Source organism: Somniosus microcephalus, chromosome 14 (assembly GCF_052327205.1).
Source record: "Somniosus microcephalus isolate GS21.2 chromosome 14, FLI_Smic_1.0, whole genome shotgun sequence".
Classification (NCBI taxonomy): Eukaryota; Metazoa; Chordata; class Chondrichthyes; order Squaliformes; family Somniosidae; genus Somniosus; species Somniosus microcephalus.
The window spans coordinates 133,690,661-133,957,869 of NC_141000.1; the positions used below are offsets into that span (position 1 = coordinate 133,690,661).

At 48.7% G+C, this 267,209-nt stretch overlaps 1 protein-coding gene across 2 annotated transcripts; it reads left to right on the forward strand.

Moving 5' to 3' along the window:
• Positions 1 to 24,278: 24,278 nt before the first annotated feature.
• Positions 24,279 to 218,947, forward strand: slc37a1 (solute carrier family 37 member 1). Of its 2 annotated transcripts, XM_086007336.1 has the most exons (20): positions 24,279 to 25,557; positions 38,074 to 38,298; positions 46,243 to 46,324; positions 91,322 to 91,451; positions 97,115 to 97,193; positions 102,496 to 102,631; positions 117,481 to 117,557; positions 117,664 to 117,830; positions 120,659 to 120,696; positions 129,375 to 129,458; positions 145,815 to 145,964; positions 147,342 to 147,432; positions 151,959 to 152,021; positions 155,063 to 155,148; positions 172,542 to 172,590; positions 181,754 to 181,827; positions 182,655 to 182,733; positions 197,613 to 197,710; positions 205,417 to 205,478; positions 214,730 to 218,947. In XM_086007336.1, the coding sequence occupies exons 2-20, from the start codon at positions 38,243 to 38,245 to the stop codon at positions 214,743 to 214,745; spliced, it is 1,617 nt and encodes a 538-aa protein (XP_085863462.1). In that variant the 5' UTR covers positions 24,279 to 25,557; positions 38,074 to 38,242; the 3' UTR covers positions 214,746 to 218,947. The 2 variants fall into 2 exon arrangements, with proteins under 2 accessions (XP_085863462.1, XP_085863464.1); XM_086007338.1 differs by lacking the exons at positions 197,613 to 197,710; positions 205,417 to 205,478; positions 214,730 to 218,947 and adding an exon at positions 190,209 to 193,071.
• Positions 218,948 to 267,209: the final 48,262 nt, after the last annotated feature.

Consider the following 267,209-nt stretch of genomic DNA (forward strand, 5'->3'; position numbering starts at 1 on the left):
TGCCCAATCACCCAACCTGTCCAAATCATCCTGGAGTTTCTCAGCATCCTCCTCACAGCACACACACACACCCAGCTTTGTGTCCTCTGCAAATTTGGAGATATTACATCTAGTTCCCTTGTCTAGATCTAGAGCGTCGGCGGGAATTTCAGCGGCAGCAGCGGGGCTATAAAAGGCTCCAAGAGACCTGGTAGGCCTCACAGCATCAGCGGGAATTTCAGCGGCAGCAGCGGGGCTATAAAAGCCTCCAAGAGACCAGGTAGGCCTCAGAGCGTCGGCGGGAATTTCAGCGGCAGCAGCGGGGCTATAAAAGGCTTGGAGCAGAACAGGTAGGCCTCAGAGCGTCGGTGGGAATTTCAGCGGCGGCAGCGGGGCTATAAAAGGCCCCAGAGACCAGGTAGGTTTACCAATCTCCAATCTCACAGAGAGGGAGAGAAGTAAAAAGTAATCGAAGTGTGACGTCACCAGAAAGCAGGTAAGGGATTGGTTGGTGAGTATTTCTCTCTTTTTAAACTTTAACTCTGTGGTTTATAGTTTCTGAGCTCTCTGTGGTGTAACGGGGGACTGTTTGTAAACCAGGACCCTTAAATATATCATTTAACTGTAGTGAAATTGGTGGGATTGATTTGATTTAATTTAATTGCAATTAACTAAAGGGTAAGTCATGGCAGGACAGCCCGGTGCTGTGGTATGCTCCTCCTGCGATATGTGGGAGCTCAGGGACACTTCCTGTGTCCCTGACAACCATGTGTGCAGGAAGTGTGTCCAGCTGCAGCACCTGGCAGACCGCATTGCGGCGCTGGAGCTGCGATTGGATTCATACTGGACCATTCGCAATGCTGAGGACGTCGTGACTAGCACGTTTGATCAGTTGGTCACACCGCAGGCAAAGGTTGGACAGGCAGAAAGGGAATGGGTGACCAACAGACAGAGTACTAGGCACAGGCAGTTAGTGCAGGGGTCCCCTGTGGACATCCCCCTCTCAAACAGATACACCACTTTGAGTACTGTTGGGGGGGGGTGGCTTATCAGAGGAAGGCAGCAACAGCCAACTTCCTGGCACCAGGGGTGATTCTGCTGCACAGGACGGGAGGAAAAAGAGGGGTAGAGCTATAGTAATAGGGGATTCTATTGTAAGGGGAATAGATAGGCATTTCTGCGGCCGCAAACGAGACTCCAGGATGGTGTGTTGCCTCCCTGGTGCAAGGGTCAAGGATGTCTCAGAGCGGCTGCAGAACATTTTGGAAGGGGAGGGTGAACAGCCAGTTGTCGTGGTGCATATAGGTACCAACGATATTGGTAAAAAATGGGATGAGGTCCTAAAAGCCGAATATAGGGAGTTAGGAGGTAAATTAAAAACTAGGACCTCAAAGGTAGTAATCTGAGGATTGCTACCAGTGCCATGTGCTCGTCAGAGTAGAAATAGAAGGATATTTCAGATGAATACGTGGCTAGAGGAATGGTGTGAGGGGAAGGGATTCAAATTCCTGGGACATTGGAACCGGTTCTGGGGGAGGTGGGACCAGTTCAAACCGGACGGTTTGCACCTGGGCAGGGCCGGGACCGACGTCCTAGGGGGAGTGTTTGCTAGTGCTCTGGGGAAGGGTTTAAACTAAAATGGCAGGGGGTTGGGAACCTGAGCAGAGGGACAGAGGAAAGGGAAACAAGGATAAAAGAAAAAGATAGGAAGGAGAAAAACAAAAGTGGCAGTCAGAGAAATCAACAATTTAAATCAAACATGGCCACAGTAAATAATAATTCTAATAGGTCTAAGAGCGTTAAAAAAACAAGCCTGAAGGCTTTGTGTCTTAATGCGAGGAGCATTCGTAATAAGGTGGATGAATTAGCTGCGCAAATAGAGGTAAACGATTATGATTTGATTGGGATTACGGAAACATGGCTCCAGGGTGGCCAAGGCTGGGAACTCAACATCCAGGGGTATACAATATTCAGGAAAGATAGGCAAAAAGGAAAGGGAGGTGGGGTAGCATTGCTGGTTAAAAAAGGTATTAACACAATTGTAAGGAAGGATATTAGCTCTGATGATGTGGAATCTGTATGGGTAGAACTGAGAAATACCAAGGGGCAGAAAACGTTAGTGGGAGTGGTATATAGACCTCCAAACAGTAATGCGGAGGTTGGGGATGGCATTAAAAGGGAAATTAGAGAAGCGTGCAATAAGGGCACAGCAGTCATCAGGGGTGACTTTAATCTACATATAGATTGGGCTAACCAAATTAGTAACAATATTGTGGAGGAGGAATTCCTAGAGTGTTTACGGGATGGTTTCCTGGACTAATATGTCGAGGAACCAACCAGAGATCAGGCCATCTTAGACTGGGTATTATGTAACGAGAAAGGATTAATTAACAATCTTGTTGTACGAGGCCCCTTGGGTCGGAGCGATCATAATATGATAGAATTCTTCATTAAGATGGAGAATGAAGTTGTTGACTCAGAGACTAGGGTCCTGAATTTAAATAAAGGAAACTACGATGGTCTGAGGCGCGCGTTGGGTAGGATTGATTGGGGAATGTCACTCAAAGGGTTGACGGTGGATAGACAATGGCAAACATTCAAAGACCGCATGGATGAACTACAGAATTTGTTCATCCCAGTTTGGCATAAAAATAAAACAAAAAAGGTGACTCAACCGTGGCTAACAAGGGAAATTAGGGATAGCATAAGATCAAAGGAGAGGACATATAAATTGGCCAGAAAAAGCAGTAAACCTGAGGATTGGGAGCAGTTTAGAATTCAACAAAGGAGGACATAGGGATTAATTAAGAAGGGGAAAATAGAATATGAGAGTAAGTGTGATAAAAATGATAACTTCCGGGAAGCTATGTCATCACTTCCTGTGAACTATGAACTATGAACTGTGTACATACCTCACTTCCTGTCATATGTCACTTCCTGTTGGACTGGTATAAATACTGGTCTGTTCAGTATTGTAAGAGGATTCTACCAGAGGCATGGTAAAGACCTCTCTTGTGTATATAGTGTGTTTATAAGTTACTTAAAGCTTACTTTAAAGTTACTTGATGGTAAGTCTCCTTTTTCTTACATCAATTTAAGTAACTTAATATTTACACTGACAAATACTAGACCTTCAGACAAACTCGGAAGTTAAGGATCCAGGGAACCACCCATCATGGAGAAAATCCTTAGACCTATTCGTCTGGACTTGGACCCGAATACACCAGCAGCTGGCAGGGTATGGAAGCATTGGTATCGTACTTTTGAGAATTTTCTGGATGAATGTAAAGCGGATGCTCCTGCTAAATTGAAGATACTTGTCAATTATGTGACCCCAAAAGTGTTCGAATATGTTGATGAATGGGATAATTACGAAGAGGTGATTCGGGCACTTAAGAAACTGTATGCGAAGACCCCAAATGAGGTCTATGCTAGACATCTACTGGCCACAGCCCGACAAGGGCCAGGGGAATCAATTGACGAATTCCTGCAAGAACTTCGCAGGCTCAGCGTAGATTGTAACTTTCAGGCAGCCTCAGCTGAGCTGTACCGCCAAGAAATGATTCGTGATGCTTTCATCTGCGGGATTGCCTCTCCATTTATACGCCAGCGTCTACTAGAAAGTAAAACACTTGAGCTACAAAAAGCTTTTGACCTAGCTTGTTCACTGGATTTGGCAAAGAGAAATGCAGACCTCTATCAGCTGCCCAGATCTCGATCTGCTGCTGTAGCTGCAACCAGACAATTCAAGCGGTCTCAGGTGAACCCTATCATGGGGGAATCTAATTCTGATAATTTTGATGAAGAAGAGGAGGATGACCCCACTTTAGCAGCCTCTTGGCAATCTAGGAAGGAATGCTTCTTTTGTGGAGATGCTTTTCACCCTCGGAAAACCTGCCCTGCTCGCAATGCAATCTGCAGTTATTGCGGGAAAAAAGGACACTTTGCTAAAGTTTGCCTATCAAGGGCCTCTACGAGGGCCAATCCAGCTAAGGCCTACCGAACTGCCCCAATTAGGGCCTATCAAGATGCTCCAGCTAGGACCTATCAAGCTTCCTCTCGAGCTCTCTCCCGAAGAAGCACACCGAGAGTTTTAGCCACTCTCTGTGCAACGACACCAATTACAGCTGCTTGCCCACAGAACCTGTCTCATGCAGCCACAAAAATTTCAATTAAAGGGCATACCTTAGATGCCTTAATTGACTCAGGAAGTACTGATAGTTTCATTAAGGAACAGATTGTTGCGAAATTGAAACTACATGTCTTCCCATCGGACCAGGCAATTGCGATGGCCCAGTCATCACTTAATACCAGAATCTCCGGCTTTTGTGTTGTTGATATGACACTTCATGGTCGTATGTATCCCTCCACCCGACTTTCGGTGCTCAAGGACTTATGTAGTGATCTCCTCTTAGGGCTGGACTTCCAAAAACAGCATAAGAAACTCACCATTGAGTTTGGTGGATCCAAACCCGGACTTACTATTTCTAATATACCGTCTAAATTACCATTTTGTGCATTATCAGCAGCTTCACTTGATGAACCCTCATTATTTGCCAGTATTCCGCCTCAATGCCAACCGATAATAACGAAATCGCGGCGCTTTAATCAGGAAGACCAATCTTTTATTGCGGCTGAAGTCTCTCGACTTCTAGCAGAGGATATCATTGAACCATGTTCGTCGCCCTGGCGGGCTCAAGTCGTCATTGTCAAGAACCCTCTAAAACCTCACAAACAGCGACTATGCATCGATTATTCGCAAACCATCAATCAATATACCGACTTGGACGCCTACCCATTGCCACGCATTGATGATATGGTTAATAAACTGGCCGAATACAAAGTGTTCTCAACTTACGATTTAAAAAGTGCCTATCATCAGTTACCCTTGAAGGTCTCAGATAAGCAGTACGCAGCCTTTGAGGCTAATGGACGGCTGTACCAATTTCGTCGCCTCCCATTCGGGGTTACTAATGGAGTGGCTGTCTTTCAACGGGCAATGGATGGCCTGGTTAAGCAGGAAAACCTAAGGGACACTTTTCCCTATCTTGATAACATTACCATTGCAGGTCACGATCAACAGGAACACGACTCCAACCTCCAAAAATTTCGGGATGCCCTCCATCGCCGTAATTTGACCCTGAATGAATCCAAATCTGTTGAGTTGCAACCGACCATCAACATCCTTGGCTACTGCGTAGGCAATGGTGTCATTAAGCCAGACCCAGAAAGACTTCGCCCGCTCCAAGAGCTCCCGTCACCTAAGAATCCGGCTTCTTTACGTCGGGCTCTCGGTCTGTTTGCATACTACGCTAAATGGATTCCCCATTTTTCGGACAAAATCCAACCCTTGCTGCATGCTAGATCATTTCCACTGGGAACAGCGGCTGTTGCAGCCTTTAACCTTCTCAAAAAACAGTTGGAGAAAGCGGCTCTTCACTCCATTGATGAGAATCTCCCTTTCGTGGTTGAATGTGATGCCTCGGAGGTGGCGATCTCGGCTACTCTGAATCAGGAAGGTCGTCCTGTAGCATTTATGTCCAGGACCTTACAAGGTGCCGAGCTACATTATCCTCCAGTTGAGAAAGAAGCCACAGCCATCATAGAGGCAGTACGGAAGTGGAACCATTTTCTAGCTCGCCAGCACTTTACATTGATCACGGACCAACGATCAGTCGCCTTCATGCTGGATAATCGAAAACGAACCAAAATTAAGAATAATAAAATACAACTTTGGAGGATGGAACTGGCCTCTTTTGGTTATACCATTCTCTATCGGCCTGGCAAGGAGAATGTGGCCCCGGACACCCTCACACGGGCATTCTGCTCCACTATGTCATCCTCCACTCTCATGGATGTCCACAATGGTTTGTGTCATCCTGGCGTTACGCGCATGCTACATTTCGTACGATCACGGAATCTCCCTTTTTCCACTGGAGATGTAAAGAAAATATGCTCAGAATGCCGGCTTTGTGCGGAATTAAAACCTCAGTTCTTCCGCCCCTCAGATGGTATACTCATACATGCAACCCAACCGATGCAACGACTTAGCATCGATTTTAAGGGCCCAGTGCCCTCTTCAACTCGGAACACATATTTGCTCACCATGATCGACGAATATTCACGTTTTCCGTTTGCCTTCCCCTGCTCCAATATGCTGGCGTCCACAGTAATCTGCTGCCTTGAGCAGGTATTTTCTCTCTGTGGCATGCCGGCTTATATTCACTCAGATCGGGGTCCATCCTTTATGTCAAGGGAACTCAAGGACTACCTCTCAGAACGGGGAATTGCTACAAGCAAAACAACACCATACCATCCCATCGGAAATGGGCAGGTAGAGAGGTATAACGGTATCATCTGGAATTCCGTACGTCTCGCTTTAAGATCTCGGGGCCTACCAGACCAGCAATGGGAAACAGTGCTTCCGGATGCATTGCACTCTATACGGTCCCTGCTTTCTACAGCCACAAATACTACACCTCATGAGCGGTTCTTTGGATTCCAGCGTCGCTCATCTCATGGGACATCACTCCCGTCATGGCTAACTACTCCTGGACCTGTATTACTCCGAAGATACGTTCGGACGTCTAAAAATGACCCTCTTGTAGACGAGGTCGAACTAACCGATGCCAACCCCACCTATGCAAACATACGATATTCCGACGGCCGAGAATCTACCGTATCATTACGGGATCTGGCTCCCTGCCCACCAGGACCTAGTGGGACATCGGGTGATGGCATTTCACCAGGAAACTCTTGGGACCTATCGGGCACCCCTCTCCAGGATCCTGATCGGACACCAACTAGCTTGGTGCCGGTAGAACCCCGTGCTCAAGGTTGCGACCCTCCCAGTACCACGCATGAAAGTACTGATCCGCCACAGGCCAGCTCTGCACCTCCCTCTGAACAGAGGCAGTCCGACTTTGAACCTATTGGGGCTCGTACTCGAAGCCATGATCTCCCCGACCCTTCACAGGGCAATCCAGGCCACACAGGCTCTGACCAATGGCCAACCGCATGTAAGCGGACCAGCGACCCTCTACGACGGGAATCCAAACGGGTGCGACTCTTCCTTGTTCGGCGGCTGCGGACCAAAAGGTAGACCACAGCCTCCTAATCCTGCAGGAGGGAAGAATGTGATAAAAATGATAACTTCCGGGAAGCTATGTCATCACTTCCTGTGAACTATGAACTATGAACTGTGTACATACCTCACTTCCTGTCATATGTCACTTCCTGTTGGACTGGTATAAATACTGGTCTGCTCAGTATTGTAAGAGGCTTCTACCAGAGGCATGGTAAAGACCTCTCTTGTGTATATAGTGTGTTTATAAGTTACTTAAAGCTTACTTTAAAGTTACTTGATGGTAAGTCTCCTTTTTCTTACATCAGTAAGCTTGCAGGGAACATAAAAACTGACTGTAAAAACTTTTATAGATATATGAAGAGAAAAAGATTGGTGAAGTCAAGCGTAGATCCCTTGCAGTCAGAATCAGGGGAATTTATAATGGGGAACAAAGAAATGGCAGACCAATTAAATATATATTTTGGTTCTGTCTTCACAAAGGAGGACACAAATAATCTCCCAGAGATGTCGGGGAACATAGGGTCTGATGAAAGGGAGGAACTGAAAGAAATCAGTATTTGTAGGGAAATGGTGTTAAGGAAATTGATGGGATTGAAGGCTGATAAATCCCCAGGGCCTGATAATCTACATCCTAGGGTACTTAAGGAAGTGGCCCTAGAAATAGTAGATGCATTGCTGATCAACTTCCAACATTCGATGGAACCTGGAACAGTACCCATGGATTGGTGGGTAGTTAATGTTACCTCACTATTCAAAAAAGGTGGTAGAGAGAAAATGGGGAATTACAGACCGGTAAGCCTGACATCGGTAGTGGGGAAAATGCTAGAGTCCATTATTATAAAAGATGTAATAGCAGAGCACTTGGAAAACAGTGACAGGATCGGACAAAGTCAACATGGATTTACAAAAGGTAAATCGTGCTTGAGTGATCTACTGGAATTTTTTGATGTAACTGGTAAGATAGATAAGGGAGAACCAGTGGATGTGGTGTATTTGGACTTTCAGAAGGCTTTCGATAAGGTCCCGCATAAGAGATTAGCATGTAAAGTTAAGGCACATGGGATTGGGGGTAAGGTATTGACTTGGATAGAGAACTCGTTGGCAGACAGAAAGCAAAGAGTTGGAATAAACGGGTCTTTTTCCGAGTGGCAGGCAGTGACTAGTGGGGTACCGCAGGGATCGGTCCTTGGACCCCAGCTATTCACAATATGTAGCTTTTGGTCACCTGCCCTAATTTCTCCTTATGTGGCTCGGTGTGAAATCTTTTGTCTTAAAATACTCCTGTGCATCGCCTTGGAATGTTTTACTATATTAAAGACGCTATATAAATACAAGTTTTTGTTGTTGTTGTGGTCTAACCAAGGTTCGATACAGGTTTTGCATAACTTCCCTACTTTTCAATTCTATACCTCTAGAAATAAACCCTAGTGATTGGTTTGCTTTTTTTTATGGCCTTGCTAACCTGTGTCGCAACTTTTAGTGATTTGTGTATTTGTACTCCGAGATCCCTTTGTTCCTCTCCCCGCCTAGACTCACACCCTCCAAGTAATGTGACCTCCCTATTCTTCCTACCAAAATGTAATACCTCACATTTATCTGTGTGGAACTTCATTTGCCAATTATATGCGCATTCTGCAAGTTTATTAATGTCCTCCTGTAACTTGTTGCAGTCCTCCTCAGTATTGACTACCCCCCCCCCACAATTTGATGTCTTCCGCAAATTTAGAAATTGTGTTTTTGATTTCAAAGTCTAAATCGTTAATGTAAATTGTGAACAGCAGTGGTCCCAGCACTGATCCTTGTGGAACACCACTACCCACCTTCTGCCACTGTGAATAGCTGCCCTTTACCCCTACTCTCTGCTTCCTGTCCTGAAGCCAGCCAGCAATCCATTCTGTTACTTGTCCCCTGACTCCACATTCTCTGACCTTGTTCATCAGTCTATTATGGGGTACCTTATCGAAGACCTTTTGAAAATCTAGATAAATTACATCTACTGCATTACCCTTGTCTACTCTCTCTGTTACCTCTTCAAAAACTTCAATGAGGTTGGTCAAGCAAGACTTTCCCTTTTGAAATCCATGCTGACTATTCATTATAATATTTTTGGTTTGTAGATGTTCTTCTGTTTTCTCCTTTGGTAGGGATTCCATTATTTTTCCTACCACCGATGTTAAGCTGACTAGTCTATAATTCCCTGGACATGTTCTTTTCCCCCTTCTTGAATATCGGTGTTATGTTAGCTGTCCACCAGTCCTCTGGCACGACACCTTTTTCTGACGAATTATTAAATATGTGCAGTAATGCCTCTGCTATCTCTTCCCTAGATTTAAAAAAAATGCGTGGACGCAATCCATCCTGACCAGGGGTTTTATCCTCTTTGAGTTTGATTAGTTTATTCAATATATCTCCTTCTTTATTTTAAATGCACTTATCTCGTTACTAATCTCATCATCCAATGTTGTATCCTCCTGTTCTATCTCCCTGGTAAATAGTGAAGCAAAATAATTATTTAATATTTCTACCATCTCTGTATCATTACCTGTGGTATTATCCTGTCCATCCTATTCCTATCCCAACCTTCCTTTTTTTATTGATGTGCCTATAAAATATTTTACTATTTTGTTTTACGAACATAAGAAATAGGAGCAGGAGGAGGTCATTTGACCCCTCGAGCCTGCTCCTCCATTCAATAAGATCATGGCTGATCTGATCTTGGCCTCAACTCCACTTCCCTGCCCGCTCCCCATAACCCTAGACTCCGTTAGTTCAAAAATGTGTCTATCTCCACTGTAGTGTATGTACCTTTAAGAGAGAACTACTTTTACAGCTCCTGTATACTGTAGTACCGGCAGTGACCACACCTGTATATAAGCCCTGAGCAGGCATCTGTACTGTTAGTTATTAGACTACCCTCATCCAGTAAACACCTGTTGATTGTTGATCTGCAGTCTCCGTCTATTTATTGAAGAACACCATACCTTAAGATTCACGGATTTAATAGTGGCGACGAGGTCGATTCGAACCTACCTGCAACTCTGCATTTCCTCCCAAGGATTCGCTCCTGGAGGACAGTGGAAGAAAGTCGAGGCCAGAAGCACAGGCGTCGACCACGAGCAACCGCCCAGTCATCCGGCAGAGAGTGAGCATCGCAGGGGAGGCTGTTGAGAGCTGGGCTTGATTCTCCAGCCACGACGATCCAGCAACAGGCTGGCAACAGGTACAGCGCAGACCCTTCCCGGACAGCGGCGGCTGGAGCCGACCGACGGCACAGAGAAGGCTGAGCAGCGTCGACGGGGTAAGAGAGAGGGTAAAGCGCACAGGGTGCAGCCGGGGGTTGAAGACCGAGCGGCGTTGACGGAAAACAAAAAGAGAGAGAGGGTAAAGCACAGCCGGGGTTCAGGACCGAGCGGCGGCAACGAGAGAGGCGCACAGGAAAACGCGCAGAGCGCAGCCAGGGCTCTAGGGCTGAGCAGCGTCCACAGGGGAAGAAAGGAAGCACGGGAGACGCCATTTGAAGCCGCGGAGAAGAAGGGAGAGTGCGGGAGACGCCATTTTTGAAGCCGCAGCGGAGAAGAAGGGTGAGCGCGGGAAGAAAGGGAAGCGCGAGAGACGCCATTTTAGCCAGTCTAGCCACACCCAGGGATGCCGAAGAGTGGCAGTGTCACAGCGTTCGACAATGAAGTCGAAGATTGGGCGACATATGTGGAACGCATTGAGGTGTACTGCAAGGCGAATGAAGTGCCAGATGCCAGGAAAGCACTGGTTTTGTTGAATTCCATGGGTGCAAAAACGTATGGCTTACTGCGAAACCTAATAACCCCAGAGAAGCCAGTGGATAAGGATTTCTAAAACATAGTGAAAATCCTACAGGACCACTTAAACCCCACACCGCTGCTGATAGCAGAAAGATTTAAGTTTCACAAAAGGAACCAGCATAAAGAGGAAAGTAATGCTGAGTATTTAACGGAACTGCGCAAGCTATCGAAACACTGCCAGTTTGGAATGGGACTAGCAGATACGTTAAGGGACAAGTTTGTGTGTGGGCTTCAAAGTGAAGGAACCCAGAAATGGCTTCTATCAGAAAAGGATCTTACGCTGGACAAGGCTTTCAGCATGGCAGTATCACACGAAGCAGCCGCACGGGGCGCTGCAGAGATACAACGGAGACCGCAAGAATATGGCACCAATGAAATGTCACATGGAGCAGGGAAGTGTTATCGCTGCGGCAGAACAACACACGACCATAAGGATTGTTGGTTCAAGGACCAAGTGTGCAGACAGTGTGGAAAAGCAGGACACATAGCAAGAGTCTGCAGGTCGGGGAAGAAAACCAGCAGCAAGAAATCTCCACAAGAGAAGTACAAAAAGGTACATAAGGTGACGGAGAGTAGTTCAGACGAACAGAAAGGTGATACAGACTCCGGAAGCAAGGAGCTGGGTTGTCTGAAACTACATAATGTAATCAAAATGGAGGATCACCAGACTATCTGGGTCACGCTCAAGATAGACGGAGTCCAAGTGAAAATGGAATTGGACACAGGATCAGCCCTAACAGTCATAAACCGAAGGAACTACAAGCAGCTACAAGGTCATAGACTTAGGTAGCAGTGGGGAAATTAAAAACCAGAGTGTGTCAGGAAGGGGCAGAAGGTATGGAGTAAAAGGTAAAGTAATAAAAAGGGCAAAAGCAGGAACTAAGTGTCACAAAACATCTTTGAAAGTTCTCTATCTGAGTGCACGTAGCATTCGTAACAAAATAGACGAGTTAATGGCACAAATAACTACATATGGGTATGATCTTGTGGCCATTACAGAAACATGGCTGCAGGGTGACAATGCCTGGGAATTAAACATACCAGGTTCTTTAACGATCAGGAAGGACAGGCAGGAAGGAAGGGGAGGTGGGGTGGCTATGTTAATAACGGAAGGAATCACTGTAATACAGAGAAATGATATTGGGTCAAAAGATCAGGATAATGAAACAGTTTGGGTGGAGGTAAGGAATAATAAGGGGAAAAAAACACTAGTGGGCGTAGTCTATAGGCCTCCGAACAGTTGCAACTCTGTTGGACGGAGTATCAATCAGGAAATAGTTGAGGCTTGTAATAAGGGAGCATCTATAATTATGGGGGATTTTAACTATCATATTAATTGGACAAATCAAATTGGGCAGGGCTGCCTTGAGGATGAGTTCATTGAGTGTATTAGGGATGGGTTTCTTGAGCAGTATGTAACTGAACCGACCAGGGGGCAAGCAACCTTAGATCTGGTCCTGTGTAACGAGACGGGATTAATTAAAAATGTCCTAGTAAAGGATCCCCTTGGAATAAGTGACCATAACATGGTTGAATTCCATATTCAATTAGAGGGTGAGAAGGTTGGATCTCAAACAAGCGTGCTAAGCTTGAATAAAGGAGACTATGAAGGTATGAGAGCGGAATTGAGTGGAGTGGATTGGGAAAATAGATTAAAGGGTAAGACGATACATGATCAGTGGTGTACATTTAAGGAGTTATTTTACAACTTCCAAAAAATATATATTCCACTGAAAAGAAAAGGGTGTAAAAGAAAAGACAGCCATCCATGGCTAAGTAAAGAAATTAAGGATAGTATTCGACTAAAAACAAGGGCATATAAGGTAGCCAAATCTAGTGGGAGGATAGAGGATTGGGAAAACTTTAAAAGACAGCAAAAAATAACAAAAAGATTGATTAAGAAAGGGAAGATAGATTATGAAAGTAAATTAGCAAAAAATATAAAAACAGATAGTAAGAGTTTTTACAGTTATATAAAAAGAAAAAGGGTGGCTAAAGTAAATGTTGGTCCCTTAGAGGATGAGACTGGGAAATTAATGGTGGGAAATATGGAGATGGCAAAAACACTGAATGAATATTTTGTATCAGTCTTTACAGTAGAAGACACTAAGAATATCCCAACACTGGACAAACAGGGGGCTATAGGGGGGGGGGGGGGGAGGAGCTAAACACGATCAAAATCACTAAGGAAGTGGTACTCGGTAAAATAATGGGACTCAAGGCGGATAAATCACCTGGACCTGATGGCTTACATCCTAGGGTCTTGAGGGAAGTGGCGGTAGGGAGTGTGGATGCATTGGTAATAATTTTCCAAAACTCCCTGGACTCAGCAAAGGTCCCGGCAGACTGGAAAACTGCTAATGTAACGCCCTTATTTAAAAAAGGCAGTAGACAGAAGGCTGGAAACTATAGCCTAACATCTGTGGTAGGTAAAATATTGGAGTCCATTGTTAAGGAGACAGTAACAGGACATTTGGATAATCATAATTTAATAGGACAAAGTCAGCATGGTTTTATGAAGGGGAAGTCATGTTTGACAAATTTGTTGGAGTTCTTTGAGGAAGTAACATATAGGGTGGATAAAGGGGAACCAGTGGACGTAGTGTATTTAGACTTCCAAAAGGCATTTGACAAGGTACCACACAAAAGATTATTGCTTAAGATAAAAAATCACAGGATTGGGGGTAATATTCTGGCATGGATAGAGGATTGGCTATCTAACAGAAGGCAGAGAGTTGGGATAAATGGTTCATTCTCGGACTGGCAATCAGTAACTAGTGGTGTTCCACAGGGGTCAGTGCTGGGTCCCCAACTCTTTACAATCTATATTAACGATTTGGAGGAGGGGACCGAGTGTAACATATCAAAGTTTGCAGATGGTACTAAGATGGGAGGGAAAGTAGTGAGTGAGGAGGACATAAAAAACCTGCAAGGGGATATAGATAGGCTAAGTAAGTGGGCAGAGATTTGGCAGATGGGATACAATACTGGAAAGTGTGAGGTTATGCACTTTGGCAGGAAAAATCGTAGAGTAACTTATTATCTTAATGGCAAGAACCTGGAAAGTACTGAAGTACAAAGGGATCTGGGGGTCCTGGTGCACCAAACTCAAAAGGTTAGTATGCAGGTGCAGCAAGTGATTAAGAAGGCCAATGCTAGGGGGATAGAATATAAAAATAGGGAGGTATTGCTTCAGTTGTACAAGGTATTGGTGAGACCGCACCTGGAATACTGCATACAGTTTTGGTGTCCATACTTAAGAAAAGACATACTTGCTCTCGAGTCAGTACAAAGAAGGTTCACTCGGTTAATCCCAGGGATGAGGGGATGGACATATGAGGAGAGGTTGAGTAGATTGGGACTCTACGCATTGGAGTTCAGAAGAATGAGAGGCGATCTTATTGAAACATATAAGATTGTGAAGGGGTTGGATCGGGTGGATGCGGGGAGGATGTTCCCGATGATGGGTGAAACTAGAACTAGGGGGCATAGTCTTAGAATAAGGGGCTGCTCTTTCAAAACTGAGATGAGGAGGAACTACTTCACTCAGAGGGTGGTAGGTCCATGGAATATGCTGCCCCAAAAAGCTGTCGAAGCTACATCATTACATAAATTTAAAACAGAAATAGACAGTTTCCTAGAAGTAAAGGGAATAAAGGGTTATGGGGAGCGGGCAGGAATTTGGACATGAGTCTAGGTTCGGATCGGTCATGGCCCTGTGGGTAGCGGAGCGGGCCCAGGGGCCGTGTAGCCTGATCCTGCTCCTATTTCATGTGTCTAATTCTGTTAGATTCAGGAGATGGTTCTGTGATAGTAGATTGGCGGTTAGGATCAGATCAGCCATGATCTTATTGAATGGCGGAGCAGGCTCGAGGGGCCGATTGGCCTACTCCTGCTCCTATTTCTTATGTTCTTATGTTCTTATTATTCTCACATATACCCTTGAGAGCTAGAGATTGTCTTGAAGATGTACACGGGGCAAAAAGTCTACCCCAAAGGAAAAATAAGGGTGAACGTGATATACAATGGCCAGGAAATACCAAAAATGGACCTATATGTATTGCCAGATGGAGGACCACCACTACTAGGACGTGAATGGATCCGGAAGATACAATTAGATTGGCATTCCATACAGGCACTGACGGTAGAGGCCAAAAAGGATGACGACGTCACACCTGGACGACTGTCAAAAATGCTAACTGACGCACAAGAAGTGTTCCAGGAGGGACTCGGAACACTAAAAGGCATAACAGCAATGATTAAAATAGAGGAAAATGCAAGCCCAAAGTTTTTTAAGGCCAGACCGGTGCCTTATGCGATCCGCCCAGCCGTCGAAGCAGAGCTGGAAGGTTTGGAACGTTCAGGAGTACTGTCCAAAGTGGACTGGAGCGAGTGGGCTACACCCATCGTTCCTGTAATGAAGAGGTCGTTGAGTAATACGCCTGGGGAACCAAAGAAAGTTCGCATCTGTGGGGACTTTAAGGTGACAGTGAACCCAGTCCTTCACACGGTACAATATCCGCTTCCGCAATATTGAAGATATTTTCGCCTCGCTATCTGGAGGAAAACGCTTCACTAAGATTGATCTGGCCCAGGCGTACCTGCAAATGGAGGTAGAAGAAGCCTCGAAACAGTACCTCACGATCAACACTCACAAAGGTCTCTACCAATACAACCGGCTGGTGTTCGGGGTAGCATCGGCTCCGGCTATTTGGCAAAGGGCAATGGATCAAGTCCTGCAAGGGATTCCAGGGACCCAGTGTTATTTGGACGACATCCTGGCCACGGGCAAAAATGACAGTGATCACCTCGCCAACCTGGAGCAGGTGCTCACTAGATTGAAGGAATATGGGCTACGAACTAATCGCCACAAATGCGAGTTTTTCCAGAAGCAGATCTCATATTGTGGCCACGTTATTGATGAAGAGGGATTACATAAGTCCCCTGAGAAGATTGAGGCAGTAGTCAAGGCTCCAGCACCGGAAAATGTGTCACAACTGAGGTCGTTCCTCGGGCTGGTGAACTACTACCATAAGTTCTTACCAAATTTGTCTACAGTACTACACCCACTGAACACTCTACTGCAAACGGGGGTACCATGGAAGTGGAATGACGAATGTAAACGAGCTTTCCAGAAGTGCAAAGAATTGATCACATCAAAAGAGGCGTTGGCCCATTTCAACCCAGCACTACCAATTCGGTTGGCGTGTGATGCATCACCCTATGGTATTGGAGCGGTGCTGTCGCACAAATTCCCAGACGGGTTGGAGAGGCCAGTAGCTTTTGCGTCTCGGTCACTAACCTCAGCCGAGCGCAACTACGCCCAGATTGACAGGGAGGCCCTCAGCCTAGTATGGGGAGTAAAAAAGTTCAACCACTCTCTGCACGGGCAGAAGTTCACCTTGCTGACTGACCACCAACCACTTGTCTCCATCTTTAATCCAAAGAAGGGCGTTCCGGTGATGACTGCGCAACGGCTACAGAGTGGTGAGCCTGTGGAATTCCCTGCCACAGAGGGCTGTGAAGGCTAATTCAATAAATATTTTCAAGAGAGAATTGGATATATTTCTGAAGGCTAAGGGGATTAAGGGTTACGGAGAAAAGGCGGGGACGGGGTACTGAACTGGTAAGATCAGCTATGATCTCAGACGAAGATCAGCCATGATCTCATTGAATGGCGGAGCAGGCTCGAAGGGCCGAATGGCCTACTCCTGTTCCTATCTCTATGTTTCTATGTTTCTATGTTTCTAGGGGCGAACCAATATGAAATAGAGTATAAGGGCACGAAACAGCATGGAAACGCTGATGGGCTATCACGCCTGCCACTGCCTACTGCGGAGGAAGCACCAGCAGTGGACCCTGTCGAAATATTTTATTCGTCGATAATTGAACGCTTGCCAGTAACTAACGCGGATATAGAGGAGACCCGAAATGATCCGACACTGTCTCGGGTATATGATTTGACGGTGAAGGGATGGCCAACACATGGCGACTCACTGTTGCCAGTATTCTCATCCAGAAGAGAACAGCTGTCAGTATGCCAGGGGACAGTGATGTGTGGATCCCGAGTGGTAATTCCAGCCAAGTTAAGGGAGAGAGTGCTCAATGAGCTTCACGAAGGCCATCTGGGAGGGGTAAAAATGAAAAGCTTTGCTAGGGCTTATGTGTGGTGGCCGGGAATCGATCAACAAATCGAGGACCTAACAAAGGGCTGCTCAGGATGCCAGAAGGTCCAAAATGCACCACCACATGCCCCTCTACACCCATAGGAGTGGCCCTCCTCTCCATGGCAACGGGTGCATATTGATTTTGCTGGTCCATTCATGGACTCAATGTTCTTAATAGCAGTGGATGCGCACTCGAAATGGCCTGGGGTGATCAAAATGTCCTCCACCACTACGGAGAAAACGATTGCAGTCCTACGGACCATATTTGCCAGGAACGGCTTGCCAGAGCAGATTTGCTCTGATAACGGACCACAGTTTGTGTCCGAAGAGTTTTGGAAATTTATGAGAAGGAATGGGGTAAGGCATTACACATCCGCCCCGTATCATCCAGCCACAAATGGATTGGCTGAGAGGTTCGTACAAACCTTTAAAAAGGCAGTAAGGGCCATGTGCGATGACGACATTCCACTGCAGCATAAGGTGGACAATTTCCTGTTAGCCTACAGAAATGCGACACATGCAGTTACCAACCAGACCCCGGCCATGATGTTCTTTAACCGAAGGTTGAGATCTCGTCTGGATTTGCTCAACCAAATGTGCGAAGAAATGTTGAGAATAGGCAATTCCAGCACATCAATGAGAAGCCGACAAGGAGCTTCAATGTAGGACAACCAGTCTTGGCCCGCGACTACCGAACAGAGAAATGGCAACCCGGAACGATATGCACACGGCAGGGGCCACTAATGTACACAGTGGATGTCGGGGAGAACATTGTGAGACGCCATGTCGACCAGATCCTAGCGTCACAGGAACGAGTCAACCCCATGTCTAGCGTACCTGGTGATGAACCCGACATACCGGTAGCATCTACCCCAGAAACAGTAGCATCGGAAACTGATGAACTAACCGACGACAGGGGGCCAGAATTGCCTCCGCACCAAGAACAAGACACTCAGGAAAGGCGCTATCCAGAAAGAATCAGGAAGCCGCCCCAAAGACTGAATCTATAAATGGACTATTTCAGTTACTGTGCATGTTAAAAGTGTTAACTGTTATTTGAATGTTATGGTACTGTTAATCTAAAAGGGGAGGAATTGTAGTGTATGTACCTTTAACAGAGAACTACTTTTACAGCTCCTGTATACTGTAGTACCGGCAGTGACCACACCTGTATATAAGCCCTGAGCAGGCATCTGTACTGTTAGTTATTAGACTACCCTCATCCAGTAAACACCTGTTGATTGTTGATCTGCAGTCTCCGTCTATTCATTGAAGAACACCATACCTTAAGATTCACGGATTTAATATCCACCTTAAGTATATTCAATGACCCAGCCTCCACAGCTCTCTGGGGTAGAGAATTCCACAGATTCGGTCCTCTGAGGGAAGAAATTCCTCCTCATCTCCATTTTAAATGGGCGGCCCTTTATTCTGAAACTATCCCCCAAGTTCTATATTCCCCCAAAAGGGGAAACATTCTCTCTGCATAAGTTGCAAATTTCAACCTGAATTCCTTGATAATTCCCTGCATCCTCTTTGCCTCCCTAATTCATTGCGTTGATAGAAATTATTAGGCGAGGTACAATATCCTGGGTGAGTGGGAAGCCCACACTGGGCCCCTGAGCTCCTGCACGGGGGCGGGGCCAGTCTCGGCGACAATGTGAACTACAACTCCCAGAGTGCCCGGCGGCCACGCATGCTCAGTATGGACCTGCCGGGACGGGCTGACGCGCATGCGCAGCACGACGGTCGCGCGGAAACCAGTGCACCTGTTGCGCGAGGCGGAAGCGCCGGTTGTCAACGGCCCGGACAACACACCGCGGACCCCGGACCCCGGACCCCACAGGTAAACCCCGGACAACACACCGCGGACACTGGACACCGGACCCCACAGGTGAACCCCGGACACCGGACAACACACCGCGGACCCCGGACCCCACAGGTAAACCCCGGACACCGGACAACACACCGCGGACACTGGACACCGGACCCCACAGGTGAACCCCGGACACCGGACACCGGACCCCACAGGTGAACCCCGGACACCACACCGCGGACACCGGACCCCGGACCCCACAGGTAAACCCCGGACACCGGACAACACACCGCGGACCCCGGACCCCACAGGTAAACCCCGGACACCGGACAACACACCGCGGACACTGGACACCGGACAACACACCGCGGACCCCGGACAACACACCGCGGACCCCGGACACCGGACCCCACAGGTAAATCCCGGACACCGGACAACACACCGCGGACCCCGGACCCCACAGGTAAACCCCGGACACCGGACAACACACCGCGGACACTGGACACCGGACAACACACCGCGGACCCCGGACCCCGGACCCCACAGGTAAACCCCGGACACCGGACAACACACCGCGGACCCCGGACCCCACAGGTAAACCCCGGACACCGGACAACACACCGCGGACACTGGACACCGGACAACACACCGCGGACCCCGGACCCCACAGGTAAACCCCGGACACCGGACAACACACCGCGGACACTGGACACCGGACAACACACCGCGGACCCCGGACCCCGGACCCCACAGGTAAACCCCGGACACCACACCGCGGACACTGGACACCGGACCCCACAGGTGAACCCCGGACACCGGACAACACACCGCGGACACTGGACACCGGACCCCACAGGTGAACCCCGGACACCGGACAACACACCGCGGACACTGGACACCGGACAACACACCGCGGACCCCGGACCCCGGACCCCACAGGTAAACCCCGGACACCGGACAACACACCGCGGACACCGGACCCCATAGGTAAACCCCGGACAACACACCGTGGACACTGGACACCGGACCCCACAGGTGAACCCCGGACACCGGACAACACACCGTGGACACTGGACACCGGACCCCATAGGTAAACCCCGGACAACACACCGCGGACACTGGACACCGGACCCCATAGGTAAACCCCGGACAACACACCGCGGACACTGGACACCGGACCCCATAGGTAAACCCCGGACAACACACCGCGGACACTGGACACCGGACCCCATAGGTAAACCCCGGACAACACACCGCGGACACCGGACCCCATAGGTAAACCGCGGACACTGGACACCGGACCCCACAGGTAAACCCCGGACACCAGACAACACACCGCGGACACTGGACACCGGATCCCATAGGTAAACCCCGGACCCCATAGGTAAACCCCGGACAACACACCGCGGACACTGGACACCGGACCCCACAGGTAAACCCCGGACACCGGACAACACACCGCGGACACTGGACACCGGACCCCACAGGTAAACCCCGGACACCGGACAACACACCGCGGACACTGGACACCGGATCCCATAGGTAAACCCCGGACCCCATAGGTAAACCCCGGACAACACACCGCGGACACTGGACACCGGACCCCACAGGTAAACCCCGGACACCGGACAACACACCGCGGACACTGGACACCGGACCCCACAGGTAAACCCCGGACACCGGACCCCATAGGTAAACCCCGGACACCGGACAACACACCGCGGACACTGGACACCGGACTCCACAGGTAAACCCCGGACCCCATAGGTAAACCCCGGACACCGGACAACACACCGCGGACACTGGACACCGGACCCCACAGGTAAACCCCGGATACCGGACAACACACCGCGGACACTGGACACCGGACTCCACAGGTAAACCCCGGACACCACACCGTGGACACTGGACACCGGACCCCACAGGTAAACCCCGGACACCACACCCCGGACAGCACAGGTAAACCCCGGACACCGGACAACACACCGCGGACAGCACAGGTAAACCCCGGACACCGGACAGCACAGGTAAACCCCGGACACCGGACAGCACAGGTAAATCCCGGACACCGGACAGCACAGGTAAACCCCGGACACCGGACAGCACAGGTAAACCCCGGACACCGGAAGCACAGGTAAACCACAGGTAGACACCGGACACCACAGGTAAACCCCGGACAGCACGGGTAAACCCCGGACACCACAGGTAAACCCCGGACACCGGACACCACAGGTAAACCCCGGACAACACAGGTAAACCCCGGACACCGGACAACACAGGTAAACCCCGGACACCGGACAACACAGGTAAACCCCGGACACCGGACAACACAGGTAAACCCCGGACACCGGACAGCACAGGTAAACCCCGGACACCGGACAGCACAGGTAAACCCCGGACACCACAGGTAGACACCGGACACCACAGGTAAACCCCGGACACCGCAGGTAAACCCCGGACACCGCAGGTAAACCCCGGACACCGCAGGTAAACCCCGGACACCGCAGGTAAACGCCGGACATCGCAGGTAAACCCCGGACAGCGCAGGTAAACACTGGACAGCACAGGTAAACCCCGGACGCCGGACAGCACAGGTAAACCCCGGACGCCGGACAGCACAGGTAAACCCCGGACACCGGACAGCACACCGCGGACACCGGAGCTAAACCCCGGACCCCGGACACCACAGGTAAACCCCGGACACCACAGGTAAACCCCGGACACCACAGGTAAACCCCGGACACCACAGGTAAACCCCGGACACCACAGGTAAACCCCGGACACCACCGGTAAACCCCGGACACCACAGGTAAACCCCGGACACCGGACACCACAGGTAAACCCCGGACACCACAGGTAAACCCCGGACACCACAGGTAAACCCCGGACACCACAGGTAAACCCCGGACACCACAGGTAAACCCCGGACACCACAGGTAAACCCCGGACACCACAGGTAAACCCCGGACACCGGACAACACACCCCGGACACCACAGGTAAACACCGGACACCACAGGTGGACACCGGACAGCACACCGCGTACACCGGAGAGAAACCCCGGACACCACAGGTAAACCCCGGACACCACAGGTAAACCCCGGACACCACAGGTAAACCCCGGACACCGGACAGCACAGGTAAACCCCGGACACCGGAGGTAAACCCCGGACAGCACAGGTAAACCCCGGACACCGGACAGCACAGGTAAACCCCGGACAGCACAGGTAAACCCCGGACGCCGGACAGCACAGGTAAACCCCGGACGCCGGAGGTAAACCCCGGACACCGGAGGTAAACCCCGGACACCGGAGGTAAACCCCGGACAGCACAGGTAAACCCCGGACAGCACAGGTAAACCCCGGACGCCGGACAGCACAGGTAAACCCCGGACGCCGGACGCCACAGGTAAACACCGGACACCACAGGTGGACACCGGACACCACAGGTGGACCCCGGACACCACAGGTAGACCCCGGACACCACAGGTAAACCCCGGACACCGGACACCACAGGTAGACCCCGGACACCGGACACCACAGGTAGACCCCGGACACCACAGGTAGACCCCGGACACCACAGGTAGACACCGGACACCACAGGTAGACACCGGACACCACAGGTAGACCCCGGACACCGGACACCACAGGTAGACCCCGGACACCACAGGTAGACACCGGACACCACAGGTAGACCCCGGACACCGGACAGCACAGGTAGACCCCGGACACCGGACAGCACAGGTAGACCCCGGACACCGGACAGCACAGGTAGACCCCGGACACCACCGGACAGCGCAGGTAAACACCGGACAGCGCAGGTAAACCCCGGACAGCGCAGGTAAACCCCGGACACCGGACAGCGCAGGTAAACCCCGGACACCGGACAGCACAGGTAAACCCCAGAAACCGGACACCACAGATAAACCCCGGACACCACAGGTAGACCCCGGACACCGGACCCCACAGGTAAACCCCGGAAACCGGACCCCACAGGCAAACCCCGGACCCCACAGGCAAACCCCGGACCCCACAGGCAAACCCCGGACCCCACAGGCAAACCCCGGACCCCACAGGCAAACCCCGGACCCCACAGGCAAACCCCGGACCCCACAGGCAAACCCCGGACCCCACAGGCAAACCCCGGACCCCACAGGCAAACCCCGGACCCCACAGGCAAACCCCGGACCCCACAGGCAAACCCCGGACCCCACAGGCAAACCCCGGACAGCACAGGCAAACCCCGGACACCGGACAGCACAGGTAAACCCCGGACACCGGACAGCACAGGTAAACCCCGGACACCGGACAGCACAGGTAAACCCCGGACACCGGACAGCACAGGTAAACCCCGGACACCGGACAGCACAGGTAAACCCCGGACACCGGACAGCACAGGTAAACACCGGACACCGGACAGCACAGGTAAACACCGGACAGCACAGGTAAACCCCGGACACCGGACAGCACAGGTAAACCCCGGACACCGGACAGCACAGGTAAACCCCGGACACCGGACAGCACAGGTAAACCCCGGACACCGGACAGCACAGGTAAACCCCGGACAGCACAGGTAAACCCCGGACACCGGACAGCACAGGTAAACCCCGGACACCGGACAGCACAGGTAAACCCCGGACACCGGACAGCACAGGTAAACCCCGGACACCGGACAGCACAGGTAAACCCCGGACACCGGACAGCACAGGTAAACCCCGGACACCGGACAGCACAGGTAAACCCCGGACACCGGACAGCACAGGTAAACCCCGGACACCGGACAGCACAGGTAAACCCCGGACGCCACAGGTAAACCCCGGACGCCACAGGTAAACCCCGGACACCGGACGCCACAGGTAAACCCCGGACACCGGACAGCACAGGTAAACCCCGGACACCGGACAGCACAGGTAAACCCCGGACACCGGACAGCACAGGTAAACCCCGGACACCGGACAGCACAGGTAAACCCCGGACACCGGACAGCACAGGTAAACCCCGGACACCGGACAGCACAGGTAAACCCCGGACAGCACAGGTAAACCCCGGACACCGGACGCCACAGGTAAACCCCGGACACCGGACGCCACAGGTAAACACCGGACAGCACAGGTAAACCCCGGACACCGGACAGCACAGGGAAACCCCGGACAGCACAGGGAAACCCCGGACAGCACAGGGAAACCCCGGACATCGGACAGCACAGGTAGACCCCAGACAGCACAGGTAAACCCCGGACACCAGACAGCACAGGTAGACCCCGGACACCGGACAGCACAGGTAGACCCCGGACACCGGACAGCACAGGTAAACCCTGGACAGCACAGATAAACCCCGGACACCGGACAGCACAGGTAAACCCTGGACAGCACAGATAAACCCCGGACACCGGACAGCACAGATAAACCCCGGACACCGGACAGCACAGGTAAACCCCGGCCACCGGCCACCACAGGTAAACCCCGGACACCGAACACCACAGGTAAACCCCGGACACCACAGATAAACCCCGGACAGCACAGGTAAACCCCGGACACCGGACAGCACAGATAAACCCTGGACAGCACAGGTCACCGTGGACAGCACACCTCGGACAGGTCACCCCGGACACAGGCCCGGACACCACACGTGGCTCTCCCATCCCAGGCTGGGGCCGGGGCGGCGGGTCCCCAGTTCTCTGGGCCGGTATTGGGTGTACCTGGTCCGCCGGGCGGTTACTGCCCAAACTTTCCGCCCGGTGAGGGGGCGGTGTCACGGGGTCGGCTCCCGGTGGGTGGGATATTGGTGAGTAAACCGGGCACCGGGACCCACCCCAGCAGGGTGGGCACCAGGACCCACCCCAGCAGGGTGGGCACCAGGACCATTCCCAGCAGGGTGGGCATCAGGATCATTCCCAGCAGGGCGGGCACCAGGATCATTCCCAGCAGGGCGGGCACCAGGACCATTCCCAGCAGGGCGGGCACCAGGACCATTCCCAGCAGGGTGGGCACCAGGACCATTCCCAGCAGGGTGGGCACCAGGACCATTCCCAGCAGGGTGGGCACCAGGACCATTCCCAGCAGGGTGGGCACCAGGATCATTCCCAGCAGGGTGGGCACCAGGACCATTCCCAGCAGGGCGGCACCAGGATCATTCCCAGCAGGGCGGGCACCACGATCCTGGAATGGTGGATACTGTGTGCCCGCCGCAGCGGGTATAGCACCCAGGTTATTTCTTCTTATTATGTTATCAAATTCAGGTGCCTATCGTAGCAGGTACAGGGACCACTGCAGCAGTTATAGGAGCCCACTGCAGCGGGTACAGGTTCACACCATACTGGATACAGGCTCTCATGCAGCGGGTACGGGTCCCCTGTACTGGGTACTGGGATCGCACCGCAAGTGGTGCAGTAACTCACCCACCTGGAGCCACTGTGCCTGGTGTTGAATCCGCCTGGCCCACTCCACTGGTATTGGCTCGATTGCGCCAGGCATTTTACTTTTGGAAATTAAAATCACCCCACTTCTTTTGTCTCTTTGGTTCAGATACTTGATAAAAGTGAGGGGATGAGGCGGAGTCCTGGGATTAGGCAGAAATATTCATCCATTCCATGTAGCAGCTGAACATCAACCACACCCAGAAGAATTCTCTGCCAATTTCTGCAGCACACTCAGAAGCAATCTGAGATCACAGAACAGACTGGGGCCTCGGAAAGTGAGTACTAGTTAGAGGAGACCAAAGTGCTTTATAATAAAATTTGACCTGATAGGTTTTGTGTTGTATGTAATTATGCTGCAGCATCTTGTACAATGTGACCATTCAGTCTGATCACATCAGCTGTTCCACTTGCTCCTGGGGTGAGTTGTTCAGTTTCCTTGCGTGTGCATTGAGATCGGGAAATTGGTGCGATGTGTTTGAGTAAACTAGGCCTGTATTCTCTTGAATTCAGAAGAATGAGAGGGGATCTCATTGAAGCATACAAAATTATTACAGGGCTTGATAGGATGGATGCTGGGAGAATGTTTCCCTTGGCTGGGGAGTCTTGAACCAGGGGCCACAGCCTCAGGATAAAGGGTAGGCCATTCAGGACATAAGAACATAAGAAATAGGAGCAGGAGTAGGCCAATCGGCCCCTCGAGCCTGCTCCGCCATTCAATAAGATCATGGCTGATCTGATCCTAACCGCCAATCCACTATCACAGAACCATCTCCTGAATCTAACAGAATTAGACACGCGAAATAGGAGCAGGATCAGGCTACACGGCCCCTGGGCCCGCTCCGCTACCCACAGGGCCATGACCGATCCGAACCAAGACTCATGTCCAAATTCCTGCCCGCTCCCCGTAACCCTTAATTCCCTTTACTTCTAGGAAACTGTCTATTTCTGTTTTAAATTTATGTAATGACTAGCTGAAGTGCCCGGCGGTGCCGAGGCTTTTTCGAGGGCATGTTGTTGTTGGAAGAGAGAGAGAGCGCGACTGGGGGGAAGAGAGAGAGCGACTGGGGGGAAGAGAGAGGGAGGGGAGGGGAAGGGAGGGGGGAGGGGAAGGGAGGGGGGAGGGGAGGGGGGAAGGAAGGGAGGGGGGGAAGGGGAGGGAGAGGAAGGGAGGGGGGGAGGGGGGGAGGGCGAGGAAGGGAGGGCGGGGGGAGGGGGGGGGGCGAGGAAGGGAGGGCGGGGGGAGGGGGGGAAGGGAGGGCGGGGGGGAGGGGGAGGGAGGGCGGGGGGGAAAGGGTGGGGGTGGAGGGAGGGCGGCGGGCGCCCCCCCCCCCCCCCGAGGTGAAGACCGCCGATTGCGCGCGCAGCAGGAGCTGAGACGCGGCGTCTCTCTCGGCCGGCGGGCCCGGTTGCCAGGGCAACCGTGACGCTGACCAAGCCAGAGAGAGAGACGCCGCGTCTCAGCTCCTGCTGCGCGCTCACCCTAGCGGCGCTGGGCTTAGGCTCGGCCCTCCAGCCTTCGAGTGGGGCCGGGAGGTGCCTAGCTCGGGCGTGGGTGCGGAGGAGACGCCGAGGCTTCTAGGCCTACCTGGAAAAACGGGGAAAGGTAGGAAAATTAATGAGATTAGATAAGTTAATTACTTTCTAAATCATTTTTTAAAAAAACAATGTGTTTTAAAAGCAACGTTTTTTTTTTAAGACGCAGAAAGCGGGAAAAAGAAAGGAAAAGTTTGGAATCAAGATGGCGGCGACTCACCTCGGTTCAGAACGATAAAGCCCGGCCACACGCGCACCGATTGGCCCGGCGGCACACGCCAGCAACCCGGCGTACGATTGGTCGAGCTCGAGGTCACTCTGTCGCTAATGAGCGGATAATGAGATGCTAATGAGCGGAATGTTGAAGGTTTTTGGGATACCGCGGGCGCAATTTTAGCCCGGCCGAAACGTAAATACGCTTAAAACCGTCTCGGAAGCGTAAGCTTTCTTTGGAGGTAACGCGCGCGTAGGTACGCCCTGTAACTTTCGAGTGCATACCCGCAACGCACACGCGATGACAGACAGATAGACAGAATGACAGAAGTACCGATTTATATATATAGATAGATAGATAGATGTAGCTTCTACAGCTTTTTGGGGCAGCATATTCCATGGACCTACCACCCTCTGAGTGAAGTAGTTCCTCCTCATCTCAGTTTTGAAAGAGCAGCCCCTTATTCTAAGACTATGCCCCCTCGTTCTAGTTTCACCCATCACCGGGAACATCCTCCCCGCATCCACCCGATCCAACCCCTTCACAATCTTATATGTTTCAGCACGGTGGCATAGTGGTTAGCACTGTTGCCTCACAGCGCCAGGGACCCGGGTTCGAATCCGGCCTCGGGCGACTGTCTGTGTGGAGTTTGCACATTCTCCCCGTGTTTGCGTGGGTTTCCTCCGGGTGCTCCGGTTTCCTCCCACAGTCCAAAGATGTGCGGGTTAGGTTGATTGGCTATGATAAATTGACCCTTAGTGTTAGGGGGATTAAATACGTGGGGTTACGGGGATAAGGTGGGATATGTGTTGGTGTAGGGGTTACGGGGATCGGGTGGGATATGTGTCGGTGCAGGCTCGATGGGCCGAAATGGCCTCTATCTGCACTGTGGGGTTTCTGTGATTCTGTGATTCTGTGAAGATCGCCTCTCATTCTTCTGAACTCCAATGAGTAGAGTCCCAATCTACTCAACCTCTCCTCATATGTCCATCCCCTCATCCCCGGGATTAACCGAGTGAACCTTCTTTGTACTGACTCGAGAGCAAGTATGTCCTGTCTTAAGTATGGACACCAAAACTGTACGCAGTATTCCAGGTGCGGTCTCACCAATACCTTGTACAACTGAAGCAATACCTCCCTATTTTTATATTCTATCCCCCTAGCAATGAAAGCCAACATTCCATTGGCCTTCTTAATCACTTGCTGCACCTGCATACTAACCTTTTGAGTTTCGTGCACCAGGACCCCCAGATCCCTTTGTACTTCAGTACTTTCAAGTTTCTTGCCATTAAGATAATAACTTGCTCTACGATTTTTCCTGCCAAAGTGCATAACCTCACACCTTCCAGCATTGTATTCCATCTGCCAAATCTCTGCCCACTTACTTAGCCTGTCGATGTCCCCTTGCAGGTTTTTTATGTCCTCCTCACTCACTACTTTCCCTCCCATCTTAGTATCATCTGCAAACTTTGATATGTTACACTCGGTCCCCTCCTCCAAATAGTTAATATAGATTGTGAAGAGTTGGGGACCCAGCACTGACCCCTGCGGAACACCACTAGTTACTGATTGCCAGTCTGAGAATGAACCATATATCCCAACTCTCTGCCTTCTGTTAGATAGCCAATCCCCTATCCATGCCAGAATATTACCCCCAATCCCGTGATTTTTCATCTTAAGCAATAATCTTTTGTGTGGCACCTTGTCAAATGCCTTTTGGAAGTCTAAATACACTACGTCCACTGGTTCCCCTTTATCCACCCTATACGTTACTTCCTCAAAGAACTCCAGCAAATTTGTCAAACATGACATCCCCTTCATAAAACCATGTTGACTTTGTCCTATTAAATTATGATTATCCAAATGTCCCGTTACTGTCTCCTTACATAGATACATAGATACATAGAAGATAGGAGCAGGAGTAGGCCATTCGGCCCTTCGTGCCTGCTCCGCCATTCGATGAGATCATGGCTGATCCTTTAATTCAGTATCCCGTCCCCGCCTTCTCTCCGTAACCCTTAACCCCTTTTGCCCGTAGAAATATATCTAATTCCCTCTTAAATATATTTAATGAGCTGGCGTACACTGCCCTCTGTGGCAATGAGTTCCACAGGTTCACCACTCTCTGAGTTTTTTGAGGGGGTGACTAGGTGTGTGGATGAGGGTAACGCAGTGGATGTGGTATACATGGATTTCAGTAAGGCCTTCGATAAAGTCCCGCACAGGAGACTGGTCAAGAAGGTAAGAGCCCATGGAATCCAGGGTGCCTTGGCACATTGGATACAAAACTGGCTTAGTGGCAGAAGGCAGAGGGTGATGGTCGAAGGTTGTTTTTGTGACTGGAAACCTGTGGCCAGTGGGGTACCACAGGGATCGGTGCTGGGTCCCTTGCTGTTTGTGGTCTACATTAATGACTTGGATATGAATGTAAAGGGTATGATCAGTAAATTCGCGGATGATACTAAAATTGGTAGGGTGGTAAATAGCGAGGAGGGTAGCCTCAGTCTGCAGAACGATATAGATGGGTTGGTCAGATGGGCGGAACAGTGGCAAATGGAATTTAACCCGGAAAAGTGCGAGGTGATGCACTTTGGGGGGTCTAACAAGGCAAGGGAATACACAATGAAGGGAAAGACCCTAGGCAAGACGGAGGGTCAGAGGGATCTGGGTGTGCAGGTACACAGATCCCTGAAGGCGGCGGAACAGGTGGATAAGGTGGTAAAAAAGGCATATGGGATACTTGCCTTCATTAGCCGAGGCATTGAATATAAGAGCAAGGAGGTTATGATGGAGCTGTATAAAACACTGGTTAGGCCACAGCTGGAATACTGTGTGCAGTTCTGGTCGCCACACTACAGGAAAGATGTGATCGCGTTAGAGAGGGTGCAGAGGAGGTTCACCAGGATGTTACCAGGGCTGGAGCGCTTCAGCTATGAAGAGAGACTGGGCAGATTGGGTTTGTTTTCCTTGGAGCAGAGGAGGCTGAGGGGGGACATGATTGAGGTGTACAAAATTGTGAGGGGCATAGATAGGATGGATGCTGAGGAGCTTTTCCCCTTAGTAGAGGGGTCAATAACTAGGGGGCATAGATTCAAGGTAAAGGGCGGGAGGTTTAGAGGGGATTTGAGAAAGAACTTTTTCACCCAGAGGGTGGTTGGAGTCTGGAACTCACTGCCTGAAAGGGTTGTGGAGGCAGAAACCCTCACAACATTTAAGAAGCATTTGGATGAGCATTTGAAATGCCATAGCATACAAGGCTACGGGCCAAATGCTGGAATATGGGATTAGATTAGACAGGGCTTGATGGCCGGCATGGACACGATGGGCCGAAGGGCCTCTATCCGTGCTGTATTACTCTATGACTCTATGACTCTATGAAGAAATTCCCCCTCATCTCTGTCCTAAATGGTTTAGCCCTTATCCTTAAATTATGTCCTCTAGTTCTGTTCTCACCCGCCAAGGGAAACATTCCTTCTGCATCCAGTCTGTCTAGACCTGTCAGAATTTTATACACTTCTATGAGGTCCCCTCTTAATCTTCTAAACTCCAGTGTGTACATCCCTAAACTACATAGTCTCTCCTCATAGGTCATTCCCGCCATTCCTGGTATCAGCCTGGTGAATCGCCGCTGCACCCCCTCCATGGCAAGAACATCCTTCCTCAGATGAGGCGACCAAAACTGTACACAGTACTCGAGGTGTGGTCTCACCAGTGCCCTGTACAGCTGCAGCAAGGTATCCCTGTTCCTGTATTCTAACCCTTTTGCTATGAAGGCCAGCATACCGTTTGCCTTCTTGACCGCCTGTTGCACCTGCATGCTCGCCTTCAGTGACTGGTGTACAAGAACACCCAGGTCTCTCTGTACTTCCCCCTCTCCCAATCTATTGCCATTTAAATAATAATTTGCCCTCCCGTTCCTGCACCCAAGGTGGATAACTTCGCACTTGTCCACATTATAGTGCATCTGCCATTTATCCGCCCAATCGCCCAGTCTGTCCAAATCGCTCTGGAGCTTCCTGGTCTCTTCCTCTGAGCCCACCCCCCCTCCTAGTTTAGTGTCGTCTGCAAATTTGGAAATGCTGCATCCGACTCCCTGATCCAGGTCATTAATGTAAATTGTGAACAGCTGGGGGCCCAGGACAGATCCCTGTGGTACCCCACTTGTTACTGCCTGCCATTCAGAAAATGAGCCGTTTATTCCAACTCTCTGTTTTCTATCTGACAGCCAGTTCCCTATCCACGCCAAAACTTTCCCCTTTATCCCATGAGCCTCAATTTTCCATGCTAATCTTTTATGTGGGACCTTATCGAAGGCCTTTTGGAAGTCCAGGTACACCACATCTACTGGCTCTCCCCCATCTATTCTACCAGTTACTCCCTCAAAAAATTCCAATAGATTAGTCAAGCACGATTTACCCTTTGTAAATCCATGTTGACTCTGTCCTATCCTGTCCCCATTTGCTAAGTGCTCCGCTATTTCATCCTTAATGATGGACTCCAGCATTTTGCCCACAACTGATGTAAGGCTTACAGGTCTGTAATTACCTGCTTTTTCCCTACCCCCCTTTTTGAATAGTGGGGTAACGTTAGCTACCCTCCAATCCATCGGCACTGTTCCCGAGTCTAATGAATTCTGAAAAATCATCCTTAGTGCATCCGCTATCTCTAGGGCCACCTCCTTCAGTACCCTAGGATGCATGTTATCAGGCCCTGGGGATTTGTCCACCTTCAATCCCTTTAGCTTCCTTAACACCATATCCTTAGAGATATTGATTTGCGTCAGTTCCTCCTTTGCCAATGTCCCTATTTTTCCCGATATCCCAGGGAGGTTTTTTGTGTCTTCCTTCGTAAAGACTGACCCAAAGTATGCATTTAGTTGATCTGCCATTTCCTTATTTCCCATTATATATTCCCCCGTATCTGACTGCAATGGACCAACTTTGGTTTTCACCAGTCTTTTCCTTTTGATATATTTATAAAAGCTTTTGGAGTTAGTTTTTATATTTTCCGCCAGCTTGTTTTCGTAAGCTATTTTGCCCCTCTTGATCATGCCCTTTGCCCTCCTTTGCTCTATCTTAAACTGTTCCCAATCTTCCGCTCTGGCGGACTCCAAAATTTTACCTACCACAGATGTTAGGCTAACCGGTCTATAGTTTCCAGCCTTCTGTCTACTGCCCTTTTTAAATAAGGGTGTTACATTAGCAGTTTTCCAGTCTGCCGGGACCTTTGCCGAGTCCAGGGAGTTTTGGAAAATTATTACCATTATTATCATCCACAATCCCTACCGCCACTTCCCTCAAGACCCTAGGATGTAAGCCATCAGGTCCAGGTGATTTATCCGCCTTGAGTCCCATTATTTTACCGAGTACCACTTCCTTAGTGATTTTGATCGTGTTTAGCTCCTCCCCCCCCTTTAGCCCCCTGTTTGTCCAGTGTTGGGATATTCTTAGTGTCTTCTACTGTAAAGACTGATATAAAATATTCATTGTGTTTTTGCCATCTCCATATTTCCCACCATTAATTTCCCGGTCTCATCCTCTAAGGGACCAACATTTACTTTAGCCACCCTTTTTCTTTTTATATAACTATAAAAACTCTTACTATCTGTTTTTATATTTTTTGCTAATTTACTTTCATAATCTATCTTCCCTTTCTTAATCAATGTTTTTGTTATTTTTTGCTGTCTTTTAAAGTTTTCCCAATCCTCTATCCTCCCACTAGATTTGGCTACCTTATATGCCCTTGTTTTTCGTCGAATACTATCCTTAATTTCTTTACTTAGCCACGGATGGCTGTCTTCTTTTACACCCTTCTTCTCAGTGGAATATATATTTTTTAGAAGTTGTAAAATAACTCCTTAAATGTACACCACTGGTCATGTATCGTCTTACCCTTTAATCTATTTTCCCAATCCACTCCACTCAATTCCGCTCTCATACCTTCATAGTCTCCTTTATTCAAGCTTAGCACGCTTGTTTGAGATCCAACCTTCTCACCCTCTAATTGAATATGGAATTCAACCATGTTATGGTCACTCATTCCAAGGGGATCCTTTACTAGGACATTTTTAATTAATCCCGTCTCGTTACACAGGACCAGATCTAAGGTTGCTTGCCCCCTGGTTGGTTCAGTTACATACTGCTCAAGAAACCCATCCCTAATACACTCAATGAACTCATCCTCAAGGCAGCCCTGCCCAATTTGATTTGTCCAATTAATATGATAGTTAAAATCCCCCATAATTATAGATGTTCCCTTATTACAAGCCTCAACTATTTCCTGATTGATACTCCGTCCAACAGAGTTGCCACTGTTCGGAGGCCTATAGACTACGCCCACTAGTGTTTTTTTCCCCTTATTATTCCTTACCTCCACCCAAACTGTTTCATTATCCTGATCTTTTGACCCAATATAATTTCTCTGTATTACAGTGATTCCTTCCTTTATTAACATAGCCACCCCACCTCCCCTTCCTGCCTGTCCTTCCTGATCGTTAAATAACCTGGTATGTTTAATTCCCAGGCATTGTCACCCTGCAGCCATGTTTCTGTAATGGCCACAGGATCATACCCATATGTAGTTATTTGTGCCATTAACTCGTCTATTTTGTTACGAATGCTACGTGCATTCAGATAGAGAACTTTCAAAGATGTTTTGTGACACTTAGTTCCTGCTTTTGCCCTTTTTATTACTTTACCTTTTACTCCATACCTTCTGCCCCTTCCTGACACGCTCTGGTTTTTAATTTCCCCACTGCTACCTAAGTCTATGACCTTCTCTGTTGTCATTTTTATTATTTGCTCTATAGGAACCTCCCCCTCCACTAGTTAGTTTAAAGCCCTCTCTACAGCCCTAGTTATATGATCCGCCAGGACTCTAATCCCAGCACTGGCCAAGTGAAGCCCGTCCCAACGGAACAGCTCCCTCCTGCCCCAGTACTGGTGCCAGTGTCCCAGGAAGCAAAACCCATTTCTCCCACACCAGTCTTTGAGCCACGCATTTAACTCTCTAATTTTATTTGTCCTAGCCAAATTCACTCGTGGCTCAGGTAATAATCCATTATTACCCTTGTGGTTCTGCTTTTTAATTTGGCCCCTAGCTGCTCAAACTCCCTCAGCAGAACCTCCTTCCTTGTCCTATCTATGTCGTTGGTACCAACATGGACCATGACAACTGGATCCTCCCCCTCCCACTCCAAGTTTCTCTCCAGTCCAGAGGAGATGTCCTTAACCCTGGCACCGGGCAGGCAACACAGCCTTCGGGACTCTCGCTCTCGGCTGCAGAGAACTCTATCTATCCCCCTAACGATACTATCCCCTACCACTACAACATTTCTTTTAACTCCCCCCACTTGAATGGCCCCCTGCTCCACGGTGCTGTGGCCAGGTTGCTCATCCTCCCTGCAGTCCCTGCTCCTGTCCCCACAGGGAGTAAGAGCCTCGAACCTGTTGGACAAGTGCAAGGGCTGCGGTTCCTCCAACACTACCTCCTGGATCCCCGTACCTGCCTCACTTCTAGTCACACCATCCTGACCCTGGCCACGGACTACATCTGAATTAATTAATCTAATTGGTGTGACTACCTCGTGATACACAGAGTCCAGGTAACTCTCCCCCTCCCTGATGTGTCTCAGTGTTTGAAGCTCGGACTCCAGCTCTTCAACACGGAGCCGGAATTCCTCGAGCAGCCAACACTTACTGCAAATGTGATCACCGTGAGCATCAATGGCGTTCACCAGCTCCCACATATTGCAGCAGCAACACATCACCTGATCTCCCATTCTATGTAATTAATTACATTTATTAATATTCTTAAATATCCTCTGCCCCGATTCTAGATGGTGAATATCACACCTTAGAAACTATAAACCAAAGAGATTTAAGCTTAAAAGGGAGAAATACTTACCAACCAATCACTTACCCGCTTTCTGGTGATGTCACACTTGGATTACTTTTTACACCTCTCCTTCCAAACTGGAGATTGGTACACCTTACCTGGTCTCTGGGACTTTTATACCCCGCTCTGCCGCTCAGGTTTCCCGCCGACGCTGTGAGGCCTTACCTGGGTCTCTGGGCCTTTTATACCCCGCTCTGTCGCTCAGGTTTCCCGCCGACGCTGTGAGACCTTACCTGGGTCTCTGGGGACTTTTATACCCCGCTCTGTCGCTCAGGTTTCCCGCCGACACTGTGAGGCCTTACCTGGGTCTCTGGGGACTTTTATAGCCCCGCTCTGCCGCTCAGGATTCCCGCCGACGCTGTGAGGCCTTACCTGGGCCTCTGGGCCTTTTATACCCCGCTCTGTCGCTCAGGTTTCCCGCCGACACTGTGAGGCCTTACCTGGGTCTGTGGGGACTTTTATACCCCGCACTGCCGCTCAGGTTTCCCGCCGACGCTGTGAGGCCTTACCTGGGCCTCTGGGCCTTTTATACCCCGCTCTGTCGCTCAGGTTTCCCGCCGACGCTGTGAGGCCTTACCTGGTCTCTGGGGACTTTTATACCCCGCTCTGCCGCTCAGGATTCCCGCCGACGCTGTGAGGCCTTACCTGGTCTCTGGGCCTTTTATACCCCGCTCTGTCGCTCAGGTTTCCCGCCGACGCTGTGAGGCCTTACCTGGTCTCTGGGCCTTTTATACCCCGCTCTGTCGCTCAGGTTTCCCGCCGACGCTGTGAGGCCTTACCTGGTCTCTGGGGACTTTTATACCCCGCTCTGCCGCTCAGGTTTCCCGCCGACGCTGTGAGGCCTTACCTGGTCTCTGGGGACTTTTATACCCCGCTCTGTCGCTCAGGTTTCCCGCCGACGCTGTGAGGCCTTACCTGGTCTCTGGGCCTTTTATACCCCGCTCTGTCGCTCAGGTTTCCCGCCGACGCTGTGAGGCCTTACCTGGTCTCTGGGGACTTTTATACCCCGCTCTGTCGCTCAGGTTTCCCGCCGACACTGCGAGACCTTACCTGGGTCTCTGGGGACTTTTATACCCCGCTCTGTCGCTCAGGTTTCCCGCCGACGCTGTGAGGCCTTACCTGGGCCTCTGGGGACTTTTATACCCCGCTCTGTCGCTCAGGTTTCCCGCCGACACTGTGAGGCCTTACCTGGGCCTCTGGGGACTTTTATACCCCGCTCTGTCGCTCAGGTTTCCCGCCGACGCTGTGAGGCCTTACCTGGGCCTCTGGGCCTTTTATACCCCGCTCTGTCGCTCAGGTTTCCCGCCGACACTGCGAGACCTTACCTGGGTCTCTGGGGACTTTTATACCCCGCTCTGTCGCTCAGGTTTCCCGCCGACGCTGTGAGGCCTTACCTGGGCCTCTGGGGACTTTTATACCCCGCTCTGTCGCTCAGGTTTCCCGCCGACGCTGTGAGGCCTTACCTGGGCCTCTGGGCCTTTTATACCCCGCTCTGTCGCTCAGGTTTCCCGCCGACACTGCGAGACCTTACCTGGGTCTCTGGGGACTTTTATACCCCGCTCTGTCGCTCAGGTTTCCCGCCGACGCTGTGAGGCCTTACCTGGGCCTCTGGGCCTTTTATACCCCGCTCTGTCGCTCAGGTTTCCCGCCGACACTGCGAGACCTTACCTGGGTCTCTGGGGACTTTTATACCCCGCTCTGTCGCTCAGGTTTCCCGCCGACGCTGTCGAGGACTGAGATGAGAAGAAATTTGTTCACACAGAGGGTGGTGAATCTTTAGAATTCTCTACCCCAGAGGGCTGTGGAGGCTCAGTCATTGGTATATTCAAAACAGAAGTTGATAGATTTCTGACTAGTAAGGGCATCAAGGGATATGGCGATAGGGCCGGTGAATGGAGTTGAGGCAGAAGATCAGCCATGATCTCATTGAATGGCGGAGCAGGCTCGAAGGGCCGAATGGCCGACTCCTGCTCCTATTTCTTATGTTCTTATGAGTGCTGCATGTTATTTCTGATCTGTCTACAAAGTAAAACAAACCAACCAGAACTCTGGGTCTGTCCTCATTGGGGATTCCCATATCATCTTTCGATATTGTTTTTGGTGTCATTCAGGAGCCTGGAATTGCAAACAGGAAATTCATAATCCCAGCTCCGCTGCTGTTAATATTTTGGCTCCAGAACATGATAACAGAATTACCCTCTCCCTTTTGAGCAGTTGAAGGGATGGGGGGAGGGGGAATCACTAAATTTCAAATAGGAGATTTGAGAAGAGGGACTGGAGAGAAGCACAGCCGCAAAATACCCAGCCGTGGAAGTCTGAAACCTGCGAGTCATTAATAACAACAGAAATTGCTGGATTTATTGGTAATGTCAAGCTTTTTGAATAGACTAATGAGATAGTCTCCCATTATCAGATTTGAAGTTCCTTCGGTTTCTGGGAGAGAGTCCTTGAGTGGATAGCTGAGGGGAGCAGAGCAGTTTGCCTGTTTAACATTGTTCCTGTAGGTAGGTACAGTACTGTGCCCCGTTGCCAGCCTTGAATGACCTTTATCAGAACGCTATGATAGTTGTAGCTGTGACTGTGGTTCCCCATTGGCCATCAATAAATATGTCACTCAGCCTGGAACTGACCAGGAACCAATCACAGCGCTCTGGTCTATGCTGAGTTAACAGGTCTCAGGTGGGCAACAGCAGAGCTGCTTGCCCCAATTGGAATTAGTTCCCCTGGTGTAGGCATCAGGAAAATCAGCCAGGGCTCCAGACCATGACTGCTACACAGTGGTTCCTTGCTGTAAAGTGTATATGTGTGGTAGTTGGCTGAGAACCAGATCAGGCTGGGTTGCAACAGCTGAATACCCTGTCAACACTGTGTCTGGACCCACATATGAAGAATGGTGACTGGGGGAGTGGCCTGCACACATGGAACTTGCATCAGCAGAAGTGAACACCCTTAGGGTGAAAGAATGGAGATGACAGAGAATCAGCGTGAATGGCTACTCCCAGTCATTTAACTATCAATGATGAGTTCTGGTGACAGTGAGACTGTGACTCAGAGGTACTGTCATTGCTGCTAATGTTCATTGTTAGTTTCAACGAGTGCTTTTAATGATCTGACCTATAATAAATAGTAATTATCTATTTTTCGACAGAGTATTTACTGAGAAGAGGACTGCGAGAGGAACAGAGGGATGAAAGTTGCTATCACCAGGCCTTCACTTGACTAGACTGAGAAATATTTAAAGCCAAGAGCCACCTGCTTTATAACCAAAGGTGAAAACTTTTACTGCTTGCGGGAATTCAGAAGCCGGGGAGTAATCAATGGCACCACTTCCTCTTGGAATTCGCTTCATAACTTCATTTACACGGGACCAATGGTAAGTTCAGTTTTATTAGGGCGTTGCTGTGTTTTGTAATCACTTCCTGTTGTGTGTTGTGGTAATACTTTAATTGAAGCTTGTCTGTTTTCCAATCTTGCATCATAGCTAGGCAGTGTTTACATGTCCTTATTGCCCTGTTGTGATCGTGCCAGCTATGTGTGATAAATATCATTACTTTTTGCCATCTATTGAAGTAAATAGACACTCCTGAAAGAAGAGCTTGTGATCAAAGGTACTGCTCAATAGTGGAGTTGGCTATCATTTCTGTGGTTTGGTGCAGTTTAGAATTGGACAGAGCTGGGATAGTTTTGCAAATAACCTGTGTAAATGTGCTTTAAATTCTGTACGAATGTTGCTCTCTGGCTAACATTCCTACAGTTGTGTAATGCTGGGGTGTGTACAGTGCAGCTTTTACTTAGCAGTGTTCTGTCTGATGTTTTCTGTAAATGTTTTTTCTGTTCATTCTTTCAGTGGTTCCTCTTAGCGGGGCACGATTCCCCAGCTGAGAGGCTGAACAGGTCATCTGTTCCCAGACTCCTCTTGCTTTTGGATCTGAGTGGGAGCCGCAGACTTGAACACACACTTTACCATCCATGGCACACCGTACACTGGCAAATTGTGCCAGCATGCAGGCCTGAGAATGGTAACTGTATGTGGGGTTCAATCCTGTCTGTGAGGAAAAAATAGAAAGACATTACTGCCAATAGATTTCACTAGCTCACACAGCAGATAATGCACAGGAAATGTATGCTGAAGACATCTAGTAGTAATAAATGGTGCAGTGGTCATCATCGATAAAAGGAGTAGTAAGCTTAGGGTGAGTACTTTTTGTTCAAAGTACTCATTTTGCAGAAAATAATATGTTAAAATCTACTTTGATGTTTAAAAAAAACTGTCATTCATGGAAACTGAGCTAGGGCAGTAGCTTCGACACAGCTTTTGATCCGTGTGACCGTGGTTCAAATGATGAGATGAAAGCTTCCTCTGCCTGCCCATGTGGCAATCTTAATCCAGTTCCCATTGGGCCTACAGCAAAACCACTTCCTAATTCAGCAGGAAAAGGCAATCCCCCTCCGGCACAGGGTGGCTGGTAGGGGAGATGGAAATCGTTGCATTAGTGCAGTGCAGGGTGCATTTCTGCAAAGGGTCTGAGACATGTTTTTGGGGCAGTGGAGGGAGCTTGACTTTGCACTGAGCTGTGCTGCATTCTGCAGCATGAACATCCCTCATCTTGATGAGAACAAACATTTTACAGAAATTTAAAAAGCCAGTGTTCCTTACTAAGCCACTAAGTGGCTTAAAAACAGTAAGGACTGGGCACTTAATATTCAAGGGTACAAGGTGTTCAGAAAAGATAGGGAAGGAAAAAAGGGAGGTGGGGTGGCAATGCTGATTAAGGAAGACATTGTAGTGGAAAGGGAGGATGTTCTTGAGAGGACAAGGACAGGATCCATTTGGTTAGAGTTGAGGAGCAAAAAGGGAATGATCATGCTATTGGGGGTATTCTATAGGCCTCCAAATAGTGAGAGGGAGGTAGAGGAGCAAATCTGCAGGGAAATCACAGAGATATGCAAGAGCTATAGAATGGTGATATTGGGGGACTTTAATTACCCAAATATCGATTGGGATAATGTTAGGGTAAAGGGGGAGGAATTTCTGAAATGTGTTCAGGAGAACTTCCTTGACCAGTATGATGTTGGCCCAACTAGGAAGGAGGCATTGCTGGATCTGGTGCTGGGGAATGAGGTGGGCGAGGCCGACCAAGTGTCTGTGGGAGAATACTTGGGTACGAGTAATCATCGTATCATAAGATTTAGATTAGCAATGGAGAGGAGCAAGGAACAATCTAGAGTGGAACTTCTAAACTGGAATAGGGCTAACTTCAATGGGATGTAAAATGGAACCAAAGACTGACAGGAAAAACTGTAACGGAACAATGGGTGATCTTTAAGGAGGAGATGTTCCAGGTACAGGCTAGGTACATTCCAACAAGAGGGAAGGGGAAGGGAACCAAAGCAAGGGCTCCTTGGATGACGAGGGAGATAGAGAAGATGATGAAACAAAAAAAGAGGGTGTATGATGCATGTCAGGTGAATTCTTCAAGGGAGAACCAGACCAAATACAATAAGTTGAGAGGGGAAGTGAAGATGAAAATGAGATTGGCAAAGAGAGAATATGAGAGTAGAATGGCGGTTAACATAAAAGGAACCCAAAAATCTTCTACCGGCATGTAAACAGTAAGCGGGTAGTAAGAGGCGGGGTGGGGCCTGTTAGAGACAAAGAAGGTGATATATGCTTAGAGGCGCAGATCAGAATACTCAATGAGTACTTTGTATCGGTGTTTACTAAGGAGGTGGATGCTGACAAAATATCGGTAGAAGTGGAAAAGGTAGAAGCAATGGAAGGGGTGAAAATTGACAGACAGGATGTACTAGAAAGCCTGGGTATGCTCAAGAGTGGCAAATGTGACCCCATTGTTGAAGAAAGGGTGTAAGGACAATCCTAGTAACTACAGGCCGGTCAGTTTAATATCAGTGGTGGGTAAAGTTTTAGAAACAATAATCAACAAAAAAATTAACGGGCACTTGGAGAGGTTTAAGCTAATTAAGGAGAGCCAACACGGATTTGTAAAAGGCAGATCATGTTTGACTAATCTAATTGAATTTTTTGATGAAGTAAGAGAGGATTGATGAAGGGAATGCAATGGATGTTGTCTACATGGATTTTCGGAAGGCGTTTGACAAGGTACCACATGGAAGGCTGGTTAACAAAATTGAGGCTCATGGAATAGGTGGGTCAGTAGCAGCTTGGATAAGGAATTGACTTAAGGACAGAAAACAGCAAGTTGTGGTAAATGGCTGTTTTTCAGACTGGAAGGTGGTAGACAGTGGTGTTCCCCAAGGGTCAGTGCTGGGGCCACTGCTTTTTTTGATATATATAAATGACCTGGATATTGGAATACAAAGTAGAATTTCTAAATTTGCCGATGACACCAAACTTGGGGGTGTGGCAACAGTGATGATGATACCAATCGACTGCAACAGGACATAGAAAGGCCAGCGGAATGGGCAGACAAGTGGCAGATGGAATTTAATAGAGAAGTGTGAGGTGATGCATTTTGTCAGAAGGAACAGGGAGAGGCAATATACACTTAATGGCACAGTTTTACAGAGTGTGCAGGGACAGAGGGACCTGGGAGTTAATGTGCATAGGTCCCTGAAGGTGGCAGGACATATTGAGACAGTGGTTAGCAAAGCATATGGGATCTTGGGCTTCATAAATAGAGGTATTGAGTACAAAAGTAGAGAAGTTATGCTGAACCTTTATAAAGCGCTGGTTAGGCCACAACTGGAGTATTGTGTCCAGTTCTGGTCAGCACACTTTAGGAAGGATGTGAAGGCCCTTCAGAGGGTGCAGAGGAGATTTATCAGAATGGTTCCGGGGATGGGGGATCTTCCCACTAGTTGATGGTACAAGGACTGGGTCACAGATTTAAGGTTTTGGGCAAGAGATACAGGGGGGATGTGAGGACATTTTTTTGATTTACGCAGCGAGTGCTGATGACCTGGAATTCGCTGCCGACGGAAGTGGTGGAAGCGGAGACACTCAATGTTTTCAAGGGGAGACTGGATAGGCACTTGAGGGAAATAAACTTGCAGGGCTACGGGGATAGAGCGGGGGAATGGGACTGATTGGATTGCTCGACAGAGAGCCGGCACAGACTCGATGGGCCGAATGGCCTCCTTCTGTGCCGTCTGACTCGATGACTCGCCTTGAGGTGACTGATGCGGATGGCCCTGGGTATCCCACAGTAGCCCTGTAGGGAGGTATGGCTGGGGTCTCGGATGGGTAACAGTTGCTGTAAATAAATTACACTGTACGTTGGGGACTCTGTGCAGTGTGGTTTCCCAGCGTTCTGTGGTGCTCAGATCAACCTGGCGTCCTCGTGCTGCTGTTTCCTATTGAGCCTCTCTGCAATGTGCCAAGTCGCTCGCTATTGGTGATGGCTCTCCCCGTCGCCGTGTGCTCGCTCTCCCCGTCGCCGTGTGCTCGCTCTCCCCGTCGCCGTGTGCTCGCTCTCCCCGTCGCCGTGTGCTCGCTCTCCCCGTCGCCGTGTGCTCGCTCTCCCCGTCGCCGTGTGCTCGCTCTCCCCGTCGCCGTGTGCTCGCTCTCCCCGTCGCCGTGTGCTCGCTCTCCCCGTCGCCGTGTGCTCGCTCTCCCCGTCGCCGTGTGCGCGCTGTCGCCGTGTGCGCGCTGTCCCCGTCGCCGTGTGCAATTTTTGTTCCTGCTGTATAACGCTGCATGTGTTCACAGGCCTACTTCATCTCTGGAACATCACCCGTCTCCGTCTCCGCCCCTGCCTCAGCTCACCTGATGCTGAAGCCCTCATCCATGCCTTTGTTACCTCCAGACTTAAGTATTCCAATGCTCTCCTAGCCAGGCTCCCATCTTCCAACCTCCATAAATTTGAGCTCATCCAAAACTCTGCTGCCCCGTGTCCTAACTCACACCCAGTCCCGTTCACCCATCATGGTGGCATAGTGGTTAGCACTGTTGCCTCACAGCGCCAGGGAGCCGGGTTCGAATCCGGCCTCGGGCGACTGTCTGTGTGGAGTTTGCACATTCTCCCCGTGTTTGCGTGGGTTTCCTCCGGGTGCTCCGGTTTCCTCCCACAGTCCAAAGATGTGCGGGTTAGGTTGATTGGCTATGATAAATTGACCCTTAATGTTAGGGGGATTAAATACGTGGGGTTACGGGGATAGGGTGGGATATGTGTTGGTGTAGGGGTTACGGGGATCGGGTGGGATATGTGTCAGTGCAGGCTCGATGGGCCGAAATGGCCTCTATCTGCACTGTGGGGTTTCTGTGATTCTGTGATCACCCCCTGTGCTCACTGCCCCGTGTCCTAACTCACACCAAGTCCCGTTCACCCATCACCCCCTGTGCTCACTGCCCCGTGTCCTAACTCGCACCCAGTCCCGTTCACCCATCACCCCCTGTGCTCACTGCCCCGTGTCCTAACTCACACCCAGTCCCGTTCACCCATCACCCCCTGTGCTCACTGCCCCGTGTCCTAACTCACACCCAGTCCCGTTCACCCATCACCCCCTGTGCCCACTGCCCCGTGTCCTAACTCGCACCCAGTCCCGTTCACCCATCACCCCCTGTGCTCACTGCCCCGTGTCCTAACTCGCACCCAGCCCCGTTCACCCATCACCCCGTGCTCACTGCCCCGTGTCCTAACTTGCACCAAGTCCCGTTCACCCATCACCCGTTGTGCTCACTGCCCCGTGTCCTAACTCGCACCCAGTCCCGTTCACCCATCACCCCCTGTGCTCACTGCCCCGTATCCTAACTTGCACCGAGTCCCGTTCACCCATCACCCCCTGTGCTCACTGCCCCGTGTCCTAACTCGCACCCAGTCCCGTTCACCCATCACCCCCTGTGCTCACTGCCCCGTGTCCTAACTCGCACCCAGTCCCGTTCACCCATCACCCCCTGTGCTCACTGCCCCGTGTCCTAACTTGCACCCAGTCCCGTTCACCCAGCACCCCCTGCGCTCACTGCCCCGTGTCCTAACTCGCACCCAGTCCCGTTCACCCATCACCCCCTGTGCTCACTGCCCCGTGTCCTAACTTGCACCCAGTCCCGTTCACCCAGCACCCCCTGTGCTCACTGCCCCGTGTCCTAACTCGCACCCAGTCCCGTTCACCCAGCACCCCCTGCGCTCACTGCCCCGTGTCCTAACTCGCACCCAGTCCCGTTCACCCATCACCCCCTGTGCTCACTGCCCCGTGTCCTAACTCACACCCAGTCCCGTTCACCCATCACCCCGTGCTCACTGCCCGTGTCCTAACTCACACCCAGTCCCGTTCACCCATCACCCCCTGTGCTCACTGCCCCGTGTCCTAACTCACACCCAGTCCCGTTCACCCATCACCCCCTGTGCTCACTGCCCCGTGTCCTAACTCGCACCCAGTCCCGTTCACCCATCACCCCCTGTGCTCACTGCCCCGTGTCCTAACTCGCACCCAGTCCCGTTCTCCCATCACCCCGTGTTCACTGCCCCGTGTCCTAACTCGCACCCAGTCCCGTTCACCCATCACCCCCTGTGCTCACTGCCCCGTGTCCTAACTCACACCCAGTCCCGTTCACCCATCACCCCGTGCTCACTGCCCGTGTCCTAACTCACACCCAGTCCCGTTCACCCATCACCCCCTGTGCTCACTGCCCCGTGTCCTAACTCACACCCAGTCCCGTTCACCCATCACCCCCCTGTGCTCACTGCCCCGTGTCCTAACTCACACCCAGTCCCGTTCACCCATCACCCCCTGTGCTCACTGCCCCGTGTCCTAACTCGCACCCAGTCCCGTTCACCCATCACCCCCTGTGCTCACTGCCCCGTGTCCTAACTCACACCCAGTCCCATTCACCCATCACCCCCTGTGCTCACTGCCCCGTGTCCTAACTCACACCCAGTCCCGTTCACCCATCACCCCTGTGCTCACTGCCCCGTGTCCTAACTCACACCAAGTCCCGTTCACCCATCACCCCCTGTGCTCACTGCCCCGTGTCCTAACTCACACCCAGTCCCGTTCACCCATCACCCCCTGTGCTCACTGCCCCGTGTCCTAACTCGCACCCAGTCCCGTTCACCCATCACCCCCTGTGCTCACTGCCCCGTGTCCTAACTCGCACCCAGTCCCATTCACCCATCACCCCCTGTGCTCACTGCCCCGTGTCCTAACTCACACCCAGTCCCGTTCACCCATCACCCCCTGTGCTCACTGCCCCGTGTCCTAACTCGCACCCAGTCCCGTTCACCCATCACCCCCTGTGCTCACTGCCCCGTGTCCTAACTCACACCCAGTCCCGTTCACCCATCACCCCTGTGCTCACTGACCTACATTGGTTCCCGGCCCGGCAATGGCTTGATTTTAAAATTCTGATCCTTGTTTTCAAATCCCTCCATGGCCTCACCCCTCCCTATCTCTGTCACCACCTCCAGCCCCACAACTCCCCTGAGATTTTTAAAAATTCATTCATGGGATGTGGGCGTCGCTGGCAAGGCCAGCATTTATTGCCCATCTCTAATTGCCCTTGAGAAGCTTGTGATGAGCCGCTGCATTCCTTGTGGTGAAGGCACTCCCACAGTGCTGAATTTGTCGTAGCGGTTTGGTACAACTGAGTGACTTGCTGGACCATTTCAGAGGGCAACCACATTGCTGTGGGTCTGGAGTCACATATAGGCCAGACCGGGTAAGGACGGCAGATTTCCTTCCCTAAAGGACGTTCGTGAACCAGATGGGTTTTTATGCCAATCTGGTAGTTTCATGGTCACCATTACTGATAGCTTTTTATTCCAGATTTATTTAATTAACTGAATTTAAATTCCCCAGCTGCCGTGGTGGGATTTGACCTCATGTCTCTGGATCATTAGTCCCGGCCTCTGGATTATTAGTTCAGTAACATAACCACTATGCTTCAGTACCCACTCCAATTCTGCCATCTTGCGTGTCCCCGATTTCCATCACTCCACCATTGGTGGCCGTGCCTTCAGATACCTAGACCCGAAGATCTGAAATCCCATCCCTAAACACCTCGACCTCTCCTCCTTTTAAGACGATCCTTAAAACCGACCTCTTTCCTATCACCTTATGTGGCTCCGTTTCTAACGTTGATTGTTAGTCGCTCCTGTGAAGTGCCGAGAGACGTTTTACTACGTTAACACCATTCTATAAATGCAAGTTGTTGTTATTGTCCTGTTACTAATGTGTGATGTACACATTGATGTGCGATACTACATGTGCATACACTCGGCCATTGATGTGTGATCCCCCATCACTGATGCTGCACAGATACACACTTTCTGCCACCTAAGCAAAGGGAGGAAAAGTTAGGAACAAAGACAAGGTACAAACTCCAGAATTTTTTTTTCAGCTACAGAACATTTACGCTGATTCTGACCTTCCTGCTGTACACTGCTTATCATCTGTCTCGGAAACCAATCAGCATTGTCAAGGTGAGAACCTGTTTCATTTTGGAGCGCAATAAAGTTGGATAATTTTCTTAGAAAAATATTGTGGACTTGGGAGCTGTCTGTAAACTTAGAAAATCCAAGTAAGTAAAATATTTAAGGAAAAATGAGCAAGCTTCGGTTTTAAGAATGGAACGGCTCTATTCAGGCTTCATACCGCCCCCAAATCACTGCCGAACTGTACAAGGATACTGTGTATTTGAGAGCGACAGGTGCCCACATAAGAACAACTTGTCATCAAGGTGCATGTGCTGCCATGTCATCTATGTCAGAAGAGTGTCACTGTACCACTGATCACACCTGTCCTCAGAACGTTACAATTCAAACTAAGGATCAACATGTGGCAATAGTGACGGGTGCAAAGCAGACTGATTCCCATTGCCAACGTGCCATAGTTTGAGGAATGTTTTCAAGCTTGATGTTCCCTTGCCTATTGCTCAGTTTACATTGCTTCTTTAACCTACGACTGCAAGTATAAACTACAACGTTGAACTTCATCACGAGGAGGTTTGCTCGTGCTGTTGGGGAGGGTTTAAACTAGCTTGGCAGGGGGATGGGAACCTGAGTGCAGATTCAGAAGGGAGAGAAGCATAATTTTTGCAAGAGGATAACTAAAGTAAGAGTAGGACCTATTAGAGACCAAAAAGGATGCTTGTGTGTGGAGGCAGAAGACATTGGTACAGTTCTTAATGAATACTTTGCCTCTGTCTTCACAAAAGAGAGGAACGATGCAGACATTGTAGTTAAGGAGGAGTAGTGTGAAATATTAGATGAGATAAACATAGTGAGAGAGGAAGTATTAAGGGGTTTAGCATCTTTGAAAGTAGATAAATCCCCAGGCCCAGATGATATGTATCCCAGGCTGTTAAGAGAAGCAAGGGAAGAAATAGCAGAGGCCCTGACCATCATTTTTCAATCCTCTCTGGCTGCAGGTGTGGTGCTGGAGGACTGCTAACGTGGTACCGTTGTTTAAAAAGGGAGAAAGGGATAGACCAAGTAATTACAGGCCAGTCAGCCTAACCTCGGTGGTGGGCAAATTGTTGGGATAAGTTCTGAGGGACAGGATAAATCTTCATTTAGAAAGACACAGATTAATCAAGAACAGTCAGCATGGATTTGTTAAGGGAAGGTCGCGTCTGACTGAATTTTTTGAGGAGGTAACAAGGAGGGTTGATGAGGGTAGTACATTTGTTGTAGTCTATATAGATATTAGCAATGCTTTTGATAAGGTGCCGCATGGCAGACTGGTCACGAAAGTAAAAGCCCATGGGATCCAAGGGAAAGTGGCAAGTTGGATCCAAAATTGGCTCAGTGGCAGGAAGCAAAGGGTAATGGTCGACGGATTTGTTTTTTGACTGGAAGGCTGTTTCCAGTGGGGTTCCTCAGAGCTCAGTACTAGGTCCCTTTTTGTGGTATACATCAATGATTTAGACTTAAATGTAGGGGGCATGATTAAGAAGTTTGCAGATGATACCAAAATTGGCCGTGTGGTTGATAGTGATGAAGAAAGCTGCAGACTGCAGGAAGATATCAATGGACTGGTCAGGTGGGCAGAAAAGTGACAAATGGAATTCAATCTGGAGACGTGTGAGGTAATGCATTTGGGGAGGGCTAGCAAGGCAAGGGAATACACAATAAATAGTAGGATACTGAGGCGTGTAGAGGGACCTTGGGGTGCATGTCCACAGATCCCTGAAGGTAGCAGGTCAGGTAGGTAAGGTGGTTAAAAAGGCATATGGGATACTTTCCTTTATTAGCCGAGGCATTGACTATAAGAGCAGGGAGGTTATACTTGAACTGTATAAAACACTAGTTAGGCCGCAGCTGGAGTACAGTGTACAGTTCTGGTCACCACATTACAGGAAAGATGTTCCTGTAAGACCCAGTTCTGACAAAGGGTCATCGACCTGAAACGTTAACTCTGTTTCTCTCTTCACAGATGCTGCCTGACCTGCTGAGTATTTCCAGCATTTTCTGTTTTTATTACAGGAAATATGTGATTGCACTAGAGAGAGTGCAGAGGAGATTTACAAGGATGTTGCCAGGACTGGAGAATTTTAGCTGTGAGAAAAGATTGGATAGGCTGGGGTTGTTTTCTTTGGAACAGAGGAGGCTGAGGGGAGACTTGATTGAGGTGTATAAAATTATGAGGGGCCTAGATAGAGTGGATAGAAAGGACCTATTTCACTTAGCAGAGGGGTTAATAACCAGGGGGGCATAGATTTAAAGTAATTGGTAGAAGGATTAAAGGGGAGTTGAGAACTTTTTACACCCAGAGGGTGGTGGGGGTCTGGAACTCACTGCCTGAAAGGGTGGTAGAGGCAGAAACCCTCATCACATTTAAAAAGTACTTGGATATGCACTTGAAGTGCCGTAACCTACAGGGCTACGGACCAAGAGCTGGAAAGTGGGATTAGGCTGGAGAGCTCTTTTTTTGGCCGGCACGGACACAATGGATTGAATGACGACCTCCTGTGCTGTAAATTTCTATGATTCAAATCTACATTTAAAAAATCATAGAATCATACAGCACAGCAGGAGGCCATTTGGCCCATCATGCTTATGCTGACTCTTTGAAAGAGCTATCCAATTAGTCCCACTCACCTCATTCCCCATAGCTCTGCAATGTTTCTTTTTGAAGTATATATCCAATTCTTTATTGAATCGGCTTCCACCACCCTTTCAGGCAGTGCAATTCAGATCACAACAACTTGCTGCGTAAAAAGATTTCCCCTCAGCTTCTTTTGCCAATTCCCTTCAATCTGTGTCCTCTGGTTACTGACCCTCCTGCCACTGGAAACAGTTTCTCCTTATTTACTCTATCAAAACCCCTCACAATTTTGAACACCTTTATCAAATCTCCTCTTAACTTTTTCTGCTGTAAGGAGAGCAATCCCAGCTTCTCCAATCTCTCCACATAACTGAAGTCCCTCATCCCTGGTACCATTCTAGTAAATCTCTTCTGCACCCTCTCCAAGTCCGTGACCTCCTTCCTAAAGTGTGGTGCCCAGAATTGGACACAATACTCCAGCTGAGGCCTAACCGGTGATTTATAAAGGTTCAGCATCACTTCCTTGCTGTTGTACTCTTATGCATGTGAACCCCCAGGTGTCTCTGTTCCTGCACCCCCTTTAAAATTGTACCATTTAGTTTATATTGCCTCTCTTCATTCTTCCTTCCAAAATGCATCACTTCACACTCCTCTGCATTAAATTTCATCTGCCACGTGTCCGCCCATTTCACCAGTCTGTCTGTCTGTGGTATTACAGTGGCAGTTTCCTTTTCACTGATTATTGTTTTAATGGCTATAAATAAAGCTTTGTTTCAAACACACTGACTCCCTGATAAGAGAGTTGCAGGCGGTCATCCAGCCACTCTTAGCACACAATCTGATAAATGTTTAAAGGTTGTTGAAAAATAAATACAGTTAACAGAGAGCAGTAGTTGTCCTAATATCCCATGTGCTGTGTTCCAGGTTGGTAGGGGGCAGGGTTGTGCCTGTAGTTTCCTACATAAAGTAGTTCACAATTTTTCTCACAGAGCCTTTGCATTTTCTTAGAGGGCAGGTTGGACAATGAATGAATGAGGCCAACCTACCAGTGCAACTTACTTTTTAACAAACCAAAGTGTTGAAGAACGTGGTGAACATATAGTTTCACAAATGAAACTGTATGTTTGTCTGAGTGCTCGCACTAAACCTGAGCATTTTGTAACCATGCCAAACACCACTCTGAAGCCATGCATGTCCATTTACTCTCTACTGGCCCAACCCTTTTCCCTAGATACAGGTACAGAGCTTGAAATAGGATATTGTTTTTATTATCTTCCTCTAATCTGGCACTGAATACCTGCTGAACAGGATATACACACAGACTGAATTACAGTGTCGTCAGAAGCATTATCCGAATGGTCGTTACAAGCCAACGTGTTTGGGATAGACTTGGCAAAAGCCTGGTGTCAGTGGCATCACCCGATGAAATGTGTCCTGATAACCTTTGAGATGTATGTTTTTCTCCAGTCAGAGTTCCCTGTTATGCCTGCTGTCTGATTATAGAATGATACAGCACATAAGGAGGCCATTCGGCCCATCGTGCCTGTGCCGGCTCTTTGGTAGAGCTATCCAGTTCGACCCACTCCTCTGCTCTTTCCCCATAGCCCTGCAAATTTTTCCCCTTCAAGAATTTATCCAATTCCCCTTTGAAAGTTATTATTGAAGCTGTTTCCACCACCCTTTCAGGCAGCGCATTCCAGATCACAACAACTCACTGCGTAAATTTTTTTTCCTCATTTCGCCTCTGGTTCTTTTGTCAATCACCTTGAAGCTGTGCCCTCTGGTTACCAACCCTTCTGCCACAGGAAACATCTTCACCATATTTACTCTATCAAAACCCCTCATGATTTTGAACACCTCTATCAAATCTCCCCATAACCTTCTCTGCTCTAAGGAGAACAACCCCAGTTTCTCCACATGATTGAAATCCCTCATTCCTGGTATTATTTCAGTAAATCTCCTCTGCACCCTCTCCAAGGTCTTGACATCCTTCCTAAAGTGTGGTGCCCAGAATTGAACACAATACTCCAGCTGAGGCCTAACTAGTGTTTCATAAAGGTTTAGCATAACTTCCTTGTTTCTGTACTCTGTGCCTCTATTCATAAAGCCAAGGATATCATATGCTTTTTTAACAACCTTCTCAACTTCTCCTGCCACCTTCAGAGATTTGTGTACGTGCACCCCAGGTGTCTCTGTTCCAGCAACCCCTTTAAAATTGTACCATTTAGTTTATATTGCCTCTCCTCATTCTTCCTTCCAAAATGCATCACTTCACACTTCTCTGCATTAAATTTCATCTGTCATGTGTCTGCCCATTTCACCAGTCTGTCTATGTCCTCCTGAAGTCTGTTACTATCCTCCTCACTGTTTACTACATTTCCGAGTTTCTTGTCATCTGCAAACTTTGAAATTATGCTCTGTATACCCAAGTCCATGACATTAATATATATCAAAAAGAGTAATGGTCCTACACTTTCCTCCAGTCTGAAAAACAACCGTTCACCACTACTCTCTGCTTTCTGTCCCTTAGCCAATTTTTTATCCATGCTGCCACTGTCCCTTTAATCCCATGGGCTTTAATTTTGCTAACGAGCAGAATATGTGGTACTTTGAGAAATGCCTTTTGAAAGTCCATATACACAACATCAACCATGCTACCTTCATCAGTCCTCTCCGTTACTTCATTAAAGAACTCAATCAACTCAGTCAAACACGATTTGCCTTTAACAAATCAGTGCTGATTTTCATTTATTAGCCTATACTTTTCCAAATGCCAATTAATTTTGTCCTGGATTATTGTCTCTAAAAGTTTCCCCACCGCCGACGTTAGGCTGACTGGCCAGTCATTGCTGAGTTTATCCCTCTCGCCTTTTTTGAACAGGGGTGTAACATTTGCAATCCTCCAGTCCTCTGGCACCACTCCCATATCTAAGGAGGATTGGAAGATTGTGGCCAGAGTCTCTGCAATTTCCACCCTTCGTTCCTTCAGCAACCAAGGATGCATCGCATCTGGATCGGGTGACTTTTCTACTTTGAGGGCTGCCAACTTTTCAGGACAAACTGAGGCCTTATTCAAACGGTGGAGAATCCATTCTGCGAGCGATGGAGAGGATTCCAGTTAGTAGTTCAGTTGATGAGGAAAAGTGACAAATGCTGTAGGAAAGCTTGATTAAAATACAGTCTGTTATCATCTCCCACACATCAATATGTATGAGCAAGATCAACTGGTCCAACAAGCTAGACGTGGTGCAGTCCACATGCACCATCAGAATACCCTTCACATCTGTCCTCTGCAGTCACACAATCTCCGAGGGAAAAGCTTTAAACTGGGGGAAATTTCTCTCTGACGCCTGAAGGCAGTCAAGCACAAGACTGCAATAACGCACATCAATAATTACAACTACCCCTCGCCCTATAACTTGAGATGTCCTTATTCAGCTCCCTTTTAGAGGACTGCAGTGAATCCATACTCACTGCATGTCTGGGGATGTTTTGTAATCTTAAAGGCACTATATAAATGCAAGTTGTTGTTGTAACATATCCAGAGGGCAGTGACACTGAAAAGAAATACTTCACTTTCTGGCATCTAACCTCACTCTATGTTTTGGTATTCTATACTCTTGCCCTTTGGTTTTCCCGGCCTATCTCAAATAGCCTATCCACCTAAACCAAGTCTATTCCCTTCATCATTTGAAAACCACAATCATATCACCTCAAAATCTACCTTTGCTGGAAAAAAAAGTTTCTTGAGCCTTTCCTATAGCTAAGAACCTGAGATAGGTATCAGTCTGGTTGCCCTCCTCTGGATCTTCTCCAGGGCCTTAATATCCCCACCGTGTGAGGGGACCAAAATAGGATAGAGTATTTTAGATGTAGCCATACTAAGGTGTTGTACAAGCTAAGTTTCTGGTCTGATACTGAACTATCTATGCACCCTAACACCCTGTTCACTCTCCCTATGACCTCATGAAATAGGTTGTGGGACTTTGTCAGCTATGACTCCCATGTCCCTCTCTTTCTTTGCCACCTCAATTGGATACCCCTGCATGGGATACACATTCCTGGAATTACCCAGACCCAGATATAACACACTGCGTTTATCTACATTAATTAAAGAATGTATGCCACACACTGGCCCATTCCCCCATTGTATCTAGAACAGCCTGTACCAGAATTTTACTTGTATATATGTTATTTTTTGAATGGTACTTTATATTACTGCACGGTGGCATAGTGGTTAGCACTGTTGCCTCATAGCGCCAGGGACCCGGGTTCAAATCCGGCCTCGGGTGACTGTCTATGTGGAGTTTGCACATTCTCCCTGTGTTTGCGTGGGTTTCCTCCGGGTGCTCCGGTTTCCTCCCACAGTCCAAAGATGTGCGGGTTAGGTTGATTTGGCTATGATAAAATTGACCCTTAGTGTTAGGGGATTAAATACGTGGGGTTACGGGGATAGGGTGGGATATGTGTCGGTGCAGGCTCGATGGGCTGAAATGGCCTCTATCTGCACTGTGGGGATTCTGTGATTCTGTGTGACGTGACAGTGCACTTTATTACTTGTATCTCCATTGCACTATTTTAAAATGGTTTGTTAAATAGTGAGTTAGTGAAATAATACTAGATATTAGCAGCTTTAAATCGGGCAGTATTTTTGCTTCGATCTGTTTCTTGTATGGAAGTAGATAAGCACAGGTGACGTTCCTCTTTATACCAGTATTGTGCTTCATGGTTCTGGCTTGTGTTCACTACTGCCTAACTCTGAATGGTGTTGTGGAGCTTTTGCTCTTTGGTACCTAATACATATTAATGTACAATAGCAAAATACTGCGGATGCTGGAATTCCGAAATAACAACAGAAAACGTTGGAAAAACTCAGCAGGCCAGGCAGCATCCGTGGAGAGAGAAACAGAGCTAACGTTTCAGGTCAAAGACCTTTCATCAGAACTGGAAACAAGCAGGAAATGGAAAGCAAGTTTAGGGGCTGGGAAAGGGGGAGGGGATGCAAGAACAAAAGGGAAGGTCAGTGATGGGATAGAAAGCAGGAGAGATTAAGAGATATTCAAGGCGAGAGGAGGTGGTAATGGGACAGGTTAAGGAACAAAGGATGGCTCCAGCTGAGGTGTGAATTGCGCTGGCAGAATGAAGGACAGCTGCCATGTGGGAGGGAAGAAAAAAAGGCCAAAAAAAAGTGTGGATAAAAAATATATATATAAGGGGCCGAGGTTATGATCTGAAATTGTTGATCTCTGTTGAGTCCAGAGGGCTGTAGAGTGCAGTCTGGAGATTGGGTGAGGGGAACTGAAGCTACTGTGTGTAATGTTAGAGTTACAGGGGAATTGGGTGGTGGGTGGCCGACTATGAGTCTGCGTTTCCTTGACCACTTAGTGGGCGTGGGCACCACCTGATATGGTACTAAACCATACATACAAGGAAGCTTCCTGGCTCAGTTCCTGTTTGTACACGGATAGCTGATCTCAGCTAAGGCAGCAGCTGGGCTGGCACAATCCCCTTGGGTTGGGAGGGGAAAAAAGTCAGCCAGAAATCGTGTTCCTAATCAGTACAAGGTGTCAGCATTAGATCAGTGGCGTACTCTCGCCTCTGAGTCACAAGGATCCACATGGGGAGTAGACGCTCAAACCCTCCGTACACCAGCACTCGCCCTGGTGTACTCTACAGCAAAGTACTGCTCTCCGGCATGGCTATCGAGTCCGCATGTCAAATCCGTTGATGCCCAGCTGAATTCTACTATGAGAATTATCACCGGTACACTTTTATCGACACCAACAGCTTGGCTGCCCGTGCTTGCAAACATCACACCTACACCGCGCATATGCAGTCTCCAGAGAATACAACCACTACACCAGACATGCCAATCCAGGCCGACTTGAACAAACTATCACCAACTCGTCTCAAATCTAGAAGGCCATTTTGGACCGTCACCAAAGCCCTTTAGCGATCTCCCCTCAGCCTTGATGACCAATGGCGAAATGCTGGGAAGAACTGCAACATAAGGAAAGGATTCCTTATAGAGGAGCCCATAGTACAGCCTGAAGGATCAAACCTTCCTCGCAAACAGTGGACAACCACCAACCGCCTCATGGTAGATACTGCCACCTTCTCCATAGATGGAAGATTAAAGCATCCCCATCATGCGACTGTGGAACTCCGACTCAGACCCTGGAGCACATCATTGAGCACTGCCCTCAGAGGAAATTCACAGGCAGCCTACAAGATATCCACACTGTTACACCAGAAGCTTTGGCCTGGATATCTGATTTAGATATTGACATCTGATTTGCTTTGCTACGACCATATGAAAGAAGAAGTCGTCACAAGGTTGTGGGTTCACGTTCCACTCCAAAGACTTGAGCCCATAATCCAGGCTGATACTTCAGTGTAGTACAGAGGGAGCGCTGCACTGTTGGAGGTGCTGTCTTTCAGATGAGATGTTAAACCGAGGCCCCGTCTGCTCTCTCGGGTGGACGTAAAAGATCCCATGGCACTATTTTGATGAAGAGCAGGAGTTCTCCGATGTCCTTGGGGGAGTGTTTGCTAGTGCTGTGGGGGAGGGTTTAAACTAAAATGGCAGGGGGTTGGGAACCTGAGCAGGGAGACAAAGGAAAGGGAAACAAGGATAGAAGCAAAAGACAGGAAGGAGAAAAACAAAGATGGCAATCAGAGAAATCAAGGGTTTAAAACAAACATGGCCACAGTAAATAATAATTCTAAAAGGTCTAAGAGCATTAAAAAAACAAGCCTGTAGGCTTTGTGTCTTAATGCAAGGAGCATCCGTAACAAGGTGGATGAATTAGCAGCACAAATAGAGGTAAATGAATATGATATGATTGGGATTACGGAAACATGGCTCCAGGGGGACCAAGGCTGGGAACTCAACATCCAGGGGTATTCAATATTCAGGAAAGATAGGCAAAAAGGAAAGGGAGGTGGGGTAGCATTGCTGGTTAAAGAAGGGATTAACACAATTGTAAGGAAAGATATTGGCTCTGATGATGTGGAATCTGTATGGGTAGAACTGAGAAATACCAAGAGGCAGAAAACATTAGTGGGAGTGGTGTATAGACCCCCAAACAGTAATGCAGAGGTTGGGGATGGCATTAAAAGGGAAATTAGAGAAGCGTGCAATAAGGGCACAGCAGTCATCATGGGTGACTTTAATCTACATATAGATTGGGCTAACCAAATTAGTAACAATACTGTGGAGGAGGAATTCCTGGAGTGTATACGGGATGGTTTCCTGGACCAATATGTCGAGGAACCAACTAGGGATCAGGCCATCTTAGACTGGGTATTATGTAACGAGAAAGGATTAATTAGCAATCTTGTTGTGCGAGGCCCCTTGGGTTGGAGCGATCATAATATGATAGAATTCTTCATTAAGATGGAGAGTGAAGTAGTTGACTCCGAGACTAAGGTCCTGAATTTAAATAAAGGAAACTATGATGGTATGAGACGCGAGTTGGGTAGGATTGATTGGGTAATGTCACTCAAAGGGTTGACGGTGGATAGGCAATGGCAAACATTCAAAGATCGCATGGATGAACTACAGAATTTGTTTATCCCAGTTTGGCATAAAAATAAATCAAAAAAGGTGACTCAACCGTGGCTAACAAAGGAAATTAGGGATAACATAAGATCCAAAGAGAGGACATATAAATTGGCCAAAAAAAGCAGCAAACCTGAGGATTGGGAGCAGTTTAGGATTCAGCAAAGGAGGACAAAGGGATTAATTAAGAGGGGGAAAATAGATTATGAAAGTAAGCTTGCAGGGAATATAAAAACTGACTGTAAAAGCTTTTATAGATATGTGAAGAGAAAAAGATTGGTGAAGACAAGCGTAGGTCCCTTACAGTCAGAATCATGGGAATTTATAATGGGGAACAAAGAAATGGCAGACCAAATAAATACATATTTTGGTTCTGTCTCCACAAAGGAGGACACAAATAACCTCCCAGAGATGTCGGGGAACATAGGGACTAATGAGGGAGGAACTGAAAGAAATCAGTATTTGTAGGGAAATGGTGTTGGGGAAGTTGACGGGATTGAAGGCCGATAAATCCCCAAGGCCTGATAATCTACATCCTAGGGTACTTAAGGAAGTGGCCCTAGAAATAGTAGATGCATTGCTGATCATCTTCCAGAACTCGATAGACTCTGGAACAGTACCCATGGATTGGAGGGTAGCTAATGTTACCCCACTATTCAAAAAAGGTGGTAGAGAAAAAGCGGGGAATTATAGACCAGTAAGCCTGACTTCGGTAGTGGGGAAAATGCTAGAGTCCATTCTAAAAGATGTAATAGCAGAGCACTTGGAAAGCAGTGACAGGATTGGACAAAGTCAACATGGATTTACAAAAGGTAAATCGTGCTTGACTAATCTACTGGAATTTTTTGAGGATGTAACTGGTAAAATAGATAAGGGAGAACCAGTGTGTTCTGCCTTATAATTGCAGGAGTTTGTTTTGTTGCCGTCAGTAGGTGGCACTAAAGGGAAATGACCAGTAGGGTCACTCAACAGAAAGTAGTATAGTGATAGAAAACATGGAGGTCACACCACAGCATGGAACGTGCTGCAAGTTAATCCACTGTAATCTTACATTGTTACGCCTTCGAAAGCATTGCCTTTTTACTCCAACCCAATGCAACTGATTTGTATTGTTTCATTGACCTCATGCAAGTGTGGCATTATTAAACACCGGAGCTTGGACGGTACATCCTGACTCTCATGTCGCTATTGAAAGGAGTTTGGCTGGCTGTCTAACTGCGTACAGACACATACACGTAGGGAGGACAGTACACAGTGGATGTGGTGTATTTGGACTTTCAGAAGGCTTTCGATAAGGTCCCGCATAAGAGAGTAGCGTGCAAAATTAAGGCACATGGGATTGGGGGCAAGGTATTGACTTGGATAGAGAACTGGTTGGCGGATAGAAAGCAAAGAGTTGGAATAAACGGGTTGTTTTCCGAGTGGCAGGCAGTGACTAGTGGGGTACCACAAGGATCGGTCCTAGGACCCCAGCTGTTCACAATATATATTAATGATCTGCTTGATTGGCACTCCATCCACCTTCAACATTCACTCCCTCCACCACCGGCGCACTGTGGCTGCAGTGTGTACCATCTACAAGATGCACTGCAGCAACTCGCCAAAGCTCCTTCAACAGCACCTTCCAAACCCGCGACCTCTACCACTTAGAAGGAAATGGGCAGCAGACGCATGGGAACATCACCACCTACAAGTTCCCCTCCAAGCCACACACCATCCTGACTTGGACCTGTATCGCCGGGCCAAAATCCTGGAACTCCCTTCCTAACAGCATTGTGGGCGTACCTACACCATATGGACTGCAGCGGTTCAAGAAGGCAGCTCACCACCATCTTCTCGAGGGCAATTAGGGATGGGCACTAAATGCAGGCCTAGCCAGCCAGCAACGCCCACATCCCATCAATGAATAAAGAACAATTAAAAAAATTCGATGTAATATCTCCAAATTTGCAGACGACACAAAGCTGGGTGGGAGGGTATGCTGTGAGGAGGATGTCGTGAAACTCCAGTACGATTTGGACAGGTTGGGTGATTGGGCAGAAACATGGCAAATGCACTATAATGTGGATAAATGTGAGGTTATCCACTTTGGTGGCAAAAACAGGAAGGCAGATTATTATTTGAATGGCAATAGATTGGGAGAAGGGGAGGTGCAGAGAGACCTGGGTGTCCTTGTGCACCAGTCGCTGAAGGTAAGCATGCAGGTGCAGCAGGTGGTTAAGAAGGCAAATGGTATGTTGGCCTTTGTAGCGAGAGGGTTCGAGTACAGGAACAAGGATGTCTTGCTACAGTTGTACAGGGCCTTGGTGAGACCACACCTTGAGTATTGTGTGCAGTTTTGGTCGCCTTATCTGAGGAAGGACATTCTTGCCATGGAAGGAGTGCAGCGAAGATTCACCAGGCTGATACCTGGGATGGCAGGAATGACGTACGAGGAGAGATTGTGTCGATTGGGCTTATACTCACTGGAGTTTAGAAGATTGAGAGGGGATCTCATCGAAACCTATAACATTCTGTCAGGCCTGGACAGACTAGATGCAGGAAGGATGTTTCCGATGGCCGGGGAGTCCAGAACCAGGGGTCATAGTCTAAGGATAAGGGGTAAGCCATTTAAGACTGATGAGGAATTTCTTCACCCAGAGAGTGGTGAACCTGTGGAATTCTCTGCCACAGAGGGCGGCGGAGGCCAGTTCGTTAAATATATTCAAGAAGGAGTTAGATATATTTCTTAAGGCTAAAGGGATCAAGGGATATGGGGAGAAAGCAGGGACAGGGTACTGAATTTGGATGATCAGCCATGATCTCATTGAATGGCGGAGCAGGCTCGAGGGGCCGAATGGCCTACTCCTCCTATTTTCTATGTTTCTCCCCGGTGTCCTAGCCAATATTTATCCTCATTCAACATCACCAAAAACAGATTATCTGGTCGTCATCATATTGTTGTTTGTGAGATCTTGATGTGCGTAAATTGGCTGCTGAATTTCCCGATATTACATCGGTATTTAATTGGCTGTAAAGCGCTTTGGGATGTCCTGAGTTTGTGAAAGGTGCTATAGAAATGCAAGTTCTTTCGTTCTAACCAGTGAGCACTGCTAGAAAGTGGTGTTATGTGAAGGCAGGGTTGGAGTTGGCTGTGATGCTTCTCACTGTTGAATGTTCACTGCCTGAGTGAAGAATGGCCATTTGGGTGAGATATTGAACGGCAATCGGCATCCTTTGAACTGCACCGAGCAAGAGTCCATGGGCCAGAAATTGGTGAACGGGGCTTGCAGCCCCGTTTCTGCACTTACCCCGCGCTACTGCCGATCAGCTCCAGGGACGCCTGGAATTGGTGTTTCCAGAAGAAGAATCCCGGGCAGCGTATGACGTCACGCCGCCCAGGAGTGCAGCCGGCGCGAAGCCAGGAGCGTGCAGTGCAAGTGAGACACGCCCCTTGAGGTCTCAGTTTCACTGGACACGCCCCCAATGTTTCTGTCAAGCTGCTAAGCATTTTTACATGCAAAGCAGCAGTTTAAATAGGTTTTTGGAAGTTTTTTGAAGATTTTGGTAACTTTTATAAACTTTTTAAAATGTTTACATTATTTTGAGTAATCTGAAGTAGTTTTAAACAGAATTAAAGCAATTTAAAGACTTTTAAAAGCCCTAAAAGAATTTTTAAAATTCCATTTATTTATTTAGCAATGTCGTCGTCATACGTGTCTTCACACTGTTCCCTTTGGGGAACTGTATGAAGTGGTGGAAGGATTTATGGCCATGATTAACGCTCATTCCGTGACCGTAACCATCTTTGAACCAGCCATTAGGGCGGTTAGTCCTATGGCGGGAGGGTTTTACGGGCTCCCACAAGCTATACAAGGAGGGGGGGCCACCCACACCCACGGACGCAAATATCCCACTGGATGTCAACCCAGAATTTAGAGCCGGAGCTCCGACTCCACTTGCCGGGACTGTCTGGAGCGGGGTTCGAAACCCTACCCTGATCTGGCCCAGCGGCGGGGATCCTACCGCTATGGCAAAGGCCCAATCCGATTAGCAACGTGAAATGGCAGCATAGGGCTCCAGTCACGGGGAGGGAAAAGGCACAGGAAACATATGGGTGTCACCTTTTGTGCGGAGTGGGCCTTTTGCGTAGCAGTAAGCATCCCCGCCGCTGGGCCAGAAGGAGTAGGGTTTTGAACCCCACTCCAGACAGTCCCGGTAAGTGGAGTCGGAGTTCCAACTTTAAATTCTGGGTGGACATCCAGCGGGATACTGGCGTCCGTGGGTGTTGGTGGCCCCCCCCCCCCCCCTCAGATGGGTTGTGGGAGCCCGTAAAACCCTCCCGCCATAGGACTAACCACCCTAATGGCTGGTTCAAAGATGGTTACGGTCACGGAATGAGCGTTAATCACCGCCATAAATCCTTCCACCACTTCATACAGTTCCCCAAAGGGAACAGTGTGAGGATACGTACGATGATGACCTCTTGCGCAATGCACCTCCTTGGGCCCTCAGTCGCAGATGCGAGGGGGCAAGTCGTGCAATTGTTAAATTTTTCATTTTAATGATATGTAAAATGTTGGCCCAGTAATTCCCTTCCAACTGCGCGAGTACGGTCGGGGTACTTACGCATCTGGCCGGATGAAATGCTGGTTTTCAGCATGCACAGTGCTTTTGGGGAAAACCGGCATTTCCTGTCCTCTGAACGAAGGGGTTCAGAGGCAGAATGCGTGCGACTGCACAGGCAGCGCGTGCGCAGTATAATTCGCCGCTTTCATTACTGCTTTCAGTGAGGTCAAGTCCTTACAACTTACACATGAAAAAAGCATGGGTACAGTTGCTCCAGAGGCTGCGGAGGAAGATATTTCTTATCGTGGAGCTTCTGAAAGTATGTATGTCTGTATATATTCCTTTGCGTGTTATGTATATATTCCTTTACTTATGTGTATGAATGTATTATTTAATTATGACTTTCAGAGAAAGTAACTTATTGGAAAATCATAATTAAAAACATACATTCATACACATTAGTAAAGGAATATAAAACATACATACATATACGTAAAGGAATATATGTGGACATACATACATAACTCATTCTCACATTCCATTCACACAGCCACAATTGCTCCTTCTACCTACCGTTCTGAAAACCCTTTTTTAAAAAATAAAAAAAAATAAAAAAAATTTTAACTTTAAAACTTACTTAAAATTTCTTAAAATAACTTCCCTCCCTTTCCCAAACAAAAATATTGCATTTCAGAAGCTCCACGATAAAATGTTTCTTCCTCCGCAGCCAATGAACCACTTTACACTTGCTTTTTTCAAGTGTAACTTCTGAGGACTTACCCTCACGGATTTCATGAATGAAATCTACGAAGTTCACTGCGCAAGCGCTGCCTGTGCAGTCGCACGCGCTCGAGGTCTGGAAATGCCGGCGTTCCCCGCATGCGCTGTTCATGCTGAACGCCGGCATTTCCAACGGCCAGATGCGTGAGTACCCCGAGCGCACTCACGCCTTTGGCCGCGAATTTCTGGCCCAATACCTTTATGAGAAGAGGGAGAAGGATGTGAGCGATCCAGGCAGGATGTTTGTTTTCTGCTGACAGCCTGTTTGTGCTGTTGACATTTGTGCGACATTGATTAGGGAAACTGCTGGAATCAGCAATTTTCTCTTTAGGAAGGACTGTACTTTACTTTATTTTCATCATGAGATTTTGAGGTGTTTTCTCTGTCTTAGATTCCTAAATCAAACTAGATCAGATTTGGTTTGATGTTTGGTACGGTTTTGATGGCCTGCTTCGCTTGGGGTTAGCAATATACAGCTTGGTTTCTCACTGTTCTAATTTTAGTTTCTTTGCCGGTGCCAGGTTTTTCTGGGCCTGGTTATAGAACGATACAGCACGTCAGGAGGCCACTTGGCCCATCGTGCCTGTGTCGGCTCTTTGAAAGAGCTCTTTAATTCGTCCCACACCCCTGCTCTTTCCCCGTAGCCCTGCAATTTTTTCCTCTAAGTATTTATCCAATTCTGTTTTGAAAGTTACTATTGAATCTGCTTCCACCGCCCTTTCAGGCAGCGCATTCCAGACCACCACCCCCCCCCAGTTTTTTTTTGCCAATTACCTTAAATCTGTGTCCTCTGGTTACTGACCCTCCTGCCAATGGAGACAGTTTCTCCTTATTTAGTCTATCAAAACCCCTCACTTTTGAACACCTCAATTAAATTTCCCCTTAACCTTCTCTGCTCGAAGGAGAACAATCCCAGCATCACTAGCCTCCCCACATAAATGAAGCCCCTTATCCCTGGCATACTTTTCAACTGCCTTATCAACTTGTCCTGCCACCTTCAAAGTTTTGTGTATGTGAGCCCTTGGGTCTCTGCTCCTGCAGCCCCTTTAAAATTGCACCATTTAGTTCATACTGCCTCTCTTCATTCTTCCAAAATGCATCACTTCAAACTTCTTTACATAGAGCTACATAGTCTATAGCGCAGAAACAGGCCATTCGACCCAACAGGCCTATGCTGGTGTTTATGCTCCACACAAGCCTCCTCCCACCTTAATTCATCCAACCCTATCAGCGTATCCTTCTATTCCTTCGATACAAGTTTAACATAACTTCTCCACTTTTCAATTCTGTCCCTCTAGAAATGAATCCCAGTACTTGGTTTGCTTTTTTATGGCCTTATTAACCTGCGTTGCTACTTTTAGTAAGTAAGAAAGAAAGACTTGCATTTATATAGCGCCTTTCACAACATCAGGACGTCCCAAAGTGCTTTACAGCCAATTAAGTACTTTAAGTGTAAACACTCTTGTAATGTAGTAGTCAACATTAGTCAAGATGGATGCTGTAGAAGTCCACATGGCATGAATAAAGTGACTAGCTAGAAGCTAGCTGTTCATAATGAAAACAACTAGTTATTAATGAACATAACACTCCCACAGTGTTGTTAGGGAGGGAGTTCCAGGATTTTGACCCAGTGACGATGAAGGATCGGCTATATACTTCTAAGTCAGGATGGTGTGTGACTTTTAGAGGAACTTGGAGGTGGTGGTGTTCCCATGCGCCTGCTGCCCTTGTCCTTCTAGGTGGAAGAGGCCGCGGGTTTGGGAGGTGCTGCTGAAGAAGCCTTATCTATATTGAAATTCATTATCTGCATTAAATTTCATCTGCCATGTGTCTGCTCATCACACCAGTTTGTCTATGTCCCCCTGCAGTCTGCTGCTATCCTCCTCACTGTTTACGTATTTTCATTCAGTACATATTTTCGAGAGGAGAGGAATACAGCTGGCAGGCTAATACTTCAAAGGTGCTGTTTTCCCTAGTATTAGTTGTATTAGTTGTAATTATCAGTAGGAAGGATGTGAAAGCTGCATGTTTAGATGCTGGAGTTTGTAGTTCATATCAACATTTGCTTTGAGTTTAGTGGATGAAATTCCTGGGTTTGTTTTTAGAAGAGAAGCTAATGGAGTAACATGTTTCTATTGGTGCCTCCAAAGTTTGTTTGAAGTGTATTTTAATTTCCTGCATGTGACTAAGTCTTGTCTGCAGAATGACTTGCTAGTTTGAATTGGCTGAGTGGGTTCAGCATTGATTGCACTGATGTTGACTGCTGCTGCCTTAGTCCTCATGGGTGTTACAAATTCAGGTCGGCCATAGATTCTTGGGTTCAGTGGAATCTGTCTCTTCCATAAGTGCTTGAATGTCTCACTTTTATCGGAGTTAACTCACTGCGTTATACCCACTCTTACCCTAGTGTGACAATAATATTTGTGACCTGAGCCAGATAAATGTGTTTTTCATCTTACAGTGAAACCTGTATAAACAGCGCTCCCAAAAAACGGACACTTATTGACGGTCCCAATCCACTTAGATTGTAAAAAATATGAGGCACTCTGAAACCAGGGGCTCTCGCACATTACAAACTAGGATAGCCTTCAATGTACCAAACCCTTTTAATGTGGGTAAAAATAAGTAGAGTGGTTCAGGAAGGGACAGAGAGCTTAACAAAGGTAATAGAGCATCAGTGACTAAGGTGACGTCAGGAAAAAATAGAAAAAAAGTTAAAACTAAAGGCACTATATCCGAATGCGCAAAGCATTCGCAACAAAATAGATGAATTAATAGCACAGATAGAAATAAATGGGTTTGATTTAATAGCCATTACGGAGATGTGGTTGCAGAGTTAACAAGGTTGGGACTTGGGAACTTATTATTCCAGGATACTTAACTTTTAGAAGAGATAGGCAGAATGGAAAAGGACGCGGGGTGGGGGGCGGGGGGTGGAGGTGGCGGTGGCCCTGATAAATGATCGAATAAAGACAGCAGAGAGAAAGGATCTTACCTCAGAAAAACAAGATGTAGAATCACTTTGGGTGGAGCTAAGACAACGGGGCAGAAAACATTGGTTGGTGTAGTTTATAGGCTCCCTAACAATAGTTGTGGTGTCAGGCACAGTATAAATCAGGAAATTAGAAGTGCATGTAACAAGGGTAATGCAGTAATCATGGGGACTTCAATTTTCATGTAGACTGGGCAAACCAAATTTTCAGCAATAGTGCAGAGGACGAGTTCATGGAATGCATTCAAGATAGAACCAACTAGAGAACAGGCTATTTAAGATCTAGTATTGTGCAATGAGATTAGTAACCTTGTAGTAAAGGAGCCTCTGGGGTGCAGTGATCATAATATGATAGAATTTTATATTGAGTTTGAGAGTGATTTAGTTAAGTCTGAAACTAGGGTCTTAATTCTGAACAAAGCAAAGTACGTAGGCAGCCCCCGGCCCTGCCAGTATTGGGATTGAATCACCCTGCAGCCCCCGGCCCTGCCAGTATCAGGATTGAATCACCCTGCAGCCCCTGGCCCTGCCAGTATCGGGATTGAATCACCCTGCAGCCCCCGGCCCTGCCAGTATTAGGGATTGAATCACCCTGCAGCCCCCAGCCCTGCCAGTATTAGGGATTGAATCAGCCTGCAGCCCCCGGCCCTGCCAGTATTAGGGATTGAATCACCCTGCAGCCCCCGGCCCTGCCAGTATCAGGATTGAATCACCCTGCAGCCCCCGGCCCTGCCCGTATCGGGATTGAATCACCCTGCAGCCCCCGGCCCTGCCAGTATCGGGATTGAATCACCCTGCAGCCCCCGGCCCTGCCAGTATCAGGATTGAATCACCCTGCAGCCCCCGGCCCTGCCAGTATTGGGGATTGAATCACCCTGCAGCCCCCGGCCCTGCCCGTATCGGGATTGAATCACCCTGCAGCCCCCGGCCCTGCCAGTATCGGGATTGAATCACCCTGCAGCCCCCGGCCCTGCCAGTATCAGGATTGAATCACCCTGCAGCCCCCGGCCCTGCCAGTATCGGGATTGAATCACCCTGCAGCCCCCGGCCCTGCCAGTATCGGGATTGAATCACCCTGCAGCCCCCGGCCCTGCCAGTATTAGGGATTGAATCACCCTGCAGCCCCCGGCCCTGCCAGTATTAGGGATTGAATCACCCTGCAGCCCCCGGCCCTGCCAGTATCGGGCTTGAATCACCCTGCAGCCCCCGGCCCTGCCAGTATCGGGCTTGAATCACCCTGCAGCCCCCGGCCCTGCCAGTATCGGGCTTGAATCACCCTGCAGCCCCCGGCCCTGCCAGTATCGGGATTGAATCACCCTGCAGCCCCCGGCCCTGCCAGTATTGGGATTGAATCACCCTGCAGCCCCCGGCCCTGCCAGTATCGGGATTGAATCACCCTGCAGCCCTCGGCCCTGCCAGTATCGGGATTGAATCACCCTGCAGCCCCCGGCCCTGCCAGTATTAGGGATTGAATCACCCTGCAGCCCCCGGCCCTGCCAGTATCGGGATTGAATCACCCTGCAGCCCCCGGCCCTGCCAGTATTGGGATTGAATCACCCTGCAGCCCTCGGCCCTGCCAGTATTGGGATTGAATCACCCTGCAGCCCTCGGCCCTGCCAGTATCGGGATTGAATCCCCCTGCAGCCCCCGGCCCTGCCCGTATCGGGATTGAATCACCCTGCAGCCCCCAGCCCTGCCAGTATTAGGGATTGAATCACCCTGCAGCCCCCGGCCCTGCCAGTATCGGGATTGAATCACCCTGCAGCCCCCGGCCCTGCCAGTATTAGGGATTGAATCACCCTGCAGCCCTCGGCCCTGCCAGTATCGGGATTGAATCACCCTGCAGCCCCCAGCCCTGCCAGTATTGGGATTGAATCACCCTGCAGCCCCCGGCCCTGCCAGTATCGGGATTGAATCACCCTGCAGCCCCCGGCCCTGCCAGTATTAGGGATTGAATCACCCTGCAGCCCCCGGCCCTGCCAGTATCGGGATTGAATCACCCTGCAGCCCCCGGCCCTGCCAGTATTAGGGATTGAATCACCCTGCAGCCCCCGGCCCTGCCAGTATCGGGCTTGAATCACCCTGCAGCCCCCGGCCCTGCCAGTATCGGGATTGAATCACCCTGCAGCCCTCGGCCCTGCCAGTATCGGGATTGAATCACCCTGCAGCCCCCGGCCCTGCCAGTATCGGGATTGAATCACCCTGCAGCCCTCGGCCCTGCCAGTATCGGGATTGAATCACCCTGCAGCCCCCGGCCCTGCCAGTATTAGGGATTGAATCACCCTGCAGCCCCCGGCCCTGCCAGTATTAGGGATTGAATCACCCTGCAGCCCTCGGCCCTGCCAGTATCGGGCTTGAATCACCCTGCAGCCCCCGGCCCTGCCAGTATTAGGGATTGAATCACCCTGCAGCCCCCGGCCCTGCCAGTATCGGGCTTGAATCACCCTGCAGCCCTCGGCCCTGCCAGTATCGGGATTGAATCACCCTGCAGCCCCCGGCCCTGCCAGTATCGGGATTGAATCACCCTGCAGCCCCCGGCCCTGCCAGTATCGGGATTGAATCACCCTGCAGCCCTCGGCCCTGCCAGTATCGGGATTGAATCACCCTGCAGCCCCCGGCCCTGCCAGTATTAGGGATTGAATCACCCTGCAGCCCCCGGCCCTGCCAGTATCGGGATTGAATCACCCTGCAGCCCCCGGCCCTGCCAGTATTGGGATTGAATCACCCTGCAGCCCCCGGCCCTGCCAGTATCGGGATTGAATCACCCTGCAGCCCCCGGCCCTGCCAGTATCGGGATTGAATCACCCTGCAGCCCTCGGCCCTGCCAGTATCGGGATTGAATCACCCTGCAGCCCCCGGCCCTGCCAGTATTAAGGATTGAATCACCCTGCAGCCCCCGGCCCTGCCAGTATCGGGATTGAATCACCCTGCAGCCCCCGGCCCTGCCAGTATTAGGGATTGAATCACCCTGCAGCCCCCGGCCCTGCCAGTATTAGGGATTGAATCACCCTGCAGCCCTCGGCCCTGCCAGTATCGGGATTGAATCACCCTGCAGCCCTCGGCCCTGCCAGTATTAGGGATTGAATCACCCTGCAGCCCCCGGCCCTGCCAGTATTAGGGATTGAATCACCCTGCAGCCCCCGGCCCTGCCAGTATTAGGGATTGAATCACCCTGCAGCCCCCGGCCCTGCCAGTATCGGGCTTGAATCACCCTGCAGCCCCCGGCCCTGCCAGTATTAGGGATTGAATCACCCTGCAGCCCTCGGCCCTGCCAGTATCGGGCTTGAATCACCCTGCAGCCCCCGGCCCTGCCAGTATCGGGCTTGAATCACCCTGCAGCCCCCGGCCCTGCCAGTATCGGGATTGAATCACCCTGCAGCCCCTGGCCCTGCCAGTATTGGGATTGAATCACCCTGCAGCCCCCGGCCCTGCCAGTATTGGGATTGAATCACCCTGCAGCCCCCGGCCCTGCCAGTATCGGGATTGAATCACCCTGCAGCCCTCGGCCCTGCCAGTATCGGGCTTGAATCACCCTGCAGCCCCCGGCCCTGCCAGTATCGGGATTGAATCACCCTGCAGCCCTCGGCCCTGCCAGTATCGGGATTGAATCACCCTGCAGCCCCCGGCCCTGCCAGTATCGGGATTGAATCACCCTGCAGCCCTCGGCCCTGCCAGTATCGGGATTGAATCACCCTGCAGCCCCCGGCCCTGCCAGTATCGGGATTGAATCACCCTGCAGCCCCCGGCCCTGCCAGTATCGGGATTGAATCACCCTGCAGCCCCCGGCCCTGCCAGTATTAGGGATTGAATCACCCTGCAGCCCCTGGTCCTGCCAGTATCGGGATTGAATCACCCTGCAGCCCCCGGCCCTGCCAGTATTAGGGATTGAATCACCCTGCAGCCCCCGGCCCTGCCAGTATTAGGGATTGAATCACCCTGCAGCCCCCGGCCCTGCCAGTATCGGGATTGAATCACCCTGCAGCCCCTGGTCCTGCCAGTATTAGGGATTGAATCACCCTGCAGCCCCCGGCCCTGCCAGTATTAGGGATTGAATCACCCTGCAGCCCCCGGCCCTGCCAGTATCGGGATTGAATCACCCTGCAGCCCCCGGCCCTGCCAGTATCGGGATTGAATCACCCTGCAGCCCTCGGCCCTGCCAGTATCGGGATTGAATCACCCTGCAGCCCCCGGCCCTGCCAGTATCGGGATTGAATCACCCTGCAGCCCCCGGCCCTGCCAGTATTAGGGATTGAATCACCCTGCAGCCCCCGGCCCTGCCAGTATCGGGATTGAATCACCCTGCAGCCCCCGGCCCTGCCAGTATTAGGGATTGAATCACCCTGCAGCCCCCGGCCCTGCCAGTATTAGGGATTGAATCACCCTGCAGCCCCCGGCCCTGCCAGTATCGGGATTGAATCACCCTGCAGCCCTCGGCCCTGCCAGTATCGGGATTGAATCACCCTGCAGCCCCCGGCCCTGCCAGTATTAGGGATTGAATCACGCTGCAGCCCTCGGCCCTGCCAGTATTAGGGATTGAATCACCCTGCAGCCCCCGGCCCTGCCAGTATCGGGATTGAATCACCCTGCAGCCCTCGGCCCTGCCAGTATTAGGGATTGAATCACCCTGCAGCCCCCGGCCCTGCCAGTATCGGGATTGAATCACGCTGCAGCCCTCGGCCCTGCCAGTATTAGGGATTGAATCACCCTGCAGCCCCCGGCCCTGCCAGTATTAGGGATTGAATCACCCTGCAGCCCTCGGCCCTGCCAGTATCGGGATTGAATCACCCTGCAGCCCTCGGCCCTGCCAGTATCGGGATTGAATCACCCTGCAGCCCCCGGCCCTGCCAGTATCGGGATTGAATCACCCTGCAGCCCCCGGCCCTGCCCGTATCGGGATTGAATCACCCTGCAGCCCCCGGCCCTGCCAGTATCGGGATTGAATCACCCTGCAGCCCCCGGCCCTGCCAGTATCGGGATTGAATCACCCTGCAGCCCTCGGCCCTGCCAGTATCGGGATTGAATCACCCTGCAGCCCTCGGCCCTGCCAGTATCGGGATTGAATCCCCCTGCAGCCCCCGGCTCTACCAGTATCGGGATTGAATCACCCTGCAGCCCCCGGCCCTGCCAGTATCGGGATTGAATCACCCTGCAGCCCCCGGCCCTGCCAGTATCGGGATTGAATCACCCTGCAGCCCCCGGCCCTGCCAGTATTAGGGATTGAATCACCCTGCAGCCCCCGGCCCTGCGAGTATTAGGGATTGAATCACCCTGCAGCCCCCGGCCCTGCCAGTATCGGGATTGAATCACCCTGCAGCCCCCGGCCCTGCCAGTATTAGGGATTGAAGCACCCTGCAGCCCCCGGCCCTGCCAGTATTAGGGATTGAATCACCCTGCAGCCCCCGGCCCTGCCAGTATCGGGATTGAATCACCCTGCAGCCCTCGGCCCTGCCAGTATTAGGGATTGAATCACCCTGCAGCCCCCGGCCCTGCCAGTATCGGGATTGAATCACCCTGCAGCCCTCGGCCCTGCCAGTATCGGGATTGAATCACCCTGCAGCCCTCGGCCCTGCCAGTATCGGGATTGAATCACCCTGCAGCCCTCGGCCCTGCCAGTATCGGGATTGAATCACCCTGCAGCCCCCGGCCCTGCCAGTATCGGGATTGAATCACCCTGCAGCCCCCGGCCCTGCCAGTATTAGGGATTGAATCACCCTGCAGCCCCCAGCCCTGCCAGTATCGGGATTGAATCACCCTGCAGCCCCCGGCCCTGCCAGTATCGGGATTGAATCACCCTGCAGCTCCTGGCCCTGTCAGTATTAGGGATTGAATCACCCTGCAGCCCCTGGTCCTGCCAGTATCGGGATTGAATCACCCTGCAGCCCTCGGCCCTGTCAGTATCGGGATTGAATCACCCTGCAGCTCCTGGCCCTGTCAGTATTAGGGATTGAATCACCCTGCAGCTCCTGGCCCTGCCAGTATCGGGATTGAATCACCCTGCAGCCCCTGGTCCTGCCAGTATCGGGATTGAATCACCCTGCAGCTCCTGGCCCTGTCAGTATTAGGGATTGAATCACCCTGCAGCCCCTGGTCCTGCCAGTATCGGGATTGAATCACCCTGCAGCCCCCGGCCCTGCCAGTATTAGGGATTGAATCACCCTGCAGCCCCTGGTCCTGCCAGTATCGGGATTGAATCACCCTGCAGCCCTCGGCCCTGCCAGTATCGGGATTGAATCACCCTGCAGCCCTCGGCCCTGCCAGTATCGGGATTGAATCACCCTGCAGCCCCCGGCCCTGCCAGTATCGGGATTGAATCACCCTGCAGCCCTCGGCCCTGCCAGTATCGGGATTGAATCACCCTGCAGCCCCCGGCCCTGCCAGTATTAGGGATTGAATCACCCTGCAGCCCCCGGCCCTGCCAGTATTGGGGATTGAATCACCCTGCAGCCCTCGGCCCTGCCAGTATTAGGGATTGAATCACCCTGCAGCCCCCGGCCCTGCCAGTATTGGGGATTGAATCACCCTGCAGCCCTCGGCCCTGCCAGTATCGGGATTGAATCACCCTGCAGCCCTCGGCCCTGCCAGTATTAGGGATTGAATCACCCTGCAGCCCCCGGCCCTGCCAGTATTGGGGATTGAATCACCCTGCAGCCCCTGGCCCTGCCAGTATTAGGGATTGAATCACCCTGCAGCCCTCGGCCCTGCCAGTATTAGGGATTGAATCACCCTGCAGCCCTCGGCCCTGCCAGTATCGGGATTGAATCACCCTGCAGCCCTCGGCCCTGCCAGTATTAGGGATTGAATCACCCTGCAGCCCCCGGCCCTGCCAGTATTAGGGATTGAATCACCCTGCAGCCCTCGGCCCTGCCAGTATTAGGGATTGAATCACCCTGCAGCCCTCGACCCTGCCAGTATTAAGGATTGAATCACCCTGCAGCCCCCGGCCCTGCCAGTATTAGGGATTGAATCACCCTGCAGCCCCCGGCCCTGCCAGTATTGGGGATTGAATCACCCTGCAGCCCTCGGCCCTGCCAGTATTAGGGATTGAATCACCCTGCAGCCCTCGACCCTGCCAGTATTAAGGATTGAATCACCCTGCAGCCCCCGGCCCTGCCAGTATTAGGGATTGAATCACCCTGCAGCCCCTGGCCCTGCCAGTATTGGGGATTGAATCACCCTGCAGTCCTCGACCCTGCCAGTATTAAGGATTGAATCACCCTGCAGCCCCCGGCCCTGCCAGTATTAGGGATTGAATCACCCTGCAGCCCCCGGCCCTGCCAGTATTAGGGATTGAATCACCCTGCAGCCCCCGGCCCTGCCAGTATTAGGGATTGAATCACCCTGCAGCCCCCGGCCCTTCCAGTATTAGGGATTGAATCACCCTGCAGCCCCCGGCCCTGCCAGTATTAGGGATTGAATCACCCTGCAGCCCTCGACCCTGCCAGTATTAAGGATTGAATCACCCTGCAGCCCCCGGCCCTGCCAGTATTAGGGATTGAATCACCCTGCAGCCCCCGGCCCTGCCAGTATTAGGGATTGAATCACCCTGCAGCCCCCGGCCCTGCCAGTATTAAGGATTGAATCACCCTGCAGCCCTCGGCCCTGCCAGTATTAGGGATTGAATCACCCTGCAGCCCCCGGCCCTGCCAGTATTAGGGATTGAATCACCCTGCAGCCCCCGGCCCTGCCAGTATTAGGGATTGAATCACCCTGCAGCCCCCAGCCCTGCCAGTATCGGGATTGAATCACCCTGCAGCCCTCGGCCCTGCCAGTATTAAGGATTGAATCACCCTGCAGCCCCCGGCCCTGCCAGTATTAGGGATTGAATCACCCTGCAGCCCCCGGCCCTGCCAGTATTAGGGATTGAATCACCCTGCAGCCCTCGGTCCTGCCAGTATCGGGATTGAATCACCCTGCAGCCCCCGGCCCTGCCAGTATCGGGATTGAATCACCCTGCAGCCCCCGGCCCTGCCAGTATCGGGATTGAATCACCCTGCAGCCCTCGGCCCTGCCAGTATTAGGGATTGAATCACCCTGCAGCCCCCGGCCCTGCCAGTATCGGGATTGAATCACCCTGCAGCCCTCGGCCCTGCCAGTATCGGGATTGAATCACCCTGCAGCCCCCGGCCCTGCCAGTATTAAGGATTGAATCACCCTGCAGCCCCCAGCCCTGCCAGTATCGGGATTAAATGCCCTGAAATTAGCCCTCCACCAGTTGCGTATTTCCGTGAGAATGGGGCAGGTTGGAGCGGGTTTGTCCTGTGGAAAGGCTTGAAAATTGGGGCTTGTGTCACTGGAACAGTTAAAGTTAGGGGTGGAATCCGAGAGATATTCAAAATTCTGAAAGGGTGTGATGAAAGCTAGTTTTCACTGGTTGTAGCAAAGAGGCACTCCAGATTATCGAATGAAGAAATGTTTTCACATATGGGGTCCTTAGAACATGGTGTGGCGGAGCCACCAAGGGTCTCAGATCAATTAGTAATAATCCCTTTAACTACAGTGTAGTGCAGCCGTGGACTGCACCTTTAAACTGCCTGTTAACTGTACTGTATTGTGTTTTCCTGCACTCCACGTGATGACGTCATGACGCCGATCACGTGACCACCAGTGGCACGAAGAACGCGATGACGTCATGACGTCAGCTTCCAGAATCTTCCAGTAGTCGTCGAGTGCCCAGCAAGCTGATTAGACCTGTGTGCCGTTTCTCCTGTAGTTTCCCTGTTAACTTCGTTGTTCATTAAAACCTGTTGATTTGATTCATCGAGTCGAATACCTTATTCAGATAGGAACCTCCGTTCCTACATTGGTGACCCCGATCTCATCGGACAACTTTCGTTGAGGATGAACACGAACGCCGTCGCCCTTAAACTGCCGCAGTTCTGGGAACAGCAGGCAGCAGCATGGTTTTTCCAAGCAGAAGCACAGTTCGCTCTCCGGGAGGTCACAGCGGATTCGACCCGTTATTATTACGTGGTTGCCGCTCTCGACAGTGCCATGGCCTCGCGGGTCGTCCGCATCCTTGGAAGCCCACCGGAGGAGGGCAAGTACAAAGCGTTTAAAGCCCGTTTGCTACAGGTATTTGATCTTAATAAGTCGGAGCGGGCACGCAAGCTTATTTCCATGCCCGGCCTCGGGGACTCAAAACCGTCAGAGCTGATGAGTCAAATGCTCACGCTGTTGGGCGCGGAACCCCAATGTTTTTTATTCCGTGAGCTTTTCCTCTGCCAGCTACCCGAACCTGTTCAGGCGGCCTTGGCCAACACTGCCATCACAGACGGTGCTGAACTCACTGCAGAGGCAGACAAGATATTTACTGTTACTCAGCAATGTTGTGCAGCCACGAGGCGCCTTTCCCCCACGCGCGCGAAGCCCAGCCCTCCCCCAGCAGGATGGTGCGCGTACCACGCACGTTTTGGCGCCAAAGTTCGATGCTGCCGGCCTACTTGCAGTTTCCCTCGAAAAAAAAAAAACTCCAACAAGCCCGCGTCCTCCCGGACGGACGACAAGGTCTGAAAAGCACGGCAAGTTAGCTATGGTGGCGGGCTCAGTGGGCAAACTCATTTACGTTACGGATTCCGTTACGGGCCGACGATTCCTGTGCGACACTGGTTCACAGTGCAGCATCCTGCCAGCTTCAAAGCTGGACCTACTATCCGGCGGCCAGGGGCCTTCCCTCGCGGCAATAAACGGCGCTGCCATGCGTACGTTCGGTTAACGGACGGTAAACTTAACCTTCGGTCAGCGTATTGTCTGCGACTTTATTACAGCTAAGGTCTCACAGGCCATCCTGGGGGCTGATTTTTTCTGTGCCAACGGTCTGCTGGTCGACGTCCAACACTGCCGACTCATTAATGCGTTCACTTTCCACGCAGTGCCCTGCCACCGCAGCACCGCTGTGTCCTGGTCGGTGGCCTGTGCGGTTCTGTCGCAAGACGGGTTTACGCGCCTGCTCGGCGAATTCCCGGAGCTCACCAGGCCTACTTTTTCGGCTGCAGGCACACGGCACGGGGTGGAGCACCATATCTCCACGACCGGAGCACCCGTTTACGCTCGGGCGCGGCGATTAGAAGCCGGCAAGCTGGCAGCCACAAAGGCTGAGTTCCAGACCATGGAGCGCCTCGGGATCATCCGGCGTTCGGTCAGCCCTTGGTCCTCCCCACTGCATATAGTACCCAAACCAGGTGGCGGATGGCGACCTTGCAGGGATTACAGACGCTTAAACGACACCACGACACTGGACAGGTATCCTATTCCCCACATCCAAGATTTTTCAGCACATCTGGCTGGCAACTCTATATTTTCTAAAGTGGATCTCGTTCGTGGATATCACCAAGTTCCGGTGCACCCTCCAGACGTCCCCAAAACGGCAGTCATCACTCCATTCGGCCTTTTCGAGTTCCTCCGCATGCCATTCGGTCTAAAAAACGCAGCGCAAGCATTCCAGCGGTTGATGGACTCTGTCTTACGGGACCTGCCCTTCATTTTTGTATATTTGGACGACATCCTAATAGCCAGCAAGGATACGACAGCTCACATGGCCCATTTACGTACACTTTTCACCCGACTCAGCCAACACGGCCTTATTGTCAATCCGGCCAAATGCACGTTTGGAGTATCCAGTATTGATTTCCTGGGACACAGGATTACCCCAGAAGGCGCCGTCCCGCTAGCCACCAAGGTAGAGGCAGTTACCGCATTCCCGCGGCCTCACACAGTCAAACCCCTGCAAAAGTTCTTGGGGATGGTAAATTTTTATCATCGTTTCGTCCCCAAGGCGGCCCGGTTAATGCAACCTTTGTACGAAGCACTAAAAGGAAAGTTGGGCAAGGATGTTCTCACTTGGACACCGCAAATGGACCAGGCATTCCGCGATACCAAGGCGGCGTTGGCGGATGCAACTATGCTAGCACACCCACTCCCGGGCGCGACTGTTGCCCTCACTACAGATGCCTCCGACTACGCCATCGGAACAGTTCAAGAGCAGTGGGTCGACGGGGGTTGGCAGCCGTTAGCCTTTTTCAGCCGCCAACTGCGCAAGAACGAGCGAAAGTATAGCACTTTTGACAGAGTTGCTAGCCCTGTTTTTGGCCATCCGGCATTTCCGTTTCCTTCTGGGAGGCCGTCCGTTCACTGCATTTGTGGACCACAAGCCGCTCACCTTCGCCATGGCCAAAACGGCGGAACCTTGGTCAGCTCGGCAGCAGCGCCACCTCACGTTTATATCCGAATTCACAACGGATTTGCGGCACGTGTCAGGCAAGGATAATCTCGTGGCGGATTGCCTTTCCCAGGTTCCAGTCCAGGCAGTCCACCTGGGCATCGATTTCGTCGGACTGGCTGAGGATCAACTGGCAGACCCAGAGGTACAAGCGTTTAGGACCACGCCTTCCAGTTGGCAGGTTGCAGACGTGCCGTTTCAAGCGGCAGGAACCACGCTCTTGTGCGACACATCCATGGGAGTGCCCCGGCCCATCGTGCCGGTCGAATGGCGCAAGAAAGTATTCCAGGCAATCCACGGGTTATCTCACCCGGGGATGCGGGCTTCTCAACGGCTACTGTCCCGCAAATTTGTTTGGAAAGGCATGCATTTGGACGTCTGGGACTGGACAAACAATTGCGTCGATTGTCAAAAATCCAAAGTCCACCGTCACGTCAAGGCTCCGGTTGCCAACTTCCCGGTGCCTGAGCGCCGTTTCGACCACGTTCACGTGGATTTAGTAGGTCCCCTTCCCGGGTCACGTGGATTCACACACCTCCTGACGGTGGTAGACCGGACCACCAGGTGGCCAGAGGTGATTCCCTTGGCCGCTACCACCGCAGCAGACGTCGCCAGGGCGTTTCTTTCGTCGTGGGTGGCTCGGTTCGGGGTGCCATCGGACATCTCCTCGGACCGCGGTCCGCAATTCACATCAGAGCTGTGGAACGCAGTGGCACAAGGCCTGGGTACCAAGCTGCACCGTACCACCGCGTATCATCCGCAGGCGAATGGTCTGTGCGAAAGGTTCCATCGGTCTCTCAAAGCGTCCCTCCGTGCCAGCTTGAGGGGACCCAACTGGGTGGACAGGCTCCCATGGGTGATGCTGGGCCTCCGGACAGCCCCAAAGGAGGATCTTCAGTCTTCATTGGCTGAGCTGGTTTATGGCCAGACACTGAGTGCCAGGTGACTTTCTCCCTCCACACACCGAACCATGGTCTACAGCTCAACAGCTCTTGCTACATCAGGAGGCGGCTAGGAATTTCCTGCCCATCCCAACCTCGCAGCATGACCTGCAGAGGCCTCACGTCCCGACAGAGCTCATGAGTTCGGACTATGTCTTTATTAGACAGGACGGTCACAGAGACCCGCTCAAGCCGCCGTATACCGGACCTTTTCGTGTCATCTCATCAGGGGAAAAGTTTTTCACAGTCGAAGTCAGTGGGAAGTCCGATACCATCTCTATCGACCGGCTCAAACCAGCCCACTTAGATCGGAGTGAGCCTGTCGTGGCTGCCCAACCGCCTCGCCGCGGCCGACCGCCGTTGGCCGCCAGACCAGCCGTGCACCAGCCCACCGTCGAACAGCCTGATTTGGCCTCAGACATGCCTGCACCTCTGACTACCGTTTCTGCCTCGCCCGAGACGCCGCTTCTGCTGCAATCCGGCACTGGTTCTTCTACTAACGCCCCGTTTCCGCTGCCTGAGTTTCATCGCCGTTCGGCTAGGATCATTAAACCTCCTACTCGGTTGACAATGTCCGTTAAAGTGGATTCTGGGGGGGCGCCTGTGGCGGAGCCACCAAGGGTCTCAGATCAATTAGTAATAATCCCTTTAACTACAGTGTAGTGCAGCTGCGAACTGCACCTTTAAACTGCCTGTTAACTGTACTGTATTGTGTTTTCCTGCACTCCACGTGATGACGTCATGACGCCGATCACGTGACCACCAGTGGCGCGAAGAACGCGATGACGTCATGTCGTCAGCTTCCAGAATCTTCCAGTAGTCGTCGAGTGCCCAGCAAGCTGATTAGACCTGTGTACCGTTTCTCCTGTAGTTTCCCTGTTAACTTCGTTGTTCATTAAAACCTGTTGATTTGATTCATCGAGTCGAAGACTTTTATTCAGATAGGAACCTCCGTTCCTACAATGGAATACTTTGCCACAAGTGACTGAAGCAGAGACTGTAACATCATTTGGAATGGAATTGAATTAAGTATTTGAAAAGGAAGAATATAAAATGATACAGGGGAAAGGGCAGTGTGATGGGATTAGAGTAGATGGCTCTGACTTGAAGCATTGGCACAGGCGTGATTGGGATAAGTGACCACCTTCTATTTCTGGTAGGACCGCATCAGTTGGCCTTGAAGCTGTTTGGTTAGGGAGTAAAGATTGACCACTCCTGATCACTGCCTAGAGCACGTGTGTGGGTGTTGGGTGATGATAGGGTCTGTCTCCACTGTGGTGACCCATGCAGTCAACAGCTTGCTGACGCTCACTGGGGTTAAGCACGCTCAATGATCCATTGGATGAGAATGCTGCTGGCGCCTGTGTATCCATTCTCAAGGGGTGAAAATAGGGAGGGAAAACGAGTGAAAATGCACCAAATACGCAATCAATGCTGGAAACAGTAGCGTAGTGGTAATGTTATTGGGCTGGTAATCCAGAGGCCTGAACTAATGATCCAGAGATGCGAGTTCAAATCCCACCATGGCAGCTGGGGAATTTAAATTCAGTTAATTAAAAAATAAATCTGGAATAAAAAGCTAGTATCAGTAATGGTAACCATGAAACTATTGGATTGTCGTAAAAACCCATCTGGTTCACTAATGTCCTTTTAGGGAAGGAAATCTGCCGTCCTTACCCGGTCTGGCCTATATGTAACCCCAGACCCACAGCAATGTGGTTGACTCTCTGAAATGGCCGAGCAAGTCAGTCAGTTGTAACTAACTGCTACGAAACAAAATAATAAGAATGAAACCGGACGGACCACCTCGGCACCGGCTACAGACATGGCAACGGCACGCATGACCCAGTCAATCCTGCAAAGTCCTCCTCACCAACACCTGGGGACTTGTGCCAAAATTGGGAGAGCTGTCGCACAGACTAGTCAAGCAACAGCCTGACATAGTCATACCTTTCAGCCAATGTCCCAAACTCCTCCATCACCATCCCTGGGTATGTCCTGTCCCACCGGCAGGACAGACCCACCAGGGGTGGCGGCACAGTGGTCTACAGTCGGGAAGGAGTGGCCCTGGGAGTCCTCGATATTGACTCTGGACCCCATGAAGTCTCATGGCTTCAGGTCAAGCATGGGCAAGGAAACCTCCTGCTGATTACTACCTACCGCCCTCCCTCAGCTGATGAATCAGCACTCATCCATGTTGAACGCCACTTGGAAGAAGCACTGAGAGTAGCAAGGGCACAGATTGTACTCTGGGTGGGGGACTTCAATGTCCATCACCAAGAGTGGCTCGGTAGTATCACTATTGACCCAGCTGGCAGAGTCCTGAAGGACGTAACTGCCAGTCTGGGCCTGCGACAGGTGGTGAGAGAACCAACACGAGGGGAAAAACCTACTTGACCTCGTCCTCGCCAATCTACCTGTCGCAGATGCATCTGTCCATGACTGCATTGGTAGCAGTGACCACCGCACAGTCATTGTGGTGATGAAGTCCCGTCTTCACACTGAGGACCCCCTCCATCGTGTTGTGTGGCACTACCACCATGCTAAATGGGATAGATTCAGAGCTAAACAAACTGGGCATCCATGAGGCGCTGTGGACCATCAGCAACAGCAGAATTGTATTCCACCACAATCTGTAACCTCATGGCCTGGCATATCCCTCACTCTACCATTAGCACCAAGCCAGGGGACCAACCCTGGTTCAATGAGGAGTGCAGAAGAACATGCCAGGAGCAGCACCAGGCGTACCTAAAAATGAGGTGCCAACCTGGGGAAGCTGCAACACAGGACTACGTGCATGCTAAAAAGCAGAAGCAGCATGTTATAGACAGGGCTAAGTGATCCAACAATCAACGGATCAAATCAAAGCTCTGCAGTCCTGCCACATCCAGTCGTGAATGGTGGTGGACCATTAAACAACTAATGGGAGGAGGAGGCTCCATCAATATCCCCATCCTCAATGATGGTGGAGCCCAGCACGTGAGCGCAAAAGACGAGGCTGAAGCGTTTGCAAACATCTTCAGCCAGAAGTGCTGAGTGGATGATCCATCTCGGCCTCCTCCTGAGGTCCCCACCATCACAGAAGCCAGTCTTCAGCCAATTCGATTCACTCCACGTGATATCAAGAAACGGCTGAGCGCACTGCATACAGCAAAGGCTATGGGCCCCGACGACATCCCGGCTATCGTGCTGAAGACTTGTGCTCCAGAACTAGCCGTGCCTCTAGCCAAGCTGTTCCAGTACAGCTACAACACTGGCATCTATCCGACAATGTGGAAAACTGCCCAGGTATGTTCTCTCCACAAAAAGCAGGACAAATCCAATCCCGGCCAATTACCGCCCCATCAGTCTACTCTGAATCATCAGCAAAGTGATGGAAGGTTTCATCAACAGTGTTATCAAGCAGCACTTACTCACCAATAACCTGCTCACTGATGCCCAGTTTGGGTTCCGCCAAGACCACTCTGGTCCCGACCTCATTATAGCCTTGGTCCAAACATGAACAAAGGAACTGAATTCCAGAGGTGAGGTGAGAGTGACTGCCCTTGACATCAAGGCAGCATTTGACCGAGTGTGGCATCAAGGAGCCCTAGTAAAACTGAAGTCAATGGGAATTGGGGGGGAAAACGCTCCACTGGCTGGAGTCATACCTAGCACAAAGGAAGATGGTTGTGGTGATTGAAGGTCAATCATCTCAGCCCCAGTACATCGCTGCAGGAGTTCTTCAGGGCAGTGTCCTCGGCCCACCATCTTCAGCTGCTTCATTAATGACCTTCCCTCCAACATAAGGTCAGAAATGGGGATGTTCGCTGATGACTGCACAGTGTTCAGTGCCATTCACAGCTCCTCATAATGAAGCAATCCATGCCCGCATGCAACAAGACCCGGACAACGTTCAGGCTTGGGCTGATATGTGGCAGGTAACATTTGCGCCACAGAAATGCCAGGCAATGACTATCTCCAACAAGCGAGAGCCTAACCACCTCCCCTTGACATTCAACGGCATTATCATCGCCGAATCCCCTACCATCAACATCCTGGGGGTAACCATTGACCAGAAACTTAACTGGACCAGCCACATAAATACTGTGGCAACAAGAGCAGGTCAGAGGCTGGGTATTCTGTGGCGAGTGTCTCACCTCCTGACTCCCCACAGACTTTCCACCATCTACAAGGCACAAGTAAGGAGTGTGATGGAATACTCTCCACTTGCCTGGATGAGTGCAACTGCAACAACACTCAAGAAGTTTGACACCATCCAGGACAAAGCAGCCCGCTTGATTGGCACCCCATCCACCACCTTAAACATTCACTCCCTCCACCACTGGCGTACCGTGGCTGCATTGTGTACCATGCTAGAGTCATTATAAAAGATGTAATAGATCACTTGGAAAACAGTGACAGGATCGGACAAAGTCAGCATGGATTTACAAAAGGTAAATCGTGCTTGACTAATCTACTGGAATTTTTTGAGGATGTAACTAGTAAAATAGATAAGGGAGAACCAGTGGATGTGGTGTATTTGGACTTTCAGAAGGCTTTCGATAAGGTCCCACATAAGAGATTAGCGTGTAAAGTTAAGGCACATGGGATTGGGAGCAAGGTATTGACTTGGATAGAGAACTGGTTGGCAGATAGAAAGCAGAGTTGGAATAAACGGGTCTTTTTCCAAGTGGCAGGCATTGACAAGTGGGGCACCGCAGGGATCGGTCCTTGGACCCAAGCTGTTCACAATATATATTAATGATCGAGACAAGGGAACTAGATGTAATATCTCCAAATTTGCAGATGACACAAAGCTGGGTGGACGTGTGTGCTGTGAGGAGGATGCCAAAAAACTACAGGATGATTTGGACAGGCTGGGTGATTGGGCAGAAGCATGGCAGATGCAATATAACGTGGATAAATGTGAGGTTATCCACTTTGGTGTCAAACAGGAAGGCAGATTATTATCTGAATGGCAATAGATTGGGAGAAGGGGAAGTGCAACGAGACCTGGGTGTCCTTGTGCACCAGTTGCTGAAGGTAAGCATGCAGGTGCAGCAGGCGGTTAAGAAGGCAAATGGTATGTTGGCCTTCATAGCGAGAGGGTTTAAGTACAGGAGCAAGGATGTCTTGCTGCAGTTGTACAGGGCCTTGGTGAGACCACACCTTGAGTATTGTGTGCAGTTTTGGTCGCCTTATCTGAAGAAGGATGTCCTTGCCATGGAAGGAGTTCAGCGAAGATTCACAAGGCTGATACCTGGGATGGCAGGAATGACGTAGGAGGAGAGATTGGGTCGATTGGGCTTGTACTCGCTGGAGTTTAGAAGAATGAGAGGGGATCTCATTGAAACTTATAAAATTCTGGCAGGACTGGACAGACTAGATGCAGGGAGGATGTTCCCGATGGTCGGGGAATCCAGAACCAGGGGTCACAGTCTAAGGATAAGGGGTAGGCCTTTTAGGACAGAAATTAGGAGGAATTTCTTCACCCAGAGAGTGGTGAACCTATGGAATTCTCTACCACAGAAGGCAGTGGAGGCCAATTCATTAAATATATTCAAGAAGGAGTTGGATATATTTCTCAAGGCTAAAGGGATCAAGGGGTATGGGGAGAAAGCAGGTACCGGGTACTGAACTTGGATGATCAGCCATGATCGCATTGAATGGCGGAGCAGGCTTGAGGGGCCGAATGGCCTACTCCTCCTATCTTCTATGTTTCTATATGTATCTACAAGATGCACTGCAGCAACTCGCCAAGGCTTCTTCGGCAGCACCTCCCAAACCCACGACCTCTTCCGCCTAGAAGGATAAGGGCAGCAGGCGCACGGGAACACCACCACCTCCAAGTTCCCCTCCAAGTCACACACCATCCTGACTTAGAAATATATCGTCGATCCTTCATCGTCACTGGGTCAAAATCCTGGAACTCCCTCCCTAACAACACTGTGGGAGTACTTTCACCACATGGACTGCAGCGGTTCAAGAAGGCAGCTCAAGGGCAACTAGAGATGGGCAATAAATGCTGGCCTTGCCAGCGACGCCCAGATCCCATAAATGAATAAAATACATTTTTTTAACACGCAGCAGCAGCATTTTCTTCTGCTGCTCTCCTGAAGTTCTGGTTGAGCAGGCCCAGGGTGCCTTCCAGTTTCCTCGTGATGCCAATATGAAGATAATGGGAACAGTTTGTTATGTTGTCACCACCAGAATATATTGCTGCCATGGCGACAATGAGAGCTGAGAACTAATCAATGTAGTTAGTGAGCGCAACTCTGGGTGAGCTGGATTAGCATCAGTAGAGTCATAGAGGCACAGAAGGAGGCCATTCGGCCCATCCAGTCTGTAGAGCAATCCAGTCAGTCCCATTCCCCCGCACTATCCCCGTAGCCCTGCAGGTTTATTTCCCTCAAGTGCCTATCCAGTCTCCCCTTGAAAACATTGAGTGTCTCCGCTTCCACCACTTCCGTCGGCAGCGAGTTCCAGGTCATCACCACTCGCTGCGTGAAAAAGTTTTCCCTCACATCCCCCCTGTATCTATTGCCCAAAACCTTAAATCTGTGTCCCCTAGTCCTTGTACCATCAACTAGTGGGAACAGCCTTTCCCCGTCTAGCCTATCCAAACCCGTCGTAATCTTGTACACCTCTGTTAAATCACCCCTCAACTTCCTTTGCTCAAATTAAAACAAATCCAGCTTCTCCAACCTGTCCTTGTAGCGAAGATCCCCCATCCCCGGAACCATTCTGGTAAATCTCCTCTGCACCCTCTCAAGGGACTTCACATCCTTCCTAAAGTGTGGTGACCAGAACTGGACGCAATACTCCAGTTGTGGCCTAACCAGGGCTTTATAAAGGTTCAGCATAACTTCTCTACTTTTGTACTCAATACCTCTATTTATGAAGCCCAAGATCCCATATGCTTTGCTAACCACTCTCTCAGTATGTCCTGCCACCTTCAGGGACCTATGCACATTAACTCCCAGGTCCCTCTGTCTCTGCGCACTCTTTAAAACTGGGCCATTAAGTGTATATTGCCTCTCCCTGTTCCTTCTGACAAAATGCATCACCTCACACTTCTCTGTATTAACTTCCATCTGCCACTTGTCTGCCCATGCTGCTAGCCTTTCTATGTCCTGTTGCAGTCGATTGATATCATCATCAATGTTTGCCACACCACCAAGTTTGGTGTCATCGGCAAATTTAGAAATTCTACTCTCTATTCCAATATCCAGGTCATTTATATATATCAAAAAAATAGTAACACGCATTGCTGGCTGGGAGGAGTTACTGAGTTCAACAGTATGAGGGAACTTAAATATCAAATCTTGATGCCTTGACCATTTTATTATGTTTGATCAAAACAGAAGTAAACAAAATTCTGTTGATACAAAAAGAAAATACTGCAGATGCTGGAAATCTGAAATAAAAACAGAAAATGCTGGAGATACTCAGCAGGTCAGGCAGCATCTGTTAAGAGAGAAACAAAGTTAACATTTCAGGTTGATGACCTTTCATCAGAACTGGAAGACAGCTGCCATGTGGGGGGAGAAGAAAAAAAATGATGCTGAGCTCTTTTTCTGCCGCCTTCATCTCCGTGCCCACTTCTTTGGCCAGGAGTCTTCCCCCCCCCCCCCGCATGGCTGACCCTTTCTCCCGCTTTCAGAATTCTCGTTCTACCTGGACCCCTCCCTCTGGCCTCTTACCCTCTCTAGAACTTTTCATTGCAAACTGCCGGCGTGACATCAGCCGTCTCCATTTCTCTGCTCCCTTCACTCACTTCAACCTACCTCCCTCTGACCTTGCAGCACTCCATTCTCTCAGATCCAACCCTGCCATTGTCATTAAACCTGCTGACAAGGGTAGTGCTGTTGTTGTTTGGCGAGCCGACCTCTACCTAGCGGAAGCTGAACGCCAACTCTCCGACACCACCTCCTACCTCCGCCTAGACCATGACCCCACCACCGAACATCAAGCCACCGTTTCCAAGACTTCCCACCTACATCCGTGACTCTTCCGACGCCCTACGCCACTTTAACAGTTTCCAGTTTCCTGGCCCCAACCGCCTCCATTTCACTATGGACGTACAGTCCCTCTACACGTGCATCACATAGAAACATAGAAGATAGGAGCAGGAGTAGGCCATTCGGCCCCTCGAGCCTGCTCCGCCATTCAATGCGATCATGGCTGATCATCCAAATTCAGTACCCGGTCCCTGCTTTCTCCCCATACCCCTTGATCCCTTTAGCCTTAAGAAATATATCCAACTCCTTCTTGAATGTATTTAATGTATTGGCCTCTACTGCCTTCTGTGGTGGAGAATTCCACAGGTTCACCACTCTCTGGGTGAAGAAATTTCTCCTCATTTCTGTCCTAAGTGGCCTCCCCCTTATCCTTAGACTGTGACCCCTGGTTCTGGACTCCCCGACCATCGGGAACATCCTTCCTGCATCTAGTCTGTCCAGTCCTGTCAGATTTTACAAGTTTCAATGAGGGCGCTCCGCTTCTTCCTTGAACAGAGGCCCAACCAGTCCCCATCCACCACCACCCTCCTCCGCCTGGCTGAACTTGTTCTCACATTGAACAACTTCTCCTTTGACTCCATTCACTTCCTCCAAATCAAAGGTGTTGCTATGGGAACCCGCATGGGTCCTAGCTATGCCTGCCTTTTCGTGGGATATGTGGAACACTCTTTGTTCCAGTCCGACTCGGGTCCCCTCCCTCACCTCTTTTCCCGGTACATTGATGACTGTATCAGTGCCGTTTCCTACTCTCGCCCTGAACTAGATAATTTCATTCACTTTACTTCCAATTTCCACCTTTCCCTCACCTTCACATGGTCCATCTCCGACTCTTCCCTTCCCTTCCTCGACTTTTCCGTCTCCATCTCTGGGGATAAGTTATTGACAAACATTCACTACAAGCCCACTGACTCCCACAGCTACCTCGACTACACTTCCTCCCACCCCGCCTCCTGTAAGGACTCTATTCCATTCTCCCAGTTTCTCCGTCTCCGCTGCATCTGCTCTGACGATGCCACCTTCCATACCAGTACTTCTGACAAGTCTTCCTTTTTCCTCAACCGAGGATTCCCCTCTACAGTGGTTGACACGGCACCAAACGCATCTTCCCCTCACCTCCCCTTTCAGCATTCCGTAGGGACCGCTCCCTCCGCGACACCCTAGTCCACTCCTCTATCATCCCATCCCCTTTGCCTGGCACCTTCCCGTGCAAGCGGAGGAGATGTAACACCTGCCCCTATACCTCCCCCCTTCCCACTGTGCAGGGCCCCAAACACCCCTTCCAGGTGAAACAGCGATTTACTTGTACTTCTTGCAATTTAGTATACTGTATTCGCTGCTAACGATGTGGTCTCCTCTACATTGGGGAGACCAAACGCAGATTGGGGAGACCAAACGCAGATTGGGTGACCACTTTGTGGAACGCCTCCGTTCAATCCGTAAGGGTGACCCCGAGCTTCCGGTCGCCTGTCACTTTAATTCACCGCTCCATTCCCACTCAGACCTCACTGCCCTCGGCCTCTTGCATTGTTCCACGGAAGCTCAGCGTAAGCTCGAGGAACAGCACCTCATCTTTCGATTAGGCACTTTACAGCCTTCTGGACTCAACATAGAGTTCAACAATTTCAGATCATAACCTCAGCCCCTATCATATATATATATTTTTATCCACACTCTTTGTCATTTTCTCTTCTCCCCCACAGGGCAGCTGTCTTTCATTCAGCCAGCGCAATTTACACTTCATCTAGAGCCATCCTTTGTTTCGTAACCTGTCCCATTACCACCTCCTCTTGCCTTGAATATCTCTTAATGACCCTTAACCTCTCCGGCCTTCTATCCTATCACAGACCTTCCCTTTTGTTCTTTCATCCCCTCCCCCTTTCCCAGCCCCTAAACTTGCTTAAAAATCTGTTCCATTTCCTGCTTTTTTCCAGTTCTGACGAAAGTTCTTCGAACTGAAACGTTAACTCTAAAATTCTCTTGATGTTGCATAGAATTATGTAGCATTTCGAGCACAGAAACAGGCCATACAGCCCAACTGGCCATGTTTCTGCTCCACACGAACCTTCTCCCACCCTAATTCATCGAATTCAGCATATCCTTCTATTCCTTTCTCCCTCATGTACTTATCAAGCTTCCCTTTTCTTTTCTTTCGTATGGTGGTAGCAAATCAAATCAAATGTCAATATCTAAGTCAGATATCCAGGCCAACGCTTCCGGTGTAACAGCATATCTTGTAGGGTGCCTGCAAATTTCCTCTGAGGGCAGTGCTCAATGATGTGCTCCAGGGTCTGATCAGGAGCTCCACAGTCGCATGATGGGGATGCTTTAATCTTCCATCTATGGAGAAGGTGGCAGCATCTACCATGACCGGTTCTGAGGCGGTTGATGGTTGTCCCTTTAAATGCATCTATGCTATTTGCCTCCAAGTGATAGCGAATTCCACATTCTCACCACTCTCTGGGTAAAGAAGTTTCTCCTGAATTCCTTATTGGATTTATTAGTGACTATCTTATATTTATGGCCCATAGTTTTGGACTCCCCACAAGTGGAAACATCTTCTCCACGTCTACCCTGTCGAATCCCTTCATAATTTTAAAGATCTCTATCAGGTCACCTCTTAGTCTTCTTTTCTTGAGAAAAGAGCCCCAGCCTGTTCAGTGTTTCCTGATAGTTATAACTTTTCAGTTCTTGTATTATATTTGTAAATTGTTTTTTACACCATCTCCGGTACCCCTATATGCTTTCTGTAATATGGAGACCAGAACTGTGCACAGTACTCCAAGTGTGGTCTAACCCAAGGTTCTATACATAGAATTACATAAAATCGACAGCACAGAAATGCACCATTCGGCCTATCCAGTCCATGCCGGCGTTTATGCTCCATTCGAGCCTCCTCCCATCCTTCCTCATCTAACTCTATCGGCACATCCTTCTATTCCTTTCTCCCTCGTGTGTTTATCTAGCTTGCCCTTTAATGCATCTATGCCATGCACCTTAACCACTCCCTGTGGTAGCAAGTTCCACATTCTCACCACTCTCTGAGTAACAAAGTTTCTCCTGAATTCCCTATTGGATTTCTTGGTGACTATCTTATATTGATGGCCTCTAGTTTTGCTCTTCCCCACAAGTGAAAACATTCTCTCTCTGTCTGATCTATTAAAACTTTTCATAATTTTAAAGATCTCTATTAGGTCACCCTTCAGCTTTCATAACTTAGAATCATAGACTGGTTACAGCACAGTAGGAGGCCATTCGGCCCGTCGAGTCCATACCGGCTCTCTGCAAGAGCACTTCAGCTCGTCCCACTCATAAGAACATAAGAAATAGGAGCAGGAATAGGCCAATCGGCCCCTCGAGCCTGCTCCGCCATTCAATAAGATCATGGCTGATCTGATCCTAACCGCCAATCCACTATCACAGAACCATCTCCTGAATCTAACAGAATTAGACACACGAAATAGGAGCAGGATCAGGCTACACGGCCCCTGGGCCCGCTCCGCTACCCACAGGGCCATGACCGATCCGAACCTAGACTCATGTCCAAATTCCTGCCCGCTCCCCGTAACCCTTAATTCCCTTTACTTCTAGGAAACTGTCTATTTCTGTTTTAAATTTATGTAATGATGTAGCTTCTACAGCTTTTTGGGGCAGCATATTCCATGGACCTACCACCCTCTGAGTGAAGTAGTTCCTCCTCATCTCAGTTTTGAAAGAGCAGCCCCTTATTCTAAGACTATGCCCCCTAGTTCTAGTTTCACCCATCACCGGGAACATCCTCCCCGCATCCACCCGATCCAACCCCTTCACAATCTTATATGTTTCAATAAGATCGCCTCTCATTCTTCTGAACTCCAATGAGTAGAGTCCCAATCTACTCAACCTCTCCTCATATGTCCATCCCCTCATCCCCGGGATTAACCGAGTGACCTTCTTTGTACTGACTCGAGAGCAAGTATGTCCTTTCTTAAGTATGGACACCAAAACTGTACACGGTATTCCAGGTGCGGTCTCACCAATACCTTGTACAACTGAAGCAATACCTCCCTATTTTTATATTCTATCCCTCTAGCAATGAAAGCCAACATTCCATTGGCCTTCTTAATTACTTGCTGCACCTGCATACTAACCTTTTGAGTTTTGTGCACCAGGACCCCCAGATCCCTTTGTACTTCAGTACTTTCCAGTTTCTTGCCATTAAGATAATAACTTGCTCTACGATTTTTCCTGCCAAAGTGCATAACCTCACACTTTCCAGTATTGTATTCCATCTGCCAAATCTCTGCCCACTTACTTAGCCTGTCCATGTCCCCTTGCAGGTTTTTTATGTCCTCCTCACTCACTACTTTCCCTCCCATCTTAGTATCATCTGCAAACTTTGACGTGTTACACTCGGTCCCCTCCTCCAAATCGTTAATATAGATTGTAAAGAGTTGGGGACCCAGCACTGACCCCTGCGGAACACCACTAGTTACTGATTGCCAGTCTGAGAATGAACCATTTATCCCAACTCTCTGCCTTCTGTTAGATAGCCAACCCTCTATCCATGCCAGAATATCACCCCCAATCCCGTGATTTTTTATCTTAAGCAATAATCTTTTGTGTGGCACCTTGTCAAATGCCTTTTGGAAGTCTAAATACACTACGTCCACTGGTTCCCCTTTATCCACCCTATATGTTACTTCCTCAAAGAACTCCAGCAAATTTGTCAAACATGACTTCCCCTTCATAAAACCATGCTGACTTTGTCCTATTAAATTATGATTATCCAAATGTCCTGTTACTGTCTCCTTAATAGTGGACTCCAAAATTTTACCTACCACAGATGATAGTTTCCAGCCTTCTGTCTACTGCCCTTTTTAAATAAGGGTGTTACATTAGCAGTTTTCCAGTCTGCCGGGACCTTTGCCGAGTCCAGGGAGTTTTGGAAAATTATTACCAATGCATCCACAATCCCTACCGCCACTTCCCTCAAGACCCTAGGATGTAAGCCATCAGGTCCAGGTGATTTATCCGCCTTGAGTCCCATTATTTTACCGAGTACCACTTCCTTAGTGATTTTGATCGTGTTTATCTCCTCCCCCCCTTTAGCCCCCTGTTTGTCCAGTGTTGGGATATTCTTAGTGTCTTCTACTGTAAAGACTGATATAAAATATTCATTCAGTGTTTTTGCCATCTCCATATTTCCCACCATTAATTTCCTGGCCTCATCCTCTAAGGGACCAACATTTACTTTAGCCACCCTTTTTCTTTTTATATAACTATAAAAACTCTTACTATCTGTTTTTATATTTTTTGCTAATTTACTTTCATAATCTATCTTCCCTTTCTTAATCAATCTTTTTGTTATTTTTTGCTGTCTTTTAAAGTTTCCCCAATCCTCCCACTAGATTTGGCTACCTTATATGCCCTTGTTTTTAGTCGAATAATATCCTTAATTTCTTTACTTAGCCACGGATGGCTGTCTTTTCTTTTACACCCTTTTCTTCTCAGTGGAATATATATTTTTTGGAAGTTGTAAAATAACTCCTTAAATGTACACCACTGATCATGTATCGTCTTACCCTTTAATCTATTTTCCCAATCCACTCTACTCAATTCCGCTCTCATACCTTCATAGTCTCCTTTATTCAAGCTTAGCACGCTTGTTTGAGATACAACCTTTCCCCGCCCTTTCCCCGTAGCCCTGCAAATTTCTTTACTTCAGATGCTAGAAATGAACCCCAGTGCTTTGTTTGTATTTTTATGGCCTTGTTAACCTGCATTGCTACTTTTAGTGATTTGTGAATCTGTACCCCTAGATCCCTTAGTTCCTCTACCCCATTTATACTCTTATTTTCCAAGGAGTATGTAGCCTCCTTAATCCTCCTACCAAAATGTAGCACCTCCCAGTTATCTATATTTAAGTTAATTTGTCAATTGCATGCCCATTCTGCAAATTTATTGATGTTGTCTTGTATTTAGTTGCAGTCTACTCCAGTATTAACTATTACCCCCATCATATTTATTTGTAACTCCTGTTGTTTTAAAACCGTCAGTCCTGAATGAGACATATGCAGCTAATGATTAAATCCAACCACCTCTCCCTGCCCAAGCTCTGTGACTTTCCCAGATGATGTTTATAATTGTTTCTCTCATTGGATGGAGCATTGCCTCATCTTTAAGGAACTCCGGAAGATGGAACACTGAGCAGTTTTAGAACCATTAACTGAAGTGTCAAGTGCTGACCTGTGTTGTCAGGTAACAGGGATAAGTGAACTATCCTCTCCTGTACTTCATGTAGTGTGCAGTAGCATAAATACTCAGTGCAGTGCTCTGCCCAAACACTAACTGCCCCTTCAAGTGTGTGTACAGATAGGACTGCTGTATACTAAAATGTGTTTCTTTACAGAGTGCATTGCACATGAATTGTTCTTTGACCAATGAAATTGAACTATACAGCTACAAGGAGCATTTGATTCAGGCTAAACTCCTCGGAAAACCCTTCTCTAATGACACGTGGTGCAACTGGGAGCCATTTGGTGAGTGATCACTTTGGGACCAGGAAGTGTCTTGTTTTGAGGCGATGCATTTTGGTGTAGAAAATAACAGCAGTAATTATGATAGTATTTTCTGTATAATTTCTGAGATTTTGTAAATGCAGTTAATTTAAATGAACTATAAATGTAGTTTGAGAATTAATGTGAAGTGCAAGTGTGTTATGCTGAAGGCAGAGTCTGGGAGAAGTCCTGGACTAGAAAGGGTTACATTATTTCCTGAACCATTGCAGTTTGTTTTCTAATACAACATATGCAGCTTACATAGAGTTGTATTTAAATACTGTACCCACCCACTCTGTGGATCGGCTTCATTTTACAAATAACAGCACCACAAACAATACAAATGTTTCAGTGCACACACACATTACCATTCTGTTAATCGTAGCTTTTAGGACATAGAAACATAAAAGATAGGAGCAGGAGTAGGCCATTCGGCCCCTCGAGCCTATTCCGCCATTTAATGAGATCATGGCTGATCATCCAAATTCAGTACCCTGTCCCTGCCTTCTCTCCATATTTGATCCCTTTAGCCTTAAGAAATATATCCAACTCCTTCTTGAATATATTTAATGAATTGGCCTCCACTGCCTTCTGTGGTAGAGAATTCCACAGGTTCACCACTCTCTGGGTGAATAAATTCCTCCTCATCTCAGTCATAAATGGCTTCCCCCTTATCCTTAGACTGTGACCCCTGGTTCTGGACTCCCCCGACCATCGGGAACATCCTTCCTGCATCTAGTCTGTCCAGTCCTGTTAGAATTTTATAAGTTTCAATGAGATCCCCACTCATTCTACTAAACTGTAGCGAATACAAGCCCAATTGACCCAATCTCTCTTCATACGTCATTCCTGCCATCCCAGGTATCAGTCTGGTGAATCTTTGCTGCACTCCCTCCATGGCAAGAACATCCTTCCTCAGATAAGGTGACCAAAACTGCACACAATACGCAAGGTGTGGTCTCACCAAGGCCCTGTACAACTGCAGCAAGACATCCTTGCTCCTGTACTCGAATCCTCTCGCTGTGAAGGCCAACATACCATTTGCCTTCTTAACAGCCTGCTGCACCTGCATGCTTACGTTCAGCGACTAGTGCACAAGGACACCCAGGTCTCCTTGCACTTCCCCTTCTCCCAATCTATTGCCGTTCAGATAATAATCTGCCTTCCTGTTTTTGCCACCAAAGTGGATAACCTCGCATTTATGCACATTATACTGCATCTGCCATGCATCTGCCCAATCGCCCAACCTGTCCAAATCATACTGGAGTTTCTCTGCATCCTCCTCACAGCACACACGCCCACCCAGCTTTGTGTCATCTGCAAACTTGGAGATATTACATCTAGTTCTCTCGTCTAGATCATTAATATATATTGTGAATAACTGGAGTCCTAGCACCGATCCCTGCGGTACCCCACTAGTCACTGCCTGCCACTCGGAGAAAGACCCGTTTATTCCAACTCTTTGCTTCCTGTCTGCCAACCAGTTCTCTATCCAAGTCAGTACCTTGCTCCCAATCCCATGTGCTTTAACTTTGCACGCTAATCTCTTATGCGGGACCTTATCGAAAGCCTTCTGAAAGTCCAAATAAACCACATCCACTGGTTCTCCCTTACCTATTCTACCAGTTACATCCTCAAAACATTCCAGTAGATTAGTCAAGCATGATTTACCTTTTGTAAATGGTTACAAATGTTAGTAAAATCTTTCCGTTTGCGGAACGTGACACGGCGAGCCTCTGAGACTAAAGCAATGGTGTGGCGTACCGATCACAGAAAGGACACAATCCGCTTTCCGGTCCGTAGACTATAAATCAGGCGTCATGCCTTTTAGAAGGATCACACCTTTAAGAAACTCGATCTGCAACATAGTTAAGCCCAGAGCGGGGGAGGAGCGGTCGAAGCTGTGGACTGATGGAAAAAGCAGTCAGACTTGGTGTAAGCTCTGACGCCATTTTTGTGTGCAACATGTGGTCTCAACAGTTAAACCTTTTCTGTTGAACCTCTCCGAGTTCAGTATATTTTGTTAGGAGTACGTAGACTCCTACAATGGCATATATTCTATTTAAATTCAACCAATTTTGGAGCTCTCCACTATCTTTGCTGCCGACGTGTCTACATCTGGTCCTGTTTGATTTGGCCATCAAACAGAGTAGCTACTTCAATTCTAGCTGTCTCTGAATGTACGAACCTTGACTACAGGAATAGTTAAGTCAGCTCACATTAGGACATTTGCTGAATGTGTCCACAAACACGTGGATTGGATGCAGATTTCCCAACTCATTTGCTGAAGGATTATACACAAGACAAACCTGTTTTTCAAGCCTGTGAATGGGTTTGTCAGGCTCTCTCACCTCCTTTAGAACAAGCTGCCTTCCAAGAAATTGGACATTTTCTTTGCTTTGAAGCTGATTGGATTGTTTCTCAGATTTTCTGCAGTGTTTTCTCACTTATGCAGCTTCCCATGGATATCTCAACAATCTACGATTTAGATCTCCCGTGAATGGATAGGCCTGTCCTGATGTGTCACCTGACACTCCTATCAGAATTCCTATGATAAAATCCTTAGTTACGAGGCTATTCAAGAAAGGAGGGAGAGAAAAAACAGGAAACTACAGGCCAGTTAGCCTGAAATCAGTCGTCGGGAAAATGCTGGAATCCATCGTTAAGGAAGTGGTATCAAGTCACTTAGAAAATCATAACATGATTAGGCAGAGTCAACATGGTTTATTTGTGTCCTCCTTTGTGAAGACAGTACCAAAGTATGTATTTAATTGGTCTGCCATGTCTTTGTACCCCATTATAAATTCCCCTGATTCTGACTGCAAGGGACCTACGCTTGACTTTACCAATCTTTTTCTCTTCACATATCTGTAGAAGCTTTTACAGTCAGTTTTTATGTTCCTTGCGAGCTTACTCTCATACTCTATTTTCCCCCTCTTAATTAATCCCTTTGTCCTCCTTTGCTGAATCCTAAACTGCTCCCAATCCTCAGGTTTGCTGCTTTTTCTGGCCAATTTATATGTCCTCTCCTTGGATCTTATGCTATCCCTAATTTCCCTTGTTAGCCAATGTTGAGTCACCTTTTTTGTTTTATTTTTATGCCAAACAGGGATGAACAAATTCTGTAGTTCATCCATGCAATCTTTAAATGTTTGCCATTGCCTATTTACCGTCAACCCTTTTAAGTAACATTCCCCAATCCATCCTAGCCAATTTGCGCCTTATACCATCGTAGTTTCCTTTATTTAAATTCAGTACCCAAGGTTCTTCAACCTTGTTCACCTTCATTACTTTCAGTTTCCCTTCTCGTGTTTGATCAGGTATCTGCCAAGACTCGGTTTCACAGCCACATCATTTTCCTCAGCAACTGTCTCCGGTTCCGACTTACTCCACGTGGATTCCAACTAAACTTCCACCCTTCGTGCTTCGGATCCACCCAGGATTCAGCCCTGCCTTCGATCTAGTTTCTTTTCTTTCCAGTTTTGAAGAAGGGTCCAACCCGAAACGTCAACTCAAATTTCTCTCCACGGATGTTGCCTGACCTGCTGAGTTTTTCCAGCATTTTCTGTTGTTCGGATTTCCAACATCTGCAGTATTTTGCTATCGTACTAGTGTTTGGTTCACTGCCACACCTCTTCTAGGAATGCCTCCCTTGAAGAAGTTCTGCTCTTCTCTTCGACGGGATCTCCGTTTGGCTCTTCAACCTTGTTCATCTTCATTACTTTCAGTTTCCCTTCTCGTGTTTGATCCGGTATCTGCCAAGACTCGGTTTCACAGCCACATCATTTTCCTCAGCAACTGTCTCCGGTTCCGACTTACTCCACGTGGATTCCAACTAAACTTCCACCCTTCGTGCTTCGGATCCACCCAGGATTCAGCCCTGCCTTCGATCTAGTTTCTTTTCTTTCCAGTTTTGAAGAAGGGTCCAACCCGAAACGTCAACTCAAATTTCTCTCCACGGATGTTGCCTGACCTGCTGAGTTTTTCCAGCATTTTCTGTTGTTTCTCTGAATCAACTACTTCACACTCCATCTTAATGTAGAATTCGATCATATTATGATCGCTCCTCCCCAAGGGGCCTCGCACAACAAGATTGCTAATTAATCCTTTCTCATTACATAATACCCAGTCTAAGATGGCCTGATCTCTAGTTGGTTCCTCGACATATTGGTCCAGGAAACCATCCCATATACACTCTAGAAATTCCTCTTCCACAGTATTGTTACTAATTTGGTTAGACTAATCTATATGTAGATTAAAGTCACCCATGATAACTGCTGTGCCCTTATTGCACGCATCTCTAATTTCCCGTTTAATGCCATCCCCAACCTCAGCATTACTGTTTGAGGGTCTGTATACAACTCCCACTAACGTTTTCTGCCCCTTGGTATTTCTCAGCTCCACCCATACAGATTCCACATCATCAGAGCTAATATCCTTCCTTACTATTGAAGTTAAAATGAAGTTCGGGACCAGGAACGTCAGGACCCTCATGGACAACCCCAACAACGACAGACCGGAACGCCGTACTGCTACCACCGTCTGCCCCACCTGTGACAGAGACTGTAGGTCCCGCATTGGACTCATCAGTCACCTGAGAACTCATTTTTAGTGTGGAAGCAACTCATCCTCGGTTCCGAGGGACTGCCGAAGAATAAGAAGAATGATTCCTGGGATGAGCGGGCTGTCCTATGATGAGAGATTGTGTAGAATGGGCCTATACTCTCTGGAGTTTAGAAGAATGAGAGGTGATCTCATTGAAACATGCAAGATTCTGAAGGGGATTGACAGGGTAGATGCTGAGAGGTTGTTTCCCCTGTCTGGAGTGTCTCGAACCAGGGGTCACAGTCTCAGGATAAGAGGTAGACCATTTAAGACTAAGATGAGGAGGAATTTCTTCACTCAGAGGGCGGTGAATCTTTGGAATTCTCTGCCTCAGAGGGCTGTGCATGCTGAGTCTTTGAGAATATTCAAGGCTGAGATCGATAGATTTTTGGACTCTAGGGGAATCGAGGGATTATGGAGTTCGGGCGGGAAAGTGGAGTTGAGGTCGATGATCAGCCATGATCTTATTGAATGGCGGAGCAGGCTCGAGGGGCCGTATGACCTACTCTTATTTCTTATGTACTGTTCCATTTCTCCACTACTTGCTGGTCTGTTCAATGTAGTTTTCAGTTTATTTTTTTTTACAAAAATCGAGAGTGATTATTTGTAGGTACAGACCGAATCTGACCGCGGATCTCGTCATGCTCTTAATATAGAACAATAATCTCATCTTCAATATTACTTTTAACATAGACCAAAATCACTTAATGGGGAACTGCAGCTAAAATGATTAGGAAAAGACCATACATTTTCCAGGTCTATTTACTTACCTGAAATATTTCCTAACTCATTGTTGGTTGAAATGAATTTGACTGTAGAAGATATTTGAGTTTACAGCTGTATTACTGGATGGTACTGGACAGGTAGTAAGTGGCTCTCTGGAGCAGAGCCAGTTATTTAGGGCTGTCCTGCTGGTAGCTGGTTGGCTGCCTGACATCTTGACAAAAGTATTTTGGGGAGGATGGAGAAAATATTAAAATAAATTTGCAAAAGTTGTGAGAGATTTAATTGTTTTATCTTTTGTTGAAATGAAACTGTAGATAAAAGCAATTACAAGCAGCTGCTGGGAGCCCTGGACTACTCGTTCCTGTGTGCCTATGCAGTTGGAATGTACATCAGGTAAGATCTCAGGAATTGTTTACCCAGCACTGGATGAAACACAAGTAGCCCACAAGTGAGAAATAGCACTTTACATTTTGACTACAGCTGTTGTTTGCCATGTCGCAGTTTTTTTCCCCTATGTTGGGGGTCTCATTCTGTGCAGTAGCCTGATTCCAGACCCCGTCCGTACCCCTCTGTAACTAGGTTGGAGGGAAAAGAGAAGGAAGAACACAGTTGGATGATATGAGTTCAAAGAATCAGAAAAATGACAGCAGAGGATAAGTACATTTAGCCAGTCCTCTGTGCCAGTGCTACATCTTCACCTGGAGTTAATCCCCTCTGTGCTACATCTTCACCTGGAGTTAATCCCCTCTGTGCTACATCTTCACCTGGAGTTAATCCCCTCTGTGCTACATCTTCACCTGGAGTTAATCCCCTCTGTGCCGCAGCTTCACCTGGAGTTAATCCCCTCTGTGCTACATCTTCACCTGGAGTTAATCCCCTCTGTGCTACATCTTCACCTGGAGTTAATCCCCTCTGTGCCGCAGCTTCACCTGGAGTTAATCCCCTCTGTGCTACATCTTCACCTGGAGTTAATCCCCTCTGTGCTACATCTTCACCTGGAGTTAATCCCCTCTGTGCCGCAGCTTCACCTGGAGTTAATCCCCTCTGTCTTTAGTGGAAGCCTCCCGGAATTCTAGTTTGTTCCATAAGAAACCGAAAATGCTGGAAATACACAGCAACTGTTGGAAGAATGTTTGCGTTTCTGGTGTAGCCCCTTCAAATCATTACCCTGTAGGTGCCTGCGGAATAGCTTCAGGAGAAGAGGGGGAGAATAATCCTAATGTAGATGGTAATTCTCCTTGAAATAATGGAAATCGAGGAGCGATTTGTTTACAAGGTGTCCTAGAGGGGACAGGTTGCTGTTTCCCTTTATACTGACGGACCTGATGTGCATTTCCTTTTATATTTCCATTATTCAGTGATTGAGAACTCACTGCTTGTGTCTCTGGGCAACACCTGACTTGTACATGTTTAACATGTTTGGGCACTCAACACAGTTGAGTAGCGAAAAAGCAATTCACCACTCAAGATAATTATAGATGAGGAAGGCCATTCAGCCCATCTTAACTCATCCATTTAGCAAGACCTTAAAGTCATGAGAGTAAGCTTGCAGGGAACATAAAAACTGACTGTAAAAGCTTTTATAGATATGTGACGAGAAAAAGATTGGTGAAGTCAAGCGTAGGTCCCTTGCAGTCAGAATCAGGGGAATTTATAATGGGGAACAAAGAAATGGCAGACCAAATAAATACATATTTTGGTTCTGTCTTCACAAAGGAGGACACAAATAACCTCCCAGAAAGACCGGGGGAACATAGGGTCTGATGAAAGGGTGGAACTGAAAGAAATCAGTATTTGTAGGGAAATGGTGTTAGGAAAATTGATGGGATTGAAGGCCGATAAATCCCCAGGGCCTGATAATCTACATCCTAGGGTACTTAAGGAAGTGGCCCTAGAAATAGTAGATGCATTGCTGGTCATCTTCCAGAACTCGATAGACTCTGGAACAGTACCCATGGATTGGAGGGTAGCTAATGTTACCCCACTATTCAAAAAAGGTGGCAGAGAAAAAGCAGGGAATTATAGACCGGTAAGCCTGACATCGGTAATGGGGAAAATGCTAGAGTCCATTATAAAAGATGTAATAGCAGAGCACTTGGAAAGCAGTGACAGGATCGGACAAAGTCAACATAGATTTACAAAAGGTAAATCATGCTTGACTAATCTACTGGAATTTTTTGAGGATGTAACTGGTAAAATAGATAAGGGAGAACCAGTGGATGTGGTGTATTTGGACTTTCAGAAGGCTTTCGATAAGGTCCCGCATAAGAGATTAGCGTGCAAAATTAAGGCACATGGGATTGGGGGCAAGGTATTGACTTGGATAGAGAACTGGTTGGCGGGCAGAAAGCAAAGAGTTGGAATAAACGGGTCGTTTTCCGAGTGGCAGGCAGTGACTAGTGGGGTACCGCAAGGATCGGTCCTAGGACCCCAGCTGTTCACAATATATATTAATGATCTGGACGAGGGAATTGGATGTAATATCTCCAAATTTGCAGACGACACAAAGCTGGGTAGGAGGGTATGTTGCGAGGAGGATGTCATGAAACTCCAGTACGATTTGGACAGGTTAGGTGATTGGGCAGAAACATGGCAAATGCACTATAATGTGGATAAATGTGAGGTTATCCACTTTGGTGGCAAAAACAGGAAGGCACATTATTACTTGAATGGCAATAGATTGGGAGAAGGGGAAGTGCAAAGAGACCTGGGTGTTCTTGTGCACCAGTCGCTGAAGGTAAGCATGCAGGTGCAGCAGGCGGTTAAGAAGGCAAATGGTATGTTGGCCTTCGTAGCAAGAGGGTTTGAGTACAGGAACAAGGATGTCTTGCTACAGTTGTACAGGGCCTTGGTGAGACCACACCTTGAGTATTGTGTGCAGTTTTGGTCGCCTTATCTGAGGAAGGACGTTCTTGCCATGGAAGAAGTGCAGCGAAGATTCACCAGGCTGATACCTGGGATGGCAGGAATGACGTATGAGGAGAGATTGTGTCGATTGGGCTTATACTCACTGGAGTTTAGAAGATTGAGAGGGGATCTCATCGAAACCTATAAAATTCTGTCAGGCCTGGACAGACTAGATGCTGGAAGGATGTTCCCGATGGTCGGGGAGTCCAGAACCAGGGGTCATAGTCTAAGGATAAGGGGTAGGACATTTAGTACAGAAATGAGGAGGAATTTCTTCACCCAGAGAGTGGTGAACTTGTGGAATTCTCTGCCACAGAGGGCGGTGGAGGCTAGTTCATTAAATATATTCAAGAAGGAGTTGGATATATTTCTTGAGGCTAAAGGGATCAAGGGATATGGGGAGAAGGCAGGGACAGGGTACTGAATTTGAATGATCAGCCATGATCTCATTGAATGGTGGAGCAGGCTCGAAGGGCCGAATGGCCTACTCCTGCTCCTATCTTCTATGTTTCTATGTAGCATCCAATTGTTTCCCAAATGATTTTAGGGTTTTCACCTCCGCTAATTTTTGTTGCTTAAATTGAACTGGTATTTGTGAGATCCAAACAACATAGAGAAAATGGAGGTTATGCACTCTGGGGAAACAGTGACCACCGAATGATCAAGTTCAACATGATCTGGGACTCGGAATAAAACAAGAACTGGGAGCCAGGTATATAAAAGAGCAAATTTCAAGGGAACAAGTTAAGCAAATGACGGAGGAGGCTGTTTGCTAGCGCTTTAGTTGAGGACAAGTGGAACACTTTTTAAAAGGCATAATATTGAGTCTGTAGGATAAACCTATACCTCTACCAGTCAGCTCACACTGAACCGGTGTCACTTTATAGCCTTCCGGACTCAGCATCGAGCTCAACAATTTCACATAATGACCTCGGCCCCCATTACGTTTTTACTTATTTTTTTATCCACACCTTTGTTTTGGTCCTTTCCCCCACCCCCCTTTTTTTTTCTCTCCTACATGGCAGCTGTCTCCCATTCTGCCAGCGCATTTCACACCTAATCTGGAGTCATCTTTTGTCTCCACTAGTCCTATCACCATCTCGTCTCGTTTTGAATACCTCTTAATGTCTCTTCACCCAGACAGTTATCCCAGCCAAAATTAAAGACTTTGATATAAGTGAGAGAGAAGCCCGAGATAGGGTAAAATCCCCAGGGATAGATGTATTTAAAGGAAGGAGGTTTGTGAGGCATTATGAGGGAGTTTACTTTAATCTTGTGCAGAATAATAAAGCTGATTATCAAGTGTAAGCTTGAAGATTTTCTGGACAATAATAAATGAGGAAAGAGCATTGATGTAGAAGTGCCTGACGAACCACCTTAACTTGCCCGAGGAAGTGAAATCCCAAGTGGACTGCGGTGAGCCTTGCGACATGTTGTACCTGAATTTCCATGCACTGGATAAAGTTCCACATGAAAGGCTTGTAGTTAAGGTAACAGCTGTGGGTATCAGGGCAAATCTTGAGTATGAATAAGAAATTGGCTAAAGGGTAGTTTATCAGGGTGGGGGAGATTTACTCAGTGAGGTGCCCCAGGGATCGGTGTTGGGACCACAACTGTTTCTACCCTTGATTCAGAAACTCAATGCAAACTGGTCACACTTGCAGGTGGTGTTAAACTAGCAGAGACAGTGCAATCAGCTTGGAAATTAGTCCGAGGTGGACAAAATATCTGTGTGTAGATCAATTGCAGAAGAAATTTAATGCAAGCAAGTACTGCACATAGGAAGGCAAAATGTGCATCTCACGTACTCCATGGTGTTGAAATAGCTAAGGATAGAGCTGAAAGAGACTTAGCAGATTCAACATGTACAACCAATGCAGAGCAGCAATCAACAAAGACAATAGAAAGTTGAATTACATGATCAAAACAGTCGGATGCGAGTCAAAGTCCCGATCAAACTGCACAGCGCACTGTTCAGATCACACCTTGAATTCTGCATCCAGTCCTGGTCACCAGGACATGGGAGACATTCACTGTTGAAGGCGTGCAGAGATGATCATTTTAGTATCAGAGGTCAGAGTTATGAGGAAAGACTGGAGAGATTTGGTTTTACAGCCTCCAAAGGAAGCACCTGAGCGGTTATCTTAGAGGTGTATAAGATAGTTAAGGAATGGAAAAGGTAAGTCTGGACAATTACATTAAATTAGATTGAGAGTAGGGCATGGAGCCACAGAATCAAATGAGGAGCAGGCAATTTGAGTATCAACACTCAGAACTGAGCCCCAGAGCAGTGGAGGTGAAAACCCTGGAATCATTGAAGAAGCAATTGGATACTGCAGTAGGTGGGGGGTGGGAGGAACTTTTGGGTCATAATGAATGGATGAACTAAGATGGGTCGAATGATCTTCCTCATTTATAATTTTCATGTGATCCAGAATCTGTCCCATGTGTTGATCACTCTGTGTGAAGAAGAACTTCTTGATCAGTCTTAAATTTTCCTTTCACAAGTTGGAACCTGTGTCCCCTTGTCCTACTCTTGCAATTTATTGCAAAGTAATATTCCTAACTGTTGTTCATTTCATCCCTATTTGTAGATCTTGCTGTGCGCAAAATGGCTGCAGCGTTTGCCTACATAGTAACTCAGTGTGTGAAGCACCTTAAGCCATTTCTGAAAGATGTGATAAGGTGCTATATAAATGCCTCTTCATCCTTCCCCTTCCACCGTCCTCCCCACTACACCACTTTCCTCTTCCCTTGATCTTAGAGATTTGTTTTCTTTTGTTGGCAGTGGTATAATAGGAGAGCGTTTATCTATTCGATTGTACCTCACCTTTGGGATGCTGAGCAGTGGTTTATTCACTGCACTATTTGGGCTGGGATACTTCTACAACATCCACAATTTACGCTACTACATATTTATTCAGGTGAGTAGACAAGCCTTCTGTTTAATCCCCCAAAAATGTATTGTGTGTAAGTAAGATTTTTTAAGTGAGCATATGCAAGATTTGTTGTTTGTTTGCAGTGTATTCTATGGTACTGTGCTGTCTGGGGGCATCTGAATTTCAGAAATGGTGCTCCACCAGCTGATGTATAGAGGTTCGAGGTGTCGATGTGGGTTAGCCTCTGGGCGAGCACCAAACCGAATTGCAAACTGGAGCTGATTCAGATTTGGGCAGTTCAGGCGAATTCACTGACCACACAATCCAACCACAGGCCCAGTGGAACAAAGTGACTGTTCTCGCTGTGGATCATTCTGTTCACACATCCTTGGTCTAGTGTTGGATTCTACTTTGTGCTCCAGTACTGTTAAGATAAGTTAGTAATCTCAGGAGGTCTAATGGTGAAACCGCTGCTACTGGTGTGTCTGTAACTCAATGCTGAATCTTTCACTGCCAGCTGGAAGGTTGTGGATTTCACTCCCAGTGCCAAGTGACGCTTGGTTGAATTGGGAGTGTTTGGATGGGGCACACTACTGAAGAAAGGCTTTCATTTTGGAGCATGAGGGAAAGAACACACAACTTTCTCCTTCTACTCAAAGGTAGTAATCTCCGGATTACTCCTGGTGCCATGTGCAAGTGAGTAAAGAAATAGGAGGATAGAGCAGATGAATGCGTGGCTGCAGAGATGGTGCAGGAGGGAGGGCTTCAGATTCCTGGGGCATTGGGACCGGTTCTGGGGGAGGTGGGACGGGTTGCACCTCAACAGGGCCGGAACCAATATACTCGCGGGGAGGTTTGCTAGTGCTGTTGGGGAGGGTTTAAACTAATCTGGCAGGGGGATGGGCACCAGGATGTAACATTAGAAAGGGGAAATAAAGTGCTCAAAGGATTGGGAGAGGCAGAGAGCACTAAAGTAAGAAATAGTGAGGTATTAGGTGGGGTCAAACTAAGAGAGAATACAGGATGGTCGAAGGTGGGTTTACAGTGTGTGTGTGAACGCACAAAGCATAGTAAATCAGGTAAGTGAGCTGCCGGCACAAATAGCCACATGGGAATATGATGTTGTGGCAATAACTGAGACCTGGCTCAAAAAAGACAAAACTATAGTGGAACAATGGGCTGCCTTTAAAGAAGAAATAGTTTGGGTACAGTCCAGGTATATTCCCATGAGGGAGAAAGGCAGGGCAACTAAAGTCAGAGCTCCCTGGATGATGAAACAGATAGCTAATATGATGAAGCAAAAAAAGAGCACGTATGACAGACGTCAGGTTGTATCTGAGAATCAGGCTATATATAGAAAGGTCAGCGGAGAAGTGAAAAAGAAAATGAGGGGCAAAGAGAGGGTATGAGAATAGAATGGCAACCAACATAAAAGGTAATCCAGAAGTCTTCTATAGGCATATAAATAGTAAAAGGGTAGTAAGAGGAGGGGTGGGGCCGATTAGGGACCAAAAAGGAGACCTACGCATGGGGGCAGAGGGCATGACTGAGGTACTAAATGAGTACTTTGCATCTGTCTTCATTAAGGAAGAGGATGCTGCCATAGACATAGTGAAGGAGGAGGTAGTGGAGACACTTGATAGTATAGAAATTGATAAAGAAGAGTTATTAGAAAGGCTGGCTGTACTTAAAGTAGATAAATCACCAGAACCGGATGGGATGCATCCTAGGATGCTGAGGGAATTGAGGGAGGAAATCACGGAGGTACTGGCCATAATATCCCAATCCCCCATAGATACGGGGGTGGTGCCAGAGGACTGGAGAATTGCAAATGTTACACCCTTGTTCAAAAAAAGGGTGTAAAAATAAACCCAGCAACTACAGGCCAGTCAGTTTAACCTCGATAGTGGGGAAGCTTTTAGAAACCATAATCAGTGACAAAATTAACAGTCACTTGGATAGGTGTGGATTAATTAAGGAAAGCCAGCATGGATTTGTTAAAGGCAAATCGTGTTTAACCAACTTGATCGACTTTGTTGATGAGGTAACAGAGAGGGTTGACAATGTACATGGATTTCCAAAAGGCGTTTGACAAAGTGCCACATAATAGGCTTGCCAGCAAAGTTGAAGCCCATGGAATAAAAGGGACAGTGGCAGCATGGATACGGAATTGACTAAAGTGATAGGAAACAGAGTAGTGGCGAATAGTTGTTTTACGGACTGGAGGAAGGTATACAGTGGTGTTCCCCAAGGGTCGGTTCTAGGACCACTGCTTTTCTTGATATATATTAATGACTTGGATGTGGGTGTACAGGGCACAATTTCAAAATTTGCAGATGACCCAAAACTTGGAACTATAGTGAACAGTGAGGAAGAGAGTGATAGACTTCAGGAAGCCTGAAATGGGCAGGCACGTGGCAGATGAAATTTAATACAGAAAAGTGTGAAGTGATACATTTTGGTAGGAAAAAATGAGAGGAAATACAAACTAAAGGGTACAATCCTAAAGGAGGTGCACGAACAGAGAGACCTGGGGATATGTCTGCACAAATCGTCGAAGGTGGCAGGGCAGGTTGAGAAAGCAGTTAAAAAGGCTTTCAGGATCCTGGGCTTCATGAATAGAGGTATAGAGTAAAAAAGTGTGGAAATTATGATGAACCTTTATAAAACACTGGTTTGGCCCCAACTGGAGTACTGTGTCCAATTCTGGTCACCACACTTTAGGAAGGATGTGAAGGCCTAAGAGAAAGTGCAGAAAAGATTTACAAGAATGATTCCAGGAATGAGGGACTTCAGTTATGTTGATAGCCTGGAGAAGCTGGGGTTGTTCTCCTTGGAGCAGTGAAAATTGAGAGGAGACTTGACAGAGGCGTTCAAAATCATGAGGGGTCTGGACAGAGTAGATAGAGAGAAACTGTTCCCATTGGCAGAAGGGTCAGTATAGTTAGGGGGATAGATACTGTTCCCTGCAGCCGAGAGCGTGAGTCCTGAAGGCTGTGTTGCCTGCCCGGTGCCAGGGTTAAGGACATCTCCTCTGCGCTGGAGAGAAACTTGGAGTGGGTGGGACAAGATCCAGTTGTCATGGTCCACGTAGGTACCAATGCCATAGGTAGGACAAAGAAAGAGGTTCTGCTGAGAGAGTATGAGTAGCTAGGGGCTAAATTAAAAAGCAGAACCACAAAGATAATGATCTCTGGATTATGACCTGAGCCACGAGCGAATTTGCATAGGGTAAATAAGATCCGAGAAATGGACGAGTGGCTCAAACACTGGTGTGGGAGAAATGGGTTTTGATTTGTGGGGCACTGGCACCAGTACTGGGATAAGAGGAAGCTGTTCCGTTTGGACAGGCTTCACTTGAACCATGCTGGGGCTAGAGTCCTGGCAAATTGAATAGCTAGGGCTATAGAGAGGGCTTTAAACTAAATAGTGGGGGGAGAGGATCCAGGTGAGCAGGAATTTAAAAAGAAAATGAGAAAGCAAATAGAGCAGGAAAGAGATGGGGGGGAAATAATAACCTGCGTGTGACAGGAAGGGACAGAATGTTTAAAAATAAGAGTGCAACAGAAAATGGGACCAAAGCAAGGAGAAATGGTAAAAAGACAAAGTTAAAAGCTCTATATCTGAATGCACGCAGCATTTGTAACAAGATAGATGAGTTGACGGCACAAATAGATACAAATGGGTATGATCTGATCGCCATTACAGAGACGTGGTTGCAAGGCGACCAGGGCTGGGAACTGAATATTCCAGGGTATTTGACAATTCGGAAGGATAGACAGAAAGGAAAGGGAGGTGGGGTGGCTTTGTTGGTAAAGGATGGGATCAGTGCAGTGGTGAGAAGTGATATTTGCTCAGAAGATCAAGATGTAGAATCGGTTTGGGTGGAGATAAAAAATAATAAGGGGACAAAGTCTCTGGTGGACGTAGTCTACAGGCCCCCGAACAGTAGCAATACTGTTGGACAGAGTATAAATCAACAAATAATGGAGGCCTATAAAAAAGGTACGGTATTAATCATGGGTGATTTTAATCTCCATATTGATTGGACATATCAAATTGGCCATGGAAACCATGAGGAGGAGTTCATAGAGTGCATCCGGGATGGTTTCCTAGAACAGTATGTAATGGAACCGACCAGGGAGCAGGCTATCTTGGATCTGGTACTGTGTAATGAAACAGAATTAATAAATGATCTCATAGTAAAGGATCCTCTGGGAAAGAGTGATCATAGCATGGTTGAATTTCAAATTCAGTTGGAAGGTGAGAAAGTTGTATCTCAAACCAGTGTCCTGATCTTAAACAAAGGCAACTACAATGGCATGAGGGCAGAACTGGCTAAAGTGGACTGGAAAAATAAATTAAAGGGTAAGACAGTTGAAATGCAGTGGCGGACATTTAAGGAGATATTTCATAACTCTCAACAAAAATGTATTCCAGTGAGAAAGAAAGATTTTAAGAGAAGGGAGCACCATCCATGGCTAACTAAGGAAGTAAAGGATGGTATCAAATTGAAAACGAAGGCATACAATGTTGCCAAGATTGGTGGGAGACCAGAGGATTGGGAAATTTTTAAAAACCAACAAAGGATGACTAAAAAATAATAGAGAGAAGATGAATTATGAGAGTAAATTGGCAAGAAATATTAAAACAGATAGTAAGAGCTTCTACGGGTATATAAAAAGGAAGAGGGTAGCTAAAGTAAACGTTGGTCCCTTAGAGGATGAGACTGGGGAATTAATAATGGGGAACGGGGAAATGGCAGAGATTCTGAACAAAATATTTTGTATCTGTCTTCACAGAAGACACTAACATCATCTCAATAATGGATAATTAAGGGGCCACAGGGAGGGGGGAACTAAAGACAATCACCATCACTAAGGAAATAGTACTTGGTAAAATAATGGGACTAAAAGATGACAAGTCCCTTGGACCAGATAGCCTGCAACCCAGGGTCTTAAAAGAAGTGGCTGCAGAGATAGTGGATGCATTGGTTACAATATACCAAAATTCTCTGGACTCTGGAGAGGTCCCAGCAGATTGGAAAACTACTAATGTAACACCCCTATTTAAGAAAGGATGAAGACAGAAAGCAGGAAACTATAGACCAGTTAGCCTAACATCTGTTGTTGGGAAAATGCTGGAGTCCTTCATTAAGGAAGCAGTAGCAGGGCATTTAGAAAAACATACTGCAGTCAAACAGAGTCAGCATGGTTTTAGGAAAAGGAAATCATGTTTAACAAATTTGCTGGAGTTCTTTGAGGATGTAACAAGCAGGGTAGACAAGGGTGAGCCAGTGGATGTGATGTATTTGGATTTCCAGAAAGCATTCGATAAGGTGCCACATAAAAGGTTACTGCATAAGATAAGAGCTCATGGAATTGGGGATGACGTGAAAGTGGCGACGTTCCTCAGTGTGATCGGAGCAAAAACATTTGGCTTGTTACGGAGTTTGATGCACCCGGATAAGCCCGGCGCTAAGACACATTATCAGATTGTGGAAGTTTTGGAAACACATTTCGCACCCAAACCGCTGCTGATTGCCGAGAGGTTCAGGTTCCACAAATGAAACCAAGGGGAGGGTGAGTCCATAGCCGAATATGTTGCAGTGCTAAAGAAGCCAACTGAGCATTGTGAGTTTGGTGAAACTCTAAATGACACTGTCCGTGATAGGTTTGTGTGTGGATTAAGATGTGAAGCAACACAGAAGCGCTTGCTCACGACTGACAAACTGACGCTTAAATCAGCAGTGGAGTTCGCTGTGTTTATGGAGTTAGCAGCTAAAGATGCACAGCTGTTGGGGGCTGCAACAAGAGTGCACAGGGTAGCAGCTACACCGGATAAGCATGCAAGGGGCGCCAGAGAGTGTTACAGATGTAGAAGGTCAGGTCATCAGCCACCTCACTGCTGGTGTAAAGACCTGACCTGTCGGAAATGTGAAAAGAAAGGACACATTGAACGTGTGAGTAAAGGGCAAAGCAAACAATCCTACACAGAGACACACAAAAACAAACAAGGAAACACATCCAACTGGCGTTCTAAAAAGAAAAACCTACACATGGTGAAACAAGAACAGGAAGACAGTGACACAGACTCTGATGGGGAGCTGAATCTCCATGTGTTAACGGTGAATGGAGGCTCATCAGGCTATGGAGTCACTCCACTACTAGAGGGAATACCGGTCAAAATGGAGCTGGATATGGGGGCCGCTGTCTCCTTGATTTTCAGAGAAGCAATTCAAAGAAAAACTGAACCACCTATCACTGACGCTGGCCAAGCTCATCTTAAAGACCTACACTAGGGAAACAGTCCCAATGCTGGGTAAGACGGAGGTCAAGGTGGAGCTTAATGGACAAACCGTGATGCTGCCAGTTTACGTGGTCAAGGGTGACTATCCATCCCTGATGGGCAGGCCATGGTTGGAGAAAATTCATCTGGATTGGAAAAAAGTGAATGCGGTGTCAGTCGAAGAGGCGGAGCTAGCGGCAGTGTTGACAAAGCATGCGGCTGTCTTTGACGGAGAATTGGGGAGTATGAAGGGGATTACGGTCAAACTCGAGGTGAAGCCTGACAGCCAGCCACGATTCCTGAAGGCCAGGAATGTTCCCTACGCCCTCAGACCAAAGGTGGAGGCTGACCTGGAGCGTCTGGTCAAGATAGGGGTCCTGGTGCCGGTTTCGCACAGTGAGTGCGCCACGCCCATGGTACCAGTGATGAAGAGTGATGGCGCGGTTCGCTTATGTGGAGATTTCAAAGTAACAGTGAATCCTGTGCTTTCAGCTGAACAGTACCCCCTCCCCATCATTGAAGATCTTTTCGCGGGTCTAGCAGGCGGTCAGAAGTTTAGCAAGATTGATCTATGCCAAGCCTACTTGCAGATGCATGTAGAAGAGGACTCACAGAAGTACCTCACCATCACCACCCACAAGGGCCTCTACAGGTACTGCCGCCTACCCTTTGGTATAACGTCAGCACCAGCATTGTTTCAGCGGGCTATGGACCAGATCTTAAGCGGCATTCCAGGGGTACAATGTTATCTCGGCGATATCCTTGTCACAGGAAAGGACGACAACGAGCATCTGCAGAACCTGACGAAGACTTGAAGAATATGGCTTACGCGTTCGCAAGGACAAATGCGAATTTTTCAAGCCATCAGTGGAGTACCTAGGCCATGTCATCGATGCGGACGGCCTACACACAGCACCGTCGAAGGTGAAGGCCATTGCCGACGCTCCTGCACCTACAAATGTCGGCTAGCTGCGGTCATTCTTAGGTCTCCTGAACTATTACGGAAAGTTTATTGCACAGCTGGCATCACTGTTGAAGCCATTACAGGAGTTGCTGTGTCAGGGCAAGGCCTGGGCGTGGACGAAGGAGTGCGAAGCTGCATTCAAGAAAGCCAAAGCAGCTTTGACTGACCCCAGGGTGTTGACGCACTTTGACCCGTTGTTGCAGATTCAGCTGGCCTGTGACGCGTCGCCTTATGGCGTCGGCGCGGTCGTGTCTCACATCTTTCTCTCCGGCGAAGAGAAGCCGATTGCATTCGCGTCAAGGTCCCTGAGCAAGGCGGAGGTGAAATACCCGCAGATCGAAAAAGAGGCTTTGGGCATCATCTTTGGAATCAAAAAGTTCCATCACTACTTGTTCGGAAGGAAATTCACCTTGCTGACGGATCATCATCCTCTGACATCGATCTTTGGTCCACACACAGGAATACCCTCCCTGGCAGCGTGCAGGATGCAGCGCAGGGTGCTGATGTTAAGCGCTCACAATTACAACATCAAATACCAGAGGTCAGCAGCACATGGCAATGCGGACGGATTGTCAAGACTTCCGCTGCCTGTGCCCTCTGAAGGTTGTGAGCAGAAGATTTTCTACTTTGACATGGTGACCAATGCTCCTGTCACGGCCCAGCAGGTCAAGAAAGAGACCAGAGTGGACCCTACGCTATCCAAGGTGCTGGATCGGGTGATGCGAGGAGACGGATCACGGGTGTCAGACGCACCACCTGAGCTCCTACCTTACCTGTCAAGAGGGAAGGAGTTGTCTGTCACGTCAGGATGCCTCCTTTGGGGCATGCGAGTGATCATACCACCAAAGCTGCGGAAATGTGCCTTCAACGAGCTGCACTCAGGACATTGTGGTATTGTCCGGATGAAGGAGCTGGCACGAAGCTACTTCTGGTGGCCCGGTCTGGATCATGAAATTGAAGTTGAAGCGAAATCATGCCCATCATGCGAGACAACCAGGGATACGCCAAGAGCAGCGCCACTGCATCCATGGGAATGGCCGGCGACACCGTGGCAACGGATCCATCTGGACTTCGCGGGACCAGTGGAAGGAGCAGTGTTCCTGGTCGCGGTGGACTCCCATTCCAAATGGCCGGAGGTTGCAGTAATGTCCACTACCACTACGGAGGAAACCATCGAGACTCTGAGAGAGATGTTCGGCCGATTTGGTCTGCCGGAGCAAATCGTAACCGACAATGGAACACAGTTCACATTCCAGGAGATGGAGGAGTTCCTCAAGAGCAATGGAATCCAGCACACGTTCTCTGCGCCTTATCATCCATCCACGAATGGATTGGCGGAGAGATTTGTCAGAACGCTGAAACGCGCGTTGAAAGCTGCAAGAAGTGATGCTCCTCTAAAGCAGCGCCTGAATGCTTTCTTGCTGAAATACCGAAACACGCCTCATGCTACGACTGGAGCATCTCCTGCTTACCTACTCATGGGAAGGCAGCTACGGACACGCCTTGACCTGCTGAGGCCAACGTCCACAGAAGCAATGGTGCATGCCAATCAGCAGGATCAAGTCAGCAGACGAGCTCAGAGGTCCAAAGAACGACGCTTTGTGGTGGGGGGCAAAGTCCTAGTGCGTAACTACACCACCCCGGAGCAGTGGATCCCGGCTACGGTCATTCAAAAGACGGGCCCCGTTTCATACCGAGTCCGCACCAGAGATGACCGAACATGGAGACAGCATGTAGACCAGTTACTGCCAAGACAGTCGCCACAGGTAACCCAAGAAACAGAGGATCAAGGACCTGCTGGGGGCTCCAGCAGGGACTGGTCATCCGACCCTGAGATGGTGGCACCATCCACTCTTGTGCCATCGAGGGAGGAAGCCATGCCTGCAGGGTCACGGGAGAGCCAGCCAGAGCCTGCTCCTGAGACTAGGCGTTACCCCCAAAGAGAAAGGCAGCCTCCAGAGCGCCTTAGTTACAGTTAGTGCTAACCTGTGTGCATGGGGCAGAATAATCCCCAGGGTTAGTGGAATGTAGAGGCAGTCTACCCTCTCTTCCAAAGTGATAGTCATTTTCAGTTATTCTGTTTTGTGGACATTCTATTTTAAGGGGGAGGAAATATGTTGTGTATTTTGAATGTGTATTAGAATTGTCCCACATGGGATACCGTAGTGGTGATTTGCAATGCACTATGGGAAATGTAGTGCATTGAGTGAAGAAGCACATTGTAAATAAAATGGCCGTTAACTAAACTCTCCACCCCGGAGTCCTCCTTAATTGTTATATAGGTAAGGGTATAAAACCCCTTGAGACACAACAGTATATTTAACACAATATATATAAATGATCTGGATCAGGGAATTGGATGCAATATTTCCAAATTCGCTGACGACACTAAACTAGGAGGAGGGGTGGGCTCTGATGAGGATGTCAGGAGGCTACAGTGCGATTTGGACAGGTTGGGGGAATGGGCGGATACGTGGCAGATGCACTATAATGTGGATAAATGCGAGGTTATCCACTTTGGGGGTAAAAACAGGAGGGTAGATTATTATCTAAATGGCAATAGATTGGGAGATGGGGAAGTGCAGAGGGACCTGGGTGTTCTTGTGCACCAGTCACTGAAGGAGAGCATGCAGGTGCAACAGGCGATTAAGAAGGCAAATGGTATGTTGGCCTTCATATCAAGGGGGTTCGAGTATAGGAATAGGGATACCTTACTACAGCTGTACAAGGTGCTGGTGAGACCGCATCTGGAGTATTGTGTACAGTTTTGGTCGCCCCATCTGCGGAAGGATGTTCTTGCCATGGAAAGAGTGCAGCGGCGATTCACCAGGCTGATACCTGGAATGGCGGGAATGACCTACGAGGAGAGATTGAATAGTTTGGGCTTGTACTCACTGGAGTTTAGAAGATTGAGAGGGGATCTCATCGAAACATATAAAATTATGGCAGGCCTGGACAGGCTGAATTCAGAGAGAATGTTTCCAATGGCAGGGGAGCACAGAACCAGGGGCCACAGTCTAAAAATAGCGGGCAAATCATTTAAAACAGAGATGAGGAAGAATTTCTTCACTCAAAGAGTGGTGAGCCTGTGGAATTCCCTGCCACAGAGGGCTGTGAAGGCTAATTCAATAAATATTTTCAAGAGAGAATTGGATATATTTCTGAAGGCTAAGGGGATTAAGGGTTACGGAGAAAAGGCGGGGACGGGGTACTGAACTGGTAAGATCAGCTAAGATCTCAGACGAAGATCAGCCATGATATCATTGAATGGCGGAGCAGGCTCGAAGGGCCGAATGGCCTACTCCTGTTCCTATCTCTATGTTTCTATGTTTCCACCCCGGAGTCCTCCTTAATTGTTATATAGGTAAGGGTATAAAACCCCTTGAGACACAACAGTATCTGAAAGAAAAAAATTTGCAGGGCTACGGGGAAAGGGCAGGGGAGTGGGAGTAGATGAGAGTTGGTACAGGCTTGACTGGCCGAATGGTCTTTTTCCGTGCTGTAACCATTCTATGATGCCCTTTCCAGTGCCTACAGCTATTTCTGATCATTACACTAATCAAACCAAAGATGCTTGTTGAGAGAAGAAAGGGGAATTAAGTGAATGTTCTACCTCGTGCTGTTTCTTTACCCTACATGGTTTGTTGTCTTTTCTGGGTTACATAATGGGCTCGCTGATTAGCCCTGACCACTGGTAAGAAAGTGTAAATGTTCTGGTTCATGAGTTGTGGAATTGAATTGAATAAATGTGATAAATTGTGCACTCAGCAGAAAAATTACCAAGAAAGCTGCTGGCTTGTCATAACTGGTATGGACTGGTTGGGCCGAATGGCCTGTTTCTGTGCCGTATATCCGATGTAAAACAACTCAGATGATTCATTAACCTGTCACACCCCCCCACCCGTGTGGTCCACACTTGACTTTCAACCACACTACGTGCTTGACTATTAATCTCCCCTAAAGTGACCTACGAAGCCTCAGTTGTATAAACAACCACTAAAGAAGACGACTCCCCATCACCTCACTGAACAGCCAGCACTGGCCAATAAATGTGGCCTTTCCAGTGCCAGCCACATCCCATCTCCTAAAAACTAGGTGATATCCCTCATCTTAACTCTCGTGGTCTCTGCACTATGGGCACCTCTGTTTCTCAGTGTAAAAATAGCCTGAGGTTGGCCTGAGCAGGACAGGCACAGTGGACTTCTCTGAATTCTACTTTGAACAGCAAGCAGTTAGGAAATCAAATGGTATGTTGGCCTTTATTACAAGAGGATTTGAGTATAAGAGTAAAGTCATCTTACTGCAATTATATTGGACCCTGGTGAGACCACACCTGGTGTATTGTGTACAGTTTTTGTCTCCTTACTTAAGGAAGGATATACTTGCCATAGAGGGAGTGCAACGAAGGTTCACCAGACTGGTTCCTGGGATGGGGGGATTGTCCTATGAGGAGAGATTGAGTAGACTAGGCCTGAATTCTCTAGAGTTTAGAAGAACGAGAGGTGATTTCATTGAAACATACAAAATTCTTACAGGGCTTGACAGGGTAGATGGAGGGAGTATGTTTCCCCTGGCTGGGGAGTCTAGAACCAGGGGGCACAGTCTCAGGATAAGGGGTCGGCCATTTAGGACTGAGATGAGGAGAAATTTCTTCACTCAGACGGTGGTGAATCCATGAAATTCTCTACCCCAGAGGGCTGTGGAGGCTCAGTCGTTGAGTATATTCAAGACAGATACCTATAGATTTTTGGATATCAAGCGAATCAAGAGATATGGGGAGCGGGCGGGAAAGTGGAGATGAGGTAGAAGATCAGCCATGATCTTATTGAATGGCGGAGCAGGCGCGAGGGGCCGAATGGCCAACTCCTGCTTCTATTTCTTATGTTTCTTATAAAGTGAGACTAATTTTGTTCTTTCATTTTCAGTTTGGCTCTCCTGCACTCAATTTTCTTTTTATTGTTTCTTCCTCTCCCTCTTGCTTTTTGTATCCCCCCCTCGCCCCCCCCCCCGTCGTCGCTCTTGCCCCCCCCCCCGTCGTCGCTCTTGCCCCCCCCCCGTCGTCGCTCTTGCCCCCCCCGTCGTCGCTCTTGCCCCCCCCGTCGTCGCTCTTGCCCCCCCCGTCGTCGCTCTTGCCCCCCCCGTCGTCGCTCTTGCCCCCCCGTCGTCGCTCTTGCCCCCCCGTCGTCGCTCTTGCCCCCCCCGTCGTCGCTCTTGCCCCCCCCGTCGTCGCTCTTGCCCCCCCCGTCGTCGCTCTTGCCCCCCCCGTCGTCGCTCTTGCCCCCCCCGTCGTCGCTCTTGCCCCCCCCGTCGTCGCTCTTGCCCCCCCCGTCGTCGCTCTTGCCCCCCCCCGTCGTCGCTCTTGCCCCCCCCCGTCGTCGCTCTTGCCCCCCCCCCGTCGTCGCTCTTGCCCCCCCCGTCGTCGCTCTTGCCCCCCCTGTCGTCGCTCTTGCCCCCCCCGTCGTCGCTCTTGCCCCCCCGTCGTCGCTCTTGCCCCCCCCGTCGTCGCTCTTGCCCCCCCCGTCGTCGCTCTTGCCCCCCCCGTCGTCGCTCTTGCCCCCCCCGTCGTCGCTCTTGCCCCCCCCGTCGTCGCTCTTGCCCCCCCCGTCGTCGCTCTTGCCCCCCCCGTCGTCGCTCTTGCCCCCCCCGTCGTCGCTCTTGCCCCCCCCGTCGTCGCTCTTGCCCCCCCCGTCGTCGCTCTTGCCCCCCCCGTCGTCGCTCTTGCCCCCCCCCGTCGTCGCTCTTCCCCCCCCCCGTCGTCGCTCTTGCCCCCCCCCGTCGTCGCTCTTGCCCCCCCCGTCGTCGCTCTTGCCCCCCCCGTCGTCGCTCTTGCCCCCCCCGTCGTCGCTCTTGCCCCCCCCGTCGTCGCTCTTGCCCCCCCCGTCGTCGCTCTTGCCCGCCCCGTCGTCGCTCTTGCCCCCCCCGTCGTCGCTCTTGCCCCCCCGTCGTCGCTCTTGCCCCCCCCCGTCGTCGCTCTTGCCCCCCCCGTCGTCGCTCTTGCCCCCCCGTCGTCGCTCTTGCCCCCCCGTCGTCGCTCTTGCCCCCCCGTCGTCGCTCTTGCCCCCCCCGTCGTCGCTCTTGCCCCCCCCGTCGTCGCTCTTGCCCCCCCCGTCGTCGCTCTTGCCCCCCCCGTCGTCGCTCTTGCCCCCCCCGTCGTCGCTCTTGCCCCCCCCGTCGTCGCTCTTGCCCCCCCCGTCGTCGCTCTTGCCCCCCCCGTCGTCGCTCTTGCCCCCCCCGTCGTCGCTCTTGCCCCCCCCGTCGTCGCTCTTGCCCCCCCCGTCGTCGCTCTTGCCCCCCCCGTCGTCGCTCTTGCCCCCCCCGTCGTCGCTCTTGCCCCCCCCGTCGTCGCTCTTGCCCCCCCCGTCGTCGCTCTTGCCCCCCCCCGTCGTCGCTCTTGCCCCCCCCCCGTCGTCGCTCTTGCCCCCCCCGTCGTCGCTCTTGCCCCCCCCGTCGTCGCTCTTGCCCCCCCCGTCGTCGCTCTTGCCCCCCCCGTCGTCGCTCTTGCCCCCCCCGTCGTCGCTCTTGCCCCCCCCGTCGTCGCTCTTGCCCCCCCCCCGTCGTCGCTCTTGCCCCCCCCCGTCGTCGCTCTTGCCCCCCCCCGTCGTCGCTCTTGCCCCCCCCCGTCGTCGCTCTTGCCCCCCCCGTCGTCGCTCTTGCCCCCCCCGTCGTCGCTCTTGCCCCCCCCGTCGTCGCTCTTGCCCCCCCGTCGTCGCTCTTGCCCCCCCCGTCGTCGCTCTTGCCCCCCCCCCCGTCGTCGCTCTTGCCCCCCCCGTCGTCGCTCTTGCCCCCCCCCCCCCCGTCGTCGCTCTTGCCCCCCCCGGTCGCTCTGGCCCCCCCCCCCGGTCGCTCTGGCCCCCCCCATCGCTCTGGGCCGCCCCCCCCCCGTCGCTCCGGCCCCCCCCCCGTCGCTCTCGCCCCCCCCCCCCCGTCGCTCTCGCCCCCCCCCCCCCCGTCGCTCTCTCCTCCCCCCCCGTCGCTCTGGCCCCCCCCCCCCGTTGCTCTCATCCCCCTCCCCATCGCTCTGGCCCCCCCCCGTCACTCTCCGCCACCCCCCCCCCCCGTTGTCGTCGCCCTCGCCCGCCCCCCCCCCCCGGCCCCCTCCCCCCCCCCCCCCCTCCCCGGCCCCCTCTCCCCCGTTCCATGCCAACGCCTCCTTTACCTCATGAACCGATCGCTCTCTTCCTCACTTCACTCTCGCCCGATCTTCTGTCCAGCTTTGCCAGTGAGCGGCATGTTGCTCTCCGCTGGCAATAGTTCTGGCCCCCTTCCCCCACAACCAAAAATGAGCACACCCGAATTTGTAGGCCATTGTTTGCTCTCAGGCTAGACTCGTACGGGTACTACCCTTTTGCCTAGGACTCTTCATTTAAAAATCTAGCTGTGAACAAGAACCAATTTAAAACTCACTGTTTAATTAAATGTGACCCATGGATGCTATTTGGAGCTATGCCTCGAATTGTTGCGGGTGATTATTAAATAGTAAGTATCGCAGTGTATGGATCTGGATCAGGATCAGATTTTCCCAGCTCACATTACATCATCGAATATGGTCTGCCGTGCATTCACTCCCCACCCCATTACAAGTGCAGTAATGAATTGTTGGCACTAATGTTAATGTAACCTTTTGGTTTACTTGGTTTTCCAGGTTGCTAATGGTTTAGTGCAGACAACTGGCTGGCCCAGCGTTGTAACCTGTATTGGGAACTGGTTTGGAAAGGGAAAGTAAGGAACTGCCTAATAACATTTCAGAATACTTATTGAGTGTTTTATTTATTTGAGTTTTTATGAGACTTGAAGCTTATCTCGTGTTTTTTTGTACATGTGACAGGAGAGGCCTGATAATGGGCATCTGGAATTCCCACACCTCTGTGGGGAACATCCTGGGCTCTTTGATAGCTGGTTACTGGGTCTCCAGCTGTTGGGGAATGTCCTTCGTGGTGCCGGGCATCATTGTTGCACTAATGGGAGTGGTTTGTTTCCTGTTCCTGATTGAACGTGAGTATTTATAAGATCATTTTTTAAAGAATTCTATAAATAACTGTTAGTAGACTCCCCACCTCTAGGCACTGTGAAACCATTTCAATTGATATTGTATCTTTAATTCTTATATAGCTTACAAAATTCTAGTAATATTTTGTCAAATATCTTGAAATTCCAGAGTATATTAATTCTCTGGATGTGGGCGTTGCTGGCAAGGCCGGCATTTTTTGCCCGACCTAGTTGCCCTTAACCAGTTAACTCCAGGGAATACAACCTTAGTTTGTGTAATCTCTCCTCATAATTTAACCCTTGGAGGCCGGGTATCATTCTGGTAAACCTACGCTGCACTCCCTCCAAGGCCAATATATCCTTCCTAAAGTGTGTTTTATTTATTTGAGTTTTTATGAGACTTGAAGCTTATCTCATGTTTTTTTGTACATGTGACAGGAGAGGCCTGATAATGGGCATCTGGAATTCCCACACAAACCAGTGCCCAGAACTGCTCCCAGTGCTCCAGGTGTGGTCTACCAGGGTTTTGTACAGCTGCAGCATAACTTCTACCCCCTTATAGTCCAGTCCTTTAGATATAAAGGCCAGCATTCCATTAGCCTTTGTGATTATTTTCTGTAGCTGTCCATGACATTTTAATGATATGTACAAGGGCTCCGAAGTCTCTCTGGACCGCCACTATTTTTAGCTTTTTGCCATTTAGAAAGTACCCAGTTCTATCCTTCACACTTGCCTACATTGAAATCCATTTGCCAGTTTTGCCCATTCACTTAATCTATTAATATCACTTTATGTTTCCATCTACAATGCCACCTATCTTTGTGTTATCGGCAAATTTGGATATATGACTTCCTATGCCATCATCTAAATCATTAATAAATACTGTGAATAGTTGAGGCCCCAACACAGATCCCTGTGGGACACCACTAGTCATATCCTGCCAATTCGAGTACCTGCCCATTATCCCTACTCTCTGTCTCCTGCCGCTCAGCCAACCTCCTAACCAGGTCAATAATTTGCTCTCAATTCCATGAGCTTCAACTTTAGCTAACAGTCTCTTATGAGGGACTTTATCGAATACCTTCTGAAAGTCCATATAAATAACATCCTTAGACATGCCCTTGTCCACTACTTTAGTCACTTCTTCAAAAAATTCAATCAGGTTAGTCAGGCATGACCTAGCTTTCACAAATTCATGCTGGCTCTCCCTGATTAGCTGAAAATGTTTAAGGTGTTCAGTCACTCTATCCTTAATTACAGGCACAAGTAATTTCCCGACAACAGACACTAGACTAACTGGTCTACAATTCCCTGGTTTCCCACTCATCTTTCTTAAATAATGGAGTGACGTACAATTTTCCAATCTAAAGGAATGGTTCCTGAATCGAGAAGAAACGTTGGAAGATTATATAGTTCTGACAAAGGGTCATTGGCCTGAAACGTTAACTCTGTTTCTCTCTCCACAGATGCTGCCTGACCTGCTGAGTATTTCCAGCATTTTCTTTCTTTTTTTATTTCAGATTTCCAGCATCTGCAGTATTTTGCTTTTGGAAGATTATAGTTAGGGCATCTGCAATGTTCTCATTACTTCCTTTAAAACCCTGGGATGGAAGCCATCTGGTCCTGGGGATTTGTCACTCTTTAGTGCCATTATTTTCTTCATTACTGTTATTTTACTTACGTTAATTTTGGTGAGCCCCCGTCCCTGATTCAATATTAGTTTCCTTGGGATGTCAGGCATGCTATCCTCTTCCTCTACTGTAAATACTGACGCAAAGTAATTACTCAACATGTCCACCCTTTCCTTATTGTCATTTACAATGTCACCATTATCAGTTTTAAGGGTGCACATTGCTCCTGACCACCACCCTTTTCCTAATATAATTGTAAAATATTTTTGTGTTGATTTTGATATCTCTCGCAAGTTTCTTTTCATACTCCCTTTTTGTAGCTGTTTCTATCTGTTTTGTCACCTTTTGTTGTTCTTTGTATCTCTCCCAGTCGCCGGGATCTGTGGTAGTTTTTGCATTTTTGTATGCTTTTTCTTTTAGTTTTATGGGCTGAATGACCTCTTCCTGTGCTGTAATTTTGATGGTTCTGTTAGTTTTAAGCTTGGATATAATGGTTTGACCTTTTGTAGAAGACAGGAGAATGTGATGTGCATCTCCAGTGCAATGTACTGTAGTTAGGGGTTAATTTTTAATCCCATGGCATGCTATCTCACTCACAGCACACATTAGGGACAACATGGGTTAGATGTCGAGGAAAGCTCCCTCTATCCCGTGACATTTCCACTTTGTTTCTCAGCCATCCTGTGGGCTTTGAGTGAAATTGCCAATTATGGATATTTTTGTGCTACGGGCCCATGTCCTTTAGTAACTGGTTTGAGACTGCCCCAAACAGTCAAGGAAGGTTTCGATCCTCCTGGTCTGAGCCAGGCTCTGACGATAAAAGGCCAGTGTCTGAGCCACTGCTCTACCTGTACTCTTATTAACAGATCGGGGCTGATTTTTTTTGTTTTGATTTTATTTTGTATCTACTGTACATGAACATTCCATTGTCCAGTATATTGAATGCCTGTACAAAGTGTTGGTGATAATAGAGCCTGTAGAAACTCAACTGTCACATTCACCATGTAAGGCTCAACAAAGTCTGTTCAGCGCAGCATCTTCAGCCAGAGAATCCATGGAAGAAGTCTGCTAACCTGGACCGGTGCCTCATCTTTCTTCTCTTACGCTTAAGCCAGCACATATGCTTTCGACACTTATTCTCATGTCGACAAGCATCCAAGTCCATTTCTTCTTGCATTAACTTAGCTTTACTCTTTTCTTTAGATCCACAAGATGTAAAATGCACTCCAACCCGAACCTGTGTGAGTATTTCTTGAAAATTGATACTTGATGTTCGAAGTAAACCTGTTTCACAATTTGCAACAGCCTTTATTCAGCGGCTTAATGTGAGAGCTCCTGACTGGTTGGTGACTTGGTTATGCGTGGGACATTGAGTCACAAAGCCCTCGATATTGGAAGATGCTTTCTTTCCTAGGGCTGCATTTTGTAATTTACCCAAATCCCATTTGAAAGTACTCTGTGCAGGAGTTAGAACCTGTGTGAAAATGGAACGAAATAATGAGATGGCAATATTCAAATATCGAATTCTGATGCTCTGCACCGACTTTTGTGAACGTCTTTATTCATTGATCCAGTAAAACTGTTGGCCTCAGTGCAGCTCTTTTTGCTGTTTTATAATTGAATTACCCAGAGCTATATGCTTTTGATTTTAAAAGGCCTATTGTGTAGGTTTTATGACTTTACACTAACACAGATGCAGTTGATGGCCGGAGTATGATTTTATGACGTGGTATTGCAGTGTTGCCCCTTTTGTGGACAGGCTGCATGGTGTTCTCTCACAGCACCTCTGCTTGCAATATGGCCAGCAGCAAGGCAGAAAAACGTCCCTTATCATTATGGATACCTCCTCACCTTCTCTTGGGGAGTGGAGCAGATGATTCACTCCTGCCTCAAGTAGAATTGTAACTTTTTTCTGACAGTCTTCGTTCTTCTTCCCCAATTGTGTACTTCGCCGAATCTGTATTGGAAAGCAGTAACTGACTCGGAGCTGGACAGTAAACGGTCCAGTGACAGCTGATTGCAGGTAGCTTGGATGCAATGACCAGTCGAGAGACCAGAGCACCTAATTTTTCCAACAGGACACAAGTCATTCTCTTTTGTCTTGGCGCCAGTATTTCTCTGTGTTGATACCAAGTGGTATCTAGCAGGAAGGGGCAGCACAAGTAACAAAATTCTTCCGCCCCCTCATCACAATCAACACCCTTCCAGGAACCCCGCCATTCCTGGGGATTTCCTGGTTTACTCCTTCAGCACAATGGCTACCATTTGGTTTTATCTCCGTGTGGCTGCCTTTAAGATGGCTGCAATAGCATCCACTCCTGGAGCAGCACCAGCCTAGCCCTTCTGGGGCGAAATGCGGAGGCTATACATAGGGCTACCTGTAAAGGAGCTACCTGCAGTAGTTTGCAGACCACCTTCGACCTCACAGCTCATAATGATTACTAAGTGCTGTGGGTCTCTGAGCTGTCCTAAGATATGCCATCTCATACAAAACATATGAAAAATGGCAGGTAAAGACCAGCTGGTCCCTCGAGCCCTCAACCCACCCAACCGAAGCAGCCACGCAATCTCCCAGAAAGGCAAAAAAATAACCTTAGGCAAATTTAGGAAAAATTGTTCTATAATCCCAAAGGTGATCGAACAAGGTCCAAGAGACCACAGTGACTACGTGACACAACTCGCAATGACCCATCTACCTTCTCTATGCAGTTATTTTGGATTCTCCCAGGAACTTGTGCAGCAAATCTGCACTCATAGCACATGGTTCCAAATATCAAGGGCTCTTGTAACAAGGACCAGGGGACATAAGATATGTTAGCCCTGAGTTCTACGCTTATGTAAGTTAAACCTGTGTGTCCTGGTCCTCCTTAACATATTTAGCTCAAATAACCTATGCAGTTGCACTGAGTCTAATACTTTCATTATTTTAAAGACCTCAATCAAGTCTCTTCGTAGTCTTTGCTTTCCTAGAGTGAAAAGCCCCAGCTTTCTTAGCCTATCATGGTAACTGAGGGCAAAGGAACATATGAGCAGAAGTAGGCCAATCAGGCCCTCGAGCCTGTTCCGCTATTCAGATAGATCATGATCTGTACCTCAAATCCATTGACCCTCCTTTGATCCATATCCTTTGATCCTCTTACCTAACAAAACATCGATTGATCTCAGTCTTGAAAATTTCAATTGAGCCCCAGCATCCACAGCCTGTTGGGGGAGAGAGTTCCAGATTTCCACTACACTTAGCTTAAAGTGCTTTCTTATTTCAATCCTCAATGGCCCAGCTCTAATTTTAAGGTGATGCCCCCTTGTTCTGGATTCCCCCAACAGAAGAAATAGTTTATCAGTATCTACCCGATCGAATCCTTTTAACATTTTAAAGACCTCGATTAGATCACCCTGAAACAACAGCAACTTGCACTTATATATCTCCTTTAATGTAGTAAAACCTCCCAAGGTGCTTCACAGGAGTGTTATCAAACAAAATTTGACACCGAGCCACATAGGAGATATTAGGACAGATGATCAAAAGCTTGGTCAAAGAGGTAGGTTTTAAGGAGTGTCTTAAAGGAGAGAAAGTTGGAGAGGTTTAGGGAGGGAATTCCAGAGCTTAGGGCCTAGGCAGCTGAAGGCACGGCCGCCAGTGGTGGGGCGATTAAAATCAGGGATGTGGAAGAGGCCAGAATTGGAGGATTGCAGAGCTGGAGGAGGTTACAGAGGTTATGTAGGGATGGTAGGTAATCTAATGTGACTGGGGGAGATGTATCTATGGTAGGTAATCTAATGTGACTGAGGGAGATGTATCTATGGTGGGTAATCTAATGTGACTGAGGGAGATGCATCTATGGTGGGTAATCTAATGTGACTGAGGGAGATGTATCTATGATGGGTAATCTAATGTGACTGAGGGAGATGTATCTATGGTGGGTAATCTAATGTGACTGAGGGAGATGTATCTATGGTGGGTAATCTAATGTGACTGAGGGAGATGTATCTATGGTAGGTAATCTGATGTGACTGAGGGAGATGTATCTATGGTAGGTAATCTGATGTGACTGAGGGAGATGTATCTATGGTGGGTAATCTAATGTGACTGAGGGAGATGTATCTATGGTGGGTAATCTAATTGACTGAGGGAGATGTATCTATGGTGGGTAATCTAATGTGACTGAGGGAGATGTATCTATGGTGGGTAATCTAATGTAACTGAGGGAGATGTATCTATTGTTAAGTCTGTGTGTCCCAGTTATGCTTATTATAAATCACTGGACACAGACCACAAGAATAACTTTAACACGTCTTTACTATTCGGAGGTCAGGGCTGAACTGCCCAGCAAATCCCTACACAACACTTATATACCGGTGTGGTCACCACCGGTATTACAGTATACAGCAGCCAAGAGAAAGTAGTACATCTCTTAAGGTAGTTCTCTTAAGGTGGAACAGGTTACATACACCACAATCCTCCCTTTTTAGCTTCACAGTTATATCCCCATTTAACATAACATAATAACATATATATATACAACTTCATGCAAAACAGTTCAAAGATTCAGTCTCTGAGGAGGCCTCCTGATTCGAGTTGGATAACGCCTTTCAGGGGTCTCTGATTCTCGTTGCTGGGGTGACTTATCTAGTTGGTCTCTTATGGATTGGACATCATCATCAGGTACATTCACTTCTGAGGTAGATGCTTCAGGTTCACTAACTTCTTCCACGGTTGTCTCTGCCGTAACCATGGGTTCGACCCTTGTTCTCGATTCTACCAGTTGGTCAGCATGACGCCGTATTACATTTTCACCAATATCTACCGTGTACATCAGGGGTCCTTGTCTGGCCCGAATTGTTCCAGATTGCCATTTCTCGTTTTTATAGTCCCGGGCTAACACTGGTTGTCCTATTTCGAAACTCCGAGTGGTCTTGTTATTTATATGCTGGAACTGTTTGTTTTCAACTTCCCTCCGCACATTTGGTTTTAACAAGTCCAACCTGGACCGCAACCTCCTGTTATAGAACATCATGGCAGGACTTTGGTTTGTCACTGCATGAGTGGCGTTTCGATATGCCAGTAGGAATTTGTCCACCTTGTGTTGTAGTGGAATCTGATCTTCGCTCATGGCCTTTATTGCTTTTTTGAACGTTTGTACAAATCTCTCGGCCAACCCGTTTGTAGCCGGATGATATGGGGCAGAGGTATAATGTTTCACCCCATTCTTCTTCATGAATTTCTGGAATTCTTCTGACACGAACTGCGGTCCGTTGTCTGAACATATTTGTTCTGGCAATCCATTTCTTGCAAATATCGTTCTTAGCACCGCGATCGTCTTTTCCGAGGTAGTGGTAGTCATCTTAATCACTTCTGGCCATTTAGAATGTGCGTCCACCGCAATTAAAAACATGGAGTCCATGAATGGACCAGCAAAGTCAATATGTACACGTTGCCATGGGGTTGAAGGCCATTCCCATGGATGCAGCGGTGCAATCGGAGGTGCATTTTGCACTTTTTGGCACCCTGAGCAGCTTTTCGTCAGATCCTCTATCTGTTGGTCGATACCCGGCCACCACACATAAGCCCTAGCAAGGCTTTTCATCTTGACTCCCCCCAGATGACCTTCATGCAGTTCCTTTAGAACTCTCTCTCTTAACTTAGGAGGAATAATCACCCTTGTTCCATACATCAATGTTCCTTGACAGACAGACAGCTGTTCTCGTCTTGCTGAGAATGCCGGTAACAGTGGATCACCATGTGCTGGCCATCCCTTCACTGTCACTTCGTAGACCCGGGACAGTGTCGGGTCGTTCCTGGTTCTCTTTCAATACTTGCATTGGTGACTGGTAAACATTCGATGATGGTCGAGTGAAATAACTCAACCGGGTCAACCGTCGGTGCCTCCTCCTCTGTAGGTAGTGGCAGGCGCGACAGCCCATCAGCATTACCATGCTGCTTTGTACCTTTGAATTCGATCTGATATTGATGTGCCCCTAGGAAAAAGGACCGTCTCTGTGCTGTCATCACCGAAACACCCTTCTTAGGGTTAAAAATGGATACCAACGGCTGGTGGTCTGTCAGAAGCGTAAACTTTTGGCCCTGCAGGTAATGATTAAACTTCTTTACTCCCCACACAAGGCTGAGAGCCTCCCTATCTATCTGAGCATAGTTGCGCTCAGCGGAGGTCAATGATCTGGATGCGAACGCAACTGGCCTCTCCAGGCCATTTGGCAACTTGTGTGAGAGTACTGCCCCAATACCATATGGAGAAGCATCACAAGCCAAACGAATAGGCAGCGTTGGGTTGAAGTGAGCCAACGCTTCCTCTGAGGTGATCAATGCCTTGCTTTTGCGAAAGGCCCTCTTACAGTCCTCGCTCCACTTCCATGGTACTCCCTTCTGCAAAAGAGCATTCAGCGGGTGCAGCACCGTGGATAAATTTGGCAGAAACTTATGGTAATAGTTAATCAACCCTAGGAACGACCTCAACTGGGATACATTATCCGGAGCGGGAGCCTTCACAACAGCTTCGATCTTGTCAGGAGACTTATGAAGCCCCTCCTGGTCAATGACATGACCACAGTACGAGATCCGCTTCTGAAAGAACTCACATTTCTGGTGATTAACTCGAAGTCCATATTCTTTCAATCTGGTGAGCACCAGTTCCAAATTTGCAAGGTGTTCCTCGTCATCATCTCCTGTAATCAGAATATCGTCCAGGTAACATTGTGTGCCTGGAATTCCCTGTAATACCTGCTCCATGGCCCTCTGCCAAATTGCTGGAGCCGATGCCACTCCAAAAACCAGTCTATTATACCGGTACAAGCCTCTATGCGTGTTGATCGTGAGATACTGGCGTGACTCTGCCTCAACTTCCATCTGTAAGTACGCCTGCGCCAGGTCTATCTTGGTGAAGTGTTTCCCGCCAGACAACGAAGCGAAGATATCCTCAATCTGCGGAAGCGGATACTGCACTGTGTGAAGCACCGGATTAACAGTGATCTTGAAATCTCCACAGATGCGAACCTTCCCCGGTTCCCCCGGCTTGTTGCTCGATGAACGCTTCATGACGGGGACAATGGGCGTGGCCCACTCACTCCAGTCTACCTTAGACAGTACTCCTGAACGTTCTAGCCCTTCCAGCTCAGCTTCCACAGCAGGTCGTATCGCATAAGGTACCGGTCTGGCTTTGAAAAATTTCGGGTTTGCATGTTCTTCAACCTTGATGTTTGCCGTAATTCCTCTGTGTTCCCAGTCCCTGTTGGAACACCTCTTTAGCATCGTCCAATATTCTGGACAATCGTTTAGGTTTGACATCTTTTTTACCGCAATCTACCGTTAGTGCTTTTAAGGAATGCCAGTCCATATTTATTTTCCTAATCCACTCCCGTCCCAGTAGTGGTGGACCTCCCTCAGGTAGCACATATAAGTCCATTCCTCGGCTTTCTTTGCCCTTGTGGACCACCTTTACCTCTATCTTCCCGATGGGGTATACTCTTTGCCCCGTGTATGTTTTCAATACAATCTCCGTATCCCGTAGGGGAATATGTGGGAATAACCTTTTGTAATCTTGCTTATTCATGACCGTCAATGCCGATCCAGTGTCCAATTCCATCTTCACTTGGACTCCTGCTATCTGAAGTGTGACCCAGATAGTTTGGAGGTCTGCTTCATTACCAACATTGTGTACTCTTAGACTACCCAGTTCATTACTGCTGGAGTCTGAATCTGACTTCTGTTCGTTCGAACTGTTCTCTGTCACCTTGTGTACCTTTCTGTACTTTTCCTGCGGTGACTTTTTGTTGCTGGTCTTCTTTCCTGATCGGCATACTTTAGCAATGTGACCAAGCCTGCCACATTTTCTGCATTCCTGATTTTTGAACCAGCACTGGTTCTGATCGTGCGTTGTCTTTCCACAACGATAACATTTTACTGTACCCAAGACCATTTGATTGGTGCTGAGTTCCAGTGACCGTAGCTGCATTTCCGCAGTGCCTCTCGCTGCGGCTTCGTGCGATGCTGCAATAGTGACAGCTTTATCAAGCGTAAGATCATTCTCCTCAAGCAGTCGCTTTTGTGTTCCTTCTTTTAACAATCCACACACAAATTTATCTCTCAGCGCATCTGCTAGTCCTGTTCCAAACTGACAGTACTTTGATAGCTTATGCAGTTCAATTAAAAATTCAGCGTTGCTTTCGTCTTTCAGCTGCGTTCTTCTGTAAAATTTAAATCGTTCCGCTATCATCAGCGGCGTGGGGTTTAAATGATTTTTCAGGACAGTAACAATATTCGCGAAAGTCTGATCCGCCGGTTTATCTGGTGACAGAAGGTGCTTCAATAGCCCGTATGTCTTCGCACCCATTGAGCTTAATAAGGTTAGTGCTTTCTCATCATCTGGTACCTTATTTGCTTTACAATAAACTTCCATGCGTTCTACATACGTGGTCCAATCTTCGATATCGCTATCAAAGGTATTAATGTTCCCATGTTTAGACATCCTTGCAAGTTTTAAAATGTTTTCTTTTTCTCAAAATGGCGGCTTCCCGCGCTTGTCTTCTTCCCCCGCCTACTAAAATGGCGGCTTCCCGCGCTTGGCGGTCTTTCCCGCGCTCGTCTTCTTCCCCCGCCGACTACAATGGCGGATTCCCGCGTTTGCCTTCTTCCCCCGCTGGCTGCAATGGCGATTGCCGTGCTGCTGCCGTTCTTGCCTCCCCAGCGGTTCTCAATTCCCCGACGCTGCTTTTACTCCCCCGCGGTTCCCGTGGGCATTCACGCTTCCCCTGCTGTTGCGCCTCTCAGCCCCGCATGCAGCCCGGTCCTTTACACCGGCTGCGTTTGAGTTCTCCGCGGCTCTCGTGCCTTAAGCTGCCCCAGTCGCTGCGCCTCTCGGCCTCGATTGCAGTCCGGCCCTTTTCACCGGCCGTGGTCGAGTTCTCCGCCCTTTTTCCTCCGTTTTCCCTCCCCCACTCCACAGTCAACGCGGCCGACTTTCTGCTCGTGTCGCTGATCGGCTTACCCACCACCGTGGTAGAAGGGATGATCACTGCCTGTCGCTGATGGAGGGCTTCGTGGTCAGAATTTTTCTTTTTAACCCGGGTTCTAGATGCCTCCCGTGCGATGGTGCTCAGCAGGATGATGAGGGCGGATGCCTCTTCTCGACGCCCGTTCTGAGGACGAAGCTGCCTTGGATATAAAACTGCCGCAGGGCAAGATCGGACTCGTCGCCACTGTTAAGTCTGTGTGTCCCAGTTATGCTTATTATAAATCACTGGACACAGACCACAAGAATAACTTTAACAGGTCTTTACTATTCGGAGGTCAGGGCTGAACTGCCCAGCAAATCCCTACACAACACTTATATACCGGTGTGGTCACCACCGGTATTACAGTATACAGCAGCCAAGAGAAAGTAGTACATCTCTTAAGGTAGTTCTCTTAAGGTGGAACAGGTTACATACACCACATCTATGGTGGGTAATCTAATGTGACTGAGGGAGATGTATCTATGGTGGGTAATCTAATGTGACTGAGGGAAATATCATTCACACCTCATCTAGAGTCAACTTTTGTTTCTAAAATTGTCCCGTTACCTCTCCTTTTGCCTTGCACCATCATCCCTTTTGTCAGTCTATCTCTCCTGCCTTCCATCCTATCACAGACCTTCCCTTTGTTCTTTCCTCCCCTCCTCCCTGCCCCTGCTTAAAAATCTTTATTCTCTAACCTTTCCCAGTTCAGACGAAGGGTCCATGACTCGAAACGTTAACTCTGTTTCTCTCTCCTCGATGCTGCCTGACCTGCTGAGTGTTTCCAGCATTTTCTGTTACTTGAGATGTATCTATGGTGGGTAATCTAATGTGACTGAGGGAGTTGTATGTGTGGTAGGCATTATTGGATTTATTTTTATTAATTTTTCTTCCTGTATTTCATTGTTCACAGAAACCGTCCAAGTGTTTGAATGGGTGGGATGAATTTAAACAAAAGCGCCAGCTTTACCAAAGCAGTCGAAGTGACTCATTTATCGTAAGTAAAAGTGTCAGAGCCTTGTGTTTAATTACAGGTGGTACTGGCAGATGGCTGAGCATGGGTCACTCGCCTACACACCCTCACCCTTGGGATTGGTGTGCACAGTAAAGTGTGAGAGCAGCTTTGCCTGAATTCACCCCTTATTCAGGACAAGCTTCTGGCTGTGTGACATGCTACAGGCATAAAACTGTATGCTGTCACTCTGGTACAGTGTCATTCCTCACCCAGTCACTCTGGTACAGTGTCATTCCTCACCCAGTCACTCTGGTACAGTGTCATTCCTCACCCAGTCACTCTGGTACAGTGTCATTCCTCACCCAGTCACTCTGGTACAGTGTCATTCCTCACCCAGTCACCCTGGTACAGTGTCATTCCTCACCCAGTCACTCTGGTACAGTGTCATTCCTCACCCAGTCACTCTGGTACAGTGTCATTCCTCACCCAGTCACTCTGGTGCAGTGTCATTCCTCATCCAGTCACTCTGGTACAGTGTCATTCCTCACCCAGTCACTCTGGTACAGTGTCATTCCTCACCCAGTCACTCTGGTACAGTGTCATTCCTCACCCAGTCACTCTGGTGCAGTGTCATTCCTCACCCAGCCACTCTGGTGCAGTGTCATTCCTCACCCAGTCACCCTGGTGCAGTGTCATTCCTCACCCAGTCACTCGGGTACAGTGTCATTCCTCACCCAGTCACTCTGGTATAGTGTCACTCCTCACCCAGTCACTCTGGTACAGTGTCATTCCTCACCCAGTCACTCTGGTACAGTGTCATTCCTCACCCAGTCACTCTGGTACAGTGTCATTCCTCACCCAGTCACTCTGGTACAGTGTCATTCCTCACCCAGTCACTCTGGTGCAGTGTCATTCCTCACCCAGTCACTCTGGTACAGTGTCATTCCTCACCCAGTCACTCTGGTACAGTGTCATTCCTCACCCAGTCACTCTGGTACAGTGTCATTCCTCACCCAGTCACTCTGGTACAGTGTCATTCCTCACCCAGTCACTCTGGTACAGTGTCATTCCTCACCCAGTCACTCTGGTACAGTGTCATTCCTCACCCAGTCACTCTGGTACAGTGTCATTCCTCACCCAGTCACTCTGGTACAGTGTCATTCCTCACCCAGTCACACTGGTACAGTGTCATTCCTCACCCAGTCACTCTGGTACAGTGTCATTCCTCACCCAGTCACTCTGGTACAGTGTCATTCCTCACCCAGTCACTCTGGTACAGTGTCATTCCTCACCCAGTCACTCTGGTACAGTGTCATTCCTCACCCAGTCACTCTGGTACAGTGTCATTCCTCACCCAGTCACTCTGGTACAGTGTCATTCCTCACCCAGTCACTCTGGTACAGTGTCATTCCTCACCCAGTCACTCTGGTACAGTGTCATTCCTCACCCAGTCACTCTGGTACAGTGTCATTCCTCACCCAGTCACTCTGGTACAGTGTCATTCCTCACCCAGTCACTCTGGTACAGTGTCATTCCTCACCCAGTCACTCTGGTACAGTGTCATTCCTCACCCAGTCACTCTGGTACAGTGTCATTCCTCACCCAGTATCCAGCCACTCTGGTACAGTGTCATTCCTCACCCAGTACACAGCCACTCTGGTACAGTGTCATTCCTCACCCAGCACCCAGTCACTCTGGTACAGTGTCATTCCTCACCCAGTCACTCTGGTACAGTGTCATTCCTCACCCAGTCACTCTGGTACAGTGTCATTCCTCACCCAGTCACTCTGGTACAGTGTCATTCCTCACCCAGTCACTCTGGCACAGTGTCATTCCTCACCCAGTCACTCTGGTACAGTGTCATTCCTCACCCAGTACCCAGCCACACTGGTACAGTGTCATTCCTCACCCAGCACCCAGTCACTCTGGTACAGTGTCATTCCTCACCCAGTATCCAGCCACTCTGGTACAGTGTCATTCCTCACCCAGTCACTCTGGTACAGTGTCATTCCTCACCCAGTCACTCTGGTACAGTGTCATTCCTCACCCAGTCACTCTGGCACAGTGTCATTCCTCACCCAGTCACTCTGGCACAGTGTCATTCCTCACCCAGTCACTCTGGTACAGTGTCATTCCTCACCCAGTACCCAGCCACACTGGTACAGTGTCATTCCTCACCCAGCACCCAGCCACACTGGTACAGTGTCATTCCTCACCCAGCACCCAGTCACTCTGGCACAGTGTCATTCCTCACCCAGTCACTCTGGCACAGTGTCATTCCTCACCCAGTCACTCTGGCACAGTGTCATTCCTCACCCAGTCACTCTGGCACAGTGTCATTCCTCACCCAGTCACTCTGGTACAGTGTCATTCCTCACCCAGTCACTCTGGTACAGTGTCATTCCTCACCCAGTCACTCTGGTACAGTGTCATTCCTCACCCAGTATCCAGCCACTCTGGTACAGTGTCATTCCTCACCCAGTACCCAGCCACTCTGGTACAGTGTCATTCCTCACCCAGTACCCAGTCACTCTGGTACAGTGTCATTCCTCACCCAGTCACTCTGGTACAGTGTCATTCCTCACCCAGTCACTCTGGTACAGTGTCATTCCTCACCCAGTCACCCTGGTACAGTGTCATTCCTCACCCAGTCACTCTGGCACAGTGTCATTCCTCACCCAGTCACTCTGGTACAGTGTCATTCCTCACCCAGTACCCAGCCACACTGGTACAGTGTCATTCCTCACCCAGCACCCAGTCACTCTGGTACAGTGTCATTCCTCACCCAGTACCCAGTCACTCTGGTACAGTGTCATTCCTCACCCAGTCACTCTGGTACAGTGTCATTCCTCACCCAGTCACTCTGGCACAGTGTCATTCCTCACCCAGTCACTCTGGTACAGTGTCATTCCTCACCCAGTCACTCTGGTACAGTGTCATTCCTCACCCAGTCACTCTGGTACAGTGTCATTCCTCACCCAGTATCCAGCCACTCTGGTACAGTGTCATTCCTCACCCAGTACCCAGCCACTCTGGTACAGTGTCATTCCTCACCCAGTACCCAGTCACTCTGGTACAGTGTCATTCCTCACACAGTCACTCTGGTACAGTGTCATTCCTCACCCAGTCACTCTGGTACAGTGTCATTCCTCACCCAGTCACTCTGGTACAGTGTCATTCCTCACCCAGTCACTCTGGCACAGTGTCATTCCTCACCCAGTCACTCTGGTACAGTGTCATTCCTCACCCAGCCACACTGGTACAGTGTCATTCCTCACCCAGCACCCAGTCACTCTGGTACAGTGTCATTCCTCACACAGTCACTCTGGTACAGTGTCATTCCTCACCCAGTCACTCTGGTACAGTGTCATTCCTCACCCAGTCACTCTGGTACAGTGTCATTCCTCACCCAGTCACTCTGGCACAGTGTCATTCCTCACCCAGTCACTCTGGTACAGTGTCATTCCTCACCCAGTCACTCTGGCACAGTGTCATTCCTCACCCAGTCACTCTGGCACAGTGTCATTCCTCACCCAGTCACTCTGGTACAGTGTCATTCCTCACCCAGTACCCAGCCACACTGGTACAGTGTCATTCCTCACCCAGCACCCAGTCACTCTGGTACAGTGTCATTCCTCACCCAGTACCCAGTCACTCTGGTACAGTGTCATTCCTCACCCAGTCACTCTGGTACAGTGTCATTCCTCACCCAGTCACTCTGGTACAGTGTCATTCCTCACCCAGTCACTCTGGTACAGTGTCATTCCTCACCCAGTCACTGGCACAGTGTCATTCCTCACCCAGTCACTCTGGTACAGTGTCATTCCTCACCCAGTACCCAGCCACACTGGTACAGTGTCATTCCTCACCCAGCACCCAGCCACACTGGTACAGTGTCATTCCTCACCCAGCACCCAGTCACTCTGGCACAGTGTCATTCCTCACCCAGTCACTCTGGCACAGTGTCATTCCTCACCCAGTCACTCTGGCACAGTGTCATTCCTCACCCAGTCACTCTGGCACAGTGTCATTCCTCACCCAGTCACTCTGGTACAGTGTCATTCCTCACCCAGTCACTCTGGTACAGTGTCATTCCTCACCCAGTACCCAGCCACACTGGTACAGTGTCATTCCTCACCCAGTCACTCTGGTACAGTGTCATTCCTCACCCAGTACCCAACCACACTGGTACAGTGTCATTCCTCACCCAGTACCCAGCCACACTGGTACAGTGTCATTCCTCATACCGGTGTTAGAGATGGGTGCTCTTTTTTATAATGTACTCCTCAAATCAGTAAGGTTCTTGTAGGTATCACTGATTTATTAAGTATACAGCACATATAATAGGACTTAAATATACACTTAAAAGATAATATTTACAACTAGATGTGATGATGCTTGGTTGTGGATTCAAACATGTTCCAGTTCTGAGCTCAGTATCTTAGGCTTTTACGACTCCAAATACAAATAGCCAGTTTTTATACATTTCTCTTGCTCCCTCCATGTGACAATACATACAATTCTGCATCACACCATTATATAAAAGTTAAAATACATACAAGGAGAGTTTAATTGACCTTGTTAAAACTTATTAAAGTTATTAATGAGTTATTTTTCCATAGACCAGTACAACGCCACTACTTTAATATCTTATTAATAGTTTTCACCCTTGTTACATATAACTGTGATTCCACCAAGTGAAACTTTTAACTGTAAGTTTGTCTTTGATTCAGTGCCATTTTGTACCAGTCTACCCAGATATTTTCCATTGCAGAACTAACTGTATTTCCTGCAGCTGATTACAGTTCTCAAAAATATATGAATCAGTGTGTCCTTTAATTAGGTTTGCTGAAGTGACTAAACTGACCATTGCTTTAATGTCAACCCTGACTCCACAGCCCAGTGCTACTTTAAATTGACTCAAATTCCCCTACTTAACGGGCAATGGCTAAAGATTACTATTATAGAATATAACATTAGCAGACTTCAGGACAGTCTGATTAACCCTTTCCTTACACCGGCATGGTGTAATGCCTCACTGTATGCATCTATTCTTGCAGTGTATTCCCTCACGAGGAACGCAAGAACAGGAATTGACCATTCAGCCTCTCGAGCCTATTCCGCCATTCAGTTAGATCATCGCTGATCTGTACCTCAGCTCTGTTTACCCGCCTTTGCTCCATATCGCTTGATACCTTTACCTAATAAAAATCTGTCAACCTCAGTCTTGAAAATGTCAGTGGATCCCCAGCATCCACAGCCTCTTGGAGGAGAGAGTTCCAGATTTCCACTGCCCTTTGTGTGCTTCACTGATTCCTGATTTAACTCCTGAACAGCCTAGTTCTAATCAGATTGTGCCCTCCTTGTTCTGGATTCTTTCACCAGAGGAAGTAGTTTCTCTGTATCTACCCTATCAAATCCTTTAAAGTTTTTTAAGACCTTGATTAGATCTCCCCGAAAAACAACTTGCAATTATGTAGCACTTTTCACTTAGTAAAACGTCCCAAGGCGCTTCACAGGAGTGTTATCAGACAAATTTTGACACTCTTATCTACTCTCAATTTCTTTTATCTTTTTAAATAGCTCAATTACAACACCCCTCAACAACCTTCTAAACTCCAGGGAATACAAGCCAAGTTTATGCAACCTGTCCTCATAATTTAACCCTTCAAGTCCTGGTAGGATCTGGTGTATCTGCATTTTTCACCCTCCAAAGCCAATATACCCTTCCTGCGGTGTGGGGCCCAGAACTGAGCACAACACTCCAGATGGGGTCTGACCAAGGCTGTGTACAAGTGCAGCATAACTTCCTCCCCTTTGTATTCCAGACCCCTTAAGATGAAGCTTTTTTGATTACTATTTGTACCTGGGCACTAGCATTTAGTGACCTGTGTACCTTAACTCCCAAATCCCTTTGCTCCTCCACAGCTCAGAGACTCGCCATTAAGAAAATATTCTAATTTATCTTTCTTGGATCCAAAGTGGATGACCTAACTTCCCCACATTGAACTCCACATCCCACAGTTTTGCCCAGACACTTAATCTGTCTGTATTCCTTTGTAACTTCCTGCTGCCATCTACACCACCATCTGTGCCTCCTAACTTAGTGTCAACTGCAAACTCGGAGACACTCTATTCCTTCATCCAAGTCATTGATATTAATGGTGAAAAGCTGAGGCCCAGTACAGATCCCTGGGGAATACCATTGTCACATGCCACCAATCAGACCATATTCCCTCTGTTGCTACTGTCTGCCTCTGACCTCCCAATCAATTACCAACCGATGTCACGTTACCTAGAATACCAGCTGATACTTGTCCAAGTGCTCAGTCACTCTGTCTCTGATGATAGATTCTGGTAACTTCCCCATAACTGACGTTAAACTAACAGGTCTGTCATTTCCTGGTTTCTCCCTCTCTCCCTTTTTAAATAATGGAGTGACGTTTGCAGTTTTCTAATGGCAAAATTCCTGAATCTAGAGAGCTTTGGAAAATTATGACCAATGCAGCTGCAATTTCCTCACCTGTTTCTTTTAACACCCTGGGGTGGAAACCATCAGGTCCTGGAGATTTTTATATCTGAAACTCCATTCTATTCTCTCGTATCATTTTTTAAAACTTGTATTAAAACCACAAAGTTCTTCCCCTTGACTTATTCTTGGGTTCCCTTGTCCCGCTGGTGTTTCATCCTCTTTCTCACTGTGAGAACGGATACAAAGTACTAATTTAACAAGTCTGACTTTTCCTTATTGTCAGCTGTGGCTCAGTTGGTAGCGCACTTGCCTCGGAGTCAGAAGGTTGTGGGATCAAGTCCCACTCCAGGGACTTGAACACATAAAGTTAGGCTGACACTCCAGTGCAGTGTTGAGGGCAGGCTGCACTGTCAGAGGTGCTGTCTTTCGGATGAGACGTTAAACTGAGGCCCCGTCTGCCCCCTCAGGTGGACGTACAAGATCCCATGACACTATTTCGAAGAAGAGCAGGGGAGTTCTCCCCGGTGTCCTGGTCAATATTTATCCCTCAACCAACATAACAAAAAAACCCCAGATTATCTGGTCATTATCACATCGCTGTTTACTGTGCGCAAATTGGCTGCTGCGTGTTCCACATTACAACAGTGACTTCACTTCAAAAATACTTCATTGGCTGTAAAGCGCTTTGAGATGTCCGATGGTCGTGAAAGGCGCTATATAAATGCAAGTCTTTCTTTTTTCTTTCTTACTGTATAATAGTCTCGCCTGTCTTTAATGGGCCCACATTACCCTTTGCCACTCTCCTCCTAATATATTTATAAAAACTTTTACTGTTGGCTTTGATATCTCTTGCAAGTTTTTTCCATAATCCGTTTTTGCACCTTATTACTTTCTTTGTATCCCTTTGTTTTTTTTATAGCTCTCCCACTCTTCTGGATTTCCACTTTCCTTTGCATTTGTGTAAGTCTTTTCTTTTAGCTCAATACTGTCTCTTGCCTCATTTGTTGACCATGGTTGATTAACTGCACAAGTGAAGTTTTGGCCTTTTAGGGGCATGTACTGGCATTGTATTGTACCAAAAACTTCCTTGAAATCTTCTCACTGTGTGTTTGTAGGTTTCCCCATTAACAGCTCGGCACAGTTTACTGCAGTCAATTTATTTCTCATCCCTTCGAAGTCTGACTTACAAATTTAAAACCTTGGTTTGTGACTCTTGCTTCTCTCTCTCTCAAACCTAATATCAAGTTCAACCATATGGTCACTATTCGCAAGATGTTTCCTTAGTCAGATTGTTAACTAATTCTGGTTCATTACATGTCACTAAACCTAGTATGGCCTTATCTCCTGTTGGTTGTAGAACTTATTGTTCCAGAAAACTGTCTCGAATGTATTCCAGAAATTCATTGGCTTTACTACTTGAGCTATTTTCCTTCTCCCAATTTGTGAAACTTAAAATTTCCCATCATAACCATGTTATTTCAGCTACATGAGTTTCTGAGCTCTGTGTTTAAATATCCCCCCACTACATCACTACTGTCAGGAGGTCTTGCATTCTTCGCTGTTCCTAACTTCTACCCATGCTGTTGCCACAGCTCAAACACCCTTCCTGAAGTACTTTCTTTCCACTGTTGTAATTGTGTCTCTCATCAATATTGTTACTCCTCCACCCTTTCACAATTTTCTTGTCCTTTCTGAAGATTTAAGGCACAAAAACCCCACAGGAAAAGTGGTCCATCCGTGGCTAACAAGAGAAGCTAAAGATAGTATTAGATCAAAGGAAGAGGCTTATAATGTTGTCAAAAAGAGCAGTAAGCCTGAGGATTGGGAGGATTTTAGAATTCATCAAAGGAGGACCAAGAAATTGATAAAGAAAGGGAAAATAGAATATGAGAGTAAACTAGCAAGGGACATAAAAACAGACTGTAAAAGCTTCTATGGGTATGTAAAAAGGAAAAGATTAGCGAAAGTAAATGTGGGTCCCTTACAGGCTGAGACAGGAGAAATTATAATGGGGAATAAGGAAATGGCAGAGAAATTAAACAAATACTTTGTGTCTGTCTTTACGGAAGGAGACGCAAAAAAAACCCCGGAAATAGCGGCCAAACAAGGGTCCAACAAGAATGAGGAACTGAAAGAAATTAGTATTAGTAAAAAAAAAAATAGTACTGGAGAAATTAATGGGACCTGATGACACATGCTAGGGCTTTGAAAGAGGTGACTATAGAGATAGTGGATGCATTGGTTGTCATTTTCCAAAATTCCATAGATTCTAGAACGGTTCCCATGGATTGGAAAGTAGCAAATGTAACCCCACTATTTAAGAAAGGAGGGAGAGGGAAAACGGGAAATTACAGACCAGTTAGCCTGACATCAATAGTAGGGAAAATGCTAGAATCTATTATTAAGGACATGGTAACAGGGCACTTAGGAAATAATAATAGGATTGGGCAGAGTCAACACGGATTTATGAAAAGGAAATCATGTTTGACTAATCTGTTAGTTTTTTGAAGTTGTAACTAGCAGAATACATAAGGGGGAACCAGTGGATGTGGTGTATTTGGATTTTCAGAAGGTATTCGATAAGGTGCCACACAAGAGGTTATTAAACCAAATGAGGGCTCATGGGATTGGGGGTAAGATACTAGCATGGATTGAGGATTGGTTAACGGACAGAAAACAGAGAGTAGGAATAAACGGGTCATTTTCGGGTTGGCAGGCTGTAACTAGTGGGGTACCGCAAGGATCAGTGCTTGGGCCTCAGCTATTCACAATCTATATCAATGATTTGGATGAGGGGACCAAATGTAATGTATCCAAGTTTGCTGATGATACAAAGCTGGGTGGGAATGTAAGTTGTGAGGAGAATGCAAAGAGGCTTCAAGGGGATATAGTCAGGCTAAATGAGTGGGCAAGAACATGGCAATTGGAATATAATGTGGAGAAATGTGAAGTTAGCCACTTTGGTAGAAAAAATAGAATGCAGTGTGTTTTTTAAATGGTGAGAGATTGGGAAATGTTGGTGTTCGGAGGGACCTGGATGTCCTTGTATATGAATCACTGAAAGTTAACATGCAGGTGCAGCAAGCAATTGAGAAAGCAAATAGTATGTTGGACTTTATTACAAGAGGATTTGAGTAGGGGTGGGGCCACTTAGGGACCAAAAAAGAGACCTATGCATAGAGGCAGAGGGTATGGCTGCGGTACTAAATGAGTACTTTGCATCTCTCTTCACTAAGGAAGAGGATGCTGCCATAGACATAGTAAAGGAGGAGGTAGTGGAGATACTTGATAGGATATAAATTGATAAAGAGGAGGTATTAGAAAGGCTGGCTGTACTTAAATTAGATAAATCACCAGGAGCGGATGGGATGCATCCGAGGATGTTGAGGGAGGAAATCGCGGAGGCCATAATATTCCAACCCTCCTTAGATGCGGGGATGGTGCCAGAGGGCTGGAGAATTGCAAATGTTACACCATTGTTCAAAAAAAGGGTGTAAAGATAAACCAGTCAGTTTGACCTCGGTAGTGGGGAAGCTTTTAGAAACAGTAATCAGTGACAAAATTAACAGTCACTTGGGCAAGTGTGGATTAATTCAGGAAAGCCAGCACAAATTTGTTAAATCCAAATCATGTTTAACTAACTTGATTGAGTTCTATAATGAGGTAACATAGAGGGTTGATGAGAGTAATGCAGTTGATGTAGTGTACATGGATTTCCAAAAGGTGTTTAACAAAGTGCCACATAATAGGCTTGCCTGCAAAGTTGAAGCCTATAGAATAAAAGGGACAGTGGCAGCATGGATACGGAATTGGTTAAGTGACAGGAAACAGAGAATAGTGGTGAACGGTTTTTTGGACTGGAGGAAGGTATACAGTGGTGTTCCCCAAGGGTCGGTTCTAGGACCACTGCTTTTCTTGATATATATTAATAACTTGGACGTGGGTGTACAGGGCAAAATTTGCAGATGACACAAAACTTGGAACTATAGTGAACAGTGAGGATAGTGATAGGCTTCAGGAAGACATGGACAGGCTGGTGAAATGGGTGGACACGTGGCAGATGAAATTTAATGCAGAAAAGTGTGAAGTGATACATTTTGGTAGAAAGAATGAGGAGAGGACATATAAACTAAAGGGTACAATCCTGAAGTGGCTGCACGAACAGAGACCTGGGGGTATGTGTGCACAAATCATTGAAGATGGCAGGGCAGGATGAGAAAGCGGTTAAAAAGGCTTACGGGATTCTGAGCTTCAAAATAGAGGTATAGAGTACAAAAATGTAGCAATTATGCTGAACCTTTATAAAACACTGGTTCAGCCCCAACTGGAGTATTGTGTCCAATTCTGGACACCACACTTTAGGAAGAATGTGAAGGCCTTCGAGAAGTTGCAGAAAAGATTTGAGAGAATGGAGGGACTTCAGTTACGTGGATAGACTGGAGAAGCTGGGGTTGTCCTCCTTGGAGCAGAGACAGTTGAGAGGAGATTTGATAGAGCTATAGTAATAGGGGATTCTATTGTAAGGGGAATAGATAGGCGTTTCTGCGGCCGCAAACGACACTCCAGGATGGTGTGTTGCCTCCCTGGTGCAAGGGTCAAGGATGTCTCGGAGCGGCTGCAGAACATCTTGGAAGGGGAGGGTAAACAGCCAGTTGTTGTGGTGCATATAGGTACCAACGATATAGGTAAAAAATGGGATGAGGTCCTAAAAGCTGAATATAGGGAGTTAGGAGGTAAATTAGAAAATAGGACCTCAATGGTAGTAATCTCAGGATTGCTACCAGTGCCACGTGCTAGTCAGAGTAGAAATAGAAGAATATTTCAGATGAATACGTGGCTAGAGGAATGGTGCCAGGGGGAGGGATTCAAATTCCTGGGACATTGGAACCGGTTCTGGGGGAGGTGGGACCAGTTCAAACCGGACGGTTTGCACCTGGGCAGGGCCGGGACCGATGTCCGAGGGGGAGTGTTTGCTAGTGCTCTGGGGGAGGGTTTAAACTAAAATGGCAGGGGGACAGAGGAAAAGGAAACAAGGATAAAAGCAAAAGATAGGAAGGAGAAAAACAAAAGTGGCAGTCAGAGAAATCAACGGTTTAAATCAAACATGGCCACAGTAAATAATAGGTCTAAGAGCATTAAAAAAACAAGCCTGAAGGCTTTGTGTCTTAATGCGAGGAGCATTCGTAAAAAGGTGGATGAATTAGCTGCACAAATAGAGCTAAACGAATATGATTTGATTGGGATTACGGAAACATGGCTCCAGGGTGGCGAAGGCTGGGAACTCAACATCCTGAGGTATTCAATATTCAGGAAAGAGAGGCAAAAAGGAAAGGGAGGTGGGGTAGCATTACTGGTTAAAGAAGGGATTAACACAATTGTAAGGAAGGATATTAGCTCTGATGATGTGGAATCTGTATGGGTAGAACTGTGAAATACCAAGGGGCAGAAAACATTAGTGGGAGTGGTATATAGACCTCCAAACAGTAATGCGGAGGTTGGGGATGGCATTAAAAGGGAAATTAGAGAAGCGTGCAAAAAGGGCGCAGCAGTCATCATGGGTGACTTTAATCTACATATAGATTGGGCTAACCAAATTAGTAACAATACTGTGGAGGAGGAATTCCTGGAGTGTTTACGGGATAGTTTCCTGGACCAATATGTCAAGGAACCAACCAGAGATCACGCCATCTTAGACTGGGTATTATGTAACGAGAAAGGATTAATTAGCAATCTTGTTGTGGAGATGCCGGTGTTGGACTGGGGTGGACAAATGTAAGAAGTCACACAACACCAGGTTATAGTCCAACAGCTTTATTTGAAATCACAAGCTTTCGGAGCGCTGCTCCTTCGTCAGGTGAAGTGGAGAGAAGCATAAAAACACAGCTTATATAGTCAGAGAATAATGTCAGATGTTTACAGGTAATCTCTCTAACTGCCATTTATCACACCTCGGCAGAGAGATAATCACAGCAATCAAAGGTGTAAATGGTGTCCAAACAGGTCAGTCAGGAAAACATTACATCAAAGAGCAATGAGGTGGGGTCACAAGGGGTCAAATGTTGCAGATGCTGGGGTCTGTATGAAAAACAAAAAAACAGACAAAAAACATTTTTTTTGCTGGAAATCACAGCAGGTCCGGCCGCATCTGTGTGGTGAGAACAAGCCAACGACGACTCGAGTCTGGATGACCCTACGTCAGGTGCGGTTACATGTAGCGTGACATGAACCCAAGATCCCGGTTCAGGCCGTCCTCATGGGTGCGGAACTTGGCTATCATCCCGGTTCAGGCCGTCCTCATGGGTGCGGAACTTGGCTATCATCCCGGTTCAGGCCGTCCTCATGGGTGCGGAACTTGGCTATCATCCCGGTTCAGGCCGTCCTCATGGGTGCGGAACTTGGCTATCATCCCGGTTCAGGCCGTCCTCATGGGTGCGGAACTTGGCTATCCGCACCCATGAGGACGGCCTGAACCGGGATCTTGGGTTCATGTCACGCTACATGTAACCGCACCTGACGTAGGGTCATCCAGACTCGAGTCGTCGTTGGCTTGTTCTCACCACACAGATGCAGCCGGACCTGCTGTGATTTCCAGCAAAAAAAATGTTTTTGTCTGTTTTTTTGTTTTCATACAGACCCCAGCATCTGCAACATTTGACCCCTTGTGACCCCACCTCATTGCTCTTTGATGTAATGTTTTCCTGACTGACCTGTTTGGACACCATTTACACCTTTGATTGCTGTGATTATCTCTCTGCCGAGGTGTGATAAATGGCAGTTAGAGAGATTACCTGTAAACATCTGACATTATTCTCTGACTATATAAGCTGTGTTTTTATGCTTCTCGCCACTTCACCTGACGAAGGAGCAGCGCTCCGAAAGCTTGTGATTTCAAATAAAGCTGTTGGACTATAACCTGGTGTTGTGTGATTTCTTACAGCAATCTTGTTGTACGAGGCCCCTTGGGTCGGAGCAATCGTAATATGATTGAATTCTTCATTAAGATGGAGAATGAAGTAGTTGACTCAGAGACTAGGGTCCTGAATTTAAATAAAGGAAACTACGATGGTCTGAGGCGCGAATTGGGTAGGATGGATTGGGGAATGTCACTCAAAGGGTTAACGGTGGATAGGCAATGGCAAACATTCAAAGACCGCATGGATGAACTACAGAATTTGTTCATCCCAGTTTGGCATGAAAATAAAACACAAAAGGTGACTCAACCGTGGCTAACGAGGGAAATTAGGGATAGCATAAGATCCAAGGAGAGCACATATAAATTGGCCAAAAAAAGCAGTAATTCAGAGGATTGGAAGCAGTTTAGGATTCAACAAAGGAGGACAAAGGGATTAATTAAGAAAGGGAAAATAGAATGAGAGTAAGCTTTCAGTTAACATAAAAACTGACTAAAAGCTTTTATAGATATGTGAAGAGAAAAAGATTGGTGAAGTCAAGCGTAGGTTCCTTGCAGTCAGAATCAGGGGCATTTATAATGGGGAACAAAGAAATGGCAGACCAATTAAATACAAATTTTGGTTCTGTCTTCACAAAGGAGGAAACAAATAACCTCCCAGAAATGTCGGGGAACATAGGGTCTGATGAAAGGGAGGAACTGAAAGAAATCAGTATTTGTAGGGAAATGGGGTTAGGGAAATTGATGGGATTGAAAGGCCGATAAATCCCCAGGGCCTGATAATCTACATCCCAGGGTACTTAAGGAAGTGGCCCTAGAAATAGTAGATGCATTGCTGATCATCTTCCAACATTCGATGGAATCTGGAACAGTACCCATGGATTGGAGGGTAGCTAATGTTACCCCACTATTCCAAAAAGGTGGTAGAGAGAAAACGGGGAATGACAGACCGGTAAGCCTGACATCGGTAGTGGGGAAAATGCTAGAGTCCATTATAAAAGATGTAATAGCAGAGCACTTGGAAAACAGTGACAGGATCGGACAAAGTCAACATGGATTCACAAAAGGTAAATCGTGCTTGACTAATCTACTGGAATATTTTGAGGATGTAACTAGTAAAATAGATAAGGGAGAACCAGTGGATGTGGTGTATTTGGACTTTCAGAAGGCTTTCGATAAGGTCCCGCTTAAGAGATTAGTGTGTAAAGTTAAGGCACATGGGATTGGGGGCAAGGTATTGACTTGGATAGAGAACTGGTTGGCAGACGGAAAGCGAAGAGTTGGAATAAACGGGTCTTTTTCCGAGTGGCAGGCAGTGACTAGTGGGGTACCGCAGGGATCGGTCCTTGGACCCCAGCTATTCACAATATATATTAATGATCTAGACAAGGGAACTAGATGTAATATCTCCAAATTTGCAGACGACACAAAGCTGGGTGGGTGTGTGTGCTGTGAGGAGGATGCCGAGAAACTCCAGGATGATTTGGACAGGTTGGGTGATTGGGCAGAAGCATGGCAGATGCAATATAACGTGGATAAATATGAGGTTATCCACTTTGGTGTCAAAAACAGGAAGGCAGATTATTATCTGAAAGGCAATAGATTGGGAGAAGGGGAAGTGCAACGAGACCTGGGTGTCGTTGTGCACCAGTCGCTGAAGGTAAGCATGCAGGTGCAGCAGGCGGTTAAGAAGGCAAATGGTACGTTGGCCTTCGTAGCGAGAGGGTTTGAGTACAGGAACAAGGATGTCTTGCTGCAGTTGTACAGGGCCTTGGTGAGACCACACCTTGAGTATTGTGTGCAGTTTTGGTCGCCTTATCTGAGGAAGGATATTCTTGCCATGGAAGGAGTTCAGCGAAGATTCACCAGGCTGATACCTGGGGTGGCAGGAATGACGTATGAGGAGAGATTGGATCGATTGGGCTTGTACTCGCTGGAGTTTAGAAGAATGAGAGGGGATCTCATTGAAACTTATAAAATTCTGGCAGGACGGATGTTCCCGATGGTCAGGGAATCCAGAACCGGGGTCATAGTCTAAGGATAAGGGGTAGGCCTTTTAGGACAGAAATGAGGAGGAATTTCTTCACCCAGAGAGTGGTGAACCTGTGGAATTCTCTACCACAGAAGGCAGTAGAGGCCAATTCATTAAATATATTCAAGAAGGAGTTGGATATATTTCTTAAGGCTAAAGGGATCAAGGGGGGGTATGGGGAGAAAGCAGGGACCGGGTACTGAACTTGGATGATCAGCCATGATTGCATTGAATGGCAGAGCAGGCTAGAGGGGCCGAATGGCCTACTGGACGAGTTTCGATCGCCTAGATGGGTCGGAGAGGAATTTCCCAGATTTTTTTCTCCCAAATTGGCCATTGGGTTTTTTACCTGGTTTTTCGCCTCTCCCTGGAGATCACATGGGTTCGGGAGGGATGTCGAGTGATAGTAGATTTGAATGGACTGGGGCTGCGTGGGGGCCGGACTGGGGCTGCGTGGGGGCCGGACTGGGGCTGCGTGGGGGTCGGACTGGGGCTGCGTGGGGGCACCTTTCCTCCCTGAAGGACGCTGGGACAATTGGGCAGCTTTCATGGTCAACTTCTGTCTGAAGCCAGCCCACAGTACCGGGTTTATTGAAGTTGCTTTCACAATTTATTATGGTGTAATTTGAATTTTTGACTGCTGGGTTGTTGGTCCAGTTCCATAAACACTACTCTGCCATGCCCAGTTAGTATGTGCTCAGTCGCACAGTTATTAAAGCAACAAAGTGACCAGAGATTGAAAAAACTCTGAAATTGCTGAAATCAAAAATAAAAACACAAAATGCTGGAACTACTCAGCAGGTCCATCAGTGAAAGAGAAGAGGTGGGTCGCTGTTTCTGAAACGTGGCTCACAAGCACGAGTGGACCTGCTTTGTACTTCCAACACCTTCTGGTATTTTAAATTGCAGTAAATGTCTTTTAGTTTAATTTTTAATTGAAACTTCTTAAAATATGATCCCTTCAATTTAATAAATTCAAAACAGGACCCAGAAGAGGAATGTTTATTGAAGGACAGTGATGGCAGGATTCCAGCCAAGTCCAATGGTTTAGTGACCAGCCACGTTGTTGTAGTTGGCAATGAGAGAGGAAATGCACCAGCAGCCATCAGCTTCCTCGGAGCCTTGAGAATCCCTGTAAGTATCTGTTTAGAATCAGGGCCATTAAATGGGAAGGATGCAACTGCTTGTAACGTACCTTCTCCTGTCTCCACCCTGGCACTGTGACACTGCTCGAGATTTGAACCTCAACTACAGTTGCAACTCTTCACATAAACACTGTCAGGAAATTCAAACTCCTTTCCAGATGCAAGTTCTTCCTAATCTTCAGGAAAGAACAACGTGTTAACTCTACAAATGTTTCAGGGAAGTTCAAATCCTCAGTGATATATTGGGAATTTTTTTTTTATTGTAATATGACAGTCCCACTTTCAACATTGGAATAATTCCTATACAAATGTCGAAAACAGAGTCCTGTTTTTTTTCTGTCAAATTTCCCCCTCCTCTCCTGAAGGTATTGACTTTTTCTGGGCTATAGTTCCACAGGCATTTGTTGGATATGGTGTACTGTGTTGGCCCCTCCCCTCCTCTAATAGAATCATACATCACAGAAGGCGGCCATTCAGCCCATCGTGCCTGTGCCGGCTCTTTGAGCGAGCTCTCCAATTAGTCCCACTCCCCCGCTCTTTCCCCAGAGCCCTGCAAATGTTTTAAAGTATTTATCCAATTCGCTTTTGAAAGTTCTTATTGAATCTGCTTCCACCGCCCTTTCAGGCAGCGAATTCCAGATCACAACTCGCTGCGTAAAAAATGTCTTCTCATTTCCACGTTTCCCCCCCGCCCCCCCGGCTTTTTTGCCAATTATTTTAACTCTGTGTCCTCTGGTTACTGACCTGCCCACCAGTGGAAACAGTTTCTCCCTATCTATGCTATCAAACCCCTCTCCTGAAGGTGTTGACTTTTTCTGGGGTGTGGTTCTGCAGGCACCCATTGGGCACCTTGAGCCCTACTTTCCCCTCCCCTCCAGAAGCTGTTGATTCTTTCTGGGGTAAGGTTCCACAGGGGCCAGCCAACCCTGCTCCCACTTACTTCACCAAAATGGCCATTCTTCATATCCGAGTTTGGAAAATCCTGCTGGGTAATGATTAAGATTGGGAACACTGGCTAATTTCTCTTGCCTAACTCGAGGTACTGAGGCCAGTTGTAGTCCCTGCTGCTGCTCTGCCTGGGATTAACTACCTCAGCACTGATTGGAGAATCAAGCCTGGGCTCTTCCTCATCAGCTGCTCACCTCCTTAACCCGCTGAGCCATCTGAGGAGCCCATCACTAGCTTTTAACTAAATTCCCTTCTGTATCATGGGATTCCTGAGTACCTTCTCATTTCCTTGGCTTGATTTTCCTTGTAAGTCTAGAGAAATGATCTCTGGGACTGAGCTGAGCCATGTCTCCTGGGAGACGGCACCTGCTAAGCCTGTGCTGCTGTAATCGGCTGCCTGTCTGGTTGTGTTTTGCAGGGTGTGGTGGAGTTTTCCTTGTGTCTGCTCTTTGCCAAGCTGGTCAGTTACACGTTCCTTTTCTGGCTCCCAATGTATCTCGCCAGCGAAGGTAAGTAGCACGAGCACAAACAATGACCTGAATTAGTGTCGGAATTACTACAGGAATGCACTGATGTGGTGTTTGATGCTGGTTAAATGTACAGCTCTGTCCCTGATGAACTATACAGCAGCTGGATGGGGCATCATCTTACCTGTTATACTGCAGCAGCAGCTTACCCTTGATAAGGGTGCACAGCAGTATACTGCTTATGTTCCTGGACTAGTAATCCAGAGAGTTCACATCACACCAGGCAATTTGAGAATTTGAATTCAGTTTAATACATTTTTTAAAATCTAGAAATAAAAAGCTGGTATCAGTAAAAGTGAGATGTAGCTGTCGGATTGTTGTAAAAACCTAACTGGTTCACGAATGTCCTTTAGAACATAAGAAATAGGAGCAGGAGTAGGCCATACGACCCCTCGAGCCTGCTCCACCATTTAATAAGATCATGGTTGATCTTTGACTTCAACTCTACTTTCCTGCCCTATCTCCATATCCTTTGATTCCCTTAGAATCCAAAAATCTATCTATCTCAGCCTTGAATATACTCAACGACTGAGCATCAACAGTACTTTGGGGCAGAGAATTTCAAAGATTTACAACCCTCTGAGTGAAGAAATTTCTCCTTATCTCCGTCCTAAATGGCCTACCGGTATCCTGAGACTATGCCCCCTAGTTCTAGACTCTCCAGCCAGGGGAAACAACCTCTCAGCATCTACCCTGTCAAGCCATCTCAGAATCTTATGTTGCAATGAGATCACCTCTGGGGTTTAGAAAAATAAGAGAATATCGGCCCATTCTACTCAATCTCTCCTCATAGGACAGCCCTCTCATCCCAGGAATCAATCTAGTGAACCTTCGTTGCACCGCCTCTAAGGCAAGTATATCCTTCCATAGTTACGGAGACCAAAACTGTGCCCAGTACTCCAGGTGTGGTCTCACCAAGGCCCTGTACAATTGCAGCAAGACTTCCTTACTCTTATACTCCAATCCCCTTGCAATAAAAATCAACATGCCCTTTACTTTCCTAATTGTTTGCCGCACCTGCATGCTAGCTCTGTGTTTGGTGTACAAGGACACCCAAATCCCTCTGAGCACTAATATTTAATAGTTTCTCACCATTTAAAAAAGATTTTTTTTCTATTCTTCCTACCAAAGTAAATAATATCACATTTCCCCACATTATACTCCATCTGCCACCTTACACCTTACTGCCCACTCACTTAACCTGTCTATATCCCTTTGCAGGCTTTTTGTGTCCTCCTCACAACTTACAGTCCCACCTAGCTTTATATCATCAGCAAACTTGGATACACTGCACTCGGTCCCTTCATCAAAGTCATTAATTTAAATTGTAAATAGTTGAGGCCCAAGCAATGATCCTTGCGGCACCCCACTAGTAACAGCCTGCCAACCTGAAAATGAATTGCAACAGTTATACATTCCTTTCTGGCACAAAAACACAAAAGGAAAAGTGGCCCAACCATGGCTAACAAAAGAAATTAAGGATAATATTAGATCCAAAGAGGAGTCATATAAAGTTGCCAGAAAAAGTAGCAAGCCTGAGGATTGGGAGCAGTTTAGAGTTCAGCAAAAAGGACCAAGAGATTAGAGTCACAGAGTCATAGCGTTGTACAGCACAGAAAGAGACCCTTCGGCCCATTGTGTCAGTGCTGGCCATCAAGCCCTGTCTATTCTAATCCCATTTTCCAGCATTTGGTCCATAGCCTTGTATGCTATGGTGCATATTGATTAAGAGGGGAAAAATAGCGTATGAGAGTAAACTTGCAAGGAACATAAAAGCGGACTGTAAAAGCTTCTACAAGTATGTACTGTAAAAAGAAAAAGATTAGTGAAGACAAATGTAGGTCCCTTACAGTCAGAAATGGGAGAATTTATAATGGGGAACAAGGAAATGGCAGAGCAACTAAGCAAATACTTTGGTTTTGTCTTCACGGAAGAGGACACAAGTAACTTCCCAGAAATGCTAGGGAACCAAGGGTCTAGTGAGAAGGAGGAATTAAAGGAAATTAGCATTAGTAAAAAAATAGTGCTGGAGAAATTAATGGAACTGAAAGCCGATAAATCCCCAGGGCCTGATAATCTGCATCCCAGAGTAATGAAAGAGGTAGCCATGGAAATAGTGGATGCATTGGTTATCATCTTCCAAAATTCTATAGATTATAGAACAGTTCCTGCAGATTGGAGGGTGGCAAATGTAACCCTGCTATTTAAAAAAGGAGGGGGAGAGAAAACAGGGAACTACAGACCGGTTAGCCTAACATCAGTAGTAGGGAAAATGCTGGAGTCTATTATAAAGGATGTGATAACAGGACACTTAGAAAATATCAATGGGATTAGACAAAGTCAACATGGATTTATGAAAAAGAAATTGTGTTTGACAAACCTACTGGAGCTTTTTGAGGATGTAACTGGTAGAATAGACAAGGGAGAACCAGTGGATGTGGTGTATTTGGATTTTCAGAAGGCCTTTGATAAAGTCCCACATAAGAGGTTAGTGTGCAAAATTAAAGCACATGGGATTGGGGGTAATATACTGGCATGGATTGAAAATTGGTTAACAGACAGGAAACAGAGAGTAGGAATAAATGGGTCTTTTTCGGGGTGGCAGGCGGTGACTAGTGGTATACCGCAGGGATCAGTGCTTGGGACCCAGCTATTCACAATATATATCAATGATTTGGATGAGGGAACCAAATGTAACATTTCCAAGTTTGTTGACGACACAACACTAGGTGGGATTGTGAGTTGTGAGGAGGATGCAAAGAGGCTTCCAGGCGATTTATACAAGTTGAGTGAGTGGGCAAATACATGGCAGCTGCAGTATAATGTGGATAAATGTGAAGTTATCTACTTCAGTAGGAAAAACCAGAAAGGCAGAGTATTATTTAAATGATAGATTGGGAAATGTTGATGTACAAAGGGACCTGGGTGTCCTTGTACACCAGTCACTGAAAGCAAACATGCAGGTGCAGCAAGCAGTTAGGAAGGCAAATGGTATGTTGGCCTTCATTGCAAGGGGATTTGAGTACAGAAGCAAGGATGTCTTACTACAGTTATACAGGGCCTTGGTGAGACCACACCTGGCGTACTGTGTGCAGTTTTGGCCTCCTTACCTAAGAAAGGATATACAGGAAACTCTCGTTTAAACAGCACCTAAATATCCAGAATTCTCTATTAACCGGCAAAATTCATACTCCGAAAACACCTCAATAACCGGCAATGTTGCCGAGTCCAAGTCCGAGTCGCCCGCAGTGGCCGAGTTAGTCAATGGGGGTAGTTCTCCAAACAGCCACTACTCGACTTCTTGGTGCTGTCGGAAGTCCGAACACCTCGATAACAGGAGTCTGACTCTTTGTTTGTTAAAAATAGCCTCGGTAGATAACCCCCTCCGTCATCTGGAATTTTTAATCAACCGGCACCATCCCGGTCCCGTCAGTGCCGGATACCAGAGAGTTTCCTGTACTTGCCATAGAGGGAGTGCTGCAAAGGTTCACCAGACTGATTCCTGGGATGGCAGGACTGTCATGTGAGGAGAGATTGGGTCAACTAGGCCTGTATTCACTAGAGTTTAGAAGAATGAGAGGGGATCTCATGGAAACGTTTAAAATTCTGACAGGACTAGACAGACTGGATGCAGGGAGGATGTTTCCCCTAGCTGGGGGTTCTAGAAAGAGGGGTCACGGTCTCAGGATACGGGGTAGGACATTTAGGACTGAGATGAGGAGAAATTTCTTCACAGGGTGGTGAACCTGTGGAATTCTCTACCACAGAAGGCTGTGGAGGCCAAGTCACTGAATATATTTAAGAAGGAGATAGATAGATTTCTAGACACAAAAGGCATCAAGGGGTATGTGGAGAGAGCGGGAATATGGTATTGAGATAGAGGATCAGCCATGATCATATTGAACGGCGGAGCAGGCTCGAAGGGTCGAATGGCCTACTCCTGCTCCTATTTTTCTATGTTTCTATGACCCGTTTATCCCTACTCTCTGTTTTCTGACCTTTAAGCAATCCTCTATCCATGCTAATATATTACCCTCAACCCCATGAGCTTGTGCAATAACCTTTCGTGTGGCACCTTATCGAATGGCTTTTGAAAATCCAAATATACTACATCCACTGGTTTCCCCCTTATCTACCCTTCCATTAGGGAATAAAACCTGCCGTCCTTACCCGGTCCGGCCTATATATCACTCAGTCTCACACCAACGTGGTTGATCTTTAACTGCCCTCTGTGGCCTAGCCAAACCCCTCAGTTTATTCCGCTAGGGATGGGTAATAAATGTCGGCCTTGCCAGTGATGCCCACACCCCAAGAATGAATGAATAGTGCAACACCAGGACCAGTTTACACTTTATACCCTTTAGTGGACAATAAAAGGTTGCTTATAAAGCAGACCTGAAAATGGCATTCCATTACTGCATGAGCAGGGCGATGGCAGTGAGAAGCCTGCATTTACCATGAGTTTGAAATATTTAACTGCCTTACAATTTCATTCATTTTTTTTCCAGAGCATTTTGATGCCAAAAAAGCTGGAGATCTTTCAACACTGTTTGATGTAGGTGGAATCATAGGTATGAGTCCTCCAAGTTGCTTACAATAAGGAGATTTTATTTCTTTTTAATTCTTGCTGAAGGGAAAGTGAACACCAGATGGTTTCAGGAAACTCGAGTAGTTGCCTAACCTGGCCCGGGGTGTCGAGCGGGGGACGTAACCCGGGGTGTCGGGCGGGGGATGTAACTCGGGGTGTCGGGGCGGGGGACGTAACCCGGGGTGTCGGGCGGGGGACGTAACCCGGGGTGTCGGGGCGGGGGGCGTAACCCGGGGTGTCGGGGCGGGGGGCATGACCCGGGGCGTCTGGGCGGGGGGCGTGACCCGGGGTGTCGGGGCGGGGGGCGTAACCCGGGGTGTCGGGGCGGGGGGCGTAACCCGGGGTGTCGGGGCGGGGGGCGTAACCCGGGGTGTCGGGGCGGGGGGCGTAACCCGGGGTGTCGGGGCGGGGGGGTGTAACCCGGGGTGTCGGGGCGGGGGGCGTAACCCGGGGTGTCGGGGCGGGGGGCGTAACCCGGGGCGTCGGGGCGGGGGGCGTAAGTCGGGGCGGGGGGCGTAACCCGGGGCGTCGGGGCGGGGGGCGTAACCCGGGGCGTCGGGGCGGGGGGCGTAACCCGGGGTGTCGGGGCGGGGGGCGTAACCCGGGGTGTCGGGGCGGGGGGCGTAACCCGGGGTGTCGGGGCGGGGGGCGTAACCCGGGGCGTCGGGGCGGGGGGCGTAACCCGGGGCGGGGGGCGTAACCCGGGGCGGGGGGCATAACCCGGGGCGGGGGGCGTAACCCGGGGCGGGGGGCGTAACCCGGGGCGGGGGGGGCGGGGGGGCGTAACCCGGGGCGTCGGGGCGGGGGGGCGTAACCCGGGGCGGGGGGCGTAACCCGGGGCGTCGGGGCGGGGGGCGTAACCCGGGACGTCGGGGCGGGGGGCGTAACCCGGGGCGGGGGGGCGTAACCCGGGGCGGGGGGCGTAACCCGGGACGTCGGGGCGGGGGGGCGTAACCCGGGGCGTCGGGGCGGGGGGCGTAACCCGGGACGTCGGGGCGGGGGGCGTAACCCGGGGCGTCGGGGCGGGGGGCGTAACCCGGGGCGGGGGGCGTAACCCGGGGCGGGGGGCGTAACCCGGGGCGGGGGGCGTAACCCGGGGCGGGGGGCGTAACCCGGGGCGGGGGGGCGTAACCCGGGGAGCCGGGGCGGGGGGGCGTAACCCGGGGCGTCGGGGCGGGGGGCGTAACCCGGGACGTCGGGGCGGGGGGGCGTAACCCGGGGCGTCGGGGCGGGGGGGCGTAACCCGGGGCGTCGGGGCGGGGGGCGTAACCCGGGACGTCGGGGCGGGGGGGCGTAACCCGGGGCGTCGGGGCGGGGGGCGTAACCCGGGACGTCGGGGCGGGGGGCGTAACCCGGGGCGTCGGGGCGGGGGGCGTAACCCGGGGCGGGGGGCGTAACCCGGGGCGGGGGGGCGTAACCCGGGGAGCCGGGGCGGGGGGCGTAACCCGGGACGTCGGGCGGGGGACGTAACCCGGGGCGCCGGGGCGGGGGGCGTAACCCGGGACGTCGGGCGGGGGACGTAACCCGGGACGTCGGGCGGGGGACGTAACCCGGGACGTCGGGCGGGGGACGTAACCCGGGACGTCGGGCGGGGGACGTAACCCGGGACGTCGGGCGGGGGACGTAACCCGGGACGTCGGGCGGGGGACGTAACCCGGGACGTCGGGCGGGGGACGTAACCCGGGACGTCGGGTGGGGGACGTAACCCAGGCATTGTTTGGATTGTTCGATGTTCCCAGTCTTCAACTTGTGAACACAAGTTAGTTTACAAACTTGGTATAGGTTGGCCCAGCTTTACATCTCGTACAGGAGCTGGGCAGTCTGGATTTGAAACCCCAGCTGCTGGGAGTTTTGTTTTCAATCCCCTACTTATCTTTAACTGTGACACTGCAACCTTGGACATTGGACATTGAACCCTTTACCTGCTATCCTGCTCTGTGGCACTGAATCCACAGGTGTCCTGCGCGCTCTCTTTCTCTTTCCTCTTTCATTTTCTGTCTTTTTCCTTCTTTTAATTTTCTCTCCTTTTCTCTCTTTCCTTCTTTCATTCTTTTTCTCCTCTCTCTTGTTTTCTTTTGACTTTTTCCTTCCCTTTCTCTGCTCTCCCCTTTCTCTCTTTCCACATTTCCTTTCTGCTCCACTTCTCTCTTTTTTTCCTTCCTTTCCTCTCTTCTCTCTTTCCTTCCTTTCCTCTCTTCTTCCTTCCTTTCCTCTCTTCTCTTCTCTTTTTCCTTCCTTTCCTCTCTTCTCCTCCTCTTCTGTTCTCTTCTCCTCTCTTTTCTTTCTCGCTCACATTTTCTTTATATTCCTTTCCCTCAATTTTTCTTTCTCCTTTCTTTCTTTCATTATCTCTCTGCTTCCCTCTTTTACTTTCTGTCTCTTTCACACACTCTCACTCACTTTCCCTTTTTATTTAATTCACCTTTTCCTTTGCGCTCTCTTTCTACTGTCCTGGCTCTTACTCATGTTCTCCTTTCTATATGTGTGCCTTTTGCTGTCTCTCCACCCATAGTTCCTTTGTCAGATCTGCTTTACAGCAAAAGTGGCACCAAAATCAGGTCCTGAGGTCATTTTAACAATGGAGATTTGTCATTGGAAACAGGTCAAACAGGAGTAGGTGTGTAAATGCCATCAGAGTCACATCAAACAATGCTGAACAACAGGAGTAGGCGTGTAAACACCAACAGTGTAGATATCTAAATGCCAAGAGACCTAGCTGCAGCAATGCTTTCAAATAGTACTTCAGTATCAGTCAGTTTAAAAATATTTCCAGGATAGCGTCTGCCTAGCTTGCCACAGAGTACCAAAATATAATTCCCATTTCCCCCCCCCCTCCGGTTGCTTTGCATCCTGCAGTTGTCCAGAATACAGCTCGCTGCAGCCGAATGCACTACACACGTGCAATACCTGGAGTGTTCTGAATAGCGACAGCCCATCAATGTGTGTTTGAAAGTTGCGATCTCTGTGTAACGCTGCATGGTGCCTGTTGACATGTGATGTTTATACTGTATATTTCTGCCCCAGGTGGAATCCTTGCAGGTGTGATATCTGATTACACAAGAAAGAGGGCGACCACTTGTGGCGTGATGTTGCTGCTGGCAGCGCCTACAGTAAGACCGGCTGCTAGTTATGCAGCCCTGTATCTCAGAAATGTCTCAAAGCAGTGAATTGCAGTGATTGTTGTCCTGTAGGCAAACACGGGAGCAATTTTGAACATGGAAAGATCCCACAAACTGGGCAGTTAACCTAATCTTAGATAACAACAGAAAACGCTGGAAAAACTCAGCAGGCCAGGCAGCATCCGTGGAGAGAGAAACAGTTAACGTTTCAGGTCGAAGACCTTTCGTCAGAACTGGAAACAAACAGGAAAAGGAACAAATTTTAAAGCCAGTTTAGGGGTTGGGAAATGGGGGAGGGGATGAAAGAACAAAAGGGAAGGATGGAAGGCAGGAGAAGAAAAGAGGCATATTCAAGGCGAGACGAGATGGTAATGGGACAGGTTACGAAACAAAGGATGGCTCTAGATGGAGTGTGAATTGCGCTGGCAGAATGAAAGACAGCTGCCCTGTGGGAGAGAAAAAAAAAAAGCAAGCGCAAACAAAAAGTGTGGATAAAAAATATATGTGATAGGGGCCGAGGTTATGATCTGAAATTGTTGAACTCTATGTTGAGTCCAGAGAGCTGTAAAGTGCCTAATCGAAAGATGAGGTGCTGTTCCTCGAGCTTACGCTGAGCTTCCTTGGAACAATGCAAGAGGCCGAGGGCAGTGAGGTCTGAGTGGGAATGGGGTGGTGGATTAAAGTGACAGGCAACCGGAAGCTCGGGGTCCCCTTTACGGACTGAATGGAGGTGTTCCGCAAAGTGGTCACCCAATCTGTGTTTGGTCTCCCCAATGTAGAGGAGACCACATCGTGAGCAGCGAATACAGTATACTAGATTGCAAGAAGTACAAGTAAATCGCTGTTTCACCTGGAAGGGGTGTTTGGGGCCCTGGACAGTGGGAAGGGGGGAGGTATAAGGCCATGTGTTGCATCTCCTGCCCTTGCACGGGAAGGTGCCAGGCGAAGGGGAAAGGGTGCTGGGGGTGATAGAGGAGTGGACTAGGGTGTCGCGGAGGAAGCGGTCCCGACGGAATGCTGAAAGGGGAGGTGAGGGGAAGATGCGTTTGGTGGTGGGATCACACTGGAGGTGGTGGAAATGGTGGAGGATGATCCGTTGAATGTGGAGGCTGGTGGGTTGAAAGGTGAGCACAAGGGGAACTCTATATCGTGGTTCCGGGAGGGAGGGGCAGGGGTGAGGGCAGAAGTGCGGGAGATAGAATGGACACGGTCGAGGGCCGTGTCAACCACAGTAGAGGGGAATCCTCGGTTGAGGAAAAAGGAAGACATGTCGGAAGCACTGGTATGGAAGGTGGCATCGTCAGAGCAGATGCGACGGAGACGGAGTAACTGGGAGAATGGAATAGAGTCCTTACAGGAGGCGGGGTGGGAGGAAGTGTAGTCCAGGTAGCTGTGGGAGTCAGTGGGCTTGTAGTGAATGTTTGTCAATAACTTATCCCCAGAGATGGAGACTGAGAAGTCGAGGAAGGGAAGGGAAGAGTCGGAGATGGACCATGTGAAGGTGAGGGAAGGGTGGAAATTGGAGGCAAAGTGAATGAAATTGTCTGGTTCAGGGCGAGAGCAGGAAATGGCACCAATACAGTCATCAATGTACCGGAAAAAGAGGTAAGGGAGTCAGTGTCTGTGGAACTCGTACCCCAGTGAGAGTCAGTGGGCTAGATTTTCAGTTGCTTGCGCCAGCAGTTAGCGCCTTAAGAGAAGTGATTTTCGGGCGCTATTCGTGTAGCGCCCGGGCGCAGTGCAGTTTGCGCCCCGCCCCAAATTAAGTTGCCCGTTAGCGCCGGCGCAAAGTTTAGCGGCCGCCCGGATGCGCGCGCAGAAAATGACGTCACATCCTCGTGCAACGCCCTTTGGCCGCCCCGAATCCAAACTTCAGTCGGACCGCCCCATTCTGTGGCTGGCGTCCAGAGCGTTTGTAAAATGGAACGCAACACACCCTGGGGAGCGCAAATTAAAGGGCACTCCTCCTGCACTATAAACGGCAGTCTGCATGTGTTGTGTGGAAGGATCCAGTGTGTTGTTGTGAACGGTGTATTTATGTTTCCGGCCACCACCGCCGCCGCCGCCACCACCGTCACCACCGTCGCTGCGCTCTGCACCGCCGGCTTAGCGCCTAAAGATAGTAGTGGAACGCCTCTTTAAGCGCTCCACCAACCTCTTAGGGCAAAGCCACTGAATTTCCGGCAACGGGGCGCTACTTTGGGGCGGGCGCTAACCCTGCCTATACTGAAAATCTAGCCCAGTGTCTTATCTTAGAGTTGGTTGAGAGAGGGCCAAGACCATCTCTTCAAATAGGGCCATGGGATTTTTAACATCCAACAGAAATGACGGATAGGGCATCAGTTTAACATCTCATCCAAAGGACGGTAGCTCTGGCAATGTAGCACTACCCCATTACTTCACTTCGATTATATGCTCAAATCCTGGAATGGGGCATACAACCTTCTGACTCGGGCGAGAGTGCAACCATTGAACCAGAAGTGTCATCAGCACTTGTTGCTTCCCCTTCAATGCTTAGTATAAGGTTAAGTATTCACTCATCAGTCAAACAAATTTTGAGCACGCTAAGTAACTTCAACATGTTTTTATTTCATTTTGTCTTTTTCTGTTCAATTTTTTTTAACCAGGCCAAATTTCTCCCGATTCTGAAGACGCAGACTTTCACTGGGGTACGGGTTCCACAGACACTGACTCTCACTGGGGTACGGGTTCCACAGACACTGACTCTCACTGGGGTACGGGTTCCACAGACACTGACTTTCACTGGGGTACGGGTTCCACAGACACTGACTCTCACTGGGGTACGGGTTCCACAGACACTGACTTTCACTGGGGTACGGGTTCCACAGACACTGACTCTCAGAGGTGCAGGTCATAATTTTCCTCTTATATATCACCGCCAAATCTTACACCTTCATTCTGACGCTCAATGACTCCCCCTAACTCCGCCAAATTCCCTCTCCATCTGCCATCCCGTACTCCTGCCCAACCATCAATCAAAGCCTCCATTTGTCTGCTCCAAAACTGTCTTTCCTTCATATGGGATTTCCTTGTCCTCACCAGATCCCATGTGGGATTATCACCCCCCACCCCCCCTACAAGAGAGAAAAGGATAGGCCAAGTAATTACAGTCCAGCCAGCCTAACCTCGGTAGTGGGGAAATTAATGGAAAGAATTCTAAAGGACAGGATAAATCTTCATTTAGAAAGACATGGATTAATTAATGATAGTCAGCACGGATTTGTTAAGGGAAGGTCGTGTCTGACAAAGTTGATTGAATATTTTGAGGAAGTAACAAGGAGGGTAGATGAGGGTAATGCGATTGATGTAGTGTATATGGACTTTAGCAAGGCTTTTGATAAGGTTCCACATGGCAGACTGGTCACGAAGTTAAAAGCCCATGGGATCCAGGGCAAAGTGTCATGTTGGATTCAAAACTGGCTCGGAGACAGGAAGCAGAAGGTAATGGTTGATGCGTGTTTTTGTGACTGGAACGCTGTTTTTGTGACTGGAACGCTGTTTCCAGTGGGGTTCTGCAGGGTTCAGTACTAGGTCCCTTGCTTTTTGTGGTATATATCAATCATCATCTTAGGCAGTCCCTCGGAACCGAGGATGACTTGCTTCTGTAGTGTATGTGCCTTTAAGTCAGAACTACTTTTACAACTCCTGTATACTGTAGTACCGGCAGTGACCACACCGGTATATAAGCTTTGTGCATGCCTCTGTACCCCCAGTCTAGAGACTACCCTCCTCCAGTAAAGACCTGTTATTCGTTAATGTACAGCATCCGTGTGATTATTTAATAATAGCATATCCACTGAACCACGGATCCAACAGTGGCGACGGGTGTCGATTCGAATCTACCTGCAACATAAAAAAAAATTTTTTTAAAAATAGTCGAGGCCAGGAACACGGGCGTCAACCATGAGCAACCGCCCAGCAGTCAGGCAGAGATCCAACTTCGCAGGGGAGGCTGTGGTGAGCCAGGCTTGGTTCCCCAGCCACAACGAGCAGTAAGAGACCGACGACAGGTCCAGCGCAGACCCTTCCCGAGCAGCGGCGGCTGGAACCGACCGACGGCGGAGAGAGAGCCGAGCAGCGTCGACGGGGTAAGACAGAGGGTGAAGAGCGCAGGGCGCAGCCGGGGGTTGAACACCAAGCGGCGTCGAGGGAAATAAAACAAACCGGAGAGAGAGAGGGTAAAAAACAGCCGGGTTCTAGACTGAGCGGCATCGAAAAATATAAAAAGAAGAACGCGCAGAGCACAGCCAGTGCTCACGGGCTGAACAGGGTCCGCGGGGCGAAGAAAGGGGAGACGCCATTGAGCCGCGGAGAAGAAGGGAGAGCGCGGGAGACGCCATTGAGCCACTGAGAAGAAGGAAGAGCGCGGGAGACACCATTTTTAGAAGCCACAGCAGAAAAGAAGGGCGAGCGCAGGAAGGAAGGAAAGCGCGGGAGACGCCATTTTGTGCCAGCGGAGAAGAAGGGGAAGCGCGGGAGGCGCCATTTGTGATAGTTAACGCACACCCAAGGATGCCGAAGAGTGGCAGTATCTCTACGTTCGACAATGAAGTTGAAGATTGGGCGACATATGTGGAACGTATTGAGGTGTACTGCAGGGCGAATGAAGTGCCAAATGCTAATAAAGCACTGGTTCTGTTAAATTCCATGGGTGCAAAAACTTATGGGTTACTGCGAAATCTAATAACCCCAGAGAAGCCGGTAAACAAGAATTTTGAAAGCATAGTAGAAATCCTACAGGACCACTTAAACCCCACACCGCTGCTGATAGCAGAACGATTTAAGTTCCATAAAAGGAACCAACACAAAGACGAAAGCAATGCTGAGTACCTAACGGAACTGCGCAAGCTATCGAAACACTGCCAGTTTGGAGCGGGACTAGCAGACACGTTAAGGGACAAGTTTGTGTGTGGGCTACAAAATGAAGGAACCCAGAAATGGCTTCTATCAGTAAAGGACCTTACACTGGACAAAGCTTTCAGTATGGCAGTATCACACGAAGCAGCCGCAAGGGGCGCTGCAGAGATACAATGGAGACTGCAAGAATATGGCACCAATGAAATGTCCTATGGAACAGGGAAGTGCTATCGCTGCGGCAGAACAACACATGACCAGAAAGATTGTTGGTTCAAGGACCAAGTGTGCAGACAGTGTGGGAAAGCAGGACACATAGCAAGAGTCTGCAGGTCTGGGAAGAAAACCAACAGTAAGAAATCTCCACAGGAGAAGTACAAAAAGGTACACCAGGTGATGGACAGTGGTTCAGACGAACAGAAAAGTGACACAGACTCCGGAAGCAAGGAGCTGGGTTGTCTGAAACTACATAAGGTAACCGAAATGGAGGATCACCAGACTATCTGGGTTACACTCAAGATAGACGGAGTCCAAGTGGAAATGGAATTGGACACAGGGTCAGCTCTAACAGTCATAAATCAAAGAGACTACAAGCGGCTATTTTCACACATACCCTTGAAAGCTACAGAGATTGTCTTGAAGACGTATACGGGGCAAAAAGTCTACCCCAAAGGAAAAATAAGGGTGAAAGTGACATATAAAGGCCAGGAAATACCTAAAATGGATATATATGTATTGCCAAATGGAGGACCACCACTGCTAGGACGTGAATGGATCCGGAAGATACAATTAGATTGGCATTCCATACAGGCACTGAATGTTGAGGCCAAAAAGGATGACGACGTCACACCTGGACGACTGTCAAAAATGCTAACTGACGCAAAAGAAGTGTTCCAGGAGGGACTAGGAACACTAAAAGGAATAACAGCAATGATTAAAATAGAGGAAAATGCAAGCCCAAAGTTTCTGAAGGCCAGACCAGTGCCTTATGCGATCAGACCAGCTGTTGAAGTAGAGCTGGAAGGGTTGGAACGTTCAGGAGTACTGTCCAAAGTGGACTGGAGCGAGTGGGCTACACCCATCATTCCTGTAATGAAGAGGTCGTTGAGTAATACGCCTGGGGAACCAAAGAAGGTCCGCATCTGTGGGGATTTTAAGGTGACAGTGAACCCAGTCCTTCACACGGTGCAATATCCGCTTCCACGAATTGAGGATATTTTCGCCTCGCTATCTGGAGGTAAACGCTTCACCAAAATTGATCTAGCCCAGGCGTACTTGCAAATGGAGGTAGAAGAGGCTTCGAAACATTACCTTACGATCAACACTCATAAAGGTCTCTATCAATACAACCGGCTGGTGTTTGGAGTAGCCTCGGCTCTGGCTATCTGGCAAAGGGCGATGGATCAGGTCCTGCAAGGGATTCCAGGGACCCAGTGTTATTTGGACGACATCTTGGTCACGGGCGAAAATGACAGTGATCACCTCGCCAACTTGGAGAAGGTGCTCACCTCGCCAACTTGGAGAAGGTGCTCACCAGATTAAAGGAGTATGGGCTACGAGCTAATCGCCACAAGTGCGAGTTTTTCCAGAAACAGATCTCGCATTGCGGCCACGTTATTGATGAAGAGGGGTTACATAAGTCCCCTGACAAGATTGAGGCAGTAGTCAAGGCTCCAGCACCGGAAAATGTGTCACAACTGAGGTCGTTCCTCGGGCTGGTAAACGACTACCACAAGATCTTACCAAATTTGTCTACGGTATTACACCCGCTGAACACCCTACTGCAAACAGGGGTACCATGGAAGTGACATGACGAACGTAGACGAGCTTTCCAGAAGTGTAAAGAATTGATCACATCAAAAGAGGTGTTGGCCCATTTCAACCCAGCACTACCAATTCGTTTGGCATGTGATGCATCACCCTACAGTATTGGAGCGGTGCTATCGCACAAATTCCCAGACGGGTTGGAGAGGCCAGTAGCCTTTGCGTCTTGGTCACTAACCTCAGCCGAGCACAACTACGCCCAGATTGACAGGGAGGCCCTCAGCCTAGTATGGGGAGTAAAAAAATTCAACCACTATCTGCATGGGCAGAAGTTCACCTTGCTGACTGACCACCAACCACTTGTCTCCATCTTTAATCCGAAGAAGGGCGTTCCAGTGATGACTGCACAGCGGTTACAAAGATGGTCCCTGTTTCTAGGGGCGAATCAATATGAAATAAAATATAAAGGCACGAAATAGCATGGGAACGCTGATGGGCTATAGCGCCTGCCACTGCCTACTGTGGAGGAAGCACCAGCAGTGGACCCTATCGAGATATTTTATTCGTCAATAATTGAACGATTGCCAGTAACAAACGCGGATATAGAGAAGGAGACCCGCAATGATCCGACGCTGTCACGGGTATATGAATTGACGGTGAGGGGATGGCCAACACATGGCGACTCACTGTTGCCAGCATTCTCATCCAGAAGAGAACAGCTGTCAGTATGCCAGGGGACAGTGATGTGTGGATCCAGAGTGGTGATTCCACTCAAGTTAAGGGAGAGAGTGCTGAATGACCTACATGAAGGTCATCTGGGGGGAGTGAAAATGAAAAGCCTTGCTAGGGCTTATGTGTGGTGGTCGGGAATCGATCAACAAATCGAAGACCTAACTAAGAGCTGCTTAGGATGCCAGAAGGTCCAAAATGCACCACCACATGCCCCTCTACACCCATGGGAGTGGCTCTCCTCTCCATGGCAACGGGTGCATATTGATTTCGCTGGTCCATTCATGGACTCAATGTTCTTAATAGCAGTGGATGCTCATTCAAAGTGGCCTGAGGTGATAAAAATGTCTTCAACCACTACAGAGAAAACTATTGCAGTCCTACGGACCATATTTGCCAGAAACGGTTTGCCAGAGCAGATTTGCTCTGATAATGGACCACATTTTGTGTCCGATGAGTTCTAAAAATTCATGAAAAGGAATGGGGTAAGGCATTACACATCCGCCCTGTATCATCTAGCCACAAATGGATTGGCTGAGAGGTTCGTACAAACCTTTAAGAAGGCGATAAAGGCCATGTGTGACGATGAAATTCCACTACAGCATAAGATGGACAATTTCTTATTAGCCTACCGAAACGCGACACATGCAGTTACCAACCAGACCCCAGCCATGATGTTCTTTAACCGAAGGTTGAGATCTCGTCTGGACTTGCTCAGACCAAATGTGCAAAGAAATGTTGAGGACAAACAATTCCAGCACATCAATGAGAAGCCGACAAGGAGCTTCAATGTAGGGCAACCAGTCTTGGCCCGTGACTATCGAACAGAGAAGTGGCAACCCGGATCGATATGTACAAGGCAGGGGCCATTAATGTACACAGTGGATGTCGGGGAGAACATTGTGAGACGCCACGTCGATCAGATCTTAGCGTCACAGGAACGCGTCAACCCCATGTCTCGAGTACCTGGGGATGAACCCGACATACCGGTAGCATCTACTTCAGACCCAGTAGCAGTGGAACCCGATGAACTACCCGATGAAAAGGGGTCAGAATCGCCTCTGCACCAAGAACCTCTGGAAAGGCGCTATCCCGAAAGGGTCAGGAAGCCGCCCCAAAGACTGAATCTATAAATGGACTTTTGTTGTTTAATGTACATGTTGAAATGTTAGTTGTTATTTGAATATTAGGGGTATTACTAATCTAAAAGGGGAGGAATTGTAGTGTATGTGCCTTTAAGTCAGAACTACTTTTACAGCTCCTGTATACTGTAGTACCGGCAGTGACCACACCGGTATATAAGCTTTGCGCATGCCTCTGTACCCCCAGTCTAGAGACTACCCTCCTCCAGTAAAGACCTGTTATTTGTTAATGTACAGCATCCGTGTGATCATTTAATAATAGCATATCCACTGAACCACAGATCCAACAGCTTCCACATTAAAAATGAGTTCGCAGGTGACGGATGAATCCAATGTGGGACCTACAGTTTCTGCCACAGGTGGGGCAGACGGTGGTTGAAGGGGCGGGTGGGTGGGGTACTTGGGTTGACGTGCGCTCCTTGCGCTGCCTGCGCTTGGCTTCCGCTTGCTCCCGGCGAAGAGACTCAAGGTGTGCGGCGCCTTCCCGGGTGCTTCTCCTCCACTTTGTGCGGTCTTCGGCCAGGGATTCCCAGGTATCGATGGGGATGTTACACTTTTTCAAGGAGGTTTTGAGGGTGTCCTTGAAGTGTTTCCTCTGCCCACCTGGGGCTCTCTTGCTGTGCCGGAGCTCCGAGTAGAGCGCTTGCTTTGGGAGTCTCGTATCGGGCATGCGGACAATGTGACCCGTCCGTCGGAGTTGATTGAGCGTGGTCAAAGCTTCAATGCTGGGAATATTGGCCTGAGCTAGAACACTGACATTGGTACGCCTATCCTGCCAATGGATTTGCAGGATCTTGCGGAGGCAGCGTTGGTGGTACCTCTCCAGTGCTTTGAGGTGCCTGCTGTACATGATTCATGTCTCTGAGGCATACAGCAGGGCGGGTATCACTACTGCTCTGTAGACCATGAGCTTGGTGCCGGGTTTGAGGTCCTGGTCTTCAAACACTCTCTTCCTCAGGCGACTGAAGGCTGCACTGGCACACTGAAGGCGGTGTTGGACTTCGTCGTCTGCCCTTGTTGATAGTAGGCTCCCGAGGTATGGAAAGTGGTCCACGTTGTCCAAGGCCTTGTTGTGGATTTTGATAATTGGTGGGCAGTACTGTGTGGCGGGGGCAGGTTGGTAGAGGATCTTTGTCTTACGGATGTTTAGTGTAAGGCCCATGCTCTCATACGCTTCGGTGAAGGTGTTGACGATGGTTTGGAGTTCGATCTCCGAGTGAGCGCTGACGCAAGCGTCATCTGCACACTGTAATTCGACGACAGAGGATGGGATGACCTTGGATCTGGACTGGAGGCAACGGAGGTTGAACAGTTTCCCGTTTGTTCTGTAAATTAGCTCCACTCCAGTGGGGACCTTACTGAGGGTGAGATGGAGCATTGCAGCAAGGAAGAGCGTTGGTGCGATGACACAGCCTTGTTTGACCCCAGTTCGTACGTGAATTGGGTCTGTGGTGGAACCGTTGGTCAGGATCACGGCTTGCATGTCGTCGTGAAGCAGGCGGAGGATGGTGACAAACTTTTGAGGGCAGCCGAATTTGAGGAGGAAACTCCATAATCCCTCACGGTTGACAGTGTCGAAGGCCTTTGTGAGGTCAAAGAAGGCCAAGTACAGTGGCTGGTGCTGTTTCCTGCATTTCTCTTGTAATTGTCGTGCAGTGAGGATCATGTCCATTGTGCCCCTTAGTGGGCGGAATCTGCATTGCGACTCTGGGAGGAGCTCTTTGGCCACTGGGAGAAGGCGATTGAGGAGGATTCTTGCGATGACTTTCCCTATGGCAGACAGCAGGGAAACTCCTGTGTAATTACCGAAATCAGACTTGTCACCTTTCTTGAAGATCAATGATCTAGACTTGAATATAGTGGGTATGATTAAGAAGTTTGCAGATGATACTAAAATCGGCTGTGTAGTTGATACTGAAGAAGGAAACTAGACTGCAGGAAGATATCAATAAATTGGTCAGGTGGGCAGAACAGTGGCAAATGGAATTCAATCCGGAGAAGTGTGAGGTATTGCATTTGCGGAGGGCTAACAAGGCAAGGGATTGCACATTAAATGGTAGGACACTGAGTAGTGTAGAGGAACAAAGGGACCTTGGAGTGCATGTCCACAGATCCCTGAAGGTCGCAGGCCAGGTAGATAAGGTGGTTAAGAAGGCATATGGAATGCTTGCCTTTATTAGCTGTGGCATAGAATACAAGAGCAGGGGGATTATGCTTCAACTGTATAAAACACTAGTTAGGCCTCAGCTGGAATACTGCGTGCAGTTCTGGTCACCACATTACAGGAAAGATGTGATAGCATCAGAGAGCGTACAGAGGAGATTTACCAGGATGTTGCCAGGAGTAGAGAATCTTAGCTATGAGGAAAGACTGGATAGGCTGGGTCTGTTTTGCTTGGAACAGAGGAGGCTGAGGGGAGACCTTATTGAGGTGTATAAAATTATATGGGGCATAGATAAAGTGGATAGAAAGGACCTATTTCCCTTAGCAGAGGGGTCAAAAACCAGGGGCACAGATTTAAAGTAATTGGGGGAAGGTTTAGAGGGGATTTGAGAGGAAATTTCTTCACCCAGAGGGTTGTGGGGGTCTGGATCTCACTGCCTGAAAGGGTGGTAAGGCAGGGACCCTAACCACATTTAAAAAGTACTTGGATGTGCACTTGGGATGCTCTAACCTGCAGGGCTACGGACCAAGAGCTGGGAAGTGGGATTCGGCTGGATAGCTCTTTGTTGGCCAGCATGGACGCAATGGCCTGAAATGGCTTCCTTCCATGATGTAACTTTCTATGATTCTACAACAGCATCGTCGATGGACTCCAGACCATGGGTTATAGAGCAGGAGTGTATGTGGTGTACAACGGCTGGTTTTCAACCCCCAGACCCAGCTTGTCCACCTTGAGAAGTACCAACTCCACCTTTTATTGCTAAAACCTCCATGAAGGCAAAAAATAATTTGCTTTTCACCACCCGGTACTGGACCTAACTCTAGGGAATGTGGCCGGCCAAGTGGAAAAAGTGCTAGTAGGTGAGCACTTTGGTGATAGTGACCATAATATGGTAAGATTTAAGGTGGTCATGGAAAAGGACAGGGATGGGCCGGAAATAAAGGTTCTAAATTGGGGGAAGGCCGATTTTAATAGGATAAGGCAGGATCTGGCCAAAATGGACTGGGATCAGCTACTTGTAGGAAAATCCGCATCGGAGCAATGGGAGGCTTTCAGAAGGGAGATTGAGATCATACAATGGCAACATGTTCCCGTAAAGGTCAAGGGTGGTTCCAAAAACCACAGGGAACCTTGGATGTCAGGGGATATACGAGAATGGATTAGGAAAAAAAGGAGGGCTTTTGGTAGATACAAAAGGCTAAAGACGGAGGAAGCCCTAGAGGAGTACAAAAAGTGCAGGGGGATACTTAAAAAAGAAATTAGGAGATCAAGGAGGGGCCATGAAATAACACTGGCGAGCAAAATAAAGGAAAATCCGAAGATGTTTTATAAGTATATTAAGGGTAAGAGGATAACTAGGGAAAAAATAGGGCCCATTAGGGACAAAAGTGGCAATCTGTGTGTGGAGCCGGAAGATGTAGGAGGGGTTCTAAATGAATTTTTTGCATCTGTTTTCACTATGGAGAAGGACGATGTAGACATAGAAATAGGGCGGGGGGACTGTGATATGCTCGAACATATTAACATCGAGAGGGAGGAGGTATTGGCGGTTTTAGCTGGCCTAAAAATGGATAAATCCCCAGGTCCGGATGAAATGTATCCCAGGCTGCTGTGTGAGGCAAAGGAGGAGATTGCGGGGGCTCTAACACATATATTCAGGACCTCTCTGGCCACAGGGGATGTGCCAGAGGACTGGAGAACCGCTAATGTAGTACCATTATTCAAGAAGGGTAGTAGGGAAAAACCGGGGAACTACAGGCCAGTGAGCCTAACATCAGTGGTAGGAAAATTATTGGAAAAAATCCTGAGGGACAAAATTTGTCTCCACTTGGAGAGGCAAGGATTAATCAGGGATAGTCAACATGGCTTTGTCAAGGGATGATCATGTCTGACTAATTTGATTGAATTTTTTGAGGGGGTGACTAGGTGTGTGGATGAGGGTAACGCAGTGGATGTGGGAAACATGGATTTCAGTAAGGCCTTCGATAAAGTCCCGCACAGGAGACTGGTCAAGAAGGTAAGAGCCCATGGAATCCAGGGTGCCTTGGCACATTGGATACAAAACTGGCTTAGTGGCAGAAGGCAGAGGGTGATGGTTGAAGGTTGTTTTTGTGACTGGAAGCCTGTGGCCAGTGGGGTACCACAGGGATCGGTGCTGGGTCCCTTGCTGTTTGTGGTCTACATTAATGACTTGGATATGAATGTAAAGGGTATGATCAGTAAGTTCGCGGATGATACAAAAATTGGTAGGGTGGTAAATAGCGAGGAGGGTAGCCTCAGTCTGCAGGATGATATAGATGGGTTGGTCAGATGGGCGGAACAGTGGCAAATGGAATTTAACCCGGAAAAGTGCGAGGTGATGCACTTTGGGGGGACTAACAAGGCAAAGGAATACACAATGAATGGAAAGACCCTAGGCAAGACGGAGGGTCAGAGGGATCTGGGTGTGCAAGTACACAGATCCCTGAAGGCGGCGGAACAGGTGGATAAGGTGGTAAAAAAGGCATATGGGATACTTGCCTTCATTAGCCGAGGCATTGAATATAAGAGCAAGGAGGTTATGATGGAGCTGTATAAAACACTGGTTAGGCCACAGCTGGAATACTGTGTGCAGTTCTGGTCGCCACACTACAGGAAGGATGTGATCGCGTTAGAGAGGGTGCAGAGGAGGTTCACCAGGATGTTACCAGGGCTGGAGCGCTTCAGCTATGAAGAGAGACTGGGCAGATTGGGTTTGTTTTCCTTGGAGCAGAGGAGGCTGAGGGGGGACATGATTGAGGTGTACAAAATTATGAGTGGCATAGATAGGATGGATGCTGTGGAGCTTTTTCCCTTAGTAGAGGGGTCAATAACTAGGGGGCATAGATTCAAGGTAAAGGGCGGGAGGTTTAGAGGGGATTTGAGAAAGAACTTTTTCACCCAGAGGGTGGTTGGAGTCTGGAACTCACTGCCTGAGAGGGTTGTGGAGGCAGAAACCCTCACAACATTTAAGAAGCATTTGGATGTGCACTTGAAATGCCATAGCATACAAGGCTACGGGCCAAATGCTGGAATATGGGATTAGATTAGGCAGGGCTTGATGGCCGGCGCGGACACGATGGGCCGAAGGGCCTCTATCCGTGCTGTATTACTCTATGACTCTATGACCTGATCAACCTCGCTCCAATCACTCTCTCTGACCTCCCTCCTAATCCTCTCCACCACACACTGCCTCTGACCTTCCTTCCCATACTCTTCATTTTCGCCCTGATACTGAATGTGATTAGGTCATGCTATGTTTCCAAAATTGAGGCCATCTGCTTGGGTGCCTCTAATCTATCCTCCCCCCACACCCCTCACTCCTCCATCCAATCAGTCCCCTCCCAGTACATTCGACAGCTTCTCTCATCTCTTTCCCTCCCATATCTCCTTCATTACCTCAATTAACTGCTTCCTCTAAGCTGTTTTCCAATTCTTCTCCATGTAGCCCATGACCTGCTCTCGATGCTCTTGTGACCCACCTTGATTTTCCAGCACCTCCTCCTTGACTCCATGCTTTCCCTATCCTTCGGCATTGCACCACCACTTTCAAAACCACTGCCATCACCCTGTCTTAGAAAGCCCCTCCAAGTCCTAGCTCAAACTACTGCCCTATCTCCAACCTCTGCTCCCTCTCCTTGAATACATTATTGTCATCAGACTGTGCTCAACTCTGAGTACCTCCAATGTGGTTTTTGACCCACCCACAGCATCAAGATCACCTGGTCAGTTGCCAGCTAATCCTTTGTAACTGTTAACGTGGCTTGCTCTCCCTACTTGATGTCCTCAAACTCTCTGCCAGCCTTGACACTATAGACATAAAGCTTAGAATGAAGAAGGATCTTCAGTCCATCAAGCCAATTCCATTCAAAATTCATGCCTGCTTATTCTATTCCTCCTTCTCCACATCACCACCTGTTGATCGTCTACTTTAAAGGTCTTTCATTTCCTTCCTTACCTCCTCTGGAGAAATTCAAGCAATGCTATTAATATCTCTATACTCGTTGATTCTCTTGTCCACAGATATTGATTCAGCTACTTTTTAAAGATGCCAATTGACCTTGAGCGACCTCTCTGCAGATCTGTCCTATGTATTCACTTGTCTTGCACTGCCCACTTTGTTCTAGTGATAAGTCTCTGTGCCCCCTTGTTACTGATTTACCAATCAGTTGAAACAATTTTTCACTGTTTGCCCTCTGAAAACCTTTGACAAGTTATTGTTTGTACACATGCTGATGGCAGTGCATATTTAGCAGCTGAATCAATATGTCTCGTTTTGCACACCACACTCCAATGTCCAGAGCGAGTCCTGTTGGCTGGGTGGCTGTCGTTGCCTGAAGACTATTCTTTATAATGGGTATTAATTAAAGCATGAATGTGTTGCTTAAGGTAATCTTGTTGTACGAGGCTCCTTGGGTCGGAGCGATCATAATATGATCGAATTCTTCATTAAGATGGAGAATGAAGTAGTTGACTCAGAGACTAGGGTCCTGAATTTAAATAAAGGAAACTACGATGGTCTGAGGCGCGAGTTGGGTAGGATTGATTGGGGAATGTCATTCACAGGGTTGACGGTGGACAGGCAATGGCAAACATTCAAAGACCGCATGGATGAACTACAGAATTTGTTCATCCCAGTTTGCCATAAAAATAAAACAAAAAAGGTGACTCAACCATGGCTAACAAGGGAAATTAGGGATAGCATAAGATCCAAGGAGAGGACATGTAAATTGGCCAGAAAAAGCAGTAAACCTGAGGATTGGGAGCAGTTTAGGATTCAACAAAGGAGGACAAAGGGATTAATTAAGAAAGGGAAAATAGTAAGCTTGCAGGGAACATAAAAACTGACTGTAAAAGCTTTTATAGATATGTGAAGAGAAAAAGATTGGTGAAGTCAAGCGTAGGTCCCTTGCAGTCAGAATCGGAATTTATAATGGGGACCAAAGAAATGGCAGACCAATTAAATACATATTTTGGTTCTGTCTTCACAAAGGAGGACACAAATAACCTCCCAGAGATGTCGGGGAACATAGGGTCTGATGAAAGGGAGGAACTGAAAGAAATTAGTATTTCTAGGGAAATTGATGGGATTGAAGGCCGATAAATCCCCAGGGCCTGATAATCTACATCCTAGGGTACTTAAGGAAGTGGCCCTAGAAATAGTAGATGCATTGCTGATCATCTTCCAACATTCGATGGAATCTGGAACAGTACCCATGGATTGGAGGGTAGCTAATGTTACCCCATGATTCAAAAAAGGTGGTAGAGAGAAAACGGGGAATTACAGACCGGTAAGCCTGACATCAGTAGTGGGGAAAATGCTACAGTCCATTATAAAAGATGTAATAGCAGAACACTTGGAAAACAGTGACAGGATCGGACATGGATTTACAAAAGGTAAATTGTGCTTGACTAATCTACTGGAATTTTTTGAGGATGTAACTGGTAAAATAGATAAGGGAGAACCAGTGGATGTGGTGTATTTGGACTTTCAGAAGGCTTTCGATAAGGTCCTGCATAAGAGATTAGCGTGTAAAGTTAAGGCACATGGCATTGAGGGCAAGGTATTGACTTGGATAGAGAACTGGTTGGCAGACAGAAAGCTAAGAGTTGGAATAAACGGGTCTTTTTCCGAGCGGCAGGCAGTGACTAGTGGGGTACCGCAGGGATCGGTGCTTGGACCCCAGCTATTCACAATATATATTAATGATCTAGACAAGCGAACTAGATGTAATATCTCCAAATTTGCAGACGACACAAAGCTGGGTGGGCGTGTGTGCTGTGAGGAGGATGCCGAGACACTCCAGGATGATTTGGGCAGAAGCATGGCAGATGCAATATAACGTGGATAAATGTGAGGTTATCCACTTTGGTGGTAAAAACAGGAAGGCAGATTATTATCTGAATGGCAATAGATTGGGAGAAGGGGAAGTGCAACGAGACCTGGGTGTCCTTGTGCACCAGTCGCTGAAGGTAAGCATGCAGATGCAGCAGGCGGTTAAGAAGGTAAATGGTATGTTGGCCTTCGTAGTTAGAGTGTTTGAGTACAGGAACAAGGATGTCTTGCTGCAGTTGTACAGAGCCTTGGTGCGACCACATCTTGAGTATTGTGTGCAGTTTTGGTCACCTTATCTGAGGAAGGATGTTCTTGCCATGGAAGGAGTTCAGCGAAGATTCACCAGGCTGATACCTGGGATGGCAGGAATGACGTATGAGGAGAGATTGGGTCGATTGGGCTTGTACTCGCTGGAGTTTAGAAGAATGAGGGGGGATCTCATTGAAATTTATAAAATTCTGACAGGACTGGACAGACTAGATGCAAGAAGGATGTTCCCGATGGTCGGGGAGTCCAGAACCAGGGGTCACAGTCTAAGGAGAAGGGGTAAGCCATTTAGGACAGAAATGAGGAGGAATTTCTTCACCCAGAGAGTGGTGAACGTGTGGAACTCTCTACCACAGAAGGCAGTGGAGGCCAATTCATTAAATATATTCAAGAAGGAGTTGGATATATTTCTTAAGGCTAAAGGGATCAAGGGGTATGGGGAGAAAGCAGGGACCGGGTACTGAATTTGGATGATCAGCCATGATCGCATTGAATGGCGGAGCAGGCTCGAGGGGCCGAATGGCCTACTCCTGCTCCTATCTTCTATGTTTCTATGTAACGGCTGAATATTGCATTTGTGTTCCTACAGCTCTACATTTTTTCTGCAATTGGCTACATGGGTCTGAAAACCATCATTGGTAAGTTCAGTCTTGTTCCTATTGAAGTTGTGAGGTGCCGAGCCTGTAGTTTACTTGATGTGGTTCTCGGGCATTATGAGAACGTGCTATTGGTGTGGATGGTCATCTCTTGCAACACCTGGATAGTGCAGCCCTTGGGATAGACAACTGTGTGTGTGCTCAAACACCATCTAGGCAACTGTGAGTGGAAAATACACAATCAACAAAATGATAGAAGCCTTGGTACAGAAGAGGGCACTAGGCCTGCGTCCGTTCTCGCTGCACATTGGAACCTTCTGCTCTAATCCCATTTTCCTCATCATTCCACATTCTCTTTTAATATTCTTCCTCTGAGGAGTTATCTAATGTCATGTTAAATGGCATGTACCAGTCGCATTTGCAATCATCTTCAGCCAGAAGTGCCGGTTGGATGATCCATCTCGCCATCCTCCTGAGGACCCGACCATCACAGAATCTAGTCTTCAGCCAATTCGATTCACTCCATGTGATATCAAGAAATGGCTGAACGCACTGGATGCAGCAAAGGCCACCGACAACATCCTGGCTGTAGTGCTGAAGACTTGTGCTCCAGAACTAGCTACGCCTCTAGCTAAGCTGTTCCAGTACAGCTGCAGCACTGGCATCTACCCAAAAAAGTGGAAAACTGCCCAGGTATGTCCTGTCCACAATAAACAGGACATATCCAATCCAGTCAATTACCACCCCATCAGTCTACAAGATAGATGAATTGACGGCACAATCAGAAATAAATGGGTATGATCTGATAGCCATTAGAGACGTGGCTGCAAGGTGAGCAAGGCTGGAAACTGAATATTCAGGGGTATTTGACATTTCGGAAGGATAGGCAGAAAGGAAAATGAGGTGGGGTAGCTCTGTTAATAAAGGATGAGATCAAGTATAGTAGTGAGAAATGATCTTTGCTCGGAAGATCAAGATGTAGAATCAGTTTGGGTGGAGATAAGAAATAATAAGGGAAAGAAGTCACTGGTAGGGGTAGTCCATAGACCCCCTAACAGTAGCTACACTGTAGGGACTTGTAAGAAAGGTATTGCAATAATCGTGGGCAATTTTAATCTTCATATAGATTGGACAAATCAAATTGGCAAAAGTAGTCTTGAGGACGAGTTCATAGAGTGTATTCAGGACAGTTTCTTAGAACAATACGTTGTGGAACCAACCAGGGAACAGGCTATTTTAGATCTGGTAATGTGTAATGAGATAGGATTAATTACTGATCTCATAGTAAAGGATCCTCTAGGGAAGAGTGATCATAACATGAGAGAATTTCACATTCAGTTTGAGGGTGAGAAACTTGGATCTGAAACTAGTGTCTTAAACTTAAATAAAGGCAATTACAAGGGTATGAAGACAGAGTTGGCTAAAGTGGACTGGGAAAATAGATTAAAAGGTAAGATGGTAGATAAGCAGTGGCAGACTTTTAAGGAGATATTTCATAACTCTCAACAAAGATATATTCCAATGAGAAAGAAAGACTCTACGAGAAGGATGAACCATCCGTGGCTAACTAAGGAAGTTAAGAATGGAATCAAATTGAAAGAAAAGGCATACAATATTGCAAAGATTAGTGGTAAGCCTGACTAAAAAAAAATAAAGAGGGAGAAAATAGATTGAGAATAAATAGCAATAAATATAAAAACAGACAGTAAGAGCTTCTACAAGTATATAAAAAGGAAGAGAGTAGCTAAAGTAAACGTTGGTCCCTTAGAGGATGAGACTGGGGAATTAATAATGGGGAAACAAGGAAATGGCAGAGACTTTGAACAAATATTTTGTATCTGTCTTCATGGTAGAAGACACTAAAAGCATCCCAATAATAGTGGAAAATCAAGGGGCAAAAGGGAGGGAGGAACTTGAAACAATCACTGTCGCAAGAGAAAAAGTACTAGGCAAACTTGTAACTAGTGGGGTGCCACAGGGATCAGTGCTGGGGCCTCAACTACAGGAAACTCTTGATTTACCGGCACCTAAATAACCGGAAATCTCTATTAACCGGCAAAATTCAGGAGTAGGTTCAGGCAAGTTTTTCTTCATATTAGTGGCAGTTCCTGGATCTGTGGCTGTATAACTGGGGTTCCTGCACTCGTTGCTAAGCAACAGGGACGCTTGGTCTGTGGCCGGAGTTCCTGCACATGTTGCTAAGCAACAGAGAAGCCTGGATTTGTTGCTGTGTACTGAGCTCTCCTACCTTTTAAAACTATACCTCTTTGTAATCCGGACTTTTTGATAAACCGGCACCACGCCGGTCCCGTCGGTGCCGGATAATAAAGAGTTTCCTGTATTTACAATCTACAATTAATGACTTGGATGAAGGGACCTGTTATGTATTGTGTGTTCTATTGTGTGTTCTCCTCCCACCTGTGGTGGCGCTGTCACAGGAGATAAATGGTTGGGTGTTCTCTGTTAAGTTTAGCTCTCTTTGTTCAGAACTTTCCAGAACTTCCTTTCCTTCCAATAAAGCACTTCATGTTTGAATCTCCTGAGTTCTGAGTCCTAAAATTGTGTCTAGGTAGAAAGGTACCGACACAACAAGTGGCAACGAGGAGCGGATGAATGTGTACGTTACGGGTGCAGTGAGTAAACAGAAAATTTAATTTGAAACGTGAGATGGCTACTATATTAGGAAACATCGGTGATTTTGATGAAAATGTGGAGCAATGGAGCGCATATACGGAACGTTTTGACTATTTTGTATTGGCGAATGCGGTGGCAAATGAAAAGGTCGTGCCTACCTTTTTGACTGTAATCGGGCCGAAGACATTCAATTTACTTCGCAGTCTCGTGCAGCCAGATAAGCCAGGAACTAAAACATATAAGCAACTAGTGGAAATTCTTGGAGCACATTTTTCACCAAAACCTCTGGTTATTGCTGAGAGATTTAGATTTCACAAACGGAATCAAGAGGAGGGGGAATCAGTGACGATGTTTATTGCTGCTTTAAAAAGGTTGTCGGAACACTGCCAGTTCAAGGAGGTGCTGAATGACGCCATTAGAGACAGACTTGTGTGTGGTCTGCAAAATGCAGCCACACAGAAGCGCCTTCTTACTGAGGACAACCTTACTCTTGAAAAGGCCATTGAAGTTCGTGTCTCCATGGAGATGGCAGAAAAGGAGGCTCACCAGCTGAGTTCAACAGGGAGAGTTCACAAGGTGTCGTCTGAGCCTAAAGGTGCGCGGAATGGCACATGTTACCGTTGTGGGAAAACGGGCCATCACGCTAATGACTGCTGGTGTACGGAGCTGGAATGCCGAAATTGTGGCAAAAAGGGTCACATTGAACGCGCCTGTAGAGGTAAAAAAAGAACAGACAGAGCTGGGAAGCATGGAAGCAAAATGTCTGTATTTGGACAAGAGAGGAAAAAGAGTGTTCATTCAGTGCAGTATGATGGAACAAGCAAAACAGAGGGGAGCGACACCTCTGAGGAGGAAGAGGTGCACATACTGACGGTTGCAGGTGATTCAAATGGCTACTGGGTGTCACCACTGGTGGCGGGACAATCAGTGCGGATGGAGGTGGACACAGGCGTGGCTGTGTCCCTTGTTTCAGACACTGTCTACAACAAAATGCTAAAGCATCTTACCCTTCAGCCAACAAACATTGTGCTAAAGACGTATACTGGCGAACCTGTGGCCATGAGAGGCGTCATTGAGGTGACAGTTAAATTGAACGGACAGACTGCAAAACTGCCACTATATGTGGTAAAGGGAAATGACCCATCGCTACTGGGACGTGCGTGGCTAGAGAAAATCACGCTGGACTGGCCTGCAGTCCGCATGATGTCAAAAGGGGAGTCAGGTCTGACCGCAGTGTTAAACAAACATGCAGAACTCTTCAATGGGGAACTTGGGAGCATGAAAAAGATCAGCGTGAGACTGGACATTAAACCTGACAGCAAGCCAAAGTTTCACAAAGCCCGACCTGTACCCTATGCAATTAGGCCAAAAGTTGAGGCTAACTTGGAGGCCTTAGTCGAGAATGGAGTCCTGGAGCCTGTGAGCATGAGCAAATGGGCCACACCCATTGTTCCTGTCCTGAAAAAGGATGGATCTGTTCGAATCTGCGGGGATTTTAAAGTGACTATTAACCCGGTGCTGTCTGCAGAACAGTACCCTCTTCCCCTCATTGAGGATCTTTTTACGGGCCTGGCTGGAGGGCAAAAGTTCAGCAAAATAGACTTATGCCAGGCTTATCTACAAATGCATGTTGATGACAAATCAAAGGAGCTGCTGACAATTGTGACACACAAGGGGCTATACAGGTACTGCCGCCTTCCGTTTGGAATTACGTCGGCCCCTGCTCTATTCCAAAGGGCAATGGATCAGATTTTGAGTGGACTGCCAGGAGTCCAGTGCTACCTGGACGACATCCTTGTCACTGGGACAAATGAGGATCATCTTCTGAACTTGGATGCGACACTACAACGACTGAAAGAGTACGGACTCAGAGTTCGTAAAGACAAATGTGAATTCTTTCAGTCTTCAGTTGAGTACCTGGGGCATGTGATTGACGCTACTGGCCTGCATAAGGCGCCGTCAAAGGTCAAGGCGATCGTGGAGGCCCCAGCACCCCAGAATGTGAGCCAGTTACGTTCATTTCTGGGGCTACTTAACTACTATGGGAAGTTTATTCCAGACTTAGCAACTGATGTAACGGCTTCAGCAATGTTGCTATGTCAAGGCAAAACACGGAAATGGACTGAACTGTGCAACGAAGCTTTTGCCCAAGCAAAGAAAGCATTGCTGAAATCGGAGGTCCTGACACACTTCGACCCAAAGCTGCCCGTGCAGCGAGCATGTGATGCATCACCATATGGTGTGGGAGCAGTCATATCCCACATCATGCCTTCGGGTGAAGAGAAACCTATCGCCTTCGCATCACGCACCTTGAACAAGGCCGAGAGTAACTATGCGCAGATCGAGCGCGAGGCCTTGGGAATCGTTTTTGGAATTCGAAAATTTCATCAGTACCTGTTTGGGAGAAGGTTCACACTCCTGACGGACCACCGTCCATTGACTTCAATCTTCGGGCCCCACACCGGAATTCCGTCTCTCGCTGCAAGCAGGATGCAAAGATGGGCTTTACTGTTGTCAGGACACACATACGACATCAAATATCGTAAATCAGACTTGCACGGCAACGCAGACGGTCTCTCGAGGCTACCCTTGCCTGTCACTCCCCCAGAGCCTCGTCAGATAGACATCTTCTACTTTAGACAAGTGGAGGGAGCACCTGTCACTGCAGTTCAGGTGCGAAGGTACACCCGCAACGATCCAGTCCTGTCTGAGGTAATGGACGATGTCATTCGAGGGAGAGCTATAGGAGATTCTCCTAGTTTGAAACCTTACGTTTCAAAAAGAAATGAGCTCTCCGTCCAGGCAGGTTGTCTTCTTTGGGGACGCCGTGTCATCATTCCGCCACCTCTGAGGGAACCTATACTGCAACAACTTCATACAGGCCACAGTGGGATGGTTCAGATGAAGGAAATGGCAAGAAGCTACTTCTGGTGGCCAGGTCTCGATGGGAATATTGAGGAGAAAGCCAAAACATGTTCCCCATGTCAAAGGGTCCGGAATGTTCCACAGCTGGCAACCCTACACCCCTGGGATTGGCCTGCAGAAGTGTGGCAGCGAGTACATGTGGACTTCGCCAGTCCTTTCGAAGAGAAGATGTTTATGGTGGTTGTGGATGCTCGTAGCAAGTGGCCAGAGGTCGCTGTGATGAGGTCTACCACGGCAGAGAAAACAATTGAGAAACTTGGTGAGATGTTCAGCCGTTGTGGCTCACCGGAACAACTCGTAAGTGACAACGGTCCACAATTTGTATCACAGGAGTTTGCAACCTTCCTGCATGTGAATGGTGTCCAACACATCAGGTCTGCGCCCTATCATCCCTCTACTAACGGCCAGGCAGAAAGGTTTGTGCAAACTTTGAAGCACGCCTTGAAGGCATCGCAAGGTCAGGGCTCAATCCACCAACGTCTGAACAGCTTCCTGTTCTCCTACAGGAACGAGCCGCATGCCACAACCAAAACTTCCCCCGCTTCGCTCATGATGAAGAGGCAGTTGCGGACAAGTTTTGACTTACTCAAACCTCCAAGGGCAGAACAGGTTGTCCATTGTCAACAACAAGCTCAAGTTGAAAAGAGAGAGAAAAGAGCCAAGGAGAGACAGTTTCATCCGGGAGAGCACGTCCTAGCTCGAAACTACAACACTGGACCGAAATGGGTTCCTGCTACGGTGATCGCGCAGACGGGCCCTGTGTCTTACACGGTTGAGACTGCTGAGGATGTCGTCTGGAGAAGACACACCGATCAACTGTTGCTAGGAGCAGAGACAGCCACAGAGGCTCCAATGGCTGGTTGGCCTGAACTGTTTCCGGATGATACCGCAAACCAGCATCCCTTGCCACAGTGCTCTTCTCCAACACAGGAAGTCAAAGAGACTGTTCCACCTGTGCAAACTCCTGACTTTCGACTGACACAGGCACCTTCTCCATCCAGGCCTGTGTCAATGCCTACTGCTGTGGAAGCCAACGATGACCGCCGGTATCCTGTCAGAGAGCGGCGGCCTCCAAGACGCTTGGATCTGTAGGCTTAGCGACTTACCCACAAGACGGGCAGAATAAACCCCAGGGTAAAGTCAGGGTTTGAGGCAGTCTACCTCTACCTGAGGTTAGTTGAGTGCATTGAAAGTAACTTACCTATTGAGGAATAATGTGGACCTTCCATTTAAGAGGGGAGGAAATGTTATGTATTGTGTGTCCTATTGTGTGTTCTCCTCCCACCTGTGGTGGCGCTGTCACAGGAGATAAATGGTTGGGTGTTCTCTGTTAAGTTTAGCTCTCTTTGTTCGGAACTTTCCAGAACTTCCTTTCCTTCCAATAAAGCACTTCATGTTTGAATCTCCTGAGTTCTGAGTCCTAAATTGTGTCTAGGTAGAAAGGTACCGACACAACAGGACCGAGTGTACTGTTGCCAAATTTGCTGACGATACAAAGATAGGTGGGAAAGCAAGTTGTGAGGAGGACACAAAGAGTCTGCAAAGGGATATAGAGAGGCTAAGTGAGTGGGCAAAAAATTGGCAGACGGAGTATAATGTGGGAAAATGTGAGGTTATCCACTTTGGTAGGAAGAATAGAAAAGCAAAATATTATTTAAATGGAGAGAGACTACAGAATGCTGCGGTACAGAGGAATCTGGGTGTCCTCGTACATGAAACGGAAAAAGTTAGCATGCAGGTACAGCAAGTAATTAGGAAGGCAAATGGAATGTTGGTCTTTATTGCAAAGGGGGATGGAGTATAAAAGTAGGGAAGTCTTGTTACAACTGTACAGGGCGTTGGTGAGACCACACTTAGAGTACTGCGTACAGTTTTGGTCTCCTTATTTAAGGAGGGTTATACTTGCATTGGAGGCAGTTCAGAGAAGGTTCACGAGGTTGATTCCTGGGATGAAGGAGTTGTCTCATGAGGAAAGGTTGAGCAGGTTGGGCCGATACACATTGGAGTTTAGAAGAATGAGAAGTGATTTTATTGAAACATAAGATTCTGAGGGGGCTCGATAGGGTAGATGCTGAGAGGATGTTTCCCCTCGTCGGGGAATCTAGAACTAGGGGCATAGTTTCAGAATAAGGAGTCGCCCATTTAAGACGGGGATGAGGTGGAATTTCTTCCCTGAGGGTCATGAATCTTTGGAATTCTCTACCCCAGAGAGCTGTGGAGGCGGAGTCAGTGAATATATTCAAGGCGGAGAAAGACAGAGATTTGAACTACAAGGGAGTCGAGGGTTATGGGGAACAGGCAGAAAATTGGAGTAAATCTTATTGAATGGCGGAGTAGGCTCGAGGGGCCGAATGGCCTACTCCTGCTCCTGTTTATGTTCTTATGCACTCTCAATCATCAGTAAAGTGATGGAAGGTGTTATCGACAGTGCTATCAAGCAGCACTTACCAGTAATCTGCTCACCGATGATCAGTTTGAGTTCCGCCAAGACCACTTGGCTTCAGACCTCATTACAGCCTTGGTCCAAACATGGACAAAAGAGCTGAATTCCAGAGGTGAAGTGAGAGTGACTGCCCTTGACATCAAGGTAGCATTTGACTGAGTTTGGTTTCAAGGCGCACTGGTAAAATTGAAGTCAATGGGAATGAGGGGGAAAACTCTCCACTGGGAAGATGGTTGTGGTTGTTGGAGGCAAATCATCTCAGCCCCAGAATATCGCTGCATGAATTCCTCAGGGAAGTGTCCGAGGCCAACCATCTTCAGCTGCTTCATCAATGACCTTCCCTCCCACATAAGGTCAGAAGAGGGGATGTTCGTTGATGATTGCACAGTGTTCAGTTCTATTCGCAACTCCTCAGATAATGAAGCAGTCCGTGCCCACATGCAGCAAGACCTGGATGACATTCAGACCTGAGCTGATAAGTGGCAAGTAACATTTGCGCCACACAAGTGCCAGGCAATGACCATCTCCAACTTTCCAAGCTTGCTTCAGTAGTATGTCCCAGCCTTGTGGTCTGTACCATTGAGAAGAATAAAGCAGCAAGATCATGGGAACACCATCACCTCCAGGTTCCCTTCCAAATCACACACCATCCTGACATGTACATATATCACCATTCCTTCATCGTCACTGGGTCAATATCCTGGAATTCCCAGTCTAACACCATCATGGGAGTACCATCATGGGAGTACCATCACCACAGGGACTGCAGGGGTTCAAGGAGAAGGCCCACTGTCACCTTCTGAGGGAAACTAGGGATGGGCAATAAATACCGCTTTGCCAGTGTCTCCCACATCCTGAGAATAAATAACAAAATATAAGCATACCTTGTTTCATCGTAGAGTTTGTAGCCAACTTGACTCAAATATACTTTTCTTTCAATAAATGCGCAGCTTCCATTTTGAAAGTGGTATTTTTTTTTTAAATAACTAAAAGCCATAGTAAAAGGGAAAAAATAAACCATAGACTCAATACTCCGCCTTTGTCATACTGCAATGAGTACCACCCTCCACAGAGCTGCCTGATTTCACACCTTCATGGGCAAGAGTGTGCTTACTGCAACCTCCACAGTACCTCACTCCCATTTGGGTTTCACATCTTGCAGTTACACTGACTAAGGTTTTCTGCCTCAATTTTGTTCCACAGTTATGCTGATTGGCTGCGGGGCTTTAGTGAATGGACCATATGCACTAATCACAACTGCGGTGTCTGCTGATTTGGTGAGTACGATGAACCTTTTCACTACAGCAACAACAACATTAATGTCTCCGGGTGCGTCAGAGGACTGTACTCAGACAAAAATTGACAGTGACCAAAAGGAGACGTTGAAACAGGTGACCAAACGCTTGGCTAAAGAGGTAGGCTTAAAGGAGGAGGGAGAGGTGAAGAGGTTTAGGGAGTGAATTCCAGAGTTTAGAGTCCAGATGGCTGAAGGCACAGCCGCCAAAGGTGGGGCGTAGGAAGTGGGGGATGGGCAAGAGGAATGTGGAGTTCTTGGAGGGTTTTAGGACTGGAAGTGTTCCTCCAACTCTGGTCCTGTGTACATCACCCACTCCCTTCAGTCCACCATTTAGGCCGTGCCTTCAGCCATCTAGGCCCTTTGCTCTAGAATTCTCTCCCTAAACCTCTCCGCCTCTCCTCCTCCATCTCCTTCTTTAAGACCAAGCTTTTAGTCACCCCTCCTAATATCCCCTTCTTTGGCTCAGCATCCGCTTTTGTCTGATTATGCTTCTGTGAGAGCCTTGGGATATTTTTCTATGTTAAATGCACTGTATAAATGCAAGCTGTTGTTGTATAATCTACCTAAATCCTTTGATTAGATTCCAGACTGTAACTCACTCCCTGGTACCTATTATTTTGCATGTAATGTACGTTTTGTTACTGGTTTAAATATAAGGGGATTTTTTGGGAGTTTGTTCGCCTGAATTTAGCAGTGTTGTGGGATTGCACTGGGCTTTCTGACTGCTTGTATTGGAGAGGTTTGATAACCCTGAAGGCTGTCTGTGGTGATTATATTGTTTAATTCCTGTATAATTTCTGATTTCAGGGCACACACAAGAGTTTGTCGGGAAATTCCAAAGCCCTGTCCACTGTGACCGCAATCATTGATGGGACTGGCTCCATCGGTAGGTGTCTGAAAAACTGCACTGCGTTACATGACCACTCTCCCTGGCCTGACGAGAGATACTCTGGTCAGTTAACTCAAATAATCCACTGATTTCTTCATGGACAGGTGGTGATGGGAATAGGCATGAATTGAAATATATTGTTTAATCCTAGAATGCCACCCAACTGCAGACTAAGGCTAATCCCAGCACTTGATTCCGCCACATATTACATGACTGTTTCACTTGACCCCAAGGCACCATGGCATTGCTTGGAGATTCCATGGGCAGCCAGTCCCTTAGTCAGAACTCAGTTCTCTAGAATACCGCAACACCTGAGCACAGCAGACTGATTGCATCAGGGCTGTTCTTCGTGTGTGTGAACTTAAAATAGAAGTCCTGTAACTAAAGTACATAGCAACTGATTGTACTAGCTTGCTGGCAATTAATGAGTAAGGAGAGAACAAACACGAGGGAATAACCTACTTGACTTCATCCTCACCAATTACCTGTTGCAAATGCATCTGTCCATGACAGTATTGGTAGGAGTGAGCACTGCACAGTCCTGTGGAGACCAAGTCCCATCTTCATGCTGAGAGCACCCTCCATCGTGTTGTGTGGTACTACCACTGTGCTAAATGGAATAGATTCAGAACAGATCTAGCGGCTCAAAACTGGGCATCCATGAGATGTTGTGGGCCATCTCTAACCTCTCTGTTCCTGATCTCCCCCTTTAAAATTGTACCATTTAGTTTATATTACTCTCCTCATTCTTCCTGCCAAATGCATCGCTTCACACTTCTCTGCATTAAATTGCATCTGCCAAGTGTCTGCCCATTTCACCAGTCTGTCTGTCTTCCTGAAGTCTATTACTATCCTTTTCACTGTTTACTGCACTTCCAAGTTTTGTGTTGTCTGCAAACTTTGAAATTATGCCCTGTATACCCAAGTCCAGGTTATTAATATATATTTTTAAAATTTGTTTTCTGGGATGTTTGCATCGCTGGCAAGGCCAGCATTTATTGCCCATCCCTAATTATCCTCGAGAAGATGGTGGTGAGCCGCCGCCTTGAACCGCTGCAGTCCGTGTGGTGATAGTACTCCTACAGTGCTGTTAGGAAGGGAGTTCCAGGATTTTGACCCAGCGACGATGAAGGATCGGCGATATACTTCTAAGTCGGGATGATGTGTGACTTGGAGGGGAACTTGGAGGTAGTGGTGTTCTGATGCACATGCTGCCCTTGTCCTTCTAGGTGGTAGAGGTCGCGGGTTTGGGAGGTGCTGCTGAAGAAGCCTTGGCGAGTTGCTGCAGTGCATCTTGTAGATGGTACACACTGCAGCCACGGTACGCCGGTGGTGGAGGGAGTGAATGTTTAAGGTGGTGGATGGGGTGGCAATCGCGCTGGCTGCTTTGTCCTGGATGGTGTCAAGCTTCTTGAATGTTGTTGGAGTTGCACTCATCCAGACAAGTGGAGAGTATTCCATCACACACCGTACTTGTGCCTTGTAGATGGTGGAAAGGCTTTGGGAAGTCAGGAGGTGAGACACTCGTCACAGAATACCCAGCCTCTGACCTGCTCTTGTTGCCACAGTATTTATGTGGCTGGTCCAATTAAGTTTCGGGTCAATGGTGACCCCCCAGGATGTTGATGGTGGGGGATTCGACGATGGTAATGTCGTTGAATGTCAAGGAGCGGTGTTTAGACTCTTGCTTGTTGAAGATAGTCATTGCCTGGCATTTGTGCGGCGCGAATGTTACCTGCCACTTATCAGCCCAAGCCTGAACGTCACCCAGGTCTTGTTGCATGCAGGCATGGACTGCTTCATTATTTGAGGAGTTGTGAATGGCACTGAACACTGTGCAGTCATCAGTGAACATCCCCATTTCTGACCTTATGTTGGAGGGAAGGTCATTGATGAAGCAGCTGAAGATGGTTGGGCCTAGGACACTGCCCTGAGGAACTCCTGCAGCGATGTCCTGGGGCTGTGATGATTGACCTTCAACCACCACAACCATCTTCCTTTTTGCTAGGTATGACTCCAGCCAGTGGAGCGTTTTCCCCCTGATTCCCATTGATTTCAGTTTTACTAGGGCTCCTTGATGCCACACTCGGTCAAATGTTGCCTTGAGGTCAAGGGCAGTCACTCTCACCTCACCTCTGGAATTCAGCTCCTTTGTCCATGTTTGGACCAAGGCTGTAATCAGGTCGGGAGCCGAGTGGTCTTGGTAGAACCCAAACTGGGCATCAGTGAGCAGGTTATTGGTGAGTAAGTGCCGCTTGATAGCACTGTTGACGACACCTTCCATCGCTTTGCTGATGATTGAGAGTAGACTGATGGGGTGGTAATTGGCCAGATTGGATTCGTCCTTTTTGTGGACAGGACATACCTGGGTAGTTTTCCACGTTGTCGGATAGATGCCAGTGTTGTAGCTGTACTGGAACAGCTTGGCTAGAGGCACGGCTAGTTCTGGAGCACAAGTCTTCAGCACGATAGCCGGGATGTTGTCAGGGCCCATAGCTTTTGCTATATCCAGTGCGCTCAGCCTTTTCTTGATATCACGTGGAGTGATTCGAATTGGCTGAAGACTTGCTTCTATGATGGTGGGGACCTCAGGAGGAGGCCGATAATGGTCATCCACTCGGCACTTCTGGCTGAAGATGGTTGCAAACGCTTCAGCCTTGTCTTTTGCACTCACATGCTGGGCTCCGCCATCATTGAGGATGGGGATATTCATAGAGCCTCCACCTCCCGCTAGTTGTTTGATGGTCCACCACCATTCACGACTGGATGTGGTAGGACTGCAGAGCTTTGCTCTGATCTGTTGACTGTGGGATCACTTAGCCCTGTCTATAGCATACTGCTTCCACTTTTTAGCATGCATGTAGTCCTGTGTTGCAGCTTCCCTAGGTTGGCACCTCCTTTTTTAGGTACGCCTGGTGCTGCTCCGGGCATGCTCTTCTACACTCCTTATTGAACCAGGGTTGGTCCCCTGGCTTGATGGTAATGGTAGAGTGAGGATATGCCGGGCCATGAGGTTACAGATTGTGGTGGAATACAATTCTGCTGCTGCTGATGGCCCACAGTGCCTCATGGATGCCCAGTTTTGAGCTGCTATCTAAATCTATCCCACGGTGATAGTGCCACACAACAGTGCGAAGACGGGACTTTGTCTGCAGAATGACTGTGCAGTGGTCACTGCTACCAATACTGTCACAGGTAGATTGGTGAGGATGAGATCAAGTAGGTTTTTCCGTCGTGTTGGTTCTCTCACCACCTGTCGCAGGCCCAGACTGGCAGCTATGTCCTTCAGGACTCGGCCAGTAGTGGTGCTACTGAGCCACTCTTGGTGATGGACATTGAAGTACATTCTGTGCCCTTGCTCTCAGTGTTTCTTCCAAGTGGTGTTCAACATGGAGGAGTGCTGATTCATCAGCTGAGGGAGGGCGGTAGGTGGTAATCAGCAGGAGGTTTCCTTGCTTATGCTTGACCTGAAGCCATGAGACTTCATGGGGTCCGGAGTCAATGTTGAGGACTTCCAGGGCCACTCCTTCCCGACTGTATACCACTGTGCCACCACCCCTGGTGGGTCTGTCTTGCCGGTGCGACAGGACATACCCAGGGATGGTGATGGAGGAGTTTGGGACATTGGCTGAAAGGTATGATTCTGTGAGTATGACTGTCAGGCTGTTGCTCGACTAGTCTGTGGGACAGCTCTCCCAATTTTGGCACAAGTTCCCAGATGTTGGTGAGGAGGACTTTGCAGGGTTGACTGGGCTGGGTGTGCCGTTGCCGTGTCCGTAGCCGGTGCCGCGGTCGATGCCGGGTGGTCCGTCTGGTTTTATTATTATTGTGTTTCGTAGCGGTTTGCGAGGCCATTTCAGAGGGCAGTTAGGAGTCAACCACTTTGCTGTGGGTCTGGAGTCACATATAGGCCAGATAAGGACGGCAGATTTTCTTCCCTAAAGTGAACCAGATGGGTTTTTACAACAATCATTACTGATACTAACCTGCTTATTCCAGATTTATTTAATTAACAATTTAAATTCCCAGCTGCCACGGTGGGATTTGAACTCGCATCTCAGGATCATTAGTCCAGGCCTCTGGATTACTAGCCCAGTAACATTACCACTACGCTACCGTCCCCTAATTTATATCAAAAAGAGCGGTGGTCCTAATACCGAGCCCTGGGGACACCAGCGCCCACTCCATTCAGTCTGAAAAGCAACCAGCCCTCCAGTCCTCTGGCACCACTCCCATATCTAAGGAGGATTGGAAGGTTGTGGCCAGAGCCTCTGCAATTTCCACCCTTACTTCAGTTGATCCACTCGGAGTTTGGCGTCCTGCTGTCTGTTTGGAGGCTCTTTGCTGGTCAGTATTTCAATCTGTTCCAAGTTGCTGAATATCTGATCTATTCTGGCTTGGATTTCATTTTCCACCAAGTGAACAGACTGTGCCTTACTTCCCTCAGCAGCCGAAGATGCTCCCCATTTGGCCCGTGTGACTTCTATTTTGAGCGCTGCAAACTTTTTAAATACCTCTTTATCTGTTTTTATCCTATCTAATTCTTGTATCCCTTCTTCCCTTACTTGTGCATCCTCCCTCCTCTACCCCACGTATTGGGCCTGAATTGGCAGTCGGCATAGCTGAGGACTACGCCGCCGACATCGCAAGGAAATCCGCACCTACCTCATGCGATCCTCCCTCCGAGAACTTCCTTTCAAATGCTGCAGAGTTCTGAGCACCGTACTCCCCCACAGAGCCCAGGAGCACACCATTGTGCGTGTGTGCACCTGCGATCACGGGGGGTGGTGCTCCTTTCACTTCCTAACTTATAGCCAATAGCCAATCCAATACTCCCAAAGTGAAGTTCTGGGTGAATATCAGGGATCGATCTTTGTCTCTCCTTTATACAGATATACATGACTCAGAAAAAAATTGTACCGTTATTTCATAACAACAAACTTCCTTTTAAAACAAAGTATTGCAAAACTTCCATTGTGCCAATTTTTGCTGTTACAAATATCAGTGCAGACCACTCATCATTTTTTTTATTACAAAACTGCGTACAGTTTTGGTTTCCATATTTAAGAAAAGATATACTTGCTCTCGAGGCAGTTCAGAGAAGGTTCACTCGGTTGATTCCGGAGATGAGGGGGTTGACTTATGAGGAAAGGTTGAGTAGGTTGGGCCTCTACTCATTGGAATTCAGAAGAATGAGAGGCGATCTTATCGAAACATATAAGATTGTGAGGGGGCTTGATCGGGTGGATGCGGGGAGGATGTTTCCACTGATGGGTGAGACTAGAACTAGGGGGCATAGTCTTAGAATAAGGGGCTGCCCTTTCAAAACTGAGATGAGGAGAAACTTCTTCACTCAGAGGGTAGTAAATCTATGGAATTTGCTACCCCAGAGAGCTGTGGAAGCTGCGACATTAAATAAATTTAAAATGGAGATAGACAGTGATGTGCCTTCAATAACTCAAAGACAAGGAGTTTAAAGGATTCAACTAAAGGCTTTTAATCACTAAGAACATTGCAGCATTGCAGGTCTTTCCACATCGGGTTCGTCTGGTAGAAATGACTCATACAGCTCTTGAGACCTTTATATGGCAAAAGACAGGGGCGTAGCCAATACACACAATAGGAACAAAAGGGGGCGGTTCACACAATACAAAGCAGGTAAAACACAGGGGCTGATGAAGGCATATATTTCATCACATTCACCCCTTCTACAGATTTAGTCTGTCCGGGGGTGTGATAGTCCTTCCTAAACGTCGCAACAGTACCTCCGGTTCCGACCGGGAGTCCGTGGTGCCCTCCTGGGCATACCCATGTGCTGGGGGTGTTGCAGGTACTTCTGGGGGTGGTGAGGATACCTCTGGGGATGGTGGAGGTTCTTCTGGGGGTGGTGGTGATGGGTCGTCGTCGCTTCCTGCCGAGGCGAGGTCCTTTATGGACACGGTGTCCTCACGCCCGTCGGCGTGCTTGACCTACGCGTACTGTGGGTTTGCGTGGAGTAGGTGTACTGCCTCCATGAGTGGATCCGTTTTGTGGCCCCTCACATGCTTTCGTAATAGGACTGTCCCTGGGGTGGAGAGCCACGAGGGTAGGGACACTCCTGAGGTTGATTTGCGGGGAAAAACAAACATCTTCTCGTGAGGAGTGGCGTTAGTAGCAGTACACAGTAGCGACCTTATCGAGTGGAGTACGTCTGGGAGGACCTCTTGCCAGCGGGAGGTGGGGAGGCCTTTAAACCTTAGTGCTAAGGTGACCGCCTTCCACACTGTCGCGTTCTCCCTCTCCACTTGCCCATTACCCCGGGGGTTATAACTAGTGGTCCGACTCGTGGCTATCCCCTTCGACAGCAGGTATTGGCGCAGTTCGTCGCTCATGAACGACGCCCCCCTGTCAGTGTGGATGTAGTTAGGCATGCCGAACGTGCAAAACAGGTTGCCGAGGCACTTGATGACCGTGGCACTGGTCATGTCTGGGCAGGGGTAGGCGAATGGGAAGCGGGCGTACTCGTCCACAATGTTGAGAAAGTACACATTGCGGTCGGTGGAGGGGAGTGGTCCCTTGAAATCTAAGCTCAGGCGCTCGAATGGCCGTGTAGCTTTGATCAGGTGGGCTCGGTCGGGCCTGAAAAAACGGGGCTTGCATTCCGCACAGGTGCGGCAGTCCCTGGTCATAGACCGGACCTCCTCGATGGAATAGGGCAGGTTATGGGATTTTATAAAGTGGAATAGCCGGGTGACCCCCGGGTGGCAGAGGCCGTTGTGGAGGCCCTGTAGCCTGTCCCCCTGGATGGTGGCACACATCCCTCGTGATAGGGCGTCGGGGGATTCGTTGAGGGCCCCCGGCCTATATATTATGTCGTACTCAAACGTGGAGAGTTCGATCCGCCACCTGAGAATTTTGTCGTTCTTGATCTTCCCCCTCTGTTTGTTGTTAAACATGAAGGCTACCGACCGCTGGTCGGTAAGCAGTGTGAAGCGTTTGCCGGCTAGGTAGTGCCTCCAGTGCCGCACTGCCTCCACTATGGCCTGGGCCTCCTTCTCTACCGAGGAGTGCCTGATCTCGGGCCCTTGGAGGGTTCTTGAGAAAAAGGCTACGGGCCGCCCATCCTGGTTGAGGGTGGCTGCTAAAGCGAAGTCGGACGCATCGCTTTCGACCTGGAAAGGGATGTTTTCGTCCACTGCCTGCAGCGCGGCCTTCTCAATGTCGTGTTTAATGCTGTTGAAGGTGGCGTGGGCCTTGGCCGTGAGCGGGAAGGACGTTGATTTCAGGAGGGGACGGGCCTTGTCGGAATAATTGGGGACCCATTGGGCGTAATAGGAGAAGAACCCTGTAATGATATCAGCAAATAGTGATGTTATTTGCCTGTTTGATTATGATGCCTTTCCAGCATGTTTGCATGTATTGATTACTTATGCCTGACCAGCAGAGGTCACGTGAGAGACAAGCAGTTGAGTTTAGTTTCAATTTCGTTCTAGATGGATCACTAGCATGATGTCTCCTGTAAAGCTGTTAAAAAGAGTTGAACAGACTTTAGATTAAAAGACATTCTCTTTCATAAATGTCTCGTCATTGAACCCACAAAGAAATCAATACATGGTGTCAGAAGTGATTGAAAGAGATGAAGAGGAAAAATCTGAAGTTAAATCAGCTCTCCACAGATACTTACCATTAGAGAATAGCTAACGAAGTGAAAAATGGAAGGTTTACTCCCACCGGCGAAGCTTCAGTTGACAGGTAATGTGGCTGAAAATTGGAGGAGATTCAAACAACGTATGGGGTTGTATTTAGCGGCAATCGGAGCTGACGAGAAAAGTAATAAAAAGAAATCGTCACTGTTCTTACATGTCGTGGGTGATGAAGTGCTGGAGGTGTATAATAACTTCACATTCGCTGCTGATGGAGACAAAATGAAGCTAGATAAAATAATGGAACAGTTTGAGGCCTACTGCATACCTAAACGTAACGTGACGTTTGAGAGGCACAGATTTTTCACGTGTACAGAAAACGGGTGAGACTATTGATCAGTATGTGACTGAACTGAGAAACAGAAGCAAATCGTGTGAATTTGGGGGACTGACAGACTCGCTGATAAAAGACAGACTGGTGTGTGGTATTCCGGATAATGGTCTAAGGGAAAGACTACTAAGAGAGCAAGATCTAGACCTGGGAAAAGCCATAGCACTGTGTAGGGCTACAGAGACTGTGAAGTTGCAGGCAAAGGAGCTGTCCAGTGACAATAGCTGCAACGTGGATGCAGTGAGAAAGAACGGACACAAACCGTTTAACAAAAAGAGCGCCAATGTGAAAAAAGAGGCGTGGCCAGCGAACGAAAATGAAAGGGACAATCGAAAGACGTAGTCGATGCGGTACACAGCATCCACCAAAAGAGTGTCCAGCATATGGTAAAAAATGCAATAGTTGCAACAAAAACAACCATTATGCCCGTTGCTGTAAGAACCAAGCGCAACAAAGCAAGGTCCATGCAGTAGATGAAAGCGAGATAGAGGAGTCCAATGTAGATGTTGTGTCTGAAAACAAAGAAGAAAAAAGAGACTGGATGTTGACACTAAAAGTGAATGACATACACATTCCATTTAAATTGGATACTGGAGCACAAGTTAATGTGATATCAGAGACTGATTTTAAGAAAATTAGACCCAGACCAAAGATACATGGAATAAAAGTGAAAGTGACAGGATACTCAGGTACTGATATACCAGTGAAAGGAAGATGCATTGTCAAAGTAACACACAAGGACAGAGAGCACACGCTAGCATTAATCGTGGTGCCAAAGGATGTGCAAGCCATACTAGGTTTAATAGCCTGTGAGAGACTGAAGCTGGTAAAGAGAGTCCTCGTTGTGGAAAGCGAAGGAGAGACAGTCTATGATGAACTCATGAAAGAGTACAATGACCTATTTCAGGGTCTAGGCTGCCTGCCAGGAGAACACATGATCAGAGTAGATAAAAGTATGCCAACGGTCATACATCCATGCAGAAAAGTTCCGTTTGCTCTTCAAAAGCAACTGAAGGCAGAGTTGGACAGGATGGAAAGCCTGAACGTGATTCAGAAGATAGATGAGCCAACTGAGTGGGTGAGTTCCCTCATCGTTGTGGACAAAAAGAATGGAAAGCTCAGAATTTGCCTGGATCCAAGAGATCTAAACAGAGCAATAAAGAGAGAGCACTTCAAGCTTCCTACACGTGAGGAAATCATGGCACAGTTTTACAATGCAAGTTTCCGATACTTTGCCAAAGAGTGGGACTTTGTCCACACAACGTCAAGTCCTCACTTTCCACAGTCCAATGGTCTAGTGGAAAAATCGGTCCAGACAGTGAAAAGACTGATATACAAGGCAAAAGACAGTGGAACTGACTTCTACCAGAGCATGCTTGTATACCGCACAATGCCGCTCGAGTGCGGTATGTCACCAGCCCAACTCCTTATGGGACATATGCTAAGGTCAAACCTACCCATCCCGGAGAACCTCCTGAAAACAAAAGAGGGGGAGAAAGTGAGGAAGTTCAAAGAGCAACAGAAAGAAAAGCAAAAGTACTACTATGACAGAGGAACACAAAACCTACCTGAACTCCACACTGGTGACCAAGTAAGGTTCAAAGACAAAACAAACATATGGACTCAGAAGGGAACTGTCCTGAGTGAAGTTCAACCAAGATCATACACCATTCAGACAGATGAGGGTGCTGTTCTGAGAAGAAATCGTCGAGATCTTCTCATGGGACCAGCCACAGCAGGTCAAAAGACTGATACTGTTGAACAATCGGATCACACAGCTGAGAAACCATCATCTGAGGCAACAACTCAGATTCAAGGACAATCAATCAGAAAATCCTCAAGACACGTGAAGCCTCCTGAGAGACTCATTGAGCAAATTTAAGGACTATTGTTATAGAAGGAAGTAATGTTATCTTATTCTTTCTTCAAGTTCTAGTGTATTTACATATTTCATGTGAACACACAAAGCAAGGTTAAAAAACCTTGATCATGATAATGTAAGTTCATTAAGTGTTACAGTTAAAATGCAGATTAATACAAAGAAAACATGTTGTTAGTTAAAAGTAAAATACTTTTGTTTTAAGAAAAGGAGATGTAATGATATCAGCAAATAGTGATGTTATTTGCCTGTTTGATTATGATGCCTTACCAGCATGTTTGCATGTATTGATTACTTATGCCTGACCAGCAGAGGTCATGTGAGAGAAGCAGTTGAGTTTAGTTTCAGTTTCGTTCTAGATGGATCACTAGCATGATGTCTCCTGTAAAGCTGTTAAAAAGAGTTGAACAGACTTTAGATTAAAAGACATTCTCTTTCATAAATGTCTCGTCATTGAACCCACAAAGAAATCAATACAAACCCCAGGCACCTTTTCAGGGCCTTGGGAGTGTTTGGTAGGGGTAGCTCCCGTAGGGGGCGCAATCGGTCGGGGTCCGGACCGATTTCCCCGTTTTTCACCACGCAGCCCAGGATACAGAGGCGCATGGCGCTAAAGACACACTTATCCTCGTTGTAGGTGAGATTGAGTCTGAGAGCGGTTTTCAGAAATCTCGCGAGGTTCGAGTCGTGGTCTTGCTGGTCGTGGCCGCAGATGGTGACGTTGTCTAGGTATGGGTAGGTGGCTGTTAACTGGTTCTCATCGACCATGCGGTCCATCTCCCACTGGAAGACCGAGACCCCATTCGTTACCCCAAAGGGGACTCTGAGGAAGTGGTAGAGCCGTCCATTCGCCTCGAAGGCGGTGTATGGACGGCCCTCCAGCCTAATGGGGAGCTGGTGGTATGCCGATTTTAGGTCGATGGTGGAAAACACCCGGTATTGCGCAATTTGGTTAACCATATCCGCTATGCGGGGCAGAGGGTAGGCGTCTAGCTAGGTGTATAGATTAACCGTCTGGCTATAATCTATCACCATCCGCTTCTTTTCACTCCCCTTAACTACTACTACCTGGGCGCGCCACGGGCTGGTACTGCATTCGATGATACCCTCCCGCTTGAGTCTTTCTACTTCCGACGCAATGAACCGTCTATCCTCCCAGCTGTACCGCCTACTCTTGGCCACTATGGGTCGACAGTTGGGTGCGAGGTTGGCGAACAGAGAGGGCGGCTTGACCTTCAGGGTAGCCAGACCGCACACTGTGAGGGGCGGCTGGGACCCACTGTAGGTAAGCGTGAACTTTGGTGGTGGCACTGGAAGTCCAGACCCAAGATCACGCTCACACAGAGATCTGGCATTATCAATAGTTTAAAATCTCTGTAATCAGTGCCTTTTACCGACAACATAACCGCGCAGAAACCTGTAATTTTTGAGGTATGAGTCTTATCAGCCATGGCGATTTTGCCCTGTGTGGGGACTATCGTTAGTGAAAGTCGTTTTACCAGGCTAGGATGAATAAAGCTTTCGGTGCTCCCGCAGTCAATCAAGCATTTAACCTTGTTCCCGTTTACCTCTATGTCCATCATCGATTTAGACAACGGATGCGGCCTGGATTGATCCACTGTGATCGAGGCCACCAGTGGGTCCTGGAGGTCCGTGTAGTCGGGGCAAGATGGTGGACTCCATGAGGGTGGACAAGATGGCGTCCAAGATGGCCGCTCCCATGGCGCGCACGCGGCGGTGGTGGAGTTGGAGGCGGGGTTCCCTCTGCAGACTTTGCTGAAATGTCCTTTCTTCCCGCATTTAAAACAGGTGGTGCCCTTCGCTGGGCACAGATGCCTGGAGTGTTTGTCCTGGCCGCAGAAGTAGCATTTCGGGCCCCGATGCATCGCGGCAGTAGTGGGGCTCCTGGGTGGAGGCTGGGGCTCCGATGGTGCTGGGCTGGCCTGAGACCTGGGAGGTGAAGATGGCTTCCAAGATGGCGGCCCCTACGGCGCGCACGAGGCGAAGTGGGCCGTGTGGCCTGAGGAACAGGATTCAGGGTTCCTCTGGGCCATATCCAGCGATCGCGCTATATCCATAGCCTGTTTTAAGTCCAGTCCCTCCTTTTCAAACAGTTTCTGCCGAATGTAATTAGAACTGAGGCCCGCAATAAAGGAGTCTCGGATCAGCTCCTCCATGTACACGATGGCAGACACGGCCTTACAGTTACAGTCTCTGCCCAGTACTTTTAGGCTTAGCATAAAGACCTCTAGTGACTCACCATGCCGCTGCGTGCGAGTAGTCAGAAGATGCCTGGCGTACACCTCGTTTATTGGCCGCACGTAGTGGGCCTTCAGAATGGTGCAGGCATCCCCGTAGCTGGTGGCATCTTGGATGAGAGGGGAGACCCGATGGCTCACCCAGTTTCGCAGGATTTCCAGTTTCACGTCTCCGGTGGCGGTTGCGGCTGCTATGGTGGTGGATGAGTTTGCAATGAAGAATTCGAAGCATTGGAACCAGTGTCCGAACTGTGTGGCTGCGTCTGAGGCATGGGGGTCCAGATTCAAGCGCTCTGGTTTCAGGAGTCGATCCATCTTGGTGTTTTAGTGATTAAAATTGATGTGCCTTCAATAACTCAAAGACAAGGGGCTGGATTTTCCTAAGCCCCTGGAGTCGGGTTGGAGGCGTGCGGGCGATAAAAATCGGAGATCCGGGGGTCCCGACCCCATCCCGCCTCCAACCCGCCTCCATGTCAATTTCATAGGAGTCGGGTTGCCGACAAGTGCTGGAACCCGACTCCCAGAGGCGGGAAGGGATTAAAGGCAATTAAACTGCCTGTTAACAGGTAGTTAACAGGTAGTTTTTTGCCTATTCGCGATTTTTATTGCTGGTTTGTGGGCTTCCCGACAGCTCCAAACCACGAAAAGTTTTCGAGGCGGGACGTGGGTCTGAGGTCTTGGAGGGGTCGAGATGCCCAGTGTTCAGGTGAGTGAGGGGTGCAGGAGTGCAAAGGTAAGTGTTTTGCAAGTGTTTAAAGTGTTTAAATAAGCTTAACTTACTTTTACTTACCTTTACAGGAGTCCTGCACTCCGGTGTCGGGAGTCGGCTGCAAGAATTTAAAAAAAAATCAGCTTCTTGGTTTCTGCAGCAAAATGATTTTAAAGTTATCCTGAGAAAGGACTGAGGCTGAATTAGCAGTTTTCCAGTGCTTGACAGCTTCAAACAGCTGTTAAACACTGATCTTTCATCTGCCAAAAGCTTTTGACAGATGAAATGTCAATCTCTGACGTCACCTGTTGCCGGGTGGCCCTTAATTGGCCTGCTGAGCCCACAGGGCGGGCTCAACAAGGTCAATCAGAGGAAAATCCAGTGGGTTGGCCACATCTCCATGGAGGCGGGACAACAAGCCCGAATGTGGGTTTCCCACCTCCAACCCGCCCCCGTAGCAAAATCCAGCCCATGGAGTTTAAAGGATTCAACTAAAGGCTTTTAATCACTAAGAACATTGCAGGTCTTTCCACATCGGGTTCGTCTGGTAGAAATGACTCGTACAGCTCTTGAGACCTTTATATGGCAAAAGACAGGGGCGCAGCCAATACACACAATAGGAACAAAAGGGGGCGGTTCACACAATACAAAGCAGGTAAAACACAGGGGCTGGTGAAGGCATATATTTCATCACAGACAGTTTCCTAGCTGATAAGGGAATTAGGGGTTACGGGGAACGGGCAGGGAAGTGGACGTGAGTCTAGGTTCGGATCAGCCATGATCCCATTGAATGGCGGAGCAGGCCCGAGGGGCCGTATGGCCTACTCCTGCTCCTACCTCTTATGTTCTTATGTAATTGTCACAAACTGCATTGTAAAAAAAAAATTAACTAAAAGGCTGCCATTATGATAAATTCTGTAACTGCAATCTCATGGTAACAATCTGTTATTGTAAATCTCTCATTAGAACAAAGTATGTTTATTCAAAATTCACAAAACATCTGTTGTAAAAAACCTCTGGCAATACAAGTCTCTCATTACTTTACACTCTGATTATTAACTTCTCATTAAAAAAAGGTTACAAACCACTCATTTAATGCTTTATTCAGTGTACTTACAAGCACTTAATTATGAAAACTCTTAAAACAAATCTTCCATTATAGCACTTGGTTACAGATCCTTTTGTATTACAATTTTCTCATCCGGTCCCCTTACACTGTGTAACAGGCTTCCTGCGCCTGTTTGCACCAGACTTAACATTTTCAGCATGATTACCTCGCAGTAGGTGGGAAATTAGCTCAACTTCTCGCCAGCACCTCGATTTGTATGAGGAGGTGAAGGACGCAGTGAAGCCCATGTGCAGTCGGAAATTGTGGTCAGTTTCAAAGACAGTATGACAGTGCACTCCACGTATACATCATACCAACCGCAAATTCAGGGTCATTGTGTAATTCCCTTTCTAAACTCCTCTGCCTCCTTCTCCTCCTTTAAGACCCACCTTAAAACCCACCACTTTGACCAAGCTTTTGGTCACGCCTCTTAATATCTCCTTTTTTGGCTTGGCTTCCATTTTTTGATTCAGACGCTATGAAGTTTCTTTGGAATATTTATCTATGTTAAAGGTGCAATATAAATGCAGGTAGTTGTTGCAATATGTATCACACTTCTGACTGGAGCTTTAGGCACTCTGTGTTGATCTCTTTTCTGCCCATTCCCCCCCTCCCCCAGGTAGTACTGCTGGTGTTACACTTGTGGCTGTAAATGTAAATATTAAAACAGGCTAATGAATGACAATTAATCTTAATTTAGATGATGCACACGAGAATGGGAAACCGCAAGCATGTCCAGGGTGAATAGTGCCCATTTACCCTGCTCGGATCTAGTGGTCCTGGGCAGTCTGGGATCTCTGAATGTAAACGGTATCTCTGTCAATAAGTTTTTGAAGTTCCTTGTTTGTATTCTGTTGCCATGTTCCTGGGACTGACGGACTCTTGTTCTGTGCCTTCCTCTGCCTGCAGGTGCTGCTTTAGGGCCTCTATTAGCTGGTCTCATCTCCCCCACCGGTTGGAACAATGTCTTTTACATGCTGATGGTAGCAGATGCCTTTGCTTTGTTGGTGAGTAGAAATGCCATTGTCATTATCTCACTCTTAATTGGTAATCATTTCTTGTTTATCAGGTGCCCAGAGAACCCTCCAAGAACTGCATGACATCAATCTGTTACAGGCTTTAGATGAGGTTCAAGTTTCTAGACTCTTGATTGCATTACTGCCACCTGACTGAACAAGCAGCCTCTCCCTTGTGTAATGTGTTTTGGTCAACTGGGTGTGTGACGTGCATGGCACTCCATCACTATTTTCAAGGGCAACAGAATCAAACTACTGAGGCATCAACCCCTGTAGAATTTCTGCTTGCCCAATATGGAGTGCACACCCCCCTTACACAAGAGCTTGGCCACAGGTTGTTCTAAAGACTGCTAAATGCAAAGGGAAACTTAAACCAAGCAACTTACCAGTACAGAGCTCTGGGAAGTTTCCTGCTGCTTACCCTGCTAGGACCACCCTACTCAGTAGAAGACTCACAATGTGGTCTCCTCTACATTGGGGAGACCAAACGCAGATTGGGTGACCGCTTTGCGGAACACCTCCGTTCAGTCCGTAAGGGTGACCCCGAGCTTCCGGTCGCCTGTCATTTTAATTCACCGCCCCATTCCCACTCAGACCTCACCGTCCTCGGCCTCTGGCATTGTTCCACAGAAACCCAGCGTAAGCTCGAGGAACAGCACCTCATCTTCCGATTAGGCACTTTACAGCCTTCTGGACTCAACATCGAGTTCAACAATTTCAGATCATAACCTCGACCCCCATTACATTTTTATATATTTTTTTATCCACACCTTTGTTTTGTGCCCTTCCCCCTTTTTTTTCTCTCCCACATGGCAGCTGTCTCTCATTCTGCCAGCGCATTTCACACTTCACACTGCATCCATGTAATAAACATCTAGAGCCGTCTTTTGTCTCTACTAGTCCGATCACCATCTCGTCTCATCTTGAATATCTCTTAATGTCTCTTCACTTCTCTTTTGTTCTTTATCCCCATTTCCCAGTCCCCAAACTGGCCTTTTAATCTGTTTAATTTCCTGTGTTTTCTCTCAGTCCTGACAAAGGGTTTCGACCTGAAACATTGACTCTATTTCTCTGTCCATGGATGTTGCCTGGCCTGCTGAGTTTTTCCAGCATTTTCTGTTGCACTCAGTAGAACATTGGTCGGCAGGATTATCCGGATCCGAATGGGAAACTCCCATCAGTTACTGCCCCGCTCACCCACTGTCCCTGACTGCCCCGCTCACCCACTGTCCCTGACTGCCCCGCTCACCCACTGTCCCTGACTGCCCCGCTCACCCACTGTTCAGAGGAACATATAAGTCTTATTGTTCATGCAACATATCCTAGCTAATTGCAACACTAACACATACAGAAAAATGTTGTAGCTTTTGTGAAACAATCTTTACATAAATTGAGTCTCAGAATAGAACTGAGCTAAGGCATGTTCAAATACTTGGCAACTACAGACATCTCCAAACTGTCCCTTACTGTCTAGGTCACCCACTGTCCCAGTAAACCTCTGACCCTTAAGTCAGGGTATGGTACGTAGTGGTTATGTTACTGGACCAGTAATCCAGAGGCCTGAACTAATATTCCAGAGAACACAAGTTAAATTCCCACCATGGCACTTTGAGAATTTGAATTTAGTTTGAAAAAAAACGAAATCTGGAATCAATGGTGACCTTGAAGCTGTTGGATTGTCGCAAAATCCGAACTGATTCACTAATGACCTTTGGGGAGGGAAACCTGCCGTCCTTACCCGGTCTGGCCTATATGTGACTCCAGTCCCAACCCAGCTGCCCTCTGAAGTGGCCAATCAGTTGTATAAAACTGCTGCAAATAATAAGAATAAAACCAGACGGAACATTCGGCTGAGATCTAGGCATCAAATTTGGACACAACGAAGGCACACCCAGCCCAGTGACCCTATAAAGTCTCCTTCACTAACATCTGGGCACTGGTACCAAGGTTGGAAGAACTGTCCCACAGACTAATGGAGCAATAGCCTGGCATCGTCATACTCACAGGATCAGACCTATCACTCAACGTCCCAGACTACTCCATCATTCCTGTGTATGTCCTGTCCCACCGGCAGGACAGACCCAGTTGAGGACTCCCAGGGCCACTCCCACCTGACTGTATACCACTGTGCCCCACCTCTGGTGGATCTGTATCATGGCTTCAGGGCAAACATGGGCAAGGAAACATGCTAATTACCACCTATCACCCTCCCTCAGCTAATGAATCAGTACTCTTCCATGTTGAGCACAACTTGGAGGGTGCACTGAGGGCACAGAATATGCTCTGGGTGGAGAACTTCAATGTCCATTGCTAAGGCTCAGTAGTACCACCATTGACCGAGCTTGCTGAGTCATGAAGAACCTGTCCAGTGGTTCCGCGAAGCAACACAAGGGAATAATGGACTTGAGCTCGTCCTCACCAATCTACCTGTCGCAGATGCATCTGTCCATGACAGCATTGGTAGCAGTGACCACCGCACAGTCCTTGTGGAGACCAAGTCCCGTCTTCACTCTGAGAACACCCTCCATCGTGTTGTGTGGCACTATCACCATGCTAAATGGGATAGATTCAGAACAGATCTAGCAGCTCAAAACTGGGCATCCATGAGGTGCTGTGGGCCATCAGCAGCAGCAGAATTGTATTCCACCACAATCTGTAACCACATGGCCCGGCATATCCCTCACTCTACCATTACCATCAAGCCAGGGGACCAACCCTGGTTCAATAAGGAGTGTAGAAGAGCATGCCAGGAGCAGCACCAGGCGTACCTAAAAATGAAGTGCCAACCTGGGGAAGCTGCAACACAGGACTACATGCATGCTAAACAGCGGAAGCAGCATGCTATAGACAGGGCTATGCGATCCCACAACCAACGGATCAGATCAAAGCTCTGCAGTCCTGTCACATCCAGCCATGATTGGTGGTGGACAATTAAACAACTAATAGGAGGAGGAGGCTCCATGAACCACCCTAGCATGAATGATGGTGGAGCCCAGCACATGAATCAAGTAGACAAGGCCGAAGTGTTCGCTACCATCTTCAGCCAGAAGTACTGAGTGGATGACCCCCCTCGGCCTCTTCGAGATCTGCAACACCACAGATGCCGGTATTCAGTCAATTCAATTCACTCCACGTGATATCAAGAAGCGGCTGAATGCACTGGATACAGCTAAGGCTATGGGCCCCGACAACATCCCGGATATAGTATTGAAAGCTTGTGCTCCAGAACTAGCCGCGCCTCTAGCCAAGCTGTTCCAGTACAGCTACAACACTGGCATCTACCCGACAATGTGGAAAACTGCCCGGGTATGTCCTGTCCACAAAAAGCAGGACAAATCCAATCCGGCCAATTACCGCCCCATCAGTCTACTCTCAGTCTTCAGCAAAGTGATGGAAGGTGTTGTCGACAGTGCAATCAAGCAGCATTTACTCACTAATAACCTGCTCACTGATGCACAGTTTGGGTTCTGCCAAGACCACTCGGCTCCTGACCTCATCACAGCCTTGTTCCAAACATGGACAAAGGAGCTGAATTCCAGAGGTGAGGTGTGAGTGGCTGCCCTTGACGTCAAGAAACCATTTGACCGAGTGTGGCATCAAGGAGCCCTAGTAAAACTGAAGTCAGTGGGGATCTGGGGGAAAACTCTCCACTGGCTGGAGTCATACCTAGCACAAAGGAAGGTGGTTGTGACCATTGGAGGCCATTAGTGGTGGGTAAAGTTTTAGAAACAATGATCAAGGAAAAAATTAACGGGCACTTGGAGAGGTTTAAGCTAATTAAGGAAAGCCAACACGGATTTGTAAAAGGCAGATTGTGTTTGACTAATCTAATTGAATTTTTTGATGAAGTAACAGGGAGTATTGATGAAGGGAATGCAATGGATGTTGTCTACATAGATTTTCGGAAGGCGTTTGACAAAGTACCACATAGAATGCTGGTAAACAAAATTGAGGCTCATGGAATAGGTGGGTCAGTGGTAGCTTGGATAAGGAATTGGCTTAAGGACAGAAAGCAACAAGTTGTGGTAAATGGCTGTTTTTCAGACTGGAGGATGGTAGACAGTGGTGTTCCCCAAGGGTCAGTGCTGGGGCCACTGCTTTTTTATATATAAATGACCTGGATATTGGAATACAGAGTAGAATTTCTAAATTTGCTGAAGACACCAAACTTGGGGGTGTGGCATAGAAACATAGAAGATAGGAGCAGGAGTAGGCCATTCGGCCCCTCGAGCCTGCTCCACCATTCAATGAGATCATGGCTGATCATCCAAATTCAGTACCCTGTCCCTGCCTTCTCCCCATATCCCTTGATCCCTTTAGCCTTAAGAAATATATCCAACTCCTTCTTGAATATATTTAATGAATTGGCCTCCATTGCCTTCTGTGGTAGAGAATTCCACAGGTTCACCACTCTCTGGGTGAAGAAATTCCTCCTCATCTCTGTCCTAAATGGCTTACCCCTTATCCTTAGACTGTGACCCCTGGTTCTGGACTCCCCGGCCATTGGGAACATCCTTCCTGCATCTCGTCTGTCTAGTCCTGTTAGAATTTTATAAGTTTCAATGAGATCCCCTCGCATTCTTCTAAACTCCAGTGAGTATAAGCCCAATCGACCCAATCTCTCCTCATATGTCATTCCTGCCATCCCAGGTATCAGTCTGGTGAATCTTCGCTGCACTCCCTCCATGGCAAGAACATCCTTCCTCAGATAAGGCGACCAAAACTGCACACAATACTCAAGGTGTGGTCTCACCAAGGCCCTGTACAACTGTAGTAAGACATCCTTGTTCTTGTACTCGAACCCTCTCGCTACGAAGGCCAACATACCATTTGCCTTCTTGCAAACAGTGATGATGATGCCAATCGACTGCAACAGGACATAGAAAGGCTCGCAGAATAGGCAGTCAAGTGACAGATGGAATTTAATACAGAGAAGTGTGAGGTGATGCATTTTGGCAGAAAGAACAGGGAGAGGCAATATACACTTAATGGCCCAGTTTTAAAGAGTGTGCAGGGACAGAGGGACCTGGGAGTTTGACAGCAAAATACTGCGGATGCTGGAAATCTGAAATAACAACAGAAAATGCTGGAAAAACTCAGCAGGCCAGGCAACATCCGTGGAAAGAGAAATAGTCAACGTTTCGAGTCAAACTCTTTGTCAAGACTGGAAAGGCACAGGAAATGAAATAGATTGAAGGGCCAGGCTGGGAGAGAACAAAAGAGAAACGAAGAGACATTAAGAGGTATTCAAAGCGAGACGAGATGGTGATAGGACTAGTGGAGACAAAAGACGGCTCTAGATTAGGTGTGAAATGTCCTAGCAGAATGAGACAGCTGCCATGTGGGAGAGAGAAAAAAAAGGAAGAGGGGGGTGGGGAGGAGGGAAAGCCAAAACAAAGGTGTGGATAAAAAATATAAGTAAAAATGTAATAGGGGCCGAGGTTATGATCTGAAATTGTTGAACTCGATATTGAGTCCAGAAGGCTGCAAAGTGCCTAATCGGAAGATGAGGTGCTGTTCCTCGAGTTTACGCTGAACTTCCGTGGAACAATGCAAGAGGCCGAGGACGGTGAGGTCCGAGTGGGAATGGGGCGGTGAATTAAAATGACAGGCAACCGGAAGCTCGGGGTCATCCTTACGGACTGAACGGAGGTGTTCCGCAAAGCGGTCACCCAATCTGCGTTTGGTCTCCCCTGGGACCTGGGAGTTAATGTGCATCGGTCCCTGAAGGTGGCAGGACATTGAGAGAGTGGTTAACAAAGCATATGGGATCTTGGGCTTCATAAATAGAGGTACTGAGTACAAAAGTAGAGAAGTTATGCTGAACCTTTATAAAGCGCTGGTTAGGCCACAACTGGAGTATTGCGTCCAGTTCTGGTCACCACACTTTAGGAAGGATGTGAAGTCCCTTGAGAGGGTGCAGAGGAGATTTACCAGAATGGTTCCGGGGATGGGGGATCTTAGCTACAAGGACAGGTTGAAGAAGCTGGATTTGTTTTCATTAGAGTAAAGGAGATTGAGGGGTGATTTGATAGAGGTGTACAAGATTATGACGGGTTTGGATAGGCTAGACGGGGAAAGGCTGTTCCCACTAGTTGATGGTGCAAGGAATACGGGACACAGATTTAAGGTTTTGGCTAAGAGATATAGCGGGGATGTGAGGAAAATCTTTTTTACACAGCGAGTGAGGATGACCTGGGATGACTAGGAATTCGCTGCCGACGGAAGTGGTGGAAGCGGAGACACTCAGTGTTTTCAAGGGGAGACTGGATAGGCACTTGAGGGAAATAAACTTGCAGGGCTCCGGGGACAGAGCGGGGGAATGGGACTGACTGGATTGCTCTACAGAGAGCCGGCATGGACTCGATGGGCCGAATGGCGGTCTCCTGTGCCGTTATGACTATGACAATCATCTCAGTCCCAGAACATCACTGCAGGAGTTCCTCAGGGCAGTGTCCTAGGCCCAACCATCTTCAGCTGTTTTATCAAAGCCCTTCCCTCCATCATAAGGTCAGAAATGGGGATCTTCGCTGATGATTGCAGCATGTTCAGTTCCATTTGTAATTCCTCAGGTAATGAAGCAGTCCGTGCCCATATGCAGCAAGACCTGGACAGCATCCAGGCTTGGGCTGATAAATGGCAAGTAACATTTGGGCCTCACAAGTGTCAGACTGTACCATCTCCAACATGAGAGAATCTAACCACCTCTCCTTGACATTCAGTGGCATTACCATCGCTGAATCCCCCACCATCAACATCCTTGGAGTCACCACTGACCAGAAACTCAACTGGACTAGCTCGATAAATGCCATAGCTTTCAGAGCAGGTCAGAGGTCTGTGGCAAGTGACTCAGCTCCTGACTCCCCAAAGCCTACCATCACCTTTAAGGCACAAGTAAGGAGTGTGATGGAATACTCTCCACTTGCCTGAATGGGTGCAGCCCCAACAACACTCAAAAAACTCAACACCAACCAGGACAAAGCAGCCCACTTGATTGGCATCCCATCCACCACGTTAAATACCCACTCCCTCCATCACCGGTGCACCGTAACTGCAGTGTATACCATCGACAAGATACGCTGCAGCAACTCGCCAAGTGTTCTTCAACAGCACCTCCCAAACCTGCAACCTCCACCACCTATAGAAGGACAAGGGCAGCAGGCGCATGGGAACATCACTGCCTCCAAGTCATGCACACCATCCTGGCTTGGAAGTATATCGGCGCTGGGTCAAAATCCTGGAACTCCCTCTCTCAAGGGCAACTAGAGATGGGCAATAAATGGCGGCCTTGCCCACATCCCGAGAATGCTGCTCCATTATGCATTGCCTCTGGTGTAGAATCTGCTGCATGGCTCCTAGTATTGCCTCTGGTGTAGAATCTGCTGCATGGCTCCTAGTATTGCCTCTGGTGTAGAATCTGCTGCATGGCTCCTAGTATTTCCATGGTTGAAGATTTTCCAGCTGATGGTTGATGACCATGAAAACTACAACAGTTCTTGCACTTCAAAAGTAATTTATTGTGTGAACAGAGACATTTAAGTGGTAATCTGCTGCAGAATAATGGTATTATGTTGTAAAACCCAAGTGCCTTCTAGATTCTATATTCACTAGATTTGAATCATTGTTTGAGGTAGATTTATATCAATGTAAAATCAGGCATTTTGTCCTAATTGAAAAGTTTTCTGTTTTTATTTAAGTTACTGATGCGTCTTGTACTGAGGGAGCTTCATATTTTGGGGCCAAAGGTGGATCAGACTGAGTAAGTAGCATCTGTTCTGATACTGAATTAGAAAATAAAAGTAAGGAGGTAAATGAGAGTCCAAACTTAAACACTAAATCCTGAACGTTAAAGGTCAACTGCGCTGAGACTAATCCTAATGGAAATGGAGGATATGGTGTGGGCAGCAGATCAAAGGATCACAAGACAGATACACAAGGAAGGTCAGGTCACTTGGTCCACCTTCACTTATCCCGCAGAGAGACCCTGCTGTCCCCGTCACAGCACCCGGAGACCCTGCTGTCCCCGTCACAGCACCCGGAGACCCTGCTGTCCCCGTCACAGCACCCGGAGACCCTGCTGTCCCCGTCACAGCACCCAGAGACCCTGCTGTCCCCGTCACAGCACCCGGAGACCCTGCTGTCCCCGTCACAGCACCCGGAGACCCTACTGTCCCCGTCACAGCACCCAGAGAGACCCTGCTGTCCCCGTCACAGCACCCAGAGACCCTGCTGTCCCCGTCACAGCACCCGGAGACCCTACTGTCCCCGTCACAGCACCCAGAGAGACCCTGCTGTCCCCGTCACGGCACCCGGAGACCCTGCTGTCCCCGTCACAGCACCCAGAGACCCTGCTGTCCCCGTCACGGCACCCGGAGACCCTGCTGTCCCCGTCACAGCACCCAGAGACCCTGCTGTCCCCGTCACAGCACCCAGAGACCCTGCTGTCCCCGTCACGGCACCCGGAGACCCTGCTGTCCCCGTCACAGCACCCGGAGACCCTGCTGTCCCCGTCACAGCACCCGGAGACCCTACTGTCCCCGTCACAGCACCCAGAGAGACCCTGCTGTCCCCGTCACAGCACCCAGAGACCCTGCTGTCCCCGTCACAGCACCCAGAGACCCTGCTGTCCCCGTCACAGCACCCAGAGACCCTGCTGTCCCCGTCACAGCACCCGGAGACCCTGCTGTCCCCGTCACAGCACCCGGAGACCCTGCTGTCCCCGTCACAGCACCCAGAGACCCTGCTGTCCCCGTCACAGCACCCGGAGACCCTGCTGTCCCCGTCACAGCACCCAGAGACCCTGCTGTCCCCGTCACAGCACCCAGAGACCCTGCTGTCCCCGTCACATAGTTACATAGTTACATAGAGATAGGAACAGGAGTAGGCCATTCGGCCCTTCGAGCCTGCTCCGCCATTCAATGAGATCATGGCTGATCTTCGTCTGAGATCATAGCTGATCTTACCAGTTCAGTACCCCGTCCCCGCCTTTTCTCCGTAACCCTTAATCCCCTTAGCCTTCAGAAATATATCCAATTCTCTCTTGAAAATATTTATTGAATTAGCCTTCACAGCCCTCTGTGGCAGGGAATTCCACAGGCTCACCACTCTTTGAGTGAAGAAATTCTTCCTCATCTCTGTTTTAAATGATTTGCCCGCTATTTTTAGACTGTGGCCCCTGGTTCTGTGCTCCCCTGCCATTGGAAACATTCTCTCTGAATTCAGCCTGTCCAGGCCTGCCATAATTTTATATGTTTCGATGAGATCCCCTCTCAATCTTCTAAACTCCAGTGAGTACAAGCCCAAACTATTCAATCTCTCCTCGTAGGTCATTCCCGCCATTCCAGGTATCAGCCTGGTGAATCGCCGCTGCACTCTTTCCATGGCAAGAACATCCTTCCGCAGATGGGGCGACCAAAACTGTACACAATACTCCAGATGCGGTCTCACCAGCACCTTGTACAGCTGTAGTAAGGTATCCCTATTCCTATACTCGAACCCCCTTGATATGAAGGCCAACATACCATTTGCCTTCTTAATCGCCTGTTGCACCTGCATGCTCTCCTTCAGTGACTGGTGCACAAGAACACCCAGGTCCCTCTGCACTTCCCCATCTCCCAATCTATTGCCATTTAGATAATAATCTACCCTCCTGTTTTTACCCCCAAAGTGGATAACCTCGCATTTATCCACATTATAGTGCATCTGCCACGTATCCGCCCATTCCCCCAACCTGTCCAAATCGCACTGTAGCCTCCTGACATCCTCATCAGAGCCCACCCCTCCTCCTAGTTTAGTGTCGTCAGCGAATTTGGAAATATTGCATCCAATTCCCTGATCCAGATCATTTATATATATTGTGAACAGCTGGGGTCCCAGGACAGATCCTTGCGGCACCCCGCTGGTCACTGCCTGCCACTCCGAAAACGAGCCGTTTATTCCAACTCTCTGTTTTCTATCCGCCAGCCAGTTCTCTATCCACGTTAATACTTTGCCCCCAATCCCATGAGCCTTAATTTTGCATGATAATCTTTTGTGTGGAACCTTATCGAAGGCTTTCTGGAAGTCAAGGTACACCACATCCACTGGCTCTCCCCCATCTATTTTACCAGTTACTTCCTCAAAAAATTCCAGCAGATTAGTCAAACACGATTTACCCTTTGTAAATCCATGTTGACTCTGTCCGATCCTTTCCCCATTTGTCAAGTGCTCCGCTATTTTATCCTTAATAATGGACTCTAGCATTTTGCCCACAACCGATGTAAGGCTTACTGGTCTATAATTCCCTGCTTTCTCTCTACCCCCCTTTTTAAATATTGGGGTAACATTAGCTACCCTCCAATCCACGGGTATTGTTCCCGAGTCAATGGAGTTCCGGAAGATGATCCTTAGAGCATCTGCTATCTCCAGGGCCACCTCCTTAAGTACCCTAGGATGTAGTTTATCAGGCCCCGGGGATTTGTCGGCCTTCAGTCCCCTCAACTTACCCAACACCATATCCCTAGAGATACTAATTTCTGTCAGCTCCTCCCTCTCATTAGTCCCTATGTTTGCCGATATTCCTGGGAGGTTATTTGTGTCCTCCTTTGTGAATACAGAACCAAAGTATGAGTTTAATTGGTCTGCCATTTCCTTATTCTCCATTATATATTCTCCCGAATCGGACTGCAAGGGACCGACTTGGGATTTTACCAGTCTTTTCCTCCTGATATACCGATAAAAGCTTTTGCAGTCTGTCTTTATGTTTGCTGCAAGTTTACTTTCGTATTCTATTTTCCCCTTCCTGATTAATCCCTTTGTCCTCTTTTGCTGTATCCTGTACTGCCCCCAATCTTCCGGTCTGGTGCTTTTTTTTGCCAGTTGATATGCCCTTTTTTTTGATTTTATGCTGTCCCTAATTTCCCTCGTTATCCACGGTTGAGCCACCTTTTTAGGTTTATTTTTATGCCAAACCGGTATAAACATGTTCTGGAATTCTTCCATTCTATCTTTGAATGCTTGCCATTGTCTATCCACTGTCAATCCCCCCAGAAACACCACCCAATCAATCTTACCCAATTCCCGTCTCATACCCTCGTAATTCCCTTTATTTAAGTTCTGGACCTTAGTCTCTGATTCAATTTCCTCACTCTCCATCTCGACTGAGAGCTCGATCATATTATGATCGCTCTGACCCAAGGGGCCTCGTACAAGAAGATTGTTGATAAGTCCCTTCTCATTGCACAATACCCAGTCTAAAATGGCCTGATCTCGAGTCGGCTCCTCGACATATTGGTCCAGATAACCGTCCCGAAAACATTCCAGGAATTCCTCCTCCTCAGAATTTTTACTAATTTGGGTAGTCCAATCAATATGTAAATTAAAGTCACCCATGATGACAGCTGTGCTCTTATCGCACGCTTCTCTAATTTCCCTTTTTATGCCTTCCCTCACCTCCATATTACTATTTGGAGGCCTATATATCACACCCACTAACGTTTTCCTCCCCTTGCTATTTCTCATTTCTACCCATACAGATTCCGTTTCATCCGAGTTAATATCCTTCCTTTCCATTGCATTAATCCCCTCCTTTACCAGCAATGCTACCCCACCTCCCCTACCTTTTTGCCGATCCTTCCTAAATATTGTATATCCCTGGATGTTAAGTTCCCAGCCTTGCCCACCCTGCAGCCACGTTTCTGTAATCCCAATCAAATCATACTTGTTTACCTCTATTTCCACAACTAATTCATCCACCTTGTTCCTAATGCTTCTAGCATTAAGATACAAAGCCTTCAGGCTTGCTTTTTTCACACTCTCATTATGAATTAGTTTGGCCCTTTGTGTTTCTCTCCTTTGCTTATTGCTTCTCACCTTTCTACCATCTATTTCTGACTTCATATGACTTCCCTCTTTTCCACTATCTAGGTTCCCATCCCCCTGCCAAATTAGTTTAAATCCTCCCGAACCGCCCTAGAAAATATTACCCCGAGGACATCGGCTCCCTCACAGTTCAGGTGTAGACCGTCCCCTTGGTACAGGTCACTCCTCCCCAAGAACTGGTTCCAATGCCTCAAGAATTTAAATCCCTCTCCCTTGCACCACTGCTCAAGCCACGTATTTAGCTTATCTATCTTACTCTCTCTAAACTTATTAGCTCGTGGCACTGGTAGCAATCCAGAGATTACTACCTTTGAGGTCCTACTTTTCAATTTAGCTCCTAACTCCCTAAATTCAGCTTGTAGGACCTCCTCCCTCTTTTTACCTACATCGTTGGTACCTACATGTACCACGACAACTGGCTGATCCCCCTCCCCCTTCAGAATGCTCTGCACCCGCTCCGAGACATCCTTGACCCTTGCACCAGGGAGGCAACATACCATCTTGGAGTCTCGGTCTCGGCCACAGAAACTCCTATCTATCCCCCTTACAATTGAATCCCCTATCACTATAGCCCTATCCCTTTTTTTCCCACCCTTCTGTGCAGCAGAGCCAGTCATGGTGCCCTGAACCTGGCTGCTGGTGCCTTCCCCTGATAAGTCATCTCCCCCAACAGTACCCAAAACGGTAAACCTGTTTTGGAGGGAGATGACCGCAGGTGACTCCTGCACTACCTTCCTGCCTTTACCCTGCCTTTTGGTCACCCATTTACTGTCTGAGCTAGCCTTTACCTGCGGTGTGACCAACTCACTGAATGTGCTATCCACAACATCCTCAGCATCGCGTATGCTCCAGAGTGAGTCCATTCGCAGCTCCAGCGCCGCCATGCGGTCTGCTAGGAGCTGCAGCTGGACACACTTCCTGCACACATAGTTGTCAGGGACAGTGTCCCTGATTTCCCACATGGCACAGGAGAAGCATGACACGGGTCCGAGCTGCCCTTCCATGACTTAACCCTTACAATACCCTTTTATTTACTACGATTTAGCTTAACTATTGAATTCTACTTAGAATAAGTTTGTGAAAGTACTCACCAACCAGTCACCTACCTGTTTTCTGGTGTTGTATTTTCACTGCCGCCTCCTGTCCTGGAACCTTCTCCACCTAGGTTAGGCTCCTGAAATAAAATAAATTGAACCTACCTTTTCAACTTCCCCTAACCCCTGCTGTCCCCGTCACAGCACCCGGAGACCCTGCTGTCCCCGTCACAGCACCCGGAGACCCTGCTGTCCCCGTCACAGCACCCGGAGACCCTGCTGTCCCCGTCACAGCACCCGGAGACCCTGCTGTCCCCGTCACAGCACCCGGAGAGACCCTGCTGTCCCCGTCACAGCACCCAGAGACCCTGCTGTCCCCGTCACAGCACCCGGAGACCCTGCTGTCCCTGTCACAGCACCCGGAGACCCTGCTGTCCCCGTCACAGCACCCGGAGACCCTGCTGTCCCTGTCACAGCACCCAGAGAGACCCTGCTGTCCCCGTCACAGCACCCGGAGAGACCCTGCTGTCCCCGTCACAGCACCCAGAGACCCTGCTGTCCCCGTCACAGCACCCGGAGAGACCCTGCTGTCCCCGTCACAGCACCCGGAGACCCTGCTGTCCCCGTCACAGCACCCGGAGAGACCCTGCTGTCCCCGTCACAGCACCCGGAGACCCTGCTGTCCCCGTCACAGCACCCAGAGACCCTGCTGTCCCCGTCACAGCACCCAGAGACCCTGCTGTCCCCGTCACAGCACCCGGAGAGACCCTGCTGTCCCCGTCACAGCACCCAGAGACCCTGCTGTCCCCGTCACAGCACCCGGAGACCCTGCTTTCCCCGTCACAGCACCCGGAGACCCTGCTGTCCCCGTCACAGCACCCAGAGAGACCCTGCTGTCCCCGTCACAGCACCCAGAGAGACCCTGCTGTCCCCGTCACAGCACCCAGAGAGACCCTGCTGTCCCCGTCACAGCACCCGGAGACCCTGCTGTCCCCGTCACAGCACCCGGAGAGACCCTGCTGTCCCTGTCACAGCACCCGGAGACCCTGCTGTCCCCGTCACAGCACCCGGAGACCCTGCTGTCCCCGTCACGGCACCCGGAGACCCTGCTGTCCCCGTCACAGCACCCGGAGACCCTGCTGTCCCCGTCACAGCACCCAGAGAGACCCTGCTGTCCCCGTCACGGCACCCAGAGAGACCCTGCTGTCCCTGTCACAGCACCCGGAGACCCTGCTGTCCCCGTCACAGCACCCAGAGAGACCCTGCTGTCCCCGTCACAGCACCCGGAGACCCTGCTGTCCCCGTCACAGCACCCGGAGACCCTGCTGTCCCCGTCACAGCACCCGGAGACCCTGCTGTCCCCGTCACAGCACCCGGAGACCCTGCTGTCCCCGTCACAGCACCCGGAGACCCTGCTGTCCCCGTCACAGCACCCGGAGACCCTGCTGTCCCCGTCACAGCACCCGGAGACCCTGCTGTCCCCGTCACAGCACCCGGAGAGACCCTGCTGTCCCCGTCACAGCACCCGGAGAGACCCTGCTGTCCCCGTCACAGCACCCGGAGAGACCCTGCTGTCCCCGTCACAGCACCCGGAGAGACCCTGCTGTCCCCGTCACGGCACCCAGAGACCCTGCTGTCCCCGTCACGGCACCCAGAGACCCTGCTGTCCCCGTCACAGCACCCGGAGACCCTGCTGTCCCCGTCACAGCACCCAGAGACCCTGCTGTCCCCGTCACAGCACCCAGAGACCCTGCTGTCCCCGTCACAGCACCCAGAGACCCTGCTGTCCCCGTCACAGCACCCAGAGACCCTGCTGTCCCCGTCACAGCACCCAGAGACCCTGCTGTCCCCGTCACAGCACCCAGAGAGACCCTGCTGTCCCCGTCACGGCACCCGGAGACCCTGCTGTCCCCGTCACAGCACCCGGAGACCCTGCTGTCCCTGTCACAGCCCCCAGAGACCCTGCTGTCCCCATCACAGCACCCGGAGACCCTGCTGTCCCCGTCACAGCACCCAGAGACCCTGCTGTCCCCATCACAGCACCCAGAGACCCTGCTGTCCCCGTCACAGCACCCAGAGACCCTGCTGTCCCCGTCACAGCACCCAGAGACCCTGCTGTCCCCGTCACAGCACCCGGAGACCCTGCTGTCCCCGTCACAGCACCCGGAGACCCTGCTGTCCCCGTCACAGCACCCGGAGACCCTGCTGTCCCCGTCACAGCACCCGGAGACCCTGCTGTCCCCGTCACAGCACCCGGAGAGACCCTGCTGTCCCCGTCACAGCACCCAGAGACCCTGCTGTCCCCGTCACAGCACCCGGAGAGACCCTGCTGTCCCCGTCACAGCACCCAGAGACCCTGCTGTCCCCGTCACAGCACCCAGAGACCCTGCTGTCCCCGTCACAGCACCCAGAGAGACCCTGCTGTCCCCGTCACAGCACCCGGAGACCCTGCTGTCCCCGTCACAGCACCCAGAGACCCTGCTGTCCCCGTCACAGCACCCAGAGACCCTGCTGTCCCCGTCACAGCACCCGGAGAGACCCTGCTGTCCCCGTCACAGCACCCGGAGACCCTGCTGTCCCCGTCACAGCACCCGGAGACCCTGCTGTCCCCGTCACAGCACCCAGAGACCCTGCTGTCCCCGTCACAGCACCCGGAGACCCTGCTGTCCCCGTCACAGCACCCGGAGAGACCCTGCTGTCCCCGTCACAGCACCCGGAGACCCTGCTGTCCCTGTCACAGCACCCAGAGAGACCCTGCTGTCCCCGTCACAGCACCCAGTATTCAGTGTTTTTGGAAGATTTGTCCACATTTAAGTACAGGTTACATCAGGGTTGAAGGAAAAAGGGGCATGAAGGGATGTGGGAACATAGTGGGCACATAGGATTCGAACTACTATACGTGTGGAGGATCGACATCAACATGGACTGTTTCCGTGTTGTAATTTCTATGTACTTCTAGAATAAGACATTGGGGGTGGAGCTCGTTATTGTGTTATGGACGAGCTACTAGAATCATAAAGCACAGAAGCCCATTCGGCCCATCGTGCCTGTGCCGGCTCTTTGAAGGAGCTCTCCAATTAGTCCCACTCCCCTGCTCTTTCCCCATAGCCCTATGATTTTTTTCCTTTTCAAGTATTTATCTAATTCCTTTTTGAAAGTTATTATTGAATCTGCTTTCACTGCCCTTTCAGCCAGTGCATTCCAGATCATCATAACTTGCTGTGTTTTTTCTATTCGTTCACGGATGTGGGCGTCGCTGGCAAGGCCAGCATTTCTTGCCCATCCCTAATTGTCCTTGAGAAGGTGTTGGTGAGCTGCCTTCTTGAACCACTGCAGTCTGTGCTGCTTTGTTTTGTACAATGAGGGGCTTGCTGGGCCATTTCAGAGGGCAGTTAAGAGTCAACCACATTGCTGTGGGTCTGGAGTCACATATAGGCCAGACCGGGTAAGGACGGCAGATTTCCTTCCCTAAAGGACATTAGTGAACCAGATGGATTTTTACGACAATCCGGTAGTTTCATGGTCACCATTACTGATAACTTTGTATGACATTGAGTTTTAAAACAAGTAGTTCTGCAAGTCACTTTAACGTGTTTCAGCTGTTGTACATTTTAACCAGTAAATGTTCTGATTGCATTTTGAGAGGGTCTGCTTTCAATAGCCTGCAGTACCAATCATTCCTGCTGGTGGTGCTGCTGAGCTATCGAGGCTCTGCTCAGAGTCACCAGCAAGAAGATGCTTGTGTTGTAATTCAGTCTTCGACCTCGCTTACTTTGCAGTAATAGTATGGGTTTAAATTATCTGTCCCTTTTAATATTTTAGTTACATTAATGTGGATCCCTTTAGCAGCTGCCTTTTCAGACTGTAGAGTGTCAGCTTCTCTAACTGGACTCTTCCCATGCCGCAATTACTTCACTCAGTTGGAAGGTCTCGGTTTGATCTCCTGTCTGCGAGTTAGCTGACCGCAGCCAGCTCAGTACAGGCTAGAATTGGCTGCAGTGCAGGGGAATAATTGGATTTATTGTGAGGCTATGAAATTCTGGCACTTTCTTTTACTAACTTGTGTTTGTTTGTGTGCTTTCCCCCCCCCACCACATGACCCCCGACCCACCTACAGGTTGAAGGAACACTGATGTCCACACCTCAGTACCACATCTAAAGTTTGAACAGTTGGTTTTGTGTCTAATGCTACTGAAGAAGCATATTTGCACAACATTGGAGACAGACAGTGGAAACATGAACTGCTCTGAAATCCAGTGCCTGGACTGCAGCATCTTTCCATCACATTCCAATCTCAGGATTGTAAACTGTTTAAACTTCAAAATTAATTGAACCTGCCGCCTGGACTGCGTCCTGCCTGAGCCAAACTCAGCGTGCCTTGCATCTCGTATTTATGAAGACAATCGGTGCCTTTGTGCTTATTTAGAAAGCGATTTGCTTCTTTCTGACATGAGCGGTATTACCGTGGCTGCAGTTTAGTATCAATGTATTTATTTTTGGGGACTTTGGTGTTTTTTGTGGGATCTGGTACACATCTCGATTTTAGACCTACAGAATGATAGCATCCAAGACCCGGTAAAGGACGCAAGGGAAAGGCCTACCAGCCCACCACAGTGAGAGAAGGCGCTTGCACTGTAAGCCAAGCATTTTGTGTCCAAGAGCAGAATGGCCTCTAACCTCCATATATTTTCCCTCACGTCAAAGCCAAGTCCTCCTTTCAGACTGGCTGAGAGCCTCTAATATAACTTTTCTTAAAGTTTAAAAATGTGTAAGGAGAAAATGAAGACTCACTGCAAGCCTGGTTACTATGGTACTTGTTCCTCATTAATGTGCTTTTTCAGTGATTTCCAAATTGTAACTTTAATATTTGGGATGGGGCTGTAAGTTTTGAAATCTCAGTACAGGAAACTTTCGATTTACCGGCACCTAAATAACCGGAAATCTCGGTTAACCAGCAAAATTCAGGAGTAGGTTCAGGTAACTTTTACTTCATATTGTACTTACCTTCCTTGATCTGTTGCTGTGCAATGGTGTGGCTGCAGCTGTTGCTAAGCTACAGAGACGCTTGGAACTTGTGGCATTGTTCTGAACCTGTTGCTAAGCAACAGGGTTTGTTGCTTTATACGGAGCTCTCAGCTCTCCGTATCTTTTACTATAGCTTTTGGTTATCCGGAATTTTTGATGAACCGGCACCACGTCGGTCCCGTCGGTGCCGGATAAAAAAAAGTTTCCTGTACTTGAAATGAAATGAAATGAAATCATTTGCTCCCCTCCTCTCCTGAAACACTGGCTCTAGAATCCCTCCTGTAGATCAGCTTAGTCTTTGTGCTTTTTGAAAACTATCCTTTATTTGATATTCAGACTCCTCCAGTGTGTGTCCGCTCTTTGCTGATCGACTGAATGAAATGAACCAAGCCTGTGCCTGTGAAAGCTATTTCCTGCTGGGTGATGAGGAGATTCTGGCAAAGGTCGTGAGTTAGAGACCATTTATTCTCAGCTCGGTGGGCAGGTGAACCAGAAAGGACCAACTGACTGCATTAAATGATTGCAGTGCTATAAGGAAAGCAGAGTTATAGTGTAAATTCAACTTGAATCTCGAGTCAGAGTCCAGACCTGGCACTGTAGTGAAGTGGAGCGAGACTCCATGGAGGAGAGAATCTCGCTCTGCTTCACTTAAGAGTCACTTTGGGACTTGACACCAGAAACTCATGGCTCAAATTAGAATGTTAAATGTTTAAAAAAATTAAACACCATCCTAGGTGCAGTTGAAGCCTTTAGCGTGACCCTGTGCCTCAGTTGAAAGTGTGTAGCATCTGACCCGTAGGACAGTCAGTTTTTCCCATGACTATTGTCACAGGTAGGGGTACTTAATAAAAAGTTTCGCCAAGCATGTAGGAGATGTGTAGAATTCTGGGCATGACTCAACCAAAATCCACTGAGTAACTGGGAAGGCAGAATGTGTATGTTAGAGAGATAATACATGTATTTTAGCACCTTATAACTTTTCTCAGGTCCCAAAGTCCTTAAGAGGCAATTACTTTTTTGGAATGGATTATTAGGTAAACATGGCATTTTGCACATAGCAAGATGTCACAAATAAGTTGAATGAAGTTGATTGAAGAAGGAATGTTGACCAAGACACTGGCAAAACTCCCTCCTTTTCAGAATTGTGGCATGAGAACTTTTACCTGAACAGGCAGGTGGGAAATGGTTTAACAATTCATTTGAAAGATCGCACGTCCAGCAAATGTAGCACTCCTTGTATTAGAGCATCAGCCTAGATTATATGCTGAAGTTTTTTCAGACTCGGACGTATTGCTGCCAAGCTGCTACTTGAGCTCAAAGCTACATATTCTACTTTGTATCGCACTGGGCAAATTATTCTCGGATTGAAGAACACTGGGCAGGTTATTCCAGTGTATGTCGCACTGGGCAGGTTATTCCAGTGTATGTCGCACTGGGCAGGTCATTCCAGTGTATATCGCACTGGGCAGGTTATTCCAGTGTATGTCGCACTGGGCAGGTTATTCCAGTGTATGTCGCACTGGGCAGGTTATTCCAGTGTATGTCGCACTGGGCAGGTTATTCCAGTGTATGTCGCACTGGGCAGGTCATTCCAGTGTATATCGCACTGGGCAGGTTATTCCAGTGCGGATCGCACTGGGCAAATTATTCCAGTGCAGATTGCACTGGGCAGGTTATTGCAGTGTAGGTCGCACTGGGCAAATTATTCCAGTGCGGATCGCACTGGGCAAATTATTCCAGTGTAGATCACACTGGGCAGGTTAATATTCTTAGTTCTAGCAGACTTGTTATTGCTGGGGTATAAATATGAGCAAATATTCACAGATCAAGCAGTGGTTCAAACTTTTTGTCAGCCTGTTGTTACCATTTAAAAATATTAGAATGTTAAAGTCACTGCAGGCTATTAATCTGCAGTAGTTGGGCTTGAACTCAAATCCCCACTAACAGAATCTTCAAAATGCTGCTCGAAATAGTGCAAACAACTGAAAACCAGCTCACATAAAGATGGAAGAGACGGCAATCTACGCAGTGTAATATGATAAATGTTTGCGTCTGTGTCCAATTCCTTGCCTCACACTTTATTGAGATCTTAGGCCATTAAAATTAAACTAGTGGAGAGGAATTTGATGCTAGCATTTGAGCGTTGGACCTGCAAATAACTCCTAACCCCAATGTTCAGTTACTTGGCTTGGCACCATTTCCTAGCTGGGGAATATTATACTTCCCTCTGCACTTCAACTAAGTTCTCCATACTCTTGAATATTTCCCCTTTTCAAATTTCAAATTCCCTTTTAAAAGACTTTATGGATCTGCTTTGCGGCCGAGAACTCCACATTCTGTGTGTAAAAACATTTTCTGTGACCTCCCCTTTAATTCTGCTAGAGAAACAGATTATACCAGCGGGCACTGAGTGCTACAAATAAATGTGCTTTGAAGCAACGTATGTTGCGGGAAAGCGACTTTGGTGGCACAGCATAACGCCCCTTGTGCTGAAGTCTGCACTGGGTGAGGAGCACTGTACCTGGCTCGGGGCTTTAGGAGTCGGATTTCATATTGCCCAGAAAGGTGAACTATTGGGCAGTGTGACTGCAAATGCCTGTGGGACTAGAGCTCTTTGGGAGTTGCCGCAGGTGCGATGGGCCAAATGGCCTCCTTCTGTGCTGTAAAATTTGAATAATCTGCCTAGAGTAGACCTGTGGAGTATAGGCTGTCGTTATCTGGCACTCGACTGTACCAGAGGGGGAGGAGAGTGAAACAGAGAATGATTACCAGGGCGAGGCAGCCAGGCAGGGGAGGTGCTGGTGGAGCACCGTGTGTTGGCCTGCGCTGCAGCTCCCCGTTATTGTAGGCTTTGTTTGCGGACTGATTTCCAGGTGTTTTCTATTTGTGTGATGTTTCTTCTTGGACCACTGGGGTCCTGGTATTCAGGAGCGGTGTGAATTCTTTGCTTGCCTCTTTGTGCCCCCCAGCCCCTTTATTTGTTGGAGTGTTTTTAAAGGGAGCTGGTTTCTGAATATTGATTTGCAGATGTATTTTGGTGAACAGCCACATTGATTTCCTTAGGAGGTGATGGAAATGACACGTTTTTCTTTGAAACTAATGCACTATGGGAAAAATGGAATGTACTTGTCTTAAAGTGTTTAGGAATAATACAGATTTTATGCATTCATGCCAGAATATGACTGTGGATGGTGAAATGCAGTGATTTACAATGTTGACTCCTGTTTCTTGTAATTTATGGTGCATTATCTCAGGTGCGTGTTTAAGCTTCACATCCAGTATCTGAAATAAAGAAAAAAAATTGCATTTATATAGCGCCTTTTACGACCTCAGGATGTCCCAAAGTGCTTTACAGCCAATGAATTACTTACACAGAATTACCTAGAATATACGGCACAGAAACAGGCCATTAGGCCCAACTGGTCTGTGCTGGTGTTTATACTCCACACGAGTCTCCTCCCATTCCAGCTGCCTCATCTCAGCCTTTCAGCATACCTTTCTATTCCCTTTTCTCTCATGTATTCACCTAGTTTCCTTTTGAAAGCATCTAAGGTATTTGCCTCGACCACTTCCTATGATAGCGAGTTCCACATTCTAACCACTTTGAGTAAAGAAATTTCTCTTTATTTCCCTATTGGATTTATTAGTAACTATCGTGTATTTATGGCCCCTAGTTTTTGATTCTTTCACAAGTGGAAACATTCTCTCCACATCTACCCCGTCCAACCCATTCATCATTTTAAAGATCTCTATCTGGTCTCCTCTATGTCTTCTCTTTTCTGAAGAAAAAAGCCCAACGTGTTCAATTTTTCCCAATAGCTGTCATCTCTCAGTTCTGGTACCATCCTTGTAAATCTTTTTTGCATTTTCTCCAATGCTTCTATGTCCTTTTTATAATATGGAGACCAGAACTGCGCACAGTACTCTCTAAGTGCAGCCTGACCAGGGCCCTATACAGTTTAATATAATTTCAGACCATAACCTCTGCCCTTATTTTCCATTTTTTTTTTTTTTTCTCTCTCCCACATGGCAGCTGTCTTTCATTCTGCCAGTGCCACTTACACTTCATCTAGAGCCATCTTTTGTTTTTTAACTTGTCCCATTACCATCTCCTTTTGCCTTGCACCATCTCTTAATGTCTCTTAATCTCTCCTGCCTTCCATCCTATCACAGACCATCCCTTTTGTTCTTTCCTCCCTGCCCCCCTTTCCCTGCCCCCGCACTTGCTTAAAAACCTGTTCCATCTCCAGCTTTTTCCAGTTCTGACGAAGGGTCATCGACCTGAAACGTTAACCCTGTTTCACTCTCCACAGATGCTGCCCGACCTGCTGAGTATTTCCAGCATTTTCTGTTTTTATTTCAGACATCCAGCATCTGCAGTATTTTGCTTTTGTATTAACATAACTTCACTTTTGAATTCTGGACCTCTAGAAATAAATCCCAGTGCTTTGTTCGCATTTTTTATTGCTTTGCTGACCTGCCATTTTGCTTTTAATGATTTATTCACCTGTATCCGTAGATCACTTTGCTCTTCTACCCCATTCAGTTTCTTATTTTCTAAGGTGCAGGTGATGTTTCTATTTTTCTTACCAAAGTGCATCACCTCACATTTATCTCTGTTAATGCATGTAAGAGCATGGGTCTTACACTAAACATCCGTAAGACAAAGGTCCTCTACCAACCAGCCCCCACCACACCGTACTGCCCCCCCAATTATCAAAATCCACGACAAGGCCTTGGACAACGTGGACCACTTTCCATACCTCGGGAGCCTACTGTCAACAAGGGCAGACGTCGACGACGAAGTCCAACACCGCCTTCAGTGTGCCAGTGCAGCCTTTGGTTGCCTGAGGAAGAGAGTGTTTGAAGACCAGGACCTCAAACCCAGCACCAAGCTCATGGTCTACAGAGCAGTAGTAATACCCGCCCTCCTGTATGCTTCAGAGACATGGACCATGTACAGCAGGCACCTCAAATCACTGGAGAGGTACCACCAACGCTGCCTCCGCAAGATCCTGCAAATCCATTGGCAGAATAGGCGCACCAATGTCAGTGTTCTCGCTCAGGCCAACATCCCCAGCATCGCAGCTTTGACCACGCTCGATCCGCTCCGATGGAGGGGCCACAACGTCCGCATGCCCGATACGAGACTTCCAAAGCAAGCGCTCTACTCGGAGCTCCGACACAGCAAGAGAGCCCCAGGCGGGCAGAGGAAACGCTTCAAGGACACCCTCAAAGCCTCCTTTAAAAAGTGCAACATCCCCACCGACACCTGGGAATCCTGGCCCAAGACCACACGAAGTGGAGGAGAAGCATCCGGGAAATCGCCGAACACCTCGAGTCTCTTCGCCGGGAGCAAGCGGAAGCCAAGTGCAAGCAGCGGAAGGAGCGCACGTCAACCCAAGCACCCCACCCACCTGCCCCTTCAACTACCGTCTGCCCCACCTGTGACCGAGACTCTAGATCCCGCATTGGACTCATCAGTCACTTCAGAACTCATTTTTAGTGTGGAAGCAAGTCATCCTCGGTTCCGAGGGACTGCCGAAGAAGAGTCTATATGGATTTTAGCAAGGTTTTTGATAAGGTCCCACATGACAGACTGGAAAGTTGGATCCAAAATTGGCTCAGAGGCAGGAAACAAAGGGTAATGGTCGAAGGGTGTTTTTGTGACTGGAACGCTGTTTCCAGTGGGGTTCTGCAGGGCTCAGTACTGGGTCCTTTGCTTTTTGTGGTATATATCAATGATTTGGACTTAAATGTAGGAAGTATGATTAAGAAGTTTGCAAATGATACAAAAATTGGCTGCGTGGTTGATGGTGAGGCATAAAGCTGAAGACTGCAGGAAGATATCAGTGGACTGGTCAGGTGGGCAGAACAGTGGCAAATGGAATTCAATCTGGAGAAGTGTGAGGTAATGCATTTGGTGAGGGCTAACAAGGCAAGGGAATACACAATAAATGGTAGGACACTGAGCAGTGCAGACGATCAGAGGGACCTTGGAGTGCATATCCACAGATCCCTGAAGGTAGCAGGACAGGTAGATAAGGTGGTTAAGAAGGCATACGGGATACTTGCCTTTATTAGCCGAGGCATAGAATATAAGAGCAGGGAGGTTATACTTGAACTGTATAAAACGCTAGTTAGGCCGCAGCTAGAGTACTGCGTGCAGTTCTGGTCACCACACTACAGGAAGAATGTGATTGCACTAGAGAGGGTACAGAGGAGATTTACAAGGATGTTGCCTGAGCTAGGTAATTTTAGATATGGGGATAGATTGGATAGGCTGGGGTTGTTTTCTTTGGAACAGAGGAGGCTGAGGGGAGACCTAATTGAGATGTGCAAAATTATGAGGGGCCTAGATAGAGTGGACAGGAAGGACCTATTTCCCTTAGCAGAAGGGTCAATAACCAGGGGGCATAGATTTAAAGTAATTGGTCGGAGGTTTAGAGGGGATTTGAGGAGAACATTTTTCTCCCAGAGGGTGGTGGGGGTCTGGAACTCACTGCCTGAAAGGGTGGCAGAGGCAGAGACCCTCATCGCATTTAAAAGTACTTGGATATGCACTTGAAGTGCCGTAACCTACAGGGCTACGGACCAAGTGCTGGAAAGTGGGATTAGGGTGGATAGCTCTTTGTTGGCCGGCACGGACACAATGGGCCGAATGGCCTCCTTCTGTGCTGTAAATTTCTATGATTATCTCCAATCCCTAATTTTGTTTAATAACCTCTTGTGTGGCACTTTATCGAATACCTTCTGAAAACTCAAATACACCACATCCACTGGTTCCCCATTAACTATTCTGCTAGTTACAACCTCAAAAAACTCTAATAGATTCGTCAGACATGATTTCCCTTTCATAAATCCGTGTTGACTCTGCCCAATCCTATTATTATTTTCTAAGTGCCCTGTTACCACGTCCTTAATAATAGATTCTAGCATTTTCCCTACTACTGATGTCAGGCTAACTGGTCTGTAGTTCCCCGTTTTCTCTCTCCCTCCTTTCTTAAATAGTGGGGTTACATTTGCTACCTTCCAATCCACTGGATCCATTCTAGAATCTATGGAATTTTGGAAAATGACAACCAATACATCCACTATCTCTATAGCCACCTTTTTCAAAACCCTAAGATGTAGGCCATCAGGTCCAGGGGATTTATCGGCTTTCAGTCCCATTAATTTCTCCAGTACTATTTTTTTTACTAATACTAATTTCTTTCAGTTGCTCATTCTAGCTAGACCCTTGGTTCTTCAGTATTTCCAGGAAGTTTTTTGCATCTTCTTCCGTGAAGACAGACACACAGGCCTAGAAATTCAGTGGGCCTTGCGCCCACTTAGCGCCTAAAGAGGTCTTCTGCGCCGGCGGGGTTGGTAGTGCGGAAATTGAGTGCATCGTTAATGGCGGCGGTAGCCGGTAGCGCTGCGCCGGCACCGATGATGTCATCGGTGTGCGCAGCGCCCCGGTTCCGCCCCGATGCCGGCCCGACGCCCATATTCAGTTGCGGCCGCCTCTTCCGCAGCGGCCGCAAACAACGTTCGTGAAACACGGCCTTCATGCAGCGTTAGTGGGGCGCATAAAGGTGGAGGTGCGGCCGGCCGCTTTTTCGGCGGCCGCCTGCCCGCACCTCCCTCCCCGGCCTCCTACACCACCCCCCCCCGCGGCATTGGTGGCTGATTCCCGCGAGCCCGGCACTTCTCCGTGGTGCCGGGCTCATTTGCCGGCAGAATCCAGTGGCGATCTCACGGCTGCAGGTAGCTCCTCCTTAAGAGAAGGAGGAGGCCTGCAGTACCCCAGCCTGCCGCACCGCATCGGGTGGCGCAGCGGCAGCTGGAGCGCTGAAATTCACTTTCAGCGCCCCAAGCAGAGGCGGGCACACCCTGGAACAGCGCCCGGTTCCGACTTGGGGCGCTAAAAGTGAATTTCTGGCGGGCGCAACGGGCTCCGGGCGCTGCGCAAACTTTTGGGCGCAACTGAGCTGGCGGGGCCATACTTAATTTCTAGGCCACAGTATTTGTTTAATTTCTCTGCCATTTCCTTATTCCCCATTATAATTTCTCCTGTCTCAGCCTGTAAGGGACCCACATTTACTTTTGCTAATCTTCTCCTTTTTACATACCTATAGAAGCTTTTACAGTCTGTTTTTATGTCTCTCACTAGTTTACTCTCATATTCTATTTTCCCTTTCTTTATCAATTTCTTGGTCCTCCTTTGCTGAATTCTAAAGTCCTCCCAATCCTCAGGCTTACTACTCTTTTTGGCAACATTATAAGCCTCTTCCTTTGATCTAATACTATCTTTAACTTCTCTTGTTAGCCACAGTTGGACCACTTTTGCTGTGGGGTTTTTGATCTTTAAAGGAATATATATTTGTTGTAAATTATGTATTCTTTAAATGCTAGCCATTGCTTGTCTACTGCCATACCTTTTAATGTAGTTTCCCAATCTACCTTGGCCAACTCACCCCTCATACCTACGTAGTTTGCTTTGTTTAGATTTAAGACCCTAGTTTCGGATTTAACTAAATCACTTTCAAACTCAATATAAAATTCTATCATATTATGGTCACTCTTCCCTAAAGGCCCTTTTACTACAAGGTTATTAATTAACCCTTTCTCATTGCACAATACTAAATCTAAAATAGCCTGTTCCCTAGTTGGTTCTTCAACATACTGATCTCGAAAACTATCTTGCATAAATTCCATGAATTCGTCCTCCACACTATTACTGCAAATTAGGTTTGCCCAGTCTATATGGAGATTAAAGTCCCCCATGATTACTGTATTACCCTTGTTACATGTGCCTCTAATTTCCTGATTTATTCTCTGCCCTACATTACAACTACTGTTTGGGGGCCTATAAACAACTCCCACCAATGTTTTCTGCCCCTTGCTGTTTCTTAGCTCCACCCAAACTCATTCTACTTCTTGATTTTGGAGCTAAGATCCTTTCTCTCTACTGTCTTTATCCCATCCTTTATTATCAGGGCTGCCCCTCCTGCTTTTCCATTTTACCTATCTGAGTGCGGTTTGAACAGAGTGCTGCAAGTTGGGTGAGTCAGGGAGTCTTAACTGGTTGCTAAAATCAAACTTTTGTTTCACATTTACTGTAAAATCTAAATTTCCCAGCTTTAAGCAGGGTTATAAAGGGATATACAAGGCCTACAATTCAGAGCAGCTGAAGGCAGTTAATTAGGGAAACTAGATTAAACTGGGTCTCCTGTAGCTGGGCTGAGCAAGTCTCCTTTGTTTCAGGGCCTATAAAACAGGCTTTGAAGTGCGATTTTGCACTGAGTGCAGTTTGAGCAGAGTGCTGCGAGTTGGGTGAGTCAGGGAGATAGGTGAGGAGTGGAAGGAGGAGCTCCCTTGCTTCGCCTTTGTTTTTTCTAACTTTTCACCCTGTAGGAATTGGTCCTCAGAGATCAGTGTCGGGAGCAGCAGGAGAGCGGCAGCACAGTGAGTATTTAAACTCACTTTCGCGGGCTTTTCTCCTCAGAGACTTACCAATCTCGCAGACTGGCGGCGGCATTCCAGAGCTACGTCACGATTCAAAAAGTGATGCAGGCAAGAGTAAGCAGCTGATTGGGTGAGTAATTATACTACTCTATAGCTTGACAGTTAAGGTTAATAGTTTATAAAGATTAGATGGTCTTAATTTTTGTGGTTTATAGTTTCTAAGGTCTCTGTTGTGTAGCGGGGAGTGCTAGTAACCAAGGGCCCTTGAGTATATCATTTAATTGTAGTGTAATTAGTGGTATTGATTTGATTTAATTTAATTTGAATTAATTAAAGGGTAAGTCAGGGCAGCACAGCTCAGCCCCGTGGCATGCTCCTCCTGCACTATGTGGGAAATCAGGGATACTTTCTGTGTCCCTGACGACCATGTGTGCGGGAAGTATATCCAGCTGCAGCTACTGGCAGACCGCATTGCGGCACTGGAGCTGCGAATGGATACATACTGGAGCATTCACGATGCTGAGGACGTCGTGGAAAGCACGTTTAGGGAGTTGGTCACACTGCAGGTAAAGGCTGCACAGGCAGGAAGGGAATGGGTGACCGCCAGGCAGAGTAGTAGGCGCAGGCAGGTGGTGCAGGGGCCCCTGTGGCCATCCCCCTCTCAAACAGATATACCGCTTTGGATATTATTGGGGGAGATAGCTTATCGGGGGAAGGCAGCAGCAGCCAACTTCCTGGCACCATGGGTGGTTCTGCTGCACAGGACGGGAGGGAAAAGAGCGGGAGAACTATAATGATAGGGGATTCTATTGTAAGAGGAATAGGACCGGGACCGTTGTCCAAGGGGGAGTGTTTGCTAGTGCTGTTGGGAAGGGTTTAAACTAAAATGGCAGGGGGTTGGGAACCTGTGCAGGGAGACAGAGGAAAGGGAAGCAAGGATAGAAGCAAAAGACAGGAAGGAGAAAAGCAAAAGTGGAAGGCAGAGAAATCAAGGGTGTAAATCAAACAGGGCCACAGTAAATAATAATTCTGAAAGGACTAAGAGTGTTAAAAAAACAAGCCTGAAGGCTTTGTGTCTTAATGTGAGGAGCATTAGTAAAAAGGTGGATGAATTAGCTGCGCAAATAGATGTAAACGGATATGATATAATTGGGATTATGAAGACATGGCTCCAGGGTGACCAAGGCTGGGAATTCAACATCCAGGGGTATTCAATATTCAGAAAGAAGAGGCAAAAAGGAAAAGGAGGTGGGGTAGCATTGCTGGTTAAAGAGGAAATTAACACAATAGTAAGGAAAAATATTAGCTCTGATGATGTGGAATCTATATGGGTAGAGCTGAGAAATACCATGGGGCAGAAAACGTTAGTGGGAGTTGTATACAGATCCCCAAACAGTAATGCTGAGGTTGGGGATGGCATTAAATGGGAAATTAGAGACGCGTGCAATAAGGGCACAGCAGTTATCATGGGTGACTTTAATCTACATATAGATTGGGCTAACCAAATTAGTAACAATACTGTGGAGGAGGAATTCCTAGAGTGTATACGGGATGGTTTCCTGGACCAATATGTCGAGGAACCAACTAGAGGTCAGGCCATTTTAGACTGGGTATTATGTAATGAGAAAGGATTAATTAGCAATCTTGTTGTGCGAGGCCCCTTGGGGAGGAGCGATCATAATATGATAGAATTCTTCATTAAGATGGAGAGTGAAGTAGTTGACTCAGAGACTAGGATCCTGAATTTAAATGAAGGAAACTATGATGGTATGAGGCGCGAGTTGGCTAGGATGGATTGGGGAATGTTACTTAAAGGGTTGACGGTGGATAGGCAATGGCAAACATTTAAAGAACGCATGGATGAACTACAGGTTGTGCTCATCCTTGTCTGGCATAAAAATAAAACAAAAAAGGTGGCTCAACCGTGGCTAATGAGGGAAATTAGGGAGAGCATAAGATCCAAGAAGAGGACATATAAATTGGCCAGAAAAAGCAGCAAACCTGAGGATTGGGAGCAGTTTAAGATTCAGCAAAGGAGGACAAAGGGATTAATTAAGAGGGGGAACATAGAGTATGAGTGTAAGCTTTCAGGGAACATAAAAACTGACTGTAAAAGCTTCTGTAGATATGTGAAGAGAAAAAGATTGGTGAAGTGAAGCGTAGATCCCTTGCAGTCAGAATCAGGGGAATTTATAATGGGGAACAAAGAAATGGCGGAACAATTAAATACATACTTTGGTTCTATCTTCACAAAGGAGGACACAAATAACCTCCGAGAGATGTCAGGGAACATAGGGTCTAATGAGAGGGAGAAACTGAATGAAATCAGTATTTGTAGGGAAATGGTGTTAGGGAAATTGACGGGATTGAAGGCCAATAAATCCCCAGGGCCTGATAATCTACATCCTAGGGTACTTAAGGAAGTGGCCCTAGGAATAGTAGATGCATTGCTGGTCATCTTCCAAAATTCTATAGACTCTGGGACAGTTCCCATGGATTGGAGGGTAGCTAATGTAACCCCACTATTTAAAAAAGGTGGTAGAGAGAAAATGGGGAATTATAGATCGGTAGTGGGGAAAATGCTAGAGTCCATTATAAAAGATGTAATAGCAGAGCACTTGGAAAACAGTGACAGGATCGGACAAAGTCAACATGGATTTACAAAAGGTAAATCGTGCTTGACTAAACTACTGGAATTTTTTGAGGATGTGACTGGTAGAACAGATAAGGGAGAACCAGTGGATGTGGTGTATTTGGACTTTCAGAAGGCTTTCGATAAGGTCCCGCATAAGAGATTAGTGTGCAAAGTTAAAGCACCTGGGATTGGGGGTAAGGTACTGACTTGGATAGAGAACTGGTTGGCAGACAGGAAGCAAAGAGTTGGAATAAATGGGTCTTTTTCCGAGTGGCAGGCAGTGACTGGTGGGATACCGCAGGGATCGGTGCTAGGACCCCAGCTTTTCACAATATATATTAATGATCTAGACGAGGGAACTAGATGTAATATCTCCAAGTTTGCAGATGATATAAAGCTGGGTGGGCGTGTGTTCTGTGAGGAGGATGCAGAGAAACTCCAGTATGATTTGGACAGGTTGGGTGATTGGGCAGATGCATGGCAGATGCAGTATAATGTGGATAAATGCGAGGTTATCCACTTTGGTGGCAAAAACAGGAAAGCAGATTATTATCTGAACAGCAATAGATTGGGAGAAGGGGAAGTGCAATGAGACCTGGGTGTCCTTGTGCACCGGTCACTGAAGATAAGCATGCAGGTGCAGCAGGCGGTTAAGTAGGCAATTGGTATGTTGGCCTTCATAGCGAGAGGATTCGAGTACAGGAGCAAGGATGTCTTGCTGCAGTTGTACAGGGCCTTGGTGAGACCACACCTTGAGTATTGTGTGCAGTTTTGGCTGCCTTATCTGAGGAAAGATGTTCTTGCCATGGAGGGAGTGCAGTGAAGATTCACCAGACTGATACCTGGGATGGCAAGAATGACGTATGAAGAGAGATTGGGTCGATTAGGCTTATATTCGCTAGAATGAGAGGGGATCTCATTGAAACTTATAACATTCTAACAGGACCAGACAGACTAGATGCAGGAAGGATGTTCCCGATGGTGGGGGAGTCCAGAACCAGGGGTCACAGTCTAAGGATAAGGGGTAAGCCATTTAGGACTGATGAGGAATTTCTTCACCCAGAGAGTGGTGAACCTGTGGAATTCTCTACCACAGAAGGCAGTTGAGGCTAATGCATTAAATATTTTCAAGAAGGAGTTACATATATTTCTTAAGGCTAAAGGGATCAAGGGATATGTGGAGAAAGCAGGGACAGGGTACTGCATTTGGATGATCAGCCATGATCTCATTGAATGGCGGAGCAGGCTCGAGGGGCCGAATGGCCTACTCCTGCTCCTATCTTCTATGTTTCTATGTATCTCTTCTAAAAGTTAAGTATCCTGGAATATTTAGTTCCCAACCTTGGCCACATTGCAACCACGTCTCCATAATGGCTATTAGATCAAACCTATTAATTTCTATCTGCGCTATTAATCTATTTTTTTGCGAATGCTTCGCGCATTCAGATATAGTGCCTTTAGCTTTTACTTATTTCTCCCTGATGTCATCTTAGCCACTGATGCCTTATTCCCTTTGTTACTCTCTCTGCCCCTTCTTGACCCTCTCTGCTTATTTTTACCCCAAACTCTACTCTGCTCTAGAGCCTTGACATGTCTCTTGCTGCTTTTAAATTTATTCTTTCCTGAATCCACGCATTCCCCCCTTCATTAGTTTAAAGCCCTGTCTACTGCCCTAGTTATTCAGTTCGCCAGGTCACTGGTCCCAGCCCAGTTTAAGTGGAGCCCGGCACAACAGAACAGCTCCCTCTTTCCCCAGTTCTGGTGCCAGTGCCCCATGAACTGAAACCCCTTCCTCCCACACCACTCTTTGAGCCAGGCATTTAAACCTCTAATCCGTTTGTCTGTATACCAATTTGCGTGTGGATTAGGTTCTGCTGTTTAATTTGGATCCTAGCTCCTCAAACTCCCTCAGCAGAACCTCATTCCTAGTTCTACCTATGTCGTTGGTTCCTACGTAGACCACGACAATTGGATCCTCCCCCTCCCACTCCAAGTACTTCTCCAGCCAGGAGGAGATGTCTTTAACCCTGGCACCGGGCAGGAAACACAACCTTCGGAACTCTCCGTCACGGCTGCAGAGAACAGTATCTATCCCCCCCGACTATACTGTCCCCTACCACAACTACATTCCCTTTCACTCCCCCCACTTGAATGGCCTCCTGCACCATGGTCAGCTTGCTCATCCATCCTGCAGGCTTTTCCCTCACCCACACAGGCAGCAAGAACTTCATATTTGTTGGACAAGGGCAAAGGCTGAGGCTCCTCCAGCACTGCACCTGGGGTCCCCTTACCTGCCTGAGTTGCAGTCGCACCCTCCTGTCCCTGACCACTAACCAGACCTGTACCACTACCTAACCTAAGGGGTGTGACTGCCTCCTGGATCAAAGTGTCCAGGTAACTCTCCCCGTCCCTGATGCCCCGCAATGTCTGCGCCTCGGACTCCAGCTCAAAAACTCTGAGCTGAAGTTCCTCAAGATGCAGGCACTTACTGCAAACGCAGTTGTCCAGGATCACAATGCTCTCCACAAACTCCCACATGCTGCAGTTGCAGCACACCACCTGCACTGCCCTCCCTATATGACCTTGTATTATTTAATTAAATGTAATTAAATTTGTAATTGGGTAACTTAATTTACAGTGTAGTTTCTTGACTGCTTACTTGATCCAGATTAAGTTAAGGGTACTGAAATTAAATATCTACCTGTAACACAAAGCACTACAAGTAGTCTAGGCAAAAAGCAGCAACTCCTTCCCCCTCTTCTCCGAATTCCCACTCTTTCCAAATTCCCAAATGAAACACTCTGTTTAAATCCACTCCGTTTAATCCCACTCTGTGCAGACCCTGTGCACACGGCTGCTGCCCATCCCTGAATGGCTGCAACCTGGCCCTGTTCCATTCCACACTCATCCAGGTCCCGCCAGAGCGAACCGAAGCCCACCTTGTTTACACAATATCATCCTGCAGAGCGCCAAGGATACTGCCATAATGGGATGCAATTTTCAGATCAGCTTGATGGGTCCTCCGTAAAAGGAGGGGAAACGTAGGGGAAAGGCTGTTGGAATACCAAGTTAGAAAGTTCATCTGGTGGGGCAGTAATGTGACGTGACGTGATGTGATGGTAGTAAGAGAAAGTGATGGGGCTAGGTCCTCAGCCCACCATTCCCTAGGATAAGCTTCCAGTCCAACCATGATATCTGAGAGAGGAGACTGACCTCGTAAGCATCCAGTGCACCAACCGCGATAGTGTCACTCTCCAGTTCAGGAACGACAGCCCTCACAGCTCATCTGACACGCTCACCCACACAACTCTCAAGTCTTGGGTATGCAAACACTTTCTCTTCAACTTCCTGTCACAAATTTGGTATCGTTTTTTATGTCAACATTTACAGCGGAACTTGCCACTCTGCAATTTCCCAGCCTCAAATTCCACTTCAATAAAAAAGTAGTTAAGCGATGTTCGTTAACTTCCCTCCCTCAGCCCACAGGCTTGCAGCCCTCACTGTTCAAACATCATCAACCTCCCCATCCTACTGTTTGCCAGCTCCTACTTAGCTCCCAACACTTGGAAAATGTTGTCTAACTTCACCTTCAGCGACGCTGGCTCCGACTATTTAAGCATTTTTTGTAATCGTTGATTTTACTTCCAACTGCCAGAAATTTTGCTTCCTCCACCTGTTTTCCCATAAGGCCCCCTACCGGACTCTCCAATTTATCATGGCCACTCCACAGGGGCTCCAGTAATGTTAATGTCTGTGGGCCACCATCGCTCCGGTTTCTCGAGGATTATTCCCACCTGCCCCATGCAGCCAGATGATCTGGCACCAGCCCATCCCCCATGACCCCCTTTGCAACAGGTAAAGAATCCTTGGGGAGTCCCGGCCGATCTCCTCACTTGAACCACCCTGGTGGGGCCCAGTTGCGTCCTTCTGGAGGTGGGAAGGGATTCCAAACCTTCCAAGGGATCCGGCACAACTGGAGCCTTTCCATTTTGAGTTCGGCCAGAAATTTGGTGCCTCATTGTTCCGCCAGCAGACCTCCTCTTTCATCACTGTAGCTTCTTTAGGACCATAAGTGGGCAGGTGAGAGAGGGCGGGGTGTGTGGGCGGTGAGAGAGGATGGGGTGAGGGGGCGGGGTGTGGGTGAGGGGGCGGGGTGTGTGTGGGCAAAGAGGGTGGGGTGTGTGGGTGAGAGCGGGCGGGGTGTGTGGGCAGTGAGAGGATGGGGTGTGAGGGCGGGGTGTGTGTGAGGGGGCGGGGTGTGTGTGGGCAAAGAGGGTGGGGTGTGTGTGGGTGAGAGCGGGCGGGGTGTGGCCGGTGAGCGGGGGCGGGGTGGGTGAGGGGGCGGGGTGGGTGTGGGTGAGGGGCCGGGGTGTGTGGGGGTGTGGTGGCAAGGGGGCAGGGTGTGTGGGGACGAGGGTGCGTGGGGGCGAGGTGCGAGGGGGCGGGGTGCGTGGGTGTGGGGGGCGAGGGGGCGGGGGGCGAGGGGGCGGGGTGTGGGAGCGAGGGGGCGGGGTGTGTTGGGGAGGGGGAGGGGCCGGGATGTGTGGGGACGGGGGTGTGGGGGCGGGAGGGCGGGGTGTGGGCGAGAGGGGGCGGGGTGTGTGGGGGCGAGAGGGGGCAGGGTGTGTGGGGGCGAGGGGGCGGGGTGGGTGAGGGTGTGTGGGGGCGGGTGGGTGGGTGGTGTGTGGGGGCGAGGGGGCGGGGTGGGCGAAGGGGGCGGGGTGGGTATGGGCGAGAGGGGCGGGGTGTGTGTTGGGGAGGGGGGCGGGATGTGTGGGCGAGGGCGGGCGGGGTGTGGGGGCGAGGGGGCGGGGTGTGGGGGCGGGGCGAGGGGGGCGGGGTGTGTGGATGCGAGGCGTGAGGGGGCGGGGTGTGTGGGGGCGAGGTGTGAGGGGGCGTGGGGGCGGGGTGCATGAGGGGGTGGGGTGTGGGGGCGCAAGGGGGCGGGGTGTGGGGGCGAGAGGGCGGGGTGTCTGTGGGGGCGAGAGGGCGGGGTGTGTGTGGGCGAGAGGGCGGGGTGTGGGGGTGAGCGAGAGGGCGGGGGGTGTGGGGGCGAGAGGGCGGGGTGTGGGGGTGAGCGAGAGGGCGGGGTGTGGCGGCGCGAGGGGGCGGGGTGTGGGGGCGAGAGGGCGGGGTGTGTGTGGGTGAGCGAGAGGGCGGGGTGTCTGGGGGCGAGAGGGCGGGGTGTGTGTGTGGGCGAGAGGGCGGGGTGTGTGGGGGCGAGAGGGCGGGGTGTGGGGGTGAGCGAGAGGGCGGGGTGTGGGGGTGAGCGAGAGGGCGGGGTGTGGGGGTGAGAGGGCGGGGTGTCTGGGGGCGAGAGGGCGGGGTGTGTGTGTGGGCGAGAGGGCGGGGTGTGTGGGGGCGAGAGGGCGGGGTGTGGGGGTGAGCGAGAGGGCGGGGTGTGGGTGAGCGAGAGGGCGGGGTGTGTGTGTGTGGGCGAGAGGGCGGGGTGTGTGGGGGTGAGGGGGTGGGGTGTGGGGGTGAGCGAGGGCAGGGTGAGGGGGTGGGGTGTGGGGGTGAGCGAGGGCAGGGTGTGTGTGGGGGTGAGGGGGTGGGGTGGGGTGAGGGGGTGGGGTGTGGGGTGAGCGAGGGCGGGGTGTGTGTGGACGGTGAGGGCGGGGTGTGGGGGTGAGAGAGTGCAGGGTGTGTGTGGGTGGCGTTGCTGATCGCTGCCTAACTTCACACTCAACTATGCCCATTTTATACCCCAATATACCTAACCATTTGGGAATCGTTCCCCATTGTGAGCATCCCAATACCGAGACCTGGGATAATGTGCGACAGGCTCGGCGATTTCCTGATGTCTGAAAGTTTGCATAAATAACTTTGCTAGATGTTGCAGTGAATCATCTTTGGAACTTTAACGGTTGTGTTGAGCTGGGGCTGGCTGGAGCAGGTATGAAGGTATCATGCTGACAGTTTCAGTCAGTTTAAGTGACTCCATTCCATTTCCAAATTCCATCTGACCTATATAAAGTTCACAGCTGCTAATTGCACTCTATCGAAAGGCTGCACATCAGCTGCCTGTGACACTAAGTGCTGTCGAACTACAATTAACTTCTGACTCAGCATCATTATTCTTTTCCAAACATAGCTTACACAGCCCGTTAAAAATGGAACATTCACTTGCGTCTGATACTAATGAGCTCATGTGTCTCCGCTCCTGTACATGTATCGTACACAGCTGGTAAACGGGAACAATTCCCTTCCCATCTGGCACTGACTGTTCTACGGATAGTAACTCATTTATTTTGAAATTTGAAACTTGGAAGTGTAGTTAACAGTGAAGAAGATAGTAATAGACTTCAAGAATGGGTGGACACATGGCAGATGAAATTCAATGCAGTGAAGTGTGATGTGGTATATTTTGGTCGGGAGAATGAGGAGAGACAACACAAGCTAAATGGTACAATTTTAACGGGGGTGATAGAAGAGAGAGACCTGGGTGTGTTTGTGCACAAACCTTTGAAGGTGGCTGGACAGGTTGACAAAGCAGTTAATAAAGCACATGAGATCCTGGGCTTTATAAATAGAGGCATAGGGCTGGATTTTACCAGGCCCGAGGAGGCAGGATTGGAGGCCAGTGAGGTGTTAAAATCGCAAAAACTGGCGGGCGGGCCCGATCCCGCCTCCAAGCAATTTTCCCACATGCGAGTTTTCTGACCCCGTCTCCGGCGGGATAGGCCCTTAAGAACCACTTAATTGCCTCTATAATCCCATTTTGAGAGGCCTTTCTGATTTTAACACTTCTCCCACGCGCTTCACACCTCCTCTGAAACACGCCAGTGAAACCTGGTGGCAGCACAAGTGGATTGCTTACTAACAGCTGCAGCTCCACCATTAAAAAGGAGTTTTCACCAATCATCATTTGCAGGTGGCAGAACTTTGTTGTCTCAGGTCTGGGGTAACTTTTAGCAGGCCTACTCATTGTTCTGGAAGTTTGGAGCCTGACACCCATCTCCAGTGTGACCTCCTGGGAAACCCCTCTCCCCACCTTGACTGAGTGCTTCCTCAACTGAGGCATATACCAGAAGCATGGGAACCATTTATTTCCTTTCCTCCTGGACATGAGATTTGGACGTAGACCAGCCGTGGCAGCAGCAGAACCCTGAACAACAGCAGCATCAACTGCAGGAGCAACAGCAGGAGCTCCAAGCTGCTGCTCACCCACCTGAAGCTGCACAGGCCAGAAGGTGCCAGCACGTGACCACATTGCTGCCCGGGATGCAAGGGACGCACTTGGCCAGATTTGCTTAGCCTGCACAATCAAACACTTTTGACTCGCAGCTTCTTATCAGACCATCGACAATGGCCAAGAGCCTGTGGATTCCTATCACTCTGACCACCAGACTGACAATCGCAAGTCACCCTAAGCCCTCAATGTGGAAGTCCCATTTGCAAAATGACACACGCCAAGACTGCAACAGTTTCCCATCAGTATTTTTTATGACAATATGCAACTGATGGCATGTTAAAAATAAACACAACATTACACCCAAGTGACTACCCTTGTGACTACTTGTGCATTATCTTTCTTTTACGCGTGCTCCTACGTGGTGCTTCCCCTGTGGCTTCAGCAGATGTGGAGGCCCCTTGCTCACTTTGTTGCTGCTCCTGCCTCGACATCTTTGGCGGGCATCCTCTGGGGCTGCGAGCCTATGAGGGCTCGTCAACAGTCTGCTGCTCCTGCGGCTGTGCAGAGGTTGAGTCGCCGATCTCAGTTGGGTGGGGACTCTGGTGGGGCTTTGCAGTGGCATGGAAGTGTGAGCGCTTGGAGAGGAGCCCCCACTTCCTTGATGTTTGCCACCAACTTCCCTCTCATGGGTCAGGTCCCCCTCAGCACTTGCAAGTGGCTTGAGAGCACCTTGTTACACATCAGGGGGGCCATGGGGACCTGTATCTGCACTGGCAGTCCTACTCAGAAGGACTTCCATGAAGCTCTGGTTTCTCTGTTCAATAGCTGACCATTGCTCCTCCAGAGATGTCAGTCTATTCTGAACACTCACCATGTCTCCCTCACTCCGGCGACTTACTGCCTCCATGGCCATAGCCAGCCTTTTCACGGAGGTTGCCATCCTTTCCGTGGTGCTGCGTTCATGCGCCAACACCTCCACAAAGGCTCTGCACATGCTAGCGAGGGACTCCTCCATTCGCTCCACACTCGCAGCTACCCTAGAGACAAAACCTGCCAGAGACTCCTGCACCTGTTCCTGGAGTTCCAGCACCGCTCTTCCTCTGGATGGACCCGTAGGCACAGGATCGACATGCAACTGAGCTGGCAGAGTCCTGTGCCCTCTGACGAGGACTCTCCACTGCTGTCCCTGTCTCCACCATCTGCAGATGCTCACTTGTGAGCTGTGATACACCAGGTAACAACACTACTATCTCGCGAGGGTCCCACCGAGGTGTGAGTGTCTGCGCTGGTTATGGGTGCTCTAAATTCTGCTGACGCTGCGCCCTCAGAGGTTGGAGCTTCCTCTGAGGAGTCTGGAAGCTCAGGCTCTTCCTCCTGGACAGTGGGGACGGGGGCTCTCGATGGTCCTGTGGGGGAGTAAAGGAAAGAGTTAGAGATGTGAGGTAAAAGTTTCATGGATATTGAATTGTGCAGATGATCATAAGTCAATCTGTTAGAGCATCAGAATCATTATCAGTCACTCATGCAATGTCAATGAGAGAGATGCCAAACTATTCTGTCACCAGCTTGCTGTGATGTGCCCAACTGTCCATCCCCCACTTTGGAATCCTCCTCGATCCCGGCAATTTCCAGGGTCGCCTCCTCCGAGGTGGTGAGCTGGGCTACCGAGGGTGGCCCTCCTCCTGTCCTCGCTCTTTCCCTCTTATTGTGGGCTCTCTTTTCCTGCAATGAGTGACACAAGTGGAGTTTGAATGAAAATAAAGGAGTGAGTGTAGAGATTCCATAGCATAAATGCTTAGAAGGAGACAAAGATGGAGTGAGGTGCCAAGACCAAGGGCCCTCCCTGTGTTTTGTAAGTTATTGTCATAACATCACAGCAATAGGGAGTGTGAGGGCTGCATAGTCAAATAGTTAGGTGAATGTGACCATAGAGAGAGAGGGAATGGGTAAGGGTGCAGGGATGTCAGTGTCAAGTGGGATGTGGAGGAAGAGGTTGTCAAAGCTGAGTGCTGGTGAGGAGAGGAGATGGGGATCAGATTGAAGGTGATGGGAAAGTCATACTCACTTTTCCAGTGCGCAGAAGGTCATGAAACCTCTTCCTGCACTGCAGCCAGGTTCTGCGTCACATAGACATTGAATTGACCTCCTGTGCCACTTGCATCCACACAGCTTTAGTCTGCTGAGGAGGATTTTTCCTCCCCGAGGAAGGGAAGAGCACCTCCTTATTGGATCTGGCTCACTCCACCAGAGCTTGCAGGGCGGCTTCATCAAAGCGTGGAGCAGACTTTGGCCTGCTGCTGGACATCGTGGCTCAAACAAGGGCTTACAGTAATGGGTATGAAGTTTGTAGTCTCCAGAAGAAGCAAGGCTGCTTGCAGGCCTTAAATCCAGCAGCATTGATGATGTCATCGGAGGCGACTTTCAAGACTAATTGGGCCAGGGCTTCCCACACGCTGGAAATCAAGTGTCCAATTAGGGGAAAATTGCAATTTTTCCCCACATCTCATTGGAGTCGGGTGGCTAACACGAAAACCAGCTGACACGCCCCCAGCCCGCCCCAATGGCAAAATCAAGCCCATAGAGTACAAAAGCCAGGAAGTTACGCTGAACCTTTATAAAACACTAGTTCGGCCCCAGCTGGAGTATTGTGTCCAATTCTGGGCACCGCACTTTAGGAAGGACGTAATAATTCGAATAGGTGTAAGAGCGTTAAAAAAACAAGCCTGAAGGCTTTGTGTCTTAATGCGAGGAGCATTCGTAATAAGGTGGATGAATTAGCTGCGCAAATAGAGGTAAACGAATATGATTTGATTGGGATTACGGAAACATGGCTCCAGGGTAGCCAAGGCTGGGAACTCAACATCCAGGGGTATTCAATATTCAGGAAAGATAGGCAAAAAGGAAAGGGAGGTGGGGTAGCATTGCTGGTTAAAGAAGGGATTAACACAATTGTAAGGAAGGATATTAGCTCTGATGATGTGGAATCTGTATGGGTAGAACTGAGAAATACCAAGGGGCAGAAAACATTAGTGGGAGTGGTGTATAGACCTTCAAACAGTAATGCAGAGGTTGGGGATGGCATTAAAAGGGAAATTAGAGAAGCGTGCAATAAGGGCACAGCAGTCATCATGGGTGACTTTAATCTACATATAGATTGGGCTAACCAAATTAGTAACAATACTGTGGAGGAGGAATTCCTGGAGTGTTTAAGGGATGGTTTCCTGGACCAATATGTCGAGGAACCAACCAGAGATCAGGCCATCTTAGACTGGGTATTATGTAACGAGAAAGGATTAATTAGCAATCTTGTTGTACGAGGCCCCTTAGGTCGGTGCGATCATAATATGATCGAATTCTTAATTAAGATGGAGAATGAAGTAGTCGACTCAGAGACTAGGGTCCTAAATTTAAATAAAGGAAACTACAATGGTCTGAGGCATGAGTTGGGTAGGATTGATTGGGGAATGTCACTCAAAGGGTTGACGGTGGATAGGCAATGGCAAACATTCAAAGACCGCATGGATGAACTACAGAATTTGTTCAGCCCAGTTTGGCATAAAAATAAAACAAAAAAGGTGACTCAACCATGGCTAACAAGGGAAATTAGGGATAGCATAAGATCCAAGGAGAGGACATATAAATTGGCCAGAAAAAGCAGTAAACCTGAGGATTGGGAGCAGTTTAGGATTCAACAAAGGAGGACAAAGGGATTAATTAAGAGGGGGAAAATAGAATATGAGAGTAAGCTTGCAAGGAACATAAAAACTGACTCAAAGCTTTTATAGATATGTGAAGAGAAAAAGATTGGTGAAGTCAAGCGTACGTCCCTTGCAGTCAGAATCAGGGGAATTTATAATGGGGAACAATGAAATGGCAGACCAATTAAATACATATTTTGGTTCTGTCTTCACAAAGGAGGACACAAATAACCTCCCAGAGATGTCGGGGAACATGGGGCCTGATGAAAGGGAGGAACTGAAAGAAATCAGTATTTGTAGGGAAATGGTGTTAGGGAAATTGATGGGATTGAAGGCTGATAAATCCCCAGGGCCTGATAATCTACATCCTAGGGTACTTAACGAAGTAGCCCTAGAAATAGTTGATGCTTTGCTGATCATCTTCCAGCATTCGATGTAATCTGGAACAGTACCCATGGATTGGAGGGTAGCTAATGTTACCCCACTATTCAAGGAAGGTGGTAGAGAGAAAACGGGGAATTACAGACCGGTAAGCCTGACATCGGTAGTGGGGAAAATGCTAGAGTCCATTATAAAAGATGTAATAGCAGAGCACTTGGAAAACAGTGACAGGATTGGACAAAGTCAACATGGATTTACAAAAGGTAAATCGTGCTTGACTAATCTACTGGAATTTCTTGAGGATGTAACTGGTAGAATAGATAAGGGAGAACCAGTGGATGTGATGTATTTGGACTTTCAGAAGGCTTTCGATAAGGTCCCGCGTAAGAGATTAGCGTGTAAAGTTAAGGCACATGGGATTGGGGGCAAGGTATTGACTTGGATAGAGAACTGGTTGGCAGACAGAAAGCAAAGAGTTGGAATAAACGGGTCTTTTTCCGAGTGGCAGGCAATGACTAGTGGGGTACCGCAGGGATTGGTCCTTGGGCCCCAGCTATTCAGAATATATATTAATGATCTAGACAAGGGAACTAGATGTAATATCTCCAAATTTGCAGACGACACAAAGCTGGGTGGGCGTGTGTGTGGTGAGGAGGATGCCGAGAAACTCCAGGATGATTTGGACAGGTTGGGTGATTGGGCAAAAGCATAGCAGATGCAATGTAACGTGGATAAATGTGAGGTTATCAAAAACAGGAAGGCAGATTATTATCTGAATGGCAATAGATTGGGAGAAGGGGAAGTGCAACGAGACTGTATGGGGTTTCTCTTGCTCGTTCTGGTCTCCTGCCAGGCTTTGTGCAATAATTACCCTTGAGTGGTTCGACCCACTCTCCCCTACGGTTCTAGACCTTGGACTTAGATGCAGAGAACTGTAGTGCAGAGAAAGGACTCAATAGACCAGGTTGAATAGCACGAAATGGATGCTTTTATTTTTAAACAGTTTGAAGCATTACAAAATACATGTCATAGGCACAGATTAAAGTAACTACAATCATGCACAAATTTATGAACTTGACTCTATGGAAATGGGGAACACACGGCACGTCGTAAAAGGGGAAACACATTACGATTTAACCTTACTCCCTCCCCTAAATACCTAAACTAAGTTTCGATTTGAGGAACTCGGGATCATGCTCACCACTATCAGAATCGCAAAAAGGGGTTCGCAAACTTTTAGCACAGCTTTCCGTCGTCACGTGGATCTGGAAACTTCTGGCGCAGTCGATATTCTCTCTCTCTCTCTCTCGAGGCGGCGGGGTAGACACAGCCTCGATGAGCGCTCGTCAAGGTTGAGATCCACTATTGTGGATTTGGGTACATGGAGCAGTCCCTGCCACCAATGTGATGTTGGAGAAATGAATGCACGTGTCGAGGCCTTGCCTGGCTAGGCTCGGAATGTCCTTTTTATCCGACCTGGATCGTCGGTTTTTTTTCCCCGAGGGTGTCTTCTCCTTCGGCCTGGGTCGTCGATGATCTCCCGACAACAGCACCCAGGCCACCCTCGTCGTCTTCCCGTCGTGGCCGAGCCTTGTCTGGCTGAACACCGATCGTGTCCCAAAATCGAAGTGCTGCCTTGCACTGAAAAGTCCGTCCGAAGCGTCCTCGAAAAAGAAGAAACGTCTTGGTCGAATTCCGAAGAAGTGAAACGTGGACTTGATCCTGGATCTGTGTAACCGTAACTTTGATGGACTTTCAATCCATAGTTATACCCTTTTGGGACAGTCTTATCTCCCGCCAAATCATAGTCCTGTCTTTGTATTAATTTTGGCGGGCAGAAATCTCTGCAGGGGCGCTTTGTCTTGTAACGGGAGCCGGTGATAACTTAACTGGCCTTCCTGGCCGATAATGTCTTTTAATGTCTTTTACATTGTCACCGTGACTCGGTTCGCATATTGATCAGTCTGGAGATTTCCCTTGATGGCTGTTAAACGGTTTCTCCTTTGTACATTAAATGGGTATAAGTGTTCATGCATTGTCCGCCCATATCTTGATGGGCCCCATCCTGTTTGCCTGAAACCGTCCTGTACTTAGAATCCATTGAATATGTATGCTGTTTCCCTGAGTTTCGGTTTCCCGATACTGGCTTTCGCGGGCTTACTGTTTTCAATCCACAAGCCTGTCTGGCTTGCAGTAACAGAAATCAAATGGTCCAGAAACTGATCACGAGGCCCGGCGGCCATTTTGTATGCCCTTTTATCAAAGGTTTTTCTGTGCAAGCTTACTTTGGTCTAATAAACTGTCTTATTTTATCCTGTTTTCTTGCGTGATTATTGCTGAAAATTTCGAATCTTACAGGCCCCCCTGTGATACTGATAGCTTGCTAGAGGTATCAATGATCCTTGGTGAGCAAATTTTCCCTGATTCCCCACATCCAAACATTCCTGGCACTTAACTATCTATGACCCTCACGACACATGCAGTCCCATTTCCGAAAAAAACAAAAATTACTTTGTGCACATTTGGACAATCATAGGCAGCACTTCTTAAACTATAACACATTCATCTGTCAGATGTGCAGGGGTTGATACCCTCTTGCACCACCTGCATACACCTTTTATTAATCCAAAAACTTAAGAACGACTAAAAGCATAACAATATTCATATGCTTAAAACAAAAACACGCAAATGGCCAAAATCTAAAAATGGAGGGACGCTTAACCTTCAATACTAGCAACTTAAAGTGGGGTGTCTTCTTCCCCCATTCGCACATAGCGTTCTCTCCATTCTCCTGTGTTCTCGTGCCTCTGGAGGCGTTTGCCTCTTTTGCAATGCACGAATAGCAAAATTATCACAATTAAAACCTGACACACTACTAGGATGTGGGATGCTATTCTAATCCAGGCCGGGACCTCTATGTTAGTGAACAAGTCCCACCATGGTGGGATGACTATGTCCAATATGTCTTTTCCTATCTCTAAAGTCTTCTGCTCCAGTGTGTAAAAATGTTTCTGTGAAACTATAACGGCTTTTAAAATCTTGGTGAGGTGTTCGGGAAGAGGGGGAATGACATAACCAAAATGCGCGATGAATCGTTGCAAGTCCGTGAAATTCTCTTTGACAGTGAGGTGAACGGTGGAGGGTGCAGGAATGGGGACAATTCGTTGTTGTGCCACTTGAACCTCGGCCCTGGGTTTGAAACAGAAACTGCTATCACTGATCGAACACCACTCATGTTGTCCGTAGCGGTAGTGAGGCGCTGCAGTGGTGACGCAGTATGTCCCACCCCCGATATATGCTACCTGCGGGGGCACATGGTCCTCTGCCATTGCCTCCATGGTGCAATTTATCGGCTTCGCGCTAGCGGTTCTGAACCCGCACTGTGGTTTCAAAAAGGCATTCAAGTGCTGGGGACACAGGATGATGTGTGCTCCCCGGCTCCGACACCCCGAGAGGTCGGTGCCTGCCATCGTACGCTCCCATCTGATGACGTAAGGCGGGACCACTGCGTAACGAATGTGTGCGCCCCCCTGAATGACTCCAATGTTCTCCACCCTGTGTACCGGGGCGGGCTTTGCTGCGGGACCCAACACCGGCATTCTTACCACTATTCCCATGATAGTATGATTCGAACGTCCGCAGTCCACTGGGACTGGGTACGCTTCTGCAGCTAGTCTGAGCTGGCACGGGCTTAATGCATTCTCAAAAGGGTGGAGCGCTTGCAAGTGCTTGTTGCTGATCCAGGACGGGACCAAACCCTGTTTTAAATCCTCAAGATTACTGCGGCCCTCGCCCAGTAACCACGCCCCGTATAGCACACAGGCCTCGTTTTGCGCAGCTTGATCGGACGCATTCCGATCCTCCTTAATGAGCGCATTTACCGTTCTCGCGTGTTTCTCCAGCTCCGCTATTATTTCCTTAAAGTGTAGTGTCATGGCCTGGTCCTCATGTAACTCAGAACCCACTACCTTATTTTCGTCTGTCAGTATGTTCCTTAACTGGGCTTTTAAACCGTTGATCTGTGTCTGCAGCTCCACGTTATCTAGAGCGTTGACGACAGATGTCCCGGTATTAAAAGCAGTGAATATGTCATTTATTGTACCCCTTCTTTGCCTCCCGACTCGATCCAAAACTTCTGGTGGTGTGGTGTATAATTTGTCTTTGTCAATGTCGGCAAAGTCAAACTCGTAAAACTGTCTAAACATTCAGGTTAACAGGACCTGGTATAATTGTTCCGTTTCTTTGGGACACCACTCCGGCAATCGTACCTCAGTGAGGTTTAAAATCACTGAGGCCACCGCGTAGTGTACTCCTTGGTACAGCACCTGACCGGTGGGTACCAATACTAAACCGTTCCCGGGTCCCTTGGTGGTGGTTGGGCACCCTTCTTTCTGGGCTAGTGCTACCGGAAGCGTGGGCAGGGGCTTGCGTGGGCGGGTGATGAGTTCAGTGGCGTTTACCGGAATAGGGGAGTATGGGGCTCCGCACGCTCGAGTGCTGACATCCCATCTCATCCCCTTTCCTTCATCCTGCCACTGCCTCTGGAAGAAGATGGATACGCCCTTGGGGCAAACGCGTTTTGAACCCCACATATATTCCTTCATCTGGTTCCCACCATTTGTCCCAACACACACGTAATTGTCCGTGAGTCCCCGTAATAGTCCGATGGGTATTATTACCCAGTCGCTCCCACTCGACCGTAGAGTTCTTCATGTCCTTTCCCAGCTTTCGCAGCCACCACCATCGCCTTAGTGGTACGTTCCCATTACACACCAGACAGATCCTCTTTCCCACGGTAACGCTGACTCTGGGTGCAAGGATCCTCACCCGAAGGCACGTTAACGAAGTCTCTTGGTAGGCAAAACCGAAATTGCTGGAGTATTCCGTAGAATTCGTCCCCAGCCAACCTGGCCATCTCCCCTGGTGGAAGTAGGTGGCGGTTTCCTCAACCTCTCGCTCCCCTGTCCCATCCGTTGCGATGGGGACCGTGTCCCCGGAACACCCGAAGATGATGACGTCCTTGGTGCGGCCTCGGTAGGCCCACCCGCACCCGATCGCCACGAACACGATGAGAATCTTTTTCATCATATCCCAGGTTTCTGTAACCAATAAAATGATGTAGCCAGGCTCCCAATAGGTGCTGGCCTAATTAAATGGACGCGCGGGTTCCTGGACCCCGCTCCCAAACAAGCACACATACCGGGCAGACTTCAAAATTGTACTCTTAATATTTCTTAACACCGTAAACTTTATATTCCTTAAACTATCATCATAATTACCTAACTTAACTTATGTACAGCGCCGCCCTCCGCCGGGCGGCCTACTGAATTCCTGTGAGGGCTGCAGCGTGCCACACCCTGCGGTGGGGCTGCACTGGCCTTCGGCTTTGATCCCCCGCAGCCTGTCGCTGCTGAATGGGAACCATGCCTTTCTGGGGCTGTTCTAAACCGAGGTTGGGAAAAATGGGGAGAATCTGACCAAAACTTTCTGGGCTGGGGCGCTCGAGTCGACCTACGAGGGGCTGCTTTGGGTGAGGCTCCCGGGGCTGATGGACTGGGGGTTGGGACTGTCACCGTCACAGCCTGTGGTTCCACCACAGCTGCCGGCTCCAGCTCCCCTCCCTCAGGCTCCGCCCCCCCCGGGGCCGGGATTTGTGGCTTCCGACTCCACCTCACCTGTCCCTACAGGTAGTGAGTCTCCGCCCCCATTCCCTACCTCCCCCAAGCTTGAGTCGAGGGCGGGATCGTCGTCCTCTGACTCTTCCTCCTCCGTGATTGGGTCTAAGGCGAGGTCGAGCTGTTCGGGTCTAAGGCGAGGTCGAGCTGTTCAGGCTCTTCCTCGTCCGAATCCCAAATTAGAGGGGAGACCTCCCACTCCGATGGGGTGGCCCCTCCCTTCACGCAGGCTACTGTTCCAGCCTGTGTGGTCTGTAACTCTGTTACAGGCTGAGGATTTTTGTTCTCAGACCTGGTCCCTTTTGTTGGCCCTTGTGCACCCGATTTAAACAGTTTACACTGGTTAATGTGAAACCATTTGGTACGTCGGGGCACCTTCACTGCATAAACCATGGGGCTGGCCTTGTCTACAATGCTGTAAGGCCCCATGTACAATGGTTCAAAACTCCCTACCCTGGCGTAGTTTCGGACCATGACCTGGTCTCCGACTACCCACTCTTGTTGCTTACGAGGTTCCAGTAACAGTCGATTTCCCTGGTGCTGTCTTCCCATGTTCCCAGCCGCCTGCCCATAAATCTGTTTCAGGCGCTCCAAAAGGGTTTGGACGAATTTGTCTCGCTTCACCTCTCGGAGCTGGCCCTCAGTGAGCACCGGGGCTAGTACATGGGTGGGTGTTCGCATGATCCTTCCAGTCATTAATTCATGCGGGGAATACCCCGTACTTTTGGACTGGCTGGCTCGGATCCCCATGAGGACTAAAGGCAGGACCTCCGCCCATTTCTGGGGCGAGCCCATTGTCTCTTTCCTCAGCTTTTCCTTGAGGGTCCGATTCATGCGTTCAACAATCCCGGATGACTGGGGATTGTATGCTACGTGCCACTTCCCCTCAATGCATGAGGGCGTTCTGCATTACTTGACCGGTGAACTGACTCCCTTGGTCGGACTCTACAAAACGGGGGAGTCCCCACCGTGAGAACACTTCCCGAATCAAGATCTTAGCAGTGCCCAGTGCCGTAGCTGTTCTGCACGGGAAAGCTTCTACCCATTTGGTGAACACATCTACCAGGACAAGGCAGTACTTATATCCTCCCTGGGCGGCGGGCAGGGGCCCTATTTAGTCGACCTGAATCGACTGCCATGGTCCCTCTACCCTCCTGATGTGCCCCATGGGCACCTTCCTTTTGTGGGGGTCTGGGTTGTTTGCAGCGCACACAAGACAGCTTGTGCAGAATTCGCGGACATCGTCCCGAAGTCCCGGCCACCATCCCGCCTGCTCTACCCGCTGCCAGGTAACCTCAGGCCCGGGGTGTCCCGCCCCTGGACCCTCGTGGGCCAGTTGCAGGAATTCCCTCCGGTGCTGCTGCGGCACAACCCATTGCTCCTCTCGGAACAGCATGCCTTCTTTGACTGAGAGGGCTGCCGTACTGTACGGACCCTCTACCTGCTTGCCTTCTGTGATGGCTTTTAGGACTGTTTTTAGGGCGGGATCCAGGGTTTGGACGGTCTTGAGGTCTGGGGGCGGTGTCACCCCTGTGTTCCCTGGAATTCCCTCCCTGCCTTGGATCGCCGCCACGGGTCCGGGTCCATAGGGGTCCCAGAGAATGCCGTTGCGGGCACCCTCCCTGGCTAGCGCATCCGCCTGCTGGTTGCCCTGACTGCGGGGTTCTGTGGTGGAATGAGCCTTCACCTTATGGATGAACACCTCTCCTTCCTCTCCCACAGCTGCCAGGATCTTTTCCAGCAAGGGCTTAACTGTTAAAGGCCGCCCGTCCGCGGAGGTATATCCGCGGCGGGACCAGATGGCGAGGTATTCCATACACGAATTGCACGTGAACATGCTGTCCGAGCAAATAGTGTATGGGGTCGGGAAGATTTCGGGGTGGGTGACCACGTACGCCACCGCGGACAGTTCAGCCTGCTGTGCGCTCATAGTGCTGGGGAGCTTAATTGCCAGGGCAATGTTTGCCGCAGGGTCATAAACTCCACACCCTGTGAGTCGTTCGCCAGCAGATACAGTGCTAGAACCGTCTACGTAGATTTCGCGGCCTGTGGGGTGTATCCCGGCCCGTAAACCTATGTTGACCTCCCATACCCCTTCTACGGAACACCGATGGGCTGTTCCGGGATATACCATGTTGGCTGCGAGCTTTGGCTCGCAGAGGCCTTTAACTTTGAGATCCATCTGGGAAAGGAGGAGGGTCCAGCGCGCAATCCGAGCGCTGCTTACGGTCCCATCCTTAATCCTTCCATCCAGAAGCATCTTTGTGGGGGTGTGCTGGGTGAGGAGCGTGATGGAAGAGGTTCCTGTGAAGATCACTGATCTGTTCACAGCCCAATGCGTGGCCAGGAGATGCCGTTCGCAATTGGAGAAACTCCTCTCTACATCCGTGAGCACCCTGGAGGAATAAACTACCGGTCTCAGCTTGCCGTGCCGCTCCTGGAGCAACACGGCGCTCCAGCTGTCCCCACTAGCGGCTACCTCCAGGAAGAACTCCTCTCCCCCATCTATGGCCCCTAGGGCTGGCGCGGTCTGCAGATCTCTTTTCAACTTCTCGAATGCTGCCTGGCACCCCTCATCCCAAGACCACTCGACTCCCTTGTGTAAGAGTTGGAGTAGCGGGGCTGCTGTGGCAGCATAGTCCTCGATGAAATCTCTGCAGTACCCGGTCAATCCCAAAAAGGACCTTACACCCGTTACTGTGTTGGGGATCGGCAGATCTTGTACTGATTCCCTTCTGGCCTTATCTATGGCTCTTTCTCCAGCGCGGATGGCCAGACCCAGGAATTTGACTTCCTGCTGGCCGATCTGTGCTTTCTTTGGGTTTACTTTGAAACCCTTCCTTTCTAACAGTTCCAATAATTTGGCTAATAGTGGGCCGTGCTCCTCCCTTGTGTCCGTGAACAGGAGTAGGTCGTCCACATACTGTACTATCTGGTTGGACTGGCTAAACTCTTTTAAACTCCCCGCCATGCATTGATGGAAAATGCTGGGGCTGTTGTGAAAACCCTGTGGCAAGCAGTTCCAAGTGTACTGTTGCCCTTTGAAAGTAAAGGCAAACTTGTACTGATCCTCCCGCCGCAGCGGAATGGACCAGAAACCGTTCGAGATGTCCAGCACCGTGAACGTGGTCGCCGATGCTGGAATACTCCCTATTAGGTCTGCAACTGCTGCTACCATGGGCGCGCAGGCTGGGATGTTACTATTGAGGACTCTGTAGTCCACCGTGGCTCTCCACGAATTGTCCGGCTTCTTTACCGGCCATAAGGGGGAGTTCACGTGAGTGGCTATTGGTCTCAATACGCCCTGCTGCACCAATGAAGATATTGCGGTCTCCATGTCGGGTTCTGCCTCCTTGGGGAAATTATACTGCTTTTGGGGTCGGATCATGGGGTCCCCGTCTACGCTGACTTCAAACCCAGTGACTCTCCCACAGTCGTGCTTGTGGGTGGCAAACGCGGTCAGATTTTCCGACACACACGCCTGCAAGTCCGTTGGGACGTTCGCTACCATGAGCTCGAGATCGTAACCTCCTGACGGCTTCATGGTGCACAGGGCCCCCTTTTCTTCCCTCCCTGGGATTACGACTACCTTACCTAAACCGCTCTCGGCTCCCCAGAGACAGTGATTTCTCAGGTCCACGAGGATCCCGTGTTCCACCAAGAAATCAGCCCCGAGGATGCCTTTTCCACCCCCCTCACTCCACTTCAATAGGATACACGTCCATGTGGTGTGGAGTGCTCCCAAATGAATGGAGAGCGGGATGGAGTACGCGCCAGCCTGTTCTCTGCCTGTGAAACCCGATACTAAGAATGGAGCCTGGGTGGACAGAGGTGAGGCAAAAGGTCTAGCTGTGTGGATCACGGTACACGAAGCTCCCGTATCCAACAGGTAACTACCCTTTTCCCTTTCCACCTCCATTTCCACCACAGGTCTTCTCCGGGCGTCATATCGGAGCGGACACAAGTAGACGGGCTGCGCAGGCATCAGTCATTTAGGTGCTTCGGTTGGGGTCTCGGGAGCGATAGGGCTGTTGGCGACCGCTACCTTCCCCTGCGAGGTCATCAGAGACCGCATAGTCTCCAAGATTGACTCAATCGTAGCGGGATCCACAACCGCACCACCTCCTGTTGTTGGGGCAGGGGCTACGGTTGGGTTCTGGGCTGGTGCTGGGGCAGCGGTCTGGGCTTGGACTGGTGCTGGGGCAACGGTCTGGGCTTGGGCTCAGGCTTGGGCTGCGGCGAACATTCTCTCTATCTTATCCTTCCATGGATTTCTACAGTCCTTGCGCCAATGACCCTCCTTCCCACACCCGTAACAACTGCTGTTGGCTTGGGGAGGGCGATTCCCCTCCTGATGCCATTCCTTTTTAGCAGAAGCTGCGGGCCTTGCCTCATGTACCTTTCCTTTTAAAACAGGCGTTTTCCTACCCTTGTTGTTCCTGTAACTGATCGTGAGCTGATCAAGTACTAGTTCCTCCGTGGAGCGGGCGTTAGTGGGGTCAAACCATGCTTTGGCCTGCTCCCTCACTATTGGCAAGCAACCTGCTACCAGGCACCGGAGCCAATGAGCCCTTTGTTCATCATTTAGCGCGTTCCGTTCCGGTCCTCCCGGGCAGCTGCGCCGATACACGGGCCACAACCTTCCGGCGAAAACCCGTGGGGGTTCCCCCTCTAGCTGCACTGTCTTTTCTAAACGGAGGAACAGAGTTCCGTCACCCTCTCCTATAATCTCCAGGATCTCGTCCCGTAACAACTCATATTCCCTGTGCCCTCTCTTGCTCTCGTCAGGGAGACACTGGAGGAGCGAGCTGTCCAGGGAGAACAGCAGCATCTTAGACTGTTCAGCCCCATCGCAGTCATTAACTGCTGCGGTCTGCTCCACATCCCTAAAATGGACGGAGGGATCTCCTGACTCGGAGAGTTTTGGAATGTGACTTATCATTGCCCTCAGCTGTTGTGCGCTGTGGGGCATTATGATCTGATTCACAAGGGGTCCGTCCTCGCCATTGTCTTCATTCGGACCGAGCCTCCGGTGTCGAGTTGGACACATCGGCGCCGGCCCCGACTCTACTATCTGGTGTTGCTCTACCTCAAGAATCTCTTCATCTACTGTCTCCGTTTCCTTCCCCGGAGTCCAAGACTCATCATAAGCAGGAGGCGCAGAGGGTTCGGGGGTTGGTTCCTGAACTATCTCTTGTGGAATCGGTCTTTTGGATTCCTTGGCTAGCAATAGCTGGCTCGCTGGTGGGTTTATGAGACACACCAACCCGTTTGCCTTGGCTAGGGCCGTTCTCCGGTCCTCTTGCTCCCGGCGGCAAGCGCTGTGGTTGGTGCTCTCAGATCTATCCTCCATGGCCATCTTATATGCTGCCCTGGCTCCCAGAAGTTTTTCCTCTTGGGTCTCTATTTGCTTAGCTAGACGGAAACACCTCTTTCTCATTCTACCTTCACAGGCCTTGGCTTCAATGACCTGACATTTTAAATACTCTACCTGGGTTTCGTGGCAGCGAGTTGTGGAGTGGCGTTCCTGATTCAGCGCGTTAAGCGATTCAATCAGTTTTTGACCTCCCGCAACCTTTTCCTCTACGTCTGTAAGCAACCCTTTGATCTGGGCTGTTTGTGCTGCAACGACTTGGTCCAAAAGCTGGACTTGCTTCTTGTAGCACATCAGCCAGACCGCCTTTTCTACAGATTTCTTATGCTTTTTACCCTCTGTCCACTTGATGGCTGCATCTAGCGGGCGCCTATCCCTTAATAGGTCAGATATCCATTGTTTTGTGAGGTTGACTTTTCCAAAAACATAATCCGCTATTCTTTCATCCATCACATTTCGTTTATTCAGACCTTGATCTAACACACTACTTTCCTGCTGCCAAGGTCCTGCCGCGGTCGCCATTTCTGTAGGGGGTTTCTCTTGCTCGTTCTGGTCTCCTGCCAGGCTTTGTGCAATAATTACCCTTGAGTGGTTCGACCCACTCTCCCCTACGGTTCTAGACCTTGGACTTAGATGCAGAGAACTGTAGTGCAGAGAAAGGACTCAATAGACCAGGTTGAATAGCATGAAATGGATGCTTTTATTTTTAAACAGTTTGAAGCATTACAAAATACATGTCATAGGCACAGATTAAAGTAACTACAATCATGCACAAATTTATGAACTTGACTCTATGGAAATGGGGAACACACGGCACGTCGTAAAAGGGGAAACACATTACGATTTAACCTTACTCCCTCCCCTAAATACCTAAACTAAGTTTCGATTTGAGGAACTCGGGATCATGCTCACCACTATCAGAATCGCAAAAAGGGGTTCGCAATCTTTTAGCACAGCTTTCCGTCGTCACGTGGATCTGGAAACTTCTGGCGCAGTCGATATTCTCTCTCTCTCTCGAGGCGGCGGGGTAGACACAGCCTCGATGAGCGCTCGTCAAGGTTGAGATCCACTATTGTGGATTTGGGTTCATGGAGCAGTCCCTGCCACCAATGTGATGTTGGAGAAATGGATGCACGTGTCGAGGCCTTGCCTGGCTAGGCTCGGAATGTCCTTTTTATCCGACCTGGATCGTCGGTTTTTTTTCCCGAGGGTGTCTTCTCCTTCGGCCTGGGTCGTCGATGATCTCCCGACAACAGCACCCGGGCCACCCTCGTCGTCTTCCCGTCGTGGCCGAGCCTTGTCTGGCTGAACACCGATCGTGTCCCGAAATCGAAGTGCTGCCTTGCACTGAAAAGTCCGTCCGAAGCGTCCTCGAAAAAGAAGAAACGTCTTGGTCGAATTCCGAAGAAGTGAAATGTGGACTTGATCCTGGATCTGTGTAACCGTAACTTTGATGGACTTTCAATCCATAGTTATACCCTTTTGGGACAGTCTTATCTCCCGCCAAATCATAGTCCTGTCTTTGTATTAATTTTGGCGGGCAGAAATCTCTGCAGGGGCGCTTTGTCTTGTAACGGGAGCCGGTGATAACTTAACTGGCCTTCCTGGCCGATAATGTCTTTTAATGTCTTTTACATTGTCACCGTGACTCGGTTCGCATATTGATCGGTCTGGAGATTTCCCTTGATGGCTGTTAAACGGTTTCTCCTTTGTACATTAAATGGGTATAAGTGTTCATGCATTGTCCGCCCATATCTTGATGGGCCCCATCCTGTTTGCCTGAAACCGTCCTGTACTTAGAATCCATTGAATATGTATGCTGTTTCCCTGAGTTTCGGTTTCCCGATACTGGCTTTCGCGGGCTTACTGTTTTCAATCCACAAGCCTGTCTGGCTTGCAGTAACAGAAATCAAATGATCCAGAAACTGATCACGAGGCCCGGCGGCCATTTTGTATGCCCTTTTATCAAAGGTTTTTCTGTGCAAGCTTACTTTGGTCTAATAAACTGTCTTATTTTATCCTGTTTTCTTGCGTGATTATTGCTGAAAATTTCGAATCTTACAAGACCTGGGTGTCCTTGTGCACCAGTCGCTGAAGGTAAGCATGCAGGTACAGCAGGCGGTTGGGTTTGAGTACAGGAACAAGGATGTCTTGCTGCAGTTATACAGGGCCTTGCTGAGACCACATCTTGAGTATTGTGTGCAGTTTTGGTCGCCTTATCTGAGGAAGGATGTTCTTGCCATGGAAGGAGTTCAGCGAAGATTCACCAGGCTGATACCTGGGATGGCAGGAATAACGTATGAGGAGAGATTGGGTCGATTGGGCTTGTACTCGCTGGAGTTTAGAAGAATGAGAGGGGATCTCATTGAAACTTATAAAATTCTGACAGGACTGGACAGACTAGATGCAGGAAGGATGTTCCTGATGGTCGGGGAGTCTAGAACCAGGGGTCACAGTCTAAGGATAAGGGGTAGGCCATTTAGGACAGAAATGAGGAGGAATTTCTTCACCCAGAGAGTGGTGAACCTGTGGAATTCTCTACCACAGAAGGTAGTAGAGGCCAATACATTAAATATATTCAAGAAGGAGTTGGATATATTTCTTAAGACTAAAGGGATCAAGGGGTATGGGGAGAAAGCAGGGACCGGGTACTGAATTTGGATGATCAGCCATGATCGCATTGAATGGCAGAGCAGGCGCGAGGGGCCGAATGGCCTACTCCTGCTCCTATCTTCTATGTTTCTACGTGAAGGATTTGGAGAGGGTGCAGGAGAGATTTACTGGAATGGTTCCAGAGATGAGAGATAGATTGGAGAAACTGGGTTTGTTCTCCTTAGAGCAGAGAAGGCTATAGAGAAGGGACCAGTTAGCCTGACATCAGTAATAGGCAAAATGCAAGAATCTATTACTCGAGACGTGGTAACAGGGCACTTAGAAAATCATAATAGGCAGAGTCAACATGGTTTTATGAAAGGGAAATAGTGGTTGACATAGAAACATAGAAGATAGGAGCAGGAGTAGGCCATTCCGCCCCTCGAGCCTGCTCCGCCATTTGATGAGATCATGGCTGATCATCCAAACTCAGTACCCCGTACCTGCCTTCTCCCCATATCCCTTGATACCTTTAGCTCTAAGAAATATATCTAACTCCTTCTTGAATATATTTAAAGACTTGGCCTCAACTGCCTTCTATGGTAGAGAATTCCACAGGTTCACCACTCTCTGGGTGAAGAAATTCTTCCTCATCTCTGTCCTAAATGGCTTACCCCTTATCCTTAGACTATGACCCCTGGTTGTGGACTCTCCGACCATCGGGAACATTCTACCTGCATCTAGTTTGTCCAGGCCTGTCAGAGTTTTATAAGTTTCGATGAGATCCCCTCTCATTCTTCTAAACTCCAGCGAGTATAAGCCCAATCGACCCAATCTCTCCTCATACGTCATTCCTGCCATCCCAGGGATCAGCCTTGTGAATCTTCGCTGAACTCCTTCCATGGCAAGAACATCCTTCCTCAGATAAGGTGACCAAAACTGCACACAGTACTCAAGGTGTGGTCTCACCAAGGCCCTGTACAACTGCAGCAGGACATCCTTGCTCCTGTACTCAAACCCTTTTGCTATGAAGGCCAACATACCATTTGCCTTCTTCACCGCCTGCTGCACCTGCATGCTTACCTTCAGTGACTGGTGCACAAGGACACCCAGGTCTCGTTGCACTTCCCCTTCTCCCAATCTATTGCCATTCAGATAATAGTCTGCCTTTCTGTTTTTGACACCAAAGTGGATAACCTCGCATTTATCCACATTATATTGCATCTGCCATGCTTCTGCCCAATCACCCAACCTGTCCAAATCATCCTGGAGTTTCTCGGTATCCTCCTCGCAACACACACGCCCACCCAGCTTTGTGTCGTCTGCAAACTTGGAGATATTACATCTAGTTCCCTTATCTAGATCATTAATGTATATGTTGGAGTTTTTTGAAGATGTAACTTGTAGGATGGATAAGGGGGTACCAGTGGATGTGGTGTATTTGGATTTTCAGAAGGCATTCAATAAGGTGCCACACAAGAGGTTATTACACAAAATTAGGACTCATGGTATTGGGGGTAATATATTAGCATGGATTGAGGATTGGTTAATGGACAGAAAAGAGAGAGTAGGAATAAACGAGACTTTTTCAGGTCGGCAGGCTGTAACTAGCGGAGTACCGCAAGGATCAGTACTTGGGTCTCAGCTATTTATAATCTATATTAATGACTTAGATGAAGAGACTGAGTGTAACGTATCCAAGTTTGCTGATGATACAAAGTTAGGTGGGAAAGTAAGCTGTGAGGATGACACAAAGAGGCTGCAGAGAGATCTAGACAGGTTGACTGAGTGGGCAAGAACATGGCAAATGGAATACAATGTGGGGAAGGGTGAAGTTATCCACTTTGGTCGGAAAAGCAGAGTATTATTTGAATGGTGAGAGATTGGGAAATGTTTGCACTCAAGGACCTGAGTGTCCTTGTACATGAATCACAGAACGTTAACATGCAGGTACAGCAAGCAATTATGAAAGCAAATGGTATGTTAGCTATTGTTACAAAGGATTAGAGTATAAGAGTAAAGACATTTTACTGCAATTATACAGGGCCCTGGTGAGGCCACACCTGGAGTATTGTGTACAGTTCTGGTCTCCTTACCTAAGGAAAGACATAATTGCCTTAGAGGGAGTGCAACGAAAGTTCACTAGACTGGTTCCTGGGATGAGGGGGATTGCCCTATAAGGAGAGATTGAGTAAACTGGGCCTATATTCCTTAGAGTTTAGAAGAATGAGAGGTGATCTAATTGAAACATATAAAATTCTTAAGGGGCTTGACAGGGTTAATGCTGGGAAAATGTTTCCCATGGCTGGGGAATCGAGAACACTGAATCTTTGGAATTCTCTACCCCAGAGAGCCATGGATGCTCAGTCATTGAGTATATGCAAGACACTCACTGGAAGGAGACACACCACAGGACACATTCGCTGGAAGGAGACACACCACGGGACACACTCGCTGGAAGGAGACACACCACGGGACACACTCACTGGAAGGAGACACACCACAGGACACACTCACTGGAAGGAGACACACCACAGGACACATTCGCTGGAAGGAGACACCGCGGGACACACTCACTGGAAGGAAACACCCCAGGATACACTCACTGGAAGGAGACACACCATGGGACACACTCACTGGAAGGAAACACCCCGGGATACACTCACTGGAAGGAAACACCCCGGGATACACTCACTGGAAGGAGACACACCATGGGACACACTGGAAGGAAACACGCCGGGATACACTCACTGGAAGGAGACACCCCAGATACACTCACTGGAAGGAGACACCACGGGACACACTCACTGGAAGGAGACACACCACGGGACACACTCACTGGAAGGAGACACCGCGGGACACACTCACTGGAAGGAAACACCCCAGGATACACTCACTGGAAGGAAACACCGCGGGACACACTCACTGGAAGGAAACACCCTGGATACACTCACTGGAAGGAGACATCACGGGACACACTCACTGGAAGGAGACACCGCGGGACACACTCACTGGAAGGAAACACCCCAGGATACACTCACTGGAAGGAGACACACCACGGGACACACTCACTGGAAGGAAACACCCCAGGATATACTCACTGGAAGGAGACACACCATGGGACACACTCACTGGAAGGAAACACCCCAGGATACACTCACTGGAAGGATACACACCACGACACACTCACTGGAAGGAAACACCCCAGGATACACTCACTGGAAGGAGACACACCATGGGACACACTCACTGGAAGGAAACACCCCAGGATACACTCACTGGAAGGAGACACACCATGGGACACACTCACTGGAAGGAGACACCCCGGGATACACTCACTGGAAGGAAACACCCCGGGATACACTCACTGGAAGGAGACACACCACGGGACACACTCACTGGAAAGAAACACCCCGGGATACACTCACTGGAAGGAGACGCCATGGGACACACTCACTGGAAGGAGACACACCACGGGACACACTCACTGGAAGGAGATACACCACGGGACACACTCACTGGAAGGAAACACCCCGGGATACACTCACTGGAAGGAGACACACTATAAGGAGGTCGGGACCCAGGAACGAGGACGAGGTCCAGGAGAGTGGACCAGCAGCGGGGCCGGGAGGACCACACTGCAGCCTATGAAACCCAGGCAGTGAGGACCTGCGGGAAGGAGGGAGGAGGACAGTAGGGGTATGTTTGTGTGTGTGTGTGTGCTAGGCCAATGTTGCAGAGCCTGGTCTCCAATCGTCTTGGATCTCCTTGCCATTGGACCAAGACCTTGCTCTGTCAAGCCCGTGTGGTAGCTGGTGTGCAATGGCCACCCCACGTTAAAAGAATTCACGCACAGGCACCTTCCACCCTTTAAAATGAAGTTCGGGACCTGGAACGTCAGGGCCCTCATGGACAACCCCAACAGCGACAGACCGGAACACCGTACTGCTATCGTTGCCCGGGAACTCAGACGTTTCAAAATAGATATCGCCGCCCTAAGCGAGACCCGGCGGGCGGGGGAAGGCCAGCTCAAGGAGCAAGCAGTGGTTACACCTTCTTCTGAAAAGGCAAACCTGAAGAAGAACGCCGCCTCCATGGGGTTGGCTTCGCCATAAAAAATGAGCTAGTTGAACATCTCAGAGACTCCCCTTGTGGAATAAACGAACGCCTCATGACTCTACGGCTCACCCTAGCCCGGAACCAGTGCGCTACAGTCATTAGTACGTACGCCCAAACACTGGAAGCCACAGACGAGACCAAAGAGGAATTCTACTCTAGTCTCGAACAATCCCTGTCCCGAGTCCCAACGGGCGACAAGCTGATCCTCCTTGGCGACTTTAATGCCAAAGTTGGAAAGGACACAGACCTCTGGGGAGGTGTAATTGGCAGAGAGGTGGTAGGGAAAGCCAACTCCCAACGGTACCCTCCTCCTGATGAAATGCTTAGAACATGGCCTTGTCATAACCAACACCTTGTTCCGTCAGAGAGACAAGTACAAGGCTTCATGGCAACACCCTCGCTCCAAGCACTGGCATCTGCTGGACTATGTCATCGTCCGAGCGAGGGACCGCAAGGACGTCCGCATCACCCGCGCCATGACAGGAGCTGACGACTGCTGGACAGACCACCGCCTAATCCACTCTGTCATCTCCATCAATGTAACCTCAAATCAGCGGCGGCAACAGAAACAATGCCGCAGGAAAATCAATGCTGGAGCACTCAAAGACCCTACTAAGAAAGCCCTATTCAGCCTGCGCCTCACAACCAACCTGACGATTCCCAGTGATGCAGAGTCACAGAGTGTCCACAGCGCCTGGTCTGCACTCAAGGCCTCCATAATCAGCACCTGTGAAGAGACGCTCGGTCACTCGACCAGGAAACACCAAGACTAGTTCGACGAGAATGACCAGGTGATCCTGGAGCTAATAAGCTGCAAGCGCAAGGCATTCCTGATCTGGCAACAGCAACAGAACTCGAGAGCAAGAAAGCAGCTCTACAGATGCTTGAAGGCTGAGGTCCAACAAAAAACTCATGACCTAAAGAACAGATGGTGGGTGGAGAAAGCACAGGAGATCCAGCAGCTAGCCAACAACCACGACATGCGTGGATTCTTTAGCGCAGTCAAGACCACCTACGGCCCAAGCACCCAAGGTCCTACCCCACTGCGGGCCAAGAACGGAGAGGTACTCATCAAGGACAGAGAGGCAGTCAGTGCCCGCTGGAAGGAGCACTTCGAAGACCTCCTTAACTGAGACTCTGTCTTCGACGCGAGTGTCCTCAACTCCATCCCGCAGTATGCTACCCGCCACCACCTCAGCACAACCCCAGCCCGGCATGAGGTTGAAAAGGCCACCCGACAACTGAAGAACAACAAGGCCTCAGGAGCAGATGGAATCCACGCCGAGGCGCTAAAACATGGTGGAGAAGCACTATTGGCGCGAATACATGAACTCATTTCTCTTATTTGGAAGGAGGAGAGCATGCCAGGGGATCTCAGAGATGCTGTAATCTTCAAGAAAAGTGACAAGTCCGATTGCAGTAATTACAGAGGAGTCTCCCTGCTGCCTGCCACAGTCATCGCAAGAATCCTCCTCAATTGCCTTCTCCCAGTGGCTGAAGAGCTCTTCCCAGAGTCGCAATGCAGATTCCGCCCACTAAGGGGCACAATGGACATGATCTTCACCACGTGTCAACTACAAGAGAAATGCAGGGAACAGCACCAACCGCTGTACGTGGCCTTCTTTGACCTCACAAAGGCCTTCGACACCGTCAACCGTGAGGGATTATGGAGTGTCCTCCTCAAATTCGGCTGCCCTCAAAAGTTTGTCACCATCCTCCGCCTGCTTCACGCCGACATGCAAGCCGTGATCCTGACCAACGGATCCACCACAGACCCAATTCACGTACGGACCGGGGTCAAGCAAGGCTGTGTCATCGCACCAACGCTCTTAATCTTTCTTGCTGCAATGCTCCATCTCCCCCTCAGTAAGCTCCCTGTTGGAGTGGAGCTAATCTACAGAACAAACGGGAAACTGTTCAACCTCCGTCACCTCCAGTCCAGATCCAAGGTAGTTCCAACCTCTGTCATCGAATTACAGTATACAGACGATGCTTGCGTCTGTGCACACTCTGAGGTTGAACTCCAAACCATCGTCGACACCTTCACCGAAGCATACGAGAGCATGGGCTTTACACTAAACATCCGTAAGACAAAGGTCCTCTACCAACCTGCCCCCAGCACACAGTACTGCCCTCCAATATTAAAATCCACGACGAGGCCTTGGACAATGTGGACCACTTTCCATACCTCGGGAGCCTACTGTCAACAAGGGCAGCCATCGATGACGAAGTCTAACATCCCCTTCAGTGTGCCAGTGCAGCCTTCGGTCGCTTGAGGAAGAGCGAGAGCGTGTTTGAAAACCAGGACCTCAAACCCAGCACCAAACTCATAGTCTACTTCTCCTTCTTAGGCAGTCCCTCGGAACCGAGGATGACTTGCTTCCACATTAAAAATGAGTTCTCAGGTGACTGATGAGTCCAATGCGGGACCTACCATCTCTGTCACAGGTAGGGCAGATGGTGGTTGAAGGGGCGGGTGGGTGGGGTGCTTGGGTTGACGTGCGCTCCTTGCGCTGCCTGCGCTTGGCTTCCGCTTGCTCCTGGCGAAGAGACTCAAGGTGTTCGGCACCTTCCTGGATGCTTCTCCTCCACTTTGTGCGGTCTTGGGCCAGGGATTCTCAGGTGTCGATGGGGATGTTACGCTTTTTCAAGGAGGCTTTGAGGGTGTCCTTGAAGCATTTCCTCTGCCCACCTGAGGCTCTCTTGCCGTGCTGGAGCTCTGAGTAGAGTGCTTGTTTTGGGAGTCTCGTATCGGGCATGTGGACGATGTGGTTAGTCCATCGGAGCTGATCGAGCGTGGTCAAAGCTTCGATGCTGGGGATGTTGGCCTGAGCAAGAACACTGACGTTGATGCGCCTATCCTGCCAATGGATTTGCAGGATCTTGCGGAGGCAGCATTGGTGGTACCTCTCCAGTGCTTTGAGGTGCCTGCTGTACATGGTCCATGTCTCTGAGGCATATAGCAGGGCGGGTATCACTGCTGTTCTGTAGACTATGAGCTTAGTGCCGGATTTGAGGTCCTGGTCTTCAAACATTCTCTTTCTCAGGCGACTGAAGGCTGCACTGGCACACTGAAGGTGGTGTTGGACTTTGTCGTCGACGTCTGCCCTTGTTGACAGTAGGCTCCCGAGGTATGGAAAGTGGTCCACGTTGTCTAAGGCCTTGTCGTGGATTTTGATAATTGGGGGGCGGTACTGTGTGGCGGGGGCAGGTTGGCAGAAGACCTTTGTCTTACGGATGTTTAGTGTAAGGCCCATGCTCTCGTACGCTTCAGTGAAGGTGTTGACGATGGTTTGAAGCTCGACCTCCAAGTGAGTGTAGACGCAAGCACCAAGCTCATAGTCTACAGAGCAGCAGTGATACCCACCCTGCTGTATGCCTCAGAGACATGGACCATGTACAGCAGGCACCTCAAAGCACTGGGTAGGTATCACCAATGCTGCTGCCGCAAGATCCTGCAAATCTGTTGGCAGGATTGGCGCACCAACGTCAGTGTTCTCGCTCAGGCCAGCATCGAAGCTTTGACTACGCTCGATCAGCTCCGATGGATGGGTCACATTGTCCGCATGTCCAATACGAGACTCCCAAAACAAGCGCTCTACTTGGAACTCCGACACGGCAAGAGAGCCCCAGGTGGACGGAGAAAACGCTTCAAGGACACCCTCAAAGCCTCCTTGAAAAAGTGCAACATCCCCACCGACACCTGGGAATCCCTGGCCCAAGACCGAACAAAGTGGAGGAGAAGCATCCGGGAAGGCGCCGAACACCTCAAATCTCTTCGCCGGGAGCAAGCGCAAACAACGGAAGGAGCACATGTCAACCCAAGCTCGGTTCCGTGGGACTGCCTAAGAAGAAGAGATATTCAAGACAAAGATCGATTGATTTTTGGGAACGAAGGGAATTAAAGGATATGGGGATAGTGCATGAAGGTGGAGATGTGATAGAAGATCAGCCATGATCTTATTGAATGGCGGAGCAAGCTCGAAGGGCCGACTCCTGTTCCTATTTTTTATGTTCTTAAGGCAAAGTGGAGATTTGATAGAGCTGCTTAAAATCATGAAGGGTTTAAATAGAGTAAATAAAGAGATACTTTTTCCAATGGCTGAAGGGCCGATAGCCAGAGGGCACGGATTTAAGGTGATTGACAACAGAATCAGATGCGACATCAGGTAAAACTTTTTTACGCAACACGTGGTTAGGATCTGGAATGCACTGCCTGATAGAGTGGTGGAAACAGATTTAATAGTAGCCTTCAAAAGGGGAATTGGATAAAAACTTGAAGGGGTAAAAACATCATATTCCCATGTGGCTATTTGCGCATGCAGCTCACCAACCTTATTTACCACGCTATACACACATGCACTGTAAACCTGTATTAGACCTTTTCTTCTCTTAGTCTGACCCCACCTAATACATCACTATTTCTTACTAGACATACGACATAAGACGTAGGAGCAGGAGTCGGTCATTTGGCCCCTCGAGCCTGCTCCGCCATTCAATAAGATCATGGCTGATCTGATCTTGGCCTCAACTCCACTTCCCTGCCCGCTCCCCATAACCCTTGACACCCTTACCATTCAAAAATGTGTCTATCTCCACCTTAAATATATTCAATTACCCAACCTCCACAGCTCTCTGGGAAAGAGAATTCCAAAGATTCACGACACTCAGAGAAGAAATTCCTCATTTCCGTTTGAAATGGGCGACCCCTTATTCTGAAACTATGCCCCCTAGTTCTAGATTCCCCCACGAGGGGAAACATCCTCTCTGCATCTACCCTGTCAAGCCCCTTCAGAATCTTACATGTTTCAATAAGACCCCCTCTCATTCTTCTAAATTTCAATGAATATCAGCCCAACCTGCTCAACCTTTCTTCATGAGACAACCCCTTCATCTCCGGAATCAACCTCGTGAACCTTCTCTGAACAGCCTCCAATGCAAGTATATCCTTCCTTAAATAAGGAGACCAAAACTGTACGCAGTACTCCAGGTGTGGTCTCACCAATACCCTGTACAGTTGTAACAGGACTTCCCTACTTTTATACTCCATTCCCGTTGCAATAAAGGCCAACATTCCATTTGCTTTCCTAATTACTTGTTGTACCTGCATGCTAACTTTTCGTGATTCATGTACAAGGACCCCCAGATCCCTCTGTACCTCAGCATTTTGTAATCTTGCCCCATTTAAATAATAATTTTGCTTTTTTATTTTTCCTACCAAAGTGGATAACCTCGCTTTTTCCCACATTAAACTCCATCTGCCAGATTTTTGCCCACTCACTGAGCCTGTCTGTATCCCTTTGGAGATTCTTTGCGTCCTCCACACAATTTGCTTTCCCACCTATCTTTGCATCATCAGCAAATTTGGCTCCATTACACTCGGTCCCTTCATCCAAGTCATTAATATAGATTGTAAATAGTGGAGGCCCCAGCACTGATCCCTGTGGTGCCCCACTAGTTATAGTTTGCCTACCTGAAAATGACCCATTTATCCCGACTCTCTGTTTTCTGTCAGTTAGCCAATCCTCTATCCATGCTAATATATTACCCCCAACCCCGTGAGCTCTTATCTTGTGCAGTAACTTTTTATGTGGCACCTTATCGAATGCCTTCTGGAAATCCAAATACACGACATCTACTGTTTCCCCTTTATCCACCCTGCTCGTTATATATCCTCAAAGAACTCCAGCAAATTTGTCAAACATGATTTCCATTTCATAAAACCACGCTGACTCTGCTTGACTATATTATGTTTTTCTAAATGTCCTGCTACCACTTCCTTTATGATGGTCTCCAGCATTTCCCCAATGACAGATGTTAGGCTAACTGGTCTATAGTTGCCTGGTTTCAGTTTCCCTCCTTTCTTGAATAGGGGTGTTACATTTGCGGTTTTCCAATCCGCTGGGACCTTTTCAGAATCCAGGGAATTTTGGTAGATTACAACCAATGCATCCACTATCTCTGCAGCCACCTCATTTAAGACTCTAGTATGCAGGCCATCGGGTCCAGGGGACTTGTTCACCTTTAGTCCCATTAGTTTACCGAGTACTTTTTCTCTAGTGATAGTGATTGTTTTAAGTTTCCCCCCCCCCCAATTGACCCTTGATTATCCATTATTGGGATGCTTTAAGTGTCTTCTACTGTGAAGACTGATACAAAATATTTGTTCAAAGTCTCCGCCATTTCCCTGTTTCCCATTATTAATTCCCTAGACTCATCCTCTAGGGGATCAACGTTTACTCTAGTGCTATCTGTCTCTCCCCATCATTTGTGCACTTTGTTTCTCCTTTCGAATGTTACATCCTGGTGCCGTTCCCCCTGCCAAATTAGTTTAAACACTTCCCAAAAGTACTAGCAAACCCCGCCGCGAGGATATTGGTCCCGGTCCTGTTGAGGTGCAACCCGTTTGGTCTGTACAGGTCCCACCTCCCCCAGAACCGGCCCCAATGTCCCAAGAACCTAAAGCCCTCCCTCCTGCACCATCTCTCCAGCCTCGCATTCATCTGCTCCATCCTCCTATTTCTATACTCACTAGTTCATGGCACTGGGAGTAATCCGGAGATTACTACCTTTGAGGTCCTGCATTTTAATCTCTTTCCTAGCTCCCTGAAATCTGCCTGGAGGACCTCATTCCTCTTTCTACCCATGGAATTTAGGGAGCTATGTAGCAGGGAGGTTATGATGGAGCTGTACAAAACGCTAGTTAGGCCACCGCTGGAATACTGTGTGCAGTTCTGGTCGCCACACTTTTGGAAGGATGTGATTGCATTGGAGAGGGTGCAGAGGAGATTCATCAGGATGTTACTTGGGCTGGAGCGCTTCAGCTATGAAGAGAGACTGGACAGGCTGGGGTTGTTTTCCTTAGAGCAGAGAAGACTGAGGAGGGACCTGATTGAGGTGTACAAAATTATGAGGGGCATAGATAGGGTAGATAGAAAGGAACTTTTCCCCTTAGTAGAGGGGTCAATAACCAGGGGGCATAGTTTCAAGGTAAGGGGCAGGAGGTTTAGAGGGGATTTGAGGAAAAACTTTTACACCCAGAGGGTGGTTGGAATCTGAAACTCACTGCCTGAAAGGGTGGTAGAGGCAGGAATCCTCGCAACATTCAAGAAGCATTTAGATGAGCACTTGAAACGCCATAGCATACAAGGCTACGGATCAAATGCTGGAAAATGGGATTAGAATAGACAGGGCTTGATGGCCGGCGCGGGCACGATGAGCCAAAGGGCCTCTTTCTGTGCCGTATAACTCTGACTCTATGTCTTTGGTACCGACATGGAACACGACCTCTGGCTGTTCACCCTCTGTCCTCAGAATGTCCTGCAGCCACTCAGTTCCATCCTTGACCCTGCCACCTGCGAGGCAACATACCATCCTGGAGTCACGTCTACAGCCGTAGAAACGCCTGTCTGTTTCCCTAACTATCGAATCCCCTACCACTATTGCTTTCCTGATCTTCCTCCTCCCCTCCCCCCTTGTATAGCTGAGCCACCCATGGTACCGTGGACTTGGCTCTGGCTATACTCCCCAGAAGAACCATTGTCCTCACCAGTATTCAGTACGAGATGCACTCAGGGGACTCCTGCACGACATGCTTGGTCCTCCTTGTCTGTCTGACGGTCGCCTACTTACTCTCCCTGTGCACTCTTAGGCTGCGGGGTGACCACCTCCTGAAACGTGCTATTCACGAAGCTCTCAGCCTCACAGCTGCTGCCCAAGCTCTGAAACCCGGAGCTCGAGCTCCTCCAGCCAACAACACGGGAAGCATCCTGGATTTCCCACATGGTGCAGGATGTGCATTCCACGGGACTGAGTTGCCCTGCCATGCCTATATTTATTAAACTATTAACTAACTTCAAGAAATAAACTTAAGACTAAGGGGGAGAAATTCACCACCCCTTGACATTCAATGGCATTACCATCGCCAAATCCCCCACTATCAACATCCTGGGGGTCACCATTGACCAAAAATTTAACTGGACCAGCCACATAAATACTGTGACTACCAGAGCGGGTCAGAGGCTAGGTATTCTGCGGCGAGTGTCTCACCTCCTGACTCCCCAAAGCCTTTCCACCATCTAAAAGGCACAAGTAAGGAGTGTGATGGAATACTCGCCACTTGTCTGGATGAGTGCATCTCCAACAACACTCAAGAAGCTTGACACCATCCAGGAAAAAGCAGCCTGCTAGATTGGCACCCCATCCACCACTTTAAACATTCACTCCCTCCACCACTGGCGCACCATGGCTACAGTGTGTACCATCTACAAGATGCACTGCAGCAACTTACCAAGGCTTCTTTGACAGCACCTCCCAAACCTGCGATCTCTACCACCTCGAAGGACAAGGGCAGCAGGCACATGGGAACACCACCACCTGCAAGTTCCACTCCAAGTCACACACCATCCAGACTTGGAAATATATCGCCGATCCTTCATCGTCGCTGGGTCAAAATCCTGAAACTCCCTCCCTAACAGCACTGTGGGAGCACCTTCACCACACGGACTGCAGCAGTTCAAGAAGGTGGCTCACCACCACCTTCTCGAGCAATTAGGGATGGGCAATAAATGCCAGCCTTGCCAGCGACGCCCACATCCCAGGAACAAATTTCTTTTTAAATGGATTGCTCTTCAAAAGAGCCAGCACAGACTTGATGGGCCGCATGGCCTCCTTCTGTGCTGTACTATTCTATGATTCTCTGACTCTTCTGTGGGCGCTGGCTGTTCTGTTCTGTTCTGCGGGCCCTGACTCCTTTCCTACACTTGCTGGAACTGATAATCACAGAATCACAGAAACCCCACAATGCAGATAGAGGCCATTTCGGCCCATCGAGCCTGCACCGACACATATCCCACCCGATCCCCGTAACCCCTACACCAACACACATCCCACCCTATCCCCGTAACCCCACGTATTTAATCCCCCTAACACTAAGGGTCAATTTATCATAGCCAATCAACCTAACCCGCACATCTTTGGACCGTGGGAGGAAACCGGAGCACCTGGAGGAAACCCACGCAAACACGGGGAGAATGTGCAAACTCCACACAGACAGTCACCCAAGGCCGGATTTGAACCCGGGTCCAACTTGGTGTGCGAGAGACAGTTGAGTATTGGCAAACTGTTCAAGCTCAGGTGACACTGCCATGCAGTCCAATCCTGGTCCTAAGCTTTGGTGCGAGGATGGAGGAACGCTTGACGTGCTCGATTGGCATTATCCTCTCTGCTGTTTTCAGCAGGGCTGTTAACCAGTTACTGCTGCTCTAAAATGCAATGAGGCAAATAGCACAAAAATATGCAATGCATTTATCTGTAATGCCTCGGCTTTGATGTCCACACAAGCACCTTTCAGCAGGCGTCACTGGACACTGAACAGGAGCAAGAGCCCTGGCTGACTTTCCCCTCTGTAGTCCAAGTGTTGTTGAGGCCAATGTTAGCTCCTCTCCACTTGAGACCAGCTAACTCAGTGCAGACTGAGGACTGGAGCCTGGATCTTCCTGTTCTACCTGGCTTAACCAGCTGAGCTATCAATTAACCGAGTGTTACAGTGAGACAGGCTCGCCACAAGTTTCAAAAAAAGCCAGCCTTAATTTCAAGCTTAATTCACACACAGGAACAGGAGGAGGCCATTCAGCCCCTCTAACTTGTTCTGCCATTCAATTAGATGCGTGTGTTAGTGGCAGTGGATTAAATGGCCTGGATCCGGAGCAAAGAAAAGCTCTACTACATGTCATACAGCTGTTATTGTTCCAAGGCATGAGGGGTGGGGAGGGGAAATGGTCTTGTGTATGTATGTATTTATTTATTTATGCTAAGCTCCATAATTTCCCAAAGTGAATGGGAGCCGGGGCTAATGCAAGGTCTGGGCTGGAGTTTAAACCTACAGTGGCCGGTACATCATTAATAAATGGTACCTAATGCCACTCAGTTGTCACTTTTATTAGAGTGACACAAAGGAGCTGAACTTAACCATTCTATTCAGCACAAATGGAAAAGAGGTGAAAAGCTGTCGACCCTGGTGTCCTGCATCGTGGGCCTTGGTGCTTCACACAGCTTCCCAATTAAACATGAGCCAGGTGTTTTTTGAGGTTCTACCTGGCTTGTAGCACTCCGCACACCCACTTGGCAGTCAGCTCCAAGTCCTCAGTGTGCTCAAACTGGACTCTTTGGGGGAGAAATTCGGTTGTTAGCGCCACCGATTAACGCCTAAAGAGGCCGAGAAGTGGGGCGCTAGCCAATTTCCGGGCGGGCGCAGGGCACCTAGCGCCTCGCCCCATATTGAGCATGCATTTAGCGTCGGCGCTAAATCTTAGCGCCCGCTCATGGGCGCAGGCTGATTATGACATCATTTGAGTGTGCAATGTCTTTTGGGCGCCCCGGACCGGAAATTCAGTGGCGCCCCCCTCCGTAGCGCCTGGCGCTAATAGTGACAGCTTACCTGGAACCTTACCAAGTCGCTCTCGGGCTGGAGGAGCGTTATTTAAAGACGACTGGTGTGGTTTAAAAGCGGCAG

What these genes read in the sequence shown, in the direction of transcription:
- slc37a1 (XM_086007336.1), top strand. Translation starts at nt 38,243, where the DNA reads ATGGCACCACTTCCTCTTGGAATTCGCTTCATAACTTCATTTACACGG. An exon ending in TTTCCTGTTCCTGATTGAAC is followed by an intron (nt 117,831 to 120,658) that starts GTGAGTATTTAT and finishes TCTTTTCTTTAG; the next exon opens with ATCCACAAGATGTAAAATGC. An exon ending in TGATGGGACTGGCTCCATCG is followed by an intron (nt 182,734 to 197,612) that starts GTAGGTGTCTGA and finishes CTCTGCCTGCAG; the next exon opens with GTGCTGCTTTAGGGCCTCTA.